The sequence below is a fragment of the Poecilia reticulata genome, chromosome 13 (genome assembly GCF_904066995.2).
Source record: "Poecilia reticulata chromosome 13, P_reticulata-male-v2, whole genome shotgun sequence".
In the NCBI taxonomy this organism is placed as follows: Eukaryota; Metazoa; Chordata; class Actinopteri; order Cyprinodontiformes; family Poeciliidae; genus Poecilia; species Poecilia reticulata.
Genome location: NC_088842.1, coordinates 11,556,474 through 11,795,695, shown reverse-complemented (window position 1 = coordinate 11,795,695; position 239,222 = coordinate 11,556,474). Strand labels below are relative to the sequence as shown.

At 40.9% G+C, this 239,222-nt stretch overlaps 8 protein-coding genes and 2 long non-coding RNA genes across 13 annotated transcripts; 5 read left to right on the top strand and 5 right to left on the bottom strand.

Moving 5' to 3' along the window:
- Positions 1–2,138: 2,138 nt before the first annotated feature.
- On the bottom strand, positions 2,139–78,688 carry arhgap35a (Rho GTPase activating protein 35a). The gene is made up of 7 exons (XM_008425740.3): positions 77,922–78,688; positions 24,797–28,635; positions 19,000–19,144; positions 11,123–11,200; positions 9,087–9,215; positions 6,976–7,081; positions 2,139–5,692 (listed from the first exon to the last, which is right to left on the bottom strand). The coding sequence occupies exons 2-7, from the start codon at positions 28,520–28,522 to the stop codon at positions 5,215–5,217; spliced, it is 4,662 nt and encodes a 1,553-aa protein (XP_008423962.1). The 5' UTR covers positions 28,523–28,635; positions 77,922–78,688; the 3' UTR covers positions 2,139–5,214.
- A 4,394-nt stretch (positions 78,689–83,082) lies between these two features.
- On the top strand, positions 83,083–87,893 carry ap2s1 (adaptor related protein complex 2 subunit sigma 1). The gene is made up of 5 exons (XM_008425741.3): positions 83,083–83,259; positions 83,682–83,831; positions 84,833–84,946; positions 86,363–86,422; positions 86,543–87,893. The coding sequence occupies exons 1-5, from the start codon at positions 83,257–83,259 to the stop codon at positions 86,642–86,644; spliced, it is 429 nt and encodes a 142-aa protein (XP_008423963.1). The 5' UTR covers positions 83,083–83,256; the 3' UTR covers positions 86,645–87,893.
- A 2,373-nt stretch (positions 87,894–90,266) lies between these two features.
- On the bottom strand, positions 90,267–101,165 carry rab4b (RAB4B, member RAS oncogene family). Its single transcript, XM_008425742.3, has 8 exons — positions 100,980–101,165; positions 97,470–97,550; positions 96,616–96,730; positions 95,889–95,951; positions 94,736–94,890; positions 94,551–94,646; positions 94,262–94,437; positions 90,267–94,175 (listed from the first exon to the last, which is right to left on the bottom strand). Exons 1-7 carry the CDS (start codon positions 100,993–100,995, stop codon positions 94,322–94,324), a joined length of 642 nt encoding a protein of 213 aa, XP_008423964.1. The 5' UTR covers positions 100,996–101,165; the 3' UTR covers positions 90,267–94,175; positions 94,262–94,321.
- A 3,229-nt stretch (positions 101,166–104,394) lies between these two features.
- Positions 104,395–110,562, top strand: LOC145554514 (uncharacterized). Its single transcript, XR_014090477.1, has 2 exons — positions 104,395–104,464; positions 105,867–110,562. It is a non-coding gene; the product is annotated as an uncharacterized LOC145554514 (long non-coding RNA).
- A 4,557-nt stretch (positions 110,563–115,119) lies between these two features.
- Positions 115,120–120,841, top strand: LOC145554515 (uncharacterized). The gene is made up of 2 exons (XR_014090478.1): positions 115,120–117,998; positions 120,565–120,841. It is a non-coding gene; the product is annotated as an uncharacterized LOC145554515 (long non-coding RNA).
- A 43,681-nt stretch (positions 120,842–164,522) lies between these two features.
- On the bottom strand, positions 164,523–172,825 carry rhoub (ras homolog family member Ub). Its single transcript, XM_008425744.3, has 3 exons — positions 172,356–172,825; positions 169,893–169,951; positions 164,523–166,482 (listed from the first exon to the last, which is right to left on the bottom strand). The coding sequence occupies exons 1-3, from the start codon at positions 172,576–172,578 to the stop codon at positions 166,027–166,029; spliced, it is 738 nt and encodes a 245-aa protein (XP_008423966.1). The 5' UTR covers positions 172,579–172,825; the 3' UTR covers positions 164,523–166,026.
- A 1,664-nt stretch (positions 172,826–174,489) lies between these two features.
- Positions 174,490–196,863, bottom strand: rtn2a (reticulon 2a). Of its 4 annotated transcripts, none has more exons than XM_081614756.1 (10): positions 196,752–196,863; positions 187,816–187,869; positions 186,971–187,546; positions 185,501–185,710; positions 180,458–180,665; positions 179,902–180,040; positions 177,803–177,872; positions 177,668–177,714; positions 177,523–177,581; positions 174,490–177,189 (listed from the first exon to the last, which is right to left on the bottom strand). In XM_081614756.1, exons 1-10 carry the CDS (start codon positions 196,810–196,812, stop codon positions 177,114–177,116), a joined length of 1,500 nt encoding a protein of 499 aa, XP_081470882.1. In that variant the 5' UTR covers positions 196,813–196,863; the 3' UTR covers positions 174,490–177,113. The 4 variants fall into 4 exon arrangements, with proteins under 4 accessions (XP_081470882.1, XP_081470883.1, XP_017163772.1 ...); XM_081614757.1 differs by having other exon boundaries at positions 185,501–185,707; XM_017308283.2 differs by lacking the exon at positions 196,752–196,863 and adding an exon at positions 189,276–189,544.
- Positions 192,382–197,729, top strand: ppm1na (protein phosphatase, Mg2+/Mn2+ dependent, 1Na (putative)). Its single transcript, XM_008425745.3, has 6 exons — positions 192,382–193,161; positions 193,623–194,194; positions 196,784–196,901; positions 196,995–197,109; positions 197,201–197,264; positions 197,555–197,729. The coding sequence occupies exons 1-6, from the start codon at positions 192,756–192,758 to the stop codon at positions 197,585–197,587; spliced, it is 1,308 nt and encodes a 435-aa protein (XP_008423967.1). The 5' UTR covers positions 192,382–192,755; the 3' UTR covers positions 197,588–197,729.
- Positions 197,730–201,174: 3,445 nt separating this feature from the next.
- LOC103474630 (amino acid transporter heavy chain SLC3A2) lies at positions 201,175–206,785 on the top strand. Its single transcript, XM_008425747.3, has 8 exons — positions 201,175–201,708; positions 203,556–203,711; positions 203,791–203,879; positions 203,953–204,030; positions 204,102–204,157; positions 204,250–204,442; positions 205,828–205,935; positions 206,082–206,785. The coding sequence occupies exons 1-8, from the start codon at positions 201,348–201,350 to the stop codon at positions 206,475–206,477; spliced, it is 1,437 nt and encodes a 478-aa protein (XP_008423969.1). The 5' UTR covers positions 201,175–201,347; the 3' UTR covers positions 206,478–206,785.
- A 1,442-nt stretch (positions 206,786–208,227) lies between these two features.
- On the bottom strand, positions 208,228–238,280 carry ptgir (prostaglandin I2 receptor). Its single transcript, XM_008425748.3, has 3 exons — positions 237,934–238,280; positions 236,785–237,789; positions 208,228–210,545 (listed from the first exon to the last, which is right to left on the bottom strand). Exons 2-3 carry the CDS (start codon positions 237,637–237,639, stop codon positions 210,306–210,308), a joined length of 1,095 nt encoding a protein of 364 aa, XP_008423970.1. The 5' UTR covers positions 237,640–237,789; positions 237,934–238,280; the 3' UTR covers positions 208,228–210,305.
- Between the last annotated feature and the right edge of the window lie 942 nt (positions 238,281–239,222).

Genomic DNA, 239,222 nt, shown 5'->3' with positions numbered 1-239,222 from the left:
GTGTAAAGAGTCCTGCCCTTTTCATCCCCAATCAGAAGCTAATTTTCTTTCCCCCCTCTTCTAGTGCCAGCATGAAGAGATGCTCCACAAAGGTCATAGACATGGATTTCCTTTGGTTTGACTCTATGAAAAGGTCAGCTGAGGGCACCATGAAATGGCAGCGAGGCCTTCACGCTACCCTCTTAGGACCACCGTCCTTACATCACCCTGAAATGGCATGGACTGATCTCCCCCAGAACCCTCCCCACAGGTTTGGGCTGCTGTGACCCCATCTGGTCTCCCAGAGGAGCTTTAGTGTCCCTCATCAGCACATGAACAAAGAACAACGCAACTAGCATCACTTATAAAGTAAAACTTGTTTTTAAATATGTTGTTCATGCCCATTTGATCAAGATCTTCTCAAAGTGCATTATTAGAGGTCAGTTTTTAAACGCAAGAGGCAAAGACGTTTTAAAAATGTTTTCCATTTTAGAGGAAAAATCAGCCATTTATCAAATGTTACAACAAATAACAAAAGGGTATTGTGCGTTTTGTAATTGTTTTAAATGTTTTTTGTTGTTCATGTTTTATGCCTCGGACAGGTAAGCGTGCATGCGTTGCTGTATGGATAGTGGTGAATTTTTGGCCTGTCTGGTGTGCAACCCGCCTCTTCCTCAATGGCCGCTGGAGAGAGACAACAGCTCCCCCATGTGGCTGGATGGATGTTTTTTTATTACTTGCGAATTTACGGTGAAAATAATTTTTTTAAAAATAATAATAGAATAAGCAAAAGCTCTGTATATTCTAGAGAAATGCTGTTTTAGTCACATCTATGTATATCCAGGTTCGCTGTTGAAGCTGGGTGTACAACACATTTCCCATTATGACAACGTGGAAAAACTTTCTGGATGGATTGTTAATCCAGCTTCACTGTTCGTTGTTAGAAACTCATGAATGACTGAATTTATTTGTGAAATGCCTAAAACTGAGAAAAGGTACGTTCTTTTTCGCCATGACTGCTTTGTTTATTGCTCTTTAAACTGATTACAAAAATTTGTGCTTCAGCACAAAATAGAGTGAATATATTTCTAACTACAGCAAAGACAGTAATACGCATTGTTTTTAATTGCTTTTAACATAATCTTTTCGGCATTGTAAACCTGCTGAAAAAACTATTGTGCTGGATGCAAATGTTGATACATTTACAAAACAGAATTTTACTGAAGAACAGTTTTTAAAAAAAAGTACGCGAAACAAAACAAAAAACAAAGCAGGTATTTTTGCACATGGACGGTACAAGATTTGCAAGATTAGCTGTAAGCAGATCTGAGCTTCAGGGGGACTTGGTGAGAAAATCTCCCCATTGGAAGCAGTTCAGTAAAGTCATAACTTGTTTCAGCCAGATATGACTTTTTTTCCCCCTGACAGATGGAAACATGGGGGACTGAGGCTGAAACAAGTGAGATAATAATGGTCTGTGCTAGTTTCTAAATTCCTGTTGACGTTGTTGATGTGATTAATCACCATGTGACTGTGTGATGCTGATTAGCAACGTTGCCTTCCAGTAAGAAACTTCTGGGTTGAAATCCTGAAGCTGCATGTTCTTCCTGTGCATTATGGGTTCTCACTGGGAGCATTAAATAGAGTAAATACATGAAATGAGCAGGTTGAAGAAGTAGTTTTTGCTTCAGTAGTTCTTTAAATCCAGCGGTGGAGATGTTTCAGGCGGCTACAGATTTTCTTTCTGCTCCCCTCCTTTAAATACTCTAGCTGAAAACCCCCCAAAACAATCAGCTTTTCAGTCAATTATTTACATATAAATCTGACGCTGTCCTGTTATTAATCAGAAGTTATACCATGTTTCCCACCACCTTTTGGTTTATATTATCTTACGGTAATATAAACCATAAGAACATTATCTCAACATACACCTTCAATAGTCTGCAGCTCTAAGTCGTCTCCTTTGACGAATAGGTTTGAAAATAGAGTGGCTTAAAAAATTTAAATGGAAAGGTTTTCAACCAAGAGGAACATTTTCATTGATTTTATGTAAAATAATTTGATCAGTTCTAGATTGCTTACATTTTCTCAATAAAGATGTTGCGTTTTTTTTTTTCTTTTTACATGCCAGCTGTTAAAAACAGACGAGAAACAACGAGTTTAACAAGATTTGATTTATTAACTATGATACAGGTCACATAAGGCCTTGCTGTATACACCATTCCCACCGAGACAAATTACCATACTCAGCAAATAAACAGGTTTTTTTTTTTGCATGACGTCATCTTTTCACTTTACAGTACTTCATTTATATATATATTTTTAAATCACTCTCACCATCAACTTCCCTCAGCTCCCATTTATTTCTTTTTTTATTATTATTATTTTATATCATCATCATCGTTGTCATCATCATCATCATCACCACCACCACTTAAACAGTGAGAGTGTTGAAGCCCTCTTCCTTTCTCTTGGGAAGAAATCATGCATTATACTGGGCTGGTCTCTGTTGCTTACAAAGAAATTGCAAAAAAAAAGAAAAAAGAAAAAAAAAAGACAAAAAATAATTTGTGGTTTTTTTTTTATCTTAAAATTAAAACATGAAAAAGAAAGTGTTTCTATGAACCCCCTGACTAAAGGGTAAACTGTTAGATCCCCCGCCCCCATTACCCTAACGAGAACAATTTGAATATAGTGTTGCTTGTTTCTGGATTTAACTTAGACATATGTCACAATTGTTGCAATATAAACAAAATAATAATAATAATGATAATAATAATAATAATAATGCAGCCACAATAAATTTAATCACTGAACCAAAGTTTGCAACTCTTCATTAAATTGTTACTTTGCTTCCTCCCTTCCCATCCCCCTTTTTTTTCCCCTTCCACAGTCTTTGGCTGCCCTCACAGTCAGTTCAGTATTAACAGGTTGATGTACAAAGGGAACAACACCGGCCGGCGTTCTCACACAAGTACCAGTGGTCGCCCCCTCTTCCCCCCACCCCTCCGTCTCCCAGATAAAGATCCCATTCACCCCTTCCCCCCAAGTCCGCTCCCCCCGTTCAGTCTTTTTCTTCTGTGGATCAGTGCGTGTAATCGGGACGAGCCAACAGGGTTGCGCGGCGGTGGGTGCAAAAGGACCAAAAGCAGAACCGCCTTCCTTCCAGTTTACGTTGGGCCGGATCTCGTGTTGAACGCCCGTACACGCGCAAAGTGAACGAATAAGCGAATAAGTCACTGTTCACTGACTGGTTGAGTTAGAAATATGTTGTAGTCGTTTTGTCTGGCTCACGGAACCAAAAAAAAAAAAAAAACACACACACACACTCGCAGGGACACCCTAAACCTTCTTCAATCGGATCTCTGCGATTCTCCTCCAGCTGCATCGGCCGGTTTCTACAGTGACGGTGGGCTCGGCCTGAGGAATCCAGCGATGCTCCGCAGATGAATGGACTGTCTGTTCTCTCTCTGCTGTCTGTTTCTGACAGGGGATGCAGAGGCACACAGAGAGGTTGAGCTCCTGGCGTAGTGGTTATAGTTCATTTCTTGCCCACCAAGAGCGCCAGATAAGATATTTAATTCCAGAGAGCCTTAAGCTGTGTCCACTGCTGAGGCCAGGAGAAGTGGCTAACAATTATTTTCAAGCATAAAATACCTTCAAGCTCTGATTTTTAATCTCGCCTTGTGTCTGCTTTTTTTTTTTTTTGTCGTCTGAAAGAGAACAGGGCTCCTTTGTCAAGGTTTGAGCTCGTAGCAAAGGAGGAAACTGAAATGTGACAGAACTTTTGCGGCTACACATTCGGATTTCATATAATCTCTAATTTATTTGCGTTTGAATTAAAGTCGTCTATGTTTAAGTCTACACTAGAACATTGATTTTCATGTAATTGAAGCTGATTTCACAGGATTTTTGACAACTGCACCAGATGCTACAGAAACCACAGCAAAAGGAAGCTGCTACGCCCATGCTCATGTGGCAGTGATACCCGAGTCCTCCTCTAGATGTCAGTGTTGTGTTCCCAGAGAGAAAAGTGGACAAAACAACAAAAACAGCCACTTCATGGCAGACCCTGGATTGAAACTGTGCCTCAGAAAAGTGCTTTTCTTTTTTTTTTCTTTTCTTTTGACTAAGGTCCTCGCGCTATGAAAAATTGCAGCAACAGAGGCTCGGTTGTAAAAACCACCGCAGCGTGAAAAGAAACATGACAGGTAATGGTCCAACTCTGGAATTATTTCCGCTAAGTGTCGAGCAGAGGGAAATTCAGGTTAAGAAACCGAATAAAAAGGCAAAGCTGCGGGTACTTCAACAGGGATTTGGACCAATCAGAAAATTTCACAAAGAGCTGAACTTTAGATCTTATAAAGAAGTCCAGGAAACAGGGAGGAGCTTTTTTTTCAGAGAATTCAAAGGTCGCTACAGCACCTATAATCCTCACCAGCAGATCCAGTTGGTTGGGACTTTTGTTCTTTCTTTTTTTTTTTTAACTCGGTCTGGCATACTTTTATGATTAAACCCAATTTTACCTCTCTTTCAAGGTGTGTGTAGGTGTGTGTGTGTGTGTGTGTGTGGCTGACAGGAATTTCTCAGCCTCTTTGGTCTGAACATTCGGCCGGGTGAGCTTTAGCACGTGTTTCCTTGTGTGAGTTCTCTGCACAATGGTGGAATAAACCAACACATGTTCAGTCCTCCGGCTTGCGGCAGCCGCAGCCTCTGGGGGTGCTTCGTTACAGAAGGTGGGCTCGTGTGTGTTGCGGCGCGTCTGCTCCCGGATTGAGGATTTAGTGTCATTTGCGTGCATGCGTTTGTGGAGCGAGCCCCGCCAGAGTCCCTTGAACAGCTTTTCCTCGCTCCCTGATAGTGTGTAGACTCGCTAAAAAGGCAGTGAGGGTGGAACTAGTGAAGTGAGAGAGAGAGACTAAGGGGATAAAGTGTCAAAGAGAGAGAAAAGTTCATTCAGTCAGTTCAGAGGCTCTTCATTTGTTTCGTCTTCTGAAACCAGCGGAGGCTAAAAACGCCTCCGACTTCGACCACCCCCCCCCAAACGTGTCTGTTTCTCCCTGTACATACTGCATCTCGCTCATACTCTCCCAACTTCGACTTCCATCTTAGATTACATCTCACAATCCTTCAAACTGTGACCAGTTTTACTCTGAATTCTTCACGCTCTGTCCGTCTTCGTCTGCCATCTCTTTTGATTTACTTCCTGTTTCCCTGTTCCCTCGATGCCTGGGTTCACAGCGTGTGTTGCTCAGCCGGGGGGTGAAGCGGGTGCAGCGAGGGCGGCAGCAGGGCCGGGATCGTGGACTGGGGAGTGGGCGGCGGGGAATGGGAAGGGGACCTGTGTTGATGGTGGTGGTGCTGGTGGAGGGGAGGGCCATAGTGAGGAATGACGGGAGGCGTGGCGGGGAGGACATAGGCAGCGGGGGACGGAGCCGACGAGGAGGAGTAGCCTCCGGCCATGCAGGAGTAGGCCGAGGTCCCGCTGCCCCCGGACAGCGTGGAGGTGGGGGAGCCGGTCAGGCCGTTCGAGAGGGGCTGATTGTAGAAGAAGAACGCGCACTGGTGGATGAAGCTCTCGATGATTGTCTGGTAGGTGCGGGTGGCGGTGAGAGCGTCCATGGTGGTGAAGTCGGGTCTCATCAGCGTGGGCCAGAAGCAGATGGACAGGTTCTCACTCGTCATCAGGTTAGACTTGCTGTTCTGACTCACCCTGGGAAATGGACACACATCATTAAATTCAAATAAAAAAAAAACATTAAAAAATGAAGACGAAATGAAGCGTGACCAAATCGGCCTGAAACGTATGAAGATTTTCTCAAGAATAAAGATGATCTGGAACTGCAGCGTTCAAAATCTAGAAAAATCAAGAGACTATTCTTTGACAATTGAGCTTCATAACAAATAATACTCAATTACATAAAAAAAAAAATCAACGTAATTCAAGATGGTGTAAGCATGTTTACAGCTACAAAATTGAAGCTCGATTAAAAAACAATGCCAATGTCCAGAGCCGGAGTTAAATTAAACAGTATAAGCTAGGAGTCCACGTGCGCAGCTACTGTAACTGACTCCCAACATTAGCATAAAAACACACAAAAGGTAATTAGCACAATAAGCGCATTAATTACAGAATTACTTCTAAATCTGGTGCTTATTGCACATTTTTCTTATTAGAAAAAAAGAGATTTCTTCATTAATATTTATAAATGATTTATTTCACATCAGTTCCCATTGAGATAAACTGACATCAAAATGACAGTAATAATTGAAAAGATTCTTACATTTTTGAGCTATTAATATAATAACAGAAGATGTGGTATTCTTTCAAAACATATCTTATTTCCCCCACATCTATCAGCCCATGTTTATGGTGCAACCTGAGCTGCTTTGAAAAAGGCAAAAGTTGAAAAATATAGATCAGGGGCCCAACTTTGTCACAATATTATGGAAAATAACATCTTATTGGCTATGAGAAGCAACGTTTGTGCAGATAGAGCTGAAGCTGACCTCAATAGAGAGAGCCTTTTGGTGTGGAGAGTGGCTACACCCATAATTACTCAAATTACGCAGCAATAACATCATGATATCAGTGTCATAACTTGCTCGTAAACTGACAACTGTGCAGATTACAATGTTTGTAGGTCAAATAATTCAAACAAAAATGCTGGTTGCTAAAAGCTTCTTGTAGTTTCAGGTCTTCATACATCTGAATATTGCCGAATGAATAAAAACCCTTATGGTAAAGACCGCATCGCTTCTCTGTGAAATTTGCGTTAAATTTTAGGAATACTTGTAAATAAATGAATACGCAGAAACAGTGCTGATGTGCAGAACACACAGCCTAAGTGAAAACAACAAAACAAAAACAACAGCTGTCTAATACAATCAGTGTGGCTGCTCCAGTGACATCACCTGCAGGTCACCTGGCTGGGTGACCAGCTGTGGAGTCAGCACAGCTGCCAGAGGCCATCTCTGCCCCTGCCCATCACTCACTTGTTCAAATGGCCAATGACATATTTGAAGACCTCGTAATTCTCCCGGGGAAAACGTCGCAGGACATCCTTCATCGTCTGGAAGCGCTGCTCTCTGTCGTTGATCTCTGAATAATCGGCGCAGGGAGACAATAGGTTACAGAGGAAGGAGCGCGCGAGCGGCCGAGAGAAAAGATTAGAGGAAGGTGTCCGGGGATTTGGAGAGATGAACAAGGAGGGAAAGACACTCACAAGGAGTAGGCTTCAGCGTTCATATTATCTGCACATTTTATCCTTTAAAAGTTGCAGTATAAAACTTTTGTAAAAAGAAAGATGTGTTTTTTTTAGAGAATTGTTAAAACTGCCATTATTTCATGACAGTATGGGATGAGACGGATAATCTGAAAGAATTGGGCTCCTCTGCCTTCGTCTCAAACAACCAATCAGAGCCAAGAGGAGGGTCTTAGCGTTGTCAATCATACTTGTGTATGCGCCTCTCTGCTACACTATAGCTAGTTCCCAATACAGTCTACCAGGAATGCTCATAATACTTAGCATGGCCACCGACAATGACAGTTTTTGTGGAACGGTAAATTGTTTCTCCGCCACTAGCACATTTAGAAGCGTGTACACGAGCAGGACTGACAGCGCTAAGCCCCTCCTGCTGGCTCTGATTGGCTGTTTCTCACCTGGAGCGATGCATTTCTGTAGATGCAAGTAGGAGTATTGTAAAGAACTCAATCTTTTTCACAGATTATTTGTCTCATATTGTTGTAGTTTTAGCAAAAATGTAACATAGTTTGTAAAAGCTGCATACTTCGGCTTTAAGGTCTGTCAGAGTAAAGGGGGCCGAGAACAGATGATAAGAACATTTCGTCTATCACTGAAAAATATAGATGAAACCGAAGTTTACAGTTACAATGTGAAAAACCCCCCCATAAAAACGTTAATGAAGGAAAAAATTTGTTCCTTAAGGTTCTACGATTGAAAGAGACCTCAAACTACAAATGGAAGAAAAACAAAACAAGAGTCAAGACAAAAGACCACACACACTGCAGAGCAGAAACGGCCTACATCCACCCAGTACAGTCTTCTGCAGATTACAGCAAATCACACACAAGCTCTCTCCCTCTCACACACGCACGCACACACACACACACACACGCAGGGTGTGCTCGGCCTGACGACGAGCGGGAATGAGTCAGAGAAAACGACGTCACCGACTCACACAGTCCCCATCCTGCGTGAGATGGTGAGCGAGCGAGGCAGAGCGAGCAGATGTTCCTCTCAGGCGTCGGCCGGCGTGATTTACAGGCAGAGAATCGGAGTTTGTATTCCCACAATGAGGTCAGCGCAGATCAAAAACAGATTTAAAGCGGGATCAATTTACAGAGCTACGGTCCCCCCTCCTGCTGCAGGTCCATCACCAGAGATTAAAACGCAACTTCCTCCGGCTTATTCAGAGCAATTTCACTGAGACGAGATCCGACAAAACTCTAGTCCTCTCCGCTCGCACGCGCCGGGTCCCGGACGCCTTCGCTCCGGCCCTCTTGTGGCGTCGTTTCAAATAAACTCTGGTCCTGGGCTTGGTGAGACCTTGTTTGTGATGTTTCTGCTGCAGACTGAAGGCTTTGCTTCCTCCTCCTCACCTGCTCTGTGTCGGCAGGAGGTTTATCAGGTCTCTGTCACGGCTGAAGGGTCTCGGTGGGAAACACACGCGCGCCTGTCGAGCTCTGTGACTGACAGCAGCCGTGCGGCCCGCGGGTAAATCTCTCCGGCGCTACGCAAGGCTAAGCTGCGCTTTAAATCTCCACTCTGATAGATTATAGGGACACAAAGCGAAAATGCACCCTCATTCATCTACCACACGACCGTTTTCTAATGACTTCATTCAGATCCCTCCGTCGCCACCGCGCCGTCCCTCTCAAGAGCTTTAAATATTCTCCCCTTCACCTTTCACGAGCGAGTGGTAAATCTAATTCTCCCCATGGATGGATTTGGATTGCAGGGTTTTTTAGGTTGGAGAAATGTTACAATAAAGGGAAGCGGATTTCGGACAAAAGTAAAAGACGAAGTGGCGAATCCGATTCTCCACACGGCCGCCCTCCCCGTCTCCGAGCTTCGGGGACTTACTGAAGGCCTCGACCAGCTCCGTCTGCATGCTGTAGGGCACCAGAGGCTCAGGCAGCTCTGAGAAAAAGGCCTTCATGGCTCCCGCAACCGTGTTGATGCTCAAGTCTTTCTCCAGGTCCAGGTTGTGGTCTGTGGAAGGCAAACGGCATAGAAAGAAAGTTAGAGTTCTGGGCAAAAGTGTAAAAAATCTCTGCGAGGGACTGTCGCAGTACGTTGTGTGTTTTTTTTTTTTTTAAGGATTTATTGGGACGACGTTCAACTAATTCAGACAGAGAATTTCAGAGCTACAAGAAATTGAGACTATGCAGCTGTGTATGCATAGTTTTGAGCCTTTGTGGGTTAGGGAAAGCCAAATTTGAAAATCAAAATTTGAATTTGAAACTTGTGTATTTAAAAATAAATAAATAAATAAAATAAATAATAACAGTTTGTTGTATGACTTAACTCTCTCATGCATAAATTATGATCCTTTGTGTCAGGATTTTTTTCCAATGTTGTTTTTATTTTCTTAAGGCATAAAAAAAGGTAAGGAAAAATATTTTGTAAAATAATTTTTAAAATAATTTTTAGGTGATCAATTGTAATTTTCTCCAAATAGAAAGTTATTTGAAAAATACATCAGTAGTATTGTTCTTTAGTGGTTATTTGATGTCACAATATTTTTTTTACCTGCAAGAGTCGTCTACAGTAGAAGGAGGGACCGGGTCGGTCGGCATGCTTTTCTGTCTGTCGGCCATATTGGATTTAACAAAAATAATTTCTTGCATTTGCAGCTGATGGCCAGTAGATGATGGTGTGTTTTATGATGCATTAGTGTCCACTTCAGTGGTCTGTGTGCATTTATAACATAAAAATCCACAAGAAGCACAAGAAAATGCCTTTTAGACAGCTGTCCACTGTAGTGACCACTATACATGAAAGGGCTAAATCACTATAGCATCAGCGTGGAAAGGCTCACGGTTTGCTACAAGTCAACTACAACTGTTACCAAATTTCTGTAATGAGCAAAGCACTTACATCCAGGTGTAGTTGACTTGAACTTAAATTATTTCTAAGATAAACCTAATTTTAAGAAAAAAAAATTTTTATTAAAAGAAGGGATTTTAATTTAAATACATTTTTGGGAATATTAAAGCAAAGAGAAAAGTAACAGAGCAAAACCAGAGGAGTAGGAGTAGTTCAATGATCCGTTTTTAAACAACGCAAGTCCAGCATGCATTTAAAGAAGAGCTACATTTTCAAACTTAGTGTCTTCTGCAACTACTTCCACCTGCGAAAAGTTTGAAACACCTTCGGGGAGCCGATGAAGGGCTGTCTTCAGTGCAGCTCTGCACCACCTGCGCTGAAGGTTTCACCTTTAATTGACTCGCTCCATTGGGCGAAAGACTACGAATGATTCAGTGGAGGTTTTCAACTCTGGTTACCTGAGTTGAATTTAACCCCAGCCAAGCCTGGACACACACACACGCGCACGCACGCACACACCTACACACACACACATACAGATACAGACGCATAGGCCATCTTGGTCTGCTATCCATCACGACAGCAACATGCTTCATTAACCAAACCAATCTGGAGGCAATTAAATGCCCTCAGCAGACAGACGCGCATTCAGAGCGCTTGTACACGTGCGATGATGCACACCGGAGCAGGTAGACGATTAATGAGGGGCAGCTCTGCAGTCTGAGAGGAACTGAAGGCCAATTAATACACCCTGCTCAGTGAAGGGAGAAGCAGGGCTCTTTCAGAGCAGGGCTGTCCAAAGTCGGTCCTCGCGTCCCGGTTTTCCCGCATGTTTTAGTTCTCTCCCCAGTTCAACACACCTGGATCAAATGATGACTGGCTAGCAGGCCTCTGCAGAACATCGACATGCCGAGGAGGTAGAAACTACCACCAGGGAGGGAACTAAAACATGCGGGACACCGGGCAGACTTTGCTGAACCCCTGTTTCAGAGGCCGGCACACATGCATCTTTGTCGCATTTTGTTTGCACTTTAAAGCGTGGCGGCGGGCTCCGAGAGGAAAGTGCCCACCTTGCTCGAACTGCCGCTGCATGCCCTCGATCTCCGCCTTGTTGCCGCTGACCCTGTAGATTCCCTCTGTGCTCAGACCTGGAGGCGACAGACAGAGGGAGAATCGCTTTCAGCTCAGGATTCATTTGCAAAAAATATTTTATGGCAGGTTGCCTCCAAAGGCTGGTGTGCAGCACACAGGTAGAGATTCTTTATTCCAATCACACTCCTAAAGCAATTTATTTTGACAAACCGCTGCAGGAAAGTTAAGGAATTGTTGGTGCAGGTAGATAAGTCACGATAAATTCTGATGGAAAAATTAAATATTATTGTTGATTTGAGACTACTTTCAAGAAACACATTGGTAATGGCATGATAATGCAAGTTCACACTCTCAAAGACTAATAAACTTCAATTTTGTACACAACACAGTGCTGGAAAACATTTAAAATATCCAAAATAAAACACCCCAACGGGAATAAAATAATAAATAAACAGAAAATAAATACTGCACACAACTGAAATCGTACATAAAATGAGTTATGAAATCTAAACAAAATTGCCCTTTAAAAAATATGAATCGTCTGAACGGAAATAATTTTCATTTATTGCGCAATTAATTGATTATTGCGACAGGCTCGGCTTGCGGCACGAAAAATCTAGACTGCTTTGGCACTACAGCAACATAAAACGACTGAAGAACAGACTTGAATCCTGGATTACAAAATGAGAAAAAAAATGGTTTTGTGACACTTCCATGTACTTCAAGAGTTTAAAACCCCCAAAATATCTGCATCTGTTCAGAGAGGTGATGGGACAAAACTGGCTGGAAATCTGCAGCAACAGTTACTGAACACAACAGGAGGAGAAATGATTAGTGAAAGAAGCAACTAAACTCAACTTTTCATATATATATAATAAATCATTCATTACTGAAGCCCAAAAAGATACACTTTTTTTTTTTCACATGAATTGCCTTTAGTTTTTTTAGTGCCATCCTTGCAGCACCCCGTGTTCCCTAGCAATGAAGGACTAAGATTAGACTTTCTTTAAAACAAATTACCTGAGGTGGAAACAGATCAAAAATGATGTGCTGGTAAAATAAAAAGTAAAGTCACGAGTGTGGGATAAAAGTACCTGATCTAAAACACATTTTTAGCACTTTGAATGAAAGTTAACTTTTCCAACAGTGGTGGTGTGTGGGATGGTTTCAACAGCGCAGTGCAGACAATAAATTAGATATTAACCATAAACTGATGTTAAAGTAAGTAAAATACCACAAGTTCATAATTACAAACACAAGAGGAGTGAGAACTGAGAAAGCAATTAATTTAAACTAAATCTCAAAGTTGCTCTTTACAGCGACAAACAGCTTTTGCTTTCATAGACTCAAGAAATTAGCAATGTGCTCTTTAAACAAAAAAGGTTTAAGAGTTGTCTACAAACTTATGTAAAAAGAAAAATACAGATAAGATGTCTTGATATAGGTTTACATGTTTGCCTATTGCAGTAGGTTATCAAGTAAAGTTGATTTAAATAATATATGTCAAGGATTAAAAGACTAAAATCTTTACAGGAGGCAAACTGGGAGTTAGTGCATCAAGAGGCAGTAAAGAGGCGAAAAGGACAAATAACCATGCAGACACACTGAGATTGTCCCCTTGAGTTATTCACATTTTGTTAACTAGATTACAAAGGCAACTTCAATCGTCTCAAAAATGCCTCCAGTTAATTTGCATATAAAATCTACTCTAAAAAGCACAAAAGAATATGCATTTTTGCTCCATTACAGAAATGTCAGTAAATGTTATAATCCGTCTCAGCAAACTAACCTTGTAAGGTGATTTAAATGATCGTACTATTCCTTTATGTCATAAACTTTGTAGAGAATACAATGTTGTAAATGTGAGTTAAATTATTAGTTTTATTAACATTTGTTTTTTCCTTGGGCAGCTTTCTGGAACACCGAGGTCGTTGTAATCGTTTAGAATTTGTTGTCACACGTTATTTACATCCAGACCAGCCGGCAGCCCGACAGACCTCAGCTACACGCAAAAATCAAGAATCCAACGTGAATCCCAGATAAAACAGATCAGATTTAAACTGTTTTGCACCCGTGATCTTAATTTTCACTCGCCAGACTAAGAAGCCACGGGTCACTAAAAAAATGTTGCATAATTGATGATTATTTTCTCCCCAAATCGATAAAAACACAAGGAACCGAGTCAAAGCAGGACAGAAAGCAGAGACACGCTGATGCCTCATCGCATTTTATCTCGTCAATATTTTCCACCAAATTGCCAAAAAAAAAAAAAAAGAAGATGTGGTTTCAATTGTTGGTTTTGAATTACACTCCCTCACTCACACTTTGGGGGAGACAAGGGGAGACGAGGGGCATCCCAAAGGGAGCGAGGCGAACAGGGCCGAGTCAGAAAGAGAAGATGAAATAATGGAAGAGCCAGGGAGGAAATGAGAAGGGCTCTCAGTCATCGATCTGTGCCTTCTGCCAATCAATTCCCCCACAAAAGCTCTGCAAGCCAGACGTGGGGTAAACAGGCATGGGAGGACAGATAGTGGGAAGGAGTCGTGTCGCAGCGGGAGATGGGATCAAAGCGGGAATGACGAGGAAGCGGAAGATTGCAGCAGTGGAAACAGTTAAGAGAATGAAATATGGGTCAGGAGTTGTGGTCTTTGTCATAGTTTTAAACTTTTGACTGTCTGTACAGATTCAAAGTTCATTCCCACCGACTTAACGTGGAGTAAACACAACAAAAGCCCGACAACACTTCGCACTGCGGTGACTTTCAGGGCGTCTGCCAGCACTCAAGTGAACAGAGAGACGCCCAAGGAACTGCAGGCTTTGACAAACGGCAACAAAAACTATTCGGGGTTAGCGGCTGCGTTTCCGCAGCGTGCCGCAGCCTGACACGACACCAGCTGGTCCCACATCGGCCCCGGCCCCGTTTCCACGGGGAGGAGCGTCGGGAGGAGGGGTTCGGCAGCCCCGGAGGTCGATTTCATAGTTCGCCATGGAGACAGGCGGTCGCTGGGTGCTGCCCTTTTCGTCGCTATGGTGGTCCCCACCACCGGCAGATATGCCTGTGCCCGCTGCAGCACACTCATCACCTGGGGCGCCCGAGATGAGCAGAGCACCCGGAGACTAACCGCGCCACGGGAAAAGCTTGAGCTGAGAGGAGATAACAGCAGTCACAATGGATTGATTTTATATGACTGCTTTTCTGCAAACTCAAAATGCCTTGGAAAAAAAAAACAAAAAACAAAATACCACATCCACTCCAATTATTCTCAAGGACAAAAGGAAAGTAGCCACGAGGAACCAAAAAAAAGAAAAAAAAGAAAGGGGGAGACAGATGAGACAAGGAAAAAAAAGGATAAAAAATGTTTCAAAGCATTACTATTAAAACCAACCAAACCCTAAATTATGGACGTGAACATCAATTAGAGACCTCCAAATTATTTGGAAATACGGCTGCAACTAACAATTACTTCAGTAATTCTGGCGACTAATCCGACAAAAAAGACTGGCACATTCTGCAGACTTTTCATGTAAACACTTGAGTGTTTAAATATAACATTAGAAGTACATTAAAGATGAAAGTAAACAAATAACTGAATTCCTTTCATAACTAAGAGAATAAGCATTTTGTAGCCTAAAAAGTGATAATGTGAAAAACATTTTTGAGTTAATCATTACTAAATAAGTTGAGTTATTTCAATAATCGACGCATTACGATTAATCTCTTTAATCGTTTCAACTCCAGTTAGAGCATAAGCCAACAATTGATTAACTTTAAACAAAATAAAAAAACATCTCTTATGTAATATAAATTCATTGCATTCAGAGAGATATTTTTCAAGTGTTTATTTCTGGTAATGTGTTTAATGCAAAAAAATTTCTACTTTGGCTGTAATAAAGGCCCACACAATCCAAAATTCAACTTAATTTTTTACTTTAATTTATTTCAAACATACAAACCACATAGATAAAGTATTTGGGGTGGGGGATGGATGTACAAATAATGTTTTATTATTAACCTTTATTTCACCAGGAAAATCCCAATGAGATTAAGAATCTCTTTTATATGGAAATCCTAACTAAGACTGGCAAAAAAAAAGAAGAAAAGAAAAAGAATAAATTAACCAAAGCAATAAAGCCACATATGCAACAATACAACCTGATCTTTGTGGATTTATTTTCAATATCAGAAAGGAGTGGGAAGCAATGTGTACCTGTTTAATCACATCCCTTCTTCAAAAGTCAACATTTACGTCAGTTGAATAACATTAAGTGTAAAATTTGATCAGGGAAGGTAAGCTACAAAAGGTCACTGCTAAAATAAGCCAGTTCCTTACAGAATGCATGAATATTAATGGAAAGCTGAGTGGAAGAAAAAAATCTTCCAAGGGATAACTGCAGCCTTCATTCGATTATAAAACCAAAGTCAGGAGAGTTTCACATGAGCTAAGGACAAAAAGGGACCGGACTGTCAGCCCGTAGTCCAAAGTCCTGTTTTCAGGTTAAAGCATATTGTAATTTTGATAAGAAAATCAACGTCCCAGGTGGATAAGTAGAGAATAGACAGAGGTCCTGTAGGAACTGAAGGTGACGGTTCACTGTCAAAATTCAGAGATGTTCCCAGAAGTTTTGAAGCACCTCGTGTTTTCATTTTCTCGCCACTTGGCTCCTGCTCTCACTGGCAAATGCAGATTTTGGATTAATTCTTTGCGGCATAGTTTCCTCATGACGTTGGTAACATTTCTGAGAGACTTTGATCTATTACGACAGGCACCTTGCTCGATATCCTGCGACTTTACTATTCCTGTGTGAAATCTAAAATTTCCCAAACAATTCCTGGAACTCAATTAGCCACTTGTATCAGGAATTCTGGCTTTCTGTGCCAGTAAAAAAACAAACAAACAATAAATTAGTGTTGAACGTAGCTAAAAATATTTGAAGACGGCAGAAGGATGTTCTGATAAAGCCATCAAGAAACCACGACTCAGCCAAACAGCACATGTAGTCAGAAACATGTTGCTGATATGGAAATAATGAGGGTTTTTTTTTCTCCCCCACACGTTTCTATAAAAGGCATGTTTATGGTGTTAAAATGAATCCAATTACAAAACGGAGAAACTCAGATGACTTCAGCAAAACACAGAGATGTGAAAACAATGCATGTCATGTACTTCACAGACGAATAAAAGTTAAGATATTTTCAAAGTTTCTTAAAAATAATTTTGCACTTACTAAAAAATACAAAATGCATCCAATTAACTCAGATATTGAGCACTCCCCTAAAATAAGCTCACAAACTTATTAGATCATCATGTGGGTTTCATCATGTTGTTTAAATGCATAATAATCACAGCTTATTTAACAAATTTGAAGAAAGTGTAAAAAAAACCCAACTAATTATTCTGGCATTTAGTAAATAAATGCCAGCTGATCTAAAGTAAGAAGTGTTAGTCTTACAATGTCAGGCAGTAAAGTAAAAAGGTTTTGATAGTACACTAATTTTTACTCAATTACATCTGACCTTAACGACGCCTGATCCGAATGATTTAACTGTCAACCTCAACGGTCAGTAAGAACCGGTGCAGCTCCTTCCCTCCTTCTAGATAAATAAACCTGAACGAGCTAAACAAACTTGGAAACAGCTCAGCACAAACATCCGCCCCGTTCCTGATCTTGTTAAACGGACAGAGGGAGCTGTGGGGCAGAACGTTACCTGGAAGGTCCCCGAGAGAGAAACACACACACATACACACACATCCTGACACATGCAAACTCAGCATGTTGGTGAAAGAAAGGAGAAGAAGCACCGAAGAGGAAGTAAGCAGATAAAGAGAATAGCTGGAGTCGGAGGGTGAACAAAGGAGCAGAGGAAGAAATAAAAAGAGCATTTTGAGAAGGAATGAAAGAAACCAAATATGACAGGTGTAAGTATTCAGTAAGGAGAGGAAGAAGAAAAAAAATAGACACACCTGGGAGCTGAAAGAGGAGAGGATTAGGAGGAATACTAAAGGTAAAAAGGCGAAGATAAAAGGCAGCGAATACCTGAGAGTGAGCTGCAGACGTGGCTCCGTGAGCGTACAGCGGAGCATGTAAATACCTATTCAACTAGTTTTTCTCCTTTATCCTGCAGTAACTGCTTCAGTTAACATCTGAGAAGGGAGAGGCAAAATCAAACACGATGCCTTGTTATCCGGGGCTATGCCCCTATGCGCTCCAGCATGCAGGAAAGGAGGTGGCTGCTTTGTAAGACGTTTAATCCACAAACGCACTGACTTTTTAATCAGGCCAGAGATTAAACTGTGAAAGCACCGGAATGTCCGTCAGCAATAAGAGCATCGTTTTCACTCAGACGGCAAAATTAAACGCAACTAAAGGTGATAAAAGCAAATGTATCAGGCGCGTCGCTTAGGGTGTGTGCAGATGGCGGGAAATCAATTGCAACTAATGGGAGGGTGGAGCAAGAGAGCATCTGAAATCGTGATCCAGAGAAGAACCGAGAGATCAGCATCACAGCTCAGACTCTGGTTTAGGTTAACAGCTGGTGGCAGAGTAAGCTGGCACAGCCGGGGCAGCGTGGCATCGGAGCCGCCTGGCAGAGAGCCGGGCATCTGGGCAGCGGGGTGGAAAAGCTACAAGAGGCTGTCTGTGCACATCTGTGCTCCGAGAGAGGAGAGAGGGAAAAAACCACCCCAAAAAAGTGGATGTATAGATTGTTGCTGACACCAGACTAATGACCTGTAACCTAAACACTGAAACACAACATTAACCTGAGCATATGGGTCTTTCAGGTCTGTCGTTATTTGTTGAATCCATTTGGTTGGCTTAAAAATCGCTGTGATGGGGGAAACGTGGCTCGAGGGTGCTTTATGTGCTTTGAAGGGCAACGTAATTGCATTCAAGGAAAATAAAGTAACTTGACGGTCCGTCCCGACCGGGTTCTTTTCTGTTCGGCTCCACGATTGATACTTTTTTTTTTTTTAAAGCGGCGGAAAATGAAAAGAAAATATTCACAATCTGCGTCGTGCAAAATTATTCACACCCCGTCTGTTTATGTGACGCAAAGCAGCGCGATGATCAAGTTGGGGGTCAATTATACTTGTTCAAATTTTTTTTAAAAGCAAAAATCTGAAAAGGTGTGGCATGCATTTATGTTTGGTCCAGCCTCCTCTGATGTTTTTACATAAAGTCCATTTCAGGAAGTTGAAAAGAAGAGCCTACTACGTGTGTGTAACAGTCTGTGAATGAACCCGCTGGTTCTGCAAGGACCTCAGAGATTTTAGAGAAGTGAGCAAACAGCGAGTAAACAATATCCCGAGCGCTGAGCGTCTCTCAGAGAACTGTTTAAACTATCACCCGAAAGGTGAGACGGGACCACAGTTCAACGTGCTGTGAAGTGGGAAAACTAACACTGCACATCAACCTTGAGCACACCATCCCCACTGTTAGCTGCAGAAAAGATGTCCAGTCAAAGCCCGGACCGAAATACAAGTGAGGACGTGTGACAGGACTACGTGACGTCCGACTGAATCTGAGCCGATTTATGAAAAAATAAATGTTAAACTCACATGCTCCAAAGGACTTGTAGATGTAAATGCATTATTTTATCCATTATTAGATAATTTGCAAAAAAAAAAAAAAAACATTTCAAGACAATTCATCCTATTCTGAACACATCACGACGTTGACAAGTTCTGCGTCGGATCACCGCATCCGATCCAAATAAAACACTTTAAATATCGAGGGTGTTGGCGTAACAAAATGTGGTGAGAAGGGGCAATTACAGACTTTTGTACAAATGCGTAACAAGAGACACTGAAAGAAAATGCCTGACGCATCAAAGACGGGTTGAGTAGATTCTTACCTGTGGTCTCTATGAAGCGGATGCATTTCTCGATGAAGACGGGGATCGGTCGCTCCAGAGTGACCACAGCAGCCAGCGGCATGCCGAAGTAGTTGCTCTCAACAGGTTTGGAGTTGGAGTGCCGGGGCTTGGACCGAGTTTGTTTCTAACAAAAAGAGAGAGAGAGAAAAAAAATAAGACAACAAATAACACGGCTTGCTCGGTGAAATCAGACAGAAAATACAACATTATGTGACACTAACTGTGATTGGGACAACTGGCTAAGGCAAATTTTAGACTTTTTTTTTTTTTTTTTTAATCCACCATGTAGCACAAAGGCCACGACCTTTATCTTTTTTTGGAAAGTTACTGCATATTCATGCTTATTGTACAAAAAGGGCAAGCGTGCATGTACGCACCCCTCTCTCACACATACCTCCTGAAGGCTAAGCCGATAAGAAAATCACACATTCCTATCTGAAGTCCTGACGTTTCCCTCAGTCAGATACACATCGCTGTTATCGCTCTTCATCTCTTCATCCTTTTGCCGTTTTGAATCCCTCCCTCCGCTGTGTTGCAGCTCTCGTACAATCAAACTCTTATTCAGCGGTTAATTACTTTTCAGCCTCCTTTATTTTCCTGTTAAGAGCCCTCTTACACGCTCCTGCAACACTTTCTGCCTGTTCCCGCAAACAGCCGAGGGCAACAGCAGCAATTGTGCATAGTTTTAATGGCGATCAGTGGGAATATTTTCAAGCCCCCCCTCCTCCCCTCACACACAACCCCTGAGGCCTGGATCTGCAGTAACTCTGTCAGCAGCCCCAGAGGCACTGCCCTGGCAGGATGGGGGGAGGGGGGGGTGAAGCAGAGGTGCATGGTTGGCTGGACACACAGATTGCGGGTGCAATGCAGCACTACGGATAGACGGACAGACAGCAGGAAAAGAGCTGGAGTAGTGCTCATTAGAGAGAAGAAGCACCAATGTGCCCTCTGCTCCAGATACCGGCCTCACTTCACTCCGCCGAACATTTTTGATCACATTTATGGACACATTTACTCTCACAGCAGTGCTCAAGCAGAGGGAGAAGTCATTACGGCTTGTTTTCCCACAACCAGCAAGACCGAAAACCAACACAAGTGAAATTTGTTTTTTTGTGTAAAGATCTTTTTTTTTTTACATTTGGAGACGACTTGCACACTTAATCCTAAAGGGACAGCTCAGGACTTTTAAAAAGCGATCTCTACACAGTTTGTCTCACCGGCTCGTCGAAAATGTAACGTTTAGCAGTTTGTATCAGAGTTTCTGAGTGAAACTCAGTTCCATTTTGGGCCATGTCAAGATTATGAAGGTCCTCAAAAGGGGGGCTGCATGTACTATGCAGAATTTTTATAAAACCAGTAAACAAACCATTAAAATATGAATAAATAGCTGTCTCTGCACTCAATGAGAGCTTCTGAAAGTGAAATGATATCGAACAGCTTTTCGTACTGATGTAATTTGGCAGCAAACAGGTGAAAACTGCTGTGATTTTCTTGATAAAACATTATTTAAGCATACAACAATTACCTTGAACGTTCTCTTTATGCATTTATTTTGAGACTAGAAGGCCACATAGAAAGTAATGACGGGCCGGATTTGGCCCTTGGGCCTCGAGTTTGACACGTGGTGTTAAAAAAAAGAAGAAAAAAAAAGAAGAGTATTATAAAAATAATTGACAGATTTTGAATTTAGCCATAATTTGTTTAAAGTTTAATTCTGTTGATTAAATGATTTATTCAAGTTAATGTTTGTTTAGTCATAAACGGATTAAGTTACTTAAACAACAACCATGAGTATTCCTTACTCTATTCTAAATTTTAATCTTTCTATCATTTCATGACTGAAAATAAATGAAGGAGGAAAGTAAAGACGACAGTCGCAGCACTGATTGGAGCTGAAGTATCTGTGTGGACGTCTGTTCAAGCGGGGCAGTGCAAATAAGCTTCTGAGGGAAGGTTAAAAATGACCTTAAACATACTCCGTAATCTTGTGGAAAACCTTCCCAATAGAGCTCAAGCTGCGATAGCCGCCGAGGATTGTGTGACATTTTATTAAACCCTTCGGATTAAGAGCGGGATGTCACTCAAGTTCTTATGTGTGTGAAGGATGACATGCCAATACGCTTGCCACTGTAGTCTAAGAATTTTATTTATTTTTTTAAAAGGTAGGCTGTAGGCGGTGTTTAAAATTTCTCAGCTCTCCTTTACTGTCGCCACATCAGATCACCAGATTACTAACATCTAGCCCTAAAAATGTCTTTGCATGTCATTCGCCGCCTGCTATCTGTCCCTCCAACCGGTCCAATCTGTCCAAACACTCCTGATATCTGCATTCACATTCTGCAGTCAAATGTAAACTCTGAGCTAATGTGTTAAAGAAGTACAGGGTGTATATATTTAAAGGTCGTAATAACTAGACTGCAAGAGTTGCAGAGATGTGCCGGGTTCAGTTTGGCAGCATCTAATTTATTTCACTTCCATCACAGTAACTGTGTTGCCGTCTCATTTTAGCAGACCATCTCTGTAGCCCACACGCTTCTTCTTCTCTCTTACTCTTGCTGGGCTTGTCTTCTCCCCCTGCAGGTTTGCCTTCTGGCCACTCCTTTCTGCTGCTAACTGAGACAGGATACGTCTCCAGCTCTAAGAAGACAAAGCAGCCCTCGAACACAACCAAAACGAAACAAATCACATCCTTATACAGACATCACGGCTAGAGTTTGCGCATACGCACACCGCGGGACACCAAAACACGACTCGCTTCTGGAGTTTTGACATGAATTTGTTTCCCTGTTTCTGCAATATCTTGAACTCTTTTTCCTTATTTTTCTTTTTTGTTGTTGTTGCTTGAATGAAGACACCAGACGAACTAGGTGTCTGAAGAATTTCAAACATTCCTCTCGCTGCCTGAGGAGATTTCAACAAAAAGCTGCAGGAGAGAGAGAGAGAGAGAGAGAGGAAATGTTTCCTGTGTCTCAGTGAGGGAGGGAGATCAGGGCGGACAGACTTGGTCAATGCCTGAAGTAAAAGGGTTTTTTTTTGTTTTTTTTAAATGGGCTCAAACTCCTTTTGAATATTTGTTTTAACTCGTCATGAGTCAGAGTGGTAGACAGTACCCTAGGAAAGTGTTTATGCTGCAGCACATGAACCCAAATCTTTATCTTGAGAATAACTGCCAAAAAAAATAAAAAAAATCTAGCTTTAGTTTAACTGGCACAAAAATGGGGACAGGACCTTTTACACAAGCCTGCACAAACTGCTGCAGCATGTCTTCCTGAATGTGAAAAATGAACTCGATAAAATGTAATCTGAAAGGGATTTCGAGCTGCAGCAGACTGTAAATGGCCTATTACTTGAGAGACAGCTGCTTATAAAATAGGTGAAGAAATTTAATCCTTTGTTGTAACCATAATAAATCCATAATGGCTTGTAATGTGGCCATCAAGTTCCCAGACCAGCTGCATGCCACAAATCAGAGGCACTTAAAAGAATAACAAGGACGACACAGACCCGCACTCCACTGGCTGCGGCTTTCTCGGGGATTTCTCTGTGCACGTTGGATGCTTTTTAACGTCCGACGTGACAATTTGCATCAGACGCAGATTGCAAACCCAGATGTTTTCTCGTGACTGAGTTGTTCGTACTTTTTTCTGACAGACATATGGCCTCGAGCGCTGCAGAATGTAGTCCGGGTGGCTGAATAATGCGAGACGACAACCTCCGTGCAGGTACATCCCAGCTGAGTGTCTAAAAACATTCATCATCCGCCTCCTTCTCCACCCTCCTGACAGCCACAGCAATTATCACGGATATACAAGCGCAACATGCACAGCTGCAACTCCTGCTTCAGCTGGCACTTCAGCGCCACACCACGTGCGCGAATGAGCAGCATACCAGGGCCGATAAGCCTGGTGTAAGAGGTCAAAAGTATCAAGGGTGGGAAGGGAACAGGACGCGGTGTGACAGGGAGACACCAGTCTTTTAAAAAAGAAAAATTTTAAAAATAAGCCGTGAAGACAAGCGAAGCAAAAAGGAGGCGTGAAATGAACAGACAATCAGTATGATGAGAATGTGAGAAGCAGAATGTATGAATCAGCGAGATGCAAAGACAAACAAACAGAGCGGCAAATAATGAAAGGAAGGAAGTAAAAAAGCCAAACTGTCGCCGGGATGAATCGTGAGTCTTTAAAGAAAGCTGACAGGCTTTGGCATATACTACTCTGCAGTGACAACAAAAAGTGAACAGTAAGCAGTGATGCCTCAGCTAAGAAAATAGCACTGGTGTCCATCACAGCCTCTAGTTTGATAGCAACTTTGTGAATAAAAACATGTAGGGTAGGAAAAAAGTAACTGTGGAATTTAGCAAATTATGCAACAGAGAGCGCTATTATATTCGGGTCCCATTAAGATGAAACTAACTTTGTCAGTGGCAACCCAAGTAATCCATGCCTGGAAATGTAAATGAATAAGTCCAGAAATTATGTGTGATAAAGTGGAATGATATAGAAAATGGGGACTGAACAAATGAAGAAAATAACCTGCGAAAAGCATAGAAAGCCAAGAAAATAAGTGGAATCTGACAATGTTTAGGAAGCAATCCTGTGCAAAATAATATCAGTGGGTTTAGTCACTTATTACCAACGTACTGTGAAAGAATCAACTTATAAAGCTTATAATCAACCTTCAACTGGCATCAGAGAAAGAATACAAAGCTACTAGAATAGCAAACTGGACTTGAATATAAATGAAAATCTATGGAAACATCTGAAGATCAAAGAGCATGGATGAAACCCCAGGAATGAATCTGTGGTGTTTAAAGTCACACCTGAGTAACGCGTGCTTTTCTGTCTGCTAGAGAAATTTAGAAGCTCTTACTTTGACAAGATACTTCAACTTTAGTGAATGTGTTCAAAGTAATTACACATCATTTCACACAACTTTATTTAAGGACTTATTGGAGCCGATTTATTTGTGTGTGAACCATTTGGTTTGTTACCCACATCTAGAGTGAGATTCATGCCAAGAGGCACATTGCATAGTGAAAACATGAACATTATTTTTCCCACTAGAAAGGTTTTAATTTTGGGAATAATAAAAAAAAGCCTTCCATGCTGAGATTTTATTCTCGCTTTTCATGTGATTTCATGATTTATTTATTTTTTTTAAATCATGGACCGCGTATGGTCAATGCTGACCGTACGCATTGGACACAAATGCACAAAACAAAACAAATGGGGCTCTGTTGCCACTCGTTAAGACATTTTGGATTCTGGTATGAAGCAGTATTCTGTCAGATTTATTTCCCACTGATGATCTGGCTAGTTTAGGGGACTCCCACTGAGTGGTCAAGAAACTAATATGGCGTGCAGGCATGCTTTCAGAGAAGTCCCCACAGCATGACATGTTTGCTCTGGATTCAGTTTTAAAACAGCAGAGAGATGTTTCTAAACCCTACTTTTTCCTAACTTCAATAACAAACAATTACCCACCAGAGCAAACAGTACTGGGTCTTAGCCAAAAAATTATTACGATGGGGTGATTTTCTGCTTTCCTGTGTACGTGAGGAAAGCAAATGTTTATACTTTCCAAATTATCTACTCTAAATTTAACCACGACACAAGATTGATAGGTCTGCTTAAAATTAATGTTGTACCAGGTTGCTCAAATATAAGAACTCTTTCTTAAAACATTTTTAAATTTACTGGGATAATGAACGCACTTCCCATTGGTTGAATATATAATCATATTTACTCATACAACACTTTGTTGCACAGTTACTAACCTTAGTATTTCTGCGGAGACCCCGGAGAATCTTTATTGTTTTGTGATCATCGCTCTCATCTATGGAGTTGTCCTTCTGAGGTCCTCCATCGTCCTGGCTTGTCTTTGGCGGACCACTGGTCTCATCATCACTGCCAAGAGAGAAGCTTGTCCTAAAACTGCTGAATTTTCCAAGCCGTTGGGACCTGTCTCTGTAAAGCTTAGGCTTTTCACCAAAAACGGACAGTTTTCTCCTGCGCTCCAGTGAGCTGCTGTCAGCTTCGCTGTCAGAACCGTTGCCTGCAGCACTTCCATTGGCGTGACCTTTGTTGGCGTTGCGGATGGTGACAATCTTGCCTTGTGTGCTATCAATGGGGACAGAGTAAATATTCTCCTCTTCACTAGGTCGAGGTTTGCACACGGCATCCATAGGCTCTGCGTAGTCCGAGGGGTCGTAGCCTCCGTCGCTCCCTGGAGCCCAGGTGACAGTTTGGGGCAAGACGGGTCTGTTAGAGGTGCCTTGCTGATCAACGTAGGGTCCGAGACTTACTTTACGCACAGGCTTGGGCTTCACTTGTGGAGGCACCTTGTTATTTAGCTTGCTTTCAAATGTACCGATATCAGAAATGACAGAAAATGTATCACTCGATTCCAGGTCTGGCAGCTTGAAACTTCCCAGGTGGGAACTTAGACTACCACCCTCCCTAAGTGTAGGGTAAGGTGGCGATGGGTCAATATCATCCTCTGAGTCAACATGGATGTGAACTGGACTGGGGGACCCGCAGCTCTCATTGGTACATGCCTCGGCTGTATTATCGTACATGTGTGCGGCCTCAACAACAGTGCGCTTCTCCATCACCTCCTGTAAGAAGGAGTGGAAAAGGTCTATCTTATGAAGTCCTCCCACTACCCCACCATGTCCACATATTATTGTGCTAAATCTGGCACCAATTTCATGGGCCAGATCCTCTCCCTGACAGATTTGCTCCTTAGCTGAATCAGAGTCTGACAACTCCATCTGACTCTCCCCTACTGCTAGCAACTGGACCGGGACAATGTCCTGGACCTCACAAAGGAAAGCACACAACGTCTCCATGGAGGCTTTACGGCGGGCAGAGTAAACTGCAATGTAGCCGTGGACCAGGCCTGTCTTTCGGAGGGAAAACGAGGAGTGGAAAGAGAGCAAAGACAGTTCAACGTTCTGTCTATGACCCCCAATGACAAGATCCAAGAGAACAGACGTGCCGCTGCTGTGGCTTGATGTAGGACGACAATGCTGGGGCAAAAGGAAAGGTGCCAGTAGTTGATCTAAATCGTATGTGTCCCCACACATCAGGCACATAACTATTCGGAGGTCTGCCTCATTGCCTTGCTGAGACTGAGAATCTCTGTAAGCAGAGGACAAAGGAGGTAATGTAGGGGAGCCGGTCCCAATGTTTCTCCGAGTTTCTAAGAGGCCTCTCAGCATCTGGTTAAGCTGTTTCTCACTGACATTGCGCCCATAACCTTTACCTGGGGAGGCTGGGTCTAGGTAGGTGCATTGTAGCTTTGCAGCTACCTGCTGCCCTTGTTGTATTAGAGTCTGAGCTGTTTCTCCTCCGATATCCCCAATGGAACCAACACCACGCTTAGTGACCAGAAGTAGGGACAGTGGGAGTTGAGCTAAGCTGTTTTCCCTTTCTCTTCTGCCTATGGTTGACTCTCTAAGCTTTTCTAAACTCTCAACAACATACGAGAGGGATTCCTTTGAATTGTACAAACAAAGGCATCCGTGTGGTGTGAAGGTAGGTGTGTGGAATGAGTTGACGGGCAGACGTACGTTGCCTTCTATAGGACGAAGGGTTAACTCGTATATCTTGCCATCTACTACATACCTGTCATCACTAGTACATAATGCCCTGATCTCGTTAGCCATTTCTCTGGCTAGTCCGTCTTTCCCTAGGATTACCAGATTAATCCGTTCCGCCCTTCCACCTTCCAGTCTAGCACTATCTGACGATGCATATCTGGTAGGAAATCTGGAAGCCAGAATCTGCTCAATTTTACTGTCAACACAGTGGGGGCTGTTGGGGCAAGTGTCCTTTGTAGGATGGTAAACAAAGTGTATGTGTTTCAGTACTAGAGCATCCCTTTCTGCTTGTAGCTTTTGTAGTGCTTTGAATCGCTGCTCCTCACCTAACACCTCCTGAATGGCTCCCATTTTCTCTTTACTTGGTTTTGCATCCACTTCTAACTCATAAAAGAGCTCAGAGTATTCAAGAAGCAGTTCCTGAAAGTCTTCTTTGGCCCGGTCAATGATTTCCTTCTGATGTTTGTTGTAGATGTCTAAATATTCAGCCTCATCCAGCCACTGGTAGAAATCCTCATTCATGATGAAACTCCGAGCCTCTTCCCACGGTTTCCCTGGTGTGATGAAAGGAGAAACACTTAGCTTTTCTTTGAACTCCCATCTCATCTCGGCCCGTTTGCGCTCCTTCCTTAACTGATCCAAGTGGGTTTCATAAATGGTTTCAGCTGCGGGGGTCTCCAGCAGGTCCTGGGGGATTCGATCGTCATCCATTTTATCGATGTGCGGTGTCGTCTCCCAAGGTGTGTCATCCAAAACTACAAACCACTGAGAGAAATCTCTCTTTGTCTCCAAGACCTTCTGAACTCCAGACCAGCTCAAGTGGTCTATCTCATCCAATTCTGGTATTAGCACAGATAGGGCCTGTGGGAGAGTATTTAGATAGGCCTTCCTGCGTTTCTCTATGTGCTCTTGTTTTAGTCTGTGGACATGCTGTTGGAAAAGCTTCTTGGCCTTCGGCGTTCCCTCGAGGAAAACATAGTCCTTGTACTCAGGAGCCGTCTGCATGCGACAACTGACGATGGGCCATGTTTCGTTGTGGTTGTTCGCAATTCGGGTGACCAGCCACTCATATCGGTCTTTTGCTAAGGCGATCTGTTGGCTCTGCTGTTTCAGAGCCTCAAAGTATGGTATAATCTTAGGCTTTCCCCTGCTCTTATCTATGAGCTGAACCAGAGTAAGGAATGCCAGGTCAACATTCACATTAGAGCGGGCTGAAGTTTCAACCACCTGTAGGTTCTTCTTGGCAAGGGCAAAAGCATGAGAGTCTTTAATGTAGCGCTCAACTCCTTCATCACATTTGGTGAGAGCCAATACCACTGGCTTCTTCGTTTTGGCTAGTTGATTATACAGATTGCCAACAAACTTCATCTGATCCTCAAAGCTACGGTTCATACCCCTGCTGACATCAACACTGAGTAAGAAGCCGTCCACCATAAGCTTGCCTTCAGGCATTTGCTTTTGCTCAAAGTCCTGCTCTAGGCCCAACTGATCTGTGCAAAAGTACATGAGCTTTTCAGCTGAAGCCAGCTTGGTGGAAGCTGCCCTCTTGATGTAAGGCTGGAGTGCCGTGCTACGGTGTGGCTGGAATGTCTGGTCATCAATAAACTCTGTCTGCTCCACCACATTCATGCGGTACTCTTGCCCCTCTTCTATCGTCCTACCAGCTTCTCCCCAGTATAGAAAGTGGTCGTTATTCACCACACGGCCTCCAAAGTCACTGGTGCTCAAAACGGAGGTGTGATCCAGGTAGAAGTCATCCGCACTCGGCCTAACAAAGCGGTTGCACAGGCAGGACTTGCCCACGCCACACTGGCCTTTTTCCTTTTCTGTGCCAGACAACCCCACCACGACCAGATTGTAGATGGGAGCCCGGGCATCTTGTTTTTTAGCCATCATCATCGCTGGCAGAAGCTCATCCTGCCATGCTGGCTGCAAGCTTTAGGGAGAGGAGGGGGCTGCCAGGGAAGCAGGGTTTCCATGCAAAATGGAGCTCAGTGAACTCTGGTCATGATCTGCAAGATATGAAGAAAGACAAAAGAAATACATAAACTTAGTCTCCATAAAGCAAAAATCAAGAACATTCATTATTGGCAATCCAGTGTGTGTCTCATTTAAATTCCCATTATGTGCCTAAATTCTGATATTAATGTTTAATCTCTGATCCTATTTTCTCTGTAAATGTTTCCTGAAAAGATTGAGGTCAGTGGCAAAGCTGGTGGAATGCAGCACGGTACTTTGCCAAGCTTTAGTCCAGTGAAACACACTTTCCCACCAGTTTTTTTTTTTTAAACTCCACAGACTGGAGGGCTTTCTCAAAAGCCTGGATGATATGGCTGAAAAAAGTGTCACAATATAAACATTTTATATCGGTTGATATCAAAAATGACCGATTCAGAGTTTGCTTTAAATATCTAAAATGCTACCAAACCAGTGATGGGACCTATTTCTCTTTTATCCACAACTTCCTCTTGAACTGTTTCAGCTAATTTTCTCCTTTCGCTCCCACCCCCTCTTTTTTTAATTCTTAAGCAGTTTTGGGTGAACAGTGGTGAAACATACTGAGTCATACTGTTGCGTTTTCTGTGAACTGTGCAGGCCCCGTTTGCCCTGACCTGCAGACAGTTGACATTTTATACTACTTGCCTACATTTCTCCTCTGACAAATTCCCACAATCCGAATGGATACTAGGAAGTTGATCAGCTAGCTGTGTTTGTGTGTTAGGAGACAACGAACAGCATGGTTGGCCATCTCCCTGCCAGTGAATCAGTATAGCATAGTACAAGGTGAATCAGTAAATGTATTTAGTACTCTTGCAGCAGACAGACATGAATGTGCACAAAGGCCCCTACACACTTGTGGAAACAGGCAAACTAAGCTGCCTGCACCCCAAAATGAAAGACACACACACACACACAAGAAGATGAAAGCAGATAAGTGTTCCAGTGCTAAAGTTACTAATTGGCCAACTAGGGAGAGCCATCTGCATTTTAAAAGGCAGCATTGCCTATCGGTTCACATGTCTTCATCAAAAACATGTTTTCCCATGTTTCTCATCCAATAGATCAGAGCTGAATAACATATTTATCTCAATTTGAGTAAGTAAACTGATGTATGGCAAGCAAGAAAAGGCATATATTAGCAGGACTGTACACAGACGCCTGATGGGAGGGAACGCTGAGGAAAATTTATTATAGATCATATCTAAAAAGAAATTAAGCGTTAAGGTTGGGGGATTAAGTTAATTGACAGACTCTCCATTAAGGGAACAATTAAAAATTTTCCTTAGCTGTAAGGCAGCCATGAAACCCCACCAATCAACGTAACATGAAAACTAACATTACTTATAAAAGGCAACACAGATAAAAAAAAAAAACTAAATGTTCTTACCGTTAGTCAAACAGTAAGAACATTGTGAATGTGCAAAGATGAACTTCAAAATCCAACACATCCAATGCAGATGGGAAAACAATGAAAGTAACCGAAGCAAGAAATGCTCTACAGGAGGAGATCAAACAGCGAGAGACCTACTGTAACTCGCCAGCTGAATATTCTGTATATTCCTTTTTTGAATCCAATTTGAACAGGTGCTTATCACGGTTCAAAGCTGGAAGTTTTCTTTTTAAAGCACTCCAGCCTCTGCTCTTTATTCGTTTCCATCCAGAGCGTGAAATAACATCACAGAATCCAGCGCTGGCATCAGCAGCTTAAAAGTGCACCTGAGTCCTGACCCAGACTTGTTCACATTACAAAGCAGATGGCCTCGACACAACTTATACTAAAGAAAAATATGACCTTTGAATATGGTCTACCATCTTAACAGGGCATGAATTTAGCCTGCTAATATTGTCCGGTCACTTATCTTGCCTGGACAATATTTGCCAAATCTACAAAGCAAACATTCTCTAGATCAAGAATTTTCCATCAAACTCAGTCCTGGATCATTTTCATGCTTTAACTCTCAGATTACATTTATTTATTTTTTGGGGGGGGCGGGGGGATTTGGGTGTAATCTTTGACTGCTTGGAAATTAAAATCTTTTCTTCTCTCTTTTGGCCAAAACAGAAACTATAAGGAATTATTAAAGCCACCTTCACAAAAACCACAGCTCCGTCTGACAAAAAGCCACCCCAGATTGTAGCATTACCCCCAACATGTGGGTAAAAAATGGTGATGATAATCTTGTAAATTTTATTTGTGTTTTATCTGGATATTTCACAGTGTGTCCGTCTCCCTGTTTGGGACATTTTGTGCGTTGGAAACCTACTAATGCAACAACATGGAGAAAACAAGCAGTAATTCCCTCAGTGATACCTTCAGCCTCTCTGCAGCCTCGAGGTTTTAGTCACATCTTTTCATTAAGTTTGGAAAAATGGCTAATTTTTGTGAAGACAGTCGTCCCATATCTATTATTTTTTTGCTGTCCTCACTGTTCTGTAGCAATATTGTGGATTTTTTTGTATCTTCTATTGACTGGTGCTTTTGTGGGGGAAACTGAACTTCATTGCATTTTACCGACTGATGGAAGATGTGCAAAGAGTTTCAACAAAGTGTCAGTCTTAGAAATATGCATTTATGAAAATTAAAGCAGATTATAACAGCTTTTCTTCACGCGTTTGTTTATTTTCCCTTGAACGACTCACAATATAAGTCACATTACACATGGACAAGGTTGTGTTAGGTTAATATATACAATAGATTGTATTGCTGTGAGACTCTTCCTAATTAAAACATTTCCAAGCACTCAAACCAACTGCGTCTCTGCCTAACTATCCATTTCCTTCACGGTTTACGCCAAGGAAAGTTATCAACAGGCAGCCTTCAGGACAGAATTCAATCATAAGTGATGTGAGGACTCAATGGTTTAGAATACATCAGCGACAAATAATAAAAGGATATGAAATGCCTCATTAAATGCCACAGCGGAGCTAAATGGATGGAATCAGAGAATATAAAAGGACACGACGGCTGTATTAGACGGCTTTATTCAACAGAATAGCCACTGGAAGTCTGAGTGCAGCATTTCACAGACTAATTCGTCTGGGAAAAACATTCTCCTCCTCATAAAAATGACACAGAATGTGCTTAGCTAATGCAGCAGTCCTGTCACATCCAAGCAAACTGTCTCACAGTTCGCCCTGAAGTCTGGTGTCTGGCACGGATGTGCAGCCACATACCGGTGTCTTCAGGCCTTGGAGTGTAGAGGAGAGGAGGCAGGGACAGATTGGGACTCCAAGTCTGCCTCTGACTGTGAAACATGTCAGAGGCAAGCACAAAAGGAGAAAGAGAGACGGGGAGAGGAAAGAGGAAGAACTGCAGGAAAGAGAGGAAAGCACTGGTAAAGTCAACACAGGGTGGGGAAGTCAGGGCAAACCCCGAGAGGATGGGGGTATGGAGAAGAATGGATATGGAGGAAGGGGAGAGAGGTCGGTGGTCTGGGTCAGGCGAGCTGCGTACCGGAGTTCCCCTGAGGGAAGATGGGCAGGGTGTGGCAAAGCGCTCGATGAGTTCGCATCAGCCAGCATTTGTCGAACGGTGAACGTTATACTGCAGGCCAAATGCCCCACCTGATTTCAGTCTAGCCTTTCCCCTACCACGGTTTTACAAAACAGTCTGTTTCAAACGGGTAAATCGCAGTCTGAGCCTATCATCGAAGCTCCTTTCTAGGTCATTGGCTTTCTCAAGGATAAGAGTAGCCAAGGAAGACAGAATGCATCTGTGGGGTGTTTGAGTGCAGCCTGGAGCTAACGCCTGGGTGGCAGGGCGTGAAGTTCATCATTACACGTGCTACAAAGGGCAGCAGGAAAAGAGACTGTTTTCACTGCCCGTCAGGAGAGAACAGGCAGCCGTGGTGGGGTAGCTGAATTCCTTTTATTACAGAGTCTTAAGAGATACCGAAGGTGCGTTGCACAGAAGGTTGGCGTCAGGGGCAGGCTTGATTTTGAGCTTTTATTGTGTTGCTCTGACAGTGGACTGAATGAGAGAGTCAGATATCAAAGGAAAAGAAAACCCAAGTATAGTGGTTCAAAAGGAAGCTAGTAGTGTCTTAAATAACAAACACAGGTCAGTGTATTAAAAATAGGACTGAGGCCATTGGTTTGGGCAGTCATCCATTGCTAGAAGTCATACTTGGACATATTTATGTTATGCCTCTGAAAATAATCCTTGCAAAAGTAACAGAAAGTTTACATAAACATGAATTCTGTCAATTCTCTCTTGAACGCAGCATTGCAATTCTAATTCTCAGATATCCCAGCTTTTTACCAGCCTTGAACGCATCATCTCGTGCAGGATGAAAGTCTCAAAAGGTGAAAGCATGGGCAGGATGATCCGTCCGCAGTTTGCGATTCGTGCACGCGTAGTGCATTACTGCTTCTGCCGCTTGAAAAGCATAAATTTGAGATTCTGCTTACATGTATGTGAACATTGAGATACGGATTTATGCGTCGTTTTATTCACATTTGTGAATTATGTTGTACACATACAGATCTTGTTGAATGCTTTGTAAATCTTTCTGAGTCAAATTTAGCTCCATAGACAAGAGTTTTTCTGCACACTTTATGCCAGAAAAGTGTCATATTTTGTTGCAAAAATTTTTTGTACAAAAACAAAAGGTCCCGGTAGGAATCCAGAGTATTAATGACGTCGGCGTAGGAAGAAAATCTCCCTTTATTCCTAGTGAGATACAAGAGTAACCAGCCCTCTTTGTGTTAAAAAAAAAAACACAAACACCTCCCCCACTGCATGACGTAAGTCCTTAGTCAATTATACATCCATTCTGCTCCCCCTTATTATTTTTCAAACATTATCCTCATCATATGGATTTCCCATCCCCATGTTTAAGCCCCCCCCCAATGCTCCATTCTTACTCATCTCTACTTGCATGCCCCTTTCCCCCCCTTCTCTCTGGAGACTTGCAGTCCATTAGTAAGACACGAGGGTCCTAAGCGAGACATTGGGGCTCTGGCTAGGTGGGAGTTGTTTTTTTCTTTTAAACTGATTCCACTTCCAGTGATCTCCCACTGGACGAGCAGACGAACAGAAAAATAAAGAGGGGATGAAAAACACAACTTGGACTCTAAAAGAGTGAAGACATGTTGGTTACACAGAAACAACTTGCAGCAGTCCTCTGCAGAGGAGCGCAGTCCCTTCAGTTATTTATCTTTTCCGCAAATGCCGCACATCTACAACGCCACTCACCAAACAGGAAACACAAATTTCCTCCCCCATTTCCATTTCTTGTAAAAACTCATCAGGAGAAGAAAAATAAACACTAAAAATCAAACGGCTGCTAACGCGTTTCGCATGTGGCCGGGCAAATGAAATAAAGCAAACAAACCACACGAGCATGTCACACCGTGACGTTTTTATACCGAAATGTGACCAGAACTCCAGGGAAGCCAAAATCACATGGACTGCACAAAATTAGGCATGGACTAGTTATCAATATCAAATGTGTCCTGAGGTTTTTAAAGAATAATGGCTTAAAAAACACACACACACAAACACCTCGCAATCATTTCTGCAGTTTAGGCAGTTTCATGAGAAGCAAGAGAAAATGCAACAGGGAGTTTTCTTTTCTAGTTATATGCAGCATAAAGTAATACAGCACTTTCCCTTCCCCCACTTGTTGCTGAACACCGCCGGCCTGCTCGCTGGAAGAGGCCTGCTTTATTTTTCCATGCACATGTTGCCTCTACCTGAGATATTAGTCTGAATAATTTTACAGATATCAGTTTGTGCTACTACATAAAGAACACAGAGACAAAAGGTGCCATATGTTGCACAAAGCACTTCAAATGTATGATATTGAGCAGTTTTTTATTTTTCAAATATATTACAATAACTAGAAAGTATGCCTTATTACAATAAGTAGTGGCTTGTGTTATTTTAGCAGCAGTAAGAATAAATGTTGGTTCTCTTAAAAATAAACAAACATCTTAATTTGTGTTTTATATTTCTGTGCAAATAAGGTAATGCGACATCATGTAACTTAGTCATTATTGTGGGTATAGATGCTTGTCTAAACACAATGTTTGAAATAAAAGTAAATAGATATAAAATGAAAATGAGTAAAAATATTCTAATCTCCAATCAACCTGTTATCCCATTTTCTATTGAGCTGCTTACTGTGATTATAGACAGGCTGTAGATTAGTTGATGTTATTTACATCTTTCCATTTGGAGAGTCTAGAAGTGCAGCTGAGGCTGATGAGAATGATGAGAAAGCAATGGGAAGAAACGCTCACCAAAAAAAAAGAGAAAAAACATCGCTATGGCTACCGATTTGTGGTGCAAATTTGCAATACTGATGTGAACAAGAATCCTTTCCACAGAAACAAACTCCAAATGTTTACCCTCTCTCTTGCACCTGTTTCATACATACTGTTTTTGCAGTCTGTTAGAAGTTATTCTGCTATCGTTCTCCAGACTTATACATTGTGACAATGAGACATTTCTGATGCTTTAGAATCGCTCTGTGACTTTTGCCGTTAGATGCAACCGAGAAAATGTCAAGGAACGTCTATTGGAACAGCTGAACAAGGCATTTTAACAGGGGAACGTAGACTTTTTATATCCACTGTGGCTTTAAGTCAGCACAGAGATCTAGCACTGCACCATACCCCCAGCTGCATGTCCAGTTTCCTTTGACAAGGTCTGCAGATTCAAAGGCTCGGCACCCCCAACCAACAAGAGAAGTCTAGGAATAGAGAGCAAGGAAAAATACAGGATAGCAGCACAAAAAAATACAAGCAGGTCAGCAAGAAATAAACTCACACCGAAATAGCAAGATATAAAACCGACATTGCAGATAAAACTGTATTCATAATCCTATCCGTATTTCACAAAGACTAAAACTAAAAGGGCAAAGTTTAAGATAAATAACAAAGCTATTCTGAGAGAAAGGATAGACTTTGTGGAGAGCTTAAACAGTGAAAAAAGAACAAGAAAATACAGCAGAACACGTTTCTGACAGGACGGTTCAATATCGCGTGCTAGAAATATGAACGATGATGTGCATTATATATTCAAACTACTGCTAAAAAAAAAGAAGAAAAATCCATGTTGAAATCAGGCACCAACACATGGCTGAGGTGCACAAGCATTCATGATGTGGTAGCTTCTTGTTAAAAGGCCACTTCTCCCCAATCTGACAGGAATTCAAGTGAAACTGACTGGATCTCTGGAAACTGCGACAGAAGCACACAAATTTTGATAGCTGGAAGTATTTTTCCATTTTTCCTTTTCTACGCCAGCTCGATTTGTAGACTTACCAAAGAGACGACAAAAATCTGACCTAAAGACGAGGAGTTTTCAGTAGCAACCTTCACCATCTGTGAAGATATAGTGCTGTACATGAAAACACTTGCTCCGGCTTTACCAGTTCATCAGGCCATGCTATATAAACAACTGCAACTGTTGTCTTGCATGTTCAGAAAGAAAGACAAGCCTGTGCTTTCCTCTGGCACAAAAGCTCATCTGTGGACCCTCTCTCTCTCTCTCTCTCCCTACTTCTTAATTCCCTCTGCCAGGCATGAGCTGTCTTTCTCCTCCTTTCTTTCAATGCCACCGGCCGTCGTTTCTTTCCATCTTTGTCTGCGCACGTCGCTGCCGTGCTTCTCTGTCTCCTCCTGCTGCGTTAATATCCAACCTTGCAGCAAGGCTCCTGTCGGAGCAACAAGACAGTCTGCTGGTGATATTTGCATACATGTGATCTGTGCTGCTAGGCTTGTCTACATCAGCACAACTGTATACACACGTTCAACCAGCCCGTGTGGCTTTCCCGTCCCTGGAGCAAAAATCCGATACAACAGCACAAACAAACGGTTATATGACACACAGGTACATGCAAATCTGCCAAACACCCTCACATGGGTTGTATTAAAAGGTGCACAGGGGACAAGCTGGAGTAATGCACACGGAGAAATCCTGCACAGCCAGCGCTTTCGGGGTCGTATAGTGGTATTCTGCACAGGTGAGGGTTTCACCATTGCTCGCAATATTCCTACCGACTCTCAGTCCAGTTTTGATTGCTTGTTGACCTGATTTGACAGCATATCAGTTTTCCATTGCATCCTCACTGTCCTGGTGTGATAATATCATGGCACCAGTTTAAGAACACGTTGTTTTATTTAACATAAACTCACTGGTTACTTTACTAGGTGCACTTCCTAACTATGCGTGAGGGATTTTTCCCATACAAGTATCTCTTACAGATTCGTCTCCAGAGGACAATGAGCCGACTGGTTCAAGATAAATGCCAGGCATTACACAAAGGTGTGCAGAACCGTACTGCTGATGGTACAACACATTGAACAGTGAGGCAGACGGGGTGCAGCAGTCTATTTCAGTATCATTTAAACTCCGTACTCTGCCCGCGTATTGCCGGTCGCCATTTCCATCCCTTTGTAGCCAGTGAACTAAATTTCCATTTGATGAAAAAGATTTCTAAGGAATGTTTTGAAAAAAGTTTTGAAGGCCCCGACAAATAATGCTGTCCACAGTTATTGACACTGTGGTAAAAGAAAGACGTTTTAAGAGTCTCAAAATAAATTAATCTTTTCTTTTTGGCACCATTAATTCTTTGTGCTGCTCCTGCTTGCAAATAGAAAAGGACTTAGTCTTAAACCATTTCACAAGGTTGGATCGTACAGAGAGTGGGATTATTGACCAGTCCAGAAAAACGGACCCAGGACTTTGTGCAATCCAGAGATTGTGCAAAGTCAGCCTGTGGGTTTTTGTTAAACTATTTTTGGGATTTGTGGTTACAGTAGAAGGCCAACTTAGTGGCTGGTGAGCTATACCTCTGCTGATTTTGCTAAATGTTGTTGATTCACGTTATCTTGCTAAAGCACCCGAAAATGGCTCATTTTTTGTTTATCTTCTGATGGAAGTAACCAGATTTTTTTTTAGAAAATCTGATTAATCTGAAAGAAAAATATATTTATTAACAATAATAATGAAAAATCCTTAAAATACACCTGTAACAGTAACTAAGTGTTGAATATGTGTGAGTTGCACTTCCTCCCCAGAACTTCGGTTTTGCACAGGCAATCGAAAGCGCCGTCCATCCAAAGTCAAATCTCAATAGCGGGTCACATGCTGCCATTACATTCAATTAAATCGTCGTTATTAACCCATTTCCACAAAAGCACTCATCCTTAGCTGTAGTGAGTGTCTAATAGACATGCTGGGTGTGTTATCCAGATGGTGAACAAGACAGGAAAGCTGTGCACACTTAGAACCAATTCTGATGCCATCAGAGTTTAATTTTCATCACTTTATCTGCTGCTGGGAAGATAAACTGACTGCCAGATGAAAACCGCAGCAGAGTCTTGATTGAAACGTCCTCACAGACTTGGTTGTTCCATTCTATGATTAAAATGTGCGCCGCATAGCTCGTACAAATCTTTTGCATTGTTTCCTTTCTGCTAGTGGAAAGAGAAGGAAGCTAAGAAAATGGTATGAGATGACATAAAGAAAAAATAATTAGTGTGCAATCAAATGTTGTAGCTATCAAAAAGTTTTCTTCTGGCAAAAAGGCTCTTTTTATTTTTGAGTTTGATCCAGTAAATTTCTAAATTGCGAAGTAAAATAAGTTTACAATATCTCATGTGCAATTCAGTAAGAAAATGCAAACGAAATACAATTCTTTTGAGAGGGAAAAAGCTTCAAAAGCTACAATGTTGAAATGGAGAAAAATATATTTTTTTGAATTTATTTATTAAAAATTTATGAGCATGACGTGTCAGTACCTTGGTAATAGTTCTCATTCTGCCAAGCAAAATTGATCAAATCAATCTTTGAGGAGATTTCTTGTCCGCGGCTCTCTTCAGATGACTTCAAATATACTCTGGCGTACTCAGTTCTGGAAATTACCTTTAGTTTTCTTCCAGTAAAGTCTTTTATTGGTTTGGAAATATCTTCGGACTCACTGCGATACCGAAGAATAAAATCACTGCTCTTCAGCTTCCTAGCAGACGGGTTGAATCTGGACGGTGTCTGGAACCGTTCACGACTTCATTCACCTAAAACGAAGAACGCTGCTCCGTCTTACGTAGCCTCCTTATTACGAAGCCAGTAAAACCAGGCGCACCGCTGATGTTTTGTGTCAAATATGCTGGAAATTCCTGCTGGAAATTCCTGCAACTTCTTTATCTGTTGCTGCTGACTGGTTGGCAGCCTCAATTATTAATTTCTGTCTAATTTGGAGAAATGTCCAGGAGGCTTGGCATTTTAACGTGTAGACTTTAGAGATGCACAGTTAGGTCTGTCGCTATAAACAATAAATCAAGTAATTGCATGAAAAATTAAAATGAGCTCAATAATTGTCATTTGCATGACTCATCGTTTCTCTTTTCTCTTTCGACCAAAAACTGGATGACAAAAGTCTTCAGTCTGGTGCATCAGTCTCAACAAGCCCTTTTGTGAGTTAATTTTATTGACAGATTTCATAATTTATTTTATTTGTCATTTCTGTTGCTTTGTTTATATTTTGGAAATGTCTTCTAGTGTTAAAAGTTAATTGGATTTTAATGTCTAATAAACTTTGAGAGAGTGTTCTTGCATTATTATGGCATTACCGTTGTACTACTTGAAAATATTCTCAAAACAGCAATATTATCGTTTATCGCGATAACTTCTGGGACAATTTACCGTCCAGGAAAATTTGCTATTGTGACAGGCCTCTCCATGGTATTGCTATATCACAACTGTGCTTCAGAGATGCTGTGCTACTCAGTAGGAAAAGTGTTTCTCTGCTTTCAGAAACGCCTCTAAGAATAAGTTCTTGATTAAGCATCATTAGCTTTAATGCCAGCAACACAGTCTGTTTAATGCCGTCTACATAACCATTAACGATCTGAAGCTTGGCATCTGCCATATATTAGAGGAAATTAATGTTAAAGCACCACAATAATGCTCGCTCCATATTAAAATTAAGCGTATAAGGTTAGTGCCGCAAAACTCTTTCCATCTGGAATAATAACCTGCAGCCTTTGTATGTAGTGTAATTATGTGACAAGATGCCTGCAGGGAGATCTTACATCAACCAGAGATCAACCCAAACTGTTACCAAGTGACAGATGGGGCTCTCTCACATGCACACACACACTAGCACCTAACACCTAACACCTACACCATATGTTCCAACAAAGATCCAGCACGTTCACAATGTACACATGCCCTCTCACTCATCTGCTCTTTGCTTAAATTGTGAAAGTTTAAATAGAATGGTTTAATCTGGTCTCCACCGAGAGAAATATTCACGCACCAGCGAATCCTGAGACCAATTAAAACTGAAAATGACAAAAATGCATGAGTGTGAGCTGATAGGGAAGTAGAAGAAGAAGAAGAAGACGTCGTCGAGAGGGTTCTACAAAATTCTCTAAGTGTCGACTGCAACCATAAAAAAAAAGAAGAAAAAACTAAAAATGCCAAAGATGCCAGAAGAGGGTCATTGCTGAGGAACTGTGCATGCCCACCAGTATGTGGTCCGTTCTCATCACGCTCTTGCGTGTGGAGCTGAGGTGCTAATGGCTAGGCCTGGTTGGGAGCATCTTTGTAAGCATCATCGCACCCTGCCAGCAGCAAAACAAGAAACTAGTCAATAAGCGTCACTTCCAATTGCATCTCCAGTCAATGCTGCCTGTCCGTCTCTGCTCAGTGAAAGGCTAATAAAGCAGCCAGCAGTAATAAAAAGGTATGCCTGGACACAGCGCTGCCAGCCGCTTCTGACAGGCTTTCTGTAATTAAAGGCACAGCTCTGTCTCAAACAACTGGAGGAAGAACATCCCAATACCGGCTTTGTATGTGTAATTATTTTTTCCCCCCATTGACTTGGACCTTTTTTTTGTGCTTTACCAACTGATTGAGCTATTGACGGGCGACAAATTGCTCATTGTGAAGAAGAAGAGAAACAAAACAATGGATTGTAAAACTACAAATGTTTTTGTTAAAGTTTGCGTCGATGCCTCAGCTAAATTGTATTTTTTGTTTTGAGAAAAGAAGTCATTTTTCCACCAGTAAATGCAGCCTTTAAAGAATCTGGGTGTCACAAAATTGAAAAAAAGAAAACAAGGAGAAAGACAAGAGCAGCAAAATGAAGTTGGCTTAAAGTGGGTATACTCCAAGAGGCATTCAGGAGTGAATGAAGTCATAATTGAAGCAATTCAATTTTACGAGAGAGAGAGAGAGAGAGAGAGAGAGAGAGAGAGAGAGAGAGAGAGAGAGAGAGAGAAAGAGAGAGAGAGAGAGAGATAGTGAGAGACAGAGAGAGAGAGTGAAAGATGACATTTAAGTATGAACAGACAAGAGAAGAGAAAATTAATTGTTAAAGGGAACTTAATCTTCTTCCTTGAGTAAGTTAGGATATGTCTATGGGCGATACCAAACATATTCATTACATTTGTTGCACGAAATCATTCTCAGACGATGAGACGTCACCTGGCCAATTCTGTTTCGACTTACTTTGCGAGTTAGCTGTTTTAGAACCAAACTTTGGTGCAGGTCTGTAGGCCAGTCCCGCCGTAAGCTGTCGGTAGTTTTCAAAATAATTCACTGTGAAGTGAAATTGCAATTTTCTTTGACAATGTGACTGGAACGTTGCCAACAGACCCGACAGTGGATGGGATCTTCCACCATTCCCGTCCCAGACAGGAGAGCCTCTCGCCGGCCACTCCAGGCCAACACTTCTCCGCTTTCTGCTGGAGGGTTGGACTTAAAACTTTCTGAGATTTGTGCCTCTAGTGCAGCACCGACCCACTAGTGGATGAGAGCATTCGGTTTCCATTTTTCTAATGTGATTCCTCAAAATGTGCATGAAAGCAATCTTGGTGAAAACACGATTAAAAAAAATAAAATTAAGCCAAGCTGCTCTGTTCTTTGCTCTATTTTTTGATCACTTGTAACATCTTTAAGCTTAGATCGAGGAGGTGATTAGCTGTTTGTGGAGTTCTTTGCCATTTAACATTGAAACAGTTAGCATGCTAAGTTAATGGATTGTCTTTATTTTCCAATATATTAGTCTCAGAAATCAGAATTCATATCCGGGGATGAAGCTACGACAGAGTTTAGTTCGTTGGAAATGCTAAAGTGTCGCCAACCACACAGCCTCCATCGCTAGAAGTTGATCTAGTTCGCTGAAATCAGTGCAAAATCTCTATATGACGAATCGCGTAGTGGATGAAAAATAACACCTTTGAAGTTTTACTTCAGTTCATGCTAGTACAGAAATGGCTGACTCACTGTGGAGCAGACTGAAAAGTGAACAAGCAGACATTCTGAACCCGGCTTTATTGTTGTGGGAGGAGGGAGGAAGTTAACACAAGGAGGTTTTGGTAAGTGCTTAGTGCTTGCGGTAGGTTAATGGCACACAGACTCTACGACTCTACAATCTCTTCTCTGTATTTTGTGTTGCTGCAAGATCATAACCCTCATAGAAAAGTACAGACAAGACACTTTCCACACTCCTCGAACCCCACGTGTTCCCCACAGACGCATCTACAGCACAGCTAACAGCACCGGTGGCTAATCTTCCTCTTCATCACTTCTTACTACACCCGACATCAACCGATCTTCCGGTGCTTCATGCCAATCTGATGTCGCTGTGGCGTTACTCCGCGAGCCCCACGGAGCAGGATAACCTTACTGAGGGAGATGACGGCATGAAACGCTCACAGACCGTAAATTGTCCTGCGAGGCAGCTGGGGGGAAAAAAGGTACACAGTGAGCTTGGAGAAAGGATGACACAGGGGAAAAAACAAGGAGCGCTAGAATGAAGAGCAGGTTTGCTGCCAAAGACGGGTGAGTCACTGAAGAGAGATAGAGACAGAGAGAGAGGGGGTAGAAAACACAAGATACAATTGAAAACACCTGAACCTGCCACAGAGTCAATTAAAGATAATGACTTTTTACACGTTGCTGTAGTAACCAACTGTTTGCACAGAGGCAGATGGTTGCAGAGGTGTTTTGTTTCTCTCTATCAAACATTTCTTGCCCCTTCTCTCTCTCTCTCTCGCTCTCTCTCTTCATTTCACACCTTTTCTTTTTTCCTTTTCCTCAGGGAGCTTCGAGCTCTGTTTCTGCGCCGGTAAAATTATGAACGTGCACAAAAACGTCGACAGTTAAACAGAATAAATGCATCGACAAACCCAGAGTACAAAAGAATTTATTTTGTCTTTATAACCAGTAATAAAAACTCTCAGGTGTATGAAAAACATTGAGGGTGTGACTGTGGTTGTGGGGGAGGGAGGTAAATATACGACTTTTAAGGAATTACCCTAAGCTAGTTACTCTTTCTAAGAATGAAGATGACATAATAAGTGTTTATAGCAGTGTTTGTGTGAACACTGTCCCATTTGCAGTTTAAGGGAAGGAAGATCAAGAGCTTCAGAGGTTCCTGTGCAGGGCACCCAATTTAAATCAGTCAGCAAGCAGATGCTAGTGTTGCATTAAAGCGCGTGGCTTTGCCATTTCGCACCGATGTGCCTGGAGCAGCAGAGTATTAAAGCCCAAGGACAACTTTTGTGTGCCACGGCTCACCACACAGACTGCAATGCAACGACAAACTTCCAAATGAATTAAAATCATTCACCTTTCACTGCGAAACCCAGCTGCTTATCCCAGATGTGGCAGAAAAAAAAAAAAACATCTTTAAATTGTATTTTTGTTAATAATTTTAAATATGCATCGCAACTCGGTGAGTTGTACGCACAATACCGCGCAAGTCACACTAGCAATATTCTGAAGAGGTTAGCGAGTGCAGAATGCTATCCATTCATCCATCCATCCATCCATCCATTTTCTTACACCCTTGTCCCTTAGTGGGGTCAGGAGGGTTGCTGGTGCCCATCTCCAGCTAACGTTCCAGGCGAGAGGCGGGGTCACCCTGGACAGGTCGCCAGTCTGTCGTAGGGCAACACAGAGACAGACAGGACACACGACCATGCACACACACATTCACGTGCAGAATGCTAAAAGTTAACTATTTTCATCATCGGGGCGGTGTTTGAAAATGAACCCTAACCCTTTACACAGCGAGAGTGAGCGAAAGAGAGATGCAGCAGGAAGTTAGCAGAAAGTTTCAATAGATTCAAAGTTGCTATGGAGGAAACAAATCTCTTCGATTTGTTTCCTCTGGACATACTTGATTTGGAGATGCTGGATATTTTAGAGGCAAGAAGAACCAACATTTTCCATTGCGATACGAGCCACACTAACCTTTCCCATCACAAACAGTGAGATGCTAAATCTAGTTCAAACCGTCAACACCACCGTTCTCTTCCACAGTGCCGTCATCACCTCTGCTCCCAATACAGAGCTGCTCATAGCAGGATGACTATAAATATTACAGCTGCTGAAGAGAAATTCGAATCAACTAAAACTGTGACTGGCAGGCTAAGATGCATCTCTAATCCACTGCATCCCCTTCCTCCAGCCTATTTGTCTGCTGAAATGTAGCACCGGTGGCTACGATTCAGCAGCGCTGAGCGCCGTAATTTGAACTAGATGTTAACTTAAGCACCGGTACAAATTGGTGTCTAAATAGCAGCGTGCTAAAAAGGAGAAGTGTGAATCTGAAAGATGTAGTATGTGATAAATATAATGGCGGACCACAGGCAAGGCCAGATACAATCAATACTGACCCCTGCTGACATCCTCCTCCTCCACAATTCAACCAGTTACAGGAGTATTGTCTTAATTATTCACTTTCAAACTAGTTTCTGCACACAGACCTGCGTCTGCTGTTAACTTTCCAAGCCTCGGAGCGAGACAGCATCTCTCTGGGGGTTCAGAATCAGCACGGTCTCTGCTGAAATGGAGAAAGAAGCAGGTTGGATTTTATGGCAGTCCTCCTGGCTCCAGCCCAAGCATCAAGCTCTACCTCCCACCTCATGAACACACACTCACTCCTCATAAAATTCCTGTTCTTAGCGGTGATGCCAAGACTTCCTTTCGCTATCCCCTCCTCTGTGCCCCACCCATCCTGTCTCTCCCCTCTCATTGGCAAAGTTGCTCTGCACTACCTCATATCCCAGGGTTCTCGTATGAACCCGCCGGCCAATAGCGCTGGCCGTGAGCTTGCAGAGTTGCTCTGGAATCCTCTTGTGGAGTGAAAAAGAGAAAAAAGTTTGGAGCTCTTCGTGTTTTGTTTTGACTTTTTTTTTTTTATCCTTAGGATCTCAAATGTCAAAAACTTGAGTTGAAACTTCTACGGTAAAGTATTTCAGCCACAAATTGAATGTTTATAGCTAAAGTGCATTTTACAGTTAAAATCTGCCTTGTTGTGCTCCAGATAGACTTAAAATAAAATTAGGAGAAAAAAAAAAAGGCAGGGTTTGTCATCTTGTGAGAGAAGCGTCTAATTAAAGGCGTTTTTATGTATTCGGACAGCTGAGCTAATTAGCTAAAACGAGAGAATGAAATCCAACTGCTAATTATCCAAAGCGGCTCCGTACGATGTACATGATGCACAGCGAGCATGAAAGTGATGCTCAGAGACCCCAGGGGGTCTGTTAAACACTTTTTAAGAGCATAATACTCTGGTGTACCTTTGCGTGTACAAGAAATGCACATCAAACTAAAGCGGATACTTACTAAAAGAGCGGGGACTGAACCGAGTTATGAAGTCAAGGTATGATGACCCAACGCAGCAGGGCTTTCTACGACTGAATTAAAGGTCTATAAAAAAAGATGCATCTTTTTATTACGCCATGTCTACTGTACTGCTCTGTGTGTTTGCTGCATGCATCACTCACCTCCAAACTGTTAAAAACACTGCAGCTCATATTTGTCTTCATGCTATAAAAGGCGAACGCTTTCCTGCTATCCTGTTATCCCTCCTCTGGATTCTATCTGCTTCCAGATTAATTTGGAGTTTTATTATTAACCTTTAAAGATTTAAATAGTCTGGTTTAATCGCTCTTCTCAATGTCCACGCATCATTAAAAGAGCGCCAGCCAACCAGATAGTTACAAGATCCACACTGAAATACAAAGGTGACTGAAACAGATTCATGTTTTTAGTATTAATGTAAAATACTAAACATGGTGTGGCATTTGTGGCTCTTGAAAAGATTTAGTTTGATCCCTGAACACAAATCAAGAATGGTAAAAATTTGGCTAAAAAAAAAAATTTGGTAAAAACAGTCGATGCTTTAAACCATTACAGACAATTTGGTCATTTTTGGAGCCGAAACATTTTAAACTTTGACCAGCTAGTTGTGTTTTAAAGCATTATTTACTTCAGATAAACACTTCCCACTGCACGCATTACTGGATAATGACTACTTGTGCCCATCGTCCTGAAGCATCAGCATCTTACAGCAGATGCAATCTGCATTAGGTTTTCATTTATTCATGCAGCATTAATGCAAAGTCTGTCCATCTGGCCATAAATATTACCGACATGCGATGTGAACAATGTCGTGTTTTCTATGATGGTGTTCCTCCAAGTTACGGCTGCTGGTCAAGCTGAAAAGTGGCCTATTCAAGTCAACCAGTGAAGAACCGGTGAGTCTCTACTGCAAATCCTCCCTCTTCGTGGAGCTAAAGCCATCTTGGAAAACAGTTATCCTGCAGCTGGAAAGGTGATGAACATTAAGAGCCTCCTAATCCGAGATGTGTGAATACCTCCCTCCACCCAGACAAATAACCAAGAGAGCCACGCACTCGCCTCCTGACAATGCCAACTCAACTGATGAGCTCAGGGTAAGGCAATAAATGGGACTGCCATGTTCGGCTAAGGAGGGATTATTTTGACACTATCCACTCAAACAACAAGGGACTTAAAGCTCTCTTTTTAGTCTTTATCTCTTCCTTTTCTCTTTCAATCTGTGAAAGCTCACTCTGCCTCTAGTGCTCGTCTCCATGGGGATTTGAGTAGAGAAGAAGGAAAGAAAAGAAGGGATAAGGTGCGAGATTGTGACACGTTTCTTCTTCCTTTTTTTTCTCCCATTTGTGAGATAAAATAAATGTGCAAGCTGTGTGTACAAAGCCTCGGAAAGCACGCTGACTGAGTGGCCTTCAGTGGGCTCATTCATAATGGCAGCCTACACACCAGAGGGGCACGAGCAAACAACTGAAGTTGATAAAAATCTACTGGGACGGTGGCGGGTGGGTGGGCATGGGGAGGGAAAGAGGAATAAACGAATTAAGCCAGATAAAGCCTTGTTTTTATTGCACTCGGGAGACTTGCAGTCATGACAGGAGGCTAAAAAAAAAAAAAAGCTTCAAAAAGCTGAGTCATTTACTGAAGGTTGTACTACAGCAAAACAAATTCTATCACAGAAACGGCTTCATTTAGATTAAAGCAGGCAGGAAAACAGCGCTGACATTGATTTCTGTTACTGCAGCTGCTCCTTGAGTCCCAACAACCGCCTGATTCCTTCAGCGACTGTCGCGCTTCTAGGCTCCCAATCCCACAATCCACTCCGGGAAACACTCACCTCACCACTCAGTGATGTGGGCGACAAAATGAAACAAAATAAAAACCCTGGCGCATCCACCGGGTTGCAACCGAGGAACACTTTAAAGACAAAACACGCCGAAAGGAAAAGCGAGTCCAATTTAAACACAATCTGACATTTCCCACCCAATGGTAAATGTTGCCTTGTTTGAATATATTCTAGCGTTTTCTGCAGCGCTGCTTATTAAACCATATCCCTTCATCTCCCCATTAACTGGTCTGTCAGGCCGACTGTTTGCTGGACCGCTTTAAGCAATGGCATGTTTACCTCCAGTCAGATTCCCATTAAGATCCCTGAAGGAGAAGAAGGAGGCGAGTGTGCAGGTGTGTCCTGGAGTCTTAACAATGCAGGCTGGCTGCTGTAGCTTTGTTATTGTCGTCGGTAACGCTAAAGGCTTTTTTACATGAAGACAAAAGCACACACCGCGAAGAAACGTACCTGGCAGATTCAGTCAACTATTTTCAACTTTTATTTATTGTCAATAAATAAATAAAAGTGCCTCTTTTCAAAGAGGCACAGGAGTCTTGACTTTAATGTGAAGACGTAGCTAAAGGTTAGCGTGATGGCAAAAGGCGTCTTTCAACCTAAAAGGGTGTTTTAGTTCGATTGGGGACCAAAATCTGCAACATTTGTTACTTTTCCGGCTGGTGCAGTTCACATTCGTACTGCACTGTGTCAAACGCTCCAAACACTTTGAGCAATCTGTTCACGCTCTCACCTGCAGGGGCGCTACACCAAGAACCGCTGAAGAAAACGACACAAAGACTCCTGAAGACATGAGCGCGACTTCCTTCTGTGTGACACAAAAAGGAGTTGGGCATCAGATTTTAGTGGTTGTAAGATTTCTCTTTAGTTTTTGGGAAAGACCACAAACTATTTCAGTTAATTTCAGTTCTTAAAGAAAATAGTAAATTGTCAAAACTACACAGACCTGACAGAAGTATAAACCGTCTCAAACTCTGTGTGGTACATCACACGGAGAGCTCGTACTCAAGACGAGCTTCATTATGCGTTATGGGAATTCTGGACTTTCTGAAATCACTCATATTTTATGTATGCCACACCAGCCGGTCTGCTGGAAACGGATTTATGCGTGCATGTCACAAAAAATGTCTGTAGGCAAATGATTTAGTTTTTGCTTCAGCAGCATTTTCTTCTCAGAGCCCAGTCCTCACACATCAGAGCATATGCATATTTACATGGGAGAATCCTCCCCCCGCACCCCCTTTTACCATCGACGGGCCAAAAACGCGTGCATTTTCAGGTAATTACCCGAGCAAATGAAGGCAGCTCAACTGCTTTATTAGATGTAAGGGATATGTGGCTACAAGCATGCAAATGTGCATGTCTACACTTTTCACACACAGCTTCAAAACATCACTAAAATGCCAGCGTATTAACACCTTGTCGTCACACACACTCAACACGTGTGAACGGCTTGACACCCTAACAAAAGGAACCGCTTTATGCAAGCCGCAAGAACTAAAAAACACCTGCGTGAAGCTGACACCCCACCCACGTCAAAAAATCCAGCAAATAGTCTGAATGGTTAGTGCTCCGTTTGTGCAGGTTTGTGCCGTTAAAATTTTCGTTTGTGCAGTTTTGGTTTCTGAGATATTAAACATTATTTTTTAGGTCATCTAGAGTTCACCATCCCCCCATATCGCTCCAAAACAAACCAAAGTGGGCTAGTTCGTTAGTGCTCCGTTTGTGCAGGTTTGTGCAGTTAAAATTTTCGTTTGTGCAGTTTTGGTTTCTGAGATATTAAAAGTTATAATTTTGGCCGATGACGTCACCATCCCCCCATATCGCTCCAAAACAAACCAAAGTGGGCTAGTTCGTTAGTGCTACGTTTGTGCAGGTTTGTGCAGTTAAAATTTTCGTTTGTGCAGTTTTGGTTTCTGAGATATTAAAAGTTATAATTTTGGCCGATGACGTCATCATCCCCCCATATGCTCCAAAACAAACCAAAGTGGGCTAGTTCGTTAGTGCTCTGTTTGTGCAGGTTTGTGCCGTTAAAATTTTCGTTTGTGCAGTTTTGGTTTCTGAGATATTAAACATTATTTTTTAGGTCATCTAGAGTTCACCATCCCCCCATATGCTCCAAAACAAACCAAAGTGGGCTAGTTCGTTAGTGCTCTGTTTGTGCAGGTTTGTGCCGTTAAAATTTTCGTTTGTGCAGCTTTCGTCTTTGAGATATTAAAAGTTATAATTTTGGCCGATGACGTCACCATCCCCCCATATGCTCCAAAACAAACCAAAGTGGGCTAGTTCGTTAGTGCTCCGTTTGTGCAGGTTTGTGCAGTTAAAATTTTCGTTTGTGCAGTTTTGGTTTCTGAGATATTAAAAGTTATAATTTTGGCCGATGACGTCATCATCCCCCCATATGCTCCAAAACAAACCAAAGTGGGCTAGTTCGTTAGTGCTCTGTTTGTGCAGGTTTGTGCCGTTAAAATTTTCGTTTGTGCAGTTTTGGTTTCTGAGATATTAAACATTATTTTTTAGGTCATCTAGAGTTCACCATCCCCCCATATGCTCCAAAACAAACCAAAGTGGGCTAGTTCGTTAGTGCTCTGTTTGTGCAGGTTTGTGCCGTTAAAATTTTCGTTTGTGCAGCTTTCGTCTTTGAGATATTAAAAGTTATAATTTTGGCCGATGACGTCACCATCCCCCCATATGCTCCAAAACAAACCAAAGTGGGCTAGTTCGTTAGTGCTCCGTTTGTGCAGGTTTGTGCAGTTAAAATTTTCGTTTGTGCAGTTTTGGTTTCTGAGATATTAAAAGTTATAATTTTGGCAGATGACGTCACCATCCCCCCATATGCTCCAAAACAAACCAAAGTGGGCTAGTTCGTTAGTGCTCCGTTTGTGCAGGTTTGTGCAGTTAAAATTTTCGTTTGTGCAGCTTTTGTCTTTAAGATATTAAAAGTTATAATTTTGGCAGATGACGTCACCATCCCCCATATGCTCCAAAACAAACCAAAGTGGGCTAGTTCGTTAGTGCTCTGTTTGTGCAGGTTTGTGCCGTTAAAATTTTCGTTTGTGCAGCTTTCGTCTTTGAGATATTAAAAGTTATAATTTTGGCCGATGACGTCACCATCCCCCCATATCGCTCCAAAACAAACCAAAGTGTGGGCTACTTCTTGTAATTCTTCAGATTCTCAGCTGTTGTACAATGTGTACATTTTGTTTTGAACTTCAATAAAGACTTAGAACAAGAAAAAATGTGTCTCATTTCAAGAAATGTTTTAAGATAGCAATGTTTTTTCACGAACGTAGCGCACAATAATTGAATCCTGCTAATAAAGGACATGCAGCCTGACCCTAACGTAATGTGTATAACCTGTTCAACTGTGCTTTGATTTCGGAGGTGGTCTGAAGAATTATATTCACATTGTTGATGTACTGTCTGCTGATTATGCAGCAAACGTGTAAAAAATTACATGAGCCTATAAAGGCCAATTTGCTAGTTGAGCATTAATTTGATTTTACCTTGTTAAAAAATCAAAATCGGGGTTGAAAAAATTCCAAAAATGACTTATTCAAAACGATTTGAGACCGCTAGAATATTAACGAGAGGTTGAAATTACACTTGCTCTGCAAAACAAGATGGGAGGGGGGGGGGGGGGCAGGAGGCTCACTACAGTGTGGGTGGAGCCAATCCCAGTTGTGTGAGAACTATGTCAAAGTTCGCAAAACATGTCTCCTTGAAGCCCATACACATTTAATTTAAGAAATTGGATGAAATGAAAGTCGTTGCATTGAAACTATATTTACTAAATATTAAGTACATTACTTGGATGAACTTTGAAATAATGACACATTTCCGTTTTACTCGGCAAAATCTTTGCTCAAGCAACTAGCAAATTAGCCTTTATAGGCTCATGTAATTTTTTTACACGTTTGCTGCATAATCAGCAGACAGTACATCAACAATGTGAATATAATTCTTCAGACCACCTCCGAAATCAAAGCACAGTTGAACAGGTTATACACATTACGTTAGGGTCAGGCTGCATGTCCTTTATTAGCAGGATTCAATTATTGTGCGCTACGTTCGTGAAAAAACATTGCTATCTTAAAACATTTCTTGAAATGAGACACATTTTTTCTTGTTCTAAGTCTTTATTGAAGTTCAAAACAAAATGTACACATTGTACAACAGCTGAGAATCTGAAGAATTACAAGAAGTAGCCCACACTTTGGTTTGTTTTGGAGCGATATGGGGGGATGGTGACGTCATCGGCCAAAATTATAACTTTTAATATCTCAAAGACGAAAGCTGCACAAACGAAAATTTTAACGGCACAAACCTGCACAAACAGAGCACTAACGAATTAGCCCACTTTGGTTTGTTTTGGAGCATATGGGGGGATGGTGAACTCTAGATGACCTAAAAAATAATGTTTAATATCTCAGAAACCAAAACTGCACAAACGAAAATTTTAACGGCACAAACCTGCACAAACAGAGCACTAACGAACTAGCCCACTTTGGTTTGTTTTGGAGCATATGGGGGGATGGTGACGTCATCTGCCAAAATTATAACTTTTAATATCTTAAAGACAAAAGCTGCACAAACGAAAATTTTAACTGCACAAACCTGCACAAACGGAGCACTAACGAACTAGCCCACTTTGGTTTGTTTTGGAGCATATGGGGGGATGGTGACGTCATCTGCCAAAATTATAACTTTTAATATCTTAAAGACAAAAACTGCACAAACGAAAATTTTAACTGCACAAACCTGCACAAACGGAGCACTAACGAACTAGCCCACTTTGGTTTGTTTTGGAGCATATGGGGGGATGGTGACGTCATCGGCCAAAATTATAACTTTTAATATCTCAAAGACGAAAGCTGCACAAACGAAAATTTTAACGGCACAAACCTGCACAAACAGAGCACTAACGAACTAGCCCACTTTGGTTTGTTTTGGAGCATATGGGGGGATGATGACGTCATCGGCCAAAATTATAACTTTTAATATCTCAGAAACCAAAACTGCACAAACGAAAATTTTAACTGCACAAACCTGCACAAACGTAGCACTAACGAACTAGCCCACTTTGGTTTGTTTTGGAGCGATATGGGGGGATGGTGACGTCATCGGCCAAAATTATAACTTTTAATATCTCAGAAACCAAAACTGCACAAACGAAAATTTTAACTGCACAAACCTGCACAAACGGAGCACTAACGAACTAGCCCACTTTGGTTTGTTTTGGAGCGATATGGGGGGATGGTGAACTCTAGATGACCTAAAAAATAATGTTTAATATCTCAGAAACCAAAACTGCACAAACGAAAATTTTAACGGCACAAACCTGCACAAACGGAGCACTAACCATTCAGACTATTTGCTGGATTTTTTGACGTGGGTGGGGTGTCAGCTTCACGCAGGTCTAAAAAACCCACCCGCAGACTCTCCGTCTCTGGCAGACGCAGCAAACATGCAGAGCTCGTCGTATAATAGGAGAACATGCAGCATGAAAATGGCACCAAAGCAGCTGGACCTGACTGGTGACAACACTTCCATTCATCACCGCGGCCCCCAGAGACTTTACATCCCTTCACCGAGGCGAGCACACAAACGCAGCTGGGCCACAATCGGCGCACAACGGCCCGTGTCAGCCTCGCCAACCGGTCGAATGGGGCCGCTTGTGTGCTATATTATTCATCTGCATGCGAGCACATGACGGCGTCTCTGCTAGGAGAGATAAGGGGCTTCTTTATTTCAAATACTCATCGAACGTTTCAGGAGTGTGTTCATCCAATCGTCTATTAAACGGTCCATTTGTTAAGATGAAATAATTAAGAAAATGGCAGGAGAGGAAACGGAGGGAAGTTAAAGGGTTGTAGGACAGTGAAGGCAATCAGAGAGGAATCACTTATCAGGAGGAAGAGGAGAAAGTGAAGCAGATGTGGAAACGGGGAGGAGGGCTTATCTTTGTCACATCTCACTTTATGGTTGGAAAACTCTGAAAACTCTGAAAAGAAGTAGAAAAGTCTCCTGTGATGTTCAGCTTCCCTTACATTCAGTCCCACAGAGCACAGAATATATATGCACTGACAAGCCAACGCTGTCAACAAGCACAGCAGGCTTTATTCCACCTCTTCAAGAAAAACAAACACACACGGCAGCACAGGTACTACAAAAGTAGTCTAGACTAGAATAAACTGGAGGGAAAATGCACCGAGGAAGCACGGGAAAAATAGCGTTTATCATCACGCTGCTATGAAAAATAGCCCACATTTCCAGGCTCTCCCATCATCCTCCACCCGAACCCGATGGCATACGACAGAGTCGTTAGACGGGCAGCGGGGGAAAAGGAGAAATGAAGCGAGTTAAAATTACAGCTGGAGATTTGCATTTAAAACGCTCCCGTTTGCGATGCAGGTGCGTCACAACGCGTCTTTGTTTACAGGAGCAACAGGGCTGAGCAAAACGACGTTCAGTTCAAAGAGTCAAAAGGATATTTAAAAAATTAAAAGAAAAAAAACCTGAGATAAATGAATCAGTGAAAGATGAATGCCTGACTTAAAAAAAAAAAGGAGATTCGAGTCTTGGGGATTTTCCACTTCGTATAAATACGTATAAATGCAGCTCCTGTGCGCAGCTTAGTGATACAAATCACATTTCATTATGTGCCTGTTCACACCTGAAACTGTTTATCCTTTCACTCAAGTCAAAAATAATAGTTAAAACGAGCTCTGCGGGGAGCAGCTCGCGGCACAACAGCAGCACAAAGAAAATGTGCAATTTGGAGGCATAATTATCTTCGGCGGTAATCACAATATGGAGTATTTGTTTTGCGTCGTTTCTCCTTGGGCTCCTTGCCCTCTTCAGCGGCCACTCCCGTCTCCAAGCGGTCCACTATCGGGCTACTTAAGCTGACTTCTGAAAGTACTTAATGCACCCGAGTCCCACAGGTTTACAGGAAGGAAGTGCGTAGTGTGTTTGTGTACGTGCAAATGCTGACAGCAAAACTATGTAAAAAAAAAATAAAAAAAAAAATCCTGCATATTTCAGAAGAAAAAGCTGTTAATGCCCTCCGTGGATGTATTAAAGCATCGCAGGGACTCTGGGATTTGTCACGTCAGGGTTTTTATATCTTTTTTTTTCCTCTCCCATGGCTGAAACAAAAATGGTGCCTCGACCGTTTGAACGTGTGTTTGCGGATACACACTCCTTTACGAGCTGCGAGACACACTTAAGTGCACACATAGGCACAATGGAAAGTCAGCGGGTGAATGGTAGACGAGCAGGTGCTGTGTTAGAGGAAGATATGGCTTCTGTCCACCTCAGCATTTCTAAACACTCACAGTTATCTTCCCTCTCCACAGGAGGAGAGGTCATTGCTTTCTTCTTTTCTCCTCCTCATCACCATCCTCTCCTCATTCCTGCTCGTCCCCACACCGCCCCGCTTCGGCATTTTTCTCCCCGATCTCATTTATCCACTTGCAACCTCCTTTTATATCCTTCTCCCCTTTAGCTTTTTTTTTTTTTTTTTCCCATAATTTTATTCGGCGCTTTCCTGCTTTTCCACTCCGCCCTTCTCCTCTCCGTCCCCTCCTTCCTCCGCTCCTTGTCGTCTCCTGTGCTCTCAGCGGAACAGTCCATTCAGCAACTAAACAAAGCTGCCTACAGCATCGCACACTGGCTAATCAAGCAAAACCAGAATGCAGCAGTCCTCAGATCCACTCAACAGCAACCATGATACCGGGCAAACAGAGGACCCGGGTGACTTTGCCTCACAGAGAGAGAGAATAAAACATTGCATGAGACAATGTGATCCCCACTAAATGCTGCTCTCATCTGGGGTTGGGGGTTCGGCCCATGTTTGCATTAGCATTTAATCTAAATTGGCGTAAATATACCCTATTTTCCGCACTATATGGCGCACCTAAAAACCTTCAATTTCCTCAAAAGCCGACAGTGCGCCTTATAATCCGGTGCACCTTATATATGGACCAATATTGAGCCACAACAGGTCCAGCAACTACGGTAAGCAGCCGCCGACTTCATTTCCCCCATGGAAGAAGAAGTGTGCGGTGCATGCTGAGATAGTTGTCAGAATGCTGGTTTGTTAATAAAGTTTGATAATACATTTAAAGCCAGGGGGGCAGAGTGGCGGGGGAAGAGAGACAGAGACTGCGGTGGCAGCGTGTCGGTTGGTCTGTGTTACCCAGAAAGCAGTTGGGCACAATATCGCAACACCGTGAGTGAAACAATGACTGGGGCAGACTACTATATAAAGTATTGGGGATCACTTCTTTACAAATGTGGATGTGTAATAATAGAGTACGGAACAAATATTCTATGCGCTTTATATATGAAAAAAGTTTTAAAATAGGCCATTCATTGAAGGTGCGCATTATAATCCAGTGCGCCTTATACTGCGGAAAATACGGTACTCTGGTGCACGCTGTGAAGGATGCAGCAGACAGTCCGACAGGCTGGGAGCGCTACAGGTTAAAACGAAGCTACACGAGAGCAAACAGAAAAAAGGACAAAGATGATGCAGTGGAGAAAATTTTCTGACAGCCGATCAACATTAAGGCTTTGCTTTTCCGACGATGATGAAACCAAACACTGGTCAGCTGCAATCTCGTCCTGTGAGGAAAATGTAAGTTTACCAGACAGCGTTGCGAGCCTCCCCCTCTGTGAAGCAAAGAAAGAAACAAAAAGATATATATTATATATAATTTAAATATATATATAATTTATCTTTACTTTTGATCTATTTATTAAATTTTTTTTATTCCTCTTTCTAATGACGTAAAAGTAGCGAGTGATTGAGGATCATTGCGCGCACAGAAAAACCCTGTAAATTCTAGACTCTAACAGGTAAAAAATAGTGCACAAAAATCCGTGTAGGACGGCAAAGTCCTAGCGCAAAAATTCGCATGACAGGTGGAAGGAGCCTGGTGCTGCAAGGTTGGAGACCTTGTCCTGTCAGGCGACGGGGCCTGGATAATACCCGTGTTAAACGGACGGCGGAGTCCGGCGACGACAGGCGCTTAAATTCCGTAACAAAAGTATGTTTTTATCTTTTTTAATTTTTGGGGTTTTTTTTTCAAAATCTCTCTCTTTCTTACTGTTTATTCAATGTCACATGCTGTTTTCATTTTTTCTTTAATTATGTAAAGCACCTTGAAATGCCTTGTTACTGAAATGTGCTATACAAATAGTTGGATTGATATATATATATATATATACTGCTCAAAAAAATAAAGGGAACACTTCAGTGTTCACTTAAATGTTAAAGTGTTCCCCTTATTTTTTTTAGCAGTATATATATATATAAAATAGATCAAAGATAGTGATAGTGTAAGATGCACAGATATAAGGCATATGTAAGGAAACCCCAGGGGTTGTAAAAAAAAAAAGAAAAAATGTCTTCTTTTTTTTGTCACATTTGCATGTTGTACAGTAGACAACGGTTCAAAAAAATAAGTTTTTAAATATAATTTCATTGAAAGATCATGCCCCAATATGAGAAAATTCATGGACAGGTGACAAACAAAGTCACCGACGTCTATCAGTCAGGAAACGGTTACAAAATATTACACAAAACTGTAGAAAACACGGAAGAGAGATGAAGCTTTTCAGAATTGGCCGGTCTACATAATAATAAAAACAATAAATCTTTGAATTAAAAACTTATCCAGGAGGTCACAAAACAACAACCAAAACCCCACTGGCCTCGCTTTCCTGATTTGACATAAGAGATTGGAAAAAAACTCAAATGCAAGGCTGGGATCGATATTTGCGCTATAACAGAAAAGAAAAGGGAGCTGCTGTTATTGAAATGAGAAAATTTCAGTTTGATCTGAAAAAGCAGGAAGGCGAACAAAGGCAAGGGCGGGGAGAGATGTGGAAGAAGAAGAGCTGCATGCAGAACTCTCCCCCCGGTTTCTCCAGTCAAACTTCCAGCATTTCAATTTTGCTCCAAAAGCCACCGATACAGCCCCGAGTTTGAGAACCCATGCTGCTTTTGATTAACTTCGCTGAACAGTTGATTAGGTGTTGAAGTCCCATCTTGGACAGAGTGGCTGCGAAATATTGAGTTTGTAACCCTGAGAAGAAGCTGCTCACTTCACAGAACCGCCCTGAATGAAACCTGGTGCCTACAGCAGCTGAGATTAAATAATTCACTTGTCATCAGAATCGGTTAACGCTCAGCATGCACAAACACGCCAAGAACAGTCGAGTTTTTATCCAAATATATGTTCTTTTTTTTTTTTTTTTTTTTTCAGGATTTATTCAAGCTGAAGTCTGACGTGCAGAGCGGGGCTGTCCGAGTTACTCAGCAGAATCAATTACTGCTAATGTGTTTTACCCACTAGACTCTTATTTTCACTAGTGACTGTACATTCATGTTCATCTGTGTTTAAAGACTGAATAACGGTTGCTAATCGGATAACATTTTAGTGATGTTTGTACTTACGTTAAACCCGGACTGAATAACTATACAAAAATGCTTTTAAAAAAAAGAGTTTTTTGATTCTCAAAGCTTTACATGTTATTGTTGATCACACTCCATCTGTTTAGAGTTAATTCAACTCTAAGGTTTTCCCGGTAGGAATAATGCAAACTCATGCCTCAAAACATAAACGAGAAAATTGCTAAATATTATTTTGACACTATGAATTACGCTAAACCCACATTTTTATTTCCATTTCTTCTTCTCATTATCCTCATCGATCTGTGAGCTTTTGCATCTCAGCCTCTAAGACTATACACAAAAAGTGTCTCATCAAGGTTTCCTTGTCTAACAAGAAAAATGTAATATTTAGCATTACATGTAAAGCACCTAAAATATAGTTTCCTACCCAATTTTGCATCCATGGATTGCCATCCTGTGATTGCGATGCTGTAGACACTGATGTGGCGATTGTGCAGCTCTTAGCCTTTATTTAATCAAACGGAGCAAACTCATGCATGCGTTGATTTCAATTTGAACTACCGCGCGAATTAAAGACATTTAAGCATTTCAATAATTGATTTTCTTTATTGCTTTGTAGCAAATTTGCCTCTTTTTATATTTATATATTGCTTAAAGCAAGAAGCCCTGCTGCACACCCGAAGCATCTAGAGAGTATCTAAATTAGATTACAACGAGGACCGGGCAGTACTTCCACAATCCTTTGTCTTGGGCATGTTGTTATTTTAAAGTATCCAGCCTCCAGCTAGGACTACAAGTCCCTGAAACACAGAGATAATGCTCACAATTAACCGCTCCGTGACATGACGATTTCTAATGCACATCAAGAACCTAGACAGGCCTCTGGTGCCGCTTCAGTCTTCTCCGTGCTGCTTCAAACAACTCACCGCTCTAAAAAAAAGAAGAAAAAAAAACAAGAACCCACTTTCACCAAAAGAGTAGCCACTAAACCGATGAACGTACAGATTGAGAAATCTCCGCCTTGCGTCTCGAGGTTGTCGCGTTGGCCCGGCCGACTGTTTGGGTGCGATGGGAGACATTAGCGGCGCTAAGAGGAAAGAGTGGGATGGCAAGTTCAAAGTGTGCTGCGAGGAGGAGTGAGTGCCGTGGCAGGCGGCGGAGAAGACGGCAAGGCGATAAGACGGAGAGGCACAAGCGATGGCGAGGCAGCGGAGGAGAGTGTGATGGTGGGATGGGATTTGAGTCTTTTAACTTCATTAGTTCCGCCTCAGTCTGGGGTCTGTAGATTATGTCTAATTAAGCAGCTTAACATGGCTTAAAATGCACCACACAGAAAGCACAAGAGCCTTATCTGTCAACCTGCTCAAACGATTCTCCGCTCCTCCTTTTTATTGCCGTGGCAGGCTAACATGAATTCCCTTGCATAGCCTTTATGCTGGGGAGATTAGAGGACTTGACATCAGCATGAGCTGGATAGAAGGCAACTGTAACATTAGCAGCGAGCGTGTCTGGCAGGCAGAAACGCAGGCAGATGCTTCGTTGCAGGATGCGAGGGGCTGACAACAAAGGGTGGGGCTCAACACACAGAACTCCTCCTGAGACGTTCAATTAAATTAGTGTTAGAACTACGACTGCCATATGTGGGCCACGCAGCCTGTCAGAGTGTCAGATGATATAATTAACCATCCAACAACAGCAGGCCTGATACGGATCCCTAAGCTGGACATCCAGGTTACACCAAAAAGGTCAAGGTGCTAATTACCGGGGATAACTATTAATGAACAGCGCAGACAATAAGTTGCACCAAAACCTGAATGCAACGCCTAAAATTAGTTATTTTTGACAAAGAAACTAGTACCGTATTTTCCACACAATAAGGCACACCAGATTATAAGGCGCACCTTCAATGAATGGCCTATTTTAAAACTTTTTCATATATAAGGCACACCACATTATAAGGCGTATAAAATAGATGCTACAGTAGAGGCTGGAGTTACGTTATGCATCCACTAGATGGAGCTGCACTAAAGTGAATGTCAACAAAACAGTCTGACTCCGGTAGACGAGGAGAGCCTTCTGCGACTGGGCCGGGGCGAGGCCGGACGATGGTCACCCTTCTCCGTTCGCGCACAGCATGTTCGTGGAGAACGTGGTGCTAAATGACCTGCAGACGACCTGATTATAGGTAGATAGGTCAGTCAAACTTTATTAATAGATTACAAACCAGTGTTCTGACAACTATCCCAGCATGCACCGCGTGTTTCTTCTTCTACGGCCGAAAATTAAGTCGGCGGCTGCTTACTGTAGTTGCTGGACCTGTTGTGGCTCAATATTGGTCCATATATAAGGTGCACCGGATTATAAGGCGCACTGTTAGCTTTTGAGGAAATTGAAGGTTTTTAGGTGAGCCTTATCGTGCGGAAAATACGGTAATCTGATGTAATCTTAATTTAGAGACTTATTATTTTATGAGCAAACTACACTTTTTTTAAAACAGATTTATCAGAACCAGAAATGTGCTTCCATTTAATCATACATCTGAATTTAAGGCGCCTTCTCACCGACGTCAGCTCCGAAGTTTGGATCAACTGCGTAAGTCTAAATGGCTTCTTTTCTTTTTCCTTTTCAAAGATCCCTGTTAGCACACAGTTCTGGCAATTGCGCTGGTGGTAAAACGCCCAAAGCAGCAGGATTATTTCTCAGCTACAGGTTCTAAATAAAAGCTTTTTTTGTTCTTTGCAAAAGCCCAAACCTTAAACCAACAAATCCTATTGCCTGCTTTAGATAGGCGAACCCTTACATCATTTAAAAATACCCAGAGTGACCTGGCCACTTCCTCTTCATATGCACCACCTGTTATTTGTCCAGAATAGCAGCATTGTTTGACATCAGACAAGCCTGGCTGCCATATGTCAATGCGAAGCCACAACACTGGAAGTTCGAGGTGGAGACTCGGGGAGCTGCAGTAAGACGCAGGAGGTCAGACGGAGTTCGGTTCGACTTGATTTTGTAAGCAAACCAGCATGACTCTGCCTCAGGCAAAATTGCACCCACACAGTGGGTTACTTTGAAGGAAGTAAAAAAAAAAAGAAAAGAAAAAACACTCCCTTTTCTCCATCCAGCGTCTTCTGCATTCCTGTTACCGCCTCTGTGACAGCGGCACACTGTGAACTAAGACTAGAACTATGCATCAAACAATCTTCCAGCTAATCCACAAACAGCCTTTTCTAGGTATTAAGGCAGGATGTAGGGAATTATCTCATGTGCGATTTCAGAGGCAAGATGGCCTCGCTCAGAACCGTAAACACGGCAGGAGACGAGGGGAGGGGAAACTGTTCTCACAGAGACCGTAATCTGCTGATGTCAATCGCCTTAGGATAGAAATCCACTTTCTCTCTCTTTCGGACAGAAGCTCATCTAATTTACTTCAGGTGTAAAAGGTCCACAGGCAAAGAAGAAGCACAAGCATGATCTGCAGAAATGCAAACAAGGACAGCTCGAGGTGTTCGGATTGTAAAAACGCACAAGAAACCGATGTGGAGGAGAAGCGATAAATAGATAAAGTCAGAGCCTGAGCGACGTGTTGAGCAGAAAGACAGAAACAGAGGGAGAGATGAAGGCAGAGCTGCTATCTGATAGAGGGGATTTATCCAGCCCTGGAACAGTAATTTACTAAAGCCATTCTACAGAGGCCCATCAGTGGTGATCTGCTGCCAGATTAGACGACAAAACCTCATCCCTTGCTTTCCCTCCAGCCAATCAGCGGCGAGCGGCGTGAACGGGGTGAAGAACGAAGAGAGGAAGGAGGAGGCCAGCAGGAAAAATGTCCCGTCTTGTGAATTTAAGGGGCGCACATGCAGCAAGATCCTCGCACACATGTGCATATAAAACACGGAAGAGATCCGACTGGAGCCGGAGCTAATGCTGTTGCGATTTCTCGCCCTCGGGACACGGCGGCTAACTCCGTCTGGTTGGAAGAGCCGGGGATTTGTCTTTTATAATCGGTTTTCTGCTCGTTTCCTCTGCATTTGCTTGTCCTTCTTTTCTGTGTTGCGGTTGCTTTTCTAGCCCAAAGGCCATTGCAGCATTCCTCTGTTCTGCTGGTTCAATCATTCTCCAAGCCCACTTTCTCTGCCTGCATACATCTCACTTTCCACACTGGAGAGTCAGAGTGTGCGCCACAGCTGTGCAAGCAGTGAGAACCGGCGTCTACCAGGATGCACTGACAGGCAGCCCCACAAGTAACAAACCCACACTAGAGCAAAACTCGATTTGTGGCCCCTGCAATAAAAATGGCTGTAGCCCTTGTCCAAAAGTCGTAACCTGCAAAAAGACAGGGTCGAGAAAATGAAAACTGGTGCTACTGCTGGTTGAGAATGAACAATCTTTCAGGCCAAGGTCTGAAGGCAGAGGCGCAAAGTCTACCTTGCTACACATAATCTGTTGGAGCTTCCATATAGAGAGGAATACGTCCTGATTATAATAAAAGAAAAGATATCTCAAATTTGTCATTTGTTTCTTTTTCCTGTTGAGCCAAATTTATACCGAAATCACATGTGTGCACCACTACACCACTCGTTTTTAACCATGTGATGTTGTAATATTTCTCTTTCCCTGTTCTTCAGTACTTTAATATACAAACACAGCATTTCAAAGCTACTCAAAATCAGTGCCTACATTTTTTTAAACAGTCTTGATACCAGCCAAGTTTCCCCAAGTGACCTTAAAACCAGGAAAGAAAGAAAACGAGAAAGAAGACATACAATAAGACCGAATTAGAAGACACATTTTGATTTGTGAGGGTAAACTAAGGAAACTCAAAAAACACTGAAGGGAGGGTCACATCATAAACTGCGACATGCATATAAAGTGATGTTATGACACAGCTGTGATCAAAACAAACCAGTTCTTAATGTGTCTGCTCCTCCCTTCGCTCTTTAGTAACTCTCAGCGTCTCACACCCTCCAACCGCCCGGCGTAGGCCAAAGCCTTCTTGGGAATTCAAACATTTCAAATTCTGCATGTCTGTGTAGCAAAAACAGAAACTTTCCAGAGTTACTGTAGAAAAATAAATGAATCATAATCTAAATTTAAACCTGCCATGCTTGCGGCTTACCAGATTGTCCTGGTGATTTATGTGCATGTCCTAACCATCAACATCCGGTGTCTCCTGCTAGCAGAGTGACGCAAGGCAAAAAAAAACAACTTCAAGTCACTCCTTCGCTCTCTGCCACAGTTGCACCCGTTTCCCAGTTTGAAAAAGACACATGATAACAATAAAAGCCTCTACAAACTCTTTTTTTCAAGCAGGACCTGCGTTTATCAGCACAACCTTGCAACATCTACAGTGACTCCCTAAATCCTCTGAGGAGTGGGTCGACATCACTGACCCACGTCTCCTGTCAACTTTGACCTCCAAGCTGGAGCAGCCCGACAGCACGGAAGATAGGAGGAGGCGAGGCCACGGCTCAAGGCTCTGCTCTGCGGTCGAAACGCTGGATACTCCTAGGATTGCACAATTTCCTAGAACCTGTTTCTCTACGGTCAAACACTCACCCTGGAACCAGAGGGAGGGAGATATTTACATAGCTCAGTGGCATACGCTGAAATATTGTACGAGTGTGTTGAAACAGAGTTGCTAAAGCTCTGACAGTAAGCATGTTCGAGTGTTTTACCTTGGGTTCTGGTTCTGGAGAGCAGGTTATGCTGCTCTCTGGCTCTTCTTATGCTTATTTTACACACCAGAACACGAACAAGAAATATCAACCGAACTGACAGCATTACGTCAACAACTATGTTGATGGTTATTATCTTATTATGCATATTTGCTAACAAACTGCATTGTTTATAGCATTAAATAACTTGGAGACATTTGATCTGGAGACACACCAGCATTTCCACTATGTGGACAGACATAGCAGGAGGTAGAAATAACAGGAGTTAATGGCCTGCAGGGATGTTTTAGTATCAACGTAGGGATGCTGTTCACACTAAACCCATACAGCGAATACTAATGGCGAGCTCTTTCATGACGGACTTCTACAAAGGACGGCTTTGAAGAACATCGCAGCAATCAAATGTCTTGAAATCAGGTCTGGTTTTGCTCAAAAAGTAAAAAAAAAAAATACAGTGACTTCTGCACAGTATCATAAATGCTGTTAATTTCTGGTGTAGAGGATTTTCCAGTGTTATCAGCCGAATATTCAAGAACTAAAATGGTAAGATTTCTATCAAAAGCCTACTTTCTGGAACAGAATAGATATAAAAAAATGTAGGCTGAAAGCAAAATAAAACAATATGTATTTATTATTTTGTTTTAGCCTGGTTTATGTCAGGTAAATTGCGCCTTTAGGAGATTTGTTCAGAGTTTTCAAAGGTTATTTCCTCTCTTAAACTAACCCACCTTTCCAGATTTATGTTCATTTTAAAATAAATTCGTTGAAAATGTCGTGAAATGCAAATACTGAATGAAAACATGGACTACTACAACTGAAATTATTATACAATGAAGACAATTAAAATGAACCAGTGCAAAACTTTGTATTGCAATTAATCATAATTACTTTTTTTTGTTTTTGTTAAATCTAAGAATAATTAATTACAATTGAATGATAAAGCCTATATCAGTCCCTTGGACCGATTAAATTTTTTACTTTCACAGTTTTATTTTAACAGTGAATTAAAAATTGAGTTGTTAAACTTTTAGCTTCAGTCACATCAATACAGGATCACAGTTTCCATTGCTAAAGTTCAGGGATCTGCAGCCTGCAAGTGGCTCATTTTTGTCTAGAACTGCAACTGCCTTGAGAGCTTCTTTTTTGATAAACACAGCATATCTACTTCTCCTCAAAAATATAAACAAAATATTTGATTTATTTCAAAATTTGCAATCCAACTTTGCATGCAAAACGTAAACTCTACGTCTTCCAGCTTACACCGAGCTTTCTTCACTAAACCTCCTTTTGCACACGTTCTACTGTATTTTTATTAGCCTCTTGACGTTCAAGGTTTAAAGATATGCTCAGCTAAAAGCTCACCTTTCACAATCTTTGTTCTTTTCTAGCCATCACATGTGGTTAAGATGAGGCAAACTCAGATCGTCCTGACCTGACAGACTGCATTCCCAGCGACCTTTTCCCTCATTGGGTAAAAAGAGCTGCATTCAAATATCTCCAACGGCTGTGACTAATACGAGCCGCGGCGCGGTGAGGTCGTCGTCTCTCCGAATAACCTTCCAACCAAAAAGCAGCTCTGAGCAATGTTTACATTTTTTAGCCCGTGTTTTCCTTAATTTTATCTCCTGGAGTTAGGGCATAAATGGAAGTCAGCAAAGATATATAAAAAAAAAAAAAAAAAAGGGGAGAGCCTGGACTTGTGCAGACTCAGGGTTGTGGTATTTGTGGAGTTTAGCAACCAACGCTGGGATGTTTAGCGTACTATTAGGAAGACAAACATGAGCAAAACGTCAAAACTTTTCCCCATTTCGAAGTTTGAGCTGTGTCACTGCTCTGACTCATGAACCATTGCAGCAGCAAACTTGTGCCATGTCTTGCAGGTTGTAACCTCGACTAAAATGAAAGTTTCCTCATTGTGAAAACTCCTGGATCGCAGAGTTTCATATCTTAGGGGAATTTCTGGGAATGTTTTCTTTTTTTTTTATTCTACAGCCCTGCTTGATTCAGCTGATACCAACCCCCACCGCAGATGGATTCAGAGTTAGAAATTTACTCATTTCACTCCTCATCAGGGGAGATTAGGAAATGGTGGATCCTCAGGAGCGGCTGGAACGCTGCAACAGGAAATGAACTCTGACATAAGTGCTATGGACCTTGGGGCCACTACAGCGTCCTGGAAAGTTCTGGCACTAAGAAAGTTAAAAAAAAATTAAATAAGAAATACCCACATCCCTCCCCAGAGCAAAAATGAAACCCAGAAAAGCCTATTTACAGTCCTCAAAAACAAAAAAGGCATGACAGAAATATACAGCATTTTCTAAAAAACTTAGTTTACTTAAAACTTGTATGTATAAAATGGTTTCCAATAGTCAAAATAAAAATCCTAAATGCAATTGTTTCCGCCCCCAGAATTGGATTTGATGTGCAGATAGAATATTGAAAACGTATTTTCTTTTCATGATCATCAATTGCATCACAACCAAACCATCTCTCATTCTGGGGCCCTTAAACGCATCATGCACCTTTTTTTTGGTTCGACAGAAACTTTTGAGGCGTAAATAGAAATGATGATGTAATGCTTTCTTTTTTTACATCTAATCCTCCGTTTTCCTCTGTCAAATGACCCACAACACATATTTTTGTCTTATATGGTATAGTCCTTGTGAATATGGGGGAAAAAAAATGGGTTTGGTCATAATCCAAATCAGCAGATCAGACCTCAGAGAAAACAAATAATGGGCACATCAGCCAAGAAAAGCCTGATGGTTGCATCTCTGCATGCCATGACATAAAATTGCAGCTGGTGCTTTTTAAAGCTTGGTTTAAACATTATACAGACAAAAATCTGGACCAAAGAGATGCGTTTTTAAAATCCATCTAAAATTCCTTAACATTTTTAACAACACTGTATATGATGAAACCCTTTATTTTCCTACAGTCTTCATTCCAGCCAATTCATGACTAAGAAGTCTCTTTTTTTTAGCATAAACAAAGATTGTATTTGCTCAGCAGTACTAATAATTACAGTAACAAGGTCAGGATATGGCTATCACAGAGACGGGCAGAAACAGTGATCCATCTTTCTAGCGTACAGATGGACCAGACGGCAGCACAACAAACGCAGCCAAAGCACAACAAAAACGGGAGGAGGCAGCAGGTCTGCCATTTTAAAACGCCATACTGTGCCGGACTCAAATGATCACATCCAGGGAACGTCTTCATGTGTCCATACAGAACTGACCTGGGAATTTTAACCTTGTTCAACATTTATCCTGTATGCAAAACCCCAGACTATGTGTCTAATTACACATTAAACTGAGTGAATTATTTAGTAACATTTCTCATAGCAAAAATATTTCACTACAGGTTTAATGTAGAAGTTCAATGTGAAAAGTACTACTTGTTTGGACAAGTTATTTGAAGATTATATAAAAGTCCATCTTTAGCGATTCCCTAGAACCTTCCAAATTTTTTAAAACACATTCAGACAGACACGTAAAAAGAACCCAGAAAATGACATTATTTTGTACATTTAATAAACAAAACTGTGCGGTAACCCTGGAAACTGAAAGTACAGAAACTGTAAAAAATAAATAATAATAATAATAATAATAATAATAATAAATGGATGACTGCAGTAAAAAGGTTTCACAAAGCCCAGTTCACTTTTTGGCGTTATCTTTCATATCCATCTTTCCCTCTCGTGCCACCGCGTCAAACGCCCGCTGCTTTCTTTTTCGTGGCCGTTTTCCAAGCTGTGAGACAATGGCTTGGACATCATTAGCTAAGTGGTGGCTGGATGACAAGCGCCAGCGCCGCAATCGATAACGGCACGGGCCCCGGCCCGGCCGCTGGTGGAGCACCGCTTACTCATCAGCCCCTGGGCCTGCCGAAGCCGGAGCTGGGGCCAGATGCTGGGCCGAAGCCAGATAAGGGATGTGAAGGTGTCAGGGGCCCGCTGCCTGTGATAACAAACGGCTATGAACGGCCACCTTATCTTCTCACCTCAAAGGGGTAATGACGCCAACCATCACACAGCTGCCAACAGCGAAAAACCGCTCCTGACAGTTATGAGGATGCCTACATTGTTTGTGTATTGAGGGGGGGCCGTAATCTTTAACACCGCTTATTTCTGGACTGAACACGACGACGAACCACGTCCCGCGTCAATTCTCAACCGTTCAAAGTCGAGCTACAGCCAAACTGGAATACTAAACAAAAACGGCGAGATAACCACAGCCTCGCGTCAGAACGCCTGCAGCAAGCGACGACTGAGGAATACCTAATCCAAAAGTCGTAAACCGCGTCCTAAAATAAAAGAGACCGTGTCAGCACCTGTTCGCTGGGGAGATGCCAAACAGGTGGGCAGATCCTCCTCCGGTGGCGTGTGAAGCTAACATCTAATGACAAGGTGGTGCCCTTCCTCCATCCTTAAAGACAACTCGGCCCAGCCCTGCTCCACAAGGACAATGGCAAAAAATAACTGAAGCTGGGAACAGAAAAAAATAAATAAAAAATCTATTAAGTGACAGATAAACAACATGAGAAGAGGAAAACAGGTGCAGGGGTGAGACCAAGTGATCAATGAAGTTGGTGGGAAGTTCAGGAGAAGTCAGAAGCTCTGCTCTCAGGAGGGCAGTGCAGCTGTGCCCGCCGCAGAACCTTTTCTCCATCCCTTTCCGCTCCACTTCTGTCGTCTCCCCCTTTTCTCGGATGCAAATCGCTCTGTGATTAAAGCCGCCAACTTTAATTAGAATACGTTTGAAGCAGAACACCCCTGTGCCTCTCGGTCTCCACCTCTCCCTTCTCCATCCGAGAGCTGCAGGTGAGCGAGGACACTGCCAGTGGCGGAGTCAAAATCCACGGAGGGACAGACTAATAAACAGTCAAGGCAGAGGACAAGTAAACTTCAAGCGCAAACGGTGTCAATATTAACAGAAGTATCCAATCCTGTTCTTACAACTTGTTTAATTTTAAAAGCCACAAAGACAGGAAAGGACCAAAAAATATATTTTAGCTCAGACAAGGTACACGTTTTTATGCATTGGTTGATAATATCAGAGTTGTTCTTTGCAATAAAACCTATACCATCTGAAAGTCTATTTATTTACACTCAAATGTTATGCAAATATTTGATCCCCACCCATGAAAACCTTATCAAAGTCACTCTTTTTTCTTTTTCTTGCGGTGGACAACGTGATGATGTGGTTCATTCAACATCTCCCTCGTTGGAAAAACAAGGATTGTAATCACCGGAGACGATCTCAGAGCAGGGAGACAAAACAACGAGATTGTGCCATGAGTGGAAATCCCACATCTTCCACTCCTGTAGTGTATCCTCCAAAAGGTCAATGCCCGACCCGAACCCTGCTGAGCCCTCGTGGCATCAGCCTGGGAGTGCTGCTCACGTCAGAGAGACCAAGGTTGCTAGATTGACTGATTTGTGACAAACGCTGGTAGGACAACGTTACGCAACCACACAGCAGCGAGCGACCAAGCTGGTGAACGCCGTGCAGACCTGATGACGGACTGCTGATCAGGATGGTAAAGCTTTAAGTTTGTAAAACTGTTCTGGAAAGATACAAAAGTGAGCATTTTTGATGCTTTCTTTTCTTTTGGCATGAGGACCAACTTAAAATGCTTAAAAGTGGGAATTGTCCATTTTCCCAGAAATATCGCTAAAGCATATTTAGCGTTCTCATAGCTTATCTTACCTTATAATCTGGTAGATCTGTTGTTTTGCTCTGACATTATGCCCAGAAACGTGTTATATTATTTTACATAACGTTTCAATGCTATGACAAACTCATAGTACCCAATGTGCATATCTTACTATAACAACCAGTAAACAAATCACCTTTAAATATGTTTTGCTGATTATTTGACAAATGCTGTGCCATGTTTCAATCTTCCATCCATCCATCCATTTTCTTACACCCTTGTCCCTCAGTGGGGTCGGGAGGGTTGCTGGTGCCCATCTCCAGCTAACGTACCGGGCGAGAGGCGGGGTACACCCTGGACAGGTCGCCAGTCTGTCGCAGGGCAACACAGAGACACACAGGACACACAACCATGCACACACACACACACACACCTAGGGGCAATTTGGAGAGGCCAATTAACCTGACAGTCATGTTTTTAGACTGTGGGAGGAAACCGGAGTACCCGGAGAAAACCCACGCATGCACAGGGAGAACATGCAAACTCCATGCAGAAAGACCGGGGCCGGGAATCGAATCCAGAACCTTCTTGCTGCAAGGCAACAGCTCTACCAACTGCACCACTGTGCAGCCCCATGTTTCAATCTATGGTTTCTAATATTTACGCTGCATTTTGGAGCCAAACATCAGCTCAGTTTGCTGTCAGTTATGATTTTTACCAAGCAGATTTGAGAAAAGGTGAAAAATTTCAGTTCTGTGGGTTTTTTTTTTTCTTCTTCTTTTAGTTCAAATACAAACCATTACACCAGACAAGCAGCTTGCAGCCTGCCCAACGCCACAGCCTCAGTGCTTCTGACACGCCCAAGCTGTTGGTTCAGAAGTCTCTTTTCGCCATTTTCACAAATGCTAAGATAATCTCAGACTTTTTGTTTGCTTATATATACACAACAATAAAACCACAGATATGTGACTTTCTGCTTACAGAAAACAACAGGCACTGAACCTTACTGAAGCGGTAGGTCGGATGCCAAAACACAGCTACAACCAGATCTCTCAAAACGGAAATAAGGTGTGTGCTCACCTGACATGATTCAGAGCAGCGGGCATGCACTGAAGTGTTTAGCAAACAGAAAGCAATTTACTGACTGACTACCAGCAGCTTAGGAGACTCCATTCCAGTCGATGAGGCACATTTTTGTCCTGATCAGGGTGGTTATAAACAGGCGGGCTGTTGTCCAACTGTCCTCATTACAGAAAGAAACAAGCATTACTGTCCCGCTGCTTTATGCCTCCGCCAATAAATCAGGTTTGAGATTACATCCAAGTACATCAACACTCTTAATAGTCAAGTGTATTTATGGTGTACCGCAAAAGCTGATTCTGGTCAAAGACAAGGGCTGTGGTTCACAAAGATGATAAATCATGTTGATGTCTTTGCACGCAGAAATACGTCAGCAGAAGTTAAAGTTAGCTTTTAGTTCCTCGGTTTAGATGTCGTAAAACGACGCGACATCAAATGGTTTTAATCATCTCATCCTGAGGCAATATTATGCTGTAAAACATCGTTTCCTGACATTCTTGTGGGCATTACATTTTTGCAGACCAACATGCCAACAGTAGGAATATAACTTGAGTCCTTGTCAACAAGACAGTAAATGTCTTGTTGACAAGCATTCAGTAGTCTTGTTCATCGGACCACTGATCTGGTACACTGACAATGTGGTAACTTAACCCACCACATATGTGTGTGATCTTATTTTAAACCTTGATTTGTGAACCTGATGCAAGTTGTTTTTAAACCGTTTTCTTTTTTTCTTTTTCTTCTTTTGGGCGAGGTGTAAAATGTTGCCCAATCCTTCAAATACTCAGATCCAAATCTGACTTGGAAAAGATTGCATCAAAGTCATATAAAAACTGAACAATAAGGAATGGCACCAAAGATGACCGTGATAGGCTGAAATTAAAAATGGCTGTAATCTCTCTGAGAAGGGCAGTTATTTCAGATATTAAATGACTTTTGTTGGAGGTAGTACGTCTGAATTTCCCCTTTGTGGAACAATAAAGGTTATGTTCTTTTATTTGAATTTAAATAAACTAAAGATTCAGCTTACTGAAGTTTTTAGTCACACTTGAAGTGTTGGACATGTTTTTGACAATTCCTCGCTCTTATCACTTTATGCAACTTGAAAATTGCTTTTGTTTAGTTCCAATTAAACCTGCTGTGATTTCTTCCCAAGTTCTCGTTTTGTGTCAATCAGTACTTCTGGTGTCTTTTGAGATTAACCAGCATGCTGGGCTGTGTTAGCAGTCACATGAGCAACATCTGTGCATTCACACCATAGTCAAGTTTTAACATCAAGTTTTCACCATACTTGATTAAAAGAAAGTAAATGTCAAAGTGACAGTTCACATCTCTTGCTGTGACACGATGCAGTAGAACAGTTTAATCCCAAAAGGACTGTGTGTTCAGTAACCATGACAACCATTGATTGACCTCAGGTGAGCTGGGTCAGATGAGAGAACAATGAAGAAGCTCCAAGAAAACTTTTAGTTACTGAAAAAATGAGGGGGGTCTGGGGGGAGTCAGCTATTTATAACTATACGTAAACACAAAACACTAAATAATTTCAGGCCACATCAAACGACAACACACTTTTGCAGAGTCCCTGTTTCAAAGGAAAGAGTTCACAATATCAGGAATTATAAAAAGTTTTAAATATAAAAACGACAAAGCACAAAAAGTAGTAAGTAGCAATTTAAAAAAAATAATAATAATTACTTGTAAAACATGTCATGATATACCAATATTTTTTTCCTGCTGCGATAGAGAGAGCGAGAGCAAGACTTTCACCCGGTAAGACAAACACATGGAGAGATATCTTTTTCATACTGACTGCTAACAGAAAGTGGTTAGCAGGATATCCTTGGAGTTAGGTTGGACATTTACCCATGATGCAACACCGATTACTGATTTGGGACACCCGAATCAGCCATTTCTCCTTAACTAACTTCTCTCTGCTTTCCTCCTTAGGAGCGCTGCTGCCTTTTGATTTCTAGATTATTTTGATTGCACACTTTGGTCTGGCAAAACCATATATTAAAGAAACAGCTCTCTCACAAAGCGCCTCAACATCGCCTCCGTGTCTAGCATATGTATAAAATAAACCCAATTCCAGCAGAGGCTAAGGAATAAAGTTTTAAACGCCGTTCTTGCATCTTTTATTATGGTATTCGAATTGAAAATTTAACAGAATCAAATTAAAGTTTTACAAAAACCGGAGCTCGGCCATAGAACTTTTATCGGCGCATTTTTAAGATGAACTTCCAGCTGTAGAGGCTCAGCCTTCTTCTGTATGTTGAGAAGCATCAAAAACTGCTTGAGATAATAACGAGGAACGGAGCTTTTAGACGGGCTTTTATCTTAACACCAGTCATTTGTGTCATAATTAATTACTACCTACAACTTTTTATGACAGCATTTATTTCTTATAATTTAGCACTTCACTCTAACTTGTCAATTACAGGATCCAAGTTATCAGTTGCACCAGCATTAAAGGCAGACCCTCGGGGCGTTCGAGAGTTATCGCTTTTACAAGAATCAGATGACCCAAAAGTATCCCCCCTTTGGCCTCACATGAATGCATAATAAAACATACCGCTGCCCCTTTCCAGCTCCTCTCCTCACCTTTGACCCTGTGCCTCTCCACTTCTTCTGGCCCACCTCTTCCCTCCCACGCAGCCTCTCATCATAGGTGGACTTCCTACAGGAAGCCCAGGGGCGCCAACAGCGAGAATCTCCAGTGAGAAAGTTCAACAAAAAACATCACGGAGTCCCCTTTCTGCTTGCACCAACCCCAAATCTGACAGAAAAAGAGTGGATCTGAACATCAGGTTAACAAAAAATAAATAATAATCAAATCAGTGTCATTGAAGATTATAAACGCTGTCACGTTTATCTTTAAACGTTTGAATTTCAGTGGGAACTCCACCGTCTACAGTCTGTCATTGTATCAAGCCGTAAGCAGCAACACTGACTCATCCCAAAAATAATCAGATACCATTACACCCATTATGTGTAATGGGGGATGTGTTCAAGCATATCTAATCTTTTTTTTTTTTTTTAAGTTAGTTCCCAAGGCAACCTGCCAACCCGGTTGAACTTTAAACCTGCAGAACATGCTGGAGCTGCATGCAGGTAAAACAAACTGTGTGTGAGCGACTTCGGCAGCACAAGTCCAACCTATTGACCTCTGAGCAGTGGCCTAATTTCACTGCCAGAGACTCAATCATAACATCTTATCTGCGGACGTGCTGACTCATGGAATTTGGTTGGGCCACAGCCGAGCAGCAGGGTTACTTATGGCCGACATTGATTGGTCGATCCATGAGCACAAACACCAAAAGGGCACATACCAGAGACACGGCCTGAAGCAGAAACTGGCAGCAGTTCGCTCGCGCTTTGTTTCACTCTTTGCTGCCTCCGAACTGACAGCCGACTTTGTTGTGTCACTCTTTTACTTTTTCTCGCTCTTCCCAGAATTCCCTACACTCGGGCTCTGCATGGCTCTTCCACATTGCCGCAGCCCCTTGTTCCTCTGTTGTGTAATTGGAGCTGGAATGGCAAAACAACGGCCGCTCGTTTCCAGAGGTCACCATTCCTCTGCGGCTCACATCCTGGTTCTTCGTCTCTATGGTCACACTAAGTCCAAATGCTGTGTTACTGTTGTTTTCTGATTTAAATGTGACTTAAAGATAAAGTAAAAGATGGCTGGGGGTTTTTTCTCAATAAAAATAAAGCTATGTAACAAAGTGTGGATTTCCACAGTAGGATTTATTTTACAAATGCAAAGTTACTGGAATGTTCTTGAAGAAACAAAAATGCTAATTCATTGTTATGTCTCCTGGGTTTGGTGACATCCCAACACGCTTAAGAATCAAGCAGATTCTTAAACGAGGAGATAAGTTGTATCTGAGCTAAAGTTCAACACTGATAACTCTTAATCTACGGATGCTACTGAAGATGGCGACATCAACAATGGCAAAGACTGTCTTCAGACCTTTAACTGGCACAAATATGTGTCCCATTGTTGCAGCTGTACAAAACACTTGTTTGCACCTCTAAAAGGAGGTATTGCATTGAAAACAATAAAAAAAACAAACGGATTTATTCAAAAGGACTCAGATCAGTTCCCTTAAGCCTTATGTCAAGACACCAGAAGTAAGTGTGCTTGGAAGCTTGCACAACAAATCGAAGAACTGACTATGGCATGTTGTTCTACAGGGGGGGGGCAAAGTACATCTAAGCCAAGTCTGATTTTACAAAAGTGTCTGGATAGTAACTAAAGCATTTCTTCATAGCCACATAGAAAATATTTGCAGGATAGAGCACAACAGAAATGTCTTTGTGCTCCAAGATAATACACGTGTTGTGATAAACTGTAAGGTGATTTTGAGCTACAAAGTGAAACCAATCTACTTGGATCACTGGGTTTAATTTCGAATTATTTTCACGGTCATTTAATTTAAAGGACTAATGCAGAGGACTGTGTGAAGTCCTATAAATCATCTGCAAATTTGTAATGAGCTCGGGAGCAGAAACAGCGGGGACAGAGGAGGCCTCAGTTCGACTGACGCGGGCACACTTTCTAATGGAAATTCAGATACAATCATCCCAGAATGCACTTCTCCCTGCCTAATAATCAGGCACTAAAACAAGGCGGTCATTGAGAGGAGAGAGTGACTGTAATCTGGTCCAGAGAACTCCAAAGCTGACCACTATAATTAACTTCTTTTATGCACCAAACAGACTTCCAGGAAAAAATAATAATAATAATAATCACAAAAAATTCACTCTTTTGAACTACCAGTGGGGGGCGGGGGTGGGCAGGGGGATTATGAAAGCACAATTTCACAAGTGGGGAAATTTGCCATGCTGGGTGTATGGAGTCAACTCACGCTGACAGGTGGAACAGTTGTGAAATTTGCAAACGAGCAGGTAAGTGGCCTGTGATTTACTCAGCAGAGCACTGGTAAATAAAAGCTGGGGTTAATGTGGACAAAACATGAGGGAAGTAGTTGCTGTGAGGTTTATTATATCTCTCTTACTCTTTGATAAAATAAATTGAGCAAACCTAATGTCAGATTTTCTGGATCTCTGATTTGATAATGACAGAAAAAGTGTAAAAAATTTTTGCACCGATAGGAAAATCTGGGCCGATGTTGACATCCTGTTATGGACGATGACAAATGTTTAACGATATAATACATATTACATTATATATATATTGTGACACCTTAAAAAAAATGACCACACTGCTGACTTCACCACTGCTTATCTGCTTCGATTAAACTCCCAAAACTCCTTCGCTGCATCACTATGGGTGCGTTCACACTGCAGTCTGAAGTGACCCAATTCAGATTTTTTGGCAATGCCGATTTTTTTGCCGGGGTCGTTCACACTGCCAGTAAATACGATGCGTTCTGCAGTGTAAACGGGCAAACGACCTGAAAGTGTCCCGCATGCGCAGTAGAGGGCGCCATAGCGTCAGGGTTCTCAATGTTCTGCCAACTGCCATAAAAAGAAGAAGTGCTCTATGTTTGCAGAAATAAACATGGAGTCTAGCGATGGAGCTTAGCTTACATATTTGAAGTTGTTGTCCGGCCGAAGCAGCATATTAACAACTTAATCCTCATATAGTCCGTCATGGTTGTTGTTTTTCCTCCTGCTTGCGCGCATCAGGACACAGAATAGTGAGATTTGTTGAGAATCTGTGACATTCAGTTCGGATGAATACGGTCTGGACGTTAGGTCGCATTTGAATCAGATACGTGTTGGATATGGGTCACATTCGAAAAAGAATCCGACCTGTGCTGTTCACACTGCCATGAAAAGATCGGATATAGGTCGCATTACGTCAAAAAAAATCTGAATTGGGTCACTTCAGGCTGCAGTATGAATGCACCTATGACACATGACTAAGCAAATAACATGTGAACATCCTCCTCCCTTCTCTCTAAAGAATCAAATAGCAACAATAAGGAAATAACTACTGTTTGTTAATATCAGCCCAGTTTTATTAGTCAGAGAAATACCGATATGTTCAGAAAATGACTATCGACCGGTACCGATGTTAGTGCCGATATATTGTGCATCCCTAGTTTTTTTCTTTTTTTTTTAAATCAATTGACCAGCCAATCACAAATCAGTGCAGATTCTGGGAAAACTGACTAAATCTGAGTCTGTGAGTCTGAGTCTTTACAAACCACATTTCTTACTCTGATATTAAGTAGAGAGAATTTGTTTTTTAAACTGCATGCCATACCCTGTTCAGATCAGGATCTATCATCCAGTGACCTCAGCAAAAACAAAACAGAAAAAAAAAAATGCATCTGCATCCCTGGCCTACATCCTGATGAGCCAAGTCTGCATCCTCTAATCTCAGGAACACGGTCAAAACCCAAGGCCTGCCATCTCGATCCACAGCCCTGAGGCAGAATGTCAGGGGTGAATGCGGCTAGCTAGCCTGCCGCCTGAACAAATGGCACAACTATTAGAGTAAGACGAGACTTCCCAGAGAGGTGTGACTGCATTGCAAAGGGCCCAATCAAGCACAGCAGAGGAGAGCTGACAGCTGCTAATGCATTTACCTGTGAGTACAAGAAAAAAAAAAGAAGAAAAAAAGTCACCATCTTTCTGGGAAAATCTATACACGCATGCGTTTACTTAGTCTGCTTGGTCATCCTAATAGAGCCTGGATTAAATCTAAAAAAGAAAGACTTATCAAATGTACTCAGTCAAAACACGTCAGGCAAATGTGGGATTATGAGTCACTAGATTTGCCGGAACAAGCCGCCCCATCCACAACACATACAGTAGCACCAGAGACAACACACAATCAAATGACAAAGTTCCTGTTTTTTTGCAAATGCCTCACTTATCACGCAATGACACAGCAGTAGCTGCAGCTACAACTCAAAGTCCCCCCTGCATGTTGAGGACAGGCCACAGTTATCTCACCCTGTGGGGAATACTTCACAGCCAGCATCCACTTGTAAAAAGAAAAGCACTCAAGTCCAGCAGAGGGACTCGAACAGAAAGGGAGTGGCTGCAGAAGCGATGACCAGCCTGCGTTGAAATAAAACCGTGACACATCAGTGAATGACCTCGCAATAAGAGAAAATGCTTGTGACAGCAATCGTTCCTAACTTGACTCCATCCTAAATCAATCCTAATATTAGAAAAGGCGTAATTGATGTGTGTGCCATCTGAAAAGATCTGAAGCAATTTGTCCCACAGAAAAGGGAAAATATAGAAATGCACCGATCGGCTTCTACCTGCCGAAACGACGATCTTTTTTTCACCTGATACAGCAAGGTGAAAAAGGCGTGCAAGGTTCATTTACAGTGGTTGTAGCTTTGAATCCTACAGACAATTACGAACGTACAAGAGTTGCCTCATTTGTTCTCAAAAGCATCCTTCCCTGGCAGAGATCGGACTTATTCAAGTCAAAAAAGTCCATCAAAGAACAAGCTGCCGGTCAATGATCTTACAGACCATATATATAAATGGTGGGAGTTCTTCATTTTGATGTACATTCAATTTTGGAACAGCAATACACTCAGTCCACTTTATTTAATAAGACACAGTACAGATTAAGTAGCAAACATATGCCTCTGTAGCCATCATATCCTGCCCTTTAATGAATGCATGATGTTGTAGAGTTTCTCCAGGCCTGGCAAAATCATTCAAACAATTTAAAGGTCTGAGGTCCACATTTTTTACAATCTTCCTATTCCATATTGAAACCAGCATACCTTAGAGTGGCTGAATACGAATATAATAAACCCATGCATCATCATTAGGAAAAAAAAATCATTATTGCTACAACTAAGGGCTTCAAATCGTGCCAGCCTTGTGTGTGTGTGTGTGGGGGGGGGGGGGGGGGGATGGGGTTGACTCCCAGTTCTCTTCTTATTCGCAGGAGCTCAGCACAACACAAGCTGCACTCCTCAGAATACGATAAACACCCTAAAATATCGGCTTATTAAACTGATATGATAATGTATAGAAAGGAAGAGTCTACATACCACAAGCAGTCCCGTCGTCCCAGCTCTCGTTCACTCCGTTCTTCCTCTAACGTCGCTCCTCTGCGACTCACGGCCGGGGGAAAAGACTTTTTTAAAAAAAATATTTTTTTTACACAACACTCCCCAGAAACACTCGCATCGATTTTTTTTTTTTTTCCGCTTTTCTAGTAAACACGCCGTCAGGCCCACTAGAGCTCATCCCCCCCGCGCTGTAGTCTGAAGTTTTCAGACATGAGCATTTGCACTTTCTCTTTCAGGAGAAAAAAACGGAACTCATTTCTGATTAAAAGCAGCAGCAGTTAAAAGAGAGAGAGAAAGAAAATCTTCCCAAAATAAAAGGAAAAAGTCCCGTCCTTTTCACATAGGCTGGAAATGTCTGGCGAGGAGAGAGAAAAAGAGGGGGGAAGGCGTTGGGAAGCGCTGTTTCGGTGTGTTTTCCCCTTCTTGGATCACCACCACGTTGTTTTCACCAATTATTGTTTCCTTTGTTGTGTCTGAAATAAAAATAAAAAAAAGAAGAAGAAACAAAACAAAACAAAAGAGTCCGTATGGAAGCCGTCTCGGAGCTCTGCCGTCATTTACAGCAACGCTATTTTCAGAGTAAGGGCAGCTCGTCGTGAGGCGCTGTGTTTTCCTTTCTCATGTTAAGCCCCTCTCTCAGGATAAATGCGTGACGTTGAGAACGAGCCGATTTTTTTCCCCCCTCAGCTTCCCCAATAATGGCGGACCGTCTCCTCTCCTATTCACGGAAAGCAGAGAGAGTCTCTCCCCTCCCAGCGGTTGATGCCACAATTACAGCACAAACTGCACAGCCCAACACAGCACTATAAATGTGACAAAAAGCATTATGGATGACATTTACTTTAGGCCAGGATGGCCAGAAATTGAGATGTATTTTTGATTTAATGATGTCTGAATAATTTTAAATAATGTATGACCTTTGAATTATTTTGAGTATTTAAATAAAGCGCATAAAAAGAAAACCATCGAGTAATCTCAACCCTACGTGGAAATTTTATCTCATTTTATTTTTTACATAGCTCTGGCTTTATGCCACAAATCTTAGTCAGGTTTTGTATTTTAGGATTCAATATTTTTTTCCTCCAGGATTTTCACTCTTCCGTATCTGCACCTATATCGTTACTGTTTTGTGGTCACTGGTTCAATTCAGATTATATATGTAGTGCAATTTCACAACAAATGTCATCTCAAGGCGTTTTACAAAAGAAGTAATTTCAGTTCAACATGGCTGTTTTGAAGGAAAGTTTTAAGGCTAGTCTTTATAATAGACCGAGTGGCTGCCTCAAATTCTGGGACCCAATCTGAGAGCAAAGTGTCGTGTTAGAAGAGAGCAATCAGAACTCTGATGTAAGATGGTGTTTCATTATTAAGGGCTTTATATATATATTTGTGTGTGTGTGTGTGTGTGAGAGAAGGATAATCTTAAACTCTATTCTGGATTTAATGGGGAGCCACTGGAGGTTCTTTTCAAAAACACTATACCCTTTTCTTTGTCTTTTTTATGCCAATAGGTAACTTTGCAGTCAACAAAAATCCCATTCAGAATTTCCCAAGGCTCCATCTTCATTCCCTATGATGCATAGGGAATGAGAATATGACAATGATAAGCTGCCGTAATAATGCAGATGATACGCAGCTCTACAATACGATGTCACCCCTATGAGCCCATCCAAGTACTGAATATACACACAGAACAAATCAGGGCATGGATGTCAAAATCGCCCTTTTATCATCTAAGGAGCATTTCTAGGAAAGAGGAACTAACGTCCCAGCATGATGTGGAAAAACGAATCCATGCTTCTACGCTTAGTTTAGTTACTCCAATAGTATATTCGTAGGTCTGCCCAAAGAAATCAATCAGGCAGCTTCAGATGATCCAGAAGGCTTCTGTTAAAACTAGGAAGTTAGAGCATTCAAACTTACTTCTGTAAGTTTTGAATGGTTTAGCACCAAAACACATCAAAGATCCGTTGTTGATGCATTAACCTTGCAGACCACTTTCCTGATAGAGAGCAGACGTCATTGTTCTACGCATGACAGCATGTTGACTTGATTCCGAAGCAGCAAAAAAGTCCAATAGGCAAAGTTTGAGTAACTTTTTTCCTTTCTCTATAAAAGAATAAATTGACTTTAATGTAAATTTAAAGCGCAGAAGCACACAAAATAAATTTCACATTTGTCTTTGTGAGTAATAATTCAAATAGGATTTGGGTTATTGCTTCTCGGGGAGCCTTTGCTTCGTCACGGCAGTATATCTGCAGTTTAGAAAAGGACTAACTGAGTATATTTTTGTTCCATTTCCCTCCCCGGGCCCCAGGGGTCACACATACCACTTCCGTTCTTTTACAGCTGATCCACATTCACACGTACAAAGTCAAACATTAGTCCTTCTCTGACATACTCAACCATCCCTCCTATGCTTCGCCCAATAAAGGATTCACCTGATAACTCCGACCTGAAGCCTGATTTAGATTCAGTGGCAGCAGAGAGGGGGAAATATTTCCTTCCCTAGAAAATCAATCATCTCAAAGGTTAGTCCTAATTACTTGAGTTGTGCTCAGAGTTCTCCACTTGATAAAAGAATTACAGTGACGGGGTTGGTACTTTGATAAGTTCAGCCAGTGAATGATGAATAATTCAATCTTCTGAGGATGTCAGCGGCGCTGTACTTTGGAGAAATGACTGCAGAGTCGCACAAGAGCTCAAACAGATGTTTAATGTCTCGTACTTGGAACCCTCTCCTGAATATTTTCTCCCTCGCTCTCTGTGAGTTCTCGAACTTCCTGAAATATGGCTTTTTGGGCTTTTGATCTAAAATCAGTTTAATGTTAAACTGTGCTTTATGTGGCTTTACAACCAACTTTATTGAGCTGTTATGTTATCGGGAGGAGAGTACGAGCGTTGATGGCATAAAATGTGACTTCCTGGCAAAGTAATGTTCAACTTGTGCTAAAAAAAACACACACACACCTACCGTCACATTACTTGCTGGGCTTTTAGCAATATTTGCATTATCCTGATTGCACAAAGCACGGTTAGCAGGGGTCAAAGTTTCAACTGAGCCCCCTGTCTCTGTTTCAAAGACCTTTCTCCTCCATTTGCTTTCCTTTCCTTCTTTTTCTCCTCATGTCGTTTTATAACGCAAAGCACCATCTAAGCAATTTCATCCTTGCTTAGAGATTACCACAGTAATGGCGCTTATATGAAGCCTAGCACATTGATGCCAAAACACAGCCGCAGGCACTGCATGGAAGAAAAACTTCCTTTGTCGAACCACTTGCAAGCTTCCGTAATCTTTTTTTGTTTTCTTTCGTTCTTTTGCTGTTCCACTTCAACTCTTCTCTGCATTTTGCAGCTGACATATTTCTGGGTCCCATAGGACGAGCACATTCCTTTCCTCACAGTTGTGCAATCCCTGACAATCACAGTCCACCACCTCCCCTTCTCCCTCTGACTCCCCATTCGCCCAAAGTTGCTCACAGGGCAAGCTGTCCAAACTGTCTGGGCAATGTTCTGTGGTGAGCTGGCAGCCCGGCCTGACCTGTGTACAAAAACCGAACCCTGGCTGGCGATGAAGGAGCGAAGCACAAATAACTTGTTTTAAAAACACGACAGAGCTACAGTGGACATGACAAATCGAAGCACCACTGGTAAAATGTGTTGTTGGAAAAACAGATATGTCAGAACTTTCTCTGTTTTTAATCTGACCCGTGCAACGAAAAACAAAAAGATAGTGGAAAAGGTAGAAAATAAGAATTGAGAATGAAATTTTAGAAGAGGGTGCTGTTGGACACAAACTGAGTATGTGTTCACTAACACCCACCACGTTTAAGCTCGCGTTAAACTGGAGGCGTTATTTAAAAGCGTGTCTCATTAGCCCCGAGTAACTTTCAGTGTTTTCAAAAAGGTTTTTCTCACATTTTCTTGGCCACATCTCAAAGCAAAAGCCACAGTCTACAAACAACTTCTAGTAATTTCATTGCCAGGAGGCATCAGTAAGAGGAAAACACAGAAAAACTAATGGGGCTTTAAACGTACCATGGAACATGGTCATCATCCTATTGAAGGAATATGTTTTAACAAGTGAAGAGAAAGAAACTGGTCACCCTAGCCCATAGCACTTATGGGTTAGGGTGGCAACATAGACCATTTCTTTCAAAGAACTTTAGCAAAGTGTACTGAAAGCCCTTTTGCAGATGTATTTTGATCTAATGAAAACAGTGTTGAACTTCATAGCCAAACTTCTGGAAGGTATTTAGGGAGCAAAATACCTGCACAACACTAGTCCCTCTGGAGGTGCCATCATGATTTTTCTTTTGTACTGTTTTTCTCCAGGTGTAACTGGTGGCTTAGTTATGAACAGTTCTCTGAACCAGTCAATGTTCAGTCTTTAGCTAGACAGTTGACAATTAATAATTTAACATAGGAGTCTAGAGTCCAGACTTAAATTAAATTTTTCTGAAGAGTGGGGCTGTTTAAGAACAAATACTAATGTGGCAGGAGTCTGTTCTATATTTTCACTAAAGTCTGTGTATTTAAATAAAAATTACAAAAATAGATGTTTTTAAAACTATTATTAAAACTGTTATAACTAGTTTGCTTACTTGTTTTGGAAGTAAGTGGTTGAAATAATTGTTACTTTTCTGTTTTAAAATTAGTTACTATATTATATTTTTACTGACACGTTCAGTAATGGTTTTGGCACTGTTAGAATTTCGTGCTTTCCTGTGCCGAGATGTGTCATAGTTTGGCTTCATATATCCTTGTCCATAACAAGAATGACATTTCTGTATTCAAAAAATTTGAAAGCTTGTAATAAAGCTGAAGTTGAACAGTACTGATATTCTACATATTCGTGTACGTAGCTACATATACAAATGAAATGTCAGAGCGGTTGTTTAATAATGGTTAATGTCTCAAAGAACTGTGTGAGAACATCCAAACAGCTCTTGTTGAATATCTGAGCCATTTCTTTCGGATCTGAAAAATAAAGCCGGAATTCCCGTATCTGCACCGCAACCAACGGATGGACTCATGTGACTGTTAACGCAACTTATTAAGAAATCGTCAAGCAGGATCTGTGGGTTTTGTAGTTCTGAAAATGATAGCGCTGAGTTCCTACCAGTGCAACAGAAACACGTTTCCCATCATGCAACGGTACTTTGGCGTAGCTTTGCACTTCCGGTTAGCTTGATAAGATAGCGGACGAGCGGTCAATAGAAGAAATACTGATGTGTTAGTGTAAAAGTGGTGCTTTTTCTGCTCAGGAACGCGCTATTCTGGAGCTCTCAAAGACTTTATTTGGGAAACGAAAATGGTAACTATGGCATTGCTTTGCGTTGCTGTGCTTTACCTAAAATGTCAGTTGGAGTTTGCTACCGTTGGACTGATAAGCTCTTCATTCAGTCAGCAGGAAATAAAAAATGTTAGCGATTTTTTTTTTTATTGACCTAAAGAGTTAAAATGTATACAATTGACCCAAACCAGTTTAAAAATATGTCTGGCTTTCTAATTGAACTGTTATGTTGCAAAATAAATAGCTGTAGTCATTTCACATTAGCTAGGCTAATAGCAGTTTTTAGCTACAACGACTTCTTTACAAACCTGTCCAGCTTTAAAACGTTCAATCTATATATGTTTTTGTCTTCCCATATTAAATTGCTTTGACTAAGTTGATATTTTGTATTTTTGTTGTAGCTTTGCTAATGTTTATCTTTCTCTTATCGTTTCCTCGTAAAGATCCGCTTCATCCTCATCCAGAACCGAGCAGGGAAGACACGGCTGGCCAAATGGTACATGCAGTTCGATGATGACGAGAAACAGAAGCTGATCGAGGAAGTGCATGCAGTGGTCACTGTCAGGGACGCCAAGCATACCAACTTCGTTGAGGTAAGGGGATTTGTTCACGTTTAACTTAGGTTACATTCTTTTGCGCAGTTTTCTCTCCAGCAGATTGATGGCTCTGAACATTTTCCCAACAGTGTTTGTTGTTAAAATATCTTGCTAAGAGTCTAGATTAACATAATTGCTGTTTTCCAACTAGTTGGTGCAAAGCTGCAGTCTCTGTGCTATGTGACTGTTGTTCTTATGGAAGAACAATATCTGTTGTTTTCCCTCAAAATGAAATCTGTAATCACTACTTGAAATGAAAGTATCCGCTGAAAAGAAAAGCTATTTGATACAGAAGACGCTTTAAATGTAAACGGCTTAAAATGTGAAATATTTCAGTTTAAATTATTTACGCTTTCATGTTTGTAAGGGTCCTGCATTAACCATTTTCATATCAAGCGAATAATTTACTTGTAGCTTATTGTACAGGGCATTAACATTTTTTTTAGGAGAGGCTAAAATTAGTCATAATTCACTCATTTTAGATTTTAAAGAGGATTATCATATTATTGCTTTCTTTGCATTGAAACGAGTAACGGTGTCTAATACTCACACACCTCAACTGCTTGGACACTTTAGTTTGACTTTATTAGGCAGACTATATGCTGTACATTGTATATCACGTTTTGCAGGAAAAAAATTTCCTCAAGAATCCTACAAATGTGCAAAAAAAAAAAACAAAAACAAATCACCTTTGCCAAGTCATTTTCCTTTGGTAAATATTACTCATTAAACTCAAAGGGATCTGAGTTTTTGTACAACCTTGAATTGTGCAACCTCCAGTTCAAGGTTGATGCATCTGATGCTCCAAGCCATCAGACAGAAACAAAAATCTGACCTCGTTTTTTTTTTTTTTCTTTTCTTCATGCTGTGGATTTTATACGTTTATGCAACTTTTTTTATGGGGAAGCTGTGGATATCGGGCGCCGGTGAAAGTGCTGATGTTATGGAACGAGACGCTGAGTTACTATGAGTATTTCTTTGTTTTACCCCTCCCCCAGTTCAGGAACTTCAAGATCATTTACCGGCGCTACGCTGGCCTCTACTTCTGCATCTGTGTGGACGTGACCGACAACAACTTGGCATACCTCGAAGCCATCCACAACTTTGTGGAGGTAAGTAACTGAAACACACACGATGTAGACGGAGCATGTGAACTGTGATGATCTAGTTGTTGTGGTCTGCTGGTTTCCAGGAATGTCTCCAGAGGGCTTCTCTTTCTTTTTACTGTGTGTGTGTTTTTTTTTTGTTTTTTTTAAGAATGTTTTCTGGTTTATTTACTTGCTGCATCTAAATGTCAAACTTTATTATTTCTCCAGTCAGTTGAAGTATTATCTCACTGTAAGGACATCAAAAGAGTTACTGTTACTGCCTGATGCCTTTATATCTGTATGGACCAATATTTCTGAAAAGCACTTGTTCATTATTTGCCATAAAGCATTAAGGCAGTTGTGAAGGTAAAATTTTCTGCAACCCAGAACTAGTAAGATGTACTTAATAAAGAGGCCATCCCGTGGGATTTGTTTTCGCAGAATTTTGTGAACACAATTTTTTCCCCATTGCTCCAACATAAGCAAAGTAAAATTGAAATGAATGATAGTTGAGCTATTCAAATTTATAGATTAAGTCTTAAAACAATGTAAAAACTACTTAAAAATGAAGTATAACCGATTTTACAACCGATGTAAGATGTTTGCAACATATTGTGATATTTTTGTCTTAATGTGTCTCTATCATTTAGTTAACTCCCTTCTGAAATTTCAAGCTTAAAGTACAATCAGGTTTTTGTTTTTCTTTCCTAAGACGAACAGTTGAGCATTTTTGTCTTGACTGCTCAGGAGTGAAGAAGGTCTTATAATTTACTGTTTGACCTTGACAGAGACATTTAATGTACAGAAATGCAGGATCCTCCTGTGTTATTCTATATGGCCACATCTAGAGAAAAAAGATGCACTCTTTTTTTCTGTCCTTTTTTTTTTATTTTTTAGATTCATTCATTTGGTGCTGTGGCTCGAGAATTCCATTATCTTTAATCCATTTAGACAAACGAGAGAAAAATGGGGCTTTTCCCCCCCCTTTTCTCTTCATATTCATAGACTACTCATCTGACGTGTACAGTTAAAAAAATGCAATAAGATGTTAGAGACACCAAATGAGTTCTGTCACATTATTTTAACAACAGGTTGAAATAAACATCTCTTCAAATGTAATATGTTATAAATGTGTTTCCTGCCTCTCCTTTTCAGTTTTTTTTTTATCGCTCTGGGATGATTATGTTTTCTTTGTCATACTGACGTGATGCACTGTAGCTCCATAGCCATTTGACGCACTGTTCGGTTTTGTGAAAAGTGGCTGATATTTTCAGTGCGCTGCAGCTTCTCCATCAATGTTCGGCGTACGAGCAATTTTAATGTAAAATTGCTTCCTGCCAGTAGAAGACAGAATTGACACTTTTGCAGATTCATGAAGTCATTATTGTGCTCAACATGCTATTAAATTAGCTTGTTTCAATCTTCTTCTTTTCCCTGAAGGTGCTAAATGAATATTTCCACAATGTGTGTGAACTGGACCTCGTGTTCAACTTTTACAAGGTGAAATTGTTTTTCCATGTCGACATTTTGTGATTGTTTTACAACCCGAATGCAGCACAGATGACAACTCCTTGTGTGTGTGTGTTTTTTTTTTTGTCTACTTCCTGCGTGCGTTTCAAGGTGTACACCGTGGTGGACGAGATGTTCCTGGCAGGAGAGATCAGGGAGACCAGTCAGACCAAGGTCCTCAAGCAGCTCCTCATGCTCCAGTCACTAGAGTAGAAGTCGATCCCTCTTCCCCCACTCATCTGCAGCCCCTGGCATTCAACCCTAGCTTCTCCGTGTTTTATATAGCTCTCAAAAGCAACCACGTCTCTCTCCTGCCACTCCTTCAACGACCGCAGGGAAGCAGCGTTTTAGAGAACGTAGCCAATATTGTCTAAATATTGATATTTGAGGTAAACTACACTGCTTGCCGTCGAAAAAAAAATAATACTTTGCAATATTCTGTACACGTGGAACAGCTATTGTTGTCAGTAGGCGAACAGAAAAAACACTTGTATTTGTTACTGTTTGAAATCCTCATTAAGGTGCAGCCATGTTTGTGTTCTGTCTCAGCCAGCGGGTGCAGAAACTAGTTATTCTGTGTATTAACAAGTAAATCGACTCATTTATCTCTGTGCACTGTGGAAATCAGTGTAAACCTGTTAGCCCCAGTCCCTTTTTGTTGCTCTTTAACCTATACATTTATGTAATGGCACTACTTTTAACTAACAAGCACCAGAAATAAAAAATAAAAATGAGGACCACAGATGGTAATGAAAGCCTTGCAGTCAAAAAGCAATAGCCTCGGGAGCGTTACAGTATTCTTCAAGGCTCATTTGCATTTTTTATTCAACTCTCGCTGCAAGCGGACGACGAGTAGAAATCCATTTTAGAGCGATTAACTCAGCACAGCGACTTAATCCTACTCGAATGGAGTACCGTTTCAACGTTATGCTAACCTGTGCCGTGTCAGGCATCCTTCAGGGCGGCGGATGACACGATGGATTATCTCTGACTGAATTTTCATTTCAACAAACGGTGCTTGTTGGGTCCCTCTCAAAACACTTAAAATGGAGACCAAACTTAAGACATTCAGCGTATTTTCCCCATAAGGCAGTAATGTGATGTTTGCTCAGTGCGGTGTGTGTAAATACAGTGCATCTTGTCGTCGAGTATTATGAAATGAAGTCGTACAGAGTCGTACATTCCTCTGGCTCTCCATAAAGCGAAATTGCATTTTAAGCTCCCTCTTGCAGTCGTAAACGATCTGCTTTTATACATGTCTCTGCTGGAGTTAAACGCCTGTGAAATTGAAAATGTCATTCTAATTTTAACCATATCCAGTCGCACAGTTGATTTCACATGTCGACAGACGTTTTGTTATCGATCGAATCTGCCGCTTCCTTTCTTGTGAACCTTATAAGATGTCTCCAATTCATCACCTGTATGTCCCATTTTTGTGTAAATAAACAAAAAATTGACCAAACTGTTATTAGTATGACTTATTATGTCACTAAATGATTGGACTGCCATGGAAGCATCCATTTACCTGCGCCTTTTACACTTTGTCACAATTAAAGCTATATACTTCTGTGTTGTTTTTTTTAAAGGGATTTTAGACACAAAGTAGTGTTGATCTCAAAAAAAAAAAAGGTCAAAAAAAAAAAAGGTCAACATTTTACAAATAAAAATGTAAAACGTGTTAGGCGCATTTGTACCAAAAAAGTTTACCAAGACGAGTCTTTTAGGTAGTAAATAGACCACATGAGTGTAATTTAATCAGAGAACAGCTGTATTTATATTTAAAAGGGCTCAGGGGCTCTTAAAAGAAAATCAATGAACAAACAGATCAGGTATACAGTTGTGGGGAAGTTTCAAGCAGTGTTGGGTGTTAAACCTGTTTGCCTTTTTTTTTTCTTTTTTTTTTTTACATTTAATGGCGGCACAGTTGAAACCTTCAAGTTTACTTTCCCATATCCCTTTCAGCAGATAATCCAGTGGATAACTTTCTAAAATACAAGCTCCCATTAAAGTGAAAGTTGAGTCTGGTAGGAAGAAATCTCAGTGGAGAATTGCTCAACTAGTGAGAAATGAAGGGGGGCCAATTGTCGAAGGGCTGAGTGAAAATGCCGCAAAACTTCAGTATGAAAACTACAAGGACAGGCTGCAAAGCTACCGTTCAACACCAAGGGAAATGTTCTAAGCTGAAATCATTGACAAAAACATCAACATTGCTTGTGCCTTGTTTGCCACAGTTTACGGATTGACAATCCCTCCTGCGACTGTACCGAGATCCATTAGACCAGAGCTCACAGTAGATCTGAAAATGTTAACACTGCTGCTCACGTTCTCACTAACGCAATAGGAAATGGAATGGGTCACTCCGGTTCTGAAGTCCTTCAACTGGCTCAGAGAGAATGGACTTTAAAAATACACTGCTCAAAAAAATAAAAGGAGCACTTAAAGTGTTCCCTTTATTTTTTTGAGCAGTGTATTTTAGTTTATAAATCACTGAACAACACAGCACCAAAATACATGAAAGTCCTGTTGCCATGTCAACCTTCCAGACCACTCAGGTCTTCTGGCTCTACTCTACTCTGCATCGACAGAACCAAACACGGAGACGCAGCATTTCTATGCCATATATTACTTTTTGGTTTTGTTCATTGAATTGCGTTTTTCCAGTGAAAAGCACTTTGACTTGGCTTGTTGCTGAAATGTGCTACAAAAATTATTATAAAAAGTTCTGTTCATCAAAGACCGACTGCCCACCTAAGCTGACAGGCAGAACATTAATCAGACCGCCATATCTCTGGAGGAGCTGCTGAGATCAACAGCTTAGGTTCGTTTGGCAGCGCAGTGAGTCATGCACGTCGCATCCTGTTTTTATGGAAGAGTGGCAAAAAGAAATCCAGAGGAACTTGCTGGTGCTCTGGTCAGATGAGCAGTACATGTAAAATGCTGAGTGGTGTGGAAAACTAAATTTGCACATCACCGCCATGAAACGTGGTGGCAGCATCATGCTGCTGCAGAGATGCTTTTCTTGTAGAAAGGAAGAAAACTGGTCAAAGTTGATGGCTGAATAAATGGAGGGCAAACCTGAAAAAAAAAATTTAAAAGATACAAATGACCCAAGGCTAAGGCAGAGGTTCTACTTCGTGCGTCTTACACCTAAACAGAATAAACAACATTTTAGAACGATCCAGAACCTAATTTTTTTTCTTCTGTTTGTAAACTGAGTTTTTAGAAGAGTGCTTTACAAATAAAATGTATTAATCTTTGGCATGACTTAAACTATAAAATCCTACTGAAACCTCTTAAAGTTACCGATTTTAAAACTTTTGTTATTTTGGCAAGGCAGAAATACGGGCAAAATATAAGGAGCAGCCAGCATTTATCTGGCTAACATTTAGCACCATCTAGTGGCCAAACCTCACACGTAGTAAACCCCACTATTCGGTTATGAGGTCATCTTCACAGCAGGCGCGCGATCAATCAGTCAATGTGTCCACATCCACATCAGCAACATTACGCCCCTCTAGTAGCTACTCCATCGACCCGGGAGCATAAATTTACACAACTGGACGCAGATGGCACTTGCCATTTATCTCGCAAATACTTCCGATGTCCTAACCTCAACCTGACGGCCTTGGAAAGAAACAACTCGACCGAACAATGGCGGCGCGAGGAAATGAATCAAGTGCGCAGATTCCGACGTGAAATTTCAGGCCCCATCAAGCTAGCTGCCAATAAATCTGAATTGTAGTCGCTGCTCATAGGAAGCAGCAGGGAGGGTTGGTTTATACTCAATGACTCCTTTGGTGTTACCAAAGAAGAAGAAAACAAACACAGGGAACTGTTTAAATGAAAAACGAGCAGTTTACTGGGAATTGCATAATTAAAACAATGAGCAATACTCACCCTCAATAAGACAATTGACAATTCGTATTTACAACATAGGATATAATTAAAATGTACAGTAATATTTGGGCTGAATATATCACATCATTTACAAAACAACCGAGTCAGGATTGTGTTTCCCCAGTGATGAAGTCCAGACAAGTGAAGAAACGATGGATGCGGTGGTGTTATTCTGACTGCTGTTTAAACAAGTACACACATATTAATGCGCTTCAACTGCGAGTCAGCAGAACTGAAACATTTAAAGCAATGTGTATAAAACAGGACGAGTCAGTTGCTTTCTCACAAAGCGAGCAAGATGATTTCGCTCCACTACAGCACGGGTGACGACAGACAAGGAGACCAAAATTAGGAACCTCAGTTGTAATTCAATAAGAGCTGATAACATCTACATTAAAATCTTTATTAAAGTATATTTTTCAAGTAAAATAACATTTACATTTCTATAGTTACAGCATATTCAGAAAACAAAATTGTAAAAGTAAAAGTGCACTTTCAGATATGACAGACTCACACAATGTAAAGCAAGACATTTTCACCACTCTTGATACCCTAAAAACCCAGAAAGTCGCCCCCCTTCCCCCCCAGAGTTTCCCCTTCAGTGTGCCAACTCACTCGGGTTAAAATATCCACCGCGAGTCTGGAGGGACAAAACTTCATAATTCAGGGTAAAGACAAACGTTTAGCTGGCTGCTTTCATCAACCATTGGATGGGCGATTCACACAAGCAGTGCCTGTCTCTTTAGCAGAAAGGTGGCGGGGGGGGGGGGTTGGAAAGGTACTGAGGTGGAACCCGATTCCCCACCCAGCATCACCAGAATGTCTGCCTCAGTGGTCCGAAGACAGAGGAAACACACTTTCAGTGGAAATTCTGCTTCCATTTCCCCCCCACCAAAGTAATTTATAACCTGAGTTGCTCACTAAAACAAACTAGAATAGATTTTTTTTTTTAAGTTGAAATATCGAGTCATAGTATCAAGAATAAATTTGAAATTTTCACAGAGTGTCAAAATCTTATTTCATATTTGAAAAATTCAGAGTGGAAAGAACAACAGGCAAAACCCCAAACTGCTGTGTTGTATTAAAGCAGCTCTTTTTTTTTACAACTGTTGTGGGTCTTTGTTTGGTTTAACAATTACAGTCTCAACGTTTTCCTCATCTATACAATTTATTCTTTGAAAATATACCCCCCCTCCCGCTACATTTCACCTCAATTTTTGATAGTTCCAATTTTTCTTTGACATTCTCTTTCTTTCTGAAAATGTTTTCTGACTTTTTCCCACAACAATTTGAAAAGGTAATCCATCTTTTCTCAACAGGTCACATTTTCTTGAAAGTTTACATTCCAACTCTCTAATGTTCTAATCTTACCAAAATGTTTCTTTTTCAATATTTTGACACTCCTACCAACCCCTTCGACTTTATTCTTGACATTTCAACTTTATTCTCAAATGGGAATTCAGAAAAATACATAAAAAAAAAAAAAAAACTTTTTTTTTTCTCCAAATGACCCTAATACTTCTTTATAGTTTGTGTGCTTAAGCAGTTACTTTTAAGGCTGCAAACAGATTTCTGAATCATCACTTCCCCACACAACCACACATGAATAATTGACCGCGAAGCTCGATGACGAGTCTGAGGGAGCGTGAAAGCTTCCAACAAGCAGGAAGCTGCGCTCGCCGTCAGATTCCTGATCCAGCATTAGCGTGGATCATTGGGAGCTCGTGAAGAAAAAAGCCCAGGAAGAGGAGGACAACACTGGTTTTAAATAGAAAGGCAAACGACTCCAAATCTGTCAGTAAATTAGAACTAGACATCACAGAGGTCTTACCGCCTTAACTTTTTAATATGGCTCAATATTTACATGTTTGGAATCTTTGGAAATCAAATTTCCTCTTTGTTGCACTTTGAGGCGGACGGGAGTGAAACGCTGGAGTAAAACACAGTTTAGGTCAGATGTTTAAATGAATAGTCGCCTTTTAATTTGGGCTGAAATTAGTTATTTTCAGTGTTCTTTGGAGTATAAAATGATTATAGAACATACAGCTTGAATGGCTTCGGAAACAACACCTGTGAAGATGTAAAATTGTAAATACAAGTGTGCATATATTTATTGAGTTGCAGAGGAACCGCACTTTTTTTTTTAGCCATTAAGAAACTTCTACAATAATTCTGATTGGATACTGGGCCAGCTTATTAAATACATTTTGAATAGGTTTACCCAAACTATCAGCTTCAATGAAAGGAAATTGGTTAGGCTGGTCAAGGATAACCCAGGAACTTGAAAAGCTCAGAGAGATGCTGGGACACCGGTGTCAAACAAACAAACACTTGCTCCACTGTCACGACCTTTAACCTCGACGGAAATGTGAACACAAGGAGAGAAGAGTCAAAGATTTAACTGTGGAGGAGGAGCATGTTTAGAGGCGACACGGTGAGGCTTAAAAGCCTAAGAACACAGAACAGACTGTCGAGCACGGTGGTGGCAGCATTATGCTGATGTCTGTTTCATTGCCGTTTATCCTGGTGCTGCTTAAAATGGGTACAGAAAAAGAAGACGGCTGACTAGCTACAAATTCTTCAGCTTCGTCTCAGATCAACAGTAGGTTCAAACTTGGACACAATTGAGTGTTTTAAAACAGGACAGCGATTCAAAACACAGATAAAAACTGGTTCTGGAGCTGATAAAGCGGGCCGACATCAAGCTTCTGGAATCTGGGATATATCTGATCTGAACCCTACTGAAGATCTGAAAACTCTTGCTCAAAAAGTCTGAGCTGTCCCGAAACAAATTTGAGAAGACTGGCAAAAACGTCCAGGCAGAATTATTGTCTTTATGGCTTCAAAACTTGTAGTTTCTCTACATCACCCAAAGACAAATGTATACAAATATTATTTGAGGGTTTAGATGTAATTTTGACGCTGTGTGTGGACTACAAAACAAAAAGCCGCAATCAATTCACATTGATGCTCCCAATTCTTGCTTCTAAAACTCATTGCAACTCTATGGTGTATAATCACTGCAGAAAAAAAATAAAGTAAAAAAAATAAGAAAGAACAGGATCAATGTTGTGTATGAAAGGATGCAAACCTCTGACCAAAACTGTGGATTTAAAGTATGGAGCATAACCTAAAAGCCATCGCTCTACGTCATTACGGTGCATTTGCAATACAAAAACCAAGCATTTTCCACTGCAACACTCAATGATTGAACACTCTGGGTCTGACTGAGCTCCTCCCGAACCCCTCTACTCTTCAATTTTCTGATCAAATGAGAAGCATCATAAGATGACAAACCACAGTCCGACAGAAACCTGAATACGACATTTTTAAGAAAAACTATGGAGGAAGATGAGATCTGTTGAGAGTACACATTTAGACCGTTTATCACAGAGTCACTATCGGTTACGATTTGCTTCGATTAACTAATCGGCCGGAGGCCGAGTGATGAAAATGCTCGAAGGAGCTTCACAATCATTTACAGTCAATGAAGTGCAAATGCAGGAAAACATCTTAGGGCGGCTTAAAACCAGTGTGGGAAAGCGAAGACGTAAAAACGACAGGAGAGAAGCTCAAAACAAACGACCCTTGACTTGTCCTCCTCTGGCATTTGATGACGGAGTGCCTTCTTTGTGATCGCACCGACTTCGCACCGAGAGGGAGGGAGGGGGGGGTTAAGCTGTCCAGATGCAGGATAAAAACCTGAACCACTCAGGTAAGGAGGCTTACCAGAGGTTGGAGGTCAGGGGTCATCAAAGTAATGCCCCCCGGCCCACCAACATTGATCCAGGTGGTCTAAAGTGTATGAGACAGCAGTCGCACACACCCAAAAACACCTGGAGATGAGCTGCAGAAGAAACGGACGTCGTCTCATCAGTTTCAGGGAATTGTACGGTGACGTGATCCAGCCTTGGCTCATGTCTCGCTACCTACCTGTAGGGGGCGGTCTCTCCGTATGGGCCAGCGGGATCAAGTAAGGACGGAATCCGACCCCTAGCAGTTACACTGCTGCTTGTTTTGCGTCGTCGTGCCTCTTGGCTGCCGCAGCTGCCTCAGTGAGGCGTCTCCATATTGGATTCCTGAGCCCATCCTCTCAGGGTCCAACTCCCCTTTAGGAAAAAAGGAACCAAAAGGAAAGAAAATGTCACCATAAAAAAATAAATTAAACATATCCAAACACTGGCAGAGGTCCCCATCTTTACCAAACCAATTAAAAGTGTACCTGAATCTATCTTGTTGAGGATGGTGCGAGCGCATTTCAAGAATCCCTCCTCGACGTTTTCACCTGTCAGAGCGCTGGTCTCCAGAAACATTAGTTCTGCGTACGAGACAAAAACGTGCGGGTAGAATTTCACGAGACGAACACAGCCGCGAAATGTTTTGCGAGATAAACCCAACCCTAGTTACCGTTCTCCTGAGCAAACCGAGAGGCTTCCAGGAACGTCACTTCTCTCTCCGCGTCCAGGTCTTTCTTATTTCCGCACAGGATGATGACGATGTTGGGGCTCGCTAGTGTCCGTGCATCCGTCAGCCAGTTGGTCAGCGCGTTGTACGTTTCACGGCTGTAACGCAACAAGTCGAATGCAGTTTCATTGCAGAGTATGAAACGAACAAAGGGTATTTTTTCCACATTTCGTTCGATTAAAAGTACAAACTTGCATTTTATTATTTTTAACTTGACAATGACTATATGAGTGGGAAGAAACGGCATCATGAAGACCAAGAAACAAAGCAGGCAGGACAGAGGGAACGTTAGCAAAGTAAGGTTACAAAACAAGATCCTGGAGCGGCCCAACTGCAAACCTTTAAGATCTAAGCCTTTTCCCCGTGTTGACGTGTCGGTAATTAACACATACATACGTAGCCGTACGTGACACACATAATATTGCTCAACAACAGCCGGTTGCGTGCCTTGGTGTCTATGGCAACATGAGGTCAGTGAGGTAAAACAGGGTGTAGGCCTGTATATTAATGTTTAACAGCTGTTTTCACCGACAAGCACGGGCTGATGTAACTCCCTTGTCCGCACGGCGATGAAATGAGGCGACTCGACCTCAATCTGCTTCCCATGGTCGTTCTCCTTCCCTTAATCCAAGAATGCCGCCTGCTTCCCTGCTGCCCACAGATGAGACCTCCCTTTGGTGACAGAAACTCCAAACTGGATCGCATTCCTACTCTGCCTCGTTCCGCTCCCTCAATTTCACAAAACTTTTACTCTTCGTCTTCATGCCTCGCCGCATCTACTTAAGTCATTTTCGACTATGGAGACTCTATAATAGTTATGACTCATATTTTATAAAAACAGACAGAGAGGAGATCAATCTAAAGTGAGTAGAGCAGAAAACTATTTGCAGTTGGTCTTCACACATCAGTACGTTTCAATTTTGAGTCCAGCCAGATGCAACTGCAACAGATCAAAATGATTTGGTTTTGGATGGCTACCATCAAGGAGTTGTCTTTTTTCTGTTTTTTAAATAAACACAGATCATTTTAAGTATAAGAGGACATAAAAAAAAAATTAAAAAAAACAGGAAGTGAGGTTAACGAGTGCAATGATTACCTGGTGATGTCATACACCAAGAGGGCTCCAGCTGCTCCTCTGTAGTAGCTGCGTGTCACAGAACTGTGAAAAGACGCAACGTAAGACAAAAACGCTCTCTTCCCGTAAATACTCGACTTCAATACACTAAAATAATTTCAGAGAGCAAACGGACTGTCACAGCAGGCAATAATTCAATTAGTCGCACGACGAATTAAAATTAGCTTAATAATTTCCATTTGAACAATTGTCAAAGAGATGGTCCACTGTAATATCATTGAAAAACTGACATTTTGAAAAATGCTGCAAACATTTGACATCCAGAATGATGTGGTTTTTATTATTATTATTTTTTATTTTTTTTACAAAAGTCCTACCTGACACTTTTGCCTGTGTACGCTGACAGATAAATACTTTTTGAAACTAAATTTTGGTTACAGATCCTTCGTAAGCCATTTCTGTTTGTTTATTTTGGATTTTTAAATGTCAAACGTCCTAAATATTCTTTAGAAATGAAATACTTTGTACTTACATTAATATGCCATTACTATTATACTATTTGAAAATGGTCTCAAAGTGACAATATTATTGTTTATCGCAATAACTTCGGGGACAATTTATCTTCCAGCAAAACCTGCTATTGTGACAAGCCTAACTGTCACGCTGCTGCGTGTGGGGCTCAGTGAAAACCCCTCCATCTCGCTCACAGACTGCCGAAACCTCGGCAGGAAAATTCACTAGGCGTTACCGGAATCGCTCCTGTCCGGCAGTGTCCCAGATCTGCAGTTTGACCGTCTTCCCGCCGACATTCACCACCCTGGAACCGAACTCCACGCCGATGGTGTGGTTGGAGTCCTGTTTGACTGCACAGGAGAGATGGGATGGATTAAAAACAAAGAAATGTCGTATTTATGCAGTTTAGACTGCAGTAAAGAAAGGCACAGCTTTATAGGTGTTCCCACAATTTTAACCCTGATGTCATCTGCCGTTATTGTTTTGTGCGCTTGAAACTTTTGGCTCGGCAAACTTTGTTGATCCAAAAGTGTTAAAAAAAATCTTTAAGTGGGAAAATACTTGTTCAGACTACTGCATCTCTCCTGATCTCCTTAAGAAAAACCGAAACATTCACTAAACTAGAGATTCATGTGAAAACTTGAAACATTTACAATGTAAAGTTTTATTTAAGCGAGATCCTTGGTGCTGACTGTACTGCTTGCATTATCTTGACAGTTTTATAGTCCAACAGTTTAAATACTGTTTTACAAAACGTCCCTTTCATTCTGAATGACAGGTTTATTATATACACTTGAACAACGTTGACTTTTATGAAAATATAATGTTCTGTTCTGTCAAAACAATCAGAGTGCTTTCAAAAAGTGTAATTTTCATCAAATACTCTAAAATCAAAATGTAGAAAACTGTCTAGTTTAAAGCTGCGGAGTACAATATGTGCAGTATAGTTATCAATACCCTGCACTGAATGTCAGAAAACAGGACTGGCGTACACTTTGTCATGGTTTCATTCTTCAGTGAGTCAATGAATCTTTTCTTTTTCTTTCTTCTCAGAAGGAGGACGGCCGACCTCTTTTCACTGAGACTTACACTTGTTCTCGATGAACTGGTGGAGGAGGCAGGATTTCCCCGCACCGGCACTGCCGATCACTAGGAACTTGAACAGGAAGTCTGCAAAAAAGACGAGAGGAGGCAGAGCTCAATCATCGACGTCGGCAGCAGATCGGCTGTCGGCTCTTTGCGCCAGAGACGAGCCTCGGATAAACTCCTAATCCTGTTAAAGCCATAACTTTCACTGCACCCGCCAACCTCCAATCGCCCCGCTAATCGGAAAACCTTGCATGTAAATCTCTCAGGCTGTACAGGCTACGGTTGTTTGTCGGAGGTTGAAAATGGTTTTAGTGAAGCAAACTTTTCATGTCTCACGGTGAACGAAAAAAAAAAACAAACAAACTTTGACATAGACAAAAACTTTGAAGATATTGATTGGAGGAATTGTACGCGGCCACTGATGACGCAAAAGAGAAAAATAATAAATGGCTTCCAAAATGTTTAGCTGATTAAAACCTGAACCGCTGAGTCAATATTTTGTTGAATCACCTTTCACTGAAAGTCTGTCAAGGTTTCAATTTAACTCTCAATGCCATATCAAAGTTAGCAATGATACAATCGGAATGGATTACTTGGTTTGTATGTGATTTTGTGTAAATAGTCGAGTTTTCACAGTTACCATAGCAATAACATATTTAGCCAGTCGGATGGTCTAACCGCCCTAGATGCCCACTTCTGATTAATAAGTTTTATATATGAGATGGCTATGGTCACTAAAACTGTATTAATGAAAAAGAAAATTACTGTTAACAAAATCCGTCCTTGGAATATTCAATAATTGCATTATGAGCACTTCTCCTAATACTGGTTAGTCCTGAAATTTTCTCCCACTTTCTTTGTAAAATATTTCAGACTCATTCGCCTGGATGAAGTGTGTCAGAGAACAGCCTTTTTCAAAATCTTGCCACAAGTTTTCAGTTGACTTTGGGCCTGGACTTTGACTGGGCCATACCAACACCCGAAAAAGCTTTGAATTAAACCACTTAATTGTAGCTTGTCATCATGTCAGAGTTTCTGCTCGCTGGAAAGATGACCCCGCCAAACCCAGTTTCAATGATTATGCTCAGGCTACCCAGCTCCTGTGAGCTGTTCACCAGTATAATGCAGACTCTGTCTTTCTGCGAGATTTTCTTATTGTGAGGTTTTGTAGCCACCTTCACCAGCTTAGTTTATGTTGGTGCATCATTGTTGAGGCGGGCGTTTCCAATAACAACACCAGCTAGAGGTCAGATTTATTCCACCTGATTAGCAGCGGTGAATGCATTGAAGTGTTTTGCTGCGAAACACACAGTTTCCATAAGATAAAAACTGACTGAAAAGGCAACATTTCCATTCTAATAGCTTGCCACAGCTTTTCAGACATCATAACTTATACCTTGCCTCATAAGAACTGCAAATAGCCATCGAATTGTCAAAGTGACTGTGGAAGTTGTACATGAAATGCTTTCAATTAGAGAGAGATGAATAAAATTTGGCATCTGGACGCATGTTGCCTAAATTAAGCAATAAGTAGTGCAAAAACTATCAAGAACATGCACACAATTTTTTGACATCTTTGCTATATTTTGGATTTCAGAACCATTTTGTATAGCTTAAGCAAAAACTGATTTGTTAACATTGCTGCTTAAAAAAAAAGGCACCAAGCAGGTATTTCCAGGGTTCCTACAAAAGTCTTTGCTAAAATGCCAGGCTATATCCAGACTCAAATTTTAGGAACTTATAGTCAGAGGCAAAAGTACGGCAAGAGATGAGGAAATGATAGGAATGAAGGAATAGGGATGGGCATTTATCGTGTCTTGCATCATGCATCGTTTCTTATAGGAATTTTCATTTATCACTGTCACAATAAAGTCCAATTAATGATGTTTGAAATGCATATCAATAAATCAAAAAACATGACTAAATGCAGTTACCATATGCAGTTTAGTGATACAAATCACACTTGTTTATGTGATTTGTGTCCTTAAGAGGAGTATTCCAAATGGACATGGTTTTCAAAAGTAGCATCTGTGTATGTGGGACTATGACTGCTCTGTCATGCAGTCAGAGCCAAACAGTTACCTAAAATATAAGTAATAAATAGTTCCTATTGTCATTTTTATTGTTATCCCAATAGTACTGCAAAAATACTGTGATAAAACTTTAAGTCCATATTGCCCTCCTCTAGGCACAAAGGACAAATACACGAATGGCTGGTGGGTCAGACGGTTGAATGGACAAACAGCCTGGATGAGTGAATAAATCATTAAATGAATGGTGAGTGGATGAATGAGCATGACAGATGGACAAGTAGATGGATAGATTTATTTTTTTTGGCCATTCTCATCCAGATTCGCAACATCAGAAGGAACTCGGATTTCACCATATACGTCTCTCATTCTGTAATTTTAAACACGTTCCACAAACAACTACATTGCAATAACATGCAAACATGAATTAAATAGTCCATAAATTCCAGCTCCAACCAATTAACATGCGACTACTGCTTCATGATGCTGTCGCCATTTGCAGAACCGATCCTTCAGTGAAGACGGTGCAGCGAGACTGAGGCAGAAATCGATGAAAGGCTATTATAGCTACCATTAGTGCTGGCACTTTTCCTCATATACACAACCCCCATGGATAAAGTTTCATACAAGAAGTGAGGCGGCGAGGGGAATTCAAGTAGACACAGACGGCGAGAGTGTGACTGGGAGTGCAACAGGAGAGGGTGATGATGGTGTGGCATTTCAAAACATTTGTGATGCGAGAGTCGGTGTGCTTTTGGAGCTTGCATCAGACAGAGTCGAAGGTAAACAAGAATCTGACAAATATTAGCACAAGTAAAAGAAATTGAAACGGTAGCGGTTGGGTTTTTACGCATCTCCCGCTTTATGAAAAGGAGAAGTTTGCAGTTGCTTTGATTCAGGATGGGGAACTGATGCACGACACATTTAAGCCGCTGCAGATCTACAGGTAACTGCGGCACAATGAACCGTAGCTCCGCGGAGCTTCCTCTTTCTCGGCCTCGGACTAAAGGCTACTTCTTACTAAACCACCACCACTCAAAAATGCGGGGAGGTCATTGCAGCCAACGTGGATCCCTCTGGCTTAAAATTCAGTCAATCAGATTATCGGATTTTCTGCAAGAACCATCTTTGTGGCCCGACAAAGAGCTGTTGCATTTCGTCAGAAGTTTGGTCAACTTTCACTTACAACGTCTCTCCATCTGTTTGCTCACGTTACACCGACTGCTTAACGGGGAAACATAATCCTCCATTGCAGGACTAGACTGTTAGCTAACAGACGCAGGTGTCTCAAAGTAATTCAATTAAATGGTAGCTATAAGTTTAAAATGCTCATTATAAGCGCAATGAAGCATCTCATCGGCTATATTTACACCAAGCTAGCTAGCGGCGTTGCTAAGAGTCAAGCTGTCACATAGGAGTACAGGACAGAGCCATGAACGTTTAACAACTACATTTACACACCAACCCTCCACAAACCTACCGTATGTCTCAGACATCTTGACCCTCGCTGTGTCAAGGACCCTTTCACGGTTCTTTTTGGTGCAGTTACAGTTGTGTGACCGCTGGGTTCACACGTCTTCGGGGGTGTTTATCTACGATGCTAGAGGTTTCCTTGATCCCCTTCTTGGCTTCTTCTGTTCCGACCACAACCAAACACTGCAGTTTACGTGTTTACGTCATCGGCGTTCCAGTTGTGTGGCGTTCAAATTTCCGCGGAAATGTCGGAGTCGAGTTTCACAAGCTTTGTTAAAAGCAAAGTTTCATAAGTTTAATTTATCCTTTGACGTCCTATCTGTTGGGTGAACTAAAACGCATTCAGTCATTTCTAAATCAGATGAGACACATACAAAATTGATTTCAAAATTATTATTTTTTTAATTTTAATTGCACTTAAAAAAGGTTAAATTAGAAATTAGAACAGATCCCTTAAATGCGACATTAGATGACAGTCACTATCTTTCCAGATTTTTCCATTGTTATTAAAAACCTATTTAACCTTCGGTTGGTAGGGAAACGAATGGGTTGTGGTATTTTACAAGTTAACTTACAACATAAACCAACAATAACTACTTTTTTTTGTGGCAATTTTGTAATTGAAACACAAAAGGAACATGTTCAACAACAAAGGTTGTACACTACCTTGTGTGACCAAGACTATAAATGGATTGCAATATGATTAAGCAGCATCAAAAAACATACTCTCTTTTTTTGATATTCTGCTAAAGGATATGACTTATTTGTACAAACACGAAGGCCAAGGCCCACTAGGACATAGCTCTTGTTTGCTTATCATAGAACCAGCCTTTAGAAACACCCCAGACACTCCATGCTCCCTGAGCAATCTTGCATATAAAGTAAAATCACAAACAAAATGGCCAAATATGCAACAACAGCAATTTTAAATGCAGCATGTAAAAGTAAAACACAAACTTGTTTAGGAGTCGTTTTGTTCCCTTGCTTGCCTGTCTGGTATTTCTCAGTATTTTATGAAAAAGTACCATAAAATACTATACTATGAAATACATATCTAAGCACAAGTCAAGTGCTTAGATATGCACTTCTGTGAGTGCGTATTTTCTGCCACTAGGTGGCAGAAAAACCTAATGAAACATCCAGTTTTCTTGAGACAGCAAAAAGTAGATTAACCTAGTTTGATGAGCATGACAACAGTCCAGAGCTTTTCATATAATGTCGCAAGAAAATATTACCATTAAACAGCATTTTGTGTCAATTTTAAAATGTATTTAAATTAGTCTCTTTTAGAAACTTTTTTTTCCCCGTTTGCTCTACTTGACCTAATTTCCATTTGTTGGCCCCAAAACAAGTACATAAATACATCAGGATCCTCCTGTGCTACAGAGAGGCATGCAGAACTGTGGTGTCCTTGGCCGAATATTTTTTTTTTGTTTATGTTAGGAGCGAATTATAACTGTGTACTTCCCCCCCTCCTGTATCCATTCATCACCTCTTCATGCCTGCTTCCATACACACAAACAGAAAAAAAAGAGCCCAGAGATTGGAGTGCCGGGCAGCCTAAGGGCAACAGGTGATAAATTACAGAGCCTCCCTTTCTGCTGCTATCCCTCAGAGTTCCTCCCTGCCTTTGTTCTGCTTTGGCAGACCCACTCATCCTCCCTGGACTTGTTAAAAGCTCTTTTCGCAAAGATTAAAGACAGAAGGAAACACAAGGCTCAGCGTCGTGTGGGGGCACGGATGTTTTTCTAAGGTGGGCTACAAGAAAGGCTGCCCACAAAGGTGTGCGACAAGGAGGGGGTTTTGCTTCCGCTAGGTGCTTTCCTTTGTTTCTTGATGCTCGTTCTGTTTTTGTTTCTCTTGTTTCTGTCTTGTCGTCTTGCATCAGCGCAGATATTTGTTTGACTGGTGTGGCAAACAAGGCATTTGTGTGCATCTGTGGGAGCTGTCTGTTGACTCATCAACAGTTCAGATTAACAGATGAAAGCCAAACACCAGAAACGAGTTAAGAAAAAAAACAAAAGAAGTTATATAGGAGCCGAAATCGAAACATGTCATGCATCGAAGCACAGAACAACTTTTGTACATGATCACAACACATGAGCACACCAGGGAAACCCCACATAAAACAGTTTTCAGTGTTTACAGCAAACACAGTCTCTCTCTGGAGAGCATAATTTGAGTGAATCACCTCTTTAAACAGGTGAGCTGTGTTTGCTGGAGGACACGAATGTAGAAATAAAGGTGTTTGTCACGCTGTGACTCACGGTCTATACAATAACATAAGGCGATTGTTGAAGACCCGCTGTTTTATGTAGAGGGAACAAAGGTGCGATGGCTGTGAAGTAAGGCCAATTAAGATGCAACATGATGTGAACAGATGAAACGTACGAACGCGTTAATGAGCTGAAACACGTGGGAGAATTTTGTGAGGGGGGAAAAAGAAAGCGTTTTATTGCTTTGTGCCAAAAAACTTCACGAGTATGGACTCAGGTCCAACTCCATCTCCATGTACCCCTTTATTTCAACAGATTAATTACACACAGAAACATTTAGAAGAAACATTTCATTTACAAAATCACCAGAAATAATTATTGCTACCCTTGCTTACAATACTCCCTCTTGTCAGAAGAACGACACTTAATGTCTTCTGATACATTTTACAAAGTTTCAGGACACAGAAAGACGTGTCTCCGGGGTTGGTCTGAAAACTAAGATGGCCATAGAAAAGGAGTGTCTTTTTTCCATTTCTGTACTGATTTGGCAAAAATGTTTTGCATTATTAAACACAATTGTTTAATCATCTGGTTTTTTTAAAGCGGTCATGATCATTCACTGTGACCGTTTTCCCATTCTCTTTGTAAGAACAGTCTCTCAGATTATTTTCACAGAAGTTAACATTGATTTTTTTCAAATTTTTTGCTGAATTCAGGCCAAAAGTTGTTGAAAGCTAAAAAGAGACCTGGGGGACCAGTCAGTGGGGACTTTAGATCAAGACACCTCCCCCCTCCCTTCCATTAAAATATGATTCTATTCCCTTTCCTATGAATATTTTTGTTTTGTTATTTAAAAGCACTGTGTTTCATTGTCCGTGTTAAGATGCACATTCATATATATGTTGGCATGGTAACTATTCTGGCTGAGAGTGAAATGAGTTCAGAAAGGGATCAGTTTTTATCAGGCGCTTAGGGCAGCCTTGGGCCCTAAGTTTCTGAGTTGAAGAACATAAACTCAGTAGAATATGAAGCAGCCACCATAGACATAATATAAATATAATAGACATAATATATTCTTATATTATGTCATAATATATTCTTATATTATGTCTATGGCTCTGACTATTAGTGATACCCTTAAATCCGTCCAACCTTCTAGTAATGCGCATGCGCACATCGATGCTACGTCACATACTGCTTACTCAGCAGATTTCTTATAAATAGGTCCTACCTGTGGAAGTTTAGATTCATGTGTTTTACTTCATCGCAAATTACGGTAAGCTTTATTTAATTTATTTTACACCTGGGTTTCATTAAGCCGCCTATTGATGTAATCTGCAGTTATAAAGTCTTTCTCCATCACTGCAATGGTGTAGACAACTAAATACTGTTATTTATACCCTTTGAACTGAGCCATAGTTTGTCATGTTTCACCTATTGGTTACGTATTATAGTTTAATTGGTAGATCAAATCACTGCACCCTGATATTTTATTGGGGGAATCAAAAATAATCTTATCATTTTACTTATTTTTTAATTGAAAAATCTGGGGTACATTTGAATACAGTCTTTATTACTCAGATACCCCAAAATAAAATCGAGTGAAATCAAGCATTTTCAGAAGTAACCTGTAATAAACAAAGTCCATCTTTGTCATAGCATAAACACCAATGTTTACACTGTTTTTCAATGCTTCCATACAATGCATATAAGGCACCTATTACGCTACACCTTAAAAAAACACAGAATAATTAATTTGGTGTTAAGAGATGAGCATTTTTTTCTTGTAACGAACTGCCACAAAGTATAAATCAGATTTTTACTTTTGTGTTGAATGTCTGTTCTAAAATACCACTAATGACAAACAACAACAAAAAACAACACTTTTCTGCAAAATTCACCAACTGCACAATTCTTGTTAGTGTAAAATAAGTAGCATTTCAAAAGAGCAGAAGAAATCTTATGTTTTTTGAAAAATAACAATTTTTGTTGCTAGTCTGTTGCTAAGAGATGAGTGTGTTTACTGGTAACCAAATTTGCCAACGGTAAATGTCTTCTATGTAATCAGGTTTTTTTTCTGGTAACGAAGTGCCACGAAGTATAAATTGAGATTTTTTCGTTTGTGTTTAATGTGTGTTTTTATTATATTTACCACTAATGACAAAAAAAAAACTTTTCTGCCAAATTCACCAACTGCACAATTCTTGTTAGTGTAAAAAAAGTAGTATTTCAAAAGAACAGAAGAAATCTTGTGTTTTTTGAACAAAAAGATTTTTTGTTGCTAATCTGTTAATCTGTTGCTAAGAGACGATTGCGTTTTCTGGTAACCAAGTTCCACAAAGTAAACCTCTGATTTTCACTTTTGCAAAATTTATCAAATGTAAATTTCTTGTGTCTAAGCCGATAAGCAGTATTTTTTGAAAGAGTTTATGTTTTATAAACAATATTACTTATTAATTTAATGTTAAGGGATAAGCGGGGTTTTTCTGGTAACGAACTGCCACGAAGTATAAATCCAGATTTTAATTTTTGTGTTGAATGTCTGTTGTCACACACACGCACACACACACACACACACACACACACACACACACACACACACACACACACACACACACACACACACACACACACACACACACATATACAATTAAAATTCCCTTCTCACCCTTCCACAGGTGGACTCTTTCATCCTCTGAGCTCCGGTCCTAAAACTGCACATTTCCGGACTGATGCTGTTCCTGGGATCCGTTTTAGACACTGCTCCAGTTTGGGGATGACTGCCCCGAGGGCCCCGATGACCACAGGCACAGGGCCACAGGCGTGGGGACCACAGGTGGTCCCTGCGCTCCTTGGCCCTGTAGAGGCTGGGTGAATCCTAGTCACTATAACAGTCACTATAACAGTCACTCAGTCACTATTCCAAAGTTGTTTTACTTGTAAACAGTTGCCTCTGGCCTCATTTAGTAGCTTTGAGATTAGTCTATTTGAACTCGGCAGCTCTCAGCTGTGTGCGGCAGTCTATCGGCCACCAAAGTACAACAAAAACTTTAGAAATGACTTTTCAGATTTCTTGACTGATATCATGCCAAGGTATGACCACTTTCTCATTGTTGGTGATTTTAATAGTAATGTCTGTTGTCCTTCTTCACCTATGGCTCAGTCATTTCTTAATGTTATTGATTCTATTAATTTTGTGCAGTCTGTGACTGGTGCTACCCATGAGCATGGTCACAGTCTTGATCTGGTTTTATTTTATGGTCTACCAGTTTTTAATTTAGTGATTGGTGACTCATTATTTTCAGACCATATGCCTGTTTTATGTGAGATAACGCTGTCCTGTGCTAAAGCTAAAGCACGCCCTGCAGCTCGGTTCCGTCTTAACCCTTCAACTGCTGGTCAGTTTTCTTCTGTTTTTAGTCAATTTATTGGTGTATAAATTGGTGTATAAAGTGCTTTGTATAAAGTTGGTATGGTATGGTATGGTATGGTATGGTATTGTGGTCTTCACCTTACAGGCCTTTTGCAGTTCCTCTCTGAGGCCCTGGTATTTCTCCAGTTTCTCGTGCTCCGTTTTCCTGATCACTTGGTATTTCCTTGTGACCTCATTCAGGTTGCCATTTGCTTGTGGTATGCCCAGGTACTTGTAACTATCCTCTATGTCTGCTATTGTTCCTTCTGGGAATGAGACCCCTTCTGTGTGGATGACCTTCCCTCCATCCGACCACACTGCTCTAGTCTGAAGGACATCCCAATGTCAGTGCTGTAGATCCTCGCAGTGTGTATTAGTGAGTCGATGTCTCGCTCGCTCTTGGCGTACAGCTTAATGTCATCCATGTAGAGGAGGGTTAGGGTAACATGAATGGTGGCCCCATTTTTGAGTCAGTATCTGTAGCCAGTCTTGTTGATGGTTTGGCTGAGGGGGTTCCGATGCAGAACAACAGTGGACACTTGTGCAAGTGGTTTGCAGTATATCAATCAATCAATCAATCAATCAATCAATCAATCAATCAATCAATCAATCAATCAATCAATCAATCAATCCATCAATCAATCCATCAATCCAATCAATCAATCAAATTTTATTTGTATAGCACATTTCAGCAGCAAGGCATTTCAAAGAGCTATACATAATTAAAATAAAAACAGCATGTGACATTGAATAAACAGAGAGAAAGAGAAAGAGATTTGAAAAAAAAGTTTAAAAAAGATAAACAGTGAGAAAGAGAAATAAAAAGAAATTATTAAAAAGATAAAAAGTAAAGACAAAAACATAAAAAACATTAAAGTATATATATATATATAAAAAAAAAACTGCAACTGCAAACCACTTGCATAAGTGTCAATCAAATGGGGCAGAGATCAAAAACTCTGGAAAGAATCATAATTCTTTCCAGGAAACTCTCTGCCCCACTGTTGTTCTGCATAGGTCTGAACCCCCTCAGCCAAATCGTCAACGAGAGCCATCCCGTCCTTCCAAACAGACTCCAGGATGGTGGCTCATGGGATCCTCCCGGTCAGAGCCGTCATGCACTCCTGCGACATCTGCCCCTGACCCGAAGTCGGTGAGGCACCTTCTGTGGGAGTGCAGCGCTGCTGTGGACCTGTGGGCAAAGGACGGCTCCTTGCAATTCCCATACTTCCCAGCAAGGAAGGTCCTCAAAACGCAGCTAGTGCTGCACAGGGTGAGCCACCAGAAAATGGCAAAAAAAAGACTTCACGGAGATGTGGCTCACCCTAGCCACCTTCAAAGACGCAATATGGACCTCCAGAAACTTTCTGGTAAGCAGGCGCAGGCAGATGCCCCCCAGTGGCTGTGATCCGAATGGTGACAAAAAAAAGAAAAACATACAGAACTACAGATGGTACGCCAAGGACACAGCCACAAAGAAGAATCGCCTGCGCCTCTTTGGACGAAGGAGCCGGCGCTCCACGTACAGAGGTCCCAGCAGCAGCGGCCTGGCTCTCCGGGTGAGGCAGGCGGGAAGGAGCAATGGGGGAGGAAAACCCCTCTGAGCACCATCACTGTTTGGAAGGACGGGATGGCTCTAAACTTCAAAAGAGACTGGCTACAGATACCTACTCAAGACTGCAGCCACCAAAAGTCTCCTCCTCTACATGGGTGGCATCAAGCTGTAAGCCAAGAGCGAGCGAGACATCAACTCACTGATCCACACCACCAGGACCTACAGCACTGACATTGGGATGTCATTCGGACTAGAGAAGTGTGGTCGGATGATCACAAAGAGAGGGAAGGTCGTCGCAACAGAAGGGGTCTCATTCCCAGAACGAACAATAGCAGACATTGAGGACAGATACAAGTATCTGGGAATACCACAAGCAAATGGCAACAAGGAAAGGAGCCACAGCCAAATACCTCCAACAAATAAGGCAAGTCCTGAGAAGCCAGCTCAATGGCAAGAACAAGATCGGTGCGATAAACAGCTATACCTTACCAGTAATCAGATACCCTGCAGGAATCATTAGCTGGCCAATGGAGGAGATAAGGACCAGAGATATTAAGACACTTGGAAACTACTAACCATGCATGGAGTTTTCCACCCAAAATCCATCACCTTGACTAAACACGAGCCACAAGGAAGGTAAATAAGGGAGGTGATTCCTTGAGTTTTGGTTTTCTAAATTGAGGGAACCAAACGAAAGACCTTTATCGGAAATAAAGGCCCCTCTTAGAGGATTAAGAGGCAGAGCGACCACAAAGTTGATTTGTTGGATTCTGTGAAGACGTTTGCAGGCTAAAGAGGAAATCCCACCCAATTCAGGAAGAATGGGTCTAAGTGGTTTCAGCACACAATCTCCTCCTCAGGGTGAATTGTTTGGAATAAAATGGTGAACATAAATCTTTTGTTGATAAATTACCGGCCTTAATATGTTTAATTTTCTTTTGTGTGTTTGAATAAATAAATAAAAAAATTTCTTAAAAGGATCAATCAATTAATTAATTTTATTTATAAGGGACCCTTTCATACTAAAAGCAGCTCTAAGAGCTGTACCATCAATTAGCCCTCAGGTTTCTCTGACAAACTGTTCCACAAACAGCAGCCATAATACTGGATGAATAATAAATGACTAAAACTATATGATTACATAAAAGGTATAATGTATAGAAAACAACAAAGAAAATGACAAAACAAACCCTAATCGATTTCTATTTGCTTTTTCTCTTTCCCTCTGTCTGAGCCTCGCGCGGTGCATCTGACCTCTGACCTCAGCTCCTCAAACCTGTCCTCCCATGGACCAGATGATGTCCCTCCTACAAAACCAGCCGAGGAAAATGATCGGAAGATCTGGAGTCTCAGGAAGACAAAAAAAAAAACTCCCATCATCTCCAGGGGACAACCGTCAGTCTCCGGTTGGGCATTTGGACTGAAAACTGAGAGACTGAGCTTTAACAAACTCCACTGGTCTGCTGTCCAGTATCAGCGTAGAGGATGAAAAGCTAAACATGCTTCGGAGCTGTGAGAGAAGAAGACTCTGAACTGTTGACGCTTGTTTCATCTGTGGACAACATGGACATTTCCTGAGGGACGATCTGGACAACCCAAAGATGCAACGCCAGAACCAGTTGGACTGACAGTAAGTCGGAGGAGAGAGACGGGGGAGGATTTGGCTGCAGCAACGCCGAGACCGAGTGGAGGAGAGGGGCGAGAAGGAAGGAACAACCTGGATCCACATCAACCACTGTGAAGGACAACCTGTCTGTAACGTCCATCTAGATCACAACTTTAAATCTGAAGCAGCAACAGAGTGAGCAGCAAAACTTCACTCTACCAAGTATCAAGAACTTCAACTTTTGACACCAAAGAGGACAATGTCCAGAGCAACAGCTAGTTTGGATGTTTCTGAAAGGCTCTCTACTCAAAGGACTATTGCTGGTCTACTGGCGAGTGACCGAAGAGCAGAGTGAACATTTACACTTTTCTGACAGGAGGCAACAAATCCTCCTCCAGACAGACGATCAGTGTTTCTGCTTCTACACTTTACCTACTTTCCAGATGGAAAATCTGCGCTTTCATGTTGGGTTTTTTATGGACACTTATCTATACCTTCACTGCGCTAATGTAATTTTTTTGGGAGGGGGCTGGGGGTTCCTAGAAAACACATGAAATTGGGTAGCTTAATTATGATCATTTTTGTTGCTTGACTCCTAAGGATGTTTAAGAGTTTAGACATTAATTCTAGACATAAGAGAAGTTAAGAAGTTAATTTAAAACGAACTTTAATGTGTGTAAAAGACTCATGTGTTGTCTCTGCCTGGCAGAGCTTTCCATCCAGAATTGCTTCATGATTGATTGTCCTACTCTGTATTGTGCACAATTCATAAATAAACCTGATTGAGTGATTTTACCTGAACAGTGCTTGGTAATAGTTTTTTTCCACAACAATGGACAAAAACATTAAAGGCTCTCAAGTAAAAGGCGTGGCAGTTTTAACTAATGTTGGACCCATGAGCCCACGCTAACATTAGCATATTAGCCTGCAAAGACTTTTATGCGTCATGTTTTTAAAGAAAAGTCAACCTGTAACCATATATGCGAGTAGTAATGGCATACATGACACATGAAAATATACTGAAGACGAATAACTCACCTTTAAAGAAGCTCTGCTTCTTCCAAAGTGCAAGTCCACAAACGTTCTGGAAGCTTCCCGCACTTTCCTGCGCACCGCTGAGCTGAAGCATTCACTCCAGTAACAAAAATAGTCACATCCAGTTTACTCAAAATAACATAGTCTTGTACTTTTCTCAGGCCAAACATGTACATTACTCACATTACTTGAGTTGAATAAACAATTTAGTGAGACTTGAGTAAAGCATACAAACCTCATTTAAGTAAGAATAGGTATTGCCTTTTAGAGTGTTTTAGGCATAGCCAAGATACTGTGCAGAAACCTCAAGCTCCCAGGCCTCTGGTAGAGGACCGAGCTTAGAGGATATGAGAGAGAGAGCCAGAGAGCGAGAGAGAGAGCCACCACCCGCAGAGGGGTGAGAAGGGAAATGTACGTTGCTGTACATTTTGTTGTAAGACAAAATTTGTTGTAAGACAAAATGTACAGCTAAGCTAGGTTTCTGTGTTGAAGAATGTAAGGTCAGTACAACATAGCAGCCATAGTGTGACGCACGTCGAATTTATGAATGTTGTTTGTATTTTTAGAAAAAGGATAGTAAAGAAAATTTAAAACCACCGCATGTCTCGACATCACTATTGTTCAAGTGTGCAACAGAGGTCACAGTGAATAATTTATTTATATTTCTCATCGTAGTCCTCATTGTGTGTGGGGGGAAAAGAAGCTTGTCCCACCTTACTTGTCTGTTTCCTTTGATTTTATTATTGTTCTGATGGTAGATAGAAGCAAATTTAGATTGCAGCTGTTTTCTTAGACCCATGTTCTGACCAATGCAGATCGAGATACACCTGGTTTACTTGAACTCAACGCTCTCTTTTCTTTCCCATTTGGTTGAGTGGCAAAGAGAAACAGGCCTCTGGGTCACATCATATTTTTACCCGTGGGACACAGAAATGCAAATAAAAAGTTGACAGAAAGTCTTGAGCATAAATGATAAACTAAAAGATGCTGCAGACACATTTATTTATTGCTTGGGATTCGAAAAACTAAAGATTGTATAGGTGACTATTAAAAAACACATTACACGTTTCTTATCTTAAAAAAAAAAACAACAACAGAAGAGACGAGGAAAACAAAGAACACAGCTCTGATTCAGTCTGAGGGGGTGTATTTATGTGCTTACCTACTTTTCACTGGACTGCTTGTGCAACAGTTTGTTTGTACACCAAGCCACCCACTTTCATTTCTACCTCAACCCCCCTCGGTTGTGCCAATATCAGTTAAGCTCCAGCAGTAGGTTGGCTCACGCAGGCATGAAAACATGAACTGGAGGTCATTAGAACAACCGTAGTTAAAGCGACTGGAGCGGTTTCACAAATAAAAATGGGCCACAGGGGCAGGCCGTGCAAACAGTTTCCCTCAGTATGTGTGGATATTGCACAAAATGTACCAAAATAAAAAAAGAACAGTCTTGTTTACCACCGATCGGTGGTTTGGTATAGGCAGTCAGACCTCTTGTAATTAGAATCATAGAGCGACGGTAAACAGTCTGTTGAAAATCGACAAAGATATACATAGGGATCCGTTATTTTTTTTTGGCCCAAATTGAAAAATTTTGCATGAGCACATTGGTCATTTACACCACCTTATAAACAAAAATATAATACATAATCTCCGTTCAAACATACTTAAATGACAAACAGTACGCAGACTTAAAGGAAATTTAGAAATGGAATTAGATACTTAGCAACCAGGAACAGGAGCACCTAGTTTACATACTTTAGAACAACACTAGATTAGTTTTCTTTTCTCTTTTTTTCTTTCCTTTGTTTTATTATTTTGTTTGTATTTCCTTATAACTCACATGAAGCACTTTGAATTGCCTTGTTGCTGAAAATGTGCTATATAAATAAAATTACCTTACCTTATACATGTCATTTAAAAATTGTAGGTAGCCTATACACCAAACATTTAAAAGTTAAATTAACAGATAAAGATTTTTCCCTAAAAAAAAAAAAAAGTAAATAAAAATATTGAAGATAAAAATAATGCTGTGGTCATGAAAAATAAATTCCAAGCAACAGTCAAAATTCTGCATGTCTGTACAGTACGGAAACAGAGCCAACAAGTTAACTTTCCCCGAAAATTTAAGCCGACTTTGTGGGTGGCCATGAATGCATGCCTCTACAGAGGTGAAGACAAGAAAAGAATAATGTCAGTGCATTCAATGGTCCAGAAAACCTTGAGCAGCAACAATTACTGGATCTTTTAACACTGCACTAGCAGACAAGGCCCTTCTAAAAGTTTCAATGTGTGGATGTCCAAGCTGCAGAAATGGCAAATTCCCATCAAAAATCCTCTAAGCCACAGTTTTCTCAACTCTTTTCCGACAGTTTTTAAAATCTTTTAACTGCAGCTAGAAGCTTTAGCTCAAAAAGTTTTTGTTTTTTTTCAAACTACAAACTTCCAATAGTCAACTTGCATTTTGTTTTTCTTTCGTTCATATCAAAGCTTTCACAAAGACGTTGTAGCATGTAGCATTCCTGACTTTAATGTTTCTCCTGAATGGAGATGCAAAGCATTTCCCCTTGTGTCATGCTAGTAAAATTCACACTTTAAACATAGTCAAATTAACAGAAAGTCTGTGGCTAAAATAAAAAAACAAAACGTGTTGGTCGTTTGATAGACACTATAGAAGGGTCAAAAAGCAAGAAGTGGAAAAACAGGATGGCTCACATGAATATGATCATTTGTGTTAACCACATCTCCAATACTCTAAAACATTGGTATCCTTACAATTTTACTGTTTATAGAAATGTTCTTTACTGTTTAACAGATAAACGTGGCACCTTCAGGCATCTGGAAACTAAAACAAAGGAAGAAACCTGAGCAGTGCAGAACCAGCGTAGATTTCTTTAGATTTCTCCATGATGTCACACAAGGAATCCACGTGTCTGAAGTGTTGACATGAAAAATACCCGTATCCAATTTACTCAAAGGTTATTTATTAACCAATCAAAAGCTTGGTTGCTCATAATCAGTCTATTAATTTGACTGAGAAACATATCTGAAAACATTGGCTCATTATGCTGGAATGCTATTTAAAAAAGTTTGATAATTTTAATTGACTTGAAAAAAATCTTGTAGAATATATGATCTTGTTTTCTGAAGTCTTCTTTAGTGTTTTTTTAAAGACAGTTTTGGCAAAGTGACACTTTCATCTCGTAATTTTACAGAACATTTTATATTTTGGTCAAGGTCCTGATGATCATGATGATGTTTTTCTTGGCAAATGTTAGAAGGGTCTTAGTATTTTATTTGTTCATCAGTGTTTTTTTTTCATTGAAACACAGATGTCATTTCTGACCAGGATAGTTGAGTCATGAAAACAAACTGCAGCTGACGCAAGGGACAACCGCCTTCAATGTTGTTTTGGGTCTTTTACGACCTTGTGGGCAAGTGGTTGATGCTCACTTTGAGTAATTTCGGCAGGCCGACTACTTCTGAGAAGGTTCGACACTGTTCCATGTTTTCTACATTAGTGGATAATGACTTCCCTGTGGTTCCAAAGCATCAGAAATGGCTTTGTAAACCTTTACAGACAGAAAGTGGCCAGGGACTTTGTTCCTCATCTGCTTTTAAATGTCTTTATATTACATCATCATGTCTTGCCTTTGGAGATTGTTGTGTAATACTACTCCACGCCATTAGGAGGCGCCGTTGAGATGATAGAAAGTATAACGGCATTTTACTGTATGTGCTACGTGAAATAAATGCAGTAAGTTATTCAAGAACGTGTCTTGTTTTCCACACCATTACACCAGATCTTTTTTTAGCATAACGGTATCTGTGTGTGGGGCGGGACAGTAATCTTTACAGTTAGATTTTACAAGGAATGTAGTAGCGGAACAGTAAGGAGGAATTTATTTAATAATTTCCTTCAATTCACTGAGCGTTTTATTGTGCAACGTAAGAAGACGAGTAGGTGGCTTGAATACCTTTGACTAACTGAGACCAACCCAGGGGTGAAAGTAAGGGGGTACGGCAGGGTACTGCGTACCCCTAAAAGATTTAGCGGGGGTACGCAGTACCTGCAAGAGAGGGGAGCTGCTGTCTGTTGTAAAAAATCAGTGGGTTAAACTGTGCCGCCGCGACTGCTCCCACTAATTAGCCGTGACTGAGCAGTTTTTCAAGAACAATCTAAAACGGACTTAATCAGTTAATAAATAACTTTTTTTTCCCCATTTCATATTGTTTCTGAACTGTTCGTGCTTTGCTAGAGCAGCGGTGTAATATGTCGATCGCGGACGGTTTTGAGTCGATCTCGGCTTTAGGTAACAAACTGAACGCCGCCAGGAGGCTGAGAGCAGCACGTCCTCCTCTGACTCCTTATCAAAACGTTCATAACTTTATTAAAGACAAACAACAACAAAAATCAACAAAACGTGTTCAAATTAATGACACAACAAAAATAATAATCTCAGTAATTATTGTTTCAACAAGGTGTTGCGCAATTCTGTTTCGGTTCCATTACCAAAATAACGAGCAGAGCAGGAGTTTAAAATTAACTAATCAACCACCGCTGTGTTCAAGGAGCGTTTATTAATGATCGCAAAAATAAGTATCAAGACTGCAACCTAATATCGTAACGGACTGAATGTTATGTTTTTAACATAATCTCTGGTCAGCTTGTGGAGCGCAGGAGGTTGCCTTGGCAACGCGTGTGCTTAAATGACAGAGAGGGAGAGTAAAAAGGTGCGAGTGGTTTAGAGTTGATCATCTGTTCAGGTTGTTTTATCTTTGCTGTGGCTAATAACACAGCAAAGATGTGTTATTTGCTGGTAATTAGTCCAAGTTTGTCGTTTATTTGTCGTTAAATAAACGACAAACTTGGACTAATTACCTCGTTCTTTATGAATACAACAAACATCAAATATGGTAAATATGTTTCATTAAGTATTTAACAAACAAATGGCTCCGTGATAATTGTGTGAAATTAAATTAATTGTCTAATATAAAAAAATAGTTTGGTGCTGTCAGGCTCAGAGTCTGAGAGGATTTTCCTTTATCAAACAATTTTGTTTTTGCCTCTTATTTAGTGGAAATATTGATGTTGATGAGACTTTCTCCAAAATATTAACCTTTTTCAACCTTTATAGCTCCACTGTTGAAAATGAGGCTCTAACATTCACAAATGACATTGAAATAAAATCCAGTCCAACATCTGGTTTGAGGTGATTCCTCTGGAACCTGTTGGAGGAAAAATATCCGAACTTTAGAAGATGAGCTTTAACCTAACAGAGCTCTGTGGTTCCTCCTATCAGTATGAGAGTCAGGGTGAGGAGGCGCCATGTTAGGAAGAGAAGTGGAAGCTGCAGGATCTTCAGAACAAACAGGTCATGATGCTGGGCTACTGATTATCCCTCTGTCTGGACACAGGATCAATATAACCAGTTTAAAAGCTAAAATGAATGGTTATATGCCAGACATGGAAAACTGGGATGCAATCCATGCCATGATGTTCAGGATATAGGTCTCATGGCATCTCAAGGTGTCAACATTGCAGCCAGTGGACTGAAATAAATACAGCTACATTCTGTAACAATTCAAAAGCTACCAGCTGTTATATATATATATATGTATATATATAAGGTATATTAATGAATGTGTACATAAGAACAAATTGCAGCAGTTCCTGTAGCTTTATGCCTCAGGTAACTAGAACCGCGGTTGCTCTTTTTCTCATGAGCGCCCGTTAGTTCAGTTGCGATGACACCAGTAAATTAAACATACAAGGAGTCTATAGAACAAGAGTCCCCAAACTACGGCCCGCGGGCCGGATCTGGCCCGCCTCCACATTTGGTCCGCCCCCCTGAACAATACCAGAGAGCATTCAGACTTTTTTTCATTTATGGTATTTCCCGGACTATAAGCTGTTTATATGTGGATTTTTCTTCAACCACCAGGGGCCTCTTTAGCAGGAAGTGAATCATTGGAAGTCTGGTTACTTGCGCGCCAACACTGAGCCCACAAGCAGCAAAATGAGTAAGAAACAGATCAGATGTCTTTGGAAAGTTTCTTTGCAAAGGGGAAAAGGCCAGAGAAGAGACAGGAGAATGGGTTTATCCCGGACCGGTAGGTGAGTCCCACATTACAAGCCCGCTCTGCGTAACATGCAGCAACATAAATGAAAAAATGTCTTGACATTAAAAATTCTATGTGAATAATGTATTTGGTCAAGACTTTTCCACGGTAAACAAGATTCCTAAACTCACGCAAGATATTGTCAGCAAAATGTATTTGTTTTGTTTTTTGCTTACAACAGCAGCAATATACTAACTATACACAAGACTGTCATTACTTGACATAGTTGTATTGTTCAAAACTTTTTGGTTTGCTTCCGTAGAAATGGCATAGTGTCTGGACATGTTAAAATGTTAAACTTTTTACCAGCCGAAATCCTCACCACTTTCAAATACTTTCCTTTTTTATTTTATTTTAGTTGTTGCATGGACTCAATGAGTACAAACAACAAGTTGATGAGACTTAACGTTCCAGTCAAGAGGCCAGGACACCAGTCTGTCGCAGGGCAACACCGAGACACAGGACAAAAAACTATGCACACACACCTAGGGAGAATTTAGAGAAACCAATTAACCCTGACAGTCACGCTTTTGGATTATGGGAGGAAGCCGGAGTACCCGGAGAGAACCCATGCATGTACAGGGAGAACATGCAAACTCCATGCAGAAAGACATGGAGTCTTCCAGGGCCCTTCTTGTTGCAAGGCAACAGTGCTACCAACTGCACCACTGTGCAGCCCACATTACAATCAAAGTATATAAAACTTTTTATAACCAGTACCTGCAAATGAACCACCCAATTCAGGAGATGCTGCAGGTAACCAAACAAAAAACCCCAAATCACAAGTAAACAACCTGATTGTCCATTACAAAAAGAAGAAATACATACCAGGTGAGTAATGTCTTTTTTTCTCTTCATTGCAGGAAAGAAGGTCCAAAAGACCCAGTAGATGACGTCCAAACAGAAAGTCCCAAGGCCCCAGGCTAGGACCTCACTTTGAGGAATCTATTTAGTTTCTTCTTTTATCATGTTTGTATTAATTTTGTCAGATAAGTCCCCTTTGTCCTCTTTTTTCGCAGGAAGACAGCGAGGCGTACCCAGGATTTCAGTTTCCACCAAAGAAACAATGTAATCTCCAGGTAAGTGAATCAATTTCAGGGAATTAAACAGAGTGAACAACTCTGTTTGACCCTCCACAGGTCATGCAAAACAAGTGAAAGTGAAGGATCATCCGTAGAGTTGTTTGTAGAACCTCCTCATCCTCTTACATGTCGAGCCCTTAGAAACTGCATGATAACAAAAACCTTTGTCCATCCATCCATTTTCCTCTATTGTTTCTGAGTCATGGAGCAGCAGCTTCAGAAGGTAGGCCCAGATTTCCCTCTCCCCAGCCACTTCTCCCAGCTCCTCGGGGGAAATCCCAAGGCGTTCCCAGGCCAGCCGAGAGACATAGTCCCTCCAGCGTGTCCTGGGTCTTCCTTGGGGCCTCCTCCCGGTGGGACGTGCCCGGAACACCTCACCAGAGAGGCGTCCAGGAGGCATGCTGACCAGATACAGCCTTATGTTTCAACTAGGAGCCTCAGGTCGTCGAATTTGAACTTGTTGACGGTTCCTCGGACCTTTTTTAAGACTCATGGAGACAGATCTTTTAAAGCTGTGGCGCCCCGCCTATGGAATGAGCTACCTTGCACCATTCGATCTCTACATTGCATAGACACTTTCAGGAAACAACTTAAGACCCACTTTTTTAATCTTGCTTTTTAGTGTACTACTGTGTTTTATTGTTTGTATGTTGTTTTTAATTTGTTTTATTTTTTATACTTTGTGCAGCACTTTGTGATCCTGGTCTGTGAAAAGTGCTATAGAAATAAAGCTTACTTACTTACTTACTTACTTACAGATGCCCGAGCCACCTCAACTGGTTCCTCTCAACTTGGAGAAGCAGCAGCTCTACTTTGAGTCCCTCCTGGATGACCGAGCTTCTCGCCCTATCTCTAAGGGAGAACCCAGACACCCTGCAGAGAAAACTCATTTCGGCCGCTTGTATCTGGGACCTCGTTCTTTCAGTCATGACCCACAGCTCATGACCGCAGATGAGGTGGGAACAAAGATCGACTGGTAAATCGAGAGCTTCGTTGTTTGACTCAGCTCTCTCTTCACCACTACAGACGGGTACAGTGCCTGCTTCACAGCAGACGCTGCCCCAATCCACTTGTCGATCTCCCGCTCCCATTTTCCCTCATTTGTGAACGAGATCTCCAGATACTTAAACTCCTCCACTTGAGACAGGAACCCCTCTCCAAATCTCTCCCAGAGAGGAGACATTCCACGTCCCAAGAGCCAGGTTCTGCAAGCACCATCCATATTTGCAAGAGTGTTTAAGAAAAGAGTTTGTTACACACAGCCAGAGCAATTCCTGCAGCTGTACCAAAACCCAAGCCAAAACCGAAGCCGCTCATAAAAGACTCCCCACAATCAGACAAGAAAGTCCACATACTCCAGGGTGGACGCTGCTGCTGCTGCCTCACGTCTGGCCTCAGATGTTCCATTACAGCCTCCAATATCTCACTTTCCTCTGACTCGTCCAAATTATAAAATCTTTTCATTTTCGTCATTAGTTCAGCCATTTCAGTCACTAACTCATCTGCATTTAAACTGTGCAGCCTCCTTCTTTGAATCCTTATATAAAATTCCTCAAGTTCTTCGAGAAATTCTGGATTCTGCATCATAAAGGTTTTACAAGTTTCCGCTCTTTCTTCAATGCTCCACTGAAAGATCTCTTGGGAAAAAATTCAAGTACTTAAGACTGTTTATGATGTCATAACAAGAGAATAATATTATGGCATCACAGAGAGAGTGATGTCATAACTGACACTTGCATATATTTATGCATTTTATAAAATATGTTTATATGGTTTTCTTTTTTGCATATATATTGAAATATGTTTAATCTAGGTCATGCTAGTTCTGCTGTTATATTGTTTTTGTCGTGTTTTAGTTCTTGAGAAAGTGTGGTGGAAATTTCCCAAGCGGTAACATTATGACTCCTCCTTGCAGGAACTTGTTTTTTGCCAGACACTGACCTTACCTCAATGCGCATTGTGTTTTACCAAATCTCTTTATTGTTGTTACAGATGGTTAATCAAACCATCTGTAACAAATGAGCTTTACATAAAGTTTTAAACAAATATATGGTTCATTTATGTTCTTGCATTGTTCTAAAATGCAAGTTTATATAAACTAAAATATAAAAATGGCATCCAATAAATAAAAGGTCAGTATTTCATTTTATTTTCAGAACATTTTAATTACTTGCTTTACTTTCTTTGAAAAGGATAAGAAGGATGGTCATATTTTATTTTATTTCTTCAGCTCACTTCCACTGGATGCAGGATTATTGCTTGTATCTTATTCTGAAGATTGGAATTTTGAAATTTTGATTATGGAGTCCCTTTTTCCATCACATTCGTTTATTTTTTTATTTCTTTATTTTATAACTCAGTTTTTCTGACATGAAACTTGGTTCAGCTTTTATGCTCACTTCTGAGCCCTGCCAAGAGCTGGAATTGTTCAATCATATGGGAACTACAAATTTGCCACTTTTACCCATAATGCACTGCAGTTAGTTGAATGCTTCTCTGAAAGATGAGTGCTGTCTTTAAAACTCCCCTTTTTCACAGAGTTCTTTTGATTCTTTGTTTTCAGACTCCTTTGCCTGACATGAAGCTTCATTCAGCTTTTAACTTCACTTCTGAGCTTCTGACGACAGCTGGAACCAGAGGCGTCGCCAGAAATTTTGGGCCTCCTGACAAAATATTAGATTGGGCCCCCCTACAAAGGTCGCCAGGCCGGGAATCGAACTGGCGACGGCCGCATTGAGGACTAAGGCCTCCATATGTGGGTTGTGCTTAACCCCTGCGCCACCACAGCACACCTTGAGTCTTTTTTTTATACTCCCATAAAAAAATGTTACAATTTTAAAGGCTTGCAACTTGCTTTCTTTGATTCAAGACTGATACTAGCATAATATTTACTCCTCATCTATTTTACATGCAACAGTCCACATGCAGTATGCAAGTAGAATGCTTAATTTTTTTCTATTAGTTTTAGATAACTGAAATGTCTCTCCCCACGCAGCAGTCATAGGCAGGGGTGAAAGTAAGGCAGTACCCTGCCGTACCCCTAAAAGATTTAGTGGGGGTACACAGTACCTGCAGCGGGCGGCTGTCTGCTGTAAAAAATCAGTGGGTTAAACTGTGCAGCCGCGACTGCGCCCACTAATTAGCCGTGACTGATTCGTTTTTCAAGAACAATCTAAAACAGACTTAATCAGTTAATAAATAACTTTTTCCCATTTCATATTGTTTCTGAACTGCTCGTGCTTTGTTAGAGCAGCGGTGCGAAACGTGGATCGCGGACGGTTTTGAGTCGATCTCAGCATTAGGTGACAAACTGAACGCCCCCGGACGCCCCCAATATTGGAAAAGTCTAGAATTGTCCCCCCTTAAAAATTATTGAAGAAATATTTGCATTCAAATAATATCAATATGAAAAGGCAAAAGAAACAAAAAACGAACTAAATCTGTCATTTATCTCAGAACAAAATAAGAATTAATTGTTAGGTCCCCCCCTCCCATTTTTAGAACAATGGTTCAGTCCAAAGTGTAGGAGGAGCAACAGCTGCCCTGCAAAACGGCACAGGCTGGTCAGAGCTGCTGAAGTGAGGAGCTAGCTGTTAGCTGTGGCTCTGCATCACTAATATGAAACCCTCCAGTAAGTAAATACTTAAAAAATATGTAAACATTTTATTTACCTTCACTGCTCAATAAGAAGAAACACATTAACAATAAAGAGCAGACTGCAGTTCGTTAATTTCTTACTTTGGCTTAATCACGATGAGCTGCCTCATTAGCAAAACTGCTACACTGCTTTCATAGACTTGAGCTTTTTTGTCAAAGGTAGCAAACATCTCATTCATATTTAACTTTTAGTTAATTACCGTATTTTCCGCACTATAAGGCGCACCTAAAAACCTTCAATTTCCTCAAAAGCCGACAGTGCGCCTTATAATCCGGTGCGCCTTATAGTGTGGAAAATACGGTAGAAGAGTTTGAAACGGGATGAGGGGCTGAGCAAGTGGACCAGCTCTCTGTGTGTGGGACCAAGAACAGAAGAGAGAACAGATAGAAAAAAAAGAAAGTTATGCCTTTATTTTAAGGCATAATTTTTAATTTTAATAGTTACTCATTAAAGCTTTTTTATTTAGAACCTTAAATTTTTGTAAAGTTGTAGCAGAGATTAGATCAGTCAGACTGAACAAAACTCGTATAGAAGCAACATTTGAATTTTTGTTTTTTTCTCAATAGGTTGTTTACTTAGAAAAACACGTTTAAAAACTTTTTAAATCACATTTTACGTTACATTTCACTGTAATTTTGCCGACCCCCCCAAAATTGGTCTTAAGAAATTTTCCTGTTCATGGTCCCTCCCAATAATGAGATGGGATTTACGCCCCTGTATGTGGTTTACACACACCTATACGTATATATATATATACACACACCTATACGTATATATATATATATATATATATATATATATATATATATATATATATATATATATATATATATATATATAATAATTCCCTTCTCACCCTCCGCGGGTGGTCTGTTTCATCCTCTGAGCTCGGGTCCTCTACCAGAGGCCTGGGAGCTTGAGGGTTCTGCGCAGTATCTTGGCTGTGCCTAGAACTGCACATTTCTGGACTGAGATGTCTGATGTTGTTCCTGGGATCTGTTTGAGCCACTGCTCCAGTTTGGGGGTGACTGCCCCGAGGGCCCCGATGACCACAGGCACCACTGTGGTCTTCACCTTCCAGGTCTTTTCCAGTTCCTCCCTGAGGCCCTGGTATTTCTCCAATTTATCATGCTCCTTTTTCCTGATGTTGTAGTCACTTGGTATTGCTACATCCACCACAACGGCTTTCCTCTGTTCTTCATCCACCACCACAATGTCCGGTTGGTTCGCCATTACCATCTTGTCTGTCTGGATCTGGAAGTCCCACAGGATCTTAGCTCGGTCATTCTCCACCACTTTTCGGGGTGTTCCCCACTTTGATCTCGGGGCTTCCAGTCCATATTCTGCACAGATGTTCCTGTACACTATGCCCGCCACTTGGTTATGTCGTTCCATGTACGCTTTCCCTGCCAGCATCTTGCACCCTGCTATTATGTGCTGGACTGTCTCAGGGGCCTCCTTGCACAACCTACACCTTGGGTCTTGTCTGGTGTGGTAGATCTGAGCCTCTATTGCTCTGGTGTTTAGGGCCTGTTCCTGGGCGGCCAGGATGAGAGCCTCTGTGCTGTCCTTGAGTCCAGCTTTCTCCAGCCATTGGTAGGTTTTCCTGACATCAGCCACTTCAGTTATTTGTCGGTGGTACATCCCATGTAGGGGCTTGTCCTCCCATGATGGTACTTCCAGCACCTTGTCTTCTGTTCCCCATTGCCTGAGACATTCGCTGAGCACATCGTCCGTTGAGGCTTTGTCCTTGATGTATTTATGGATCTTGGATGTTTCATCCTGGACAGTGGCTCTCACACTCACTAGTCCTCTGCCTCCTTCCTTACGGCTCGTGTACAGTCTCAGGGTGCTGGATTTGGGGTGGAACCCTCCATGCATGGTTAGTAGCTTCCTAGTCTTAACATCCGTGGCCTTCATCTCTTCCATTGGCCAGCTAATTATTCCGGCAGGGTATCTGATTACTGGTAAGGCATAGCTGTTTATTGCACGGATCTTGTTCTTGCCATTGAGCTGGCTTCTCAGGACTTGCCTTATTCGTTGGAGGTATTTGGCTATGGCTCCTTTCCTTGTGACCTCATCGAGGTTGCCATTTGCTTGTGGTATTCCCAGGTACTTGTAGCTGTGCTCTATGTCTGCTATTGTTCCTTCTGGGAGTGAGACCCCTTCTGTGTGGGCGACCTTCCCTCTCTTTGTAACCATCCGACCACACTTCTCTAGTCCGAATGACATCCCAATGTCAGTGCTGTAGATCCTGGTGGTGTGGATCAGTGAGTCGATGTCTCGCTCGCTCTTGGCTTACAGCTTGATGTCATCCATGTAGAGGAGGTGACTGATCGTGGCCCCATTCTTGAGTCGGTATCCGTAGCCAGTCTTGTTGATGATTTGGCTGAGAGGGTTCAGGCCTATGCAGAACAGCAGTGGGGACAGAGCATCTCCTTGGTATATGCCACATTTGATGGACACTTGTGCAAGTGGTTTGCAGTTGGCTTCAAGGGTGGTTTTCCACAGCCTCATCGAGTTTGCAATGAAGGCTCTTAGAGTCCTATTGATGTTGTACATCTCTAAGCATTCAATGATCCAAGTGTGTGGCATTGAGTCATAGGCTTTCTTGTAATCAATCCAAGCGGTACACAGGTTGGTGTGTCGGGTTTTGCAGTCTCGGGCGACTGTGTGGTCTATATATATATATATATATATATATTTATATATATATATATATATATATATATATGGAAAGCTTGCTTTGGCCAGCCTTGACATCTCTCAAGCTTTTACTCTGTGCAGAAAAGCTCAGATGGGATTAGATCAGGATCAGATTCTCTTACTTGGACTGACATGAACATGGTGAGTTGATCTCTTGGCTAGAACACTAATCACCCTTCTCCAAATTTCTTCTCTGGCTCTTTCACCCCCGCAGGAAGCGATGAGGTCTGGATGTAGAAGACAGACATTAGCGCTTTACAAACTAACGGCAATTGCACAAAATCAATTCCATATGAGGTGGCTGGCTGAAAGAAGGATTTATGATCCATTTAAATTAGATGTAGGAATTGCCGCAGTAAATTAAAACATGGAGAGAAAATTACTCAAGCTCATAAAAGTTACGCTCCAAAACTATGCAGTGTTGCATCGCTAAAATGCACATAAGCAATTAAGCCAAAGTTCATTATTGCTTATTATTATTATTATAAAGTTTATTTGATAGGGACAGACACACATCAACATAGACAAACTGAATAAAACAGCAGTCCCATGTTTGCATCATGGTGCAGTAGCAACAGCTAATTCGCAGCACTTGTCCCTAGTTGGGCTTTTAAAAAATAACTCTAAAAATTGAAGTGATAATCACTTCTTCAAGTTTTTGTCGTTTTAAGAGTTAATTTTAAGAAACGCCTGCTGAATGTAAAAATGTGGGAGGGAGAGGCCGTAGGTCAAGTTCTAGAATAGGGAGTGTTGAGGGGGGTGGGGGTTGGGGAATAAAAATCCAGCTGACATCTTTAGTGGCAGATTAATATCTAAACCGACTCCCCATGCATCAACCACTAAAACAAATGGTCATCTGCCTTCTGCTTCACGCCACTAGTTCTGCTCTGCGGGGCTTTCACACTGGCAGCTCTGGTCGAGGGTTTAAAGGAGACAATATGGCTGCAAGGGGTTTGGATTGAAGCAGCAACTGTAACCGACGAATGGTGAAATTGTGAGTGGGGAGGAAAAGATTGCTTTCAACATTTTTGTCTGACTCAAAAGGGACATGTTTTAATTATTACCTCCAAAAATCCCCTTGGAGTTTTCCTATCAGTGACTCTCCAGTCGACTCTTCAGATCTGCAAAGACGTAACTGTGGAAAAAGGAGGTTCTACGCAGAAAAAACATGGACCGAGGAGGGCTGATTGCAATGGCACGCCACACTTTTCAGATTTGTATTTGTCTGAATTTTTTTTTTTTTGTATTACATATATCCCATTTCTTCCACTTAGCAACTGCACTGCTTTGTGATCGTTTTGTACATACGATCCCTGTGACACACAAAACTTTATGGTGTCGATGCTCTGTTAAAGTTCTGGATATCAAAAATTTCAGAAAGCTTATGTTCAATTTCAAAATAAAAACAAAACAAACAAAAAAAAGAGAGTCATTTTTACAACTCCTATCAAGGTTTATCCAAACATGAGTAAAAATGAGATTCAATGATCCACTCAGAGGGAGATTTTAGCTGCGACCAAACATTTATCTCCCCGGGAGAGGGAAGGGAATTGATACCGCTAATTGGTCTCACTTTTGACATCTTTATGTTTCCAAACTTCACCTTCGATTATATCCAAGAACAAATTCTTGCTTTTCCACGTCGCATCGGTTAGATGTGACAAACCTTGGAGTCGTCACGCAGCGCTCATTGCTGAAATTGTGGTGGGGTAAAAACATTACCACATGATACCCCGATTAGAAACATGCCCCGATGTGTCCCCGCTGTCTTCTCTCTGGGCCTGTTAAAATGATCAATCTCAGCCTCAGAGTGCAATGCACGTATGCTGGATGCAACTTGTTGAGGAATCTTTGCATGATGTCATTCCCAACGTGTGGAATTCATACAGATTCTCCCAGGGGGACCCGGGGGGGGAAAGGAGAAGAAGAAGAATTCGTATTTTCTAATTTATGGATTTTCTGCTCTGATGTAATTGTCAGATCTCTTTTCAACAGGCCCTCAACCCAAAGAAAGACCGCATCAGAGAATATCAAGCTTCACATAAACACACCAAGAAAAGTCTGCTATGTGTTGCGTCTCCATAAGGAGAGAAAATTCCTGCTCCTTAAGCCTCATTGCCTGCAATCTGTCACTCTGAGCCGCATCTATACATTCCCCTCAGAGGAAAAACTCTCAAAAACATTACAAACTAATTATTAGCTACTCAATTTCAAACATCGACGTTATCTTTTCCTTCCTTTACTTACGTTTTTGTCGCCAGTTTCCCATCTCGGAGGTTATCTCTGGTCTTCTCAGGCACTCTTTAGTTTTATATACCTCACCCCCAGGCATGAATGTATGAGTGTACTCCATCCTTCCCCTTCCTCACACATCTGCCAAAAGACTTGAGCCATTCTGCACAAGTGTAACTCCACGATTATTAAATTATATGCTCAAACGTCTGTTTGCAGTGTGTAAGGTAACGGGAGGAGTAATTATGAGGTTAATTGTAAGACAAAGCTGCCAAAAGCAGAGGTGAAACAGAAAAGAAAAACACTGGAGACACTCGCAGTGGAAGATCTTAGTAGTCAGTCGGAGAAGAATAGTTGTTTTCCACTAGCGATTGTTTCTTTTTCTTGTTGATTCCTTCTGTGTTCTTGCAAGTTAATACTGGCCTGTCCTGCAGCATGTGTCGGTGAGAGATAACAGTCGCCCCAAAAAACGATGATGTCAGGAGGCCTTGATGGATGACCCGACTGACCACAGCAACCACACGGTCGCAAATCAAAGAAGAGACGCTGCACTTTCTTAAAGGGGTAGCGTCCTCTACTTCTCAAGTAAAGTTCTAGGAGTTTATTAGGATCAGCATTGTTTCCCTACATGCATTCGAGTCAAATCACAAAGAAATCCTCCAAAATCCAGGCTGTTTTAAATTCAGTTTTCAATAATCTTTTTTTGAATTTTTTTTATCACGTTTAACGTCTTAAATTAAGGTAAGGTGACATGTCTTTGGCCAGAGTTTGCAATAGGGACACGAGGAAACAATGAAGAGGTTGTTAAAAGGACACACATTTAACTGCGGATCATTCACATAACTTGTATCCCCCCAATTCTTCTTTTTGTGCTCACAAACCATGACACAGCACTAAAGTTACTTTCTAATTTTCCTGTCTTCTGATTTAAGCGCCTATCCCCATTTCCTGTGTAAGTAATCATAGGAGCATTAATACATCTCCTGTGCAAATGAGATGATGGTTTAAAGTAGTGTCAGCATAGGCCAATATGATATTTTTGACATTAAGTTGTTTTACAATTCCAGATGTCAACTTTGTTTTTGGATCCCCTCAAACTACCTACGAAAGATTTTAGATATGTGATTAAAGTATGACGTTAAGCACTCAAAAACAGAACTCCCCACCCCCACAAAATAGCTCTTTTCTGTGGGTTTTGGCAAATTTTGAGGTTCAACAAGAAGCAGGTTTGCAAACAATCAAGCATGTTTTAAGCCTAACAAATCTGTCTCCTAATGGATCTCAAATGAAGTTCACAAAATCTCCTCCCTGTGTGTCGGCACAGAGAGAGCCATTGAGCCGAGTTGGTGTGTGTAAACGTGGTGGCTTGTGGGGATGTGCAGGTGTGCAGCACCTGGGCTCTGGTTGGACCACTGGTGCAGGTGAGCGTGTGGCTCAGGCCCATCCTGCCTCCTCCCTCTGTCCTCCTTTAAGCTCCTCTAATTACGCTCTCAGCCCACATCCCTCTGAAAAGCTTCAAACAAAACCCAAACTCCACCTCACTCAGCTCCTTTCCTTTTTTTTTTTTACCTTGTCTCCTTTTCATGCAACAGTCCAGGTACCGAGTTGGTATATCTTTGGATTCAGCTGTGCACAATATTGCAGTGAACCTAATTGATTGCGACAATAAGCTAAGGGTGTTTTAGCACCTGATAGTCTAGTGGACTCGGTTTGGTTGAGAACCAAAATTGCAACATTTGTTACGTTTTCAGCTGCTGCGGTTTGCTTTGTCAAACCAACCAAACCTTTTCAACAACCTGTCTACCCCTATTCCTCATTTTGGTATGGGAGAAAGAACCACAGAAGGAAATTACATGCAAACCTCTGAATAAGACACAGAGCTCAACTTCCTTTTTCACAAAATGTAAACAAAAATGGAATGGCATCAGATTTGGGCGGTTTCAGGATTTCTCTTTTGTCTTTGGCAAAAACCATGAGCCATTTCCTCTCGCTAGCGCTAGAGTTGCACGTTTGTTTTTGTTGTATTTACCCATAACCCTCTGCGGCATAGTTCGCTTCCTGCTTTTGGAGCGGTTTCTGGTCTTCTTGGCGTCCACATACGCATTCAAACTGCACCAGAGTCCAGTTCAATTGAACGGAAACCTATATTTTTAGGGGGATATTTAACCGGACTTTCTAGGAAAACAAAACTAGAGTTCAAATAAAGCTCACTGAGCAGTCGTCTTTATTTGACGGGAACACGACACAGAAAGAGTGCAACGAAACAAAAGGAAAGATGCCATAAATGACCAAGAGTCAAACCAAGGACAGCTGCGTCTCTGTAAATTTGTCCACCTGCACCAACACTACACCAGCTGAAACATTTAAGTGGGACAGAGAAACAAAATAGCAGAACAAATCAGCAAGGGGACAAAGTTTTTGTTCTCAGCTCTGCATGCTGGCTGGATGAAATTATTTTTCCCTCTTTCCTCATCTTTCACAGGCCAACTGAGGACACAAACCACCACCCTGCGGTAAGGTCCTAATGATAAGGTTGACCTGAGATTTTAAAGGCAGCTCTGTCTTCGCTTCCTCTCACTTGCCGTTGCTCCTCACCTCAAATCATGGGGTTTGCACAAACAAAACTGCATCTCATGTCCAGCAGGAGTGCACCTGTGTGTAAGTCCGTGTGTCCTTTCAACAACCTCTTCATTGTGTCCTCTATTCCCTGCTGCAAAACACTGGCCAAAGACATGTCACCTTGCTTTAATTATAGACGCAAAACGTGGCTCAGCCGTACCGTCCCCGACCCCATCTCCTGCGCGCTCACAAAAACAATGTCCTCTGAACTCTCAGAGCCGGGTTAGAAACTATATTTTTCTATCTCCAACCGCTAAAACAAAATGAACATGTTCTTGCTGAACAAAAGCAATCAATGCAGACAACACATTATATCGCAATCAAGTCGCAGGAACTCGTCACTAAGAGTGCATCTCGTTTCTGGTGAGAATCTTTCCACAGAGAAAAGCTGCGTTATGCACTGCAGCTTCTAGCATGTTGCTGCTCGTGTGTAATTATTCTTCTGTAGATTAAATTTGAAGAAAGATTTGTTCTCCTGCTTCATAGCCCAGCATTTGAAAGCATTGTATTTTCTCAACTCTTGGGAGAGTTTGGTATCTTCTTTGCTGTCCCTGAAATCTGGTCTTAATTACATCTAACCACTTTTTTCCACCTCTACCTCAGCGGTGACTCTTAGTGGCTCATTTAACAAAGGTAAATCCTCGTCCCGCAGTAGCACTCGAAGAAACCAGAGATGAACTCACATCTGTATGGCACATTTCCAGGAGATTAAATCAAGGCACAAAAGACCCGGGGTTCGTTATCCTTCTGTAGAAGTGACTCGCTTCGAGGCGGAGGGGGTCACAGGATGTCGCCTGCATGGGGGAAAGTTGCAATTTCTTCAACTACCTGCCTAGTTCCTGTAAACATGCGACGCATTTTGATCACTTCAGTCACCGCTTTGGGCTCAGCGCTCTGAGCTGCTTTCCGTCTCTTCTTCTGCGGGGGGATTTTTCACAGGGTCGGGGTCCGATTAACCTGTTCATCTCTGAGGACAAAAGCAGGCCTTTAGGCTGTGACGGTTTTCCCAGAGAACGACACCCCCCCACCCTCACCCCCACCACACTCTCACCAACACCCTCCCTCCCCTCCGACCCGCCCCAAGGGCACAAACAAATAACCTCTGCTGCTGGGATTTCTCAGCAGGAAGCGTCGGAGGTGCTGATCAAATTCCCGTGTCGAAAGTGTGAAAACCTTTTGCTGTTTCTAAAGTGCGACTTTACCTTCCTGTAAACAATCCGAGAGCATATGGACAACATGTTGAAACCTCACAAGATGCCTGGGTTTTTTTGGACGGTGGGGGGATGGGGGGGGTTGGTTTTTCTGGCATCCAATGCAAAGGCAAACATTACTGTGTTCACCCACATGAATGTGGGATCGATTATAAAACGGGTCGGTGTTGTGATTGCGGTGGAAAGTGAGTTAGGTTGTCTCTTTGATCTTTACACATGTATCTAATAGTAAAAGTACACAGCATGTGAAACTGATTAGACCGTGGTAATGAATGTTTGATTGGAGGCAAAAAAAAAAAAAATTCAACTGAGGAGCATGAAAAAAAAAAATCAAAGGCTTGTAATCTCAGCGCCGGATAGAGGCAACTCCTTTTTTTTTTTGTGCACCAGAATGGATGAAGGAGGCTTATTTGGGATTTGCTTGCCTGTAGCTACGCTGAATCACCTGTGGGTGGCTCCTCCTCGGCAGGAAGGGGCGATCCCGACTATCTGCGGCCCTTCACCTCCTGGAGACACCCCGGCGTGTCTGTCTGTCTGTCTAACTGACTGACTCACGCACTTTACTTTCCATACACACACACACCCACCGAGGCTTGACTGAGTTATTGCACAGGCGTATAGGTGTGTGTTTTCTGGAGCTCTTTCATTTCCTCTGTAATCTCTTAATCATGGAGCCCACCTGAGGGGCTGCAGCCTCTGTTTGCACAGCAGTCACTTTCCATGATGTCACTTCCCAATGCAAAACCACCTCCACCGTCATCCTGAGAATGATCCGACACTCTCGACGCTGTCCAGAAACAACACTGAACTGTAACTTTGACCTCTTGAAAAAGGTCAGAATGAAGATTCTTGGTTATCTGCTGGAGTCGGGAATGACCTGAACTGAAATGTTTATGTTTTTATGATTCTTATTTTTTATTTTATGCGAGTCTGAGATATAAGATGTTCTTTGCCATGACAGACCAACACATTGTAAAGTAAAACGGTAAAGCTAAACGACCATCTTGTCTCGTAAGGTTCTTGACGGTCTTCTTGTACTTAGACGGCTCTCATCTCTAACGCCTCTGTCCCCCGCAGCATCATGCTGCCACCATATTTTAAAATGGAGGATAGTCTGGTCAGTGGTAGTTCTGCCCTAAAAGTTTCCATGTTGGTCTCATCTAACCACGCCACCTCCTTCTACACACATGGCTTGTGGAAAAGTACAAACAAGACTTTTTTTTTCTCTCTGCATTGTTCCTTTTAAAGTTTCCTCCTTGACCTGTTTGCTATATTATTCCCGTTGTTGGCTCTCTCCAACAATCCCCCGACGCCTTCACGTAACAGCTAATTCAGAAAGGTGGACTCTTAAATATATATATATATATATATATATATAGATATATATATATATATATATATATATATTTTTTTTTTTTACCAATTTGGTGAAGTCTGTATGTAATTTATTGCAGTAGATTTTATTTAGATGCATCAAACAAAAATAAGAGACTGTATTAATTTGCATTTCATACTTTCAGAGTTTGATTTCAAATTACATTCTCTGAGCCACCGGCTTACTTTGTGTTGGTCGATTGTATATAATCCAAAAGAAATGTTCTAAAGCTCATTTCAGTCTGGAGCTGGCAAAATCAGAAAATATAAAGCCAATAATTTGTTGCAAGGCTCTGTGTTCAAACAAAACAAAAACAGAAGTCACAGCAGAGGTGAGCCGTCAGCAGTGTCTCGTGACGTCTTTCTATTTTTAAGTGTTTGTTAGTTGTGTCCTTCAATAGAGACAAAGGGCACAGTGAAAAACAAAACTCAGGAAGTTTACTCTGGGCTTCCATGGATTGTATCTGCCTCCAGTGTTTTATTGGGACTCCATTCAATAGGACAATTGAGCAAGTCCTAAGCGAGAAAAAAAACCTGGACGCCTTGTAAATACAATACTTTGTTCTACTGAGAGGCCAGTTTTATAATCATGTGTCGGGAAGTAAACTAATGCAAAGTGTGCAAACTGGATCTTCTAAACCTTTTGGCGAGCGCAGGTCCACGTGCAGCAGACAGAACAGGTAAACCTCACGAATGTGGACTATAAAAGTGCTAATCTGTGTGCAGTCTCCGTGTTGGAGGGAGATCCATTTATGAAGACACGATGTCCTGAAGTTTTAGTTGCTGCCCAAAGGGCAGAAAGCACACAAACACACAAAAACAGCAGGGTGCCAAGGTTTACCGCGGCAACAGATCATGTTATTATAGCTGGAGCGTTGACAAACACACGCTCCACGCTCTGTTTTCATTCTGAGCGTATTATTAGCAGCGGTGGACGTCTGCACATCTACAGTGAGGCCTGTGTTTTCAGACGTCCAATACAATGTGAGAAGGTGATGTGTAAATAAAGCCTTGGTGTTATGGAGGTCGGTGTCAACTACAAATCTTATTATTTTCTTAGGATTTTATGATAAATGAACTGAACTTATATAGCGCTTTATCCGATCATTTTGACCACTCAAAGCGTTTTACACTAGAGTGACATTCACCCATTCGCACTCACAAATGCTCACACATTTATACACTGATGCACAGCTCGGAAGCCATTTTGGGGGTTAAGTGCCTTGCCCAAGGGGACATCAACATGTAGGGACATCGAACCTACAACCTTCCGATCGCAAGACGACTACTCTACCCACACAGCCACAGTCGCCACACAGATAAACGACAATTGTTTTCTATCTTAACTGGCTTTTGAAAATAAAACCTTTTTCATAGTATTTTATTAGACTGAGACACTCAGAATTCACTGCAGTGGGGGGGAAACTTATTTGCTTTCCATTGCGTCATTATATGTCAACCTCAAATTACACTGCGGTCACCAGGGCTCTCTTCAATTTAGCGATGCTTTTTAATCAACAACTTCCAATAAAGAATAAGGCAATGCATAAAAAAAAAAATTAAAAAAAATTCCAACAAATTACGGACCTTTCAAAGCGTATTTTAAGATTTCACAGCGCAGCACAAATGCTGTCAAACAGACTTGTTATCCACCACTGGACAGAAATCAAGGCCATCACCTCCAAAATACACAGAGATTCGTCAGTAAAATAACCAGCTTCTCTCGGCCCCGCCAATAAATCACTTTAAGCTTCTTTGACACAGCGCTGGCTAGACAGTCCCTAATAAATACTTCACGTTAGCACACACTCAGCAAGGGATCTAGGTTGCCTCATGCATATACAGACATCAGACACAATTATACACATCGGCACATGAGCGAGCCCCGCCGCCCATTATCCTGCACGGCGTCTCTGTTGATCCCTCGGCCTAAACCAGTCTGCCCTGCCTCCCTCCCAGCCCAAACACGCTCACGTTTTGGGGAGAAACTGAGCCAGATAAATCAAAACTGTAACCGACACCGGCGCTGCGGCGGTGTTTCTCTGTCCTGCTGACCACCGTTGGGTCCCATTAAGGCAGCTTTAGTAAAGTCCAAGGAGGAAACCTGGGTTCCTTCCTCCTCTTTTTTTTTTTGTTCTTTTCCCCCTACTCCTAACCCCAGCACACAGCACACGGCGCAGCACGTTTCCCACACACTGTTGGGGCTCACCTCTGACTTCTGACCCCTAAAAAAAAAAAAAAAAAAAAAATCGTAACCAGGGGAGGAGGGAGGAGGAGACCACCCAGTGGAGTTCTTAGGGGGCTCCCTGCGGATGGTATGGGAGAGGGGTGTGGGGTCAGGACTTGAGGGGGACGCTGTTATTGCAGGTTAAGGAACAGGGAAAGAGATCAGAGACACCTATTTGTTGATGGTAGGTGGTGGGGGTGAGAGGGGGACAGTTTAACAAAGAATGGGGGGGAAAACAGAAGGGAGGCTTTAAACTTTGCAAATGAGGCTTGAGTTCAACAGTGTTTCGGTAAATAACCGGAGGACAGACGAAGGCAGTCCAAGTCCTGTCGAGTTGCAGCGCCGCTACCTGAAGGGGTTAAACACGCTTTATTTGACTGAACCTCTATGAAATAAAACTAATTTATTTTCTCAGAAACCGTGTTGTTTTAAATAAATTTTCCAGCCTTCTGATGATATGAAACACGAACTCAGCCCACAGTGGAGGCATTCAGGGTGTTAAACGATCTGACAGATTGAGATTACCTGTAATCTGGAAGCCATTTCAGGAAAGAAGAGGTTTCACTGAGATGCTAACGTAGACTGGGACTTCAACAGGAAGACTGCTTTCTGTCAGGTATGAGGAATTGGTAAGTATAAGTATTTGCAACATCAATTCTGACCAGCTTTCCTGTCCCGGCAGCAGAAGAATAACTGGATTATAAGAATTACTTTTTTTATTTCAACAGATTGCCCCTCCTGAGCTCACGATGTCCGATACTCCTCCAGAGATCCTTTTGGCTATTACTCTGATTGGTGCTCTCGTTGTCGGATGGTTGAAGGGTACTACACAATGCCTTCACAAAGGAAAGCTTGAGATATTTTCACAAACACCTGGAGTTCTCTTTATTTATAAAATTTTTTGCATTTGCGCCACACTTTCTTGATCGCAGGCAGAGGAAGCGCTAAAAAACAAGAAGCACTGCGGTTTCTGTTGCATGTGCGTGAAGCAGGCATGACGTAAATCGTCTCCTTTGCATTCCCATTCAAAAGGTGGAGTAAAACACACAACAGACCAAGAAGACTTCATGTTTAACCTCAAACAGAAGGGGAAACAAGCCAGGACTTTTACACGGAGGACAAACCTGGCTAGGAGTTTGCTGTCATGCATTCCTGGATAATGTATCTCTTACAATACATGGAAAATATGACGTAAAAACCCTGAAAAGTCTTTTTATTCTTCTGGATAGTCAGTTGGTAAATATGTTTATTACTGCTGGCTGTTGGATTGGGTGACAGTAGCCAGATTAAAACAAGGGCTGAGGGAGTCCTGCTCATCTGAAAAAGGTTTAATGATTATGTTTGACCAAAACTGCAGTCAGTTTACAGTTTGTTACACCTTAATGGATTGGGGACTGACCCACATAAAGAAGTGAGATATTTTTTAAAATGATTTTGAAAATACGACAAAAGTAAAAAATCTGAAACATTCAGATTCTTAGATTAGAGCCGGCCCAAGGCATAAGCAAACTAAGCAACATCTTATGGTCTCCACAGCTTAAATTTTAACAGATTATAGATCTAAAACTTTTATGGTTTTTTTTTAGAAAGAAAAAGCTGTTAAATTTGATTTGACAGCTTTAAAAAGGATTAACTTAAAAAAATTGCTAATTTAAGTACATATTTAGTTTTAAAGGAATTGGCAAGTTTACTTTGTAAAAATGCAAAGACTGTTTGATTATTGTGTTAACATGGTTACAATATGGTGCCAAGTTGTAAATCTTTTCTTTGTCTATGCTTGGTTTGTTTTCTAATGCATCTCGTTAAATAAGAATCAATTATCTGCGATTGCTTTTAAGCTTAACCAGTGAAACCTAGTTTCCTCTCTCAGTTTCCATTAAAGCTGTATAAAAGGCACCGTCACTGATGCTAATGTCTGCAACAGGAAGTGGAGCCCTTTACCAAAACCCTGCTTAAGGCCCCATGCAATGTTGTTGTGGCCCTACTTATTGGGCATTTAGTCCCAATAATCCTCCCATCGTCTCTGACCAGCTTCCACACATAATGATGCTTCCACCACCATGTTATGCAATGAGAATAATGTGTTTTATTAAGTATTTAAATTAAGCTAAAACTGTCTTCTTTAATTGAGTCGGATTCCTTCACTGCTTATATTATTTGCAATTTGTTGGTTTTATTTTATCAAAACAGGTCTATAATAAAATCCTGGATCTCAGTGGGACAAGCCGTACAGACGTTCCATAAAAATCTGATTTGTGGATTGTCTGACTCTTAGTTGACTTGTTAACAGATTTTCCTGTACCTGAGCTGTGGGTCTCTGATGCTCCTCCAGAGATATTATGTTTATAGTCTATATTATATTGATTTATAACTTAGCCTTGCTTCTCCACAGCTTCATCCCTGCCTTGCCTGCTGTTGTCTTCATGATGCCGTTTGATCACTAATGCTGACCAACAAACCTCTGAGGCAACAGACTTTATTAGAGCGATGTGAAAGAAACTGTACTATTGGCTCAGCTTCTCTTATGTTCTCGCAGTCTGTCTTGGCGTCCCGACCTCGCGTCATGGCGGGGAGAGACGGGTCACCCAAGCACGACGGATAAGACACGGGTAACACGGGTAGAGACGACTCGACCAAACTGGGTAATGAAGACAAAGTGACAGAGAGGAAGCAAAACAACAAAGAGTGCTAATACAAAAAGAAAAAAAACCAAAACAACGGTTTGACATGGATGGAGCAAGAATGCGGCGGCAGGTAGACGTGAGGCCCAGGAAGCAGCGAATATAGGGAAAAACATGAAAAATCCAGGGGGGGTGTATGTGTGTCTATTGGGTTGAGAGGCGGGGTAGAAGGGGAGCGTGCAGGGGGAGATCGGTTTACCTCTCCACCACTCACCTGCTCGGCACAACGCTCGCTCTGGCAGCGGGCCTCAAAAGGGAGACGCATCAATGGCCGCCATTCATCTCAGCGCAGGAATGCATGTATGCAGGCCTGAGAGCGTGTCCGCTTAAAAGACACAAGTTGTTGATTAATTGATGCGGAGATAAGGCAGGGAGGAAATCTTTCAGGCTTCGCGCTTTAAAACAAACAACAAGCGTTTGACGTCTCTTGTGTGCCTCCGAAGCCTTTGGGTAAAAAGTGTGAAATGATCTAATTTTGTTGCTTTCAAATGAGCTTTTCCTAAATCTCGCAAGAATCACAAGCGAAGACAACCCTGTGAGGAGTTTTTGGGAGGTTCTTTGTTTTAAAAAAACACAACAACAACAACACCTGGTGTGTACTTACAGGTGATAGTGAAGATATGATTTAATGGTTCGTGTTACTCGAGCCCCTGCGGTTACGTTAAATTAAAGGAAGGGGTTGTGTTTGTTTTAAGGAATCGGGACAGAAGGGGATTTTCCTGCAGAAACAAAGGAGAGCTTGGAAAATTGTGTTTTCAGTTATTTTAGACTTTCTCACACAAAGACAGATAAACCCACTTAACTATCCCACCCAGGACGAACAACTGGTGACGGGGAAACATATTTCATCCAACATGTTTACATCTTCCAAGCAACGGAAATAACATTTTATCCCTTTATACGTTTGTTTGTTATCCTAACCTTTTCTATATTTTGCCGAATGAAGGTTCGGGGAAGAAAAGTTAACTGAACCGAATCGCTTTTCGTGTCTAAATATGTCTCTTTCTTTTGCACGCGATAATAAAATGCGACTCAGTTTAAGCCGCAGCAACATCAACACGAGTTTGCAGACGCCTAAAGGCCTTCAGGAGATACATTAACATTATTTCCACTCTTTGTAAAAGCAAAACACAAAAACAGTGAAGTCTAATATCTAATGTAGACGTGTCAACAAAACAACTCTGGACTATGTGCTTTGGGTGCAAAGAGGTGAGAGCAGAGAGAGAGAAAGAGACGAATCAACCAATAAGTGCGCCAAGTCGAGTCAACAAACAAGTTCGATCCACTGGTTTCAAACTGGTCATACTGGTTGCGTTCTCCTAGAACTTTTCAGCAAGTTCATTTTTCACATTAGTTACTATATTTTTCGTAACTAGATGAAATATAGTAGCTGACTTACAATTGGAGTGTCAAAACTTTTATTTTAAGAATTAGCACACTACCGTTTCTCTCATTCTGTTTGGGTTCCCCGAATAAGAAAATTTGCCCTCAAGACACAAAAATATTTATGTTATGAAACTACTTTGAATTTTTAACACATACTGACTGATGCATCATATGTGTAGCGACGTTAGAAGCGAGGCATTATCCAACCATCGCCTTTTGGTAACTTTTACATCTAAGTTTCATTGATTGATTGATTTCATTGATATTTTAAAGAAATAAAATAGAAATAAAAAGTAAGTACATCTTAGTTATGCTTCCCCATTTGGAGATAAAAACCACAAAGTGCTTCACATAACAAAGAAAATAAAAAATAATTTAAAAGTGAATATGCCAATGAAACAATAAAGATAATTTAAAAACTATGCTATCGCATTCGTACTCAATTGAATAAAAAATACCATAGAAAAGTGAATGTTTTTCAGCAATTAAATTCACTAAGTGAAACACCACATATTATTTTTGTTTACTAGGATGATTTTCTGCTTACAGCTAAGAAAAAAATCATGAATGATTACATTAGACCAATAAAGATGAAAAAATGAAAACTAATTGCCCTGGGTTCATTGGAACACATATTTGAATTTACAGAATAGGACTATATTCAAAAATTACAAGGAAGAAAGACCTTAAGAGGAGAAGCACATTTGAAAAAATAAGCGGAACTAGGTAGAAATAGTAATCAACAACATTTCTTTATCTTTATGGAAACAAACCATCTCAATCAGTTCACAAAATCTGGGGGGGGGAAAGTTTCAGGTAGCATCCTTATGGTTTGTGCAATGCTTATTTAGCTTCCGAAAATGTTACACAACTGAAATCCACTCACAGCAGAAAAGTGACCCAATCAGAGAGTCCGATTCTGATTTTGCAATTGAAGACGAGGCTTCACACAAGCGGAAACGATAAATAAATGTGTGTGGACCAAAGAGAAGAGGACATGTTTACCACTGAGGTCTTCACTTGCGGCAGATGGAGAGTAACCGGAGATGAGCTCTGCTTTTCTCTGCAAAGACAAAGGTCAAATTTACAAAAACAAGTAACTGGGGAAACATGGTCTGAGAGATATTTGTCTTATATTTGTATATGTTAGGCTATGTTGCATGCTAGCCTGACATCTGACGGAGAAGGCACAGAGATCCCCAGCTGTCAGGTGGCACTCGTGCAAACTTTACGGCTTTAATTGCTGTTGAGGTTTCAGAATTTGTCGTAAACGTCTCGTAAATTCAGCTTCAAGCCGATCGTTTGCTCGAGCAAACATGCGTAAAATGTCAAAAAAAAAAAGATTTAACTGAACAGGAGTGACAGGAAAATGTGACAAAGACGGAAACGAGAAGCTCAAACACCTTGCATAAGGCTGACGATAGGTCGTCCAAAACACAGCAAAGCTTAAGTCACGCTGCACCAGCCTGCTGCGTGGATGCCAACGTTTAATTACACTTCTTGCATCCGTCTGTTCCTTCCTCCTGTTTGTGCGTGCAGCCGTCACCACGTGCCTTTGTTTATGCATTTCCACACACCGAGACAAGTCGGCGTGTGCTGGGAGAGGCGGTCACGTTGCATACAGGAAGGTGCTGATGAAATCCCTAGTTTTCCAAACAGAGCGAGTGATTTATCTGTGATTATTTGCTAGCAGGATGTAACAATTACAAACCTGAAGGTCAAATCATTCAAAAACAATGACGACATATTTAAACAGGCTGAGAGAACACTATAAACCCTGTGCAGCAATATTGCTAATAGTTCAGCTTGTCAGATGAGAAGAGATGAAAAGTGTGCAACAATTTTGCATTAACAATAAAAAGACAGGTTTTGTCTATTTCCTGGCCTTTTTCTGCGAGCTACAGTTACTTGTTTATGATGGAGTACAAGTTCCAGGCTCTGAGTTTTTGATTTGTGTTTTAAATACGAGTAAAATTGGTCGAGAATAAAGAATCCATATTTTTATGATAGCTTTTCACCATAGTGCGCTAAATTGCGGAATACTGAGGATCTTGTAAGGTTATAGTTATGGTTTAACAAATGACTAAGTATTAAATGTTTTAGCACATCAAAAGCAAATTTTCAGCCCCAGGTCTTTGAGAGGCGATGAGGCAGGAGAAGGTGACAGGTAACAATGGTGTGTTTCATAAACACGTTGTGAATGGGATTTTAAAAGAAAAAAAAAAGATGTGCTAAATAAGCTGGTGTTATTGTTTAGCAGCTCTATTCGTTTTATGTGCTGCAGGTAAGTGTTTTTACCCCGAAAAGTGTTGCCCAGCCATGAGTGTGCATAAAGGTCTACATGCGAAATAGATTTTTCAGTCGCACATTAATAGATGAACTCTCACCTCGCCCAGACATTTATAGCTGTTGTGTTTATGTTAGCAACAGGGATTTGACTGTCACACACAGAAACACATCTGATGCGTTTCGTCACCCATTTGCTGCGACCGGGATGATATGAAAAGTATTTTCCGGTATTTTAATTAAAGCTATGCATAAAATGCCCAGCCGCCCATAGTGTTCGGTACATCCGCTCACCTGTGTAAATAATCCCGCCGTGCTCGTCCCCGCCGTTAGCTCTGAACCAGTAGCTCCGGGAGGAGAAAAGCTGCCATAGTCCAAGCATCGCTCCAGTCATTTTAAGGATGTTTATTGGTCCCCCCGAAAAACGACAAAAACCCGGACATTATCAGGAATTATCAGCAATAACGCTGAACTGATATGGTGAAGCTACTAACAGGAGAACGGAGCTGCGCCAAGAAGCTAACAGAAGCTAACAAACACTGAAGACAGGGAGAGCTGCCGCCGATACAGTTGCAGCCAAGCATGATTTAATGTTACACAATACAGTTTTACCAAGTTGCTCAAAGTCTAAACTGGTATTGTTGTTCATTTAAGGTGTAAAGTTTACCTTCGACCAAACGCCCCCCAAAGGAATCCCAGCGCCCCCCTTTTGTAAAAATGTCCACCAGCGCCCCCTGCTGTCCCGTGAACGCCCCCTGGGGGGCGGGACCGCCCACGTTGAGAACCTCTATTATAGACACTTCACTGTTGCGTCTCGGCCAGTCTATTGTCCAGATGAACACCAAGGTGTTTATATTCTTCAAACACCGTCACTTCTTCTCCCATGATGGAAATGGGGTTTGATTTGATCTGAAATCGACAATTATCTCCGTTTTTCTCTGGTGCTCCGGCTTCCTGGCCACCGTCTGAATTCATGACTCTATATGCATGGGGTTTGCACGTTATCCATGTGCATGAGTGGGTTGTCTCCTGGTGCTCCGGCTTCCTCCCACTGTACAAAAAGATTTTGTGCACAAATAGATGGATGATGGAATTTTTAAAAAGTTGTTTATTCATATTATTCATATTCATATTCATATTCATATTATTATTAGTAGTAGTAGTAGTAATAACAATAATACTAAAAATAATATTAATATATTATTATGATAATATAATTGTAAAGTAGTTTAGGTACAAGGGTCAGAAGGTGAACAGAAAATCAGTACCAGCCACCGGTTTCAGTTTCTTCAAATTACTTTTTTATTCAGTCTTTTCACTGGCTTCTCTCTCGAGCATCCAAAAGCTCACTGTTTAATCTATCTTACAATTTAGTACTGCTGTTATTGCTATTGTTTTTCATAATAGTACTAATAATAGTACTATTATTATTATTAAAAACAATAGCAGTAATAACAATATTAAATTATAACAGTTATTATAATAACACAGTTATAATAACAAAGTTATAATTTAATGTTATTATTATGCTTTATTATAGCAATAATAACAGTATTTAATTATAATAATATAGTTATAATTGAATATCTATTAAATTAATATTTATTATATTAAATGATAAAGTTATTCTAATTAATATTATTGCTATAGTTTTAAATAGAGGTAATTGATGGAGAGGGAAGTCTGGGCTTCCCTTCTGAAGGTGCTGCCCCTGCGACCCGACCCCTGATAAGCAGCAGAAAATGGATGGATGGATAATAATAATAATAATAATAATAATAATAATAATAATAATAATAATAAACAATAGCAATAATAACAATATAAAGTTATTATAATTTAATATCGTTATTATTGCTATTGTTTTTAAATAATAATAGTACTAATAATACCCCCCCACAAAAAAAAAAAAAAACTATATTCAGTCCATTACAGTCTTACGTTTTATGGCTTGATGTTTATTTTGCGATTATTAATAAGTGATCAATGTGTTAGATTAGCTACTGCAGCTATTAGCTCATTAAACACCTGCTGTACTGATTGATCCGTCAGAGTTGGTGTTTGTCGCCTTTTATTTTCTAACTGAACTGAAACAGATTTCCACACCACATCTACATGTGAAGGTTGTCAAAGTCAAGCTAGCAACTGAACTACTTCCCTCTCCCTCCATAGTTTTTTCTTAACTTTTTCCTGACCTGTTAGAGGTAGTGTTGCAAAGCACTGCATCCCTTTGTCTTTTATCAGGTGTACATTTAATGTGTGGGAGAGAGTAAGGTAGTCAGGTGGCTAAAATGCAGTAAAAAAGAGGGATGGAGGTGACAGACATAGCTGGAGGCTGTAGGGAAGTGTTAAGTACCAGATAAAAGGGGTGTTTGGTTTTGCTACAGTAAATATGAATCCTCACTTGGAAAAGTTAAAATTAGGTTTCTATGGTATTTTTAGAGAGAGGAAGTATGAGGAAATGACAGGAACAGTGAATATACTAAAAACATCTCAAGAGCTCATTATTGGACCAAAATAATCCACTGAAATTCAAAATCTCCAAAACATTGATCATTTTTTGACTGTTTTTTTTTTTATAAAAAAAAATGATGTTGGGCTAGTGAGATGTAAGGCCCATGTAGCTCTAAATGTAATATTTTGCATCATTTCTACATGATCAACCGCTCAGAGTTCTGAGTTAAACCTTTTAAAACCGAGCTTTAGGGGACTCTGCTCCCAGCAGGGAAACATGCCTGATGCCCCAGCAGGGGTGCGTAATCTTGCTGTTTCATGCTTGGCTGCACTGCTTAAATTAAATTATGTTGAGAGTAAACTTTTTTTAAAATTATTTACTCTCACGTTGTCTCCTCAATGGCATATATGAAATCTGTAAGTGAGTAGATTTAATAATAATAATAATAATAATAAAAAAAGACTCTACGTACTTCGAGTTTGTGTTGAGGTGTCTATCCAAATCAACAGATTTTTATGGTAGCTCCAAAAGGGATAGCATGGATGTTTCCAATTAGGGTTCTGTGGGGTAGTTGTCAGTAGTCAGTTGCCAACCTGGCGTAAACAGAAAGTCACAGGAGCAGGTTGCCATAAAAGAGAGACAAACCTCCTTGCACAGGGATGGCTGGTTTCCTGCCAATGCGTGTCCTTTCGTCTCAACAACAAAGCATTTGCTCTAGTTTGGTGCAGAACATGTCCTGGCGCTGTGGTGCATCTCCACCCTAAATCCTGAGGCAGTAGTGGAAGTAACGGAGACTTTCACCACCCAGTTGGCTGGGACAGCAGCTTGTTAATGACAGAGAATGACACAAACTGGAGGACGAACACTACAGACCAAGGGTGGAAAGTTCTTTTACTACTTTCCGGAGATGTACAAGGATATCAATGAATGCTTCCTTTAGATGGGACAGAAAAGAACTACTTCATTGTGCATTCTTTACATATATGAAAAAAAAAGCTTTCTACTTGTTGATGGCTTAGTACAGCCTACACTTGAGCGATTGCTGGTAAAGGAGAGAATTAAGGTCGCTCTGTGCAACTACAGCTTACATAGTTTTGCATTTACCGATGCAGACCTGTGCACTCACATCATGCCCGCATTCATGGTCTGCATGTTGAGACTAAATGAACAAGATAACATTGTGACCCAGAACAGTGGAGGGCCTGTCTTGTTTAATTATCCCACTGCCAAAAGTTGTTTACTACTTTGCAATTTACTCATGGTGCAAAAATGTATTGTCACTGCCGCTCAACATGTTTTATCAATTACCGATCGGCCCTCGCTCCCAGTGTTAAACTGCGCGCCACGTGAAAAACGGTTTTCCCCTAATGGTTTTATTTTCTGATCCAGCAGGCGCAGATATTTGTCTGGAATAAATAAAAGCGAGAAGTTGGGACTTTAAGGGGAAACGTGTTAAAAGGCTTAAGTAGATGTTTTTGCCTGCGTGCAGAACAACAACATTCTGCAAAGACACGCCTCAGTCAGTCAGTGGCAGCTCCCGCACGCCCTTAAAGTTAACAAATTTTAAGGGCTTGAACACAGGGTTTTTACTGCTGCTTAAGTCTAAGGTTACCATGAGGCCAAAAATAAAAACAGTAATTTTTGTTTTCCTAAGTAAATCTCAAACTTGGTTTTTAAAAGTATGCTTAGTGTAGAACTTAAAGTTTTGACAGTAGAAAACGATCAATTATTCTCCCGACTCAAAAACAACAACAAAGAAGAGTGGTAGGAAATCTCTTGGATCCTCAATCAGATACCAACTTCAGCTACAATATATGACCATATCGCCTTACACTATCCGCATTTCAAGATCTACTCCACATAATCTTAAAAAGCCTTCAACTCAGGTCAACAGTGACCATAAATATGTGGGAATGTGGGACCACGTGGCCACATATGGTTTGCAGATGTTAACTGAACTATGGCAAAGACAAAATAGGAAACACTTTAGATTCAGAATACCTATTTTTGCTCTAGCATGTTAGAAATTAAGCCCATTTAAATTTTATAAACATTTTAAAGCAGCTGATGAAAGTTTTTGCATCTTGAATTGTATTCATCATTGTGAATGCTAGACTAGTTAGCACAGCCACCGATAATGGCGGATAAACGGTTTTCCTGTAACAATGAGTTGCTTCTCCGCCATAAGCAAAAGTACCAGCGAGCGCGTCACGTTGAGTGGCAACGCTAAGACCCTCCCCCCGGCTCTGATTGGTTGTTTCTGTTTTCTTAGGACGCAATCAGGGAGAAGGTGGAGGGAATCGATCATTTCACGGATTATATGTCTCATTACATACTGTCACTGCATGGTGACAGTTTTAACAAATATATATATATATATATATATATATATATATATATATATATATATATATATATATATATATATATATATATATATATATATATATATATATATATATATAGTTATATAGTATATATAGAATAGTGTGCAGGGGACGGTTCAAAGATATTAGCTCTATTGTCTATGAAACGCTGGGCAGGATATTCAAAACAAGAAATCTTCTTAGGAGACTTCGTTTTGCTAAAGTACAAAATGTTATTGCATTGGACGGCTTTCGTATTCTTGTAAAAAGACTGTCCCCTTACTGACCCTCTGAATAAGACGTCAACGCTTTTACGGGAAATTGTCGAGTTTCTTACATGGTTTCTCAGCAACGTCCATGTTGCTACTCTTAAGTTATGCTGGTTGCTCATGGGTCCGGTCAGGTAAGAGAGCTATTGTTGATAAAAACATCAGAGAACCTGACTTATCCCTCATAACTGGGTCTAGAAAAAAAAAAGTGCGTTTAGTTTGTTTGAACTCGCAACTCCCTGAATTTCCAAACGCTGAACATATTACTTCAGTCACAGTTGAGTCCACGAGGTCAGGGCGTATTGGAGTTGTTCAGGTGTGCAGCGCATGTATTAGAGGGGGCTAAAACAAACAAACGGACATCTACAAGCATTCCAGAGCTGTTTTTATTGCATGGTCCCATGATCACACTGACACAAAGGCCGCCCTGCTCTTATCTGGAGGGCTGGAAGGGCCTTCGCCTGCTCCACAGCAGAACAAAGTTCACTAGTTTTTTCCGTAGCAACCCCTCAAAGGCAGCTTGAATGTGCCTGGCTTCCAGTAAATACCCTTTTTGCAGCAGCAGCAGCAGCAGCTACGGTAAGCAGGTGTCCTTTGTTGGGCCTAATCCCCACAAACCTTCTCCAAAGCCGGCCTCATATTTACTGTTCTCACTCTCACCGAGAGGTTTTGACGTCAAAGCTACAAAAGTACCAACAAGCCTGGGGAGCGTATTTCACTGATTCAGAGGACAGTTTTTATAGCCTTTGACTCTTTCACTAGCAGAAGATTTACCATGTTGTTTCCCTCTTTGCCCCCACTTTGTACTCTCAGCTCTCTTTACAGAAGTTTCCACATTGTTTTTTTTTGTTGTTGTTTTGTTCACTTTATCTCACCTCCCTCTTCCTTATCTCTACCCTCTGCCCCCCTCTTTGCCTGTCCTCCTCCCCCCTGTATCCTCCTCCGTCTCCTTTTCCACTGTTTCTTGCCTGGAGTTGCACCATTGCACCCATCATTTACGGTTTCTTCTCCTCTCCCCCGGTTATGTCATTCTGTGTCTCTGCAGCCTCGGGGCTTGTGTCAATCAGCGGGCCGTAAAGCAGCACTCAACACATCCTGCCCACTTTCCATCCGCTCGCAGGCACGGACCCACAAAAACTCTTTTCACACACAGAGACGTCATTTTGCCATTGCGAAGCGAAGCAGACTCCCTTGTTCATCTGCCGTTGTCAACATTTGCACCTTTGTACTGACCAAGCAGACATGACACTGAATCAGAGCGTTTTTCTGCTAATGAGTCACATGAAGCATCTCCATTAGTCAGTTAAGCAAAAAAAAGTTATGAGGAAATCTAAAACACATCAAACGTGATTTAAAATATAACTACGAATGAAGGCATTAATGTCAAATGAATAATGCATAAGAACCTAAATTTGAGCAAAAATTGATGAACAGATAAACTAATTAAGAATATCCAATATATAGATGAAAATTAAATAATTGATGAAGTTCAAGCTGAGAAAATATTTCCAACGCATTCCTGAATATATGATTCTTGACCTTGAGGTTTAGCTTTAGCTCTCAGTACCAACAGAACAACTTTCACAAAACGCCTGAGGGCCTCTGGAGGGCTTGTAGGATAAAAGCGAATAACAGATACCTGTGTAAGGCAAGCTGGCAGGGTGTTATTACTTAAAAAAAAAAAAAACATAAATCCCCATGTTCCCAATCCAGAGATTTGATAATTGGTGTGATCTGACCTCCTTTTCCGGTTCTCATTCCCGCAGCTCAGTTTTCAAGTAGCTCTGCTGCTGGAGTTACTGTATTCTCGTCTTGACCAGAAATGAATTTCAATACGTTATAAAAAGTGTGAACAAGCATCTCTGCACTGAAGGATAAACAGTACAATTCTTGCAATGATCTTTCAATGATAAAAATGCATAATTTAACACATTTAATGAATGCAAAAAATTCTGATTTAAATCAAATATCTTGATTTTTATTTTATTTTTTTAACTCGACCTGAAAGGTGCTTTGTTTGGTTTTGGACCAAAACTTGAGCTTTCCTGAACAAGGCGGCTTAAATCCTAAAAATGTGCCTGAATCATTGTTTATTAAAAAGTTATTGTCTTTGAGATGTAGGTTGAATCACTTTGGGATGTTCCAAGTCCGTCCAGTAAAATGGATTGATCAGCTGTGTCTAAGGTTGCCCTTAGATATTGTTATAGCAGTTTGAGTCAATTACAAAAAAAAAGAAGCAAATCAAGTGCATATAGAGTAGACATCAAGTTGGGAAAAGAAACTTTACGTTAACCATGTTCTTCACAAAAGCAGTGGCTGACAGCTTTGAAAAAGTAAAACAGTAAAGATCTCCTCCATCTCCCTCAGCAGCATGACCTGGCACGCCCCGTTCTCTGTATTCACCAAGTCTGGGTTGGCCTGTTGTGGCGGCTGATGCCTCTCTAATTTTGGGAGGTGAAACCAGACGGCGCTCACATCAGTCTCTTAAATAGGCCACCAGCTTTTTTTAACGCAGCAATCTCATCCAGCAGCTTGTCAGCTCTGTTTATCTTTCTATATTTATGTTCCAGGGTGTTTCTAGTCTCTGGACCACTCACGAGTCGGCGGGGTCCGGCGGCAGCTGCGAGTGTAGTAATTAGCTAAAACAGTCATGGGGTGAAGGAGGAGGGGGGAGTCTGATGGAAATTTGTTCTGTACATAAAGCTTTTTGTCTTCGAGTGTTTCTATCTTGTTGTTTGCACGGGTTTCTGTCAGTCAGTCCATTGTTCACAGGAGAGCGCGGGGCGGGTTACGTAACGGGGGCAGACCGATGTATACGGGCGGACATACAGTACGCCGTCTTACCATGCTGCGACCTGTCGAGTTAAGAGAATGCAGCCTCTTGTTTATTATCAGCAGCCACACTCCAGCGTCTCATCAATAAGGCCCTTTGACGCAGACACAGATACGCTCTGTGTCGTCCGTCATCGTGCTTCTCACTCCCACCAGCTGACCCCTGAACACGCTTACATTTTTGTCCCACCAACAAGAAGATCCCAAAAGTGACGAGCGTAGCATTTTCTTTTTCTTTTTCTTTTTTTAAAGCGCCGTCCGCTCCACTGGAACAACACGTATCAGAGCTCTGTTTGTTTTATTTCACCGTCCGCCAACCACGAAGACAGGACGCTGCTTTGGGTTCAGAATTTAAAATAAGACGTGATGATAAAGACACATTGTAATTCGTGCTTCTCCAGATGGAAAACCAGACGGACGCTGCGATGACAGCGCCGTTCAAACACATATCAGGCACCACTGGTGCTCAGGTTTTCCACGAATAACAGAACTTCGACCTCATTTTAACAGAGATGGAAACGTGATACTAATGACAGGCAGGAGATAGTCTGAAATGTAAAAACTGATTTTTTGGGGGGTTTTCTTTTGAAAAGCTGAGGTGTTGTCTGATGGAGGCGTTAAGGCAACAGCACCTTACAAAATGTTAGTACTTCTTTCTCTTTATGGGGGCCTTCAGTGGTAGAGCTACACAAATAGGTGTATAATTGCTGTAAGGTGAAAAACATCAACATCATAAAGTCTAGTATAAAAAACATTGAATAGAACGGAATAGGAAAAAAACAACGTGCTAACAATTACGCATGTTGTTTTGAATTGCAGTCTCAGACCTGGATATTCTTATTTTCCGGCTCTGACTGCTTCGCATTTTTATTGTCTGGGTTTGCATAGTTAGTGACCTGCCTGCAGCAGCTGGCGAGCGCCGTCAACAGACAAACATTTATTTTCCACATCAGACTGGCGTAAGGAGTCGCACTGCGCCATAATGAGAGACGAGCAGCAGACAGAAGAGGTGTGTGCTGAGTCAAATTCATGGTTAGCGCAATCGGGGTGACTGAGTGTGTGTCTATGAGACAGAAAATGAGACGAAGGCAAGGGAAGAAGCTGTTTGCCATAATGAGACATAGCGATATTTCTTTGTTTAATGTCTATCAAAGACGAAGCGTTGATGTTTAGACCTGCTTTTGCTTCTGCCTTCTCGTTTCCACGCCTAAATATAGCTTTGACTTTGACTTTGTGGAAACATTTAGTTTTTGAGCTGCGTGCTGAAAGCCTTTGGTCTCTCAGCAACAAGCCTTTATGTGCAATTTGGAAATGTGGGCGCTTCTTCCTAACTGGGAGCCCTTTTCTCTATGTACGTGAAGCCTGACGTTGGCACCTATGTCCAAAATATGCTAATAAATCGTCATAAAGTTAGCACATATTTTTTTAATGCTTTCATGAAATAATCCAAAATTACAGGTTTACATCAACTTGACCTTTATTGGCTTTAACAACTGTTTCTGCTTCTTTTTTTCTACAGAAGAAAAGATTAAACGCGTGCGCAGTGGCGCACGTTGGTTAACAGCTGATGGCGGCTGTAGCTGTGAGACTCCGTGGAGGTCAAGGTCAGAGCGGCTTTCAGGAAGTCAGCCAGTAATGAGACCAATTAGGAAGCTGCTGCAAAGAGGTATTCAGCCTATCTCCTTCTGTGTCTGTCTCCTCCACCGTAATCCCATCAGTAATGAAGGCTGACTTTGTTCTCCCGCCCAGACCCCGAATGCGTCCAAGTTTCGATGAAAAAGTCACAAAGCAGCTAAAACAACTTTTCGGTGAATTGAATCAGTGTGGCGGCGTATGTAATTTGATTCCTTCCTCCACAGTCAAACCAAGAGTAAGAATTTGTTTTATTAAACCCCTTCCATTTTCATCCTCGTTATGCGTTTCCTCCCTCTTTCTTTCTCTCTTTCTCTCTCTGTCTGCCTAGTTGAATTTCGGAGGAGTTTCCAGAAATTTCAGCTACTCACTCCTCTTTTCCTGTGTCTCCAGGTTTCCTCCCAGATACCCAAAGTTTTAGCAAAGACTTTATGGTTGCAAACCTCATAAATGTGACCATTTCCCCTGTGTGATCTATCCAGTCCTCTGTCAAATACCTGTAAGTCAACTAGGGTGTCTAAAAGTTAAAAGTTAAATATCAGCCATGTTGACGAGTCTAAAGCACGTGAAACATGTGTTGTGAGGATGGCACACAACAGCACTGGGGTCGTTTTCCTAAAGCTGGAATTGTAATTTATTTGAGATACAAAGGGAAGAAAATCCACAAACGGAGAGTCACTTACATTCTCCATTTCCAAACGAAGGCTATTTTAAAATTAAGGAGGAAAGTAAGTTGCGTTTTAAATACTGAAAAATTATCATCTCTGATTTCACTGTAAATATAGAAGATAAGAAGTAACAACAACACAGCTGAACTAGGAGAAACCAGAACCTTCGACACTGTAAACAGGCCAGAAAAATCACAAGGAACAAACCTGACCTGAGTCAGCAGAATTCCCAATACGAAACCGGTTTGTTTCGTTTGCAGTTATGGACTTTTATTCCTGAAGCACAATTATTTTCTAAATCAGTCTCTAAAGATGTTGATCTAACTTTGTGTTTCCTGGCAGCTGTGAAATGTCAGTGCATCAAACACAGATGATTTTATTTTAAATTAGTGCAATGAAGCTATAACGACGTGCGCACACATACTCTTCTTTCCGGGAGTTTTATTTGTTATCATTTGCGCCTCAGAATAGAAATGGTTAAAAACAACAAAACAGGTGTGAAAACTACAAATTTATCATACATTTTAACAATATTACATATAAATATAAAAATATATCTCCACCCTTTTTTTTTTTTTTTCTTACCCAGACTAATGCAGTGGAAATGGGGGACGGTGGAAAACGGACCTGGAAAACTACTCTGGTTCCTGGAAAAATTTCCTGCAGTCAAATCTGTGCTTGTTATTAGTGACATCCCAGCATCAGGGCACTCTGCGTTGCATGCCTATAAGAGAGCCATTCATTGTGATTGACATGTAGAGGCTTTGGGCCACATGAGGAATACTGAACAGCTAACATGTTACCTTAAATGCTCACGTACAGTTTATGGATTTTGCATTGTAGAACAAAAACTGCTTTAGTGCTTCATTATTCCCCCCTTGCCCCCCCCCCACCAACAACTTTTAAGATTTTCACATTAAAGTTCCTGTTTTTGGCTGAAACTGAAAAGATCTAGAGGAACAAATCACAGATTTGGCTGTTTTCCGTTGTTCACGTTGACCTTTTTGTGTGACGGTGGGATTCAGAAATCATCAAACACACAAGTGGCAAGTGGTTCAAAAAAGACTTTGCTAAAGCAAGCTTAAATATAATCATCATTCCACTTGACGTTTTCCCTTTATTAATAGTGAGGAAACAATACAAACAAAGCCATGTCGGCGGAGTCCCATATATCTGGTAGGCTCAGATATTCCAGAGGGATATTTTTCATTCAGCCAAGCAGCATTTGGCTGGACGGTGAGTGCTTAGAGTCAATAAAACCCTGCAGCAGGTTTTTGTTCTCAATCTTCTTGAATCAAAAGCGGCTTTACCGTTGACACACACCAGACGTCATGACCCTCTCCCAAACATGTCCGAACGCTCCCCCTGCTTTCAGCAGCTGAACTCTTCCTGATGTTTTGTTTGGCCGACACTCTGCAGGGCAACAAAGAGAAGAATCAGCTGTCCAGAATGAAAAGGAAACAGACAAAAAACACCTAAGTGGAGAGCATCAAAGCCATTTTCCGAACTCAATAGGGGAGCTCGGATTGGCCGGTTTGGCTTGGTGAGCTTTCAGCAGAGCGCTTTGAGGAAAAGCTCTGGCCAAACAGAGAAACAAAAGGCGAATGGATGACTCGGATCCACGTTGACATCACAAAGAAAGTTTGCTCTTATAAACGCTGCTGAATAAGGCGACTGAATGGGTTCACAATGTTGACTTGTGGACAGGAACGGATGACTACTGGGCAGAGAGGAACCGTGGAAAGAAAAGAAATCTGCGACAGCATGGAAGTTACTTTATTTAAGAACTGAAGAGAAGATGAGCCGAGAAAAATGACTGAATCTGGAAGGTGTTAACGTTTTCCACATTTTGGAACGTTACGGCCTTACTTCAAAATGCAAAATTAATTTCTTTCCAAGAAATTACACACAAACACCAATCACGCAAAACAACCGATGAAGCTCAAATTGATCAGCTTCCACTGATCGTCCCTGAGATGTTTCTGCAGCTTAAACAGAGTCAGCTTGTGGTAAACTCAGTCGATAGGACTTGATACGGAAAGAAACACATCTTTTTATAGAACAAGGTTAAAGGTCAAACACCAAGCATGAAATCAAAGGAATTGTCCATTGATCTCTGAGACAGGATTGTGTTGAGGCAGAAACCTGGTGAAGGATTCAGAAGCGGCCGCTCCTTAAAGGCTCATGATGACCAGTGTGGAGTTTGCCAAAAGGTATGAAAGGTCAATTTTGTACATTTTGGTGTGAATGCTGGGTGTCATGCTCGGAGGAAACTGTGTCACACTTTGACAAAAAAAAAAAAAAAATAGCATCTGGTGATTAGCGCAGCTCTTAGCCACTTTCAGTAATCAATCTCATTTATCTCTTATACATATTTTTTAAGTTAGGCATTTAAAAAGAACAACTCCCCCCCCTTGTCTCTCTTGACAATTATCCAAACAATTCCTGTTTTGTTGTCACATTCTGGACTCAGACTCTCCGTCTGGACAATGTCTGGGGTCAAGGCCCCCCCTGCAGGGCCCCCCTCTTAGGTCACATCCTGTCCGAAGAGGGGAGGGCGAGGGGGGAGCTGCTCCTACCATGGGAGGTAGGAGGGTAGAGGTCAGAGTTTAGGGTCGCTTTCTCAGGTTTCAAAGCTTGCCAGGAGGCTGAGGTCACAAGGTCGCTGTGGGTAGTTTAGCTCCGTAGTTACGGCCACCGTCTTGTGGATGGCAGTAATGGCTTCTGCAATTAGGCAGTAAAAAATGGAAGCGTTTATATCCTTTTGTGGAGGCAAGGTGGCTGTTGAGGGTTATTTCTGCACTCACTCCTTACCCGCTATGGATGCAGCACAAACGCTCAAACAGCAATTTTTTTTTTGTTTGTTTATTCAGTTTTTGTTGAGGTGTCTCTGTTTGATCTCTGATCACCGAGGGCAGAGCTGCATTTTGACTTGAGTGAACAAACACAGGCTCAGCGTGAGCTCACTGTCAAAAAACCAACGACAGCTACATCAGGAAAACACGGGAGTGCGTGCGAGTTGATGCGGTGATGGCGGTCAAGGAGGGTGGATTGGTAAATAATCTGGAGATTTGATAAAGGCTTTACACAATTCTTATGAAATATGCCTAAAAAAACAACAACAACAAAAACATGAATGATTGTGTTATGAAACCAAAAGGTGGGGGGATGGACAAAGAAGAAATTTAAAACGAAGAAAAAAAAAAAGACGGCGGTCATGCTACTGGCGAGCGGCTGATGAATGAAGCATTGTCTTTTTTTTCACGTCGCATGGGGAAAATGAATGCAGATATTCATACGTGGGATAAGGGAAACCTCTGGAGGGAGAAGCAGACTTGGAGCGTGGGTGTGAAAGGACACAAAAGAGGACTTGGCCGGGAATAAGGAGGACAAACCAAAGAACATTTTAACAAAATGTGCCAAAGAAAGAACAACAAACCGCCGAAAGTGCGTCAAACATGCAAGCTGAATCCTGCCGGTTCCCAACGAGCTGTAAAATGAAGCCGGTACAGAGACACGGAGCACTTTCTGCAGGTGTTATCTCAGTTTCTGATAAGGAGCTTTGCACAGCATTGCAAGGTGGAAAAAGATTTTATTTTTTTTTGTCTGCGTCAAGAGCGCTTGCATAACTGGTGTTGGACCTGCCTACAGCTGGCTCGTTCCAACTGTTCGGCAATAAAGCCTTCAGGGATCCGGGTCCAGATTTCATGTGTGTGTCAGTAAGTACATTAGAGCCGAGGAGAGAACAGAGTGTCCCCGACCACGAGAGGTTCTGTTTCCAGTCAGGATGAAGCTCCTCGGGCAGAGGAGCAGGAGAGCATGTGTGTTGACCAGGTGCCAAAAATAAAGACATCACAGTCTCGTTTATAGGCCACTTAGTCACTGCAAACAGTTTAGCGCTAATGATGCTGTAACGTAATGGGTTGCAGCCTCAGAAAGACAAACTTTCAGCATGAGATAAACGCCGTGTGTCAGCGGCCCCATGGTGGAAGACGGAGAAACGAGTGTGGAAACGGATCCCAAAACGCACACTGGGTTTTCTTACTAATTGGATGATAAATAACAAAAATAACACTTTTCAGCACCTACAATCTGGATCCTACAATTTGAAAAAAACAAAAAAAACTTTATAAAAGATTATTTCTGGTTTGCAATAACTGCCTTTTTTGATAAGAAAAAAATGATTGTCATGGTTGGCATGGTAACAAGCTAACACTGGAAGGAGCAATCAGCTTGCTTTTTCAGACGTGCGTTGGTAGATGCAGAGGAATTGCGTTCTCATTCACCTTAATTCAAAGATTCAGAAACTAATGAAAATGAAGAAATATATATTCTCTCATTTACTGTTTTTTTTATTATAATTTTTTTGACCAGAAAGCATTTGTAATGTTAAGACTTTTGCAGGCCTTGCAAAAATGTTTCTTCTGTTTGGGACCAGTAGTTTCAGTATATTTTATTGCCATTTTATGCAACAGATAAAACATTGGGTAGAGCACGACTGTGAAGCGGAAGGAGAAGAAGTTGTTCTGGTTAGACAAGAATAAAAATGTACTTTTTGGCTTAAAAAAAAATAATACTCTGGGTGACATAAAAGCTGGTCAGAGTTGATGGGAAGATAGCTGGAGCTGAACGCAGGAATCATCCCAGGTGAAAACTGTTAAAGGCTGCAGTCGAGAGCTGAGGCTCACCTTCTACGAACGACTCTGAGCTTACAGCAAAACGTTAAAAAGTGTGATTCTCAGGTCTCACTGGGTCCCTTGAGAACTGCTGTTTACAGACGGTCTCCATTCTCTACTGTCTGAGAGAGCTGGTGCTGCGGTGAAAAACAAGAACGGTGGAAAAGTTTTGTCTATAAATCTACAAAGAAAACCTTTAATTGCAGAGAAAGGTGCTACTTTTCGCACATCTATTTGGAGGAATAGCGTCCTATTTATACACTTCACGATTAGACACCACTTTGTCCTCGCTGTGTGGTTTTTATGTGATAAAGTGTGGAAAAACCTCCAAGTGGTGTTAATACCTTAGCAACTCAAAGAAGCAAAAATGGTGAATTTCATTAATAGATACAGGTTAAATAATTACTTTCCCAACTATTGACTATCGGCTCTCCGCAAGTCGTTCCTAAATCACAGCTTGAGGTCTTTTGTTGCTCGAAAATCTTCACTGATCTGCTCCGTTTTCCTTCGAGGGGAACTTTTACTGCTGCTCTTTAAAATTTATGACCACAGAGCTCACTCTGGCCTCCATGTGTAGATCCACATTATCTATGTTTACTTGGAAACAAGAAACACTTTGGTCAAAAGGTTCTGTTGAGCTGGTTAAGCTACTAATGAGTCACAGAGGAAGGTAAATAATCAGCTTCCAACTTTGAAATAATCAATGACTACCAAGCCTGCGGATAGGTTTGTTGCAATTTTGTTCCTTTTATGGATAAAATTGAGCCTTTCTTTTTGATCAAATCAGGTCTACTTGTACATTTTGAAATGCTCATTGTGAAAAGGAATCCTTTTTGAGTTATCGAAGGTTTCACAAATCTTTATAAATCAGTAAACATGAAGGCTACGTCTTTACATAAAGGGAAGCAAACCACAATAAAACACCAAACACCACTAAATCATATATAAGCTTTCCAGTTCATAAACGCACGTCCTGCACGCTTATCAGTCCCACATGAGGGATCAAAACCCCAGAGAAAGAAACGGCAGCAAAATGAACTGATAAGGGATGACATGAGCAGAAGCGTGGTAGAGGGGGGAAGCAGGAGACACAGGAGAACAAGGGGGAAAAAAATATTCACCCACGTCCCGGACTGAACGAGAACACAACGCCAGTGAGCCGTTTCTACTCAGAGAACAATGTATGAATCTGGAGGCCAATCGGATAACATCAGCTGAGTGGGCCGCGGCCGTAAGCCAATCACAACCACCGTCACTGACATCAGCGGCTCGGTTGGATCCAAACAGGGAATTTGATCAACCGAGAAACCCCCCCCCTGACAAAAGCCGTTTCTCTTGGAGATCAAAACCTTATTGAATCACACTCTTAAGTCTGCGTTCCAGTTTCGACTGAGGTATCGCTTGCCCCGTTCGTAGGGGAACTTATATGCCCCAGATACAATTTGGCATCAAGCAGAGAACATAAGAGCACTGCAGGCAACTTGAGACGCTCCGGGAACAGCAGATGTTGTCCTTATCAAGAGGCACGCAGCATCTGGCCGGTGTCTGAACTACAAAGAGCATAAATCTGCAACGTGCGCCACTGAACCCCAACGACTGCAGCGTCGACCGACGATCCGACGTGACTGAAGTCGATTATTAACCGCAGACTTTAATGGTAAAGATGTTTTTGTTGAGTAGCGAAGCTGCAGACAGGGAACGGATCACAAGGACCTGAGATTGGTTTGAAGCTGTCACATAAATAGTGCTTGAAAAATCGGGCCTCAATGTGTTTGGTACGATACGGTGAGATGACGTCTTCAAGAATCTGTTAAAGCAGCCAGCTCGAGTTGCTCAAGGATCGTCAGAGGTGGGTTGCAGTATTTTGTTAAAACCACAGGAGTTTTAACAAAAGACCAAATCGTGCCACGTTTTTGTGGTTGAAAGCATGAAACATAAAAACATCTCAATCATGCTTTCTAATTGTTTGAAGACATCGTCATGTCAACAAATGTGGACCAAATAAAAAGACTTTGGTGAAATGCTTCTTGTGGCACCTAATGATGAATGGCCTGCATTTGAGCAGCGCTTCATAAAATTCAGACATTTTCTACGACGTTCAGTCATTGACTCATTCATACACATATTCACACACTGTTAGTGGTGAACCGGCGGGCCCACTGGCCACCACCAGCAGGCAAGGTAAATGAAGTGAAGCGTCTCGCTCAAGGTCACGATGACTGATACAGACAACGAAGGGCCTTCAAACTGGCAACTCACCAGTTGCAGGATAAACCCCTATGCTATGAGCCTTTATTGGTCTCTGACATCAATCTCAGAAAATTTTGCCCCAACATCTCAATTTTTTCTGTGAGATGTTTGAAAAGTTTTTTGTTCAGCCCGTTTCTGGTCTCCTCACAATCCAGCGTCCTGCAACTTTTACATGCGCGTCTGATCCCAGCAGAGACTCGTCCAAAAGTTGTGGGACATCGGCCCTGGAGGACTGAAGTTTGACACTTGTGTCTGACAGCGAGATCTTACTGGCATATTTAAGAATTAATAAGCTTTTCTTTACTGGGAATTAGCTGTTCATAATGCCAGAAGACCTGATTTTCTTTAGAGAGCAAATGTTTCCCCTTTGCAAATCAAGAAAATTAAACTCCTACCGTCTCTTTACATCAACTTTTCTTTTCTTTTTTTTTTTAGGGATGTCGAAAAACAGGTTTGCCTCACGCAGAAAGACACATGTTCTTTTAGAGCACAGGACAGATGTTTAAGAGGCAGAGACGGGGCCTCTTTATAGCAGAGTGGTTCAAAGAGGCCCCGATGACCCCGGGACACAGAGACTCAATTAGCTTCCCATAATGAGACCGCACAGCGGGGGGTGTTTGCATAAGCTTATTAAAACATAATCCCGCTTGCACTGCCATACTGTAACATGCCAGACAGGCGACCCCCGCAACCTCGGTGTTAGCTAACAGCAGGTTGGTGGCTTTGGTCCATGGAAAGACTTTTTTTTTTTTTTTTAAATACATAGGCTGAAATTTTATCCAACTCTGGAAGCTGTGGGAACAAACTCAATCTAAATTCTTTGTAGAATTTAAATTTACTTTGTGTGGGTATGGTATAATTTTTTCATCTTAATTATTTATTTCATTGACCGTACTTGCTGTACGGTCGCTGAATTTGTATGGCAATGGATAATTTCTGCGTGCCACACAAATGTCAAACTTTGATGCCGACAACACAAGCGCTTCAACACGCAGATGGAAAAACAAGTGCAACAGGCTCTAATTATTTGATTTTAATAGAAAAGAACGCACACAATACAGATTTTGAAGAGTGCTGCGAATCCTTACAAGTGACAGGAGTAAACTCTATGAATGAAAAGCCGTGATCTTTGACTCTTTAGAAAACGGCAATGAAATCCGATCTACAGGGAGGAAGAAATCACTTCCAAAGTTCAGTGACATGTGAAAACAATTAACCGCAAACACTGCGCCTACATCTGATAGCAGTCAGCTAAAGGGCGTTTATCATCCTTTTTACAACTCTTCCTGTTCAGCTGACTTCAACCTTCTAGTTCGATCTTGACCAGGTTTTTTACTCTGATGTGCAGGTTTCGGCATTTCCATTCGTCCCAGCATCCGTGTCAACATCATAACCGAGATGTACTTAAAGTCATTGACTTACAGGCGTCAAGAAATATGAAATATAGGTCGTCCATCCATCTTCTAGGTTGAGGAGATACAGGCGCTTATCTCCAGCAGTCATAGGATGAGAGTTTGGGGCGCCAGTCCATCCTGTAGATCCACAAAACAACTAACAACACATACACACACACACACACACACACACACACACACACACACACACACACACACACACACACACACACACACACACACACACACACACACACACACACATCCAAGGGTAATTTGAAGTCCAATCAACATAGTACAGATGTTTTGGTGACAGCGGGAGGAACCCGGAGTGAATCCACACATGCACTGACAGAACAATGTAAAGGCCCCAGGCACAGGACAATTCTCCTGAAAATCAACCGTGTAACTAACTATACTATTGTTCTTACAGTATACGGAAGCAAGCAACACACTTCAAAAACCTTTTTGGGGACCTGCATTAGTGCTGCTTTTTGAGTTTAAAGAACAATTTAAATGTGGATTATGGTTTAATTATGATACCGAGATTTATTTATTTTTTTTACATTTTCCAGCAATGATATTTGGCCCGGGGCTGCACAGTGGCGCAGTTGGTAGAACTGTTGCCTTGCAGCAAGAAGGTTCTGGGTTCAATTCCCAGCCCCGGTCTTTCTGCATTGAGTTTGCATGTTCTCCCTGTGCATGCGTGGGTTTTCTCCGGGTACTCCGGCTTCCTCCCACAGTCCAAAAACATGACCGTCAGGTTAATTGGTCTGTCTAAATTGCCCCTAGGTGTGAATGTGTGTGTGCATGGTTGTTTGTCCTGTGTGTCTCTGTGTTGCCCTGCGACAGACTGGCCACCTGCCCAGGGTGACCTCGCCTCTCTCTCGCCCGGTTAGCTGGAGATGGGCACCAGCACCTCCCGACCCCACTAGGGGACAAGGGTGTAAGAAAATGGATGAATGGATGGATATTTGGCCTTTGAAAATGTACCTCTATCTCAATTTTGTAATCAATGTAATATTCATGCAACTTTTGTACCTGATGTTACAGAAGCTTGTTCCTGTATCTCCACAATGTCGTGTCCATTTAGCATACAGTTTTTATCCTGGTATTATCCGACTTTAACAGCATGAATAAAAACATGTCTGGGAAATTATTTGAGTCCAATACTTGTGATGGAAATGTATAATTGACTTTGCACAAAGACACGCTTAAATTTAAGCCTGAATTAAGTGCAAGACTTCTCCCTCGCATGGATTACACTTGTTTTGTTGGCCTTGACGTAACGCCTGTGTTACTGGGATGTAATTTCACATTACGTCACACAACCTCCTCCTCCCAGACCAACGTGAACTGCTCTCCCGTCTCCTGTTTCTCATGCAGCTGTTTGATAACCACACAGAAACTCGGCCCTTGAGACCTTTTGTACGCTTCAACACTTCAGAGCAAGTCGGTGACGTAAGTCGCCACCACGGGGTTATAAAAGAGAAACTGACATCTTAAGCATATTTCTGCAAGGCAGATTTGAGTCGAGAATAATGAATTCTGCTCAGTCTGCGTGGATGTATTTTAATCAGGGCCTCAGATGTATTGCATCGCATTACAAGAGCTCGGGCAGCGCTTAATCCGTGAGACAGTGTACAAAGTGGACCACGGTCCGCCGGTTGGATCCCGTCCCGACCCGCAGGCCTGCTTAATATGTTTAATGTTCATCTGTAATCCTGGCCCCCAGGGGCAGAGCTCAAGTCACTGCTCTGGTAATTACCCAAGGTGTACCAGAAAGAGCCGTCATCGGCTTCGAGACGTCAAAACCGACTGCAGCGGTGCTCTTTCATGTGGAGTCAAAGTTCACTTGTTACCTAAATGTTTCCCAGAAGTTACGCAACCGAGTGTTTGTAGGCATGAAAGGTTCAACGACTACTTGAGATTTTGCAGCCGACGGAGGCTTCGCCCGACTTGGTGGCATTCTTTGGAAAGACGGAGCAACATTCTGTGATAGTGCTGTCTGTTTAAGTCCTATTGAATGTCTGTTAAGCAAATTTTTACCTTTTTAATGTTTGCTACTTACTGAAGGAAGAGTTACAAATCTTATGAACGTTGAATCAACCCAACAGTTACTATCCAAAGAGACCAATGAAATGGAATCGACTTGAGGCAGCCGTTTCTGGACTAAACGCACATATAACTATTAGATCAAAGCTCTGCGGTGATTTGAATGCCTTTTTGGCTAATAAATGATCCCAACAGCTCCAAAACAAAGTCAACTTAGACCGGCATTAATAATATTTTATTAAGAAAACTATCCTTCCAGCTTTGCGTTGTGGTGCCATCTTAGTTTTACGTATTTTACTTTGTATGACAGAGTGAAAAACAAACTTTTATGTCTCAGGAATAAGTTTAGGTGTTCAGACAAAGCAAACAGAAAATAGTCAAATGAATAATGTGTAAATCTGAAACATTTTCTCAATGTTTCTTTTTTGACCTTAGGTCAGATTTGACACAACAATGACCTTTGACCCAAACTCCATCAGATGCCTCTATGGCTGACTGATGGAGATTTTTTTTCTTCTTTTTTGCAGACAATCAGCTTCCAACAGACAGGCAGGAATTATAGTCGATCACAGAAGCCGTAAAGTTAAACCACAGGATGCTTCACAGATGGCAGCTTCGTCAAGACACAACAATGGGGGCTTCTTGCTAAAATATTGCTGGAAAGTGGAGCCATCCAGACTATAATAATTAAACCACTTGGCACTCCTCCTACCTTAGTTTTATCCACTTTGAAGCTGGACAAAGTACTCATCTGCAGACCGCCAGACAAAAGCTCTCTTTTGGTTGTCTAACCTATTATTTGGACTTATAAACAGGAGCAAGAGCCGACTGTCATCCTCTGAAAATTCTTGTATATTGTGGTGGAGACACACAGCTATGAAAAGAAGAAAAGCTCTATTTTAGGGAGTCGTAATCATCTGAATCGGCGTAGTTAGAGGTCTTGGTGCCGCTGAAATAGCTGAGGTTGAGTCTTTGAAGTCAGATAAGTTTGATCAAATGTAAATTTATATTTTTCACTTACACACTGCACTATTGTGATTTTAGCAGCAATAGTGAACAGCATTATTCCTTTTGTGCCTCAGATCATTTTGATTGACCGGTGATTGTGAATTATGGATGTGTCCACTTTTACAGCTTTTTGATGTCTTTGTTAAAATGTGTAACCTTGACCAAACTACCAAAGACTTATTGTCGGGAATGAGTCACACGTCAGTTTCCAACACTTATCTGAGATTGAAAGTACAGCTTTCCACTGCTGCGAAAAGGTCGATTTGGACATAAGTTATAAGGTAAGGTAAGGTAATTTTATTTATATAGCACATTTTCAGCAACAAGGCAATTCAAAGTGCTTCACATGAGTTAAAAGGAAATACAAACAAAATAACAAACCAAAGGAATACTCAAATACTATCAAAGCAAGCAGAGCTCAAGCGACGCCCCAGACGATGCCAAAATCAAACGATGTCAAAGAATCAAAATTATGCCAAATTAGATCGTGCAAATCTTAAAAGGTGTTCTCTTATCCCGCCGTTCTCCCCAGTGACCATGAACTTTCATTACTTTGAGAGATTGATTAGCTTATTGTTTTGCAGCTTTATTTTGGATAAATGTCATGTTCACAATGTCTAAAATGTTGATGCTGTACAGAAGATTTGGAGACTCGCCCTTTAACTCGTGTTCTCATATTTGTGAAATCGAAGTTGTGATGGAACCGTTTAATTGGAGAGGAAAAAGAGATGATGCCGTTATGAGAAAACGCGACATTTTTTAATACAGATGTATTTGTTCCATATTTGTCATTCACTTTTTTATTTCATTTGTAAGGCCTGGATATCTCTGAACATTTAATTGAATAAAACGTATATCCCGACATTGTTGAAAAGGTTGAGTTGTAGGGATTGTTGTTAAAGATGTGCTCTCATCATGAACTAAATCAACACTGTGAAGAAACCCTCACCGGCTCTGAATTGGAGATATTTCAGAAAAAAATATGGTAAATTAAAAAAGGCTTTACAGAAAAGTGAGTTACTTTAGACTTAACATGTAAGATTATAATTACATCATGTAATAATAATTATAGGCCGTTATCTAAATTGAATCGAAACTCTTGTTTCCTGAAAATGAGTCCCACTCCGGTTCTGATCCATCGGTTAATGACAAATGGGACTCGGTCGTTCATCAAACATTAGAAACACAATAGAGATAATCACTGGCTACAGGAGCTGTCATGGCGGCCGCTGGAGGATAATATTAAGACCTGCTGCCGCCACAGTTCCCACATTCCTGGCAGGCTCTGCCCCGACCAGCAGCTGACGTCCAGGAAAACTGTGCCAACTTGCACTTTCAGATTGTACAATGACCTTTGACCCAAAGCTACTCCCGAACACAAAGAAAGAACACGTTATTGTTACTATTTTACATCATTGTAGGGGAGTTGAGGATGAATGCTACTTTGAGTTGTGTTGCCTATTTTAACGGTTGTGTTTTCTGCCCAGGGCAGCAGCTAATCTCATTGTTTTTCTCTTGTGTAATAAAACTGTATGCTAAATAGTTTTGTCATAACTTGGCACAGATGATAATTACTTTGTTTTTCATGTGATTTTAAGTTACCTGGGTTACTACATTTAAATAAATCACATTCTCAGCACGGATGTAAATCGGCAAGGCCAAAAATAATCCAGATGTCTTTGTGCTACACGGCTTTACAAACACATTAAATCCAGGTCAGGCAGGAATGCAGTGAGGCTTCAAAGGTTAAAGTTGAAGTCTGGGAGGCTGTTTGTTGAAATGGGTCAATGTTTGCGTCGGCTGGATTTAAAGTTTCTTTTTGTTTGTTTGTTGTCCAACGGTGGGGAGAGAGACTAATTCAGTAAAATGCAAGGAACACAATATAAAAACAGCACAAAATGCCCCAGCTTAATGAAAAACTAGGCTCCTACACCTAATGTCGTTTTCTTTTTATTTTATTTAACCAGGAAGTCACCATTGAGATCAAGAATTTCTTCTGGCAAAACAATCAACACTACCCAGTGAACATTTGAGGATGTCTTCCTTTTTTGGGATTACAGCAGAGCATTGTGATAAATACACGTTTCAGGTGTATGCTGGTGCTATCTGAAACGTTACCATTAATCTATATAAAAATAAAACAAAGTGTGTATTCGGTCACCTTTTCTAGCAAAACAAGAAAAACAAAACACAGAAAAACAAGCGCTAGTGTTTTTCTGATTAGCACATGCAGTTCATTTTACTCAAGTTTGTCAGAGACAAGATGTCTGCATTTACCCACCGAGGTTTTTAGTCTCATTTCTAAATAATTTATTAGCTTACCTTTGCACACAGTTTCAAACATAACGTGACCTTGAGCAGGTTCTGCACCGCATGTTGCCATGGCAACCATAAAACATCGGGATAAACATCTATTCATTTAACCTTCTTCAAACATTTACTTTAGCAGAGAGCAATACACCCACCCATCAACTCCTGCGAAGACACTTCCAATAGAGAAGCAAAAAGAAAGAAAGAAAAAAACCCAACAAGGTGATACATTTCACATTTTATTTAGTTCCACTCATTCAGGTTTAACCTCTCTAGTATCAGACAGGAACTCATTCCATTTAGTACCATTTTACGGTCGTACAGTACGGCCTGCGAACGAGTCACTTGCTGTATACATCCACACAGATTTATCACGATGGCATTACACACATGGCAAATATTTTCTACGAAACATTCTCAAGGATGTAAGGTTTTCGTGTGTCGAGGTTTGTTCAGTTGCTGTCGTCAGCCTGGAGGGAACAGATAAATAGACACAACAGATCGGATGGGCTTCTGAAAAATAAGAAGCGAACCAAGAATCAGTCTCTTTGGTCATTTTACCTCATTTATTCGGTTTCGAAAGAGGAAACAGCTTCACGCTGATCTGTCTGAGATTTAGCTTACAATGAAAACACGCAGTAATCTTCTAAATCAGAATCGCTTTGCAGCGAACACGACTCCGTACTTGAAACTGCATCCAGCGACTGGTCTCCAGGCCACTGCATAGCCGGATATCGGTCATCTTTGTGAATTGTATTGCAAGTGCAAATTACCTATACATTTCTGCGGTTGTGTAGTAACAGGAACGAAATACATTTAAAAAGAAAGAAAAAAAGCTTGATAAACTTTTTCAGATTACAGAACTGGAGCTTTCAAAGATCTAAAATGAGTCTCATCTGCTGCACCACATTGCCTGGATCACCGTCACTGGTTAGATTTTAAATACATTTGTAATTTTGAGTTCTTGAGGCATTAACGTCCAAAGTTTACACTACAGATATATATATAAAAAGACATGTCTGCATCAACATCTTAAATTATAACTGTTAAATTTGTAGTATAAAATGAATTTTTTAAAAAAATCTGTCAATTTTTATAAAATGTAATTATAAGTTTGATTGTAATCTGAAACACATTAGCCATCTGGAAATTTGAAGGAAAACAAACCGACTTGTTTGTGATGTACCAGACTAAATAACTGCATTAAAAAAAAAAAAAAAAAACTTGGTTATATTATCTGAGCAGTTCACATTGACCCATTTAACTTTTGTTTTGTGGTCATTTGGAAATCATCCCGTAAAAAGCCACGGTGTCTGAAACAGGGTGGACAACGCATAAAAACACAAATGATCTCACAAAAAAGGATCTAAATTAAAGAAAAGAAAAACGAACAAAATAATAAAATGAGGAGCATAATTATCATCGCCAGCTTATCATTAGCTTCCCTCCAAGTCACATTTCTTTGAATAAGTCCAGTATACAAAATCCACGTGATGTTGGCACTGTTACTTTTGGTTGCCTGCTGGTTATTTTTAGTTTGTTTTTTTTTTTCCTCGGCGAAATGAAACCATCTGCAACCTACAGAGTTCAGCTCAGCACCACTCAGCTCGTCCATTCGAATGCGTCCGGATCGTCCTTACATTCCACAGTCTTCTCTCTAGAAACCACAGCAGATCCAGTTTCGTGTCGGTTCCAAAAAAAAAAAAAAAACCCTCCATCACTCGCCCTTCCTACTGGACGCACACGTACTTCTTCCACCACGACTTGGACAGCATCTTCATTTTATCGGCGGTGCTGCGGACCTTCCTCTCCCGGCGCGCCCTCCTGTCGGAGTGCCGCAGCCCCACAGCGATCGCCGCGTCGAACACCTCCTTCAGGTTCTTCTGAGTCAGCGCCGAGCACTCCACGTACGTGACGGCGCCCATTTTCTCTGCGAGCGCTCTGGCGTCCTCTTCCGCCACGGGCCTCTCTCTCCGCCGCGCCAGCTCGATCAGCACCTTGACGTCCTGCCGCAGGTCGCACTGCGTGCCTACGAGGAGGATCGGGGTGAGGGGGCAGCGGCGGCGGATTTCGGGGACCCACTTCTCCCAGACGTTCTGGAATGAAGCGGGGCTGACCACGCTGAAGCAGAGCAGCAGGGCGTCGGTGCGACTGTAGCAGAAGTGGCGGAGTTTGTCAAACTCATCCTGTTGGACGAAAGAGAAAGAGGAAATGAGTCATGTTTGGGGGCGTGACGAGATCTCAACGTAAAATAAAAATATTTCTTGTCAGAGCAAGAAGTCCACATGTGCCATAAACATGCAATTTAGTATGGTGAAATGAATCTAAGCTGCACTGCAGGACCCAGATTATGAAGGCGAGTGCTTAAAGAATCGCACGCTTTTGTGTGCTCTTATTTTGAAGAAAGAAAGGAAGTAGTTCTTGCTAGCATAACTAGCATAATCGTAAACCGCTAGTGAAGCTAACGTTAGCATTTGCTTTCGTAATTTTTTGTAGAATATGTCCTGTTTTGGAACCTTTTTTAACAGAGATTTATTAAAAACAGAAACTCATGAAACATTCACTCCATTTGTACAAATAAAAACCGCCGCGTTAGATTGAGAAAACTAATTTACGGACCAGTCAGACATAGACTGACTAAACTGATGGCATATTCATAACACCTTCATTTGTGAAACTAAGAAGATTCACCACTTTTATATTATTTGTCCGACAGCATTTTGGGTTCTCACTGTGACAAAGTGAGGGAAATGGAGCAAAACATTTGCAAACGGTGTTGGAGAGCGATCACCACAGGCTACCGGGTCTAAAGCTAGCATTTGCTTTGCAGCTGCCAATTGTGGTCGGACTAAAGGTCTATTTCCGTTTTTAAACGCGCTTGTGCTGCATACGCTATGGTTACAATGTAACTAATTCCACAGCGACACTTCAAACCCTCTCATCTGCAAACAGACAGAATTTCACAGTTTTTTTGTTACTATAAGTTACCAATTTTCTTTGAAGATTTTATATAAAATATATATTTGAAAGAGGTAGTTAAAAGTTTGCAGAGAGAATTAAAATACCCATGACTGACGTTTTTCTGTCTCTCCTATTCTGACCACACACAGTACAGAGAATAAGGAATTGTGCCAATGGCTGTGCTAAAACAGACTGTCGGAACAGTGTTTATATTGTGGTAATTTACAGTGCAGACAAGTCGTACCCATTCATTTAACTCATCTGCAGTAAATCTCTTACATTAACACATTGGAGCCACTCCGCTTTGACAGACACGGCCCTCCCACAGCCTTGAGCTTACAGATTAAAGTTGGCAGAAACCTGAAGCAAAACCGCTTCCTCCTTCGGGGTTTAACCCTCGCCTTCCCTGGACTTAACTCTCGGACCTCTAAAGTCTGAAACGCACCCTCTCTGATCTGAAAATCTCCAAACTTTTCAAAGCTGAGCCGAGTGAAGCAGCAAACGAGCAAGACGTGGTAAAGACGTGGGTCAATCTGCACAAACATCTACGTCACCGAGTGTGGAGCAGCCATGATCATCACCCTGGCTCTCCCTTTCATCTCTGTTCTTTCTGGCACATTCTCCCCTATTGCATCAGTTCAGCAACCGTCGGGACGATTTTAATCTAGCCGTGTTTGCCCAAGCTTGTCCGCATGGGTGTGAAGTGGTAACACGGAGTACAGCTTGCACCGAGCCGTGAGGTTTTACACATATTTGGGGTTTGTCAAAAGGTGCCGTTCCAAAAGTCAAAACCCTTTATGATGCGGGATAGAACCGGGGGGCGCCTTTGTGGCTTTTTTTTTTTGAATGTCAAACATGCTGCTTCCCACAGCAGGGTGCTGCACTACTGAGCTGGATTATACAGTAACCCCCTAGCATCCGCCATGAGAATAATACTGGATTAACACATAAATAATAAATACATTTACCTGGCAAACCGTTTCCCTACTGTGTCCGTTAAGAGAAACGGACAACTGCAATAAATACATGACAAACACTGCTCTTGTTTACAGAAAATGACGAAAGTTACATTTGACGTGTTGGTGGAAATCCACGAAGATGACATCTTTGCTACATGTGAATATGTCCGATTTAAAAACGGCAAATCCTGACACGTGAAAGCTGGAAAAGGCAAAAACTCTCCTCTCAGATTGAGTTTAATCCATTAAGACTAAATGCAGCGCGCACTGTCAGACCAGATGCTCTGTTTGCATGCCAGAGCTTTGACCCGTTTGATCAGTTTCAGGCCACGGTGAACACTTGCGTGTAGAGTCAAAATATCACGAAGATTTGAGGTGAAGCTTTGAAATTTCGAGATTAAAAATGCATTCCAATATTCACACCTAGCTCAGGAGATTAAAACAAAGCAGGACGAAAATTTCACAGTGCTCTTGTGGAGGCTAAAAATTCTCCATTTGTGGTTCAATGTAGGTTTTCACATTAGACATTAAAGATTCTCTAAAATCCATGTTTGACCAAGACTCAGAAATCTGGGAAACTTGTATAAAACTTATAAAAAAGAAAAAAAAAGAAAAACATAAAATGGGCAGCTAATTAAAGGGAGGAAGGGATTAAATATGTCAACATTGTTCCTCAACAGAAATTTTAAATATAGTTAGGGAAAATATAGTTTAGCATAATCTTGACTTAAACAACCGTATTTGAAGTACTACTCAGTATATCAATGCTAATCCCCAGTCACATGCAAACAGTGAACAGCTTATTGATAGCAAGGCCATGCCCTCCTACATACACTGTGCACTCCTCTGTCTCATGCTATGATCAGTTCTGGAATCACTGAAACCACGTATTATGAGTCCAAAACAAAGGACTAATTATTATTTTTTGCACATGACAGAAAAATAATGCTTAAATTTCCAGCCAATTCCCATTAAGGCCAATGAACATTTCTTGCTTGGAATATTTCCAATATAACGCGTTTTTACTAGGCTTGAGTGTCTTTGGGAAACGGATGTTTTCCTCAAATTCTGATATCGTGAACTTTCCTTTGAAGTTCACTACTTTTGATTTTGAACGAGATGTAATGAAGTGCAGTCTAGATTTCTTATAAAACTGAAATAGCGAGGTGTGTAACGCATACAAACTTCTGCCATTAGATGCCAACAGTTAGCCAGTCGCTGTATTCTGATATAACGCACTAACTGTTATAATTTTGTCTCTTACTCTGTCGACGTTTCACTTCTTTTCCCAAGTCGCACAGTTTCGTGGACGTGAAGCATTTTTTTTAGTGGCAACGTAAGAAAAGTGTCATCAACCAGAATGACGAAAAGTCAGCTAACTGGGTCAATGAAACAACTCAAACAAGAAATGCTTCCTCCCATACTTCAAAATAAGAGCCGCTTACTTCACTACATGGTGTAGCTTACGTGGTTGGAGCAACTAGGCGATGATTTGCAAGACAAACTGTAATCTTTTAGATGCTAAAAGCTTTCATTTGTTTTAATCAAGGGACACAAAGACGCGTCAAATGGAAACAGCTAACCAATATGCTATTCATTGGTAGCCCTTTAACGCTTGTGGGCTTATGCCTTATGAAAGATGATGCCACATGCACCTGTGGGTGAACAGTTCTCACCTGTCCTGCAGTGTCACACAGCTGTAGTCTCACTGGGCTCCCGTCCACCTGAACCACAGCTGTAGACGGAAAGACACAAACGTCAAAACGTAAAGCTAGAGACGCACAATGCATACAGAATTACAACCTTAAGTGCAGTAAGGGTTTGTTCTGGGGTCAATAACATGGAGTTCAAATTTCTTGACAGTATCTGGTGATATTTATTGGAAGATTGATGAAAGCAGCGGTATTTATCATGTAATCAGTCGTTCCGGCAATATATCTGGTAACCCGTACAGTTAGAGCTCTGTAACGCAAACATACACATGATTATAGCACTCGGGAAGCAGAACTGTACTCCTCAACAGTACAACACATGCATGTGATCATATTTTCAAATGGATTTATATGGGGATAGTCCAACGGAAGCCAAAAGTAGGGAAAATTATTTGCACAACAGAGCGAACAACCCCAGTGAGCCTTGTTGTTTGCAGTAGCCTCTCTAAGGTACACTAACTTAGGGTGAGTACAAAAAAAACAACAAAGTAGATTTTGCTTATCCAGTAACTCTCTCTTTAAAATGGGCCTAATTTTCAGATTTGGGGGGGAAAAAAACCCCCAAAGAAGTGGGTGAGTCACCTCACAGCCACTTTCATTACAGGATCTTTTTGTTCTTTTCAGCCGACTGAACACAAAGCAAAGCAGCGGGCACATGGAAACGTTTCCAACACGCCTGCAGTATGTGTGGTCGGTCATGCCACTTGATTAGAAAAAAAAAAAAAAAAAAAGTATTGCTGAAACATTTAATGCACCGGGGCAGCTATCGCAGCTTTCACAGAAGTGAAGAGAAAACAGTTGGCGGACATGAAAGAAGGAAAACGAGGGAGGGAGTCCCACTGGGTAATCATTTCCTAATATCCAACACATGATACTCTTGATTTTCTGGAGAAAAAAAAAAACTCCCCCTCGTCAGCCTCTTGCGCTGCGTCTCTCCCACCTGCGGCGTTGCGTAACTCCTCAGAAAGTCAGTTTTCCAAGGCGGCGTGCGTGCTGATTCTGGACGCTGGGGAAGTGACATCACTGCTAAGGGCCCCCCCCACCCCCCCACCCTGACAACACAATCGCTCTCTTGTCAGTTAAAAGGCGAAAAACAATCTCTGCCTCAGAGCCGTTGCAACAGATGTGCCCATTCCAGTGTAGAGAAGAGGGCTCCCGGGTCAAGGCCGCCAACAATAGGCAGAGTTGTGCAACTCAAAACCCCTGAACCAGAGACACTTTCTGTTCTCCGAGGCAGGATTGAGCCAGCACTTGTCTAAGGGCGGTGTGTGTTCTCACTCAGTGATTTTTATGGGCTTGGTTGGAGCCAAGTTGTTAATTTATCTCCTTGCTCCGAGAATAAACTGGGTTTGGAGGGAGGAATAAAAAAATAAAAAATAAATAAATAATAATAAAAGTACTCGAAATCGTCGTTTGGCAGAATCGTCACTGATATCTGCAAAAAAAAAAAAAAAAAAAAAGTGGATGGACTTTTTACATTGTCTCATTAAATTTATAAGCACAAAATGTCAGTGTTTATATAACTTAAGTACTACTTTAATGCATCTGCAAATATTTTTGGGGTACGCATCAACCAGCTTTGCACATCGAGACTTGAAGCGATTCCCACAGTCTCTTTTGCATGTAGGTAAAGCTCAGTCAGGATGAATTAAAAACTTCTGGGAGTACTTTTTTTTTTTTTTTACAAGTGAATTTAAGTGTGAACTTTGACTAGGCTGTATGTTTAGGGTCATCATTAACCAGCTGGAAAATTTACCTCTGCCTGTAGGCCACCTTCCACTACTGCCCTACATCTCATCGTCTGTCCCAGCACTAGAAAAGCATCTCCACAGCATGGTGCTGCCACCACCATGTTCCACTGCAGAGACGGTGTGTCCTCTGCAATTTGCAGAGTTTTAAATGTTAAATTTTATAATAATAATAAAAAAAAAAAACTTATCCAAGTCCCACACATTGACGACGTGATTGTCAGAAAGCAAAAGGATGAGGAAAAAAAAAAAAGATTTGTTTCCATGACAACACTGATTTCAGGTTTAGGACAAATGTTTCCAAGCACAAACAATGCCTGCAGGGGCTAGTTCAGTCAGCCTGGAAAATGGAGGCGTGCCAAATGGAAACCTGGCCACATCAGGGAGGATACCTCTTGAGTTTTTTTTTTTTTTTTTTTTACCTCCGATGGAGGACAGATAACAGGAAGAGCAAAGACATCCATCATGCCAAGGAAGAATATGAGGAAACAGGAGGGTTTTGGGTGGGGTTGGAGAGAATCTGTGCGCTCAAACAAGAACAGCCAATGAAGCCGACTTTACTCTAAAAGGTGTAAAATTTTATATTTTAAAGTGTGTCGTCAGTTGGGTTCTACGTCAACCGTATATTACCGTTTCAGTCGAGCCAGGACAAAAATAAGAACATGAAGCTTTCTCTTACCCGAAAAGTTGTCAAAAGCAGTCGGGACGTATTTGGTCGGGTATCCATTGGTCGTGTAGCTGACCACCAGGCTGGTCTTCCCCACCGCTCCGTCTCCGAGGAGGACGCACTTCAGCAGCCGCTCCTGCCCGGACCCCTGTCCCGGCCGGGCGGGTTGGGGTTTGTGCGGCGGCACCGGAGGGGCCATAGTCCGTCCGTAATCCATTACGTCTGCAGGTGACATTCAATGTCCCGGCGATTCACCGCGATCTCATCCACAGCTCGAGACAAAACCCCCCCAGCATGGGAGCCGATTTCTGTCCGCGCAATAAGAGAGCCGGGAGTCGCTTCTGATCGGGACTCAGGGCGTCAACAAAAGCTCTGCAGCCTTCCAGCGCGCTGTCAGATGAGCCACTGAGACGGCAGGACGCCGAACCATCACCGCAACAATCTCACGCTCCGCAGCTCTCAGCAGCAGGGCGGGTCGCGTGCTCTTTATGTGGCGCGTAATTTGACTAATCCCACCCATCAGGGCCGGGCCCAGAGCGAGGGGGGCCCCAAGCACAAGTTCATTTGGGAGCCCACCTGCAGTTAGCACTTTTGACCACAAGCCACCAGTTTTTTTTTTTGTTTGTTTTTGTTTTTTTTTCTTCTGCACAACTTGTGTTGGAGTTCCTCTAACACGTGTCTACATCATTGTTTGACAGTCATATTGGCTTTATTTATTAAATTAATAAAGGAACAGTTTCCGGAAACTATTTTATGCCCACAGAGTCTTATTATTATATCTCATAACTCACTAAAAATTTAGGCTTTGAGCCCCCCTGTCATCTTGGTAGCAGTTTAGTTTGCTTTTACCACAGGCAGGCTCTTCTACCTACCTTACTGTTGTATGTTTTTTGTTTTCACTTTAAAAATTTGCCTAATTTATCTTGAGTAGTTTGTCTCAAGTGGTTAAACTACAAGCCAGCGACTCGACTGATGTGAGGTCACCGTTTTATCTGGAGCGGACATGTCCAGACTAGTCTTCAGCGACACGCTACAAACCACCTGGATGTTAATTTTCAACATGCCATTTGAACTGAAACCATATCCTGACTCATGACTCCCTGACCTATTTTAAAGCATCTCAGACTGTATAAAAAGAACTGCCTATCGACTAACCGATAGACTGATCTAAACGGACCGGCTCTCTGATTGGGTCTTTTCTGTCATGTAGCTCAGGTGATCATGTTTCACCTCCTCGGACAGAGAGGTCGAGTTTAGAAGTAAAACGTTTGGACCTTTGCTGCCACCTGGTGGATGCAACATGTACATTGCCCTTTTAGCAGTTTTCGGGTCGCTGATTAGCCTACTTATGGTTAAGTCTTTATTCAGAATGAGTACAAATGTAACCTTTTGTTCAGTTTTTTAAAAAGGTGTACAGCTCTTCTGTCAGATTATTTGCCACCAAACTGCAGTGTGGTGGCAAATAACCATCAAGACCACTGCTAATCTTTCAGTTCGCCATTCAGATTAAAAGTTATAGGACTCTGAATCAAACATTGCATCCTCCCGTTCATCACTCCAAAAATGCATGTGAGACTATGGAGACTGAAGAGCGTTGTGTGAACCTGTTTAAGTAAATCACTTGTAACATAATTGGGACTTCTCACAGTTAAACAAACGAAAACGAAGCCGGTTTTAAAATTGATCGGTCTCAATTTGTAATCCGAGAAGTTCAACTAGAACTGGAGAAGCACAAGGTTGATTGGTCAACATATATGAAGAGGAGGAGAACGTAAGGATGAGCATATATGATAGAGCTCAGTGTTTACAATGATGCTTGCATATCAAAATTTCTGTATTTATGGGATTCTTCTAGCATGTACAAAATGCAGCACGCAGTCAGATATGTGGTTCTGCTCTGGGTGGTCTTTGCCACTGGTGCTTTTATCCTCAGGAATTCTGTATCTGCACATAAAAAAGATGGGAGGTCCAAGAAAAGTGCCACGCCAGCAAATTTAATCTACTTTAATCTGTCACTGTGCTGAGAGATTGTTGTATTTTGGCTAAAACGGGTCTGACTGAAGTGCAGGTTTGTTCAATTACGTGACACATCTAACGGTCTCTGAGGATTTCCCCTTATGCAACATCTGAAAAAGTCAAACAATGAGAGAGTTTCACGTGTTTATTCTTCAAAGGATAAAAGTCTGGTGATCCAGAATACAAAATAATTGGTCTACAACTACAATGCATATCATCATTGGTTTTAAAAGGACTAAATGTCACTTCAGGTTCGGACTTGCAACCCTGTATCCAGAGGGGTTGAGACGCTGGGCGAAACGCAAATAACAAGAGCACAAAATGAAGACAATGTTTTAATAGTAGGAATAGTTCAAGTGACTTGAACCAGGACGTATTAGAGAAATGCTCATTTTAATCCCAGAAACACAAACATGTTTATAGGCATAATCGCAGGAAAACCATTGTCCGTAAACTTGGCTTGTACTAATTTTATGCGCAGGAGCTGATATTAGTTAATCCAGAGAAAAATGTTACGAAAGATGCTGAGGCAAAGTGGAAAACCAATTCTTAATTATTCTCCATGTTTAATGCTAACATCTAAAATGCAAAAGGGGCATATAGTGGGGGAATACGGTAGAGGCTGAATTTGATCACACTATAGCTACACTTTTTCATGTAATTTGTTGAGATTTTATGTGACAGACCAATGCGAAGTAGTCTATAATTTGTGAAAGAAAACAAACAGCATCATGAAGACCAAGGAGCACAGCAGGCGGGTCAGGGGCGAAGGTGAGGAGGAGCTTTAATAAGGTTTAGCTTACAAAATAACCTTACGATGCACTATTTAACTCAGCGACCAAATAAAATGTAAAGAGAATGGCATGACTGCAAAACCACCAAAACATGGAGGTTCACTTTCACTGACAGGTCAGACAAGGAGAAAATTAATCAGAAGCAGCCATGATAACTTTGGTCCTCAGCTCTGGTTAACGGAAACGTTATCCTTGCTACCCTCACCCTTAAGACGGAAATTGCTGAGAGTTGATAACAGCGATGAATACAGAAGAATCTCAGTAAGAGTCATGTTAGACTGCAAAACACTGTGCTGCTGGGACAGATGTTCACCTTCTGACTCCAAACATACAGCCAGAGCCACAATGAAATGGTTCAGATCAAAAAGTAGCCCAGAAAACGTTCAAACCTAAATCCAGTGGAGAATCTGTAGCAAACTGATCTTCACAGATTCTCTATCCAATCAAACTGAGCTTGAGTTGTTCTGTGTTGGTCTATCACATAAAATCCCAATCAAACATTGAAGTTTCTGATTGCAGCATGGCAAAAATGTGAATAGGTCCAGTGAATATATGTGATTTTGCAAGGCACCAAACATCCAGACGCCATTGCAGAGTAACACATTGAGCACGTTTTGGAATAATGCTGGAATCATCCTCAGTCTGAGCCAAAAACACAACGGAAGAGATGTGCTTTCGACTACTGAGGGTCATTTCTAGGCATCAGCATGTCTGAGGCCTTCAGGCCATCATATTGGAGTTTACATCTGCTAACACGTCTTTGCTTCTCGTTCGGATGCATGAGCTGAGTAACAGTAAGGCATAGGAGTAACGTTACGCTTTGAAGCATTAGCTGAAACAAAGTTTGGGTTTATATAGCTGAGCATCCTGAATAGTTTTGAGATTCCTGAAACTGATTTTGTTACAATTTTGTTCAAGATCCGGCATACAGATGTATATATAATAAAGTAATCGCACAAAAACAGCATTCTGCGTGAGGTGACGGTCAGAGACGCGGTCGCCGTAAGTACTGTGATGATGTCATGCACCTGCGGTCAGAAAGGCACCTGCTGTATCTCGCTTGCTCAGTTTTTCAGAGTTCATCAACAGCTGGAGAAGAGCACAATAAGAGCACTGGGAGAAGGACTGTTTAAAATCTTCAACCTTTCACTAAACAGACACACGGCAACTAAAACATCACGTCAGGACGTCTGAGCACATTGCTTCCACTTCAGATGCATCGCATTAAGCAAAAATTATTGCAAATCTCATCTATCGCTCTGCTTTCTCGCTGCACCTACAAAGGGCGAAGCAAAAGCCAAAGTCACAGAAGAAGCATAAAGGAAAGTGAATGACAGCTGGGGTGACAACAAAAAAGAACATTATAGAAAAAAATAAAGAAGAAATTTGTTTTAATTGGGGCCGACAGATTCAGTAATCAGTAAATTTGTCAGAGCAGACGCACACATTCAAAACAACACACTGGCATTCATGCAGATAAACAGTTGTGAGGATGAAAATGTATCTGAACGAAGAAGAAGAAGAAGATGTGGTCATTTTATGCTGCCATGATGATCCCTGTTTTTGTCTTCTCATATACGTTAAGTCACCTGACTGACCGAGTCGGGGTGAGAAATTCCCACTCGCCTTCTTTAGCACATTAGTACAACAGCTCTAACTGAGATGCTCATCGAATCTCCTTTGTAACGCTAAAATGATGTTTCCAAAAATGATGTTACCAGATTGTTTTCACCCAGAACCCATTAACCATCACTTCGCCTTGAGAGCATCTGAGAGCCGTCCTCTAACCTCTAGAAACGAGACACAGTCTTGGTACACAGAACGTCGTTGCTCTTTTCTTCAGGTTCCCAGTGTCTGCAGCGCCATCCGCTGGAGGTCTAAGGGACAGACTGCTGAGTAAGACATTGAGTGGCAATCTGCAACTCTGGTAGCTTCTCCTAAAGTTGATGTCCATGAGATTTTACTGGGTTTTAGGCTTGGCACCACCAGGAGTCATATCAGGAGGAGGGCCGCCGCCTTGGGTGAGTCTTCGCAGACTGAGAGAGAGAGAGAGGCAGAGAGAGAGAGAGAGGAGGGGTTAGTGCTCCTCCAATTACAGCCTGCTTAAAAAAAAACACAATAATGCAACTTTAGCTCTTGTGTAAGTATGAACAATATCACAGAGTCTCCTTAATGGTTTATTTATGAACATTCAATAAAATAAAGCAAAACATCTAACATTCAAGTAGTTTTGTGGGAAATCCTCCCCCCTCTCCCCAATTTGAAAAACAAGTGTGCATTTAAGCTTCACTGTGAACAACATCCATAAGAAAACAGCTGCGTGGCTGTGCTAGTAGCCACTGAGGATCAATAGATGGCGCCATACTCACAAGTCCTTCACGCTGTCAATTTGGGCCTGAATTTTTCCAATAAAGCCATCCACTTGCTCCTGTAACATCACAGTTTGTACAAAAAAAATATGAATCTGTTGTGTTGAAACTAATATTTACGATGTTGTATAAAAAAATGTGTTACCTGCCGTCTTTCATAGAAAAGGGGCAAAGAAAAGAGAGCAATCACACCTGGGAGGAAAGGAAGAAAGAGTTCGTGGGTGAGCCGAAGGGTTTATTGATACGTTTTATGTCTCCAGTGAGGATTTCAGTTTCTTACTGATGATGAGGATGGTAAGGCCGTTGCAAAGGCCTCCCAGATATGTGACAAGGTACATCAGAAACAGGAACTAGAGATTTAAGAAAGATAAAACAGAATTAAAAAGGTAAATAAGCGAAGATATTTTATTCAACTTCCATCAAAGACGTGCAAATAGGTTTAGTTAACATTCTTGACTTCCAGTTTTAGAACATCATCCATCTTTCTGCAGTCTAGCCTGTCTCAGTATCTTCCATAATGTTCACAGTGTCTAATGGCCGTCAGTTTCTCGGTCTTGGTTGCAGGATCCAGTTCGTCAGATATGGGACACCCCCGTCTCACATGGAAAAAGACTCCGTCTTATCCCGGGAGTCCATGTGTGCTGACTGGTGTGTGTCATTTAGCATACCAGCAGGGTCACAGTTGGCCAGGAGGTTCAGGGATTAAGGGGCTCAACCAGCTCCCATGGATTGTCATTTGCTATAAATATTTCTATTCTGTCCAAATTTAATGACTAAAATTAGAAAGTGAGGTGTTCGCTTTCTACCACAGTTAAGGTGAATGTAAAAGGGACAATTTTTGTCATATTTTAGAGCCAGAACTCTTAAAATTTCTGTTTGAGAATGTATGGACGATAAAAAATCTCAACATGCATGTACAGCTAAAAACAAATTTTTTTCCCCAGAAATTAAAAAAAGTAGTTAAAAGATTACATTAAATAAAAGCTTAAAATACTTCATCCTTTGCAAAATCAATCTATATAATAAAGATCTGTTGTTTATTGAAATGTGGTAAAAAAAAAAAAATCATTTTTATACAATATAACATTTTTTTAAGCTGTACTTGTGAATAAAAAGTACGGCTTTTTACTTTCTGATGCAAAACCCCCACATTTTTAATGTGGTGCTTTTTGTGAAATGGCGGTGTCTTTGCAAGTGTAAACATGAACAGAATGTTATCAGATTTTAGTTTTACAGTCACTGCTCAACTCGCTGCAACGGAATAAAGTATTTGCCTTCTAAAGTTGTCAGCAAAATTAAGAATGATGACGTGCATCATTTTGTCAAAAATGGTGATCTATAACGATGGCACGCACTTTTAAATCCTTGAGTAGGGTGCCGGTAAGTGAGGTTTCCAACTTGTCCCTCTCAGACAACACTGCTCCTGTCTTATTAAATCGTTGCATTACAAACTCAGCCTTGAGGTGGACACTACGTTATTCCTGCTCCAGCGATATGCTTTAATGGTAGTTAGCTTGTCCTGAAGTGAAGCTGTCAATCAAGTTTGGCTACAAGTTCAGCTACCTCGCGGTCCTATCGTCCTGACAGGAATGTGATAGGCGGTGAGGTACGAGGTAGTAACTAGGAAGGAAGTTACGCCAACACGCTTCCTTTGCTGAAACAAATGGATTCAGTAAACAAGAGACCTGTACAGAACAATACCAATCAGAAACTGAATACTAAAAATAGGGGATGGGGACACATGAGTCACTACTAGGCTTCAGGAATAACATCAGAACCAAAACAAGTTCATAATTTATACTTTTTATTAGTTGTTACGCAGTCAACAGGCGTGAATTGGTATATATTAATGGCTAACAAAATTAACTCTAGTCATTCAAAATTATTCTAAAAAGAAAAATCAAAGCTTATCATCTTAAAGAAGCTGTAAATAAGAGGCAGTCAGATTATGAGACCGTACTTTACTAGTAAATATATGACGCTGGCACAAAAATAATGACTCAGCATCGGCAGCGGACAATGTGCTTCTAATACTGTTTAATTTGATTGTGCCGGATTGTTCTCTGAAATGATTATATCATAAAAAGTAACAGCTGCTGTCTTTGTTTTGAGTTTGCATAACAATGCTGTGACCAGGGAACCACGGAGCTGTAATGATGGCATATGACTGATAATAAGAGCAAAATGGCAGAACATGAAGCCATGCAGATGTTTGGGTTAATGAGTCCTGGAGGTTCCAAGCAAAGCAAAACAACACGGTTCATTAAAATCGTTCCTCGTACTAAAAGACTAAACAGACATGCACAAACAACGGCTGATATAAACAAAAGCACGTAGACGAATAGAGAGAACATAATTAAATCGCCATGCTTAGCTTACCTTGAGGGATTCAAAAAGATTTTCTACAAAAAACAGCCTCCTCAGGGCATCAACAGCAGACAGAGCCAGAACAATGGCTTTCTGCATGTAGATGTCGGCCTGCTCTCCACTTAAACTGATGTCCAGATCCAAGTATGACCTGGAAGAAACACACACTCATTTAATCAATAAATTAACTCAAATATAATTAAAAGCTGATATGTTGAGCTAATTGTTAACGAGGCAGTATAGGTCTAAAGAGTCCTCAGTCAACTCAATATTATTGTAAAAATAATTCATTAACAAAGCTCAGTTGTAATATAGACAGTAAATATTTACTATGCAGTATCCTGCCTGTTTTAGATGCAATAATAATAATAATAAAATCATTAATAAGTTTCTGCACATCGTTTTACATGCAGCGACACATTTAAAACATGCAGGTGTCCAACTCCAGGGAATCTGTGTTTCCTTTGTGCCCACATGTTTGATCCGGTGGAGGACTCAGGGAAATAATCTGAGTATTAAAACTGCACAAACGTTTCTTTAATGCCTTGATCCAAGGAAACCATCTTACTTGAAAGGATGTTCTCCGTCCCCCCAGCTGAGGATGTGGAGAAAGTGGTAGTATATGCGCACAGAGATGGTGAAGCACATGACAGCCAGGGAGACGGTGGAGACCACAGAGATGATGCTGAGCTGGAACAGGGACAGTAAGCCCACCACCAAGGCTGTGAGCACCATGCCACTTCTCTCTGTGTCCTTCCAGTAGATGAGGTCCATTACTGATAGACAGGTAGATGAAAACAATGGTCAAACAAATGATAGTCGACAGGCAAAAGTAGTTCTGGACTCTAAATGTGATCAAACATTTTAGTGTAACTACGTTTTGAAATTATTTATGAGGTCGGAATACAGGTACTCGATTAATTGCCAAACCTAAGAACCTCTAATATCCAACGTTGTCTATAAATTATGACTAAATATTATGTACTCTTTCATTTCTCTGTTTTAAAATGGGTGTACTTTTAGACAGATGAGCAGGAAAAGAAATATTATTGAGAAGAAAGAATAAGGAGGGAAAAACATTAAGAAAAACAAAAAAAGGTATTTTCATCATCAAGCCTGAGATAGCACCCAGCAGCTACAGGCTCAAGCCGTGGCTGAATTTAACCTTCAGAGGAACAAAAAAAAGTCAGCAGTTGAAGGGAATTTAAATTTCCGGCACCTGTTGTCACCTGTCAGGCCGTCTGCACCCGATAATCTGCACCCTGATGGTTTCATTGTCTGCCAGGAACAGTTGGATCAGACATCTCTAATATATACAGTTTTAACTTTAACGTTTTGGTCGCTGTTTACTTCATATTAAAGCAGTTTCGCCTCGTTTTAGTCTTGGAGGCTAAATATAACAAACTGGGATCTTGTTTGAGATTTGAACCCCCTGGTCCGCTCACACTGCTAGAGACAATTATACCCATGTTCTGTGCAAAAGCTGTTGAGCCACGCCTCGTTTCTTTATCATTTGCTTCCAGTAAGACAGATTTTAATTTAACAGTTAAGAGTGACCGTGATCAATGATTCCTCAGGCTTTCTGAAAGCCTGCTGCAGTTTTTCATTGAACTTTAGCTGCTTTTCCTGTCCCATAGGGGGGATTTTCTTATTCAACCTCACAACTAAATAATTCAAACAGAAAGTTTCTTGCAATTTAGGGATTACGCACTCATGGATATTAACCAATTTAGTAAACATCCTGTTTAAATTTACATACCGAAGGTTTTACCATATGCATATACACACACAACCAATTATAACAGCAACAACAGTGTGTTGTGTAAACACAGACTTCTGGGTGTCTGTCATGAAAAGCTAAGTACTCATGGAAGCCTCTTTGAAGAGAGAGCATTGTCAGTGGGTGGGTGTTCTGAGTGATGCTCAACACACCGACAAGCAGCACTAATTTATCTCTATTCTCATATACTGGTACTAGTGAAGAAGCAGCACAATTAAAAATACGCATCTCTGCGGTAAACAAGTTTTCCATAAGTAGAACAATAAAAACAATTTTAAAAAAATACAGAAGAAAATAACACAGTCGACCAACCATCACATATGATTGGCTCCTTATCTCTTTTTGCTTTCATAACTTCACACTTTGGCAGTTTTGATCATTTTGTGCTCAACTTTCTCAGATAAGAAGTGGAGCCACTTGCTCCGGGATGGTTCATCGTGACAATACGAGATGTTTCGTACCTATATTGACAGACAATAAATTAAAGCAATTTTATACAATTTACTCCTAGTCTACTTTAAGGAAATGTGGTTATATGACCCCAATTAATAACATCTCCTGACAGAATCAGTTGCATTAGGCCTATGCTATAATATCTGGACAATAATATGAGCAACTACATGGGCAAATGATTTGTTTGTAGGTGAGAGATGAAAGGAGGATTGTTTGCATCTTCTAATCACCCATTTTCAAAAGTACTGTTGCTTGAGTTTGCGTCTCCCTAACAGATTTCTTCTATATGCTTTTCCTTTTTTACTCAAACTTGATAAAATTAAACTTCAGATTAAACAACTTTACTACGTACCAAATGAACTTTTTTACATATGTTTTCATGCAATAAAGGGATAAGTGCTTTCTGGACCATTCGGATGTTATGTAAAAAATTAACTGCATGACATAACGGCGATCAACCACAATGTTTTTATTTCACTTTTACAGTGGCTTTCAATTGAATCTGTCAAAAACTGAAATAGCACCTGCCCAACACCATGAAGTAGGCCAACAGATATAGAAATCACTACATCATGCCCCAGTCTTATGAATACAAGGCAAAGTAACTGACTGTTTTTAAGGTTTTAGGACTCCAGTGAACCACAATGGGAGCCTTTACCCACAAACGTAGAAAACATGAAACAGTGGTGGACCTTCCTTGGACTAGCCAGACTACAAAAAATTGAAAAAGCATTGAGGTCACAAAAATCCCAGAACAATATTTAAAGCACCGCAGGCCTCATGGGTAAATCAGAAGAGATCTGTAATAGAGGACGATGCTTTTTGATGGCAGTGTAGATCCTTAAAAACAAACGTTCCTAAGGTTTGTAACTTAAGAACAAGTATGAGTAGATTTAACAGGGACATGTAAGGGATAAAAACTATATATATATAGCAAATGAAAACATAAAAAATGTGATTGAGAACATCACATCAGACCAATTAAAAATACAATTTCACACTGAAATATGAACTTAATGAAACTTATGTTTAAAAACTATTTAAAGTAAAAAGGAATGTTTAATCTGATAAAACAAGCCTCAGTGGAACACATATTTTAATTTCTTTAATATGACTGTAAATATACATTTGTACCTGCTTCTCTGAAGTAAGCAAATATAAAGAAAATAATTGCAACCAGGCAGCAATCAATAAAGAAATACTCAATATAACAATGTGAACACAAGTTAAGGGGCTTACTTATAACTTTGGGTGAAAATAAATGAACTTCAAGGCAATGTCTACTCAAAGCAACCATCCATTCATTTATTCTCGCTCAGGTCATGCCCGCCTGTTCACTAGTCCACTGAAATGTCTGTGCATGTCCAAGCTGTCCAGCCTGAAGCGGTAAAATCAAGCCAGCCAGCAGACAGCTGTCTGATACCATAACAGCACCGTTTTAACTCATTTGAATGGCAAACAATTCTTTGAATTGAAGCCACTGATAGAGATTCCAGCTAGTTATCCTGAGCAGCTCATCAGCCTAAAGTCAAACACACCTGTAGCTTGTCTTATACTCTATTTCAAACTAAATGTAAGCTGATCTAAGACAGATGAGAGATCTCTGCTTCTTTCAACTACCTTTCTTAACTTAAATCAAATGTATTTTGTTCTCCTTATTTTGGCTCAACACATCAAAGCATGCTTTGAATTTCTTTAAAACGTCTCACCTTTACTGGCCATGTTTGGTCGCTGTTCCAGTCTCTCCCTCTCCCTTTCTGTCTCCCCCACTGAACGAACTCCCTTCTCCCCCCTGAGCTGTTTTTGGCCGTCCAATGCTCACTCAGCACTGCAAAGGCCTAACAGCCCAAAATAATCTGCTGGTCCACAGAATCGCCCTCCACTATTCAAGTCTCCCTGCCAGAGAACGTGGAGCTAATTCTTTTCACTGTTTTGAAATCGATCAGCTTTTAAAGCAAAGTCCAATGAGAAGAAATAATAATTGCCATTTAGTTGTCACTTACAAGAGAATAGTTAATTCTGTTTTTTTAAAGCTAAAGTCTGCTTCTCTTTCCATCCAAGAGAAACTGAAAAGGCTTCCATCATATTTGCTTTTTTTTTTTAAAGAAATCTTCCAAAATATGTTTTTTTAAATATTGAGTTATTTTATTACTTTTATTTTCAATTTTAGAATGAATCATTTCATGTACATTGCTATGAGACTTTTTTCTGTAAAAATTTTTAAATAAATACATTTTACTTAAACTTTGTTTAATTGCTGAGAATAGAGACCTGAAATAAGTAATTAGGGATGCATATTACATGTATATTGATAACTAACAGCAGGAGCTTTTAAGTAACAATTTATAACATCCTGATTTCCTGGAATACTGCATCAAAATTACACAGAGGCCCATACAAATAATATCTAAATATAATACTCCACTCAACCATTAATTAAATTTATATACGTGCTATATTTAGCAAACCATAATTAAGAAAACTTTATGACCAAAATAAAGTTTTAACTTATTTTTTTAATTAATCAAAAAAAAAAAAAAAATGTTCCTACTCAGCAGTGCCAAATTTTAATGGTTGCAAACATTTATCCAGATGTGACATTTGGTATCTGAAGTAACAGAATAAAAAGAAGGACAATTCTCATGTGGACACTCTGCATGTCACCTATTTATTTAAGACTACACAACACTAGGTCTGTTATCTGTCTGACCACAAAATTATCAGCAGGCTTTAAATCCCTCCCTCACCTAAATGAGACACAGCTCTTGTCTGACCACTGCAATAGTCCACTTGAAAACCCATCAAGCATGATGACTGAATCTTATCTCTAATGATCCCCTTCTCTGCCTCACTCACTCAAGAACTTCCAACTAGCGCCAACGAATCTGCATACAAAGAAACTGCACGCACGCACACACACACGCACGCACGCACGCACGCACGCACGCACGCACCCACACACACACACACACACACACACACACGCACACGCGCACACATGCACACACACACGCATACACACACTCGCCCTAGTTTCTGTGAGACACACGACACACACCGATAGCGGTTTCATTGGTGTGCCTGCCTAAAAAAGTCAGCTAAAGCCTGGAATGTTTCCCCTGTAATTAGCCCATCATTCCCAAAACCTCCAGAGAGTTGGTTACTATGGAGACAGTGGACAGCCAGGATCTCTTGCCCGCCTGCCCCTGAAGGTACATACTGAGAGGGAAATCTGAGCGTATCTTTGATTAAAGCATTGACTTGTGAGCTGCGAGGAAGAATCTCAGTAAAAATAACATAAAACACAGAAAATCTGTGGAGGCAGATATGAAAAAAGAAAAAAAAATGTTAGCAAAACGTAGCGATGAAATCCTGTACCTGCTATGTGGATGCATACGGTCAGATCTTCTGCCAGGTCTGGTGCTGAAAACCAGTGATCTCTGAGCAGCTGTTCCTGAGAGTTGCGGCCTACGGAAGCCGCAGACGAGCGCGCTGGGTCTGTGGGTCGCACAGAGGTGAGCAGCTTGACTGAAATGGTTTCCAAGGTGACGGGAGACTCGGGCTCTGAGGTTGGTGAATCCTCTGCTGCTGGGAAACAGAAGCTGATGTCACCATGGTGATAAAGTAAGTAAATTACAGGCACCGCTGCAAAAATGCAGCTCTTTCTTTGGGTCTCCTAAACTCTGCAGAATCATCTTTTCTGCTGTGTGACATCAGTTCCAGTAACGAGAAAATCTCACAAGTCTGATGATGTAATGCCTTACCATATGTACTCACCGGCCACTTTATTAGGTACACATCTTCAAATTACTCTAAACACTTATATCACATGACAGAGGCTCGATGTATTGAGACATCTAGACGTGGTGAAAACGACCCGGTGTTCAAACCGAGCACCAGATCAGGGAAGAAAGGAGATTTGAGTGACTATGAAGGGGTTATGAAACTGTAGCTACAATACACACAAGCTTATCAAAATTCAACAACTGTTTGAACAATTTGAGTTTTGGAAGTGGTGGTGTATGCAAACTTTTGGCTCCTTTGTGGCAATTAAACTTCATTGTAATGCAGCAGCCTGCTGGAATATTGTTCCTGAACATACTTAACCATTTACGACAACCGTCTACCCATCTTCTCATGGCTATTTCCAGTAGGATAACGCTTCATGGCATAAAGCGCGGGTCTTAAACTGTTTCTAAATATGATGTTTTAAAGGTCACTGAAAACCAGTGGCCTCTTCACTCAACTGATTTCAATGCAAAAAAGCATCTCTGGGATGGGATGGAGCAAGAGACCTGCAGCACAGAAGTTGATGTCAATGTGGACCAAAATCTCTGAGGTATCCGACACTTTTTTGAATCTATACCATAAAACATTAAGACGGTTCTTAGGGCAAACAGGGGGTCCAACGTCGTACGAGTGAGGTGTGCCTAATAAAGTGGCCAGTGAGTGTGTTGGTATGTAAAAAATAACAAGCATTCAATTCATGTGAGGGTCTTTCTGACATATGGCTTGATGATATGACTCTGCTCATCTATGCCACATGAAATGAAGAACCCCTTGAAGAAAAAGGTCACCGAGTGTCAGACATTATAATTAGCTCAGGGTTCGTGAACGTTTGATACTAATGGCTGCAGACAGCAGGGATGAGCTGAACGCTGACAGTGCCAGAAGTAAACATGTGCAGCATTTGTGAAGCAAAACGAGTTTCTCAAAACAACAACAAAAACAAAACAAAAAAATCTTTCATCTAGTAATTTTTAAAAGGTTGAAAGACGAATTGGGGAAATAATTTATGCATCTGATGATCAAAGACACATCCAAGTCTTTATGGCTTCCACTTCTTACCCTGAGCTATCTGTGAGAAACTGCATTGCTGGATCGCAGAAGTTCGTTGACCACTCTGACTTGCGCTCTCTTCTCGTCCGTCTCCCGCATCTGTCCTTTCGCTTTCTGAGTCCAGAGGTCCAGGAGCGGGCTGCACTGTAAGAGTTTCCCTTTGCTCCCCTTCCCTTCTTCCCACAGGACTTGCTGTCCTTGGTTCCTCCGACTCCCGCGCTCGAGTCTCTGATGGTGACTCTTCTTCGTCTTGATTGAGAAACCCCTGTGGCTCCCAGTCCTCATCAGGGGAGTCCAACAGCATTTCCAGCGTGTCAGTTCGAATCAAAGGAGTGCGTCCCAGCCGGGGGACACCCCTGCGTCGCTCACGATGGTGGCGTGAGCTCCCAACCGCTTCGGCCTCTGCGATGGCAATGTAAGAGAAGGTCAGCTCGAAGGAGTGCTGGCGAGGAGTCCCCCAGATGGACGGGGAGGAAGCTTGTCCTTCGTCGTCGTCCGGATCTCCTGTCTCCACTTCTTCGTCGTCATCATCGGACCACTCTCTGGCTGTCTGCAGATCGCACATCTCTGACTCCTCGTTGCCTCCTGGATACAAATCAAGACAGGCAGTCATTGATTTACAAAGACGATGATGAAGACGTTTTCAAGTAGTCCTAACAATAAGCAGTTTATTTGATCAGCAAGAGACATTTCTGTTTTTTTTTGGTTTTTTTCTGACAGATGAAAGGTAGAAACACATGAGGTTTTCAGATGAATCTTGTTTTGATGTTGCTATCAAAGTAATTGCGACATTGTTATTCTGACATGTAAATAAAAACTAAACGAGGTACAGAGGAGAGGTGAGAGCTTCTTACCATCGGTGCATGGAGGTGTTGAGTCTGGGGTGGATGCCACAGAGCCATATTCCTCTAGAAGAAAGCAGTTACATGTTACATCGACAAGCATCCTGATCTCTAGCTGGAAACTAGAGATCAGACCCAAAATCTGGGAGTAGCAGTGGACTCAGACCTGAACCTCCAGAGACATATAAAAACAGTTACAAAGTCAGCCTTCTATCACTTAAAGAACATTTCCAGCAAGATCCTGTTCTCACTAAAACTAGGAAGATATAGCAACATCATCCCAGTTCTACAGTCCCTACACTGGCTCCCTGTAGCTCAGAGAATAGACTGTAAAATACTGTTGCTAGTTTATAAATTACTGAACGGCTTAGCACCAAAATACATTAAAGATCTGCTGTTGTTGTATCAACACCAAACATGGAGAAGCAGCATTCAGTTTTACCTGGAACAAACTTGCAGCAAACTACAAAACATCTGAAACACTGAGTTCCTTTAAATCAAGGCTAAAATAGAGCTGCCTTTGATTCATAATAACACTGCCACTGTAATCACAATATTTCACATTTTGTTGCTTGATGATTTTTTATTTTAGCATTTAACAAACTGTAATGTAACCAATTGCTGTTCCGTTATTGGTTGCTGTAAAATGTTTTAGTTTTTTTTTTCTGGTGTGAAGCAGTTTGAACTGCCTCGTTACTGAAATGTGCTACACAAATAAACTTGTCTTGAGATATAAAAACAAAACTAGTGAGATAAACTGGTCCATTATATAGCTCAGCACAGATGTACTGCAGATGAGCAGGAACACACAAACCCCATAAACACTGCAGCACCACACAAGAACTAACTGTAAGAGCACTGTAATTCTTTCCTCGCCTGCATTTCATGTGAAAAGATGCTGCTAAGGCTAACAAATATTAATGCTGGTAGAAAATATCAGACTAAGGGAACACAGTGTGTTCATCACTCCTAAGTGCATACTGTAGGTCATTGAATATTGAGTGGTTCTGGCAGAAGTAAAAGGCTTTCACTGCATTAGATTGCCAGCATGACACCAGTGTATAAATCAAGCAGGCAGCCATTGCACTGAATTCAGCATATTCTGTGCAGCAGAATAGTGAGGGAATAGGAAAACACTTGACTACTGTAACTTAGCTTCAGATTAGATTGGGGGAGGGCACATATTCAAAGCACAACAGAAGCATTCAGGAAGGAATGATTTATGATCTGAACATGACTCCATGCAAAGGCTTTCTGCACACAACCTGCAAACTGAGACATGAAAACAATAAGAGTGTGCCTCTGCACTGCAGCGATCCATTTACTGTTTATTCAAGGTAATAGCAGGAGAGACAGGAAGACGGGATGAGCTAAGGCATACGATGATGTGAGAAAAAGATGCTGAGGTGGGTTATGCACATCTACGAGATCGCTGCTGTGGAAGTATGCACAGAAACAAACACAAGACTTACGGCAGTGGGAGAATCCTAAAACCTGGCCCATACTCCATCAAGGCATCGCTGGGCCCATCCAGTCTGGAAGCCCCCCTCCCTCATCCACTGCCGGCACTCACGTTGCGTGGATTCACTCTCTTCATCCGTCTCCTGTGAAAGCAGCTTCTTCCCTCTCCTGCCTCTGTTACTCAGCAACCCCGCCCTGCCTCACTCCACTCCAACATCCTCCCCTCTGCCGCCTCCGCTCGTCATCTCATTTTGCGTCGCTGCGACTGCAGCCGTAGGAGCGTACGCTACAGGAAAGGGAGAGGAGCGTGAGCGCCTGTTGTCATCTTTTCATTCACAGACAGTCCATGTCTATCTGTTTCTAATCACGTGGTTCCAGACAGGGAGGGATAAGTCATTAATAATGCAGCACACGCGCAGATGATGATGCAGGCTTCATTGTAATGCAAAAATAAACTTGCATGGAAAGTTTGCTTCAAGGAGTTACATGTTCATTTTAAAGATTGTCATACGCAATGATTAAAGAAATTGAAGCATTGCTATAAAAAATATGTCCAGTAGGGGGCAGTGAAGAGTCAGAATAAACCTGATCCTGATAGAAACGTTCAAGAGTTGGGAGGGCAAAACGCATAACAGGAAAAGTGTTCATAATTCTTTTGTTTCTTTTTTTATATTTATGTTAAAGCGGAAAATGTGAAATGGAATTTTAAAACTTAAAAGAAAGAAGTATTGATAGACAACCACAAACTTTAGTATACTTTGTTTATATTTTACTGCGACAGACTGGCGACCTGTCCAGGGTGTACCCCGCCTCTCGCCCGAAACGTTGGCTGGAGATGGGCACCAGCACCCCTCCCGACCCCACTGAGGGAAAAAGGGTGCAAGAAAATGGATGGATGGATGGATGGATGTTTATATTTTATACAAGTGACCATTTTATGTTATATTTTCTTCACAAATAAATATTTTTGGCTATTTTATTTTATATTAGTGGTTTGCTGTCATTACCAGACACAGCAATCAAACACCAAACTAGCGATATTTTTTCACAGATGTTGAGAAGTCATTCAACATCTGACGGAGATTATAGGAGCAGAGTGCAAATGCGATCACCGTGTGCGTGTTTACTCGAGGAAAACAAACACAAATAAAGCGACGACCTGCAGCCAGAGATCAGGGTAAGTTCATAAAAGGTTTAGTTGTATTTATAACTGGATGAGAAGAGTGTCACATAAAGTCTTTAGCAGCACTTAACCAGGTCAGGAGCTGAAAATACACAAAAGAAAAATAAGAAAGGAGATAAGTCAGTTAAATCCCACAGAATTTTTTTTCTTTTTAACTTATAATAAGTTAAATAAATGTACAATATACTCTTCCATAAGGATTTACAAACTATAATAAAAATGTATTCTTGTCACAATATCAAAGTTTGTGATATTTATATCATAAAGAACTGTGTTAACAACATTTTTCTGGATTCAGGTGCTTTCGAATATGATAATTTATAGCATTTGACTGTAATGTACGTTTGCTTTTTTAAAATTACATTTAATCATAGAACCTTCCACATTTCTTGACGGCCCTGATAAAGATGTGTAAAAAGTCTGCAGTTGTCACAATGACAATTCAGAAACATCCAACCTTTAATTTAAGTACATTTGCTCAGAACGAAAAAAAAAAAACACAAACTTGTTCAGATTTTTTAAACAAAATTAGTAGGGGCATTATTACTGCTATACCTCTACTGTTAACACGATATAGCAACGATATCCTCTACATCCAACCATCCATCCATCCACAAGATCAATTCATGTGTTAATTTCTTCCTTAACAGCATCTTCTCTACCACAGGAAAGACCAAACAGCAGAGACGAACCAAAGCTGGAATAGACAACAAGACCATCAGCAAAAAGCTGGGGAGAGTAATTCAATAAGAATGAAATACAGGATGGTCATCAACTATCCTGTCAACATGTTGCCTCATAGGGTCAAGCTAATCATGAAAAAGGGGAGGGATCAACTTACAGTACATGACACTAGTTTGTTAATGACCAGATCAGGGCTTATCTGCAAACCTTTCTTCAATTTTCAAGATAATCTCTAAATTATTCTGAAAAAGTCTTGATAAATTGTGGCGGTCAAATGTGACCAAAATCAAGATATTTGGAATCAGCTTTGACCCACTTTGTTCAGAGGAAGAGAAATGCTAATTATGACCCAAAGAAAACATTCTTTATGGTCTAGCATGGAGGTGGAGATAAGATGCTTTGGGCAGTTTTTATGCTTGGGATAAACAAAAACTTCACTGCATTAAGAAGCCAAAGAACCGGGCCGTATCTGACCTTAAAGAACATCCTTCGTCACTAAGCCAGAACACTAAAAATGGGTCGTGACAATAGCATGACAATGACCTCCATAAACATATCAGCTGAGTAACAAGTACGTGGCTAAAGAAAGAACACAAAAAGGTCAAGGAGTGGATGCAGCAAACTCAAGATCTCGGTTCTGCAGAAGTCCGTTAAGGAAGCTAAAGAGCCGAGAAACCTGGATCTGGTTTAGTTTCTAAAGAGCAGAGCAGGCCAAAGTCCCTCGGGAGCCATTTTACTCAGGAAATCAAAACTAATATAAAGCCTAGAGTGTCTGTATTTAAACTAGAGCCAGTGGCTAAATGGAAGACATTTGTGTTTCAGATCTGCAGCAAATCATTTGTATTGCACAAGAAACATCATAAATCAAAAACATCTTCATGCTGAACATGCTATATTTTTATATGTTCCTTTTCTGTGGAGTTCAGATGTTATTGTTTACAGGAGAAGCATTCCTACTGCATCTGCTAAACCATAAAACCTTCACACGTCCAATAATGTCTAAACATCTTCAATGAATCGTGTTTACAGTAACAGAATGTCCCTAAGCAGAGCAGCAAGGTGCTTAGTGAGTAAAATATAAAACAAATCACTCATGCAATCCCTTTGCTGAGTCTGATAATGGGATTCCTTTGCATTGCATAAAATGTACTCTTAATAATCCAGGGGGTGTGTGCACACGCAGGTCATCTGTTGTGCCTCACTGGCCAGGCGATTATCCAGCAGAGTTTCATAGGAAAGAAAGGGAGATGAGTGGGTGGGGCAGAGAAGATGGATAACTAAACAGATTAACTGATAGAAGAGTGACCATCAGAACAAGGCGGAGAGAGGAGTGAGATTAAGACGGACTGTGAGCCGAACCGAAGGACCTCAGACGCTGGAAATTGTACAAGGCAGCTTAAGGATGAGCAAACGGGACTCTCGTTTTTAAATTAAAAACCCTAATTTTTTGTTCGTTTTTTACATTTTTTGCATTAAAAGCAATTAGTTTATCTGGTAGGGCTGGCACAGCTTAAGTGTTGCCCTGGACCTGTTGAGGAAAACACACGGCCGGCGGAGGAGCACCAGGAGGAGACGGGCCGCCGGCAGGTCGAGCAGAAAGCTTGAGCAAAGGCTCCGCTGCGTGATGAGGACGGCCAGGCGTGCCAGCAATGTGGAGGTGCCCTCCTTTCTTCGGCAGCTGGTTAAAGAGACGGAGAAAATGGTGACGTTCTTCTTCAAAGGCGGATCTAGGGAAAGGAGCTGTGAGGAGGAGGACAATTTAGAAGACGAAGACGCAATGCCAAGCCCCTACCTGGACCGCCCCAACTTGGAGAAACATGTTGCAGAAGGGGGTTCTAGTTTGGGGTTGAACTACGCTGTGGCCAGCATGCAGGGCTGGAGGGCTCAGATGGAAGATGCCCACACCTGTTTGCCCCAGCTGAAGGGAGACCTGGAGGACTGGGCGTACTTTGCTGTTTTTGATGGACATGCAGGCATCACAGTGGCCCAGTACTGCTCCAGAAACCTGCTGGATCATATCCTGACAACAGGTACACAACTAATGTTGATAATACCTTCAATATGGTTGAATATTGATGCAAAACTTACAGTTCACTGGGACTGGATGTTTTTACGGACTAGAAACACAACAAAACAGGTAAACGGGGCATTTGCAAGGGTTTAGAACAGAGTTGAGACATCTTGGAAGAATTTGAAAACATGTTTAGGGAATTTCATGAATGAATAAATCTTAACCCAAAAGGTTTACAGAAAAGATCATCCACTATGCCAAACAGAGAGCCTCAAGTGCTTCTCCATCAACTTTTTGTTTTATGCCAAACCCACCATTAGATTCACAGTACAATATTTAAAACCTACAAGTGGGGCCCAAGCAACCAGTCGAAAAGTAGACAAATGGACATTATAAAGTCTTGTTGACCCCTAGACTTAATCACTGCTCCCAAATGCAGTGCATACATTTATCTGAATGCCAAAATATTGTTTTCAACAGGTGGGATCAAAGCAAACGAGGACCCTGACCAGGTAAAGGAGGGAATCCGTGAGGGATTCCTGGGCATCGATCGCCACATGCACAAAATGGCTCGCAAGGACAGCTGGGACAGAAGCGGCTCTACCGCAGCGGCTGTCATGATTTCTCCACGTTACATTTACTTCATCAACTGCGGGGACTCCCGCACCTTCCTCTGCCACAATGGCCAGGTGGTCTTCTACACAGAGGACCACAAGCCGTTTAATCCCAGGGAAAAGGAGAGGATCCAGAACGCCGGCGGCTCGGTTACCCTGCAGAGGATTAACGGCTCACTAGCCGTTTCCAGAGCACTGGGAGACTTTGACTTCAAGGAGGTGGACTGGAGACCACAAACGGAGCAACTGGTGTCACCAGAACCAGAAGTGTACGAACTGGAAAGGTCACCCGAAGACGAGTTCCTCGTGCTGGCATGCGACGGCGTGTGGGACGCCATCGGTAACGAGGAACTGTGTGCATTCATACGCAACCGTCTCCAGGTGTGTGATGACTTGAGAGACATCTGTACTCAAGTCATTGACCTCTGCCTCTATAAGGTGAGACGTAAGACCAATGTAATACTTCTAAAGGAGTAGATAAAAGGAAGAAAAATCAACTACCGTATTTTCCGCACTATAAGTGGCACCTAAAAACCTTCAATTTCCTCAAAAGCCGACAGTGCGCCTTATAATCCGGTCCTCCTTATATATGGACCAGTATTGAGCCACAACAGGTCTAGCAACTACAGTAAGCAGCCGCCGACTTCATTTTCGCCCGTGGAAGAAGAAGAAGCGCGCAGTGCATGCTGGGATAGTTGTCAGAACGCTGGTTTGTTAATAAAGTTTGACTGACCTATCTACCTACCAACCGTCTAGAATCAGGTCGTCTGCAGGTCATTTAGCATCACGTTCTCCACCAACATGCTGTGCGCGAACGGAGAAGGGTGACCATCGTCCGGCCACGCCCCGGGACAGTCGCGGAAGGCTCTCCTCGCCGAACCGAGTTGGACTGTTTTGTTGTCATTCCGTTTAATGCAGCTCCATCTAGTGGATGCATAACGTAACTCCAGCCTCTACTGTAGCATCTATTCTATGCGCCTTATAATGCGGTGCGCCTTATATATAAAAAAAGTTTTAAAATAGGCCATTTATTGAAGGTGCGCCTTATAGTGCGGAAAATATGGTAATTTAGGAATCACATCCTAGAATACATCTAGAAATAATGAATAATTCAGCAAATTCTTTATTTCCTGTTGGCTTCTTGTATCAAATATCCTGTAGCACATTTATTTCTTTCATGTGTTATTGTGAATTAACATATCCATATTATGACATATATGAAAGAAAAGCTGAAATCAGTATCAGAGAGAAACTCTAAATAAAATGCTTAGCAGTTTGATAAATGTAAACATTTATTTGCATCAGAGTGTGGTGATGACTTTTGGGTTTGGGTCAATTAGGCTCATTATTTGTGGATTATTTTACAAGGCCAATGATTTTGACATTTGTTTTTGTACGTTTAACATAAAAGGAAAGGAACATGGTTTACTTTTTGCCACCTAAAAACACACATCATTCTAGGTTTTTTCCTTTGTCCTGATGCTAATCATAACAACAAAGCAATAAATGGCAAAATAATAAGTATTCAAGATCACAACTCTAATGTCCAATCTAACCACACGACAGCAGACTTGATAATTTTGCTCATTTGTCCATTCATTCCCTTTTATTAGATTATTGCAATCATGTAGCAACTGCCAAAACTAATAAAAGACTTTACTGTCCTATATTATTGTCAGTCCAATACAATAATACAGATTATTTCAACAGGCAAGTCTAGAATCAAGTTTGTGTTTCAGTATTTTGCTCTGAAGTGAACTTGCAGCCAAAACTTCTCCAGACTCCACTAGATTCAACTCGGTTGTTTATAGTCTCACTAAATGCTACAGCAGGCAGATTTATGAATCAGTAGCCTCACGCTGACAAAAAGGTGAGCTAAGCAGGCTCTCAGTGACGCACCTGATTGTTACGTAAGTGGATTCTACTCCTGGCTGATCAAAAATACCGCTGAGCGCTTTGCCTGACTTATAAATAGACGCACTAAGAGATCCTTAAACATTAGGTTGGAGCAAGAAAAGCTGCACATGGACTGGATTAACATGGAGTGTGAGAGTGTTGACGAGAGCTCAGCAGAACAGTGGAAGACACTCCCCCTCTCAGTTTAAATCCTTCCCTCTGTGTGCTGCTATTAATTCACCTGAAAAGGCTTTAGTGTATCTGTAACACCTCCTGTTCTAGTAGACTGACCTCACAGCTCTGCAGTTACAACACAGTCATGATGTAAGCTGCGTTTTACAAAAGCTACATGCCGCACGTAGCCTATTAACATCACCAATTACATAAAACACTGCAAATGCAACAAATGACTATAAATAGCCAAAATTACTCAGATCTGACCACCTGCTTATAAATAGTTAATGATTCATTCTTTTGCCACATTAGGTTGATTAATATTTGAGCTATCACACAACCCTTAGTTAAAGTAACATATGATAAAATTAATGTAATACTGGAAATATTTAATTAAATGAGTAGCAAAGCTACTAGATTATTGACATATTTTATTTCATATTTTTTTAGGTTTACCTCTGTTAATAATAATAATAATAATAATAATAATAATAATAATAATAATAATATATTCTTATTATTATTAAGGTGCCAACTAGTTTTTTTTACCCTTTTTAGTCACAATATAAGTGCTATTTAATATAGCTATTAAGATCTTAATGTGAATAGAAAACCTAGAAATGACTTGTACAGTTATTTGAAACAACAAAAAACCCCCACAGGAACGTAGTAATGCAAAACCAAATATAGAAAAAGTTTGCCTTGTTTAGGTGTTAAAATGCTTTGTTCAATGACTAAAACTATAATTATTATTTTTATTTTATGTTATTTGATTCTTCAAAATTTTACCTTTTCAAAACCAATGCCAACACCTTTTACCGTCATCATCTCTTGTCTCATTTCCTCTCAGGGACTAGTGTTTTTTCTGAAATTAAGCTAATTTAAGTCTACATCCTGCTTGGTGTATGAATAATTTTGGACTTACCTGAATTAACAATCCTCTGCTTCCCTCTGCAGGGCAGCTTGGATAACATCAGCATCATCATTGTGTGCTTCCCTGGCGCCCCCCAGGTGTCGCAGGAGGCACTGCAGCGCGAGGCAGACCTGGAGCAGCACATTGACATGAAAGTGGAAGGTGATTGGATGGCTTTGCAGAAGTTCACACTAACTTTTATCAGGCTGCTTTCATCTTCCATGCATTTTTCGTCTCAAATTATTGCCTCTGCAGAAATCATTCAGATGATGCGATCCAAAGATGAAGACCCCGACCTTCTGTATGTGATCAAGTTCCTGGCTGCAGAGGAGATACCAGGGCTCCCATCAGGGGGAGGCATCACCAGCAAGTGAGTTAAATAACGTTGTGTTTAATAATCACCATCAGCTTCAATAGATTAAAGCAGGAATGTGTGGACTGAACCATTTCTGTGTTTGCAGGAGAGACTGCATCATAGGAGCTTATCAGAAACACATCATGAATCTCAGGACGCAGGAACCTATGGTGAGACATTCATGTATTTCATTCAGCCATCACTGCTGTACACAATTACTGCTTTTCAATATGTTTGTCTTTTTGTCCAGTCAAAAATGAAAAATATTGAGTAGCAGATGGGATGAAATTCCAAAAATTGAAAGTGAGAATTTTTGCCCTTGACAAGAATTAGAGAAATTATTAAAATCAACGAGTGATAGTTTAAATTTTTACAGGATTGGAACAATTTACAATTTAGAAATGATTGATAACATTTAGACGTTCCAACTGGACTAACTCACTGAATTTCAACTTTGCAGGACATTGGAGGATCAGAGGAGGATTCAAGCTAACGTCATGACCACAGAGTCAACACCGGCTTCAAGTTTTACATTTTAGTTGAGCATTTAACCAAGAGGACAATGCTTCCTGTGATATACATCCTGAATTAGTCCCCATGTTTTTATTTTCTGGTCAATTAAAAGAATATATGGATCACTGTGTTGATTTGTTGTTTTCTGTATTCACAGTTCGTTATGGTAACAAAGGTTTTCTGATTTTCAGACTCACACTCAACTTAATAAGTACGGCGGCAATCAAAACTATGCGCTAAACTATGGGTTTGATGATGTAATCTGCGATTCAGCACCTGAATTATCTCGACTTCATACTGTCATCAATTATAATCTGGGTAACTACAAATACACTTCAGCTGCACGAGAACAATTTTCTACACTTTTCCTCATTCACACATTTTGTGTGATTTTTTTTGGGCCCTCATTTCATTTTGTATGGTTGGCACCAACAGAACATTACCAAAACATTGATTTAAAGTCCAACTGTTCCATATAATTCACCATTTGATGTTAGTTGTTGTTTTTACTTTAGGTGTAAAGCAACCTTGAATGTTATGAAATGCAATATTACAATTTGGAATAAGGCAATAACATGACAAAATGTGGAAAAAAGTGAAGCACTGGGAATACTTTCCAAATGCTCTGTTTATGTGCTACTTCTCATTACGCCACATTTCTCAGTGATAAGAAACTCTTCATATGAGGAGCGAAATGACAAATGATGGGTCACTGCTCATTTTCAAACCACGCAGGAAAAGAAACAGATAGACGTTTTCTGTGGATTACGTTACACGTTTGATCTCTGGAAATGAATTGGAGTCTTCAGAAACAGAGGTGAATGAATGGAGAGAAAATGTTAAAGACACATTAACCATGACTGCAGACAGTCAGAGGTGGAGACACAAGAGGAGAAAGGGAGCGTCACATTCGCGGGTTCTTTCCAGGAATTAGGGCTTTTGCAGGTCACATGTTCTTTTTGTTTTGTGTAAACAAGTCCATAACAGACAGCAACCTGACGTCCGACTTTCAGCAAAACAAGTGCTACCATAAATGATGGGGTATGGACATGCTGCCTCGTTACTCCCTTCAATGATGTTTGTCAAATCTAAACTGTGAATAATTTAGTTAGGCTTGCATTTTTATCAGCTTAACCTGAGTCGGTGATAATTTTTTCCCAATCTATAACCAATGGGCGAGAGGCGGGGTAAATCCCGGACAGGCCACCAGCCCATTACAAGGCAGAGCGTTTTCACACAGGATCCATCCACAAACACACGCTTACACTTAAGGGTTTGGAGTAACTAGTTAATGTAACATTCATGTTGTTGGACTTTGTCTTTGACTAATATTTTAATTGGTTTCATGTTCTGAAACACTTAAATAAGTGTAAGTGTAAAATGCAAAGATAGGAAGAGACCAAACACTTTTTCATACCATTGTATATATTATTTTGTATAAATAACCCAGATTACAAAACATCCACAATAAAAGCAAACTTGTGCAGCCAACCATTGCTTTAAAAATCCCTGAAAGTAATGGCGCATAATCATTCCTCCTTGAAGAAAAACTGTTCAATCATTAGACGTCCCAAACCAGTCGTTGCCCACGGTGAGGCCAACCACTAAACATTAACTACCTATGAAACTGCCTGGATTACAATGTGAAAGCTGAAAGCCAGAAGGTGGAAAAAAGTTATTTTAAATTCTGCTTTTTTCCCTCATTTCACCACTAGAAAACATACCGTGCCCATCTAAAGCCACCCACAGCCTATGATGGTCTTCAGGGAGCTGTCAGGTTCAGCAGTCATGGGGTTTTCAGAATGTGTTGCAGTGGTGTGGGGACGATTCGCACCTCTCTATTAATTAACTGAGCAGAGTTTGTATTCGACAGGCCGTCCTCTTGCCATACAAAATCCTGACAAGTCAGATTATAAAATAATTAGACTCCGACATTTTGCTATACCAGGAACACTGGTGGACAGCAGAAAGGAGGAAGGTGAAGGAAAACCTGGAGCTTTTTGGAGGAAAAAAAGTGAGTATTGGTTGAGTTTTCCAGTGTGAGACAACATAGACCTCTTTGATGTTGCAGCTCACAAAATGTTAATATTTCTGAGTCTTGCAAGTGACATTTCAGATTAAATTTCCCTTCTGCTGAGCTGAGATGCTGTTTTTAAAGACTAAGATTGAATAAGACCAGCTAATGCTCTCAGGAAATGCCTGTAGATTCAATATGTGTATTTTTCTTATTAAGAAAGAAATCCTATTATCCTACTTTGTAGTATTTTCTGATTTATACCATTTGTGATACCGGCAAATATTTCTAAACTACCAGTCGGTTTTCCCAGTGAAGTTGGTTAATTTGAGCAGAAATCAACTTCAAAGAGAATAGAGATTGTCAATGAATAATTTCCAGTACACATTCATAAAAAATAACCAAAGGTAACCTATTTTTGTCTGTTTTAAAAACAAGTTACTATACTGTATTTAGACTGAAGTAACGATTAATCCTATGCAATGCTTAACAATAAGGTGGAAAATGAATAAAAACCTACAAAGATGAAAAGCATACATATTAACAACACAGGACTGTCCTGGGGAGGTGAAACGTTTTGAAGCTTCCTAAGACAGGAACGTCGTCGTGCAGAGCAAAGGGGCCAGAACACTGATGCTCTTATGCAAGTTTTGGAGCAACAGCCAATCATAATTACAGATGCATCTCAAGAAATAGAATACTGTGCAAAAGTGCAATATCACCACAGGCTGGCAGTGACAGTCAGGTAGAAACTCTGAAGTATAAGCATCTTTCCAACACGGCTGTAACACATTTCTGACAGTTCTGACAGTCTCTGTGCTCCACTAGGTCCATTTACCAGTTTCAGGACCCGACCAGAACAATAATGAGATTTGGTTTTATATATATATATATATATATATATATATATATATATATATATATATATATATATATATAAAAGCAGGCTTTAATGCTGAAAAATTATCAGCCATACGTGTTATACAAATGGAACAGATACAGTTACATTCACCATCCAGCGCTGGGGCCACACTTACCTCAACTTATGGATGGAACCAAGAGAGGCAAAGATTGTAGCGTGAGTTTAGCTTTTTATTTTTCTCTGCAATCTGTTCCCTCCAAGGCTTGTCTAATCAGTTTCACTGTTTATGTATGACTGCCACATAAACATGGTTATGTAAGCTGCAGCGTGTGCACAGTTAAAAGAGGCTAGAGATAGATAGAAAAGATAGAATAAAAGAGATAGAGGAAAAGATAGAACCTACAACAAAGCTTTGTAATATTATTATTTATATTTTAATTACTAGCACTTTTAGCAAGCTTATATTATTTATATAATAGCATAATTTTTTAATATGGAGATTTTTTATCAAATATACATTAATTGTATAATTTTTATTGTCTGTATTTAAGTATTTGATTTTTGTATTTGAATACTTGACCTAAAATATGATATACATGTCTTGAAAACATAAAATATTGGAGGAAACCTACGTGAAAAACGTTCAGTGTTGCCATAATGGGGCAGCAGGACTGGTCTGAGTCACGTGACCAGCAACAAGCCAAAATAATGAACTGATTAAATCACCTGTGTAAAAGTTAGGAGCAGCTCAGAGACGCGTCATAGGGTTAATGTGACCAGAGGACAGGCAGCTGTGTCTCTGACCTTTAATCACATCCAGTGATTTTATCCTGGTGTGTGTTACTGACCTGCAGCCGGGTCCACATGCCTCTGAACGCGGGAGCAGGAGCCGGTCACGGCAGCGTGCCGGACGCCGGGTCGCCGGGCGGCGAAGGCGCCTCGGAGACAGCTCCTCTGCTCGCCCCGGAGCCGGTGTACCAGTGGCAGCCAATGAACAGGCAGCAGTTGGAGGCCGCCGCCGGGGGTCCGGGCTGGAGGGCGGTACGCTGCTACCTGGTGGTGCTGTTCTGGCTGGCATGGATGGCTATGCTGGCTGCCGCAATCGTTGTCATAATCCCGAAACCGTTTCCGGCGACGCTGAAATGGTGGCAGAAGTGTCTGTTCTACCAGATCCAGCCCGAGCCGAGCCCGCACGTGCAGGACGAGAGGTCAGGGGGCATCAATGGTAAGGACAAGCGGAAATGTGACGACAAATGTGTAATTTTGAAACGTGTTAAATTATGAAAAAAAAAAAATTCACCCAGTAGAGTAGGAAAAAAAAAGTAAGCTTTTTTTTTTTTTTTTTAATCCTAATTTACTAGATGGCAAAAGAAAAGGCTTTTATTTCCTTTTTTGTGCAGTTTTATGTAGCAGCATTTTCATAAAATAAAAAATTAAAATGTAAAGTCCAATCTACTACTTCTGGAACATTATCAAACCTGGAGATGTTTGGAGGAAAAAAAAAACCAAAAGCCTCATTAACTGTTGAGCATGGTTGTGGAGAGTTTGCTGTGTTTTGGCAAGTAGGAGGCTGGTTTGGCTCCGTTTTGACAGTTGTGAATCTGTCACTGGCTGCATGGTCCCCTTAAACATTTGAATTGCTTTTCTTTCTCTAAAACAATATCGATCTCAAAATTTGCGTAAATGAATAAAAATCAGCCAAAGGACCTGTTTACAATTACCCATCCCCATAATCAGCTGGTTTGATTCATATTAAACAAAAGCATATTCTAACCACAGAGTGGAACATTGATTAAAAAATATTTGCTGAAAGTCATGTGGCAATTTTTTTTTTAAATAAATGTATCCCTGTTTTTGAGAGTAATTTTCTGTTTTGGGTCACAAAATTTTCACAGATTTCAATCTAAACTTGGGGCTATAAGCTGATCCATAGTTTGGGATTTCAATTGGCTGCATGGATTTCTAATTTACACAGATAATCTTTGTCATTTGAGGTTATTTTACTGCATTTTAAAGTGATATTATTTGTTTAGGTCTACAAATGCTACATACCTACTGTTAGCTGTGAATTATTCCCTTTCAGTCCATTGTTGGGGAAATGCCACGCAATCACATCAAGTCTTACTACAGACAAATTCCTATTGATCCAGTATTTGACACAAATCAGTTGTTTTATTTGAAGCACTTGTGCCATGACGCCATGTTGAAATGTAGCACCAACCTGTCTTTGAGATGTAATGACAAACGAACATAGAGGATGGATTGTACATAAACTTATTTGATCAGTTTCAAAATCCTGTTTGACATTAGCAGAATTGATAATCTACAAAATCAAGAAAATTGCTATCTTGCCCAATTAAGCCTAATATCAATTGCACCCTACCTAAATTTTGTAATCTATTTTAAGATCAATGTTAAAATTATCAAGTTCTGTCTAATTTGACAGCTAAAACCCAGCATAATTATGTTTTATGTAATTGTAAAAAAAAAAATTCTAGTAAACCCCAACAGAGCTGTGCTGTCAGATTGGACAACAAAGACAATCTAAAGCAAACTGTCCAAAAAAAGAACTGTTCACTAAAGAATCACATCCTAAATTAGTGAAATATTAATTGGTCCATGTCAGAACTGTGCAAACCGTCACAGTTCAGACGTCTTACAGAACCAAAGCGTTGTCGTTTACAAAAGTGGGTCAAAGTTCCTTCGGTGACACGAGACAGGCCGATAAAGTCTACACACAGAAGATGATTACTTCAAGATACTGCTAAATGTGGCACTTCCTTCCTCTGCTTCAGCATTTCAGCTTTGGTTAGGTACATAACATTTAAAATACCAAATGTTACAGACGGTCTCCCTTCTTGCAGTGCACGAGGTGACTGTATTCTACAGGATGGAAAAGATTAACACATGGCATGTTTTTGTTTTGGCTGAGGCCGTTTATTTACCAACAATTCACAAAAACTGCTGATGCTGGCCCATCATTCAGATTGTAAGGGTGTATTTGGACAGAAAAGTTGTTGTGTTTAAAGAAATGAGTTACCCTGTAGTTAAACTTTAATATTTTCTCTGAAGCGGTGTGTGAGCGCCTTCCCTACCTCAGGTCTTTGGGAGTTGGCGCTCTAATCCTGCAGGGTGTGTTTGATAAAAAGGCAACTCCATCTTACCTCAGTGAGGCCCTGGAGACAAAGGCTCAGATCCAACATCTGCTTGCGGAGAGCAACAAAGCAGGCAAGCAAAATGACTTTTAGTTCCATTTTTATTGGAGTTTTTCTGCATAAACATCATGTTTGGGAATTTGGGCTTTCAGATCTAAGGGTGGTGTTGAACATATGTGACATGAATCTGCTGGGACAGGAGGAGACGCCCGGAAACAAACCGTCGAACCGTTCAGATACTGTACGAGTGAAAACGACGACCCAGCAGCTTGTCACACCAATGTGCTCACTAACAGGCATTTCCTTTTCCCCAGAATGCATTAAGGTTCTGGTTGGAGCAAGGTGTGGCCGGATTTGTCATCTGTGACTCTGATCCAGCATATTCGGTGGAGGTAAATGCTTTACTGATGTCTTTAATCTTGGTACAATCGCTGTTCTCATGAATTCATGTTTTTTGTATCAGACTCTGCAGGAGTGGAGGAGAGTCTTTGAGGAATTTAACACTCAGCAGGAGGAAAGGTGCAACTTACTATCCAAGTTTTCGTCCTTTTTTTTTTCTTCTTGTATTGTAAGATGTGCAAATAAATATGCAAGTCCATGTTCTACTGCAGGATTTTGTTGGTAGAACAGACCTCAGATGTTCTGCGCCCGCTGAATGCCTCGACTCAGAACCTCACGTTGGTAAATGTGGTCATAAGGTCCATCTTACCAAAGTCAGAGCAGGCTCTCTCTGCTGAGGAAGTAGCCGAAGCTGTAGAGACGCGGCTGCAAACACGACAGGAGGACGTGTGGACCAGCTGGACAGTAAGATTATTTTTCTGTAAGCTTATTTAATCTAACTTGGTTTGTCTAGGTCAGTGGTTTCCAACTCCAGGTCTGGAACGCTACTGTCCAAAAAGGCAGATTAGATTATTTCCCTACACAATACCTGGATGAAATGAATATCTTCCTACCGGGACTCTGGAGAATTACAAGGATGAGCCAAAAAGTTGCTGAACAATATCTTTCAAGGTCCTGGGTTAACCCCAGCTTTAGGAGTGTGTGTGTGTGTGTGTGTGTGTGTGTGTGTGTGTGTGTGTGTGTGTGTGTGTGTGTGTGTGTGTGTGTGTGTGTGTGTGTGTGTGTGTGTGTGTGTTTTAAAAAACTCAAGTGTACAGTAGGGATTTTATAAAACTTTTAAAATGTACTTGGATGTGCGATTCTTTTTTTTAAAAAAATATTTTGCATGTTCAGGCTATTGGAAACCAGTGAAAAGACTTTAGAACTGAGTGACAGCCACTGATTTGTTCTTAAATGACTTTGTGTTCATCTGATGACATTGTAACATAGAGCTGTGCATCATCTGCATATTTATGGTAACTGATCTTATGTGTTTATAGTCTTATTATGTAGATGTTAAATAGGAGGAGCCCCTAGATGGTATTTGGCCTCTTTTTAAGTCAAGAGCTGAAATGTAGCTTATTCACTGAAGAGCAAATTGTTTAACATAGAAAGATAAAACTGCTGTATTTAAGGATGCTGGAAGATTTGAGTTATTTACTTGCAACTTTGGTATTTTCTTTCATTTCATGCCTGAATGCTTGAAATGAAATGTTATAACATCTTTACCAGGTCCTGCAAAAATGCAAAATGTTTTTCTCCTCCCCTTTAAAACTGTAAATTTATTTTCTCTCGCACAAGACTTTAAAACTGAAATCTGGAAAGAAATTTAGTTGCCATATGTTTTTTATTACATTTCCACAACAGACTGATTCTAAAAGTACAAGTATTATTTTATATATATTTTTCTTTTTAGGTTGGAAATGCGTTTTTTTTAATTAATTTTTTTTTTTTTTACAAGTATCAGAATTCAGTGGTAATAAATGCATTCATCCTCTTTGCAAAAGTTTTTCTTCTTTTAAAACACGAAAACAGAAATAAAATTGTGGGTCTTTGAACATGGCATTTCTTCTGGTAGATATTTAAAACTTTTTTTTTTTTTTTTTAGAAGGGGATTTAACATATTCATCTTTACAAAATTGACTCTTGGACTTGTAAAGATTGCAGAGCTCTGCCATATGAGGTGAACAAAAATTCAACCCCTTAAATGTGGGGTTTTAAGGGGTTGTTTTTAGGAGGAACTTGGATTCCTCCTAACTCATTTTAATTGTGGTGGTGTGTGTATTCCAGTAATATTGTAACATCTGCAGGTTGGAGGTGAAGTGCCTGTTGAGCTGAAGAGGTTATTGCTGGTGCTGATGATGACTCTCCCAGGATCACCTGCTTTCAGATATGGGGAAGAGATCGACCACACCTGGGTAAAATCTTATCTGATTTAAAGAAATGAACCCACAGAGTAATCAAATAATGTGTAACCAGATTTCTTAAGGATTATTCTCACTATTTGCTGTCTCCTGTTTTTTTAAATTTTTTAAAATGTATTTCTGTGCCCTGCATCTTTTAGGACAAAGAGTCGAAGCACTCGGATGTTGCCCTCTTCTCCACTCTCAGCCACTCCAAGTCCAGAGAAGAAGCTCTCCTCTACGGCAGCTTGACGCTCCTCCCCTTCAACGCCACCTCCAACTTTTCCTCGAGTTCATTTTCCAACTCCTCCATTTCTCCTCGTCCCGTCCTGGCCTTCCTGCGCTCCTGGGGTTGCGTGCAGTTCCTGGTTCTGCTCAACGTGTGGACCGAGCCGCTCTCCCTGGATCCGGCTCGGGCTACCGGTCTGCCTGAGAAGGGCGCGTTTGTGGCCAGCACAGGAATGAACCACCTGGGCTCGACATGTCTGTCCTCTCTCAAACTGCAGCCTTACGAAGCCATCGTCATCAAGCTGTTTAACCCAGGAGGATACTCGTAGATATTCAGCTGTGTTGATTTAATTATCAGGATATCTTGTCATGGTAGCAGGGTTTTAAACATCTGGCACATGTACTGCATTTGAGCGTCAAGCTTTCTGTGCTGCTCCGAGTTTAATCTGTCGGATGACAATTTAGTCATAGAAAATGGTCTGCAGAGTTAAATAAAGCAAATAAATTTCTCTTGGTCATTTCACTCGGCTAGTTTAAACACAAATCAGGATCCACATCATCCTCCCCATGTAGCTGCTGAAGTATTTCTGCTTCAAGGCCTTGATGTTTGTTTGCCAAATAAATTTGTGGAAATTTGCCAACTTTTTTTATTTTTTTATTTTACCAGTTTTGTCTCTAGAAAGCAACATACAGTACCTTGCACAAATATTCATACCCATTCAAATCAATTTGAAATTCAACCATAAACTTGGTTGAACTTTGTGAAGTGAAAGGAAAAAAATCTGAACTTTATTTTTTACTTTACAAAAATCTGAAAATTGTACCGTTTCAGGATCCTGGTCTTGCTGAAGAATGAAAGGTGCTGCCATCATCATGTCCTGTGAAATACCTGGGAATATGTTCACAGGTATTTCGAAACCCCAGGGTGGATTTTGAAATATTGTACAAGTTTTTTGCAGCTATTTTATAATTATGTGATACTTTAGTCTTTTACATACAGATTGAACAAAATGCTTTGCAGTTATGATGTAGACGGTACAATAAGTATGAACGCATTCTGCAGAGGATAATGTTATGAGACCCAGTTTTAGCTTTGGATTACCACTAGGTGGTGCTACAGCCTTACAGCTTCATTATAACTCGATGCATTTAAAGGAGATGCTGTTAACATTTTTATATTTTTTGGCTCCGTTACACCTCCGTGGAGTTTTGGAAAAGTTGGCATCAGTCAACATATGAAGTGTTTGCTGTTTTCTAAGAATCCCTGAGACATTGCTGCCCTTGATAAATAAGCGTAAAGTTGTTGTACTTGGATTGAAATGGTATATTGCTTTACAGCCCTTATAAATCTGTAAACATAAAAGTGCTGGCAACACTGCGACATTCCCAGTAGACAAACTCAGCATTGCGTTCTAAACGTAAATGATTCCCGCTGAAAATGCCACCAACTCTTAATTTGTATGCTTTAATGCCTCTTGCTGAAGACCTCACACATTTTTATTTATGGTGGAAATATTTTATTGCATTACTCCATTTTTACAGCTCAAATAACTACTTACACTTCACAGAGAAAAATGTGCAGGAGGAAACATGTACAAATTGCACTGGTCATGCATATAGGCAAAAGGTGACTGTATACAGTAAAATGTAATAAAAAAAAATATATATATATATATATATATATAAAACCACTTCACCATACCTGTTGCATTCCATCAAAAATAGATCTTATAACAAAGAGCACAGTGACTGACCTTAAATAAAAACTAGTCATTATAACAGTTAATTCTCACAGTGCACGTTGAAGCAGCAGACGTCTCCAAAAGCGGAAAGCTTTCAACACAAATCACTCCGGGCAGCTTTGAAATCAGCGACAGAAGGAAAAGTGAAATCATGTGCATTTAATACAATAACTACACGGGTTATATTACAGTGACAAAATGTCATCTTGGGGCATCTTTCTACTTCATTGTGGGTCTAAAAAAATACTTGAATGTTGTTAAAACAAAGGACTGTAGATGACATTAAAGGAATACTACGATGTTTGGTTTTAATCTTACATTCAGTAAAGCTAGAAAATCAAACGCACAAGCATAATTTCTTTAATATACCTGCTCAAGAAGCTCGTGGCACCACTGTGGATCTATGCAAGCACACACTTACACCCAAGGGCAATTTAGTACAGGCAGTTAGCTTAAGGTCCCACTAAGCCATCAAGTGAACACGCATAGTTTAAACCCAGGACCAAACATAATACATCAGTTTTTCTTACTACATTCATTTGCTGCAGGTGGATCAGTGTTTACTAAAAATAAACAATTTTTCACTTTTTTTTTTTCAAAGAATTAACCAATACTTTAAGTAAACTTGTCAGTTTGGCATTCAAGTCTTTGTTGTTCCATCAGTCAAAATTCAGTCTAAAATTAGACATAAGGCTTTACACCTAACATTCACAAGAGAAACAAGCTTGCATTCTTGTCTTTAAGAGGATGTGTACTAATTTAGCCTGAGAAGTTTTGTTGTTTTACTGTAGAAACTCTGTAAAATCAAAAAGACCAGACGAAGTGAGGCAAACGTGTACTGATCTCCGAATGTCAGGAAATGGCTACCAGGCGTCGACTTGTCTTCCACACCTGCTGATACAAATAGTTAAAACAAGAAGTGTAAATACTAACGTGACTAAAACCAGGACGGGATCGGTTAGGGGCCGGAGTCTACCACAGATACAGGAGTGTACTGTGTTTCCTGAGGTGGACAATCAGGAGTCACAGCAAGATTTACTGACATTGTTTGATAATTGTTTGCTTAGTATGTTATTGGACTTGAACATGATCATATTTGATTAACTTATATTGCCGTGAATAACTGGACCGGCTTGATTTCCTGAAGATTTTGTTGGAAGAGCATCTTTCGATGTCACCCAGGTCATATATCCATGAAAATGACACAAAGTTGAATAATTTACAGAAATTCTAGTGGGGAAAAAAAATTACATTAAATAACTATTTTAGCCATCGTTAGTCATTTAAAAACAATTGAAGTTGTGAAACGGTAGAGATTTCTTTCACAAGCACAAATAAATATACAAAAGGAAGTCCAATGAGCACACCTTCTGAGATGAACACAACGATGATTACACAGGATTTATAGAGCCTTTAAGATGCATTACATGGACCACAGACATTCAATAAACATTTAGATCAGCAACAACTCATGATTAAAACTTGGAAGAAGTAAGTCTACTGATTGCATGTCTGTAAACGGCAAACGTCCCACCTGAAGCTGCAGAAATATAAGATTAAACACTTGACTCCACAAGCCTATACTGACATCAATATTGAACAAGAAGCACATATGAATTAAAGTGGTTTTGCTCTAAACTACTCGTGATTCCTTTAAACAGAAAATCTTTTACAAACTGAATGCGGCTGCTCTCCATCCTAACTGGGGTGATACTACTAGTGTGTTTTTAATTTGAAGCTATCTAAATGGCTGGATTCATTTAATCATATATTTCTAGATAGGAGTTGATGTGTAGTGAGACGATGCATCGAAAACAAACCGAACTGAGCAGAATTTGATATGAAAGCAACTTCAGGCTGTGGTTTTTGTATTATGACTTGAGTTTGTTGCACACGTTCTGAATCGTACTGTCTAAGTCCCCACCAGTTTCTACATACAACTCATTTTAATTAGACATGCTCATCTGAAGTCACCCGTCCCTGACCATGGCCACAGTATGAGGTCAAATGCTTCAAGTGAACGGTAGAGGTCAAAAGTTTCACTGTGTGTGTGTGTGTGTGTGTGCGCGTGTGTATGTGTTCAGGAAATAGTTGTGAGGAAAGTGTTAAATATCCACAACAGTTTATCAAATCGCTCTGATCGAAGCAGTTGGGCTTCGGTTTTTGGCACGACTCCTTTTGCGGTGTTGAGGTGGAACAACGGCGACAGACGCGTTCAGAGAATCATCTGTCTTTGAATGCAAGCTGTACATTCAAGATCCCTCTCACTCCAGGTTTGTTAAATCGTCTTTTCAGACCAGACAGTCTCTTTCTCTCTCTCTCTCTTTGCCTGGACTGCTTCGTCCTTCCCTGCTAATGAGTCTGCTCTGGGTTGTGGCAGAGAGTCAGTTTTGTCAGTAAGAGCAGCTCCTGTGTTTACGGGTTGCGGGGTATGGAGTGGTCGAGTGGGAAAGACAAGGCGCAGTGATCCGTCGACTTCATGGCTCCTTTGCCAAACCGGCAGGACAGCAGCGAGCAGAGGTGATGAAACACCGACTTGCGGAAAATGATGAAGACCCAGGGATCCATGATGGGGTTTAAAGAGTAAAAGCGGAACGCTTTGAAGTTTTCGCCGTCTCCGGAGAATGGCTTAACGGCATTCATAAAGCCGGCAATCTGAGGAGGAGAGAAGGTTGCGATTAGAAACAGAATTTACTTTTCATGGGTCAAAATAAAAAAATAAATATAAAACATCTTTTTTTTTTTTTTGATGACCTGCTGCTTTGGTCTCTTCTGAAAATCAAGCTGGAAAACTATCAGAAATATGCAAACATCTAAGAATCAAGATTATTCATGAAAAGACATAATGGTTTTTCCATCAGTAATGGATGAAGCAGAAGACCCTGCAATCAACTCTTGTTTAAAACCAGCTAATGCACATCTACTGAACAGATTTGTTTCCTTGTGTTGCTTCCCCCCCCCACTGTGTTGTTGATTTTTAAACAGCGTTTCCATCGGTGGGAGGACAACTGAAACTGACAGTCGTGTTTTTCTCCAACGTGCAAAAGGGCAACTGGAGGAAATGGCTTCTGATAAACAAACTTCTTTACTGAAAACTCTTCTTGAATGTCTGCCTCACATTGAAGATTACTGCCGGCTTCTCAGATTATTTAGCTACAACAAAGGTTGTCGCATTTCCACACACTGCAGCCACTGCAGTTCCACGTCTGGGGATGTGATAAAACAACCTCAGACAGGTTTGTTTTACCACAACTGTGTTAGCCGTTTCCTGACAGACAAAACAACATTTTGTCTGTTTGTATGGTTTTTCGCAGAAGATGGTGACACCTTTCTTTTTCAGTAAACATTGACCCAGAGACCTATCTAGATCAATAATCTAGATAAATGATGTTATTAGTAAATGCTTTATATATGTAATGTAGTTAAAGTAAAAACAGCTGTTCTGTGAACAAAGAGCATCGTAGAGAACCAAGTAGAAGCACAGCAGACGGGTCAGAGGGAAAGCTTTGGTGAAGTGTTTTTGTTTTTTAATAACTTTTTAGGCTTTGATGGCCTTTACTTGATAGTAAGAGAGTTGTGAGAGAGGGGGAAGACATGCGACCAACAAGTCAACGGGACGAGACTCAAACTCGTGACGGCCGTGTCGAGCGTCCGACACGGTATGGAAACTCTTGCGATGCATCTAGGGGGCTGTTGACCGTTTCGCCGTTTTCTCGACATTTCAATTTAAAAAAATGCAACAATACCGTTTGCAGAAGCCGATGCGTCTAACAAATACAGTGCAGCATTTCCTGCACTGCAGCAAGATACAGTGCCGGCTTCACGCTGTGGTTTCACTAACTCGGATGCCACAAAGCGCTATCAAATATCACCAGGCGGCCCTCTAATCAATAAACATTGTGAGAATTCTGCTTCGCCAAAACAGAGTGACCCGAATGTGAACAACCATGACCCTGCAAGGCCTAGCTTGGAGGTTTTCTTTTGTGCCCTGACATTTGAAGTTTGACAGACTGTAGGCAGGCGGCCCAGACAGAAGAGGCAGCAGCAGGCTGCTGAATCACCATGGGGGGAGGGGGGGAGAGAGAGGGAGAGAGAGAGAGAGAGAGAGAGAGAGAGAGAGAGAGAGAGCAGCTGGCCCAGGAAGCTCGCCACCTTGCTTCTCTCCTCTATCAACAATTTCCCATTTTCTTCATGAAATATCCAACAAACAGTAGCCTAATTAATGACCTGTGCTGATTGAGAGGCCCTGCGCCTTGGCGTAAATGTTTTGCTTGTTGCTAAGGCCTGGACTGAAATCTAATAAGCTCAGGACAATGTGCGAGGGGCCAAAGTGAGCGAGACCAGACGGAGGGCAAACGAAACTACCGGAGGGACGAGACGCAGACCTGACTGCGTTCGCCGCCCCGCGCATCAGTTTCACACAGAGGGGATGGTTTGCATTGACCCGTGGAGACACCTGCAGGAGATCAGGCCGGATTTAAGCTGTGTGGGTAGAAATACAGGCGGAATGGAGCCTGAAGCCTTTTTAGTGCGCGGGATTGCTCACGCAGTATTTTAAAAACCTCAAAAATGACTTTAGAACAAGCAGAACTTGGTTCAGTTTAGACATCATTTCTTTTGTATGCTAATCTAAAACTCCATTTGGAATCAAAGCTTTGGTTAATTCAGTCTTCTTGGCCGCAACCTCAGATTAAAAGCAAGAGTGTTCGCTGTGCAGGGTGGAACAAACCAAATGTCCAGATGTTGTTGATTTGCCTTTAGTACATATCACTCTGGAACTTTTTGTAGTTGCAAAACCAATATTGCATCAGAGCTATTACCTAACACACTTGAGAGATGAAGTTTGAGTGTCGAGTTGTGCACCACACAAGAATCCATTTTAAATTAAGTGCAAGGAAAACTGCGATAAACCAAGGAAAGTTAGCATCTCCCAGTTTTACCTGAAGCCTCTTGCATTCGCCACTTTTTTTGAATTTTATGAGCTTTAGCCATCCAGGAAGTTACATCGTAATCAAATCAGCTCTTTGCGAATGCTTTTGTGTGTTCTTCCATTTGCAAGTTTCAGATTCATAAAAGTTCCGTCAAACTGGGCTGCATGTTATCGATAAAGATGCATGCGCATTAAAGTAGCTGCTGCAGCTTCAAGAACATTTATGTAACTTGAATTAAAAGTGTGAAATAAAAGACTGAAAGCAAGAAAGCATAAATCTAGCACATTTAAATTGAGACATTCAATAAAGTAGTTCATTTTTTCAGTGCTTAATATCATTTATCCTGAGGGGGAAGGTAAATTCTTATAAAGAAACCCAGAATAAAATTCAACAAAGAAACAATTTAAGTTTTACGTTATTTTGATGTACAATTACAAACTGAGTGGTGCGTATTTTTTAAATTGGAAAGCAGAAGATACATGGCTTTCCAACTCTTACTGTCGAACATGAGTGCCTTCGCATTCAGCCTCCTGGAACGTACCAGACGGGCAAAGCGATATCCCCTTTAGATGCTTCAAGCTGGTAGAAATACAAACTAAAAACTGTAAAAAAAAAAAAATGCATCATTTCCATCCCCCACCCCCTCCGTTGCCCACATTTGTTTTGTTCTTTAACATAAAACGTAGTTTGGTTTGTGGTTGCAGAGAAGTTGCAACAATTGGTTTTGCACACCGTTGCCCACCACATTCATCAAGCTCTTTGTGTCCGTAGTTGTGAGACGGTTTAAATCCCACTTCCTCATTGTCGTTGGCTCCAAAAGTTCACTTTAATTCATGAGGCATCGGAGGAAACCGAGAAGTGGAAGTCGATGTTTTACATATGCCACTTTGTTTTACAAAGAAATGATTGAAATTCAAATAACAGATTCCTTTAAAAGATAATCAATGCACCAGGAGGCAAGAGGCGTTTCATTCCTCAAAAATATAATTATTCTGCAAATGACCTTCTAGATAGAAAACAGGTAAAGAAAAAGAAACATTAAGTAAAGTTATCACAGCAATAAAGTTGTTGATTTAACCAATCAGCTAGTTACTATGTCGCTCTGGTTTAGCATCTGTGGTTTGTCACATTAATAATCCAAGCAGATTAAAAATCATTACTCATTGTGAAAGTGTGGCTGAATAACTGATCTGCCACCTGTAGATGGGTAAATTATGTAAAATTCAAACTTTCAGAAAAGTTGTTTTTCTGGCTGCTTGCTGAGAACTAGTCTGAACCAGATTTACAGACTCTCCCTTCAAGGGTGACCGAGAGATATTTGTCTGTGTACAACTATTTCCAAAATAAATCCCCTGCTTTGTGGAAAAGCACTGCAAAAACACAAAATCTGACAAAATATCGTTTGTCTAGTCTCTAGCGTAAAACGCCTTGAATACACTTGAAATGAGACAGAACTAACTTTTACGCAGGATATAGGAGATTGTTTTAAATCAATAATTCCTTAATATTGCCAAAAACTGATAAAAAGAGAAAAAAAGTATCGTTATAAATGAATAATCTGCCAGTAGAACTAGTCCTTTTTTAAAAACAAGCTCCTACATCTTACTGGAAGGTTACTTGTAAATTAGTTTTGTCTTATTTTTAGGTCAGGTGCACTAAAAACCAGAAGCCAGACCAAAAATACCAGGTAAGATTTTGTGGTTTTTGCAGTGAAGAGGAAGTGATAAGATACTTCTACAGCAGCAGATTTAAAGAGGTTCAAAAGGCAGGCTTTATATAGATCCTTTACTGGCGAAGGCATGACGCAAAGATTTGATTAAGACAAAAAAAAAAAAAAAAAACATAACATCAGAGAAATGAAATATCTTGGACGTCTTTGGAAACAATAGCGAGCAATCCCTTAACGGCCTGGGCTTCTGATCAAGAAGCTGCTCTGGTTCAGCGATTTGTTATTTCCACACAAAGTCATCATCCCGGCTAATTTATCACGCAGCCTTGCCAAAAACATTTCAAACACCCACGCGCCTCGTCCTCGCGGTTAGCGTCCCGCTCTGCGTTTACCACCCTGGCTCTGGCTCGTGCTCCTGCGTGCCACCCTGCCTCTTATGGTGCTCTCGGCGGACTTTGAGCCGCCACGGAGACGGGGAACAAATCACGAGCTGCTCTCTCTTTTCCAAGCACTGCGGGCTGTGGGGCCGAGACTGATGACATGTCAGGATCTCCTTAAACAGGAGCATAATAATGTATCACTGAGAGAGGCGAGGCGCTGAGAGAGCAGAAGCAGAGAAGAAACGGGGGCCATGCAGGTGCACTTTAAATGTTCCTATTATGCTTAAGGATATATTAGGCCTGCAAAAGCAAATGTGCTCAAACTATGTAAACAGCTCATAGTTGCAAACCTTCTGCAAGCTTTTTGCATGTAAAGGCCTCTGAGTTAAAGGAAGATGATGGAGCTACAGTACGACGCAAAAGTATTCATTTTTCTCCCAACATTGTCTCACATTTAGCTCTGGAAAAAATGAAGAGCCCACTGCCTATTTTCATTTTTTTTCATTTTTTTTTTCGCATCAGATTTCTCATAACATTACTACGTAATTTTCATATTATTATGACTTTATTCTCGTATTATTTTGAGTTGGTGGAATAACCAATAAATATTTCAGAGATTTCTGAACTCTTCCTGAGTTAAAACATTGGTGTCGTTTTATCTTAATAAATATAAACTTGCTTTCTTTTGCATTATTTGAGATCTGGAAGCGCTGCATCGTTTTTATTATTTTGACCATTTCTCATTTTCTGCAAATATTAAACTTTTGCTTAGAATTTCAGAGATGCGTTATCAGTAGTTTGTAGAATAAAAGAAGAATTATAATTTTAGTCAAACATTTACCAATAAATGGTAAAATCAGAGAAACTGATCATTTTCGGTGATCTCTTAATTTTTTCCAGAGCTGTATGTTTAGCTTCATTCAACTTCCAGCAGCTTCGCTGTCCCTGCCGAGGAAAAGCATTCCCCCAGCATGATGCAGCCACCGCTGTTTTAACAATAGGCCTGGTTCAGAGGACTTGTTTTCCACAACACGTATGGTTCTGCAAGCAGCCATCTCAGCTGCTTCTCAGGTTGATTACCAATTAATTAATTATGGGTTGAATATCGATTTTTGAGCTGTTCAACGTGTCAGGATATTTTCTCATAAGTGCTTTAAAATTCTTCACAACTGCTGTTTTCCTTGGTTCTCATGTTGCCGTTTATTCAACATATTCTCAAACAAATCGCTGAGCCCTCACTTTATCTATATACTTGTTAGGGCAAAAAGGGGCAGAATACAAAAACATGTCGTACTTTTCTGAGTTTTTTGTAAACAAGCAAAAAAAAAAAAAAAACCGTTACTTCGCACGTATTCACCTCTTTGTGAATATGGGTCTTATTCTTTTTTGTCAGAAAAATAAATAATCAAATGCATTGATTGTTGGTCACAGCACAACAGAATACAAAAGAAATATTGAAGCAGCACGAATGCTTTTGTGAGGTGCTGCTGTGTGTCAATGACCACAAAAGTTGGTTCAGGCTCTTTACAGAGAATGAAAACCAGGAAATTCGTCGTAGCTTGATCGCTAATGTGTTTGCAGAATCCACTCTTCAAGCCAAACTGGTTATTAAGGCAAACATTTCCCTACCTTCCTAAACCATTTTGCCTGGCGTAAATGAGCACATCCTGTCAGAGACACTCAAGACGCTATTTGGGGCAGATAACACGCATGCTTCAGGAAACAGACCCCGTAATGGATGTCAATATTCTGCGACCCATTATTCTCCATCCACCAGTCCTGCCTGGTGGACTCTTCCTACCTCTCTCTCTCTCTCTCTCTCTCTCTCTCTCTCTCTCTCTCTCTCTCTCTCTCTCTCTCTCTCTCTCTCTCTCTCTCTCTCTCTCTCTCTCTCTCTCTCTCTCTCTCTCTCTCTCTCTCTCTCTCTCTCGCAGTGCCGCATCATTACACGTGGCATGAGAAGAGGCAGAGTGCAGACAGCCGACCCGCCAGAGACGATGGAGAGAAATACTCAGCATCTGAAGAAGTTCCATATCTCGACAGACATGTTTAATGTGCTTTCTAGTGAGATTAATGAGCAAACTCTTACAAAGGTGATAAATGGGTAGATAAAGCCTCGCTAAGTAGATTTATGGTGCAGTTTCTCTGCCAAAAATGAATCCTGTTGTGAATCCGGCGGTGGCAAACAAATCCAACGCTAACGTTAGCTTGTTCGTGCTAATGGGCAGCAGAAACATGTTGCATATTGATACAGAGGCTGCCGTAAACTTACAGACTAGCCATGCCACCAGTTTATCATCATCTATCCTGAAGTGCTTCCATGCATGCATTCATCTTTGAACTTTGAGAAAACGTAAAGCTTAAAATTTTTTTAAAAAAAAAGTCATTTGACAGTGAAGCAAAGACTAAATTTATCCAAAACATCAACTTAGACTGCAGCCACTCACACACAGTAGTGTGGGGAAATAAGTGTTGTCTTTTGTTAAGTTTAAAACAACACATTTGCAACAATGAAATTTAAACCCAAGCTGTTAATGTGGAGAAATTAAATAGTCAATGTCATTATTTACTCTGGCTGTTTGTAGCTCTACTTCATGCGATACAGCAACCAGTGGAAGTTCAGCAGTGACGATACTTGTGTGTGAGCCGAGTCATATGGACAAATATTTGCTTTCTTTTCTGTACTGTGCATATATGTATATGCATTTTAAACATATATTTTTTATATTTTTAAATATTGATAATAGATCTTCCATTTCCTCTAAATAGCTATAACTTTTGCACAATTACAACCACCTCTATCTCCTTTTAATTTAGCAAAATCTATAAGCAAAATAATTTAATTAGGCAGCTTACATGTTATCAACTATCCAAAAACATGCAGGTCAGGCGTTTTTTTTCTTTTTTGCAGCATGTCTTCAACCAGATGGTGCAGCCATAATACTTTGACATTAAAAAGATTCTGGAGGGGAATTTTCACAACCACAAAGACAGTTTGAGATGCTTGAGGTGCTGAGGGAAAAAACGCAGAGACGAGGAACGAGTGGGTGTTGACGCTACCTTTCTGAATTGTTTTTTTTTTTTTTTTTTTCCTGTCACGATAGCTTTATCTGTTAATTTGCACTATCACATTGCATGTATGAGTGCAGCATGCAAAGAGAGGAGAGCGAATGCTTTAAAGACAGCCTGTGGTTATCTTCAGGCAAGTCCTATCAAGGGAACGACACCATTTAAAAGTCCATTAGCAACTTTCCCCCTCCAAGTCAGGCTCAAGTCTGCACTGGGTTTGTTCTTTGGCTATTAGGTCGATTTGCAAAAGACGTACCAAATGCATTTAAGGGAGAGTTAAGTTCAATTAACTGCCTGTAAAGAGAAGTGAAACCGTTCTGGATTATATTTACAGACCTATACAAAGTCCTTACCAATTTAAAAAAAAAAAAAAGCAAAAAAAAAAAAACAAAAAAAAACAACACAGGAAATGTTGTGTTCTTGGGGTAGCTTTGTTCTCGTTTTGAATGTAGGGCATGGTCAGTTCTGTAAACATGGCCAGGGTAAGAAGTCGTTCGCTCAGCAGCTGAAAAAGAAAGTGCTGACAAAATTAAAACAAAAACAAGAAGCTGCACGAAAAGAAAAAAAGGGGAAGCTGATGTGGAAGAGCGAATGCCCAACTCTTGATGGAGGTGTGTGCCAATATGTAGCCAGAAAAATTAGTTGTACGAATTGTGAAATGTCTTGCAAAAGAGCGCTGGTGTTCCTCCCGGATTATGCTGAAATGTCCGCATGCAGGGGCAAAACTTAAAGATCAGTGACGGACGTGACGAAAATCTGCTTTTCGAACACAAACCGAGACTATTTGACAAGCCCAAAGAACGGGTCTTTAATGCCGGACGGTCTGTTTGTTTAATATTACTGCTGGAAATGACTAAAAAAATGATTACTTTTCTGGTTGAGATGCACATTCCCACAGAAAGCCACCTGGAAGTCTGCCATGTGTGCACTTTGTCTTCTTCTCTGCCAGAAGCTGCACATATTTGAACATTACAAACTGTGTCCTTTGTTTTCACTGGCAATAAATAACATGCGCTTGAAGCAGCTCCTATTTTGGTACGTTTATCCATCATTTCCGTCACAGATGATGACAGCTGGCGAGTGGTGAGGGCGTGATAACGTTTGTGCTCATTTTTGTGCTCAGCAGGCAAGACAAGAGGCGATACGATCAGAAAAGCTCTATAATCTCTACATCATTTGCTGCGCTGTTGTGCAAACAGTGTTCAACAAGCTCAGGACAGTGCATATTAAATGCCTCTTGACCCGTGTTTGAATATCCTCATTATTTATTAGCTTCTGGTTCGGCATGTCTTCATACAACTTAACTGAATGTGTTGCAAATGTAAAATATTGAAGTGGAAAGTAGCAGGAATCTGGTTGCAGAAGTGGACACTTCTACTAATGCTAGTGCAGGGTTTTTATTAGTCTAATGTTTTGGCTCTGTTCTTGTATTTCAAACTTTCTACACAATTGTTTTTGTCATTATAAAAACAACTTTGTTGAATGATTCTCTTTAACTCATGGTGAGCGGGAGTCAAAAAGTGCTGAAATAGACTTGAAAAGTGATCCGACGCACAGCGTTGTGGCTACTCTGATCCAACACTGCCTTCAAAAACAAGCAGGACGTCCGAGAACAAACAGCAAATCTGTGCATGTAGCTTCTGCAGACTCTCGTGCAGATGCACCAACTCGTCACAAGTGGCGTCAAATAAACAGATGTCAAACTTTCGGCTTCAAAAGGGTTTTGTCTCAAGACCGGTGACGACGCTCTAGTAGCTTTGTTTTATTTGTTTTTTTTAAAGGAGATTACACCTAGCCCAATTCGACTTGAAGTTTGATTTCAGGTTAGAATCTAATCGAGTTTTTCTTGGCGTTCTGATCCACAGATTTGTGTCGCAGGCTCAGTGATTGGGGCACGGGGGTTGGGGGCATCAGCTGGGGAGCAGCACCAAACAGCATCAGAAGCAAGCAGCACACAATAACAAAGATGGATTACTCTAATAGCAACACATCTGTGTAGACACACAAACAGCATTAATGTTGCTCTCATCTAAAGTTACGGAACAAAGCAAAGGGAAAAATGTTGCCGTCTTCTTATTTATATCCTTTAGTTGAGGTTTAAAATGAGAATCTGGCACATTTTCACATTATTCTAAAGCTCCTCTGTTCACCAGCATGTGAAGGTTGGTGTCAACAAATGAGTAAAAACGTAAAGGTCCTTTTTTTCCTTCCAGACACTCAGGCTTTCTTGTAATCTTTTAAAGAGCTCCTGATAACATTTCCCAGTGTCTCTCATGACTGTCTTTGTGTTTACACTGCTTTCTCGCCATTTTTCTTTTAAAGACGTGCACCGATTGCAGTTTTCTGGCTGATTGCAATCATTTCTTTTGTTTGCAATATCGCTAAAGATAGCAAGAAAGTCTGTGGGTTGGCAACAGCAGAGCGACTTACTGATAACTGCAGACGTGACCTGGTGGGCCGGTCTGCCAGTCAAACTATTCTCAGGGGAAAACAGAAGAAGAAGGTAATTTTTAGACCTCAGCAGGAGATCTGGCTATAAGATTGATGAGTATCGGACGATGGCTATCTCCTAAAATTAAGGAAGTCGGTGCACCGCTGAGAATCTTTTGTCACAAAACACATAAATAAGAAATTCTGAAACTGATGGCGAACCGAACTGAAAATGAGCGAAGAAGGCCAATAAAAGACGTCAAAGCAAACAATAATTAATCTGGATAACAGCTGTGTATGAACACTTTTTAAAAAATTACAAGAAATGTTGTGAAAAATTAAAACAAACTGGAGACTGAAAAATTGTGGTCTCAGCGCCCCATTTCAACAAGTAATGGGATTAATTTTAACAGCTTTTTCCACAAAAGAAGGCACAGATTTTGTTCTGTGAAATACCAACCATATTTTAATCAAAATCTCTCTGATACCAATCAGAGTGTGAACGTGTGTGCGTGTGAATGTGTGAATGACTGAATGTAGCGTTTTGGATCCTCTGAGCTTCATAAAGTGCTACACAAGTACAGGCCGTTAACCACTCCTGAAAAAAATGCTATTTTGTGCATCTGATGTTTAATCCAAAAGGCTTCAAAGTACGCTTTATTTCACTTTTAAGTCAAAAACTACATTTTCATTTAAAAGTCACTGAACAGCAACGTTCAGAGAAAATGCAATCTGACTGCTTTAAGGCTCATTTATGAGGCAACAGAAGAAAAGAGGGAAATGAATTTGACGACTCAGCATACGAGCTTAAAACAGCAAGACACGATATATGTGCTTTAACAGTTTACCCCTCGATCTCTAATGCTTTACAATCCAATCAGTACCTGCAGCAGGTACTGATTGGATTGTATGCAGCGCATTGAAACAACTTACTGTAGCGTCGGCTTTAAGAGATCAGCAAGGGATTCATTTTGGATTTAAATCCAAAACCAGCAGACATTCTTGAAAGAAGGGGCTGAAAATAAGAGTGGGCTCCCAACGGGCCTGTGGAAGCGTCCATCATGGACTTTATTTGGACTTTTTAAAACAGCACAGAGGAAACGACATCCAAGATATGCAGGATAAATAATAAAGTAGAGTTTCAGTTTTGCAAAAGAATTTGTCCATTTTTTCCCTTTAACATATTAAATGCTGTCTAGTGTGGGCATTTGTCAAATAAACATGTTATTTTTTATAGTTTAAGAATAATACATGTAGCTTCCAGATGCATTTTGGGGATTGAATCACAGATTTAATGCACTTTAGGGCTTACTCTGCCTATTGTGGTGCCTATCATCTTTGAGGTGTGTGCCACCGATATTTCCTCTGGTCTTGTATTGTCATATCACCGACCCCCCCATGCAGATTAAATGCATGTCTTTGTCAATAATTCACACCATTGTATCAAGTCTACAACTGAAATCCCAGTGGGACAAACTGGGATTTCTTCTTATTGCTTTTAGTAAACATTTTGTGTGCACTGCTCCTTAAAATCCCAGAACGCGACATTGCCCTTTTCTGGTAGCAATCATGTTGTGGATGCTGTTAAATCCCCGTTGTCTGCATGCTGCTCAGGCTCTTTGAAGGAAGAACGCGCTCCATGTGCCGAGCGCAAACATTTTGGAAAAATTGCAAAGTTCTCCACCCCCCAAAAGAATAAATAAATATTGAACAACCACAGCATTCAGATAAAACGTTTAAGTTCTTCCCTACCTCAACCCTCTGAACTTGAAGAACAAGGGGTGATATTTATTGCTGGAGTGCAAACATCCTTCTTCCTTTTCTTTTCTTTTTTTTTTTTTGAACTGTTGCATCATTAGTGGTAAAGAACCAAAGAAGATGTAGCACTTTTTCTGTACCCTTTTTCCATCTTTTTCTAAAGACGTACACAAAAAACGAATTAGTCACAGTGTGATTTATCTCTGAAGATTTTTTCGATTCTTTTTTTATTTTTTATATATATATCTTGGTTTCATTTCTTTAGAGTCATCTGATTTCCTTTTTATTTGCTCTTCAGCACCTGGACAGACGATCACCACGCTCTGCCTCATATATGCTGTGTTTATCATGAGGGATTGTATTTCACTGCCGTCTCTCAGCCAACTTATATGAGCTCGTAAATCTGCTGCTGCTGCTAAGGTGGAGCACAAAACAAGCACATCACACATCTATCTGTCATGTCATTTTCAAAGGTGTAACAATTGCTGCTGACGGCTAACTGGGTTAAACTTACATTTTCATTCAGCAGTTTAAAAACTGTTTTAGAGTTTTATCTATTAATATTTAATTTTTCAAGAAAATATTGATGTGGAGAGATATGACTGCAAAAACACAAAATCTTACCAAATATTTTTTTTGTCTATTTTCTGGTACAACTAAAAGAAGACAAAACTAACTTATAAGTAATCTTTGCTTGTTTTAAGTTAGCAATTCCTCATTTTGTTATTTTAAAAAAGAACTAGACCCACTGGGAGATTACTTCACTCATTGAATTTTTTTTTTGTCGTAATCTGCTATTGGAACCAGAACGTTTCAATCAATTTTGACTTGAAATGAGTCAAGTCAAAATATATATATCTTGCTGAGAAGTTTTTTTTTTTTTTTCTTATTTCAAGTGTACTGAGATATTTTGCACAATAAACCATATCAAGAATACGTGGTAAGATTTTGTATTTTTTGCTGTGTATTGAAAATGTTTGTCCAATATTGAGATTCTTTTTAAAATCATCATGTTCAGAGAGATAGACTACATGACGTTTAATGGTATCCCCCTCATTTTTCTTTTTATCATGTTTGTTCTTAAAGTTGTTCCTAATCTATCATGTGATTTCGTGCAACACTCTCCAAAAATGTCATCGAGGCGAAGAAAAGGTTTTTACAGCATTATTTTAACATTTAATTGAACAATGTGTAGACGATTTAAAATCTCTAACTATACAATACGATAATATTGACACATAGGTGTTCAAATGTTCTGCTCTTTAAATTACTCCGGTGCATTTTGAGTGTGCAATATGATCTCCTTCCCTTCACTGCAGAGTGACACAACAAAAGGGTCGTAGCCCTTGGATTGAGACACTATCCTTGGGTGTGGAGCATTAATGTAATGGTGTGCGAGCGAGGAAGCTGCTGAATGACAGGATGAACGAGATCTGGCACACATGACGGCAAACCGAAAGTCCAAATGTAGACGGCAGCAAATAACTTGTAGGTGAAAGCAGTACATAGCTGCAAAAAATACATATATGTGCTGTAACTGTTCAGAGCTGCACCCTGACACAGTGTGCAGCTGTTGTCTTGTTGCAAATGGTGTTGTGTTCGAGTCCCTGCCTTTTTGCAGGATTCTCCCTTTGTTTTCCACGTGCAGGCGTGAGTTATTTCAACTCCGACTTCTTCCCACAGTTAAAAAAAAACAACAACAAAAAAAACTGCTTGTTAACTTAATGGGTTTCTCTAAATTACCCTTAAGTCTGAGAATGTGTTTGTGGTTGTTAGTGATGAGTTACAACCCTGCGAGGATCAGGGTAGTATAAAACTGGATGGGCTATTTACAACAACCTTTATGACACGCGCACACCCATTTTAAGAGCGTTTATATTTCAACTGATGCCCTGCATTTTAATTAAGAGAAATAATTCACTGCAATTGCCCAGTGTAGTGATAATGTGCTTATTTGTAACTATAGTCTACACATGGGAGAAGAAGTTCAAGGGAAAGTTTACAAGCCCCATTTCCAACAACTCATGCTGCACAAAGTGCTTCACAACAGACCAAAAAGAAATAAATGCAGGACAATAACGCAATTTTAAAATTTAAAAGAGGATTTCAAAAACAAAAACAGAAATGTAATTGTAAGGGGCTATTAAGGGGATTTCCCAGTCAGTCGTGAAGCTGTCAGCGCATTAGCGTGTCGCTGTGAGCCACTCTTTGTAAAACTGAAAGCTAAAGTTGACATAGGCGTGTTTTCACACCAGGACGATCACACGAGAGTTCAGATGAGCTTTGAAAAGCACCCAAACAAAACAGGCATCCCTCCTTATGTAACAGAGCAACCTGCAGCTCATTTAACCCCTTAACCGCCACCCTGAAAACAATTACATGTCATCCAGTTGCTCGGACCAAACAGCTCCGAGGTAAATATATTTCATACACTTTAAAAATGTTGGTTTGTTGTGTGCAGAAACTGTTAGTCCCCTTAATTCATCTTGTTCACACCGGCTTTTGATCAAAGAATCCGACTAATTAGTTTAATACAGGTCCTTCTTAAAAAATTAGCATATTGTGATAAAGTTCATTATTTTCCATAATGTAATGATAAAAATTAAACTGCCATATATTTTAGATTCATTGCACACCAACTGAAATATTTCAGGTCTTTTATTGTTTTAATACTGATGATTCTGGCATACAGCTCATGAAAACCCAAAATCCCTGTCTCAAAAAATTAGCATATCATGAAAAGGTTCTCTGAACGAGCAGTTAACCTGATCATCTGAATCAACAAAGTAACTCTAAACACCTGCAAAAGATTCCTGAGGCTTTTAAAAACTCCCAGCCTGGTTCATAACTCAAAACCACAATCATGGGTAAGACTGCTGACCTGACTGCTGTCCAGAAGGCCATCATTGACACCCTCAAGCAAGAGGGTAAGGCACAGAAAGAAATTTCTGAATGAATAGGCTGTTCCCAGAGTGCTGTATCAAGGCACCTCAGTGGGAAGGAAAAAGTGTGGCAGAAAACGCTGCACAATGAGAAGAGGTGACCGGACCCTGAGGAAGATGGTGGAGAAGGGCCGATTCCAGACCTTGGGGGAAGCAGTGGACTGAGTCTGGAGTAGAAACATCCAGAGCCACCGTGCACAGGTGTGTGCAGGAAATGGGCTACAGATGTCACATTCCCCAGGTCAAAGGTCAAGCCACTGTTGAACCAGAAAGACCAGCAGAAGCGCCTGACCTGGGCTACAGAGAAGCAGCACTGGACTGTTGCTCAGTGGTCCAAAGTACTTTTTACGGATGAAAGCAAATTTTGCATGTCATTCGGAAATCAAGGTGCCAGAGTCTGGAGGAAGACTGGGGAGAAGGAAATGCCAAAAGGCCAGAAGTTCAGTGTCAAGTACCCACAGTCAGTGATGGTCTGGGGAGCCGTGTCAGCTGCTGGTGTTGGTCCACCGTGTTTTATCAAGGGCAGGATCAATGCAGCAGCTATCAGGAGATTTTGGAGCACTTCATGCTTCCATCTGCTGAAAAGCTTTATGGAGATGAAGATTTATTTTTTTAGCACAACCTGCCAAAACCACTGGTACTACTGACCATGGTATTACTGTGCTCAATTGGCCTGCCAACTCTCCTGACCTGAACCCCATAGAGAATCTGTGGGATATTGTGAAGAGAAAGTTGCAAGACCCAAAACTCTGGATGAGCTTAAGGCCATCAAAGCATCCTGGGCTCCATAATACCTCAGCAGAGCCACAGGCTGATTGCCTCCATGCCGCATTGAAGGCTGCAAAAGGATTCCTGACCAAGTATTGAGTGCATAACTGAACATAATTATTTGAAGGTTGACTTTTTTGGTATTAAAACACATTTCTTTTATTGGTCATATGAAATATGTTAATTTTTTGAGACAGGGATTTTGGGTTTTCATGAGCTGTATGCAGAAATCATCAGTATTAAAACAATAAAAGACCTGAAATATTTCAGTTGGTGTGCAATGAATCTAAAATATATGACAGTTTAATTTTTATCATTACATTATGGAAAATAATGAAATTTATCACAATATGCTAATTTTTTGAGAAGGACCTATATATGGATTTTAACATCCTTTGTTTTCTTTCATGAAACACTTTTATGCTCCTACTTCTTTCCATCTTTCCTTTGTAATGCGCTTCGCCTTGTGTATGAACGGTGATGTTTAAATAAACTTGCCTTGCCTAGCACAGGTCTGTCAGCAGGTTACAGTCAGACATGAATCCCTCTGTTTACCCAAATCTTTAAAAAAAATATAATAAATCTGACTTACGTCCAGCTATCAGTGCAACTGCAGTTTAAACAAGAAGCAAATCTGAAGCAAAACGGCTGAATATGAAGCACCATGGCCCTGAAATGGCCTAGTTGAAGTGCAGGGCTAGGCCTGATGGGCAAGCTTTGATCCAAAGAGCTGTGCAGAAACGCCGTTACACGTTAACCAAAATCTTACCAATATTGTACAGAAGAGCAGCAGGCAGTTCCTCCTAAATAATCTGAGATAAAACAGAAAGCAACTATTTAAATGTGAGATTTGTTTTACCCATTTTAAAACGCGGTGACTACTTTCCCTCACAATACACTTAGTGAAAATAAGCACCAAAACAGAAATAGTATGATATCCTCATGTAAGACCTTGACAGAAGTTTCCACAGGAACTGTAATAGTGTCATAACTTATCAAAAAAATACATCATTGGAGCGATTACAGAATTTGATACACTGAGCAGCTGTTTTATGAAATGCCTGACTGCATTTCTTGGGAAAATTAGCTTTTTATTTACTTTCTTTTTATTGGGATAATCAAAAACTTGTACAGTGTACAGCATGGTCATTATATGCACAGAATAATCCACACTACACGAGTTTAATGGGACCACATTAAATCTTAGCCCATGCTTGTGTTTTATGACGTGCAGATAAAATTTTACACCAAGTAAAACTTAAGCCGTGTGCGAAAACAATTGGAGTTTTCAAACTCTGCCTCGGTTGTTGAAATATCTAAATTTTCTTCTTAAATGTTTATTATTACCAGACAATAATAGCCTGGCTCAAACCACCAATTTGCAAAGTTTCTTTTTAGAATCATCGTGTCAGCAGAAACATCAGAGTATGAAGATTTAGTGCGATCATTAAACAAGTTTGTGGCTTGTTCTGGAAAATAAACGTTTGGCTTTTTTTTTTGTTCTGGGATCTTTGATATTTTTTTAAAGGCTTTTATGATGCAACAAGAGTAGAATATGTGGAAAACTTCAGTTTTAGGGGGAAAAAAGAGATTATCCATGGGACTGAATACTAATGAAAAACACGGGAAATGACTAACCTCCTGTTCTAATGTAATCAATGTTTTCACTAGAATTTACTCAAAAACTGGAAACAGATCCAAAGTTGTGAACTCACGGAGGAGTATGATTAAAACTCAGCATATTCCAAAGTTTGAGCTTCATTTATTTTTATGTGTGTTTTGGATTTGCTGTGATTTGCATTTTGTACAAGAGGCAACATTAAAAAAAGGTTAATGACTTGCAAAACATGTCAGGACTTTAAAGGTGCAGCCTGGAGGATCGTGGTAGCTGCTAGCAAAAAATACGAGTCGTAATTAACTGAACGCCGTCCGCTTCACCTCGTTTGTCTTCATTGCAAGCAAGAAAAAAGCACTGCAGCCTTGTTTCAGTCAGCAACAAGTGGAGGAGGGGCAGCAAACTAAATAGATCATGAACAACAAAACAGGACGGTAACCTGACGACAACCAAAACATACAATAAACGTGAGCGTGAACAGGAACACACACACACAAACATTTAGGATTGCGTCTCTCTCCATTAAAAAGAAAAAAAAAACAACTCTTATTGTTCCCCTTCACAAAGCGAGCTGCTGATTGCAGAGCATCATCTTTCTTGGGAAGCCTGGATGGAGTGCTAAAGTCTCAGCAGCACCTGGAGCACAAAACCAGATGGGAACACAAAGCAGTCACAGCGTGTGTCTTTCTATAACTACACCACACCACTCCCACGGCACGCAGAGACATCCGATACCTACGGCCCACGCAAAGGTCGACGGATATTCCCCACCACTGGGTTCGATTTCCATTGTGATTCCTCTTCTGAGAGCTAAAATTAGCTTTGCATCAATGAGGATGCTCTGGTCCTACAATACACCGCAGGTCCTATGGGGCCATTAAAAGAAATGGCCCCATAGGACCATAGGATCCTATCCTATAGAATCTCGTAAAGACGAGATTCTATAGGATAGGATAAAATAGAAAGTGACAATCAAAGAAAGTAGAACTGCGCAAGGATTGAAATTGTGTAAAACAGAATGAAAAACGAGAGTAAAATACTCTACAGTAAGGGCAAAATGTCAAGATTAATGATATACAGTTATTAAAAAAACATCACACTCCCGTCCAAAGGGGCATAAAACTGGGTAACTTATTTTAAAAATGTTCAAAATGTGCATCATGGGCAGCATTAAAAGACAACGGGACAAATAAGTGACATAAAAAAAGTTGTGCCATCTCAGTGCCTGATTGGAAACCTCTGAATTTATGTAGCTTTCAATCAAAGTGGACAATTTGTAAGAAGGGCTGCCTGTACAGGCACTTATATGATCCCTCGATGGCCCATTCAATCAATCAATCAAATCAAGCTTATTTATGGCACATTTCAGCAACAAGGTTCAAAGTGCTTAAAGAAGTTCATAAAAACACAAAAATACCAAGTCATCCAACATGCTGCCTCACTGTGGGATAATACTGGACTAATGTTCAGCCACACCACAAAACCACATAATCAAAACTCTGAAAGTGCGACTATAAGAGGAACTTTCTGCAGATGATGTAATGTTTTTCCCACCAACCTGAGCAGGGAGACTGTTGTGAGCACATATTTCCTTATGAACAAGAAAGTATCTTATTGTTCCAAAACCGATATGGTATCGATATCGTCGGTATTTTGCATTGATCCGCCCTTCTCTAGTTTACGGGTTGCGCTTGACTCTGTGTCTGTGCTAAAAGAGAAACACACACCACCAGCCAATCAGACAGGTCTTGTTCATCCAATCAGAGTATTCCTTGCAAATTCTGCATTCGCTTGAATAAATAACAACCAGACGTTATTAAACAAAATGGAAAAACACAGGAACATGTCATACAATAACACTTGAATTTTGTACCTTAGGAATATTTAGCTAAACATAAAAATTCTCATCATTGTCCATTTTAGCCAATATTCATTTTATATAACTTCTGAATGTGAACAGTGTTGCATAATCTGTATTAAGATCTTGTAACAAGGCGGCCGTTTTGCGGTTGGATTTTACGATGAAGATTTCAGGAGGCAGAGTCAGGTGGTAACAGCAGTGGGTTTATTCTCCTCACAGCATCAATACACAGACAATAATTATCTTCTTCACAGGTGAAAACTGAAGGCTTAAATAGTCTCAGCTGTGTTGGACTCAACCACTTCCACTTCACAGTGGGATCTCCCTTAACAAATCTCCACCTATTTAAATAAAATAAACTTTAATAAATATAAACATTTAAATGTACTTTTTATAAATATTTCATATTTTATCTTACACCAAATGAAACACCACAAAAACCCATAAACGATTATCTCCCCACACTTTTCATTGGCCTCTCCCAGAACCTATAAATGGTGTCTGGACCCCCGGGGTAGTATTTGCCCAAACACCCTGGAGAGGACACAGAAAAGACAGGTGAGTCACTCAATATCAGCACTCCACACTTTACAGATTATGCACACACATTTGTTCAGTTTTACCCACCAGTAGCTCATTGCTCTGAGTAACAATTATCCTCCCTCCACAGGCAACCAGCTCACTCTCCAATGACGAGCAGCTGTGCAGAGCCCAGAACAAAAGGCTACATGCTAATTACTAAAAATACTCAATAAATACCATTAAAACTTCTCGTGTGCAAATTGCCATTTATGTGCAAATCTCTGCTTAAAGTGCAGTGCTAAATAAAGTGCTTGTTCATAAAGTGCAAAAAGTGCATTTAAAGTGCTATACAGCGATTTAAGTAAAAGTAGACCCAGTAATGAAGCTCTCTTCATTACAGATCTACATGTTGATTAATTAATTGGTATTTAACTGAAGTTAATGAAATTTCTTATTTATTCAAGTTATTTTTTTTTGTCTGCCTTTTTCAAGACTCTATAGTTGGAATTACAGTAATGTCAATAATGTCTTCCAATTACATGTAGCACCAAGTCATATTGTCAAATTTTCTGCCAACTTCTATTTTTCAACATAAAGACGCGGTAGATCCCCCAGCACCTTCACCGCTGAGATTAGTAAATTCTCCGTAGAAAACCCTGCATCACCCACATGATAACATCACAGTCATTTTTATTTTTTTCCCACATCTGTGGCAATAAAAAAACCTGAGTCATTTTCACTCTCTTTTTGGCAAGAATCAGCCTGTTTTCAGTCTTGAATCATCTTTGACCTTTGTAGATTTGGGGAGGTTTCTTTCGCTTGATCCGGATCCAACTGGCTGCGGGTGCCGTCATCCAGTGACTACTTATTCCCACTTGTGTTTTTTTTGGGTGGGGTCGTCAGTCACTGCTATGGGACTTTTTGTGGCTCGTGGCCTTTTGTAATGAGGAATATGTATATGCGCTCTGGTTAACAAGGAAACAAACGCTAATTTGTATAAACAAAGTAAAGTTGGCTCTAGAAGCAGAATAAGTAGGTTGTTAATTGCAGAAAGGGTTTTGCATCTTTGGCTTTTTCTTTTCCCAGGCAGCTTTGCTCTCCAGGTTTTTCTCATCTTGTTCTCAGCAGACATTTCCTCAGAGTTCTTTTGGATTTGGTTTGCCGTCTTCATTTTCTACCCCAAATCTCTGGAAGCCCTTTTTTCTCATCTTTATTTAGAAGGTAAAACTCAAAACATACATCATTAACATCTGGAGTATAAAGATCATAACAATGGTGAAAGGAGCTGTACCAGGAAGCTGCACATCGTTTCCTATCTGAACACGGAATAACAAACTAATGTGCTTAAAAACTGCTTTTACATTAGTTGGTAGTAAAAAAAAAGAGGCTAGGTTACAAATAAGAAAAGCTTCCTCAGAATCTCTATCAATTTTTCCATTTCCAGTTCTCATAAATCTCTTCCAGGGTTCACCACAGACGCCTTTTCACGGTCAGAAGGATCCGCAGATGCCATGTCTAGACTCTGCCAGATCATTTTCGTATCCAAGTAAAACCTATAAATAGTTAAGTAATGCATTTCAGAAGTTGCTCCGTCTGTGAATGCTCATTCTGAAATAGCAGTGCAGCATAATGGAGGTATTAAAGCTATTCTTATCCGTGTAATACTTTCCCTTTCCAGCGGAGTGGAGTAGTTATTTAGTTTATGGATCAATACGAGCCTTCCTGACGTTTTATCTTACGCAGCGGTCAATGCAGTATGTCTGCTAAGTAAGTTAAATATATATATATATATATATATATATATACACACACACACACTAATGGAAACTTTTTATGAATTAGTTACAGAAATAAGGCGATCAATGCTACATTTGACATGTTTTTTCATTTAATGGTGCTAGAAAAAGAAAGATCTGGAGCCATTCTTTCATCGATCCTGGTATCGATTACTGATTTATGGGAGATTTATGGTTCTCATGGTAACATTTATTGGAAGTAATGGGAATAAAGAAGAGAGAATATTTGTTTCTTTTGTTTAATCAACAAGCTTGTAACTTCTGATATTTGCTTTAATTTCATATAAAACACAAAAGCTCAGAACTTTGTAACGTCTAAATTGGTCAGAGCGATCTTACTTTAAAGACACTCTTCAGTGATCTACTGCTTATCGATATCGACTTTTATTAAAGGATTACTTTGAAAAATCTAACAAGCGGTGACCACATATTACCTCTGGTAATGCATTTTGAAATACGTCAACGACTTGAGAACAAAATAAATAAATAAATAAATAAATAAAATCAAAGGCTTCTTCCGGGAACAAACAAATTAAGTGCATTTTTCACAGATCCTCTGAAGTAATAAAATTCATCACATCACACTTTTACTGCTCAATGACACTTTAGCAGAGCCAACTACTGGAATGGCACAATAGGCTATAAATCAAACAGAGGTGGTGTGTAATATACGGAGACAAACCTGAGAAGTTGAACCGATCACAGACACACAGCAGCTTTATGGCAACCACTATCGCCACAGCTGTCTTTTACCACGCTCTTGAACGCAACGTCCCTGGATGTGAAGTTTGACTTCGAAATAAATCTTCCCCAACTGCTCAACAAGATGTCTCCTAGTTTCCACAAAGTAAACGAAAATCAGCTGAAACCTGAACTCTAAATACGAGATCTGAAAACACCGTTCACGGCAGAGAGCCAAAGAAAAACTGAATATGATCAATCTTGTCTCTGATCATTAATTATTATTCTTCCCTGCCAACGTCATGGTGAAAAAAAGACACCATTTACTCTCATCTCCCTGCTTTTTTTCCCTTCATTGTTCTGCATCAGTACGACAACAACGCTGGCACAGCTCGATATCTGCCCTCGGAGAACTTGCGCATGCAAGGATAAACCGGAAACACACAGTCGTTTCTTGGTTTTGTGGTTTGCTCTTGCTGTGTTCACTAAGAGCAACACACAAGGATGCAGCGTTTAGCCTTCCGGTACATGTCAAGAGGAAAACTTGTTGCAATAAATTCAGTGTGAGCAACACGGTGAAAACATCCCACTAGACTGAATCAGACATTTTTCTTCTTCCTCCCCTTCCAGCATCTGATGCGCTGTGAGCCAAACCAGCGGATGTTAATCACCAGCTCACATCTGTCTGGAAATGGTTGCTGTTGCTTATACGTGTAGAATCAGGCTTCGCAGCGTGACGAGTGCGACTGCGAAGATTTACACATACAAACAGGCACAGAGACCTCTAGACATGTGTCCACGCTCGGCACGAGAGTGATAAATTATGTAAAACATTACAAAACGTCTGCTGAAAACGCAACTCTGCACTTGATTTCCTGACACAAGGACTCGCTGTCCCCAACAAGTCCTGAAAGCTGTCTGCGATTTTGTCGAAAGCACGTCACGTCTGTGTTTTGAAAAGATGACTTTCAACAATCACAACCTATGAACAGCAAGCAAATCTGCAGTAAGGGCTTTGCACATTGTTTTGTTAGTCAAATCCAGGTTTTCGCCAGAGACTCTAAGCATTTTTTTCACCATCTGATTTCACATCCAGACTGAGTGAGACGGCATTATATCAGTTTGTGTTATGTGGCCCATCCGGTTCTTTAAGGCTGTGGCTGTGTGTGTAAAGTCAAATATATACTAAAAAATTATTGTGGTCAGAACATTTTAATATCAAACTGGGGAAAATAACAACAAAAAAAGGTATAAAAATGCAGAATATTAAGTTATTTTTTTACCCTCTTTAGATCCTGGGCAAACAATGACAAACCAGAGTCTTTAAGAAAGCTAAGTTTAGTTATAGTTGCAACACTCGAGTGATAAGTGTGAGTAAATAGGATCCTACTTACTCATTAACCCAGGGACTCAAGGACTTGCACAAACAGAACATGAAGCAGGTTAAAAGATCTCAAAAACCAACAAATGATTTTGATCCAAAGTAATTTAACCAGAGCTCTAAATGCATCTGGGAAGAATTAGACGTTTAGAAAGAGTTGGTTTTTACCCCAACAAGCTACAATGAGAGCCAATATTAACATTTGGGAAAAGAAAAACGGTGAATCTCCCCAAGAGTTAACAACTAATCAAACATGAATATTGTTTGGTCAGTTGAAACATATAAAAGTGAGAGCAAAGGTAAAGCAGAAAATAAGAGCAGATGCATAATTGCAGCTGCTTCAAGTTAACCCCACTCTGGAACAAAATTATCTGTCATTGTCAGGGAGGCAGAGTTACGTGTGATATTGCTATTTTGTATTTTATTTTTGCTGAAATTCAAATCGATATAAGGCACAAAAACACTCAGGACATTTCCAGATCCAAATCTCTTTTGACTCAAACGCCTCACCGCATTACTAAAATGCTTGCAGGCACCAAAGTTGGGCTTTCCTGAATCTTACTCAGATGGATGAGAAGAAAACATTGTCATCACTGCTTATTTCCCCCTCTGGGGTTTTTGACAGTAATTTAGGTCAAATACCATCATGAACCAGAGCTGAGCCAAGCATCCAGGCACAGACCACAAACAAGCATATGGCAAAAAAATACATGAACCCTATTTTTACTGCTTTCCGTAAACCACTTTATCACCAAAATAATGGTGACCATACAATAAAAGCAAACATTGTTTTACTATGAAACGCATGTTTTATGACACACGTTACGCTCATTACTCAGTGTTTCTAGCAAATGTTTTGCGGAACTGATTTGACCTCAGATTCCGACAAAAAAGGAGAGCAACCTTCTGCCCCGGTGGAGAGAGGCAGGACCAGTCCTCCAGGGTTTTCAGGTTATAGGTCCACTCCCCTAGACTAGAAGCAAATGTGAAGCTTACTCCTCAAAACCAACTCACTCGTCTCAGACACACCTAAACACAACACGGCCGTTAAAGAGGCTTAAACTCTGCTTACAAGCACATTCCAAAACAGCTGCCATGCCCAAGAAAGATTCTTTTACATAAGTGTGATGATAAAAGAACCAGAGTCGACAATGACAGATGGGAATAAATACACATACCTGCTCTGACGTTACCACTTACAAGAGCAAAAGAACAGGAAGCATAAGCCACTTGTTTTATGTTATGATTAAACACTTTCTGAACTTGTTCTGACTGCAGTTTGGAGCTCTGGGATTTAGAAGCTGTTGTGTCACTTTACTGTAAATAACTTTCTAGTTTTGCAGTTGTGACAAATTATGACAACGTTTGAAACCCGGAGCAGCATCAGTTTGAAGGGCCTTAAGATTTCATCTATGAAATGAACAGATTTTATCGATGAAACGTGGAATCTTATACGTTTACGCAGAAACTTGTATCACTGTGAGGTGCTTTAATTTGCCCGATTGTTGTGTAAATGACTAGTTGTCACATTTTTTAAAACAATGGCGCTTCATCCCCTCCTCTGACATAACTCAACCCTGTGCTAAATTTAGATGTGACAACTGTGGGCTTTAGGTGGACGGTTAATGTTCCCAAAGAACCATGTGAGTTAGTGGGACTTCTGTTGAGAGCTGGAACCATGTAATATCACAGGCCATCCTAATAAGTTAGATGTTATCACATATTATTAGGAATACTAATAATTGGCAAAAACGCAAGAGCATTTATCAAATTCCTACATTTCGCTATATATTTAGTCAAACTGATCCATGAGCCCAGGAGTCTGTTCTCCAAAAACAGAGCCATCCTTCTTCAGAGAATCAATACTTAGAAGCAGCAGTACATAACCTTGGAGAAAAAGTTGACATTGCCAGCAATTTCTGTGGCCTTTAACCTCGTGGGGCTGAGAATCAGCTGAGAGTGACTGCTCTGCGACAAACTCTGCATTAATTTGAAAAGAAGACCTAGGCCCACTCAGCAACAGATCGGTTCTTTTTCTTCCCAGCCCAGGTAAAATACCTGCAGGTCATGTCTGGAGTTTGTCTGGGAGTGATGACTCTGCTGCCACAAATTCTTGAAAACATTTTTGCTGTGGTTATCGTTGCTGCTGGTGCGGATTAACGTACAACGTTTTTTTTTTTCTTTGAACGACCAGCTTCTTTAGCAATCACCATTTCTGCCTCTGGTCCTCAAAGACGGGTCTGCTGCTCCTCACAGGCCTTAATAACTAAGAGAAACCTTGTTTCTCACACATACGTTTCTCAGTTGCTATAATAAAGGCAAATTGCAGAATGATGCTATGCGTGTCAGATCACCTACTATGGACCACCACTGGTTTTAACTGTTGTCAACATAACGCGCTAAATCTTACGTGTATGCCTGACATATGAAAGAAAAAGGGACGCGGGGCTTCCCTACTAATTGTCAACGCTACGACAACGAGATAGCAAGGTTAGCAAAAAGTTTTAATTAATAATAAAAGTAGCAAAAGAGAGGTAAGTAGGTCAGTTATTTGACTTTGACAACCTTAACATGTCGATGTGATGTGGGATTCAGCGTGTTTTGGTTCATTTAAACTACAAAAAAAGCAAAGCAGGTGTTTAAATGAGCTAATTAACCACCGCTGCGTTAGATTAGCCACTGCAGCTAATGTGCCGTAGCTAATCTGCATTAGTAGATTAACACAGGTTGTTCATCTACAGCCATTTCTTGCAATGGCATTACATTGCAAGAAATATTATAATCTTTGCCAATGTAAGTTTTATTGTCTGAAATAAAACAAAAAAAAATTAGACATAGCTGAAATGTGTCTTTAGAGTTTTCATTTGCAACAGAGATGCTGGAAGACGTTCAAATAAAATAGCAATTGTAATACATAGCATGTTTTAAACTAAGCAGTAAAACAAACGGGGGGAACAACTGTTGAGGTTTTCCCTCTCTCCTCTGACTTGCTCTCTTGTATTGGGGGGGGACCAAAACCTGCTCTAACCCAGGGGCCCACATCCCGCTAAAACCCAGCCCTGGATGGAAGCGGGGCGCATGGTATACTCACGGTTAGAGGCATGGAGCACACCATAAAGATGACCGTGATAAGCGCCAAATTCACCACGTGGTCCATCTCCTCCTCCCCGCGTCCGAACCAGGCCAGGCTCAACTTTTTCTTCCGGGCCACTGACACCACGGAGCCGCGGCGCATCAGGTGGCTGCGGTGCATCTTGCACAGGCTGACGATCACCGAGCCGTTGCAGACGAACACGACGAAGATCAGCAGCGCATTGAGCGAGGAGTAGGACAGCGAGAAGGCCAGGATCAATTTCCCACGCTCTTCCCAGGTGCCAGGGGCGTCCCCCATATCCATGAAGCACCACGTCCCTGGGCAGTACTGCCTGAATTTACCGTACCCGATGAACGGCAAGAGGCAGAAACCCAAGGAGAAGAGGTAAACGAAGAAGAGGGCGACTTTGGCAAAAGTGGGGCGGATGTGCACCGAGTAAAAATACGGGTGGCTGATGGCCATGCAGCGCTCCAGGGCCATGGCGCACAGGATGAGGGTGGACGCCAGTCCGAAGAAGTTCACCACAAAGCCGAACAGGTTGCACAGCTTCTCCCCGCCGAGGCCGATCAAGGACATGTTGTGGGCGTAGCAGATGAACACCGGTGGGCTGAGGAGGCAGGTTCCCAGCAGGTCGGTGAGGACCAGGCCGGTCACCAGGATGTAGAAGACCGAGGACCGGGAGCGGTTCTCCTTCTGATGCACTAAGAGGATGAAGAGGGCCAGCAGGTTTCCCAGCACTCCGAGCGAAAAGAAAGTGATGGTTATTGGTTTGTTGCCTTGGCCAACAATCGAGTGCTGGCCGTGGCATTTTGAGCTGCTGTTCATGTTTGTCAGAGCGGGGTCTTCCAGCATGAGGAGGGTTCACTGAAAACAATCAGTTTCCGGACGAGTGTAAATCCTGTTTTCTGGAGACAGTCATTTGGCAAAACAGCGAGGGTGCAGAGTAAAGCTGCCTCGTGTTAACACCCTCACAGCCCCATCGCCCCTCACTGCATGCGGTTTCTGTAGAACATATAAAAGTGCTTTTAGATCAGGCAGAAAACCCGAAAATATCACAAAGTGGCATCGTGTTAATCTTGCTCTTACTTTGTCAAAACGTCAAACTATGATTCACAAGCATATTTGCAATGAATAATAGTTACTTACCTCTCACTGAAGCAGCAGTACAATAGTAATAATAATAAATGTATGAAGAAGTTTCAACTTTTTCCTTCCTCTAACTTTCTCATTTTGCCGCTCTGGTTGTTTCGTCTTGTTTTTTTTTTTTTTGTTTTTTTTTTGTTTTTTTTTTCTCCGATAAAAATGACAGCAAATACTTAGATACAGAGTTGGAGTTTAAGCGCAGCTCTACCGACTGATCCGCACTGACTTTCCGGGCACAGAAACACGACTGATCGGTTCAAAGCTTTTTTTCCCCCCCTTCCTCCTCTTTAAGTTTGTGCTGCGGCGCTCCACCCAGTCTGTTTCGGATCGATTCAAAAATCCCTCCCACCGCGCAGCACGTGTGTCAGAGATGAAGGTGATGTTCAGAAGAACAGTTCCGCAAGGACGGCGCGATCATGATGATGATGATGATGATGATGATGATGATGATGATGGTGACGACGGTGAAGATGATGATGATATGTGTATTTAAATTTGGCCAGTGTAAATATTTGTAGAGCAAATGTAAACCATCAGCAATCAAAATAAATCGCAATTTCTCAAATTATACACAAAAAAAAGTGTAAACAAACAAGCTGTCCACACGTACACGTTTTTTTTTTTAAATAATCACTAACATAAACAAAATGAATCAATAGAAAGACAAAAAAAAAATACCAACAGAGAATGTAACACCAAAAATATGCCAAATATATGAATTCATGTAATCTTTTTAAAGTCATTTTTATCACAAAAAACCCCGGAACAGTTACTTTGGCTGTACTGTAATATGGCACTACATATAGAATGTGCCTGCAAAATAAATAGCACCATCGCCCCTTTAAAACTGTGAATAATTTTAATAGCACTTAATACACACATTTGAAAGTGTAAAAATTGGGACAAAAATTAGATGCAAATGGCCATGGTGATAAGCACTGGCTTCTCCCTGAAGTTTTTTTTTTTGTATATGAATATTATTCGTTTTTTTCTGAGATTTTTAACATGTTTGAAATATATACATTTTTAATATAATTTCATGGGCTAATGTTTAAAACTTTTCAAAGGTGTGCTTCCATGGCAACACATGACCAGGTGACCTCAAAGACAAGAGAGAATGATTAAAACAAAATATTAAATAAAGCCAGTTATGTTTTTACAAAATAAAAAAACATTTACCAGATAAATTAGAATATAGAAGTACAAAAAAACAGCACCTGCTAGGGACGGGGTAAATCCCTCACACAGTGTCTCCTCTAGTTTCTAAAAAAAAAAAAGATGTTCTTAATGAC

What these genes read in the sequence shown, in the direction of transcription:
- arhgap35a (XM_008425740.3), bottom strand. Translation starts at nt 28,522, where the DNA reads ATGATGATGGCTAAAAAACAAGATGCCCGGGCTCCCATCTACAATCTG. An exon ending in GCAGCGGCAGTTCGAGCAAG is followed by an intron (nt 9,216 to 11,122) that starts GTGGGCACTTTC and finishes TGCCTTCCACAG; the next exon opens with ACCACAACCTGGACCTGGAG. An exon ending in GGAGCTGGTCGAGGCCTTCA is followed by an intron (nt 7,082 to 9,086) that starts GTAAGTCCCCGA and finishes CCGATTATTCAG; the next exon opens with AGATCAACGACAGAGAGCAG.
- ap2s1 (XM_008425741.3), top strand. An exon ending in AGCATACCAACTTCGTTGAG is followed by an intron (nt 83,832 to 84,832) that starts GTAAGGGGATTT and finishes CCCCTCCCCCAG; the next exon opens with TTCAGGAACTTCAAGATCAT. An exon ending in TCGTGTTCAACTTTTACAAG is followed by an intron (nt 86,423 to 86,542) that starts GTGAAATTGTTT and finishes GTGCGTTTCAAG; the next exon opens with GTGTACACCGTGGTGGACGA.
- rab4b (XM_008425742.3), bottom strand. An exon ending in CCAGTTCATCGAGAACAAGT is followed by an intron (nt 96,731 to 97,469) that starts GTAAGTCTCAGT and finishes TCTCCTGTGCAG; the next exon opens with TCAAACAGGACTCCAACCAC. An exon ending in CCTCAACAAGATAGATTCAG is followed by an intron (nt 94,438 to 94,550) that starts GTACACTTTTAA and finishes TTTTTCCTAAAG; the next exon opens with GGGAGTTGGACCCTGAGAGG.
- rhoub (XM_008425744.3), bottom strand. Translation starts at nt 172,578, where the DNA reads ATGTCACCTGCAGACGTAATGGATTACGGACGGACTATGGCCCCTCCG. An exon ending in TGCTTTTGACAACTTTTCGG is followed by an intron (nt 169,952 to 172,355) that starts GTAAGAGAAAGC and finishes TTCCGTCTACAG; the next exon opens with CTGTGGTTCAGGTGGACGGG. An exon ending in TGTGTGACACTGCAGGACAG is followed by an intron (nt 166,483 to 169,892) that starts GTGAGAACTGTT and finishes TTCGTCCAACAG; the next exon opens with GATGAGTTTGACAAACTCCG.
- ppm1na (XM_008425745.3), top strand. Translation starts at nt 192,756, where the DNA reads ATGAGGACGGCCAGGCGTGCCAGCAATGTGGAGGTGCCCTCCTTTCTT. An exon ending in CATTGACATGAAAGTGGAAG is followed by an intron (nt 196,902 to 196,994) that starts GTGATTGGATGG and finishes TTGCCTCTGCAG; the next exon opens with AAATCATTCAGATGATGCGA. An exon ending in TCAGGACGCAGGAACCTATG is followed by an intron (nt 197,265 to 197,554) that starts GTGAGACATTCA and finishes TCAACTTTGCAG; the next exon opens with GACATTGGAGGATCAGAGGA.
- rtn2a (XM_081614756.1), bottom strand. Translation starts at nt 196,812, where the DNA reads ATGATGATGCTGATGTTATCCAAGCTGCCCTGCAGAGGGAAGCAGAGG. An exon ending in GCAGAGGATTGTTAATTCAG is followed by an intron (nt 187,870 to 196,751) that starts GTAAGTCCAAAA and finishes GCTTTCTTCTAG; the next exon opens with AGGAATATGGCTCTGTGGCA. An exon ending in ATCTTTTTGAATCCCTCAAG is followed by an intron (nt 177,873 to 179,901) that starts GTAAGCTAAGCA and finishes TTAAATCTCTAG; the next exon opens with TTCCTGTTTCTGATGTACCT.
- LOC103474630 (XM_008425747.3), top strand. Translation starts at nt 201,348, where the DNA reads ATGCCTCTGAACGCGGGAGCAGGAGCCGGTCACGGCAGCGTGCCGGAC. An exon ending in TGCGGAGAGCAACAAAGCAG is followed by an intron (nt 203,712 to 203,790) that starts GCAAGCAAAATG and finishes TTGGGCTTTCAG; the next exon opens with ATCTAAGGGTGGTGTTGAAC. An exon ending in ATCCAGCATATTCGGTGGAG is followed by an intron (nt 204,031 to 204,101) that starts GTAAATGCTTTA and finishes TTTTTGTATCAG; the next exon opens with ACTCTGCAGGAGTGGAGGAG.
- ptgir (XM_008425748.3), bottom strand. Translation starts at nt 237,639, where the DNA reads ATGCTGGAAGACCCCGCTCTGACAAACATGAACAGCAGCTCAAAATGC. An exon ending in TGTGCTCCATGCCTCTAACC is followed by an intron (nt 210,546 to 236,784) that starts GTGAGTATACCA and finishes TCTCCTCCTCAG; the next exon opens with ATTGCCGGCTTTATGAATGC.